Raw genomic sequence first — 207,125 nt, 5'->3', positions numbered from 1 at the left:
TTTTTCTTATATAAAAATGATAGGCTGCACTGTCCCTATTGCACTGAAATAAAGACCTGGATACAACAACCAGACATCTTTGTCAAATGCACAGGAATCCTGCTGAGACTGGACAAATTTTGATGAATCTGCAGTGTACACAAGTATCATGCAAAATCCCTGACTTTTGGTAGCACTGACCTTCTCTCTTAATGTTTTCATTTGAGAACCGGTCATATCCTGTAGCATCCTCTACTCACACATGCACACACTGATAAAGTTGAGACATGACATTTGTGCTGGGGACTTTAACTGCAGATGAAAAATTCAATCATTTCTGGAAGGCCTTACCATTCTAATTTCCCAGAAGACTTGCAGGTGACCCATTAAACTTCCTTTAACTCTGTTCTAGGAAATAAACTGATCCAATGCTTCCCGCTTTAATCTGTGATTCTTAAATGCTTGCAATGCTGATTTGTGGAGACAGTGGTTATTAAAGTTTAAATTAATATCTTCATTTGCACAATTAAGATGCTCTCTGTATAGGTTTGTATTTTTTCTTGAAGAAAGTTGATCATGTCTGTAATATCACTTTGATTCCATGTTAGCAAGTTGACTACATGCCAAAGCACAATATGGCTATTGGAAAACTCTGCTTGCCTTCTCACTGCATCTCTGCGTACTACAGATTTTTAAAAAAGTGCTTTTTTTAGTGGAGCACTTCTAAGCTCATATTAGGGTATTGTTGGTAAAGTTTGACTGGGAATTTTTTGTTTGTGCTTGAGATTATAATTCCAGGCAGAACCTGACTTCTCTCTGCTTTATAACGTTTTCCAAAAGTCTTCTGTAAATTGCAAACAGGGCTGCCTTGTTTCAGTGTGCTTCTTGAAAGCCCTTCTGGTCCAAACTTCTCCTGATACATTTGGTAAGCACTGAAAAGGGCAGAGATATGAAGAATGGGGAAAAAGGAATCAAGTGCTGTGCAAGCTAAAAATCTGTACTTAAGAGAGAAAATCAATCTATGTGACAAATGAGATAAAGGAAAATTTTAATTGCTCACATGCTAAAGCAGCAACTCCAGGTAACTGAAATGTAAAACCACCTTGTAACTGGTAGGAATCATGGGAAAGACTTGTGCAAAAGATCAATGACTCTGGAATTACTGAAACCTTGAATAATACACATATGAATCAGTTCACTAACATAATCCTCTAGAAGATGGTGAAGGCCCATTAGGAGTGCTCATCTAGACAGTTATAATGAAACATTTTGTAAACATTCAACTTAGTATTATAATGGTTAGGCATACATCCTGTGTTATGTCTGCTGAATGCCTTCTGCAGACGCAGAGAAATATTTTTTATAATTTCAAAAAAAATTGCACTAAACTGCTTTCACCGGTTTTCCAGGACTGCATGTTATTTCACATTTCCAGAAAGAATTTTTATTTGAAAAAAAATGTAAATTTTTTTGGACGACACAAAATTAGGGGTGTGGCAAATGAAAACAAAGGTAGGCAGAGAACAGCCTCAAGTCACTTGGGTGAGCTGAACTCCTTCATAATAGAAACTTAAGTGGGTTTAGATGAACAAAAGGGGGCAAAAGTGTCCTACAACATGTTTAAAAACGGAATGGGGCCAAGTGGACAAGGAACTCACTAGAGATGTCAGCAATACAGTGACAGAACAGTGAAGAAGGAGGAAGGATTCAAACAGACAGAAGTGGTAGCAGTACTGCTTCTACATTTAAAATTATGACATCAGTGTCAAAATAATGCATTGTCTACATTTTTAGGAGTTTTTGAGAAACTGACAGAAAGGTATCTCAAAAAGGTCTTCGGCAATGGAAATACCACATACTGATGGAGCTATTACACCATCACAGGGCCATTCCAAGGATCCACACACCTTTTACTCCCCAAGGATTTGGTAGGCCTGAGTACCCACGGTAGTAATAACAACCTAATGGTTCACTCACACTCTGCTAACCTGAAGGGGATTTAAACTACACAGGAAAAGCAACACAGACAAGATCTTTTTATATTCTTATATATTATATTTTATATTATATCTTATATATTATATTATTTTTATATTTTTATATTCTTATGTTGTGAGTGGTGATGGTAGCAGGTGAAGAAAATTATAGCCAAAATACAAATCATAAATCTGTGAAGCTCAGATCACACAAAGCTGTGAAATTTAAGAGGTTTTAACCTATTATGTCATACCAATTTTGAAGTCTGAATATAATCCAGAAGATCAAAAAAATTCTGAATATAATGTGTCTCCTTTCAATTGTTAGTTCTAATACCCTAAATGTTGTTGTCACTGTTTGCTCTTCTTGTAACATCTTTGTTTTTTCCTGTCTTTCATCCATGGTTTCCTCCTTACCCAACATCCACACAACTACACTCCATTTTCACTGCTACAAGGTGAGACATCCACCATGAGGTAATCCACTTGACAAATCTCATGGTATCTCTCAAGGCATTTTATTACTGCACATTACCACAAAGAAAACGTGCAGCTCTGGGTAACCACAACAGAGTTCTCAAGATCCTTTGATCTCTCCCCATGAATCAAAATTAACCAAACCAAATGCAACCACAGATTCTTCAAAGTATGTCTAAAGATTCACTAGATGCTCAAAGGATTAATAATGCCAACTAAATACACAAGAAAGAAACAACTTGTCTCTCATCATTCCTTTTCTCTGCCCACATAGGATGATTGGTATTGCTACAAGGTGACATTTGGTGAGGTCAAAAAAGAAAATCTGGTACCATCAAACTGTTATTCATGTATTCTCATGTCAGATTTATGCATCCTTCAGGAAATCTTCTGGGTGAACAGAACTGGTGAGAAAACAGAAGAAGTGGCATTATGGTCAAAAACATAAATTACATAAATTTTCTGAAGGAATACTTTCATTTTATATGGATAAATCAAATGATGTTTTAATTTTGTTATTCTTGAATAATGACTCAAAGGTGTGAGTAAGCAAAAAAAAAAATTCCTATGAAACCCATCACTTGCAAAGGTGTAAAAAGGAATTTACATTAATTTGAGGGGAATTCTCAATTTCTTCTCCATGACTGTTAAGAATAAAAACAAACTTTTAAACATGTAAAGTTTTAAGCTGGTAACTAGCAGGATATTCAGTGTTTGGGACAGAAGCTGACAGTGAAGCAGCAGATGAGTAATGATACACAACAGATTGATCTAATTGATCAGAAAATGACACAGCATAACAAAGAGGACAAAGATGTTGAGGGGAAGTGAAAAAAGGTAATGATACATGATTGTGTCATCAGTGAGTAAGTCTTGGTGTTTCAATGATGTCCATCGGGTTTCAAGGTAAGTTTTGAGTTATAAACCACAGTAGAAAACTCTCAGAAACCACAAGTTCCCAGGCATAGCCTTGATGTTACCATGTACCACGCAATATGAAAAACAATTCCTAGCATGAATACAAAATGAACTAAGGCCCATTTACCCAATCTGTAAAAACAAGAGGTCCATTCAGCAGAATATGCCCAGACATACTATCCAGTTCTTTTTATTGATATTTACTTCTCCACATTAGTCATAATTTTTTTCCAATCTTAAACTATTTTCTGGAAAATTGATGGCACACTTAACCTTCTCATAAATCTACTACATGACCCCCACTCTCCTTTTCTGAGGTAAGAACCAACACTTAGTCTCTCAAGTCAATAACTTAGGAATTATCATTGACTACACTCTCTTATATCTTTACTGGCAGGTTAGATCTAAATTCTGAGCATCATTTCCACATAATATTTCTACAGCTTAGGCTCTGGTATTTATATAACTAGCTAAAACTTCTCTAAAAAGTCTGCTGTGTCTCATGTCAGCGCCTAAGGAACTTTTCTCCCTGGCCTTTTCCAGATTGACCTGCTCATATCTATTCAGTATATTATTGCCAGCATTGTATCTTTATCTTTCATTTTGACTGGTTATCTTTCTTTAAGCACAACATCTCTGACTTCCTTTCCTGGCTTTCAAGGCCTTCCATGGACTAACCCAAGCACAGAGACCTTTGCTGACCCTTAAACCAGAGGGCTAGGAATCATAAGACACTCATCAAATCCCTCCAAGATGTGAGTAGAACAAGATCATTGTCCTAAAAAGATGAAAGTAGCTCCCTAGAAGACCCACAATTCTCTCTGTGGTTTGGGGCTAAGATGGGTTCTAGCATTATCTCACCATGCCAGCTTCAGAAACCATTGCTGGTTTATTTTCTTCCACAGAAAGGAGCTAAGAATACTCAGCAGTTTGTTCCACCCCTGGTGACAGGGCATAGACTAAGAATGGACCCCACATTTCAATTGCTTGAGAAATTAATGAAGTCTGTTTGCTTCCCCAGAGCAACTTCACACTAGATAATACAATGCCGTTAAATTTCAATGTAGCTGGAGTATCATATAATCCAGCTATCACTACTCACTACATAAAAAAATATTTCTTTGTGCTTCCCTCTCTGTATATAATCATCATCTGTCTTCTATTTCAAATTTCCTCAATTATTTGGAATTTACTTTGTCCAATATTTATGTAGGACCAGACATAAAAGAGATGGAGGTTTCAGGAGAGAGTTTCTTCAGTAATTTAAACACCTATTTCTGTCTCTTTCACTAGGGCGTCACTCGAACTCCAGAGTATTTCCTTCTGCAGAGTTCTGCACGTATCTCTTATGATTATATGTATGAAGTGTATGGACACTGCCTCAATAAAAATGCTCCTACTTAAGTAGGAGGTATGTGTTCTAAAGCAGCATCACCTTGATTCACACTTCTTTAAATCTTCACAGATTCTCTTAGTTGCTGTCATTTTCCTGTGGAATACAGCAGTTACTTTCCTTCTGGCCTGAACCTTCCAAAATCAGTGTTGTAGCAATTCAAAATACCACAAGCAGCTGGCACAGTGCTTGCTGTTTTAAGAGTAGAAACCCTCACAAAGTGGATCTAAACCAGCACCTTCCTCAGCCCCATGACAGGACAACCAGATTATCCTGGAACAAGTCAGGAATATGAGCTGTGAATGCTGATGAGTGGTGTGTTGTGATTCCTGGGATTTGTGCAGTTAGGTTGTTGAGCAACTGCATTTCTATCTCAGGGCAAAGGCTGGCAGCAGAGAGCTCCCACCAACGTGTCCATACACTAAGGAGTGGCCCCATTGCAGAGATGTCTGGAGCTGCAGTATGCTATGGAAACAGATTTCAGGGAAGGACTTAAATTTACCACATCAAGTTTTTCATGGCCTCTTGCTCTCTTCAATTTCCCTCCGTTGTCTTCAGCTTTTGTGCTTCTCAGAGAAGACCAGACAGAAGGTACTTTGCTTGCAGACACTCAGCTTACAGAGCATTTTTAACTTTCACAAGCCATTTCAGGAGTCGAAAGCTACATACACACATACACACAAAAAAAATAAAAAATAAAAAATAAATAAAAATTAAAGAAGGAAATGGCTTTTTTCCTACTATCCATTACTGCTGCATGATAATAGCTTCATCCTGACAGTGGCTGAGAATCTCCTCTAAGGAAGTGAGTTCCCTCATTAGTTTAATGCAATTTGAGTGCATTCAGTGCCTTGCAAAGGCTCTTGACACCTCACGGGAGCAGATGCTAAATGCTCAGTACTTTAACCATTTGACTGTTACCCTCAACCTTTTTGATAACAGGGGTTATTTAAAATGTCACATACTGCTGCTCAAATGTTAATAACTCTTCTCCTGACCTTTTCTAGATAATATAAATAACTCACCAATCATGACTTAGTTATCTTCATGCAAATAACAATGCATGTGATAGACAATTAATTTGAACTTCTTATGTAAACAATATTCTCTATCTGAGAAACTGCCAGTTTGCTAATTGCCAAATTTGGCAACCAAAAAATATTCCACTTAATGCTTACTAACTAGCTTCACCAAATTGTCCGGGTAGTTCTCCTGAGGTTTTCTAAGCAAAACAGAAATTTTTCACTACTAGATTCAGCTTTCTTTTTCATGGTAGACAGAAGAAGTAATGAGGGCACACTAATAATGTATTTTCAAAAACATTTCCTTTTTCATAGAGGAAACAGCTGACACTGAAGATTTCTTTAATGTTTGGTAAGTTATTTGGAGACAGTGGTTCATTGGTATACAAAGTATCTATAAACACACTACTGCGGTACTCAAGAGGGCAGTAAGAATGAAATAAACTTTAATTTTCCCAAATTAGAAGCAGCCAGACTCTGCCCTCAACTACACTTCTGCTTGGAAGGCAAGGTACAAAAAATGAAAAAAGTATTTATGTTGTTTAGTCCAGAAAGTACCTTGGAAGCTTCTTCTAGGTGAAGTTTTACTTGGATGAGTATGAAAAATAATGACTCAGAAAAGCCACAGAAGGTAATGAGATTCTTTGACATTAATCAATGCATCAGTATGTCAATAAATATATGAGGCTGTGGAAATTTACAGGAATCTGCAGACCTTAAAACGTCTGAAAAATTTCAATGCATTGGCCTACTGCGCCATCTAGCCTTGTCTGGAGGACGTTTTCCTCTGGAATCCACTGCCACGGAACAATGTGTATCAATCAAGAAGTATTTAAATATTGAAGTGGAGTACTTCCATGGGTAAAACACCCTAATATTATGGTGGTATTTTGCAGCTTGTGTTTCTCATCTCTAAAGGCTTTATAGCTAAATCAGAAAAGCTACCTTTTTAGAAAAAGATGTGATCTGTGAACCTCTATTCATATGTCATCAGAGAAAAAAACATCATACTGCTAAGTAGCACAAGTGCACTACACCCTACCTAAACACTCCTTTTGTCACCAGAAAAGCCACTGGCTAGGAATTCTTTTTTTCAGGGAAGCAGTGTGAAGAAAACATTTGAAGAAAATTTTTGTTCTGGTTTTGTCTGGGATACAGTTAGTTTCTCCTCTGTAGCTGGTACAGTGCTGTGTTTTGGATTCAGTATGAGAATCGTGTTGATAACACACTAACATTTTGATTTCTGCCAACCTGTGTTTGTCTTAATTTTGATGAGACTTTTTTGTGTCTCATCCTCTGCCAGTGAAGAGGTACACAAAAAAAGCTGGGAGGGAGCACGGCCAGAACAAGTAACCTGAACTGGTCAGAGGGCCATAGAGCACCATCCCCAGTATATAAACTGGAGAATTACCTGGAAGCAGGACTGATCAGGCTGTAAGGACTCTGTCTGGCATTGCTCAATAGGGGGTGAGTAACTATTGCACATCAATTGGTTTTCCTTGAGTTTTGCTTCTTCCCATTTTTATTTACTATCATTCATATATATTACTTTTTGTTTTTCAATTTATATTTCAAGAACTAAACTTTCTTTACGTCAACCTACAAGTTTTACTTTTGATTCTCCCTCCCATTCCACTGGGAGGAGGGGTGGGTGAGCAGCTGCATGGTGCTCAGCTGCTGGCTCTGGTTACACCACGACCTCTGTCTCTAGCAGAGGCTTGCTGATACCACTTTAGGGCTGGAATAGCTGCTGTCAGAATGCCCCCGATGCATGGACAACACGAGGGCGTGCCCATGAGCAGCTCTAATGACATATTCTTTGGGCAGTTCTTTGCCGAGTCTGCCTTCTCCCTACTTAATGGTCATTAACTGGCACTATCAGCCACAGCACTCCCAACTCCTGCCATCCCACACTTAGGAATGATTGCTTTTTGCTCTCAGTCCACTAATCCAGGATGTGCCTCTAATGCCTTCACAAGCCAGACTTCCTCAGCCTCGCCTAAGTGCACTGTGCAACACAACACAACATTGGCCTCACCACAGACTCTTCTACTCAGTGTGGCAGATAGGAAACACTGCAATAAATTTCATCAAACCACTGAGCCTAAGCATCCGAGGAACCAAAGATGCAATTTTCTTTAAATAATATATCCACCCTTTTATACAATCATTGTGCATTCACACTATGTCTTCTTCTATTGTGAATTTATGATTAATTTCTAACTGCTTAATTACCTTCTCATTTATTACATACACAGTCAAGTTTAAACAAGTAATAAGATTATTCATGGTGTATAATTTAAATCTAAACATCTCAGCTTATTGAAGATACAGTACATGACACTAATGTACTTAAAATTACAAGATTTCTTCTCTCTTTCTGGCCTCTAATTTCTTTAAATTTCACACATCCTAAACCAGACTCTACATTTTGGGGAAAGGGAAAAAAAGTAACTCATAAATTCTCAGTGGTGGGAATTTGAATTTCTACTTCTGGCACATCCACATAACACCCAGCTCTTTTCATTTTTCCAGTAAATACAATAGGTTTTTCATCCAAGATGGTTCAACAATGTATAAAGAAAAGATCTTGATTGTTGCTGAGGTATCCCAAGTTACATCTGAAAAACCTTACTTTGTCTTGGAGCTTGATTCCACTTTCCACAGACTTTCTAATGAACAAGACTTTCAAGAATCAGAAAGCTGAATACAACAATTCAAAGTCAATACATGGAATAAAACAAACTTTCTTTTTTTCCATTTGCATCACCAATGGGATGCAAATGGAAAAGTCCTTTTCCAATTAATTTTATTTACTAATTTTATTGACAAACAGGCATATAAAGGTAACAAAACCATTTCGAGATGCTACTGTCAGTCCTGTATTCAGTTCAAAAACTCAGCAGGACTAAAATTTTCTATGCCAATTGTTTCTTGCAGGCCTGTTTGTTTTCTTAAACTTCAGTCCAAGTAATTTTGCAGTTTCTAGTAGTTTAATGGAAACCCAGAGACTTGTTTAGAGCTGTCCTACCATCTCCAATGCTTGATTGGAAGTATCTATGCTCATTTTAAATAACTAGCTAAGAAGTCTGAAACCATCTAGTTGCCCATTCAAGCTACTAATTCTGATTTTTACATATGATCTACAGGAGGTATATCCTGAAACTGTCTGTAAAGCAAATAAATGCCTTATGAGTTAGAATAGCATAGTATTAATTTGGGAAAGTGGAGCTTCTATGGAAACAACCATTTTTTTGTAGCAAGCCTTATTTCCAACACTCACCCTGTGGAGTGGAGTTTTGCCTCAGTCTCAGTTGTTGGCTGTACTCCATCACACCTTGTCAGTGGATAGCTGTGTCCCAGAACTCAGGAATGGTTTTGGGCTAGTCCTGTGCCACCAGAGGGACTTCTGAAGACAAGTGTCTTCCTGCTGTCTCCTGCTGGCTGTTATCTCCAACTGGAATGCTGGATTTGCATCTGAAAGCACTACTGTTTGCACACTGGTATGATTTCTCCATCGAATACCAGGCAGATCTGTGCTTACAACAGTGTGTGGTTCCATAGCAAAGCAAAAATCTACAGGGAACCTCCTTCTCCTTCTGAATATGCCCAACTTCATTATCCACTCAAATATAGCAGTTTTATCTGGACACAGGTAAGTACTGTATATATGTCCTGAATAAGCGCTGTCTAATGTAACAATAAAGGTCATCAATTAGCCATACTACTGCTATAAATAATATTCTGATCACAAAGAGAGAAATACTATGCTACTTTGTTCTACCCTACCGTGCTGTTTACTCTTCTCTCCTGAAATGTTACATCACACTCTCCATGTTTTATTAGTCCAAATATGGAATGAATTTTAACCCTTGACTCCCGTAAGAACAGAGAATGTTTGTTTTTTAGGTCTCCTCCTCTTAATTACCACAAGATGGTAGCAGAGAGTTTCTCCAGAGAAAAATCTGAAAATAACACTGAATTGTCTCAAGTTTGGGACCCAGAGAGTGCGTGTTTTTGAGCTTAATCTGTTTCCAATGAGCCAGGAAACTACACAATTACATATTGTGGCTTTTAAACAGAAGGTAATTTCCTTTCTGGATTCCCATCTAGCTAACTATTAATCTGAAAGTCTGAATGCACTTTGCATCTCTACACTCAAATTCCTTGATGGACTAGACTTCATATGTACAGAATTGTTGCAGTGTGAGGAGCATGCAGCCTGCAAAAATGCTTTTGGGATCAAAAACTAGGTGTGGGGATTCTCAGGAAGCTCATTCTCAGAGTATGACTGTTGCATGATGCATGCTCTTGTCCTTCACGGGAAGATGTTGAGGCCCACTCTTAAAATGCTAAGGCACACAGCCCTTTTATAACAGCCTACTGATAGAGTGCTCAACCTGAAAGTAAAGAGAAGAATTCAATTCCTTCTTCAGCTGGAAGAAGTTCAAATACATGCTTGGAACAACCCCATGGAATGCCTAAAGGCACAGATTTAACAGCAGTGTAAATGGATATAGCCACTGCCCTTCCTTAAAAGCTGTCACTCTTCAGAAAGACACAGAAACATGTGACCTGGAGAGGCAGACTACTTGTGCCTCATCCAATCCAACGGGATAGAAGAGTTCTGGGACATCATTAGTCTGCAATTAATTTACTCTGAGAAGAACCTGGAACGTTTAAAGATTCTTGGGAGGTGCTAAATGTAAGTTGTTATTAGTTAGTAATGAATCTATTATCTTGCACTGCTGGACCAAACTGCATTTCTAACACTAGAAAATTTTGGTAGCTTTAGTTTCCAAGTTAGTTAGGAGGGGAAAATATTAGAGATTGCTATTAAATTGATGCACATAAATTTGGCTTATATGACATTGTGGATGAAGGACCACAGACAAAAAAATATTATAGTGAATTCTTTTTTTAGTTTTTGAGCTGCATTTAAATATTTCAGCATAATGAAGCTGCAGACCTTTCACTTGCTATTTGGAGAAAATAAAATACAGAGGATTACAGAATAAGTGAACTTCATATGTTCACCTTGAAACCAGACTTTGTGAAAAAAGCAGACCTGACATAATTTAGCACACATAACCATATATATATATATATAGACACTTGAAGTTACTTTTTAATTATAATTTTGTTACTTTTCACTGCTTTTTTATTTAAATAGCAACTGTTTACAATAGGGATTGTTGGGCAATTATTAGTTAAAGGCAAATGATTGTTTCTTCTTCATTAACCCCATATAACTTATTTATGCTACTGTGATTTTAATTTTTTAGAAAAAATCTACACCTGTTACTTATTAGTTAAGATTGTATCAGATAATACATATATAACACCTGCACTATCTCTTGTCAGGAACTACAATTATTACTTGATCAAAGAGGAGGAACTAGGAGCTCTCTCCTCTCACCTGGAGGAGAGACCCTGGAGGAGGTTCCTGCAACCACACAAGTTTGTGTACAACAAACTGCAATTTGATACAAGATCAGGCTTTGCCCTTTACAGTGACCACCATAACCACAATGGAAATGCCTTCAGAAACCTCGAACCTTATTTGTGTAGGGCCCTCAGGATACACCTGCAAATCAAGTGCAGACAGTTAAACCATTCCTACTTGATACATTTTGTGAGACAATTCAGATTGGCACTGAGGAACCCTAGAATGACTCCAAGCTGAGACCCCCTATTGAGAAATAAAGAGTACTATCCCAATGCAACATGGTTGTACAGTTCCAACATCTCCTCTGCAGCTGTGGGATGACCAAACTTACTCCCAGACAAACTCTACGAATATTTATGAAAACCTCTTAGCATTCTGGATGCACTAAAATGTACATCTGAAGTTGCTCAGTTCAGTGCAGTTCACTCAAGAACTTTTCTCTGAACTCTTTCACTGTGTAGAGTATTTCTGTAACTTCTGACTAAACGGAGATTGTTCCTGGGTAGGATTTAAATCATGTATGAGGAATACTGTTTATGGAAAGCAGTGGTTTGCTTTACTTTTGTTTTGGAAGTTGCCACTGTGCAGGCAGAAAGCAATAAGCAGTGGCTTGCAGCTAAAAAGAAACACTAATGGAGTTAAAAACATCTGTCTGGGCTGTACACAGCTAAAAATCTGTCTGATACAACAGAAGATGCCCAGGATTTTCAAATGACATGAAGATATGAGGGATCACAATCATAACAGCAAGCAGGATTAAGATTCAAAAGCGTCTTGACAAGTTAAAGTAATGGTGTGTCAAAAGGGAAAGAGCAATGTTGTAGTGTTAAGCCGAAATAATTAAACAAGGAAAGAAAAGAGCTGGCAAGATGAAAATGATCTGTGACTTAGAGAACATCACAGGTAGATCTTAAATAAACAACGTTCTGCTTCTGAGGAAATGGCAAACATAGAGACAGGTAGGAACAGAAGTGTCATCTTTGAGTAAATATAGTGTTAATAAGGCTCCTTAAAAGGACTATTGTATTCAATTCTTCTTTGAAACTGGACTCAAGAGATGTATGGATAGCAATGAACACAACCAACATTCTGTAAATAATGGAAAGAACTGAGTTTGTTTAACCTAGAAAGGGCTGAGGGGGTCCTCATTATTATACTATTAATTATATTATTTATCATATAAATGTTATAATTATATAAATTATAATTGCATAGTTATATAAATTATATAATTGTATAAAATTATATTATTAATCTTCAATGCTTCAAAGGCTGCTGCAACACAGGAAATAATAGCTTGGTCTCTATCAGTTTGAAGGCAGAGAGCAGTGGGTATAAAGGCCTACTAAGCCTTTTTAAAAAAAAGAACTTTTGACCACTAAGGATAGTGAGATCCTAGCTAGAGGTTGTGGAACTTCTGGGAACGGGAGATTTTAAGAAAAAGACTTGAGAATCAGGAAGTGGGTGGGATCCATCCTGCTTCGGGGCTAAAGATGACTTAATATTCACTATTTTGAATATTAATTTGTAACCAAAAGAACTTCAGATTTTTCATACAAATTACTAGATGTTAATAAGAGAATCAACACCTCTGGTAAACTGCAGAAGCTCATGTATATGATCACTAACTGACTGGAATCAGAAACTCTTGAAATACAAACATCTCTGCTTTACTTGAAACAACCCAGTAAAGTCTTTCATTACATTGGTTAATGAGGAACATTAAACTACCCCATTTTTCTTGTTTCAAGTCTTTGATTCAGTGCCTGACAAAGGGAATTGTGTTTGGTACCATATGTTTGCAGATTTTTTTTGTTTTCCTTTGAAATGATCCTGTTTACATAGATAGCATTGTTCCAATGGCTTACTTTCTTCCTGAAGGGTGGAAAAATAAGAAAATTACCTTTTTATTACTCATAAGGGGCAGATTTACTGCATTGTGTAATGGGCAGAAATAATTAATATACCAACATCGATGGTAGGTTTTGTAAATTATGCAAGTGAGTTATGTAGCATTACAAGAACATTGTGTAACACAGACCTCAACAGAGAAAAATTAGTTTTTGATGCCAAAAAGCTACAAACACTTGACATATAAAAGAGGAAATATTTTATTTTAGGAACAGCTGACACTAAAATATGGAAAATAAAGAACTACCACCAAAAGTATCAGCAAAAGGGAGTTTATTGAAATATATTGTAAAAGTTGCATTTTTAACAACAAAATTCAGTGGCAAGGTTCACTGTACTACTGCACAAAGGATATAGCAATGATTCAAAGCTGCCAATACAAAAATCAAAGCTACCAATACAAAACTTTATGTGCACTATAATACCAGATTATGCATGGCATCTTTCAGCTAATGAGGATCTGCTTTTGGTGGGAGGTCTCTCTGCTTTGAAGAGCAACCTCAAGAGATACCCTTGCTCAAAGGGAGATCCCTCTAAGCAGCAACCAGCTGCTTAGCAGAGACATCTTGAAAAATGCTTCTTTAGGCTGACATTTCTGAAATAAAGTGGTTGGCTTGCAGTCAAACCACATACAATGGGAAGGGTATGCATGAGATTCCTTGCACCCACAAATTTCTTTGTTCTTTGATAAATGAGTCCTAGAAAAGCTACCTACTATTCATGTGCTATTTACATGATCAGTGACCCAAGTTCATATGCATCAATGCTTACCTCTGTCACTCTGTTCCCCTGTGTATTTTTATAGAACAGACTGGAACTACAGAAGTTTTTCTGCTGGTTATGCCCTAGGTTGTTCCGAGCCTGTAAAAGCTACCCCTAGTTTGGTTAAGGATTTGAATGCATTTGTCACTTGGTCAGTTTGTTCAGGTATTTTAGCCAGGCACAGAGACTCAGCAAAAAGAATACACATAATTGAAAATAAAGTAGTTAGTTATTGGCTAACAGAGAGGAGCTAGCTAGAGTTTAATGAGCTGCTAGACCAAGCATTATTATGCTTGCCACTCATGTTAAGCTACTCGAGAAGTCTTTGCTGAGGAGGCAGGCATGAGTCAAAAGGGTAAGGGTCACTTCCCACAGTTCTCTGGAGAGGAATCCCAACGTTTCTAACTTGCAGTCTTACATCAACACTTAAAACACAACACAAGGGCTCAGCTCATCCCCAGCTAGACTGTCAAGCTTGACCAGGCTCCCCCAGGTTATCTTTACCTTTATGACACCTTTTCATGCTGGCACTTTCCCTCTGAAATCCTTGAACATCAACAATGTCATGTCCACAGCTCTACTTTCAAAACTCTCTACAGATGGCAGATTTTCACAGCAGTCTGGATCAAGGTCCTGCAGGTGTTGGGTCAGAGATGGGTTTTGTGTACATAAATACACAGGCAACAAAATACCCAGAAAAGTGGGGTGAAACTCAGAGCTCTTCTTATGACACAGAGGGTGCCAGGTTGGATTGGATGCCCTTCAGGTCTTTCCCAACTACACTGCTATAACCTGGTGTATATAGAGAAATTTGGTACCTGATTTGGGATTTTAAATTCTCTAATTCTAAACTTGACACATCGAGCTTCCAGGCTGTTTTGTGGATTTACCTTTGCTCTTCTTTTTGTATTTCAGTTTTTCCAGCTCAAGTATCATGAATGTGACAACTTGCTTTTTGAAATACTTTCTGACCAGGCATGAAATTCCTTATAGAAATTATTCAATAACTCTTTAGGGGTCTTTTTGGTTCTAATTAGTACCTTGAACATAATTTCTAAATAGCCGTGAATTCATATGTTCATAAGCAAACATTCAAAGGATAAGTTAATACATGTTCATTCTGGAACTTATGGACCATGTGAATTAGTAAAAGTAACATCAGAGACTGTTGCTGCTACCCAAACAAAGAGGCAATAGAGAGCCACAGCAGGATTGAAATGATCCAGAAAATTTTAAATATATTGATAGATTTTAAAAGGTATCTCCACTATTAAAATAATAAATATTTTCAAACACAGATATGCTCAAAGAATGCTCAAAGCACAAAAATGAGCTATTATCTTTAATATAGTATGTGCTAAGGTCTTCTACCCCAATTATTATGTATCGCATAAAATTCAAAATCTACTTTCAAATATGCAATTGATAAATTTCCAGAAAGCTTTACTAATTATATTGTCTGGAAACATTAGAAGAAATAATTTACTAGCATATTACAGAGACTTGTTAACAAACATAAGAAAAAAAAGAAAAGCTAAAATTTTGACATCTGACTGTAGACATCTGTGATTTGCATTTTCAGTAAAACTTAACAGTTAGATGACCTTTCATGTGTGGACTGCTCTGAATTCTGAAACAACAGTAAATGTCCAGCTGTGGTGCCTCCAGACCACATGCAGGCAATGAAAAATGAGTGACCGTCTGTGAAAAGTTCCATTTACATGACTCACAAAACATGCACAGGAACTCTGTGGAAGAAATAGATGCAATTATTCAGAACACAGTTCTGAAGAATAAAACTATCCTTTGACTAGAAATCATTTGCTTGACAAAACAGCAAAAGCATCGTAAGAAAATGGAACGCCTGACTAAGGAACAGGATGTAACTTGGCAGAGGGAAGTATGAGACATCTCTGAAATAAAATGAGGCAAGGAACAACTGGCTAGATAGCAGTTCAGAAGAGAAGGATCAAGGTGCTGAAGTAAAGCACAAGAATGTTGGCAACGCTATACTAGTACAAAAAAATGGCAAACTATATATCATAAGGTTTAAAAATAAGATAGCCTATAAGGCTGAAAACTACAGATCACATCCCTCTGATGAAAAACAACTAAGCTTCAAGAATTTAAGACAGTCCAGAAGAAAGCAAGGAAAAGCTTCTTAATAGGTATATTATGTTTAACCTAAAAATAAAAAAGAGGAGAAAAGAAAAAAAAAAAAAAAAAAGAGACAGAAGACCTTTTTTATGTAGAAGTGCTACAAACTGGAAAAACCTTTATCATGAATGTCCTGGAAGGGATGAGCAACAAATTTAAACAAAACTTTCTCATGGCTACATCAGAAAGAAAAGTCATACAGAATTGCATTTTGGCAATCTGTACCTCTCTGACTGAGGCCTGTCATATGGGGACCCACAACAGAAACATGGTCAACTCCTGGTCCCCCTTTGTGTTTTATGTAATTTTTTCGGGAGTGTTGAGTTTGCTTTGTGAGCCGTAGCCTTACTTGACGGTGTTTCTGTGAGGGATTTCCTCAGACAGCTGCCTGCGGTAATGTCGCACTGCGCTGGTTAGGGCCGGGCCCCGAGCCCCGCCGCGGGCACGTCCTCACCCCGTCCGCCTTGGCGGCCAGAGCGACCGGCCCTGCTCCCGGAGACACAGGCTCCCTGGGACCGCGGCGCCACAGAGGAAGGCGGCTCGAGGACATCACTCCTGCCCGCTGGGGACTGAGTACGCAGGAACGTGTCCATTCTCTGTCCCTCACGGTCCTCTCGGGCTGCCGCTGCCCGTCCGCCTGTCCCTGCTCGGCCCACTCCGGACCCTGCAGCCCTGAGGCGGCTCGAGGAGGGGGCGGCCCGCGTTCTGCCCTTGCCACCGCAGCCAAGGGAACGGGCCGCGCTTCCCGGAGCCGGGGAGAAAGTCCCGAGAAGAGGCTCACCCTCCTCCTCGAGGCGGGAGGAGGCACCGCCCTGCCCGGGGCGGGGCGGCCGAGCCGCTTCCCGGCACTGACCGGGGGGGCCTGCACGTCCCGGCGTGCGGGGAACCGGCTAACCCCGGCCGTGAGGGAGCTCCCGGCGGCTGCAGGTGAGTGATGTCGGTGTCTCCCTGCCACGGCAGCCCCCGTTCCCTCAGTGACACCCCCCCTTTCTCCTGTCCATCCTCCGCGAGCGTCCCGTTCAGCCCCGCTGAGGGGATCTCTGCCTGTCCCGCTGAGAAACACCCACCTCTCCACTCCGGCGCATGGTTTGAAGCGCGCTGTGGAGTTTTTACTTTGAATTTTAGCACTTCTAATACCCTCTCCACCCTTTGCTCGCCCGTTCTCCCGTGTTTTGCAGGCACCCCTCGGTACGGCGGTGCGGGAAGGCTGGAGCGGCGCCTCGGACCGCATCTCCCTCCTCCGGAAACCAGCCAGCATCATCGCATACCGATAATTTGAGTCGCTTCATGACCGTCTAGTCTCCTCTGCTTTCAGGGTGCTATGGCTTAACTACAGCCTAAAAGTTGCTGATTTGACTTGAGCAAAAATTACCTAGATGAGGTACCTCGTGGGATGAGGATGCTGCACCTGCCAGAGGTGATTAGGGTTTGGTTTCAACATTTCGTGTGCCCGCTGCTTCAGGAAGGTGTTGACTTGCTCAGAAATACGACCCCAGACCCTTAAACCTGACATCATTTCGCAGAGAAAACCTGTTGCTCCCACTTTCTTTTAAGCAGTTGAAATCCGTTGCTGGATCTCAAGGCCATTTTCATAAACAAGAAAACATAAGTTCCAGTGTGGTTCCTGAAATTTTTGGAATTTGACTATTATTTTGGCATAACCTTTTTGACTCTCCTTTAATCTAAGTTTTCCATGCCTGGACAAAACTCCAGCAGGGCAAACCAGATAGATCCTAACAGAGTTGCAGGTAGATAATGCTGGAAAAATTACTTCTCTACAATTGCTGATGTTTCTTTTCTGGTGGGACAGGAGTAGTTTTACCAAGTTCATAAAATTTTAGATCTCATTTTCCTCCTATTTCAACTGCTTTTTTTCTTTGAATTCTTGTCATTGTGGGACCATGAAGTACATGCTTTTGTATTTTGGCAGAGCTTTTTAGTAAAGCATGCATCAAAGAGTTTTCTGGTTTTTACTCAGTAGATAAAGCTACCCCTCAGTGGTCAAATTATTATGTGTGTATCAGGCCCTAATTATAGAAATTACTTTGTGTTTCTTTCTTATGCAGCCTTTTAAACTTGTTGCTCAGCCATTAAGTTAAAAAGGCTCATTAGGAGTTTTCAGTGTCTTATACACAGAAGTATTTTGTGTACTAAGTGTAATTGCAACCACCTTTAAAATTGCTTGGGGAAAAAAAGAAAGTACAAGGACTAGAGGAAAGATTCATCCTCTTAAGAATGTGGTATCTCAGATATTAGTTTTCTTTTTAGTATTCAGGATTGTTGACAATAAAATTCTCAATTTTCTATATAAAGTGTGATGTTTGTTTTTAGAAGGCATCTATTTAGCTGGGATGTGTTTAATAGATACTACTTTACCAACACTCCATAGGTTCCTGATGTCTTGACACTCCTTCTCGTTTAAAGAAAACTGCCTTAGTTGTATGTTGGCTCTGCACTGTTGGTTTGGGAAAGGGTCTATTGGGAATTGCAGAAATCAGGAGAGCAGAGACACTGTATATTGTAGTCTTTGTACAAATCATTGACTTTGTACAAAAGTCTTTGACATGCAGCTCTGACTTCTAGGGCCTTCCAGCTCCTTTTGACAGTTACCTAATTATCTCTTTATTTAAGAGACAAAAAATACACATTAGGAGGATTAGTAGTGTATCTGTGCTCTGCTAACTCTTTAGGGATGCCTCTTTGTAGCCTGTAGATAGTTTATTAGATTTTTGGCACTAAGATATCACTTATGTTATCAATCTTGTGTTGTGTGGTAGAGACTTGGATTGTGATTCTGATCCTCAGTTTGCTTCCCTCAGAAGTAGAGAGAATAACAACATAGGATGAACAGTGTTATGTATTGCTACTTGATTTGCCTCATTGACAGTCTTCTTCCATATCTGGTTTAGAAAAGTTTGTTCAGTCCATAGTGTTTATGAGTTGTTATACATAACTAATACTCTCCATTAAATAGATTAAGTATTCTGGAACTGGAAAGATTTCTTTTCTCAGCCTGTGTACATGCTCAGGTTCATTTAAGGATTTGGCTTGTGCTTGCCAGCTGTTCTAAATAAGCAAAGCAAAGGGTACTGAGAAAACAAAGTTGTATCAAGTAAGATTTGAAATATGTGCCTTTAGGAAGATTGCTACAAAACAGATTAACTCTGCAGTAAGCTTTGACTAGATGTTCATAGCAGGAGCTTCTTTTCCTTACACACACAGGTGTTTCAGGTGCTGCAACAGTATGTGCACTGTTTAGCTCCAACTCCCAATTGAATTTTGGTATTTCGGTGACTTTGAAGGAGGGTTTGATGAAATGTTAATCTTTGGTGCATTTACTAGGTAAATAATGAGAATTTCTTTTTCATTTCATCCATGGCATCACAAAACTTTGGCTTGGACAGGACTTCAGGGATCATATAAACTAGCTTTTAGCTCTGAAGGAGAAATACTCTGTCTGGTGATATTTATTTAAAATATTCACACAGTTAAGGAAATTTCATTTTCTCAAAGGTAATTTGCTCCTATGCTGTCTCCACTTCTCGAATGACTCCTCTTTAATTGTGTTTAATCTGAACAATTCCTGTTGCTGCTGAATATTATTTCAGTTGGTGTCATTTCTCCAATATAGTTGTATTCTATTTAATTGCTGATTAATTTCAAATTAGGCAGAGGAGTCCTGAAACCCTTTGTATCTGTTTTGTCACATCCCAGGTTACATTTTTCCAACAGGACAATTTTAAGTAGACTATGAGTTTATGTTTTAAAAAAAACCCAACAACTAGTGTTTTAGCCTGGAGGCTGATAAAACCAAACAAGTCTGCTTTATTTCCCCCAGAGAATTTGGGGTATAAGAATGTACACTAAAAATGAAAGATTTATTACTCAGCTAACATCTGTAGTTCTGACGGATCATTTTGTGCCAGACTAACTTCAACTTGCTACTCAGTATCTCCCCTTTTCTGGCTACATGTCTTCATTCCCTTTGTTGTTCTATTTTTCACTTTTGGCAAGGATGTTAATATATTGTAATTTTGCTGGTTTTCCCTTTTTTCTTTTTTTAATTAACTTGGTAATGTATTTTGTAAAACTGTAGCTAAGACACAGACTTATAAATTATGATTTTATAAAAGTATTTAATTATTAATAATACAGTATAAGTGCTTGACATTCATTGGTGGCAATTATTATGTGTGATTAATTTGTTAGTCATTGGCAAATGTTTCTGAATAAAGAGGATTTAGTTAAAAATATTACTCATATATTAAGGACCCTATTTATTTTTTCTCAACTAGTTTTTCCTGAACTATTTAAAATTACTTCATATTCTCTTTTGTTACAGAATTCTAGGACTTTTCTCATGAAAACGGTTTGTTGCCTATAATTGCGCATATATTAAACTAGATTACTAACGTACCAGATAGTGAAAACTATTGTCACTATCCAAAATATGATTTTATTTTGGTAATCATTTATTATATTACACTATTCTTTAGCAGCATAAGAATTTTTTATCAATAAAAGTGATCTAGGCTATGACATTAGTGAACTGGTAGTGTAAATGACTGGAGCTAGATAGTTAAATTAGACATTGGTTTCATAACAATAGTTGAGAATGGTTCTTAAGAGAATAAAAAAAAGTTGGGATTTTTTTTCCAAATAGGAAGTAACTTAAACAAATAGTCTAATATGTCAGTATTCTGTAGTACCTTCCCACTGTTTTTAATGTTGGATTTAAATGATTCATAACCAATGGGGAAAGTCTGTGATTCCAACCCCAAAGATATTTACAAAATTAGGAGTATTTCAGGGCCAGATTTTCATCATGCTGACATAATTAAGTCAGGAGACAGGCTGCTGAACCTAACTGAGCACCCTTGTGTTAAACAGTCTTGGAGCAGAGAGTTGAGTCCTTTGACTTTGCAAGCAGATTTAGTTTCATGTTTTTCCTGGGAGGGGAGAAAAAAGAGTTTGTAAGATTTGGCTTTGAATCTTAATATATTTTCATACAATTCAAGAAACAATAATCTGCTGAAGGAGTTACCGTAAGTTTTAACATGATCTGCCTTGAAAAAGTTTCTTTTTGTGTCATTTACTTACCACTCTCTTCTCTATATTGTCTTGTTTATTCCAGACAATACATAGAAAATTATTTTCCCTTTTAGGTGCTTAAAAACCCTTGGAAAATCTAGGAAAAAGAGATTTCCCTAAATCAGTTTTTGGAATAGTCTAATAGTTGCATGCAAATTATGCCTCGCTTCACAGAAATATTTAGATTCTTCATACATGGTGATCTTAGTGTTATATAAATACTTCTGAGGCTATTTGTTAGTGGCAGGAAAGATTGCAGAAGCTTATGCATTAGGCATGGCAACAGTCACCTGGTAAATATGGGGGCCTCCGTGTGTAGCATCTGAGCTCACAAGGAGAAGTTTGGGCACACTGCAGCAAGGTTACTTGTGTGCATTGAGCCCTGGGTTGCAATGCTGCAAGCGAGGCTACACTACAGTGTTCATGAGAGCTTTAGAAGCATATTTAAAAAAAAAAGTTTGAAGTCTTTCCTTTTATCCTTCTGAGGAATTCAGAGATTCTCAAAACCATTAAATCTAATTAAACTTAAGATTCTGGAACTCTGAGGTATTAAATCAGGAGTTTTCTGCTAGAAATAAATTCCATAGTGAATTGCTGGCCCTTCCGAACTCTGTAGATTTTCTGTTCTTAGCTTTACTGGGGACAGGTCATTTTGGTTATCTTCTGCTAAGCAACGTCTGTTAATGGAAGTAGTGATAGGAGACTATCAGTATTCTGCAAAGCTTCAGAAATGTAAAAGGTACAAGTTTTACGTTAAAGATAGCTGTATCCATTATCCTGTTCCTGTTGTTTGTACTCCTTGTACCCTCTGTGCCTGAGAGCTTTAAGCATACTGCAGCCTGATGTTCAAGCTCTGCCTCCTGCATGGGGGAATTTGCAGGTGATCCATGTCTTCCAAGATCTAACATACAATCAATCCTTCAGAATTGGGCTGTGCAGGTTAGAGTTTCACCCTGGCAGAGTGTGAGTGTCAAAGCTGTAAATGGAATGCGAGATAGAGCTCTGTGGTTCTTGAGCTGACAGTCCATCTGGGAATGGAACTTGCTAAGATTTGATATGTGTGTTCCAGTCTAACTAAAGCCCTCCATATATAGTGTCCTGGATGCTGACAAAGGAGTCTGCTGAATTCATCAGTCTGGCTGTAGGTGGAGCAGAAATCACAAGGTGTTCTGCACTTTTAATGCTCTTTTCCCCTTGTTAGGATGGATATCTTACTTGTGCAGAGAGAAAGCCAAATGATATTAGGACAAACTTGTACTTCAATATTTATTTGAAATAAGTGGATAAAAAACATTAAAGATACTGTGTGATTTGTTTAGACTCAATTGAACTTTTTGACTACAGTGCTACTTTGCTGTAACTAGGTGCTAAAAACAAGAGGTTTGCTTTTTTCATTCCTTATCTTTCTTTGTGCATTCTTCCTGAACTCCTCTAAGGCTTCCTGGAGTCTGTATGATTGGATTTTTATTTATTCATTCTTAAATATAGTAATATTATCTGGACTATTGTTTGGCATGCTGCATTTCTCCTGAAAGAAACAAATAAATAAAAATGTTTTCTTTGCTATTAAGCCTTTTGCAGGAAAAGGTGGACTAATGATGAATCACTTCATGATTCTGGCACTACTGCTTCCCCTGAGGACGTGCTACACTACATACTCACAGCAAGGTAAATGTCAGAATGTTTGATTTTTTTTTTATTTAGAAGCTGTCTACAGCAACTGAAGCTTTCATCTTTCTGATTTGTAAATCTCTGATTAAGCAACATGTCACACATTTAATCAAACTATTCACTTTGGTAAGATGATGGAGCAAATTTCATTATTACCTTTTGTGACCCCCAACAAAATTGCCTGTTGAATCAACAACTTCCAATGATGTGAAGCCAAAGTGTAATTATTTATTTATTTTCTCCTCCTCTTTCTCCTATGATCTGTACTGTCATCTTCAAATAATGTTTCCTTTTTAACAACTTTTATGGTTTTTTTTCTTTCTTTTTTTTTTTTTTTGTCTCATCTCTGAAAACTTTAGCATTTCTGTTGGCTCTTTTCTCATTCTGCCACAAGATTCCAAGACCAGATTTTTATTTTTTGCATTTCACATATTTATCCAATATAAATACAAAAATATGCATATTTGAAGGGGGAAATGTTGAATATAATGATAACTTTGCAGAAGGGTGTGTATTTTAAGGTAAAAATACTTCTTGTGTACTTGCTGCTAGCAATAGCATTTGGGTATGTCTCCATTAAAAGGAAAAAGAAAATTTTTACATGACCTTTCTATGACTACCACTAAGAAGGTAGACCTTACCAGGCTCTAGTCTGCATTATGGAGATTTTCTTGCCTTTTTTTTTTTAATTTGGTGAAGAAAGAAGATACTTGTTTGGGTTTTTTAAAATACATTTATTATCATACTGCAGGGGTAATATATCTATTTCAGACATTTTGTCTCCCTTCAGCATTGAAATTCAGTGTTTGCACACCACTCACCCAAGTCTCAGTTTTGAGACTTATTACTAGGGCTCATAGAATGGCAAAACTTTGTAATGCAGGCAAGTCCAAACAGTTACTTCATTACAGTAACTTGGTCACTTGTTTTCACATGCAATTTTTCAGGAATAAAATTAGTCTGTGTTGTTAATCATAACAATTCACATGGTCTTGTGCTAGCTTGCAAGCTAAAACAAGTCTTAAGATGCCTTGATCACTTAATTTTGCTAGGAGAGAATATTGTAACTGTGAATGCTGCAAATATTTTCACATGTTAAAATTGTGCCATAAAATTATTTAATACCTACATTGTAACTTGTTGGTCATCAAAATTTTGGATATATCCTTAACTATATTGTTTCTTCTATTTTTTTAGTACTGCATATAAGCACCAACGGATGATCTATCTAGACTGTCTTACACCAGAGTCTGTGGAAAACAAAATAGTGTGAGGTGTGAAGTGATATGTAGCTGAAGAGAGATAGTGGATGGACACTAGTACAGGTGGAGAAAAAACAGAAACTAATTACATGTTTGCTGTTCTTTTATTCAAACTAAGTGTGGCAGGTGAAAATATTATTTATGGTGAGGAAAGGGATGATATATTCATTTGGACAAAAATGAAAACAGATGCATGGAGGAGATGTAAGCTCATCATCAACACAATAGGCATAATAGTGACATCTGCAATTAGAATCTGCTACAAAAAGAGCAGAAAGAGGGTAGAGAATACAGAAGATGTGCAGAAATGTCTTTTAATGGTGCACCCTGCAGAAGAAATGGGCTTCTGCCAACTGGCTGGCCTTTTTTTTCAGGTGTATTTGTTTCCTTTCCCTGGACTTACACTTTGTGCCATTGAATTTCATTGAGAGACTAGCAGGGCCCTTTCCTTCTCCCAGTTCCTCTCTTCCTCTCTTGCTTCAGCAGTGCAGATAGAAAAAACAAAAATGGCAAGGCCCAGAGTTCTAGATCAGCTTGTGTATGTGAAATGAGATTCCCCAAGGGATTTGCTACATGGTGCTTTAGGTAAATGGATGATGAATGTACAAGTAAGGCTGGCCAGAAAATGAGCAGCTAAGATTGCATACTGGAGATGAACAACATTACAGTTAATCTGTTAGCATAAAGGATTTTAACAGTGTGTAGCTTGTTTTGATGGTGAAAGTCTGTAAAATGTGGGAAAATGAAGTGTGCTTCCCAAAATAAAATAATACTCCACTTCCACAGTTAATTTTATGAATCACTATGTTGTTTTGGTTGTTCTGGCTCCTTGCCTAGTCAGTTGTTGGCAGTGAAGCTAATAATATTTCTATTTTCCGGTAAAACCTAAAATTGATGCTCCATCATCATTCAGTGAAATTTACCCCCAGGCCTTCCACTTTGTTTATTCAGTTTCAGAAAGTAATTGTCATAGTACTGGGTTTTGTTATGGCAGTATAAAACTGATGCCCATTGTTTTTCAAAAGCAGCTGTGAAGCAGCAGATACACTTTTTAAGTATCATGTCGTTACCATAGCCAATAAGGAAAATTAATTTTTGCATGTGAAACATTTTGCACTTACCTTGCAGAGACACTAAGGTTGTCAATTCTGCTTTCATGTAATTTACATGTTAATCATTTCCTGGTAAACTTTGAAATTTTATAGAAGGTGTGTTGCATATATTTCTTTCTTGAAAACACTTGAAGTTACCATAGTCCTTGTTCTGAGGACCATGTGTTTGAACAGTGAAACTTGATTTCTTCAAGCTTATCTGAAGATGCCTGTACCAGTAGCTTCCTCTAGATGGAAAGCATATGGTTTTCATTTTGATCTGACTTCTAGTAGTCTTGAGAATGGAATAGATTAAAAATATCCCAACAGATTTTTTTTGGATGATTTTCTAAAAGAGAATCCTTTCTTCCAGCAGTTTTTAATAACTTTGTACTAACAGTAAAATATGTCCTTTTCTCCATTTATTCTTTAATTATACACTGGACTAATATAAACAACAAAGTTGTGTCAGTGTCTATATTCTCATAATTAACAAATATGCTTATAAAGTTTTATTTACTTCCTTTTATTGACCAAAGATTGTTATAACTGCTGCTTCTCCTAAGCCTTTCATTCCCTTCTCCTAATGTAAAAAACCCTGTGTCTGAAAACTGCTGCACAGAGGTTAGGGTAATGCAGATACTGCAGGATAAATTGCAGAATTATTTGGATATGTGATGGTTACCAGAAGCATCTATCAAAATGTAGATTCTCAGTCTAAATCTCCTGAATGCTTGTGTTTCTGCTAGTGATACATGGTGAAAATCTCAGGTAGTTCAGTGGGTGAAGTGTATCTGGGAGACTGAAGTGGAAGTGACAATTTTGTGAGAGGGGGCTCCTGAGGTCACTCAGACCATCGAGTCCCTGATGACTCTGGCTGTAATGTGGCAGGAATGCACAGAATGACTTCTCTTTTATTAAAAGGTGCAGCTATTTTGGTGACTTTTTTTCCTGTGTCTTGGTTAGGATAAATATTCTGATCTTGTAACAAGCAGTAACACATTGGAAAGCACCCGTGGCAAAAGAAAAAGCCTAGTTACTTGGATGTTTCAGCTCCCTGGCTTCATTAACAACTAGGTCAAATTTAGGGGATTAAGGTTTGCTTGTTTAATTTTCAGGAAGTAGAGAAATGACAAATCTGTGATTGCTATATTTCATGTCTTCCAGCAGTTTGGGTTTTTAGGGAGGGATCATAAAGGAATCATCTAAAAGAGGAACCACTTACATGGTTGTTTCTAGTTTTCAGCAGAACAATCTTTCAGGGCCTTTTATATCTCAACACCAAAAGAGACTTCAGTCTGACTTTTAAACTTTAATTTATCATGTTATGGTCTGGAATTGAATCCAGACCAGGAGAATGATGCAAGTGCCATAAGAACTAGATGTCTAATTCCAGTAGAAGAATCTACAGCCATGACCTAAGCTCTGTGTAGAGCAACTAGGAATGTGCTTAATAATAGACTATCATCTAAGCTAGCTATTGCAGGTAAACCCTTAGCCTATTCTGTTCAAATATTGGTTTTGCATTCGTTTAGTTTAACTAATTAATCTCATTTAGTTTGGATTAAGTCAGAGATCAAAACTGAGCCCAGAGTTTCTGCCCTAATGATATGAAGGCTTGCTGGGGTTTGAGATTTTTTGGGATTTGGTCCCTCTTAATACATTATGTTGTTCCCCTCCAGAAGATTACGAAGGAATGGATTTGTATTTTGATAAAACAGCTAGTAAATTGAAAGCATAAAGAAATTAAACAGCATACCAAATATCATGTTGGGGAGGTATTGAATAGATTCAGGAACCTCATCACTTCTGCTTTTTCCTTCAGAGTCATCTGTTGTGGGATCTATCTTACTTCTGACCACTGTTTTTTCAGAACTGCTTTGTAACTTAGCAAGACAGTAATATTTTTGTGCCCTTTTTTTTGCTCCTAGAATCCAATGTGTTTCCAGTAACATACCTTAACGTTTCCAAGGATTTAGATCTTCAGCGGCTGCTGGTGGAATGGGATGTTGTCAAGTCAGCACATGATGCTGAGCTGGCAATATCTTTTGAAATACAAGTCCGTCGACTCGATGAAGCTACAACGGTGTGGACAGTAAGTGTACTTAGAAAAGAAGTGTACTAGTCATTTACAATGATGGAAGATGTAGTGATGTCTTTTTTGCAGGGACTTTGTCCTGATAGTTTCCCTTAGCATCTAAACCAGCAGCATTTTCTGACGAGCAGATCACCCAAATTAGGTCTGTTCTGGGTGCTTTTCTGTTTGCAGCTTCTGTATGGGAACAGTCTCCAAAGAAAATTAAAAACTTAGTAAAACTGAAAAACTGCACTAAATCATTTGGGATTGCTATTTGTCAGAAAGTACATAAAACAGTCTAAGTCTTATTTTTCTGAAGTCAGTGATCAATAAAATAAGATAGACACTGTTAAAAATCACAGCTTACTTTGACCACCCTAGCTGGTGGTGTTTTGTCTCTGATTTTGAGCAGCCACCTCTTCACTGCAAATGAGCTCTGCACAGTTCTGAAGATTTTTACCTCTTTGATACTCTGGATAGGATTTTTAGCCCAATGAGGAGATCTAACCCTGAATGTTGAGTTGTTCATGGGGGTCTCTGGGTCTCGGGGAGAAAAGAGCAACTGTTGTTTGCTATAAAGGTGTTTATTGTATGGGTGCATCTCAAAGGTAAAGAGTTCAGAGTATTAAAGTCCATGCTAAAATCTTTCAGCATAAGGTCCCACAGGTCTGGGCAGCAGCAGCTTCTTGGCAAGTCCAGATGATCTGGGCAGCAGCAGCAGAAGCAGTTGTAGTAGCTCTTCTAGTAATGTTATTGGTGCTGCTGTTCTTCCTCTTCCTGTATGTGTGTGTGCTCCTCTTCTTAATACAGGGGATTAAATTTGTAAATCATCCAATCAGCTAAAAACACAATTCTAAAACATTCTTTCTACACCAATCTAAGCTTAATTCTAACATGCAAAAGCTGTGTCAGTCCTTACCTAAATCCTACATGCAGAGTATTATCTGTTTACGTGAATAATCCTATCTGTTCTAAGAATGCATGCTATATTTTCATTATGTCTGGAACTAAGTTGAATCTGTCAAGGGTATCCCTACTAAACTTTAAACTAGGCCTTAAGGCTTTTCACTAGCTAACACAGACTCTTAATTAATTTAAACTGTATTTTTACTTACTTAAACTTACACTATTATTTAATGTCTATGAAGTTTAATATATTTTATTTCTTTTCTCTGTCTGAGGGACTCAGAGAGGCTTTTATTTCAGATTCCAACACCTAAAGTCAGTAACTAGGGACATATAACTACATACAATTAAGTTTTGGGTTTTTTGGAGTGTCCTTCAATGAATTCTTATTAACTTGTTGGAGGAAAGTAAAAGTGTTTCAAATCCAGGGATGTAGTCTGTTCTGTTATTCATAATAAACATGACAAGTTACTTTGGATGTCATTACCATACAGGAATATATTTGCTTCTGTGTTTTTCTGAAGTAAGTGTACCAATAAGGAAACTCTATGAGTCTGCTCATACCAAAGAATGAACAGCCTGCATTACTTTTTGGGCAGTGGCCACGTTCTTCAGTGTTGGAAGAACCCAACTCTATAGAGATGGGGCAGCTGAGAGGAGCTTTAAAAGGTTTTATTCCATTATCAGTCTCATAGAGACCTTTAAGATGTTGCATTCAATGACATCTCATCAGAAGACAACCTGTTTCCTGGTTACAATACCTTATAAATGTTTTTCAGCCTATTAGCATTTGCTGCACAGTGCTGCTAGCACTTCTAACACCAATCACCTGGTATTTTACCCCATGTGGTCTTGCTACAATGCATCTTTCACAGTTCTTGTACTCTAAAATATCTGGTCTGTTTGCAAGGCCATAATTTGAAACCTGTTTCCAGTTCAATCTTTTTCTCAACAATGTCTTCTCTATTCCATGGTCTAGCTAAGTCAGCACACCTTATCTCAGAGATTGTATACAGACGTACAAGACTATGTGAGCTTTCAGTTAGGCCCTGAGAACCCTCTACAATTCTGTTTCTCACATTTCTCCCTCTTTCTTGAATGGTAAAAACTTCTTTGATGGTCTTATTCATCATCTGTTGTGCGCAGTGAAGTACACAAGACACTATCACTAATATCGCTACTACAACAATCAATACATATAAACCTATTTTGCAAAGTTCCTTTAGCCAAGGTTTAAAGTTCCATCCTTCAAACAAATCATCTAACCATGATCCATCATCCATTTAATTTGATTTGCCAAATCTTTCAGTTTTTTAAGCTGTTTGTGGATGGATTCTGAATGGTCAGACAAATTCATACAACACAACCCTTTAAATTCTTCACAAACCATGCCCATGTGCCAGTAAGAGAAACTCAATGGTGGCTCTGTTCTGTGAGGTTGCATGTCTAACAGTATGAACAGCTATCATCATATCACTAATTACAGGAAGTGGCATTGGTTTCTTTGCTCAACCAGCACCCCAACTGGTCTAATTGTTTTAATGCTACAGCTGAGGCAAGTTGAGGTAAAAACAAACCTGATGTAACTCAGGGCTCCAGGGTTTATTGCTGTTATAGTTTTCTTCATAATGATGGGCAAACCTCTTTCCTCTGTGTTTTTTCTTGATGGCCTTTTTAACACTAGGTGCTATCACGGTGAGCTGTCTGATGCTACATGGGCCACCTTTAATTTTTGAGGGAATGCCCTGCCTGGCTCTATCTGCACAAATGAGCCAATATCCTTTTGGCAATTGCCGTGGGAATTCATGAAGATCAACAGTCTTACCCCTAGGGGACACAGGGGTGATACAATCGCACCAAAAACTAGAGTTGCTGTACACAGAATGATGGAGAGTAATATTTAACTGTGGATCTCCTTGATACTGAAACTCAGCACACAATTCCAGTGTCAAAGAACCAAGAATTTCCAATTCTTGAGGTTCAAAGGGTGCTTTAAGGAGATCAGAGGCCCAATGATACCAGTTGGTTACAGGATTTGTCTCATTGGCAACTGCACGCCAATAATTGTCAGGGTTAGGTATTGGCCACTCTCTGGCTGGCACTGGCACACCGACCAAACAAGTTGCAAAGGGTTTGTCTGGGCCCGAATTGGTAAAACATATGGTGTCTGAGCCTGCTGACTTGGCTAAAGCAACCCAAACATTTGTTTTTGGTTGATCTACAGGCATATCTGCACTGCAAAAACAAGCAAGCAAAACTAACAAGCACCAATACATCATTTGATCTAACTCCATGTTTTTGTTCAGCTACTCTTGGAAAAAGGCTTTTCCACGTATTTCAATTTCCAAGCAAATCTTTTGGTACTTTCAGGGTTTTTTTCCCCAGATTTGTTCAGGGACTGGCCAACTATAAGGCACTAAATTGTCCTGTTTACACTCAGTTTTGCAAATCTGGATATCTTGGAATTCTTCTTAACACAATGGACACCAAGTTTTTGCCAAAAGAGCTCTATGATACCAACGATTTTTACAGTTTTGATATAAAACCCAAGGTTCACAGTTTTTGCAGGTTGGGCAGAGGATGTCAGGCATGAACTGTAGTCTCTCTGTGCGGCTCACATCTGCGTGCTCGTTTCCCTGCTCATGGAATTGTCAGTGCACTGTAATATATTCTTAGCTGGAATCCACTTAGGTCCTGTACCTGTGGAAACACAAGAAAACCTTTTGTCCCAGGTTATTAAATGAAATGGACCTTCAATTTGTCCTGTCTCAGGGTTTCTAATTAAAACTGGAGGATTTTCTTTCAGTTTTGCCTGTATGTTATTTGGAAAATGCCTAAAAATTGGTGGATTAGGTTTTGCAAATGAGCTATTTAAAAAATTAAAAATGTATAAAGCTTTACACAACCTCATCTGAGGTGTGGATTGAGGCATTTACCCCTTTCATTGGTCTATAATGTGTTTTAGAGTGTGATGTGTCCTTTCAATAATTGCTTGACTTGTGGGAGAATAGGAAATTCTGAAAGTGTGACGAACACCCCAATTTGTTAAAAGTGTGGCAAATTTTTCTGATGTGTATGCAGGGTCATTGTCTTTTGGGTTTTTTTTTCCTTGGGGTATACCTAATGAGCAAAAGCTTGCAGAAAATGTTGACAAGCATGATTGGCTGTTTCTCCTGTGTGGACAGAGGCAAAAACTGCACTTGAAAAAGTGTCTACTGACACATGAATATTTTTAAACTTCCCAAAAGATGGGTATCTGGTGATATCTCTCTGCCATAGTTGCAGGCTCTGCAGCCCTCATGGGTTGACAGGTTTTGTAGAAACAGGAGGTTCTACAAGTTGACAATCAGAGCAAGTGCTAATGTCTTTTTCTTGACCTTTGGAGATGCGAAACATTCACACAAGTGCTTGTGCATTTTGATGGAAAAAGGCATGACTCAGTTTTACTTGTTCAAAAATGTTTGTCAAAGTGTTTGAAACAACCATCTTCAGTTTCACTGCTCTTGCATTTCCTTCTGCCATAAATCTTAGAAATGAAGAATGTGCCCTAATATGGGAAACAAAATATTTGTTAGTTCTCTGTTGTAAAATTTTATAGACATGTGAGGCTATAATTACTAACATCTTTTAAAGCTGATCCTTCTGTTCTTCTAACCCTATTAGCAACATAGGCAGTCTGTAATTAAATTGAAAGGTTCCTGAAAAATCCAAAATGCTCTAACTATAGTTGCCAATTCAATGATTTGAGAACTTTCTACTGTTTGAATGTTTTATTTCCATGTTTTGTTTGGTTTTGCCATACTACTACTGATCTGTGTATTTTCTCTGAACTGTCAGTAAATATTGTTACAACATCTAAAGGCATTTCACCCAACATGGCTTTTTCTCTGAAATTCAAGTTTGCTTGCAACAGCTTATGACTTGGAAAGTGAATAGAACAAACACCTGAATAATCTAGCAATGCAATTTCTAAGATGGCAATTAAAACAACATGTAGCAAAACAATAAACTCACACCAAGCAAAAATAAATCAGATAATATGTGCAATTAGTAGTGTATAAGAAATAAAATGGTGATTTAAAGCAATGCATTATAAAATCCCTAAATACGGTACTATCACCCAGAGTCTGCAGTAACTGACAAGCCTTATTTTAGAGCCAGGGCTTGGAAAACTACTCCCAGGTAAGATTTCCAAGTTCACTTTAAAAGAAGTTCCAGCTATTATAGGTCCAAAATCGTCAAGTCAAAATTACTTGAGTACAGTTTTGTTGCAGAAAACACCTGAGTTTTTGGCATACTTCCCAACCAGTTAAGGCTAGAACTTGGCCAGGGTCCAGGCCTTATCTGGAATAGTTTCCCTAATATATTCTAAACACTTCTCAATAATAGTAGTTAGACAAGTTTCTTAAAATAATACATATCTTGTAGATATCTATACAGCAGTATATGAAGGTTTGTAATACAGCGGGCTTTGTCATTTATCCTTAGCTAAGTAGCAATAAAGCAAAAAAAGCATTAAACAGCTTACAACTAAAAACAGCCATAATATGAAATTGTTACTCATTCTTCAGTGCTGCCTACGAAAGATAAAACAACAGATTGTTCTTATTTCTATAATAAAGTAGCTGTATCTTGTATCTTATAATTTAAACAAGAATATATCAACAGAACCTAAAATTAACTTTGTTGAAACTTCATTTCACTTAAATATAACAAAAATATACCTAAAAAACCCTTAAAATTAAAATTACTGAAACTAAACAGAAATTGATCTTAACAGAAATTAACTTATTTAAACTCTATCATTTCAAAAAAGTTACTGAAAATTTGTCATACAACAGTTAAACTTTAAGGTAAACAACATGCAGGTAAATAAGAGGAGTTAATTCCTGCTGCAGCTTTTTTTAAGATTGCCTGTACAATAAATTTGAGTTTGGCCTAGTATAAGTAATGGTCTATAAATAGTAAAGGCTGAAACAATAAGAATTTAGTTATATAATAGTGCTATAAGATTTACACTAACAACTTGGTTAGCTTAGTGGATGTTTAAGACTGATACTGGCATACAAACAGTTACAAAGTCAGGGGTTCAAATTATTCTAAAAAGGAAGCTACTGTTTACTGTATTTGTGGTTTATCAGTATGCTTAAACTGTTTTGATATCAAGTCGAATTTCAATTTAAACATGGCAAGGAAAAATAATGACCCTTTAATCACTAAATAGCTGTCCTGAAAAATTCACAATAAAGTTACGTTGTTAAAACTGTGAAGTAAAACACAAACAAATGGTAAAGTTGGCGGTGGAGTTTTGTGTACTAATAATAGCTAAGTCTGAAATAACTACTGAAGATAAAGTTCAAAGTTTGCTTTGAGTGTGAGCAAAAGAATAATGAATTCACAACCTAGCCAGTTACTCCCAGTGAATCATGCAGTCTTGCTGTGCTATCGATATGTAGGAAAGCACCTCATCCACACAAACACCTTTGAATCTTTCCAATAACAATCCTGTTAAAGATCACAAATCACAGGTTATTGAAATTAGAAGGAAAGTTTTAACAGTTTCGGTCAGTACATAGTGTCAGTTGGTATTTTGATGTACCATAGCATGCTGTGCAGGCTACAGCCGTGCTGGCCAGCACCAGGCAGGGGCCACACCCCCCACAGCAGCAGCAGCAATCACAGCACAGCTCCTGGCAGGCACCATGCCTGGGGATAAAGGTCTGGTTCTATTTCAGGGTCAGCGGGTCCAGGGTCAAAGGGGAATTCTTCATCCTCCCCATCTCCATTCCCAGGATAGTGGCTGGCAGCAAAAGCTGCCACAAATCATGGTGCCTGGTATCTTTCTTTTGCCTCTGGTGGGTCTGCCAGTTGTACCGGATCATTACTCACAACTAGAGACTGTTTTTGTTTTTCTATAGTCTTGTAAATCACCCTTCAAGAGGGGAGCATCCCAGCTGCTGCCTACTTCAGTACAAGTTTTAAGCCATGAGAGGACAAGGACTTGCTATATTTCTTAAGCAGCTCAAGCATAAGCATAAAAACTACCAAGGATGTGGCTGAACTAGACTGCTGACTAAATATGTCAATAAGCACAGGACATGCAGGGAGCAACTTAGCAGCTGTAAAATCTCAATGGGTAGTCATGTCATGAGCTTAAGTCCAACAGCATCCCAAAGAGACGTAGTAAAAGCAGACTCAAGATCTGTGTCACCAAAACTTTTCTGTACCCATCTTAAGAGGTCTTTAAGTTCCTGCTTGGGTACGGTACAAGAATTAGATCTTATCAGAGTCTTAAGGGTCTGGTAAACATCTCTGGGCTGTTTGGACATCTTGTGCCTGATCACGTTCCCCAAAGCTTACCTGTTGTCATACAGCAGGTAGCATCTGTCTCCATCCAAGTCAAACCCGTGGCACAGACAGCACTCCTGACTGCTCCTTCCTCACAGGAGAACTTTAAATCCTTGGGGTGATTCCCGCTTCCTTGCAGTGGCACTCTCCAAAAAGTACTTTCCAACCACTCAACAGAAATTGTGTTCCTCAAATAGGAAGCACCATTTGTTGAAAGAACCCAGCTCTATAGAGATGGGGAAGCTGAGAGGCACTTTAAAAGATTTTGTTCCATTATCAGTTTCATAGAAGGGTGAGACATTTAAGATATTACATTCAATGCCATCTCATCAGAAGCCAACCAGTTTTTCAGCCTATTAGCATTTGCTGCACAAATGTGCTAACACTTCTAACACCAGTATCCTGGTATTTTACCCTATGTGGTCTTGCTACAATGCATCTTTCACAGTTCTTGTACTCTAAAATATTTGGTCTGTTTGCAAGGCCATAATTTGAAACTTGTTTCCAGTTCAGTCTTTTTCTCAACAGTGTCTTCTCTATTCCATGGTCTAGCTAAATCAGCACACCTTATCCCAGAGATTGTATACAGATGTACAAGACTATGTGAGCTTTCAGTTAGGCCCTGAGAATCCTCTGCAATGCCATTTCTCACACTCGGGGCTATAAATGAGAAATTAAATTTTGAGCTAATGGCAAATTTTTTCTCAGAGCAGTGGTAATATGAAAGTGCAGGTGTTGCTGATGGAAAAAAGTACTGGAGAGAAGTTCTCTACTGGTCAGTGTGAGTCAGGGCTTTGATACAAGATCATATGAACAGCACTGATCTGTATGCTGAGAATCTGGAATGGTTGCTATAAAAGTACTAAAATATGTAGAATGATAGAATCTCATAGGTTGCAAAAATTCTTTAAGATCATTGAGTCCAGCCATTAACCCAGCAATACAAAGTCCACACTAAACCACATCTCTAAATGCTGAATCTGCACATATTTTAAGTCAATCCAGGGACAGTGAGTTACAGGGATGTGTAACCCAGAGCACTAGGATGCATTTGTAGGCAGAAGCTTATGTAATAGCAGACACAAATAACATCCTGAAAGTCTCTGAGAGCAAATCCATATCATGAGAAGCAGGATCTCACTCACAAATATGTTAACACATCAGTCACTCCACCAGAGCTAGCACAGATCTGTAAGCAGTTGATTAGCTGAGTAGTTAGATACTGTAAGATCACATGTAGCTAGTGGAGTTTCAGACATCAATTTTCAAAAGCATTTTCTCCTTTGATCTTTCTCTCTGCTTTTGACTGTATTTCCAAATCTTCATATTGATATGTTTTCGATACTTTGCCTTACTGGTCTTTTTTTTTCTAGGAGTTTCTTAATGTCACACTTGATAAATTGGGTAAACCTCTTCATTGGTCATGGGATTCAGACATACCTTTGGAGTGTATGTCACATGCTGTGAGAATTAGGAGCAAGGCAAAATCATCAAAAATCTGGAGTCAGTGGAGTTTGTGGGAGACTGTCCCGGGTAAGTGAAACAAGACTTTGCAATATTGGATTTTTTTCCAAGTATAAAGCTAGTTTGTAATTTGCCAGTGAATGTAACCGTGGAGGATAGTTCTGGAGAGATGGCGTCATATGAAGAATCCATTTGCTCTAAGCACTAACCAGTTCCTTATATTTTACCAGCAGTAATAGCAGGTCTTCAGCCATTGCTTTAATTTGCAGACTATCTTCCTAAGCCAGTAGACCAAAAGTTCTGGAACTTTGTTTTTATTCACACTTTAAAACAATGTAGTAGGTGAAGTGACATGGGATCTTGAATAGGCACATCCCTGGCCCAGACTCAGGGAAAGGAGAGGAAGTACATAGCTAGGGGCTACATAATCTGGTGAATTTGTTGCTTTTGTCTGGAATTCATAGTTTGAATTGGTATTACAGAAGCAGAGAAAAAGGAACAAGTCATCTCCTTATTTCACTTGGAATGAATGTCCTGTGAATTATATAAGAATAGACAGAGAGTGAACCAATAATGTAATTAATGACATAAAATTTGTCTTTTTTTTTTATTACCATGTCTTACTAGAACAGTTTGGCTCCCAGGGAATCTTGTTTAAACAAAATATCTAACTACTTTAGAAAATATACTGTAGTGATTTTATAATGAAATACTCATTTGGAGCAGCAAGGGCTTTTAGATACTGGAGACATAATGTATGTAGAAGAGGGGTCACTGGTGTTCATATTTGGATTATGGCACTCATCTCCCTCTTGTTATATTATGGACAGTAGGATGGAAGACTCTTTTTTGTCCCATAATATCCTCAGTCTTGAAGATTTTATTTTTTTCAGTTGTGAATGGGTAGGGCTCAAAAATACTGTTTCTTGGTGACAAACTGATCCCACTTTACAGACTTGATTTAGAGCTCTCTGAAAGACAGTAACTCCAAATGTCACCAGCTTTTTGGACCAGATTCTTGAGACTAGATTTTACCTGTGCAATATGTGTAAAAAACTGTGAGTCACTTCAATTTTACTAACTTTTCCATCCAGCAAGCAGTCCAACATAGAAAGCTATGGGATTCTCATTCCAAGTCGATTATCCCCTTACTGATCTGATTGAGTCAATGTTGACTCCTCTTAGTTGAGCTCTGCACAAGCATCAGACTGTGATGTTGTTGTAGACCATTGCTCCAAGTAAGTTTTGCCTTGACTACCATGATTTTGTTGGGTTTTGGTCATTTCATCTGACAAGACCCACCTGATACACCTAAAGATTTTTACTGCCAAATTCAAGACATGAAAAGAGTAACATGTACTTGGACAGAAGGAGAGACCTATCTCTACGGACAGAATTTGCCATCCTTGTCTTCAAGAGCAGGCATTTTGGATATAAGCAACAAATAGCCTGTACATACGAGCAGGAGATGATGTTCTTTTTAAAGGTGATTCTTGACAGAAAACTTGTTTTCTCTGAGTGAAAGGCAGTAAAACAGATTTAGTGTCTTACGTAGTTTGTTGGACTACATTACATGTTTAAGACTTTAAGAGAAACGTATTATTACATGTGAAATTAATCTCTATATTGGAAAGAATACTGAATGAAAGTCTATGAATGGATAATGTAATGTTAGCCATTTCATGTGTAAATGCTTAATTTTGTGGTCTGACTGAAGACTGTTGCCTTGAGCAGATTTTGAAATATTTTGGTTTTTTTTTTTTAATTTGCAGGCCTGGACACTTCAAATAGAAGTGGGCCACAAATCTTTCCAAAAGAAAAATTTTTAGCAGAAGGCTCTGATATCACTCTTTGCTGCATAGGAGGGAAAGGTCAAACCATTAAGGAATTTTCTGTATACCCAGCTGTTGATGTTTTCAAGTACACAAACAGTCAAGTCAGACTTCTCACTGTGGAAAATCTATCACATGACAAAGGGTCTAACATACATGTCTACTGTTACGATGAAGATGAACGGTTGTATCAGGCAGCTTTTTTTGTGGGTAGTAAGTAAACACATTTTTTCAGTTTTATTTTCCTCTTGTTATAAACTCAAGAATGACTGTAGAAAAAATGGACCAGGGAAAAAAGCTTGCTGTAAGTTGTCATGGTCTCATCATGTCTGGCTGAACTCTGTCTGACTTGAGATCTGTAAACTTATATAGAGAAAGCAGGAAAAAATAGCATTAAATTAATTGGCCCTATGACAGGTGGTTGATTCACAAATATACCCACCCATTTAGGAATTCAACTTCATTGTCTATGTGCATGTGGTAAAAGCTCAGCACAGTCTCCTTTTCAAAGGCTAACAGCAATTTTTAAAGATAGAAAATAATACAGATTGACTAAATGAGTGGATGAGTATAAAAAAACTATATTAGAATATAAAAGTGTTTGATTGCTATTGACTCATGGTATTATCCTGGCTATCCCTGCAGTGGTCATTGAATAAGCATAATTTCAGTAACAACATCTATAGTAAATCAGACTTCATACTTATCTATTATATCTAGCTTGTTAATGTATTAAAGAGGTTGATATGCTTTGCCTTGACTGCCATGATTTTCTTGGTTTTTGGTTATTTCATCTGACAAGAACCACCTGATACACCTAAAGATTTTTACTGCCAAACTCAAGACATGAAAAGAGTAACATGTACTTGGACAGAAGGAGAGACCTATCTCTATGGACAGAATTTACCACGATACACCTTGTCTAAAACGTAAGTCTTATTGTTATTTTAACTCTGATCTGTGCTGTACCAAACGCTCACCTTCTTTCCTTCTTTCCTTTAGAATCTGTGGAAATGCTTTGTCTTCATGTAATTAATTATCTGCTTGCGTTTTTCCACTTCACTGATCACTTATTTAACAGAGCTTGAGCAGTGCAGAACTGCTCTGTTCACTTTAACAAAGTTTAGATCAAGTTCTGCCTGATAAAGCTTATTCTAACCACTCTTTTGAGTTAATATATTTGGATAGCATTCAGTAGGTATGAAGACACCCTGACATCAGGATGTAGATAACTTAAAAAGTACAACATACTTATTGGGTAGCACACACAATAGATAAGTAGGATCTGATTAGCTGGTAGGCTGGGTATTAGTGTGCTCATGATCCACTGACACTAATGCTGACTCAAAGTTAGCACTCCGCCTGATTAACCTCCCTAGTTGTCTTACTTTAGGATTTTAGAGCTTTACATGCTGATGTTTTCCTTCTTGAGTCCTTGAGCTACTGACAGTCCTATCTCAAATATCCTTCTTGTGTCTATAATTTCTGTAGTTTCATCTGGCTTCTTTATTTAAAAAAAAAAAAAAAAAAAATTAATCTGCAGACTTTCTCATAGCTCTTTCTTTAGCAGTCAAGGCTAAAGTCAAGGCTACACAGCTGTGGTGTATCAGACATGGCCCTTACATGAGGAGAGGGACTTTACAGCAAGGCCTGCAGAGAAAAGGAAACTCATAAACCAGGACAGAAACCTCATAATCACAGCAAACCTTCATCAAAAGATCTCAGCAGAAAACAGGCCAGCATTGCACATACCTTCCTGGTCTCTACATCACTCACTTAAAGATACTGTAATGATGATTTAAAAATGGAAGGTTAGAAGATGCACTTCAAGATGCAGTTGAAATTACAACTTCATTTAAAAGTGTAATGGTAAACATGTAAATTATTTAAGTCTTGGCAAATAAGTCCTTGATTTAGACAATCAGTAAGGAAATTTCTAAAAGCAATGTAGCTGTATCTTAAAAAGACAAACCTGGATATTTCTAAGGAAACTCTATTTTAAAAGTAGTTCTATTCATCATATTTCAAGCTAAGGGAAAGAAGTGGGTGACTTCTTACATAAGGCCCTTCAGCCTTATTTTTTATGATGCTGTATTCTAATTGGACATCAGAAACTTCCAAGACCTATGTTGACTGTATATTATGGAAAGCATCTTTCTCTCTCTTTGCCCTGCTTCCTACCTCTCCCTTTCTTTGATAGGTCATCCCAGAAAACACCTCTGTGCAAAGCAAGTTGTTCTAAGCAGTGCTCCTGCTCTTGGGATATAGGCCAGCAGTGGATCTGGAATGTCACAGTGACTGTGGAAAACCCACTGGGAAAGAAAACTGCTGCAGATGTTTTTGATGTAAATCACAGAAGTAAGGCTTTTTTCTGTGTCTTTGTTTAGGGCTTTTTGTTGCTCCTTCTGAGCTTGATATTACTGTGTCTTGGTTTGAAGTATAGAAGTCCTTGATTTTTATCTTCATGGTTTAATTACTTATCTGTCCCTGTGCTATAGTTATCTGCTCTCTCTTCAGTTTCAGCTTTGGAAAGTTGTATTAACAGTAGAAAACAGCTTTATACTCCAAGGGTCAGATCTGGTTATTGGAATGAGCCCTTAATGGTTCAAAATCTGCCGCTTTGTTGAAGCTGGTTAGTGGAAGAGAAAGCAAAATGATGCAAGGATATAAAATGGGGAGTTTAAGCAAAATGTCTGTGTAGGTTACTTGGAAATGGGTATGATACGAGGTGTGGTTCATGTGTAAGAGCTATTGCTGGGAAAGAAGTGATGGTGCTAACCTGTTCTTGGTCCTAATATGGGGCAATAACTTCCACTGTGCTTTTGTAAGGGAGAAAGAGTAGTTCATCAGTGGCAAAAGCCAGGTTATTCTCTGAGGAATATCTAATGGCTGTTGTTCCTTATTCCCTAGTAGTTGTGTCCTTTATGAAGGAATGACCCAGTGGGCACCAGGTCCCATAAATTCCTTCCTACTCCTGCCTCAAATCAGGTGGATATTTCTTCATTCTCCAGCAGTATTTCCAGTTCTCCTTGAGTCTTCTTCAGTGTTCCCCAGGTTCTGTGACTGCCTGACCTGTCTGAAGAACCAGGAGACAACATGTGCTTTGTGCAGCTTGGAAGTTGGCAAGACAATGGCCTATGAGGCTGATGGTGTAACTACTGCATCCTGGCAATGCTTCCTTCCTCAGAGACATTGCTGACAGTTTTGCTAGCCACGCTTTTTTATTTGAAGGAATTTATGCTAAATGTCTGAGGCATAAGAATTCTAAAATTTGATTATCTGATTGTTTGGAAGTGGAAGGAACAGGTCAGGAAAGTGGGGGAGTAAACTGTCAGGTTGTAGGGAGACAACACAATGTCATAAACTCAGTTTTCATGGGAAGTCAGGCTAGAATAGTTTACATTCAGTGTGATAAGTACATTTAAATTTTACTACAATATTATTTTCCAGTCCTAGTGATAGTTGCAAGTTAAAGAAATTATGTGTAATATGTGTGATGAGGTAAGTTTTTAAATAGTGATTCCTGTGAAATCCTCCATGTTTTTTCTGATCCTGCAAATATTTACATTAGAACTTTCCTTACTTAAAGGATGACAGTAAGTAAAAGAAAATGTAAATCCATTGTTTCCAATTCTGCATGTGGTAATTTGGACCTTCTATATAAAATACAAACTCTTTTGAGTGTGAAAGTCCTCAAATTTTATTTCATGGAGTAGTGTAATTCAGTAATGTAATTCATGAAGCTTTAGGATAAATGGCCAAGGGTATAAGCATAGCACTCACTTGCATTGCCATGCCCTCACATTGCGTTGCATTCCTCATTATTATACAGATAATGTGGGAGAGCTTGAGATTTACTTCACTTGCTGAATACTCTTATACAGCAGTAAAGGATCTCAGAAATTTTCTGGAAGAAGTAGAACTGGCACTGTTTACTGGAGGATACCTACTGACAGGAGTCAGTGTTAGAGTTGTGAATAAAATTTCTGTCAAAGAGGCCCAATTCTGGGCTGTAGAAATGTGTCAAATTTTACCATGTTACATCAGGAATTTCTGCCAAGCACTGAATTAGAGAATTTTAATGATTTGCAATAAATGTGTTTCTTTCTTTTGTCCATGATGTTTTAAAACATTTCTAAGTCAGCACAAGGAATTTTTTTGAACCTTTAAATATTTACTTACATTTACATTCACATTCTGAAATGAACTTCTATAATTCATGTTTCTTCTAGATTAGGAGAAAAAAATTTTACTACTCAGCTAAAATATTAATATTAACATACTATTGCGTATATTTTATGTTTTACAAGAGCTAACTCAGTTTTTCTATTGCCAGTTTATCCCACTGCACCTTTCCAGGTTTGGGAAGATTGCACAGATACAGAAATTACATTACACTGGAATTATGAAAACTATGAAATTGACCTCTTTTGTCAGACTGAAGTGCTCCAACCTGACGGCAAAGTAGAACTGGTATGAAACCTGAATTTCCTAAACAAAAATATAGTGAGGATCTTTCTGATGTTATTAAAAAATAATTCCCTAGCAATACAAATGCGCTGTAAATCTTGTGAGCATGTTGATGTGCTTGTTTTCTGGATTTGTTTGCTTCCCAAGCTCTACACTGATTATGTGGTCCATATGGACAGCCACTGTTGGCTCTAGTTCACACTTCAAACACTGTCTGTACCATGCCAGAAGTACATGGTGTTAACTGGTCTGACTGTGGCTCAGTGTTCTGTTGGATGGATTCTGAGATTTGTTGAAATTAGTGAAAATACTGAAGGGCTTAATAATTGTAAAGCTGTATTATAAATACATGTATATATATATTAGCTACTGGTAATCTTGATTTGTTTTAATTGCTCATGCTATTTCACCCACAACAGAGCAGTGTTGAAGATTTCTTTTGTATCAGTCCAAGCTCTTTCTGTGTGCTATTGACTGTAGTTGATGGTAGTGAGTCTGGTTTCTAGTGATGGAATCCCAGAACACTTTTTCTTCCCTTCCTCTTCAATCTCTGTGAAGATAATTTGAGTAGATTCCTTAATTTGTTCACCTCTTCCATAAACAGTGAGGCCGATGGACTCTTTGCCCATCTACTTTTCCCATGCTACTTCCCTGTAGCTCTTTTCTTAGAAGGTAGCTTGCCTTTAGCACATTAAAAAGGCACAGTGAAATCACAGTCAAGCTGTGTTCTGTCCTGATTGTGGCTTAAGAGCTGTCAGATCAAGTGACCACTGCAGCTGGCCATTGCTGGAGACAGTTCTGAGGAGAGGCTTAAAAGCATGCTGGCTTTTTGACTCTTACTAGAACTCATTCTGTCTCGTAGGAGAGAGTGGGGTAAAGGCTGGGGAAAAAAATGGAAGAAAAAGCTAGCTGCAGATTGCTCTACATAGATATGGAACATCCTACTTTTATATGAGGTAATAGCCCAAGACTTTATGAGGGCAAGAGCTCAGTAAATTGCCTTCTGGATGTAAGAAGTACTCATGTGGAGGGTTCTGAGTGACTCAGTTACACAGAGGTGGCTTCCAGCCCGCTTTTTGGATCTCCCACTGTTTTGATCTTGTGCATTATTTGCTTTTTTTGATTGTTATTCCATGACTGTCTTTCCCAAGTGAAGCCTAACTAGCTCTTCTGGAGTTTCTAGAGGAAGAGCTATTTTCTCAGAGAACACCTTGCTGAGGACACTGTTCTGAGCTGTGCCTGGTGTATCTTTGTGTTTTGCAGCACAACAGCTCTGAGGTGGACTCAAAGCGTGTCACGGTGCGTGGGCTGCAGCCGTACACTGAGTACACGGCCAGGGTGCGCTGCGGGGTGGCCAAGCACTTCTGGAGGTGGAGTGAGTGGAGCCAACCCCTGACCACCAGAACAAAGGAAGGAAGTATGTCCAACCCGTTGAGAAGCAGAGTTTGAGGGATGCTCCGTGCTCGCCACCTCTTTTTGCTGTTTGTTTTTACTCTTCCATTGTGTAGCTAAAGCAGAGGTCTGTTGCATGCATAAAAGAAACATGCTAAGCAAACTTCAAGAAGATAATAATCGTCAGCCTACCTCCTATAGGCAATGTCTTGGACATTCCCTCCAGTGCAGGCAGTAGGAAATCCAGCTGGCTGGGAAGGTGGACAGACTGAGTTACAGCGCCCAGTGAGGCCTGGAGGAATAGTGCAGAGGCGGGAACAAGTCTGGTGACTGCAAGCAAAGATTTTCTAGGGAAATTAAGCAGACTTTAATTCAGAAAAAGGGAAAATTATGTTAAAGGATAATGTTTGGGCAAGACCTGGGAGTGATGGGGAAAAGGAGGTGTTGTGAGTGGGGTTTCTTCAAACGGGAGGAAGCAGTTAAACTGCTTATCCTTTCAGCACCCAGAGCAGTCTCATTTTCTTGCTTTGCTGTATTTATTGCAGCTCCATCAGGGAAACTGGACATATGGAGAGAAATTACACCAGTTCTGGGGGGACGAAATGTGACCTTGTTCTGGAAGGTGAGATATCCCCACAGAAAAAGAAGCAATGACCTTCATAAAGGGGCTGGAAATTTCTCCCATGATTTGTGTGCAGCTGATAGCAATTCAGTATGAAAATGACTTTTACAAATCTAAAACAAATTGTATATAAAATATCTCAGAGCACATGGAGCTATGATGGTGCGCTGTCCTGGAATTTCAAACATGCAATTCTGTTTTTCTAAGTATTAGAACAAGTCAGGTACCATTACCAAGACTGCTGCATTTCCATTTCAACCAGTGTATGTATGAATGTATGGAAACAAAAGTTTATATTCTTATAGAAATAACACATCCTGTTAGTTATTTAAAATTCTAAATGATCCTCTCATATTTTTTCAGGAAAATTTACTAAGTTATTCTCTTCCTCCATAACTTTTTTTCTCAGCAAACACCAAGTTTTCAAGCAAATGGAAAAATTATTTCCTATGAAGTAACCTGGGAAAAAATAGAAGATGGCTCCAAGCCTGAAAGCATCTCCTTTTCTTCAGTCTACAACAGCACAAGGATTTTCATTGATAACCATTCCTATAGAATCAGTATCATGGCAAAGAACAATGTTAATTTTTCACTTCCTTCAGTATTGATCATCTCTAGAGCTACAGATAACAGTAGGAGTATTTTCAGTTATAATTACATTATTAGAGCTTTGTTTCTACCTGTTTTGAGTGAAGTCATAATTTATCATCCTGGGCAACATATTGACCTTACCTCTTAACTCATGTCACTGCTGTCTGAAAATTATGACTGTATTTTCTCCTACAGGGTGGCAGCTGTATGTTTATTGAGGTGAAATGCCTTCATAATAATAATAATGTTAATAATAATGATAATAATAATGATGTCTTCACAGAGCAAAATGCATTTAGCCTAAAACTAGGGTGTCAGACCTGCAGTAGGTGCCTTGATGGTGCAGCCAGTGCCAGTGTGGTTAGCCTCATGTGACCCTCTGACTCTAGGTTTCTGCAGATGATTTTTTTTGTGAATACAGAGTAACAATTACTGGATGGTTTCTGACCTGTTAGCTTTCAGTATGTGAAAGACCCCATATGGCATTTATTTAGTAGAGGAATGCAACACTTTTATTGTTGTTTTCAACTGGTTAGTGTAGGAACTGTACTGATCTTCATGTATGAGTCCAAAGTATCATGCAGGACAATAATAAGAGATTCTGTTTTGTTCATTCCTAGGTATCAAAAAGCTTAAGGAAGGACAGGTTAATGGTACAGATGATGGCATTTTTATCACGTGGGAGCCCAGAAGTATATATGACAGTTACATTATTGATTGGTGTAACTTTCCCAGGTTGCAGCCTTGTGATTTGCTGTGGAAGAGATTTGGACCAAACACTTCCAGTGCTGTGATCAGCTCAGGTGAAAGCCAAACAACTATTCTTTCTGACTGTGCAGCAGTCCTTCGAGCTGTGGGCATTAATTGAATTTAGAAAACAAATCATTTTATGAAGATTTTATGAGTATTGAATTCTGTGCTGTGCAGGTGCAGTTCTTCAAAGGCATGTGACATCATGTTTTTCCTACCAAATTAAATAGACAACACAAATGTACCAGCACCATTATGCCCTGGAAGGCAGGATACTATATTAGAAAACATATTAGAATAGTCAAAAATATGTTACATATATTTGTATAATAATAGTAAAAATATATTAGAAAAGTCAACACAGTATTTTAGACAAAACCTCTTCTGAGTGGCTTATAGCAGCATCTTGAAAGAGGATGGTGAGGTTAATGAAGTAGTTAAAATAATTTAGCAAGAGAGATGTAGAAAGGACCTCTATCCTATCTGTAACGTGGATCAGAAGTTTAGACTCAGGCAATTTAAACCCACAGTGTAGTGAGAGGTTTGGTGCTGTCAGTGTGCCACAAATGAGGTGTCTCAGTACCTTGCTTAGGATCAGTTGCAGGTTTTTTTTTCCCTGGCTATGGCCATTTGACCTAAATCCTTTTTGTCTGTGTGAAAGTTGCTCTGATACACTTCCACAGCTGCAAGAATTTAGCTTTGCTAGAGTCTCTCAAGCTGAGAGCTCACTTGAGAATGAAACTCATTTGAACAAAATTTGATTGAACACACATACATTTGCAATAATGGAACTCCAGTTCACACAAACATGCAGAAACCTGCACGTGATGAAGGGGACTGTGGGTAGCACATGGGAAGAGCATTGTCAAATTCTTCAGTAGTTTGCACTTGCTTAATGTGAATGGGAGCAGATGTCAGTGAGGACAACCAGGAATCCTGGTACCTGGATATATATCAAATATTCCAAAGCACAGCCTTTGCCTGTGCCAGAAATGTGAATGAAATTGTCTTTATTTTTGGTGCATTTGGAGTCTATTGTTCAGTCACCTTGAATACCACATAGCAAAAAAAAATATAAACCCCTCTCCCAGTTTGCTCTTTCAGACAGAATAAATGTGTTTAATTCACTTAATGCACACCAAGAATTGGCTCGCCCTCTGTTCTGTTTCTTTCAGATGCTTTAATAGCACAATAGCACTCAGAGAATGTGTCCAATAGGTTGTTGACCTCTGTAGGAAACAATTAAATAAAGGTAACACTGGAAAACAGTCTGTAACCTATTTTTGTTCAAATGTTTTTTAGCTGCTTTTGTTCCGGGGGTGAGATACAAATTCCGCATCTATGGCTCTGTTGCTAATAGAGCCTCCTTGCTGGAAAAGAAGATTGGTTATCTCAGGGAGCTGCGTAAGTTAGCAACATGTTTGGGGCTTGTGCATTTGCTAAATTGATCTGTCACAAATAGAATAATTGCCTCCTCCTACAGCTGGATGAAATTGGTTTTTTGTGTCCTTTCTGTATCTTCAGTGAGGCATTTAAAAGTTCTGTATAAACATCTACATGGATGGTATTTGTGTAGTGCAGTGACCAGGCAGAGCCCATGTTTATTAGGAGAGCTAAACAAAGCTGTTATTATCAGTTATTGATTCATGTATTGTATAGATGCATGAAGGCTCTGTGAAGCTGTCAGTTTTTGTAGAGAACTTTGGCTTTGTTCAGCTTTTTAATACAAGAAAGATATGAACGTAAACACCACATGGGAGTGTGAATTTTTCAAATGATAAGAGAAAATACTCTTGAAGAATAATTGCAAGTTTAATTCCCATTTCCTTTCTTCCAGCTCCTCGTCTTGACCCTATTGTGAGAAAAGTTGACCTAAGTTACAATTCAGTAACACTGTCTTGGGATTCTTATCTCACAAATGAGTCAGAGCCTGGTTTTATAAGAGGCTACCATGTTTATGTGTCACCTATAGAAGGGAACTGCAATCTGAAAGGATCTAAAAAGCACATTCTTTCAGGTAACTGAGCTCTCTGCCACAGAAAATTGTGTCATTGATAGAGGTGAAAGACTTGTTGGTATTGCAGCATCTTGGAAGGTTCACATTAGGCAGTCTGACTAGCTCATTAAGCCATCTCTAGATTTCAACACCTGTTGTCTTTGGTTCCTCTCGGTGCATGAGGTGCTGGTAGGCAGAAATGATTTCTGGATTTTTAATGATTTACAGCCTGCATCCTGTTATCCATGATTCTTTTTTTAGCTCCAGAATAGACTCCTTTGGTACTATAAAAGGTACTATGAAAGATACTATAGGAGGGGCTCTGCCTCTTGTGATGTGAGTTCTCGATTAATGTTGAAAAACATCTGTTTGTGGTCTACTTGGATAAAAGTTATAAGAAGTATGTTAGTCTTACTAGGATTTGGGGTATTTTAGAAACAGATGGGATACACTTCATTTCCTTCAAAATTGGAGCACTTTATAATGTAAATTCCCATGTAAATTCTTTTTTAGTGAAAGTATTTGTGTGTATGCTCTACAGTGGAGTTCTTTCAGCAGAATTGAGCTGTGAAGTGGCACAAAGCCACAAATTTCTATCAGACTTTTCTGTTTCACATGCAAAACTGCTCCAGATGACTTTGGTCCATTATAATTCTCAGATGTTTCCAATACATTAAAGGAATACATTTTATTTTTTTTCTTTGCCTCGTCTTCTGCTTGGGTCAGGTCCTGTGTTTTTCTGCTGATTAGACTAGTGCCAGTATGAAAAGCAAAGTTTGAACTGAGGGAGGCTTATGTAGAAGTTCTTGTCAGAACTGAACTAACTATATAAGTACCATAATTCTGTAAGTAATTCAGTTAGACTTTAAAAAGTTTAAATCAAAGATTTTCTGCTTCACTGCTTCTGTTAGCAGACAAGGGGTGTGACTGAAAACAGCAGAAATAAGCTAACCCATTTCTCCCTGGGGTTTGGGAGTTGCACAATAGAGAGGCAAAAGAGCTCTTTTTTCAGGCAGAGATTTTTTGCTTTTGATTATCTTCAAAGAAATTGACATAAGCTTAAGGGCTACAGGATTCTGGTAAAAAAAGAGAAAAAGAAATGGCAAAATTCAAATTCTGGTACAATGCTTGAGGAAAAAGAAATTAAAATAAACAAGGTGTAGGCTTTGACAACAAGTTGTTAGGTGTCTGCCAGAGAAGGGCAATGCTGTGGCCAGTCCAGTTAGAAGGGATGTGAGTTCAGCCAGTGGCAGTGAGTCAGAATGTATCATCTTTCCCAGAAGAAAGTGTGCAAATTACAAAGAAGGCAGATTGCAAATGTCTTGTTATTTCAGTTAACTGGTTTTGTAATATTCTGGGGACAACTTAGTGCAACCTTTCAGTACCTAACAGGGGGCTTATAAGAAATATGGAAAGAGACTTTTTACCAAGGCCTGTACTAATAGGACAAGTGGTAGTGGTTTTAAACAGAAAGCATAGGCTTAGAATAGCTATTGGGAGAAGATTTACTGTGAGGGTAATGAGGCTCTGGAACAGGTTACCCAGAGAAGCTGTGGATGCCCCATGTCTGGAAATGTTGAAGGCCAGGCTGGATGGGGCTGAATAACCTGTTTGAGGGGAAGGTGTCCCTGTCCATGGCAGAGGAGATGGAACTAGGTAATCCTTAGGGTCCCTTCTATCCAAAAGCATTCTTTGATCCTGTGATTCTACCTTATTTGTTTTGTTTTAGATGAATCAGAGCTATGTAAATACACGATTGACAACCCAGAAGAAAAGAGATACACTGTGAAACACCTGATGCCAAACACAAAGTACAAAATAGTGGTTAAAGCATTTACAGGTGGAGGAGAGACTCCCATTGTTAACTTTAGATACATAGATACGCCATATAATTGTGAGTACATATACTGTGAATAATGTCCTGTAGCAGAAGGATTTAAAATGTTATAATGAACTTCCTTTCTTAAGGGAAAACATTTAATTCAATGCAACATTCACTTAAGAATCCGACTGAGAAATGATACAAGCATGACATTTGGATACAGTGACATTTTGATACTTCTAATTAGAAAGGATTTTTTTCTAAATTTTTAGAATGATCCTAATTAAAGTCTTATTTACTAATTTACATCTTATTTATTTTACACCTTATTTAAGTCTTATATCCTTCTGGGAAATAGCTCAATAGATACACATTTGCATGCCTAGTGAGTCCTGTTTGTTAGAACTCATTGAATAATTGTGTTTGGATTTAACTGGTTTTCTAATACTGGAATACCTTCAGACTTGCGTGCAAACAGGTAATTCCTGTATGGACTTTTGAACTTCTAATTTGAACTTTTTTAATTTGAAGTTTTTGAACTTTCTAATTTCTTACTCTCATCAGTCCTAAAAACCATTGCCAAATTCACTCCTTCATAAGCCAATACAGAAGAGTTGTTGGCATGGGCACAGTATTTTGCTAACTGGGCAGATTTGATCACCAAAGCAGAAGAGGAAATCACTTGTCCGTAACTTTGTCCCTTGAAAATACCAGTCGGCATGCCTGTGAAGCTTAGGATCCAAACTAGAGATGCCTGGTTTTGAAAATCTTATTGGGGTTGGAGATGAAGGGGAAGGGATGGGAAAAGGGGAAGGATTGGCTAACACAAAGTGACTCCATGTTTTAGGCTAGCTACTGCAGTGTCTGGCCATCATGGCACCCTCACAGGCACAGTTCTGCTTCTAGCACACAAGCTCTAGCTTCCATTAGCCAGCCATGCCTTTGTACAGCCAAGCAGGGAATAAAGACAAGGGCTTAATTAACCCTCAAAAGAAACAAGGAGAATGTAACGTGTCCATCCATTCCCTCCTGTGGTGTGGGGATACACAAACTCTCTGGCACAGGGCAGGAGGGCACTGGACAAGGCAGAGGGAGAGCAGAGGGAGAGCAGGCACTAACTAGCACTCCCCTCAGCCCACCTAGAGCCTCAGCTGTTTGTGAACAGCACAGCCTAAGGCTGTCTTCTGGAGAGCAGGAAATTAAGAGATCCCCGAATTGGCATAAATCCTAGGAGACCTGAACACTTGTGTAATGTTTTTCTTGCTGGAGTCCAAAATGGAGGTGCAGATGTTGTTCATACCTCACAGTAAAAATCTGTCTTCTCTATGGGTCTGAGAGAAAACCAAAAACAATACTTGTGAGGTTATCATTGCCTTAATTTTTGTAAATTACTCTTACAGCTAAGGTTTATTTTCCTCATATGCCAATATAAAAAAAATAAAAAAAATAAAAAAAATAAAAAAAAAAAAGAAATCTAGTTATAATTCCATTCTGGTAAAGGGGATGAAGGTCTCAAGGCTTACAGAGATGTCCTAGAACTTCCAGCCAAACTACCTTGCAACCATGGACCACAGAGTTTTGCTGCTGAGTTAGTGGCAGGCATCCCATGCAAACTTGATGGTTTTTTTGCCCCAGAAACTCAATCTGGATTGAATTTAATATGTGAGAAGTTAAAAACAAAATTTTAAAGTTATTTTTATTCCACAGCAAACATGCTGTACTTTGTTGCTGTGCTAGTGATAGTTCCAGCCCTAGTAGCAGCTATATGCCACTGGAAGATGATGTGGTAAGTTGTACTGCATGTTTCTGTTGTAGACAGAGAATATAATTAATCTAACTAATCTAACAAACCACTGCTGCAGTTTGTTGCTTCCAGCCCATTGCAAGGCCTCATTAATTTCTTCCTTTGGCTCTCTGACTGTGTGGATGTTTTAAGTACTTGGCCTGTGGCATTTCTGAGACACTGGTCATCTGCTGCTGTGCCTGTACACATCTATGGGTAGCTTCTGCTGGTAGAGTGTGCTTTGATAAAAGAACAAAAACTACATTTGTTTTGGTCTCTTATTTCCAGGGTGAAGGAGTGCTGCTGTCCTGTAATACCTAGTCCTAGTAAGAGCAAAGTGCTGTCATTCAAAGACTTTAAGGTAAGATCATTGAAAATCCAGAGTTTTTACTTTGTCCATTCTTTGCTTAGTAGATTTGAAAAAAAAAAACAAACAATATACTATTCTTCTGTTGACTACATTTAAAAATTAACTTCTTGTCAGTTTTTGTGTTGACAACATTTAATAATTATACACAAATTAACAGTTTAGTATTACCATTCAGTGGAAAACTCTCCTTTTGACATTCATGTGACTCTGCAATGACCAGCTTACTTTGCATCATATTACTGCAAAATGAAAATGCGCAACTGGAGAATAAATGCAATCTTTTGATCAGCAGGTGATTCCTCCACTGTTACTGTTCAAACCCCTGCACTGTCTGAACTCAGCAGCCCAGAGGACACTGGACTTCCCTGCAGCCTGTGAGCTGTGTTCCCTCCCAGTTCCCTTGGGAGGACACTGCAGGGCCCTGCATTTGCTGGCCCTGGGAGGATGCAGGGGGTTCTGCCAGGCACTGCCAGGCCTGGCTGGGAGGATTGGCAAAGGGCCTTCAGCTTCTTCTGTACCCCTTCGACCTGGGAGCTGCTATTTGGGGGCTCCAAAGCCCTTGCCTTGGCACAGGTGGGGCTGCTGGTGTTCAGTGAACAGCAGCACGAGAGTGAGGAGTGAGGTACACACAACAGCCACTGCTGCTGTCTTCCTGTTGCTTCTGCCTCAAAATAAAACCAAAACACATCAAAAACCTGGCAAAGTCTTTAGACTAGAGAGACATGGTTCCTTCTTCAAATGTAGTCACTGTGAGTTTACTTAAAAAAGAAATCTCTAAATAAATAGTCTGATAAATTTCACATAAAATGCAGTTCTATTGAGCATCCTCTATGTAGGTTTTCCTTCAAATTCATTTACTTGGAAAGTGTAAATGAAAAAAAAACTGTGTAGGAATATTAGAATTCCTTAAAGTAATCACTATCTCTACTCTGGGCTTCTTTCATTGAGTAATTTCTTTGTTTAATGATTCTCTTGCAGATTGATTCTGAGAAAGTGCTGAAGATAAATGACTGCCTTCCTGACATGCTAGCCATTGACAGTAATGCTGAAGCTCAGAAATTGCATCCTGTTACCTGGAGCCCATTATCTTCAACACCAACTGAAGATATGATTGATGGTCACATTTCTTCCTGGATTTACCCTAGTGAAAACGTAGCGAGAAACTTCGCACCCACACCTACACCTCAAACTCATACTTGTTTTGAGAACTTTGCTTATTCTTCTCCACTTAAGACTGAATCTGATCCCTACCAAATACCGAAGACACTGGAAGCAGGCAAGACAAATCAGGCAGTGGTGCTGTACCAGCCTCAATGCTATTTAGATATTTTTCATGAGGATGCAGCCTCAACCACCAGAGAAACAGCTGAAAGAAAGAACAGTCTGAAATACATCTCACAAACAGATGCACGCTGTCTGGGTGGGAGGCTTTGAACTTCTGTCCTCCAGTGAGTCCATCCAGTGTTTGGCTATATACTATAAATGAGAATTCCTAAAACCACAACTTCTTTGGATTAGGTCTCTCACAAACCCAGCTGCCTGACTTCCATTAATATGGCAAAGCTGTTGTTTCTGGACTAGTTTTGAGTACTGTTTTACACAGGAATTATGTGTGCTATGGTTCCATTACAACTTACGGGCATTAGATGAGATTTATAGGCTGATTTGTGGCCTGTATTATGCAGGAAGTTACATCACAGCAATCTGTCATGGGCTCATACAGAGAACTGCTTTAGTTTGCAGAGATTAAAACTATTTGTAGAGGAGCAAATGAAACAAGGGGGAAGGTTGTGCTGTTCAAGGAGTGTATTTCTCTTGCAGTGTTCTGTGTGCTGTGGCCACCCCAGCCAATGGGTACTGTGCTGCGGAGGGTGGAGCATTGCCCAGCCCAGTCATTTTAGGGGCTGGGTTGTATTTTCTCTCTCTCAAATGATGTCAAGAATCATTGTAGCAGCATTCCCTGCACACACTGCGGCTCATTCCTAGAAGATTTGAGTGCTGCCCAGAGCACCCAAATCCAGTGATCATCCTGCTTTTACTTCACCCGTGTCCTAACTACACTTGATGTGTGAAAGAGCACAGAAATCAATTCTTATAGGGAAGACCCCACTTCCATTTCTTTTAGCTGGGGCTCCTCACACTTCTGCCTTCTCTGCCTAAAGACCCTTCAAAGTAGTCTTAACTACTCATTGAAGAGATGTAAGGAGTTAGGTGGGAAGGAGTTAATTTTCCAGAAGGACAGAAGTGGTACCACGTGGCATCCATCTTCTGCTTGCACGCATGAACTGAACCTTAGGCATTGACCCCTGTACTTCCGTAGGAAGCCCCAACCAACCAACCAACCATCCAACCAACCAACCAACCAACCAACCAACCAACCATCCAACCAACCAACCATCCAACCATCCAACCAACCAACCAACCAACCAACCAACCAACCAACCATCCAACCAACCAACCAACCATCCAACCAACCAACCATCCAACCAACCAACCAACCAACCATCCAACCAACCAACCATCCAACCAACCAACCAACCAACCATCCAACCAACCAACCATCCAACCAACCATCCAACCAACCAACCATCCAACCAACCAACCATCCAACCAACCAACCAACCAACCAACCATCCAACCAGCGAACCAGAGAGGCTGGTCAGAAGCACAGGTGTATGAATCCCATTTGTTAAGAACATCCTATTTAGGCTGCATACATCTACATCTCTCAGCACTGTTTTAAAGTGTGTTAAAAAAACAAAACCAAAAAAATTTATTGTAACACTCAATCCCTACAGTAGGCAGCAGTGAATTTGGCCTTTCATTTTGATTTTAGGAAAGCATACATTTGTAATGAAGCAGTACAGTTGGAACTGTAGCTGAAAATCTTATCAGATTTACTTCAGTGGACAAGGAGCCCTTTGGTTTGGCTCTTTATGGTGTTTGGAATTTGTCACAGAGATGGTTTCAACTTAAGAGCACAGCATAAGCGATTCTCAATGGCGGAAAAGATGGTGTCTGACAACTTAATGTTCAGCTAGTTTGCTAAAATGCAGTTACTTGACTTCCCTGTGTTCAACTAGCTAAACAGACTCCTAGAAACCAAACAGCTGCAGAAAAAATGAGAGAATTATACTGAACCACATCTAGTTTTTCTACTATTGCTTACAGATATTGTTGTAATGTCACAAGCTGTGTTGCAACAGGAAAACCACTAAGACCTTGTACAGCCTGTGTGCTGAGGCAAGCACTGACTGCAAATAGAGGGAGGAGTTTTCAGCCAGGAAAAAGGGAGGTACAGACACAGAGGTGGGCAGATGTGTCTGGAGGTGTTCAGTCCACGCCATGCAATGCCCATCTGTGTGCTGTGCGTTGGTGCAGGTGGCTCACAGACTTGAGAAGCAGAGAAGAGTTTGCAGCATGGTCCTTCCTTCCAGCCTCCAGACAGCTGAGTAAGGGAACAGCTGGGCACGTTCTCCTGGAGGGCAAGGGAATGAGGAGGGTAAGGGAGAAGGCTGATGCTATTTGATGGATACATCCCAGGGAAACATCCTCCCTTTATCTTAACCTCTTCTTTGAGTAATAATGCATATGAAAGCTTGCTTCTCCAGAGTGCTTCATCACATTGTAGGTACTTGTGTAGCTTAAAAGCTTTACTGCTGGAAAAAAGGCCAATAAACATATGGGAGCTGCATTGTCACAGCTGATACAAAACTTCTGAGCTGTACATTTCAGAAAAAGGTGTATTTATTCTATAATGTTGAAAAGGTATTCTAAATAAGAGTCATGTACTAAGGAATTCATACATAGTTGTCAAAGAAACCAGAGTTATCACACAAAGCATTTTAAATTTTGACATTGCTGCAGTTCCTCCTGCCAGGGGTACAGCTCCAACCAGGCACAACTCCCTGCTTTGAAAAAGCTGCTATCACTGAGACCTGTCTGCAGCCATTCCACTCAGGAAGTGAATGAAGGGGTTTGTGGGTTCAGCTGGTTGTGCCTTCCTGATGGTGGGGTGAGACACATGGGCCTGGCTGAGTTCCCACCTCTCAATCCCCTGGTTGTTCCTGGGGAGATCCTGCTCCGATGAAATTCCATTATCTGGATGCAGATCCAGACTGCTGGATGAGGGAAGGAGAAGAAAGAAAGGCTCCTCTTTCCCTAAACCCTTCTGCTTCCTGGCTCAGATGGGTGGTGCTTTGTGAAACCTCCTGTGCATAAAAAGCACACAAATAGAGGATTCCAGGAAGGATAATGCCTCTGTGACAGTCAAAGGGCACAGTCTGGGCACCAGAACTGAAGATTAGAAAAGTATTTTGGCATATATTGAGAAGTGTGTATAATTTTTATATATTGAAACATCTGTCTTGCATTAATGGTTGAATGATTCAAAACTGTAGTCCCTTTTTTTTGTTCATAATGCAACTTTCACAGCTGTTGTTGAAATGCTAATACTTAAACCATCACATAAGAGAAAATTATTCTCAGTATGTTAAATTCTTAAAATAATAAAAATGGTGTGTAAACTATTAAAGAGTCTCTGTATCTTATAAAGCATTAATGTAAAATATGTTTTTGATAAAAAAAAATATTTGGGAAGCTTCTGATTGTTCTAGTTAACTAGTAACTTACAAATATAAATTAAATTCCAAATCCTTTCTAATGCTGAAAGGTACATAGGAGACCAGAACAACTATAAGTTTAAGTACATTTTATTAACAACTCATCCCTTTGATAAGACTACGCTTCAGGAGGCCTTTAATGCTCGTTGACATGAACTGTACACAGTATACAAAAAAAGAAAAAGAAAAAAGAAAAACACACAAAAAAATCAAAGTGGGCAATACCATTTTGGGACAAGCCTCTGTTTAAATTATACACAGCTCAATGCAATATTCTTACGTAAAATATATAAATACTTTTTCTTTCTATGTTACAGGTATACAATATAAATCAGATTTCAATGTCTGTTCAGTGACCTACAAACACTAGAACCTCCAAATATGTAGCAGCGTATTACTAAACAAAAAAAAAAGACCACACAGGACAGGGAGAATAAGTATTGAGATTTTTCTTGATCCCTTCCCTCAGAATTACTAATTTAGATAATGTCTTGTAATGCAGTTTTAGGGATGCTGACAGCCCAGTATTGAAACAGTTTTTCAATTAGATTTACAAAATGTAGAGTCTTTTTTCCCCTTCAGACATAGTATCTTGTGCTGAAACACCCTATTCAGTGGCAAAATGATGTTACATTTTTTGGCATAACTTACATTTTGCAAATAAAATAGTGTATTTTAAAAAGCAACTCAAGCAAAATGTGCAATTTCTGCATGCTGTGGCATTGATGTCTATCTACACTACAAAAATAACCCAAAGAAAATCCACATTTTTTTAATGACTATAAATCTGTTGAAAACAAAATTATCTAGGGAACCAGCACTGGGAGTTAAATGAAAACCAAGGAGACTGGAGACCTCCAGAAAAACAAAAACATGGTTTTTAGCATGTCGTCAAAAGTCTTTTACAGTTGTAAAAGTTGTTTGCTCTCACATTGTATACCTTTCATATGCACACAGTAATAGAAGTGTAACTTAAAAAAAACAAGTAAGTTACTGGACCTGCTTTCAAGTGGCTCCAGTGCAGCTCAGAGAAGCAGGACAGTGGGGAGGTGAGCAGGACCTCAGAGCCTGGTGAGAATTCTTCCGCTGCGATTGCCACACACCTGAGCTCATGTTCGCTTACAAGCTGTGCCAGGTTCCTGCTGCCCAAACTGCCAAACACCAAGCCCAAGGCACAGACTACAAAGCAGCAACTCTTCCATCCCTCACTAGGTTTTGGTTACAGTCTATTTCTTGAACAGCTACCTTACTCTTCAGGCACCTAGGAGAGGCGCTTCGGTTTTGTTTTCGGTCTCACTGCAAACCACAACTCTCCTTTCCAGACCACTATGTTTCAAAGTGAAATCGGAAAGACATGCAGGATTCTCACAGATACCTTCTGAATGTTTATAAGGGCAGCTTACCTCAGTGTCCTAAGCCACTGCACCCACAACTAGTGAACTGTTCAAAACTCCATTTAGGGAAATAACCACCACCTCCCACAAGAGAGCGCATTTAGGGTACCTCTGTCAGACATCAGTCAAGTAAGAGCTGTCAGATGAGGAAAAGCAACTGTTTCAAGCACGACATGCCAGGGATTCCACGTGAGTTGGAAACTTCAAAGCTTGACCATATCTAGCTCCAAGTGATGTCCACAACGGCTGGAAGTGTTCTGCATTTCTGAATTTCAGAGAGGTGAAAAGTTCTCCTTCTCCAAAAGGAGACACTCATCCCCCAAGCCTCATCCTCCCTCCCTTTGTGGTGAGGACCAGGTCCTTACGGAGGTGCCTGGGTGCTTGTCAGTCAGACAGCTCTCTCCTCTTTGGAAAGGGCTCCCCTTTCCCCTGCCTGTAAGAGTAGACCAAGAGAATCAGGTAGCTGATGGTAATTGTGACTGGTTCCACAAACAGCCTCTCCTTCCCGGAGCGGCTCCCACCTCTGAGCTGTGTGTGAGCAAGCTGAGTCCTTGAGGTGTTTTCTGTGCCACAGCAACCAAACTGCATTTGTACAGAGTGTAAGTGAATGCTACACATGTTGCCATTTATTGAGCAGTATCACCAATCACTCAGACTGGAAATCTAAAAAGTGGGTGGTCTGTCAGCTTCCCTAGGAGAAGTGGAAGAGATTTTTTTTATTAGGGCTAATGTAAGAACAATCATTATTTACTACAGCTTTCTTTCAAAGCTTTATCATGACACAAATAAAACTCCAAAATAAGGACTTTGAAAGGGACATTGAAAAAAACAAAGAGAACTATAAAATTAGAAATTCACAGTTTATAACTAAGCCAATATAAATTTCCTTCAATAACAGTATCCCCTTCGTCTGCCAATTAAAGTGAAACATCAATGTGAGCTTAATGTCAGTGTGTAAATTAATTTTCTAGAAATGTATGTTATATACAATACAGACTTGATGCATACTTGTTGAAATCTACTGACACTCATACACTTTCAGAAGAAAAACCACGCTTCATAACTGAATTTGCAGCCATAATTTTTTATGTCAAGTTTCTGTTGTCACGGATCCCCACACAAGCGCGTTATTCAGAATACATGAGCAATTCAGGATGGAGATTCTTTCAAAAGTATATTTGCTTACCTTTCTATAATCAGAGGCCTTCCTATGACTTTCTACATTAAGTGCTATGGGTTAAACTTAACAAATGAACAGAGGTGGGTTTTTTTAAATACAAGTGATAAAACTTGTTTATCTTGCCTTAACTGCAGAAAAATAACATGGAGTTGTTTGATGTAACCCCATTTAGTTATTAAAACAAATCTCTTCTACTCTAGCCTAACTGAGGTAGTGTTTGAAACTACTGTATAACATACGCTATCCCCATTTGTGGGAAAACTACATTATTTTCCTTTGGAGTTTATACCACTATTTGGTCTACTGTGATTGACATTTTGGTTTTACAGAAGCATTTATTTCTTATTACCAGAAGTCCAATAGTTACTGGTGTGGTGTGTTTTCTAAGCATTTCAAACATGTCTTGCCACACAGATGTATTATTTGTGTCAATGACCATAGAAGAGTTCAATCAGTTTTGTTTTGCTCCTTTCAGTGGGAACTTATGAAAAGATAATCTTAGGAACTAAATTTGACTGAGGAGCAACTTACAGTCTGCTTTACCAGAACCTGAAAGTATGCAGTGCACATAGGAGTTCAGTGAAGTGATAGCTGCAAAGCAGTGCTTATGTGGCATGATGAAATTTCCAGTAAGAACAAATAAATTCTACGTTTCACTAGGAATTGTGTGTTACTGTTCACAGGACTACTTATTGAAATCTCCAGTAGCATAGCTAGTAAGAACAGAGATATGAGCATCAGGATAAATTTCACTTAAGAATTAATCTGACAATTATAAAAAATGGTAGGAGTGAATGGATAAAAATACGTTCTACTTAGTACAGTCCAGCTGAATTATTCACCTATATCAAAATCAAAGGGTAACCCCTTCTATTACAGGCATTCTAACAAAGGTGGCCATGCTACTGTATATACACATTTGCATATATTTATACTACCTTTATATAAAGGCTTCTGAATCTTTAGATCCATAATCAAAGTGACAGGGATTCCTACTATTTTTTTTTTTTTTTTTTAGCTTGCACTTACTAGTTTAGAAACGGCACTAGTAACATGATAGAGGCAACTACTTCAATCATTACCAGTCACTGTATCATTTAACTTTTGCAACAAGTCCTAAATACCAGTACAAAATTATAAGTAGGCTGCTCCAAAATTTGTTACTTAAGGCTTTTCACTACAATTATTAGTACTATCTGATGCTTGATCACTAATCCATTGAAAATTCAAATAAACCTTTGTTTTTATAAAAAGCTGTTTCTGTGGAACTTGGAAAACACTCATACTTAAGTCTCCTCACAAAACCTGCAATGATTAAATGTCTTCAAATTCAGTTTATACAGTATTTGCTTATCTGATACAAATCATGCTTTTTAAAGGATTGTAGTTGAGTAAGACCCACATTTGTACTATATGAGTATGAGTGTAGAAACTGCAAACACATGCATAGTATTCAGGGAAAACAATCTGATTTCAGCACTTTAAATTTTAAATGACTTGTTTTGAAAATAAAATTGTAGTGAAAATCCTTAACTGGTTCAGATAAGATACATGTATGTAAATGCAATGAAATCGAAGAAACTGCTAATAAAATGTCTTACAACTATAGCAATATTAAAATAACTTAATGAAACCTCAGATTCAGAGGCATTTCTTTCTGTCTGAAGTTACAAATCCCCAAAGTAGTGTTATAAACAGTACAAAAATCAACAGAGAAGGGCTAACATTAATCCCCTGGTGCCCACAACTACAGCATGGCTCCCCATTGCTGGCAGTGGAATGCACCCCCATCTCTCTGATTCCTGGTATCCAGGGTTTAAAAAGCAAGGCATCATTCTGCTTCTCTGGAACAGAATCGGAAGTCAATTAAAAATGTCTCTGCAAGTTGTCCTATTTCTTCGTAATTTATGGTAGAAAATGAAATGAAAACTTGTGGAGGTGTTCAGTGCTTGGCTCTTGCATATACTAGTAATTACTATTATTAAAACTATGGTAATGTCTAATAAATCCCCAAAGGGCTCAAATGACTGTGCCAGTAATTGGTTGAGGAAGAAAATATTTTCAGTTCAGTCTTCAGGTACCAGTAGCTTCTGGAAGGTTTTGAAGATGATGTTCCAAACTTTTTATCCAGTCAGTGGGAGGTTGTCTGAGCATTTCAAAGTCCATATGCAGAGCACTGCCTGAGCAGAGGTCAGGACTCAGCTGATGCATCGATTACAGGCTGTTTCGTAGGGGTTGCCAAAATAGCCTCTGCTTCCTCATGCATCTAAAAGGAAAGGACAGAGAATTAATATTTCTAGAGATTTTCCTTGGGAGACCTCACAAAATGGTTTCCTTTAGGTGTATCTATCTGAAAGCATCTTTTACTCAGGACATGGAACCTACAGCCAGCCAGCCATTTTGGTATTTTCTGTGCATGTGCACCCCCCACTTACCTGCAAGAACTGAACATCTTGAAATAGCTCCTGAATGAACCTTCGGGATGGAAGTCGAAATGTACAATGTGCTAGCAAGTAGGACACCTCAGAGTAAAGGCATATGTCATCAAATGCTTGGGGATACTTCTCCTTAATTCTGAACAAGGGAAGAAACAGAATTTTTAAAGTCCTGTAAAGATTTCCATTGTATTAAAAAAGCCCAAACTTTTCAATAAAATTGTCATCATTAATTCTTTAGTAATAGGCATTATAAATCCTACAACTGACAGAGTAGGAAAATCAGAGCAAACAACATTACTTTGTACAAACCTGGAAGAAATCTATGCCAATGAGATGAAACAGAATATACAACTTGTAAGTTGTACCGAACTACTGTGATTGCCTAGGCTTAAAATAACAGAAAGAGAACAGTGTATAGACTAATTGGCATCCACATGTACAGCAGTCATAAAAATTAAGGAAAAAATACTAAACTCATCTTTTAAACCTGTAAGCATTTTTGAAACTAAACCACACTGTTCTGTGCTTTCTTTCAGCAATTGTTGGTTTCCAAAGTCACAAGCCCAGAAACGTACAGGTTATAATATTTAGTCCCTGGATTTCTATTCCTGTATTTAAATATATTTTTTAAATAAATTACTTTCAGGAGTTGTACCCTTGCTTAAAGTAGAGCTGGGTTTCTCAAGAAGTCACTTTCAGTTTGTTATTGTACTTATGTATTATTCAGCAAAAATAATAAAAAAAAAGTGTCTTTTTAAAGATACATGCTACACTACATACACACTACAAATTACAGGTGAATTAGTGATTTAAAAAGGTTTGGTTAAGAGTAAAATACTAAACACAGAGCAAAAATGTTAAGGTTATTTGTTTGGCTTCTACATTACATTCATTGATATCTGCCTGACAACTTTTGAGAAGTGAGATTATTCACTGTCCTGAGACCTTAAGAGAATACTTATGATTAAGTGTTGCTAAAGTATCTGTAATGTACTGGACTTACGTCAGAAGACCAGTTTCATGGCCCTTAGTTCCTACTGAACTGCTCAAATTGATAACTAAACGTAAGACCTCCTTCCGCAGAAGTATCCTGCACACTGGTGTGTCATCTGGGATTGACTTTACTCCTGGAAAAACAAATAAAACAGTGTAAATTTAAACAGAATTATCTTTGTATGAGCTAATCTTATACCGTAAGTCTGTTTATGCATGCCATACACACACAAACATACATATTTATATATGTATTCCGAGCTTTTGAAAGTATTTCTACTGAAATTAGAACACTACTATTTTCAGGAATTTAAAGAGTTTTCCTTTTCAAGAATATTCAAAAATATTTCTACCATTTCTGCCATTTAAAAGAAAAACCTGCAATATAAAGTTACAGTAGTATTGTTACCACTAAACCGTGTTGCAAACTGAATGAGCTTCTATCAGATAATGGAGAATTTAAAAGGCAGCTACTTCATGAAAACCACTGAAATTCAAAATACAATACGTAAGTATATAAAAGAAGTCTCTCTTTACAGTAATTTAGTAATTCTTAGACTTCTTTATAAATTAACATCTGTAGAAAAAAAAGGCAATTGATTTGCTTGTAATGTCAAGTACTGAATAATCTGCAAAAATGCTGTATAACAGAGGGAAAAGAGTTCAGAACAGTATTCTCCCCCACCTGGAGATAGATGATGTTTTTACTTACATTTGTGTTTGTTTTTTGTCTAATGAAGAACGTTAATTCTTTTCAGTGTACATAAGTGAAATATAATTTTTTCAGACTGCCTAAAATATACTTTATTAGTGACAGTCTCTAATAATTGTAATGCTTTCAAACTTACCTAATACAAGCTCTGTACTCTTGGTGCTGCTGGCTGAACCATGGGATACTGCATCACTACAGCCTGAAATTCCAGAAAATTTGGAGGAATGCACATCTAAGTGATTGTGAATGGTCTGCCCACACCAGTCAGTATACGGAATGTCTGAAAAATCTGACATAAACAAGATGTTGTACCTTTATTATTCACACTTTTCCTCAATTCACATGCTTTCATTATTTTTCAACAATGGCCAGCATTCATAATAACACTGATGCACTAAGTACTAGCCATAAAATCAGCTCACAACTAGATGGTGAATTCTGGACAAATCATACTCAAACTCTTCCAAAATTGATTTTTTTAAAAAAAAAATCTTAAAACACATGAGTGGAGTCTTTTCCAGACACTGATGGAAGCCTAAGAAGCCATCACAAATACTAATGTTACTGATGTATCCATGCTCTGTTTTATGTAACACAATAGAGATGCTCTTGCATGTGCAGACATCTTTTTGTTCACACAACTGAAGGGAAGGGCTCTGGCAAAAGCCAGGTTCTGCTGCATCTGTAACTATAGCTGGGATTTCATTTGTCACCCCTTCTTGCAATTGAACTCAAGCTCCAGCTCAGCTCTCTGAGCCATTCCTCATATTTGTGTATCACCCCCTTTGCCAACATTGCTACTAACAAATGTCTAACAGTGTTGTCAAACAGTGAGGATTCCTACTAAGCATTCAATACTGGATTATCACAGGAATAGACAAAAGACATGCTGTAAGCTCTGTAGAGAAGGTCAGAAAAAATAACTCTGAATCTCATCTGAATCTCAAAGTATTAGGGAAGATGACTAAATCCCAGAAATTACAGCTCAGCTTCAACAGACTCCACAGATCTCCTTTGTTGTGTTTTATGGCACAGCCTTGATTTGATGTCAGACTATTCATTAGTTGAACAGCAAGTGTCGATTTTCAGGACATGCATTTTAAGTATTAAATAAGGTTTCAAATCTCTAATTTTCACACGCTCTTAAGAACATTAAAAGAAACATGCAGGCACCTACTCCTACTAACACTAAAAAGTGGAAAGCTGGAAATGACCATACCAATACCACTGGTTGCACAATTAGTTTATTAGAGAAATAATTTTAAAGTCAATAGCCAGTTAAACAAAAACCCTTCCAGATTATTTAAAGATGAACAAAAGCCCGTATGTTCACTCAGTTTTTTTATCACACTTCTCCACAAGGAACACTAACCTGAACGATTATAGGAAGAGCTCACTTTGGTGTTAGGCTGATAACCCAGAATCTGAATGCAAACACAGTAAAGACAGTTCTCATCTGTGTGCTCCTGGAGCCCTGTGTCCTCTGTACCTTCCAAGAACTGACAGGCATCTGAACGGCTGGTATTCATGATTTCTGTGAGACTGATCTGCTGGCGGAGCATCTGAAAAGGGCTTTTGACAACATCACTCGCACCTGATGGAAGACCTGTAGGTAAGATTCAGTTATTAAAAAACTCCCAACAAAACCAAGTAACCAACACTAACTCTTTCAATTAATTTCCACTTTCAAGCCTTTTAAAGCTGGGGATGGAGTGCATGTGAAGAACTATAGAGTTTTTTTTCTGAGTGGTTAAACTCTCAAGATTGTTAGCATTTGAGAAAGAGACAAAGTTTTGGTCCCAACTTATTATACATAACAAAACATTGCAAAGGACAGAATTCAGTCTCTTAAGATACACACTGTAAGAAGGTAAGTGGTAAATCCTGACATGGTGTCAAAATTACTAATACCCACGTAACACCAACACATTACCAATTTTCATAGTGTCAAACGAGATTAATACAATATACCAGATGTTGAAATTAGACATGCACAAATGCAAAAATAAACACAATTTAAAGAACTGTAACTTAGTGGCCGTGACAGGAAGAAACTAGACTCAGCAATGCAGAAACAAGCAGAACACACTTTAGTGACATGCTCTTCCCTGGGTGGAAAAAACAAACAAATACAATTTTGAACAAGAGCTTCTTTACACTGAAACTTTGCAAACTACAGAAACACACTTCCAGCAAAATCATCTTTGTGTACAATATTAATATGAAAGGGGAAAAAAACCCAAAACAGTTATCCTAATAAGCGATTAAAAAAAACAGTGTCAAGCCTTCTTTTTTTCAGTTGAAAAGACACATACTAAGACCCTACAGACCTCTTACTTCTCTGGAGTAAATAGGAGATACATTCCAGAGCAAACCAGGCATTACAGGACTTGAAATTCTCTTGTCCCATCACCTTCACTGATCAATTGTCATGGATGCATCACAGAAAGACAATTTACTTTCTGAATTACGTATCTACGTATCTAACACCATAGTAAGTTCCTATAAATGAACATGTAATCAAAGGGAAATAGTTCAACACGTGGGATTCATATTTTTCTAAACTTAAATTTTGTTAATTCCTGTAATACAGCATCACTACCAGACTTGGAGAAGTATTAGCTCTTTATCAGAGATATGCAGGCTTTCCTCCTTCACACTTTAGCGCAGAACCAAACTTTGAAGCAACACATTAGCTCAAACTAAATAAAACAAGGAATTAATGCCCTGCTATCCTGATGCCAGAATACAGTCCTCAAAGCTTAACAGCTAAAATGATGTTTTCTGTAAAGAAAAATTAACAAATAAATCAACAACCCACCCAATATACAAATATACAGAAAGCTACAAGAGAGAAATAAAACCAGTACCTCCTGTATCAGATGTAAAGACCCTAGATCCATGTTCATCAAATGGAGGTGTAGTTTTCTTCTGGAAATATGGAGTTTCTTTTACCTGGAATACCCAAGCAAAAATTAAAATTAACAGAGGTGATAATCAAACACGAGAAAAAAAAATAGATTTTTCGATATGAGGAAATAAAGTGTTGCCTATCTTTTACTTCAGGAAAAATATATCATGAGAGGAAGAAATTAAGCAGGAACTCCTGCGTACTAAAGAAAAGACAAATGAGAAAAATATACATTTGTGAACGAACATTTATTAGCAAAGGTTCATGAAAAGTTAGCAAACGTTAAAATGGTGGTGACAGGCTGTAAGGAAACCAGTGACCCACAGTGGCCATTCATAATCTGTCCATGATCATGCTACAGCACTGGAGATCTTGGGAATATAGTACAAAAGCAACCAGGACATCTAAAATGCTGCCTGTAAGGATGTAAAGCCGAGGCATGTCTCAACTGCAAAAATATCTGAGAGAGACTAAATGAGGTAACAACTATGCCAAAAAGACTGAAGGAGAAAGAAAAAGTAGTCATTTCACAAAGGAAAAACAGAAGCAAATTCAACATGATTTTGAATTGTGTTTAGCATTAGTAAGAAATAAGTAAGAAATAATTTATTTAGATTTGAAATGCAAAGACTAAGGAACATAAAGAAGCCTACTTTGACATAGACTACACCCTGGTTTTGATAAGTAAGTAACAGAATATGAAACCCTATGATGCAGCAGTTTATTAAACAGAAGTGTGTTTCTACCAAGTAGAAAGATGAAGGGATTTGCTGAGGCACTGAAAGTAATCTGTTCTAACTTAAATACATGTATCTTCAACACTAAGACAATATAATTTAATTGTATAAGGATATATATAAAAATAATCTATTATTTAATACAGATCATGGTAGCACAGAGTTAACTGTGTGATTATGCACGCAATTTAAAGGTGACTGATAACATGTCAGTTATTGGTTGGCTAAAGCAGAATTAACAAATGTGCACAGACTATGCCAATTTTAACATAAAACCCAGATGTCAACTAAAAATCTTATGGCAGCAAATTTGTCACCACTGCTTAACACTCCTCTGACACCGTCTTTGCCATTATTTGCCTTTAACACAAACCAACCTAGTGATCTTGTGTTAACAAGGTTAGAAGAACAGTTAGAAAGGAAACTCTAGTTCTCCAAAATGCATTTATTTAAAGTACATAATTTTTCCTCATTTCTCTAGATCTAATTTATTCTCATGAAAATACTACAGCTGACTGCCTTTCAGCATGAAAATGAACCAAATCAGTTAACACATACACACCTGAAATATTTCATTGATATCCACCGGGAGAGCAAGGCCAATGTAATCATCAGAGCTACCATAAGTAGCGTTAGAAACCATGGAGCGAACAGAGGAGGAACGCTGAAGTGTGTTTTGGTTAATAGGACTTAATAAATCTTCTTTATCTAACGAAGCGTAACTTAAAGCTTTCATGAACCTGTAACAGTGAAACAAATAAATCACAACTGCAGTTACTCTCTCATTCTGGCACATTCAAAGTAAGAAAGACTGCTGACACAAACACAATCTTCATCTTCCCACTACAGATCTCCAAGCTTGTTAGGACAAATTACAGCGATAGGCTTAGTGTTTTTACTGCCTCATATTGTTTTGCATGGTTTAGGAGTTCATGGAGTAAAAATTTCTTCTTTATAATTCTTGGTACAGGAAATCCTGCCCATCCCGTAAAACCATGCGTTTTCTTCGGCATTCTAGCTTTGAATATTTACAGCCCAGACACAGCCAGTAAAGATTTGGGCTTCTAAACTCCTTACACCTAATTTTGAAATATGCTGAATGTATATTTCCTGGATATTCACAAGCTCTGGGCTGAGCAGGCACATCCCTGCAAAGGCACACCTTGAGCCTACCAGTGATACACACAAGAACATTCTTTGTCTCATACTCCAAAGGAGCTACCCAGGAGGTCATCCAAGCATGGAGGAAGTAGTTGCTCAACATGACTGCATGAAGAACAAACTTAAACCTGCTGCACAGTAAGCAGAACTGACTGTGACAAACTGCTTGAAGAACAAAGAAAGAAATAGGATGGAAAAATAAGACAGGAGTGAAGAAGCTGGAAAACAAGTCCTCAGTGCTGACCAGATACCTGATGATGGAAATTTCACATTGGGCCATCTATTATTTTACTTCTTATCAAACAAAAAAATCCTAAAAATGTTTTCTGAGAATCAATCTATGTAGACTGTAGATGTAGGCCTATATGCACTGGATTAAAGCTTCCTAATAAAAAGACACACCTCAGGAACAGTGAATTTTTTATTGTAAATTATGACACATTGGAGGGTGAAGTGAACATTTTATTTTTTGACTTTTTGCCTTGGAAGAAGTTTTCTATGAATTTCTTATTTTAGATGGGCAATAAACTGTCCTCTTATCCCTACAGATGGGATTTATATTGAAATAAAATTAAATTATGAAAGTTTGACCATGGAAGGTTCAAGAAAATATTATGCAATGGAAATGCACAAAATACAACTGAGAAGATAAAAAGTTTTCTTGTTGGTAATTCTGACCAATGCTAGCAACAGTAGCAGTGGACTCACAACAGAAGTCAAGCCATACTTCAAAAAGAGGTGAAAGACCTGAAGTTGTATCAGAGAAGGTTTAGATTGGATATTAAGAAAAACTTCTTCACTGAAAGGGTTGTCAAGCATTGGGACAGTCTGCCCAGGGAAGTAGCTGAGTCACCATCACTGAAAACATTTGTAAGACATACAAATATCACACTTAAGGACATGGTATAGTGGAGGACTTGGGCATGTTGTGCTAATAGCTGGACTCAATCTTAAGGGTCTTTTCCAGCCTAAGAAATTGTATAATCATTAAACTCAAGAAGTTACCAAGTGCATTAAATATTTAGTAATAAAACATTCTACAATTACCCTCAACATAAATTAAAGGTAGAACTATTAATCCCAAACGTTTGTCCCTGCTTTTCCTAGAAAAGCTAACAGATACAGCATTAGTAATGATAAACACCACCAAGTGTTTATCATTAAGAATGTCTGCAGGCGACAGGGTGAGAGCCACCATGGATCCATCAGGATCCAAGATATGCACATCAGTATTTCTGGTTGGTCTTTAGAGACAAAGATGACAAATTTATTTCACAAAATCTATGCGAAGAAAAAGGTTTTTTAACCTTCTGAATAAAAAGAACAACAAAAACATTGCAAATGTAACTCTATGACTTAGTTAGTTGCTACTAACACATGAATCTGTCAATAAACCGTCAGTAAGATTTCTGAAGACTGTCAGAAGAATTTATTTGGGTCAAAAAAGGGCAGAAGTTGTATTTCTAGTTTATTTTTAAAAAGCAGCTAAGCACAGTTTTAGCTGGACCAGTAAATGTACTATGAATTTATTAGTAAATACAATCTGAAATTATAAATACCATAATTTTTTTAGTGGGGACACAGCATAACCAGCAAGAACACATGTACTAGTTACATTACAGTCAATCCAATCAATTAAATTAGCAACTAACACAATCTGAATCTCTCTTTGAGTATGTATGTCTGCAATTATTTAACCTTCTCGAAGATACAAGCACTCCAGACATTTCAGTTCAGTGTTAAGCAGGTCAGCTCAAATCCTTGACTCTATCCACTGACACAAGAGAACTTGAACAGCTAAGCACCAGGAATAGTCAGTATGACATTGCGTGCAGGATCAAAGTCCACTGCAGCAAGGCTGCTCTGCACATTAAGGACATGACTGCAAGGAATGGTAAAAGATTACTTACAGCCATTACAGAACCTGTACTACCACTGAAATGATGTTTGTTCCTGTACTAGCACGGAGCAGTGCAGACATGAATGGCACTTCCAGCTTCCAGGATAGCATGGGCAAACTACTAAATCATCCTTAACGTAACTGACATATTCAGTCTAGCTCCAGAACAAAGGCATCTTTCAAGGCACCTGTCCAGAATGATGTGAAAATACCAACAAATGGATGTTTCTTTCAATCAGGACAAACACACTCAACTGGGTATGAGGAGGGCAGCTCAAGGACTAAGCACTTGCTTTTTCTGCAGTAGGCAGATGACTCAGGTACTGGTAGCATCTGCCCCTTCTCATTCAAGAGATGATAAGGTAAGAACAGAGATAAAAAGTGCCTTTTCCATTTCAACAGTAATGTGAAAATCCAATGCACTAGCTAAAAGATGATGTGAAGGCAAAATCTAATACAAGAGCTTTTAAGGGAAGGTTATTAAACAGTGACTGTTGCAGCTGGGAACAATGTCAATGTCAAGAGCTAGACGTCTTACATAACTATCTAATTAGTCTTCAGAACATCTAATATTGCTCAAAAATAAAGAGGTGACACTGCCATCTAAAAATAAATGCTATGAGTAAAATCTTTCATCTGCTGTAGCTCAGAAGCCAAACTGACATTCCTATCAGTGGTACCAGTATCTCATCGCTGGCCTCAGTGGCACAGTGAACACAAATATAGCATATTGGCAGAAGGCCCTGTCCTAAAACCTCCCCAAGTGACATAGAGAAAATTCTCCTCTGAAATATAGCTCTGACTTCATGGGCAATTCAGTGTTTGGAACTTTAATAATGCTAGCAGTGCAACTGCATTTTTTATATTATAAAAGTTAAAACAGGAAACAAATGTGATAAAAGTAAGCTGTTTCTTTTGTTACCAACAGCATTATAAAGGGTTGAGCACAACTATGAAAGCTGAGCTTCTCTGACAGCACTTACAAAGTTGAGAATTATCTTTCTGTTACTCACTTCATACCAGTACTGCTTTCAGTGAAGTTATGAATCATCTTCCAACAACTATCCCTTTTAGGTGTGGATCAAAAAAAAATATCAGGAGCATGTTTAAGTTTTCTTACAGCACTGAAGTAAGAAATAAGCACACAGTAATTTCTTACCGGCTTGGGGTTAGTCGAGAATCCAGGCTGCCAGACTTCATGGTGATAGTGTCAGTAAACAGCACGTCCTTTGCTGGAGATGCCAGAGCTTCTGAGTGAGACAGTGAGGGATGCATCCTCTGCTGCTGCAGGCGCTTTAGTGTAGCATAGCCAAACGCATCTCGAGAACTCGTGTAGCTGAAGTTATAGTCAGCAAGACTTTTTATTGTAGCAAGAGAAGGAGCTTTAAGAGATTGGGCTCTTCTAGGTAGGGTATGAGAAGAGCCTGGTGGAACCAGGGATACCGAGTTGGATTTTGAGAGAGGCAGGTGGTTAGACTGTGGTGTTGAACAGTGACTTGGTTTAACTGTTTTTGTGCTTACGACAGTACTCAAACTTCCACAGTCAGTATCTACATTTGTAGTGTCCACACCTACAGTCTCCCTTGAAGGACTAGAGCTCATTGAACTTATGCCACTTGTTGTGGTATCTGTGTTAAAACTTAAGCTACGACTCTTGAAATGCGTTTGTGTAGTACCATCTCCTCCTATTAGCCTTTCTTTGCTTGTGTTTTCCCGATGAATTTCATTTCCAAGACCTTTTGGCAGCTTCAGATCATTTTCTCCAATACTCTGAGTACAATCAGTATCTTCCACATGCTTACTTCCAACAAAAGAAGTTTCTAATCGTAAAGTCTGGATTTTTGGAACTCTGAAAACAGGGTTCAATTCTTCCCCAGCAGGAAAGTCAATGCTACCACTAGGTTCTGTTACTGTACGATTTCGCCTCAGGCCTGATTTACTGTCAGATGATGCCATCTTTCCTCCTTTTGGATCACTGCTACTTCTGTGTTTTTTATTAGGCAGAGTAAGAGAATTTAGAATGCGATTTTTTACAAGTCTACTAGATGAAAAAAAAGGGAAAGGACTACGGTCTTTGTCCTTTGAAGGTCCAGGTCTGTCATAAAATATTTGTTCTGCATCTTCAGTAATATCTAGGAAGAAAGTACTGGTCGAAGTACTACCAAAACGGTCATCTTCCATGATGAACATACCTGAAATTATATGAGACTTTGTCACACCAAATAGGCATTTCTTCAAGTCTACAAACTATGTCGCAAAATAGGAAGCCATTCTATAGAAGTCCAAGTGTGTGCCTATGAAATTTACTGCAACTTGAATTCTTTTTTTTTCTGCAGAACTTGGTGCAAATTAGCTACCTTGAGGAGAAACTGAGCTGAAGATCTCATTGCTTCAAAAGAAAAGCTACACTATAACGTTTCAGTGCAAACATCTAGCTACTATGATTATAACCTAAGATCACCTTTAATGATACCTAAATGTAGTATATTTCTTAATTTAAATTGCAAATATCCATAGAAAAAATATGGTGCATTAGGTAAATACACTATTTAAATAGAGCAAAATTTTGCCTGCGTGTGTACACCCAGGGAACATAATTATTTGCTAGAATATTTCTTTATGGACAACCAAGTGTAACTTAATATAAAAGCATGGTGGTTTGCATGTTACAGCAAACTGCCGTAACACAATATAAAAATTAGTACCATACCCTCATATGAAAATATGAAAATTATTCTTCTACATCAAATGCAAAGCTAAGACACTGTTTTGCTCCCTCTGACTTGTCTCCATGTCTCTAAATGGACATAACTGTCCTATTGCTTGTACTGTTTTATTCCAAGACCATCTTGACACCACTGGTCTGCCAAATGTTGGTAAGAGCACCAAAACACTTTTTGTGGTGGGTTGGGCACTCGGCAGGTTTATTTTTTGTTTGCTTGTTCATTTTCCTCCTGTTTGCTTGTTTTGGTGCTCTGGCTACTTACTTGATGGAGCAGATTCGCTTTCACTGTTGTGCCTAGAACTGGTAGACTCAGAATTCAAGCTAAGAGTGCTGGGTATAGAAGAAAGTTCATTGCAGAGCTGCTCCATGTCATCAGGGACCACTGGCCAAGGCTGTCTACGACTGTGTCTTACTGCATCCCAGTTGTGATGCTTCAAAATGTCACATCCTTGTTTAGTTTTGGCTATTAGACCAAGCACGTAGACACAGGTTCTGTATTTAACGAAAAAAAAGAGCAACAATAATAGCACCTACTTTAACCCAACTTATTTCACATTTGAAAGGAAACAGTTTCAAAGAAATTCAGGAGAAACTTCACAAAACTGGCAAATAGTATACTGTAAATTTTTATTTGAAAACCAATGTAAGCTTAAGAAATTCACTAATATATCTGAGAACAAGATACTACTAAAAAATAAAAATCAGCACAAGAGCCTGATCACATAAAGTAGAAAAGTATCTCTCGAAAAAAAGGTCAAACATTAATGTAGTAGCAATATTAGACAAAATACCATCTACTTATGCTTTTAAATATCTTAAAAAGATGTTTTATAAAAAAGATGGAATAATAAATTCTCACAGAGGTATTATCAGCACATATTTTGTTTCATGGAACAGGACAAAAGTAGTATCTACCTATTTTCACAGATTTCACTTGTTTACTGCATGCCCTCTCAGACTTCCTAACACAATTCTGCAGCTGCATAGAACCAAGATTGATACTCAATCATCAGTGACTTTAATAAACTGTTTTCCAAGAAAGTAAAAATCTGTATTCATGTAATTCAGGTACAGCTATTTGAAAACTGATTGCAACTACCATCTGAAAGTTTTATGTATAAATCAAATACACATACCCTCTAACAGACAGAACCTCACAATGTTGAGCAAGTGCCATTATATCAGGAATTACATTCTCCTCTTGAAGCAAGTTAAGACCCCAATTCGATGATCCGATATTGCCCTGGAATGAAATTTGTCAAGAAAGTTTAAATCTTAATGTGATCTCCATCACTATCCATGTAAAGCTTTGACAATTTTGTTTGCTGGTAGTAGAGTTTGAAGCCACATCTTCTCAAAGCAGTTAAAAGATCTGAGTACCCTTTCTGGCACTTCCTAGCTGTGCTAATGCAAAAAAACACACAACACACTGTGTATAGTAATTAAAGCTACTCAGAGTTAGAACTACTATGTATTCCTCATGTTTACTAGTTCTACTACAGCCTGCAGTATGATCTATTCATTTTACATTTCTCTTAGACAGGCATCTTGTTACATACCTACAGTATCTTCCAGTAATTGTCACCTTGGACAAATGTAAGAAAATTAACTTTGGGGAAGACAAGAAGCACATTTCAGACTGTAGCTTGGATACACACCAACGCTAGGCTTTTGCCTAAGTACCAGGATGTCATGACCACATGGATCAACACTGGCAGCCAACATCCTTGCAGAAACATTAGGGACTACCACAGTAAACATACTAAACTCAGACAATGGCAACTTTTAATTTGTAACTATCAGTTCCATACTGGTATTTATATGGCAATGTGTTATTCTTGTTAAAAAGAAAAAAAAAGACAAAGCTACTGTTAAAAACCTCAGAATGAAACAGTTGCACTGACCCATTTTCAACTGAAAGTATAATTAAAGAATAAAAATCTCAACTTGAAAAAAACACACATTTTTTGAAAAAAATCCTAATTTCTTATTTTTGTAGAATTTTGGTTAGTTATTTAAGAACCAACAGGTAGAACTAAACAACTGCAAAACTTTGTAAATATATTACTAACCAAGGCCCAAAGGGCTGCTTTCAGCTGCTTAATTCCTTCCCACTTATCCAGCATTGGGGAACGAACAGTGTAACTTAGATCTGTAACAATACTCTGAAGGAGAAAAACAGAGAAAAAAGTTGAAAGTTGAAAATGAATAGGAGACTTCAGTCAAACAGGTCCTCTTGCATTTATAGTAAAAGTTAAAGCAGTAACATAAATCATACGCTACAGGAAGAACAGTGGTAATTAGGGAATAATAACCATAAATTAACAGCAGCGATGATGCAAAAGAAAATGATAATAAAAACACGAATTGCATGAAGTTATTTCAGATATTATAAAGATGATTAGTCAAATTAACACACTGTAATATATACATTTTCTCTCAAACTTTTCAAAGGGAACTGTCAATTCATTAAATCATTTTACTGACTCACATTAAAAGTGAATTTAAGCAATTATGGCTAAGGGTTTGTTCTTCGATTTTCAAAGTATTAGGAAGATTTTATTCCCCCATCTCCCTATTTTTGTATGCTTAAAAGCATAGGCATAGTTTTACCGCATGTATAACTGTCAATATACTATCCACAGAGACTAACAATTTTTTCTGTTTATGAATTGGCTTTCCATGCTAAGATTTTGCTAGACATTTTAAGAAAAATGTTGCAAGGAATTTTGGTGATATTTCCATGTCAAGAAGGAATTTTACATGAAATTAGATGGCAAAGACTGCCTTCACAACTTAAGACGCATAATCAACTTCTGCAATGCCTATTTAAATGCCATCTCTTTTAAAACCTTTTTTCAAAATGTTGTGTGATCTTTGAAGTATTTCAAGTTATAAGTGATTATTATCCTCACCTGAGACTCCAATAAATGGCAGCCTGTTTTATGGTGCACCAGTTGGCCATAAAGGTGAACTGGCAGGTAGACATGTGGTCGCTGTAATCTGGCAGAAAGAGAAATATACATAGTAGATTTCCCAACATTATTAATTTATTTATACCAATTTATTTATTCTAAGATAAATCACACTGCAATGTAATACAATGACTTACCCTTGATTTTTTTCAAGCAGAGTTATTTTGAGAAATTTAGAAAGGAACTGTTTCAATAGCTGATGAAAACTGTTCAATTAGATGATGTACAACCATCATCTAATCCAACTACCAGACCACTTCAGGCCTGACCAGAAGTTAAAGGCAGCTATTATACACTGTCCAAATGCTTCTTGAACACTGACAGATTTGGGGCATCAACCACGTCTCCAGGACGCCTGTTCTATCTGACCACCCACAACCCTTTTGGTAAGGAAATGCCCCCGGTATCCAGTCTGAACCTCCCCTGCTTCAGCTCTGAACCATTCCCATGCATCCTGCCCCTGGAGGCCAGGGAGAAGAGCTCAGCACCTCCCGGTGCCCTTCCCCTCCTCATGAAGCTGCAGAGAGCAGTGAGGTCACCCCTCAGCCTCCTTTTCTCCAAAGTGGACAAGCCCAAAGACTTCAGCTGCTCCTCACAGGAGGTTCCAGCTTTGTTTCCTTCTTCAGGACGCACTGAAGGACCTTCCTGATGCTGCTCTTGGCCACACTGGAGCTCTGGGCTAGCTCTGTGGTGCCACTCCGGCACGGGCAGTCGCCAGGAGTGGGGAACTGCAGGGGAAAGGCGATCCCACTGCAGAACCTTCAGAGCACCGAATCCTGCCGGGCTCTGCCAGATCAGGTGTCATGGGGGGTGGCAAAGGGATTATGGAGGAGACTCACTCGGCTGTACTTCCCAGGAACAGGTTTATTCGGGAGAGGGGATGAGCACAAGGGACTGGGCTGGGAGAATGCAGGACCGAAGAGAGCCCTGGGCACCTCTGTGCACTGGATTTTATCTCAGGGGTGGGCACAGTCCAGGGTCCAATGGGAGCTCATGGAGGGAGGGGTAAGGGGAGGAGGTCACAATGTCAGGGATCAATGGGGATACAAAGAAGGCGGGAATGTAACACATCAACCAATAAAGTATCGAGGAATGGATGACATACAAGGAAGGGTCTGGAAGGAGAGGTGGGGTTTATGGATGGGGAGATGGGACACTGTTAAGGTGATTGATGAGGAACATTCAAGAAAACTAGGAGGGTTTACATGACAGACACTGGAACCAGCCAAAGCAATCAATGGGGGAAAACCCAGAACATACCAATCAGTCAAAATACCAACAATTTTAACAGAATTAAATAAACATATTACAACATCTTCCCATCCTCTTCCATCTGCAGGGCCCAGCAGGACCCAGGTTGAGGCCGCTCCAAGGCTCCAAGGCTGAGCCCAGCGGGACCATCCCCTCACGGCCGGCTGTGCCGTGCTCGGTGATCTGGGATGGGGTTTGTGCTCAGTGCTCTGGGATGGGGTTTGTGCTCAGGGCTCTGGGATGGGGTTTGTGCTCGGGGCTCTGGGATGGGGTTTGTGCTCGGTGCTCTGGGATGGGGTTGGTGCTCGGGGCTCTGGGATGGGGTTTGTGCTCAGGGCTCTGGGATGGGGTTTGTGCTCGGGGCTCTGGGATGGGGTTTGTGCTCAGGGCTCTGGGATGGGGTTTGTGCTCGGTGCTCTGGGATGGGGTTTGTGCTCGGGGCTCTGGGATGAGGTTTCCTCAGGGCTGCCCAGGCACTGCTGAGCCACACGGAGCCTGGCACCAGCCAGCCCCACCTCCCTCTGCAGCTGTCCTACCACTCCTCTCCCACTTTACCCCTGTGCCTGGTGTTACTCCATCCCAGGTGCAGAACACAGCACCTGGACTTGTCAAATTTCACCCCATTTAAGACTGCCCAGTGCTCCAACCTATCTAAATCCCTCTGCAAAGGCCTCTTGTCTTTCAAAAGAATCCACAGCACCTCCCAGTCTGGATCATCAGCAAATTTGCTACTGGTGCATTCACCTGCTGCATCCAGATGGTGGAAAAATACCCAGAACAGAACTGGCCCTGGAATGGAGCCCTGAGGAACACCACTGGTGTGACCAGTCACCAGCCAGATGCTGCCCCATTCACTACAACCCTTTGGGTTCAGTCCCTCAGCCAGTGTTTCACCCACGATACCTGAACCTGCTCATCCCACAACTCGACAATTTGTCCAGAAGGATGCTGTGAAGGACAGCATCAAAAATCTTGCCAAGATTCAGCAAAACAACATCCACCACCTTCCCTCACCCAACAGATGGATGACCTTATCATAGAAGGCTAACAACTTAGTTAAAGAAAACTTTCCCTTTGTAAAGCCATGCTAACTGTGCCTGATGATTGTTCTTCAAATACCTTTTAACAATACCCAGCATAATATTCCACATAATTATTCCAGGAACTGAAGTTAGACTAATAGGTCTGTACTTCTCTGGCTCTTCCCTTATGTGCTTCCTGCAAACTGGAACACACTGACTAGATTCCAATCAGCAGAGACTTCCCTAAACTCACAAGACTTTTGGTAGATAAGAGATGGGTCCTGATACAACGTCTGCTAGCTCCCTCAGTGCTGGTGGGCTAGTACTGATGAGGTTAGTCCCTCAGCCTGGTGGGGATCAGCCCCCATGACCTGGTAAACATTCAGCTGATACAAATAGTCCCTTACAATGCTAGTATCCACAAATGGAAAGCCACAGTTTCCGCGTTTGTGGACCTTTGGCTCAGGGAACCAGGCAGCCCATGGTCTATCAATTTTGCTAAAGACTGAGGTTAAAAAAAACCACAGAATTTTAATTCATCTCTGCTTTTTCTTCATCCCTGTAAGTCAGGTGACCATCTTCAGAAAGTACTGATCCAGTGTTTTCTTCATACCTTCTCTTTCTTGTATGACAAAACACTGCTCAGTTTCAGTCATGAATGACCTTTGGCCTTTTGTGCCTTCTCCCTGCTTATGTGAATAACAGTTTTATAGTCTCCCTGTGAAGGGTGACCTTCTAGAGATAATGTATTTACCTCTTGAGCTCCATGAGGAGCTCCCTGCTCAGCCAAGGTGGTCTTTTGCCCTGCTTGCTTGACTTACAACACCATGAGATTGCCTACTCCTGTGCTTCTAAAAGATAGTTCCTGGAGACAGACCAGCACTTCTGGACTCCTTGGACCTCAAAAATGTACTCTGCTAAAGTAGCTCCCCAAGTTAGCTCTCCCGAAGCCCTGGGTAGCAACTCTGCGGTGCTTTTTCTCATTACATTGGAAATTTTAAACTCAACCATGCCACGGTCACTGTGGCATAGAGAAGCCCACTCCATCACATCTCCTACAAGCCCTGTATTCACAAACAGCAAGCTGAGGAGGGCATCTTTCCTAGTTGGCTCACTGAGTACCTGTGAAAAGAAGTTATCTCCTACAAACTTTCACCTACAAAGAATTTCCAATGCTGCTTGTCATTGCACTGCAGTATTTGCAGTCAATGCCTGGAAACTGAAATCTCCCACAGGAAGCCCATAAGAACAAGAGCTACTATCCAGAAGTTTCTCCTAATTGTCTCTAGAATGACTCATCAGTACCAGCATTCTGGCTGAGCAATCAGTAGCAGACACCCACTACATCATTTCCTTTTTTCCCATCCTCTTAATCCTCACCCAGAGGTTCTCAACCACATCACCACTAACTGCAAGGGCTGTATAATCAAACCTGTTCCTCATATACAGTGACACATTCATTTGTCCATCCCTCCTGAAAATCCTGTAGCCCTCCATTCCAGCACTCCAATCATGGAACTCAATCCACCAAGTCTTAATAAAATGAATTCTATTAAAGCTGTAAAACTAATTATATAAAAGCTCTGAAATGAATTATCTCAAAACTCTGGGGGCCAAGCAACACATCCAGTTCACCCTGTGTGTGTTTCTCCTATCACGCTGATGTACTGCTCCAGGAGCAGAATAAACTGAAATCCTGTCAGTACTCCTTTCCCTCATACATTTCAGATTACTCCTGAACAGCCCTGCCAGCTTGTGCCTCAAAACACATTTTCCCAAATTTACCTTTGGTTGCTCCGACGAACATAGTTATCCCCATCAACAGGTTTGCGATATGTTGTAAGTGCTTCATTAAGTTGTTCTTCAATCAATTCAACGTATTTTAAGTTATATTCCTGTGAGAAGACAGATGAGGGGTGACACAGTACATTTAGTGGTTTATGGTGTTATAGCATGAGCCTTTACAAGGAAGAAATAATTGAAAATTAATTGAAAAACTAAAAATCCTTATGAAAGGCTGAATTTTTTATGATCTGAAGGTGGGACTCAGGAAAATTAATGCACTTCACACATATAATGAGTTTGCAGAGTCAACAATTGATTTCATAATTATTTCAGGGGATTTGTTAAAAAAGGAAGAAAGAAATACTTCACATCTGACAAACTCAAATCATTTCAATAGATCATCATGGATTTCAGTACTCCTTGACAAGTGACACTTAAACTACTAAAAAAGTTGCCAACAGGAATGAGACGAAACTCTTATAATCAATTACAAAACCAAAGTAAGATATGAAGAGTTTTATTCAAGTTATGACAATAATGAATTTTTCTTAGTAATCTTGTGTTCCTGTTCCTAACAGCATCAGCCAATTCTGTCTTCACGAGCTCCAGGTTTAACTTAAATTACCAGCAACCAGAGGTATCTTGAAAAGTAGAATTCCTTTCCACACTTCGCTAGATAATGACCTTCCACAACAACCTATTTTAGAAAGTTACTACACTCCTGAAATATTTGCTGAAATACCAAAATTATATAAGCATCTTGGTAAATCAAAAGCATACATGTACAGAGAAGCTATGGAACTGTAAATCTCTGTCAACCTTTTCCAGCAAAAACATTATGTCACTGATGTAGTAAATGTATTTGCATAAGTTTTACAAGTACATAAAAATGCAATTATTTAAAAGAATCTGTGTTCTAAATCTGCATATTTACACCATTCCTCCTAATATCTAGCTAACATCTTCTTAGCATTACCTTTTGCCACTTTTCCATCTGTTTTGTTACATAGCCTCTTTCATTTAGATACGAAAACCCCTTTGGGATGGACAGAAATCTGTAAGAAAACAGACAGTTCACATTCTAATTTCAAGAATTAAAACAACAATTACAACAAATCCCAGAATTTGAATAAAAAGAACACTTATTTGTTTCCACAGTGTGAAATCAAATAGCGTATTCAATATTTACCTTAGGAGCAGAAGCAAGCCCTTGTCTCCAAGATGAGAAAGAGCTGGTTTCATTTGGATAAGGGCATGAAGATTGGCCTAAAATAATTAAGAACACAAAGAGTATTTGAGCACTATATAAAATATATCTGAAAACTGCAATAACTACAAAACTCTGCCTGCAATGAAGCAGCGTTTCAAAAGAAGTAACAAATTCCAACTTAATCCTAATATTATCAATTTTATGTATCTTGTCACTAAATATAAATTACTTCACAAGAAGTATAATGAACAAAAGAAGTTGCAATCCATATCTAAATACAGGCATAATCCAGAAGTCTATGTTTTCTTTTAAGTAATATTGCAATAGTTTCATCAAAGGAGTCTTACAAACTATTTTAAGTCCATCAATGACAATTGAAACAGGAAACCCCTCAGTAGCTTCTTGCATATTCGTACTTTGCTACTAGGGAAGGGGGTGGGCAAGAGCTTAAGAGCAGCATACCAAAAAGAGGTTAAAAAGAGAAGGGGTGCTCACCTTGTCTTCACACGCCTCATCTAGAATATCAAGTGCCTCAGAAGAAATAGTTTTATTTTTATCATGTAACTGGGTCACCAGTAACTCAATCCCCCAGTTGCTGAAGAACTCTACATTAGCTCTCAGCAACACTCTTAAGTGTTTTGTTGCATACAACCTGCAGCTCTGCAAAGTAAGGAAAATGTTTTCTTGAATAAAATAAAAATTACTAACACAAATGATGATTTACAACTCCTAAAAATACCTTTCAATCACTTTTATTTATCAAAACTTACTATTTTGCAGCGAGCAACTGTGAAACATACCTTATCTATTAAAATTACCATTTATTAGAGAGCTGTTTCTATCTTAGCACATGGGAACATTGAATTTAAGATCGCAAGTAAATTTGCCATTGGAAGTATCCAATCCTATATATTTTTAAACTGTATTATTATTATATCTTATTTTATAAGATACAATAATTATATTTTATATTTATATCCTAATATATTAATTTATTATTACTGTTATATCTTTTGAAGTGAATTTAGAAGCCAATTAAAAAAAATTATAGTCAGTAGGCAGTTTTGTCTTTCAATGAGTCATTCCTTCAACCATCTTCATACTTTCATACTCCATTCTTTATCCTAAGAAACATCCTCAGTTAAGGTCCTCCTCTACCAAAACAGACATTTAAAGCTAGTACCTACATTTCTCTCTCTTGTATCTACTCTAGAACATATTCTGTTGATGACAGAAACTACGTCATTTGAAGTCTGGAACATTCTCTCCTAGTTATATTTCAACTTCTTGTCACCTATCTCCCTGACATCAGTGCTTGCTTGTCTAACAATGTTACCTTAAAAATCAAGAGTTTCCTCTCCCAAATCCATGTAACTATATTTTTTTATTCCTATTCACCTTTTTTGATTCAGAAGAACAAATCCCAGTGCCTGAGCTAACCCCTCATTCCAGCAGCTACAGCACCTACTGAGTTCCAACACAGTGATTAACCTAAAAACAAAACAATCTCTACTTCTAGAAGGCTAACGTAAGGTTAGTGCTGCTACAAACACAGATTTCTGTTTGTGACAATGCCTTCAGTATTGATTTAAGATGCCACTGGCCTAAACAATAACATACATATCAAATGATACATGAGAGAAAGCTCTATTTGAAGGATTTAATTTCTTGAGCACAAATACAATACAGGGTATGAAGTTCACAACATATTCAAAAGCTACACTTGTAGGAGTTTCATTTCTCTGAATACAAAAATGAGAATCCTTTTTATATATAACAGCTTAAAAATAAAGTCATATACCTTGAATAATAAAAGAAATGTGTAGAGGGCAATAACGAAGAACATAAATTGAATTGAACTTACATCAGTAGCTGCTGTCAGGATTTTAGAGAGGATGACTCTTGCCAATCCATCTCTGCTATAATCCAGACTAGAAACAGTCAATTTTAGCAAGTGATCTTGGTTCTTCAAAGAACAAAGATTAAGAAGACTGGAGGCATGGAAGGGGAAGAAGAAGAAAACAAAATTAGGATCTGAACCCACATGAACCATCAATAATATAAACTGAAGTACTTTGAATTATACTTCAATTACTGTAAGCGTGGAACACACAGTACGTTCTTGTATAAAATGGAGTAACTTTAAATTGCTATAACTGTAAAATCAAATAGGGATTAAATACTACAAGAGGAAAACCCCAAACCAACACCTTTTATAAATGCTCTGTAAAAATTCTGTCAGCATAGTGATTTATAAGCATAAAAATTAATGCTCATTAAGCCCTGTGAACAATTGTTCATTGTACAACATTGTGTATAAAGCTTGCCATTAAGTTAGTCCTATTAACTGTCTAGATTTTATTGTATATCAAGTGTTCTGAAGCCAGTAAAAAGCTTGTTTTCTAAAAATCAACAAAATCAAAAATAAAAGATAAAAAGGATTAAAACATTTGTATTTTTACTTGAGGTTTGTTTTATGTTGATAAACTAGTACTAGTCACTAGTAAGTTTCTTCCCAAAGCAAGCTATGTTGATTTGTACCTGAACAAAATTTAGAGCTTCAGAACTTCACTCAAATATACTGAAGTTTTAAGTGCAACATATATCAACATTTCACAAATAGTACGGCACCTACCATTTTTTCATGGTTTGTGTGTTTTGAGTTTTGTTTGTTTCTCTATTTCCCCACACTTTTCAGTACACTATAATCCTTGATACTTACTGATACTCATCTCTATCACACAGGTGTAGATACGAAAAAGTAAGCTGTCTATACCATAACTACTCCTGTCTGCTTAGTAATGATTACAAGAACTTAGAAAAAAACATGGGGACCTAAACCTGTAGCTACACCAAAATAACCATAGAGTTTTCAGTTTTCAAATGGTGGCCCTCACACAGTTTAAAATTTGCATAACTAATTGTACACTGAAAGCACAATTCATACCAAATAAAAGCACTCACCACTGAAACACATTACATTTCTCAAGCATTTTCACTCCATGAGGGTGACAAGATAAAGTACCAAAAAACAGGAAGTAGTGCTGGCTAAGGGTATTTAGTAACCCATTATTCTGAAGACTACGTTCAGGTTTCATGCCTGATGAAGAGTTGAGCCAGAGTACAATATCTTTAACCAATTCCTCCAGGTAACCTTGTCCATCCTAGCAAAATAAAGAGGAATAGCATCTGTTAGTAACAGAAATGTGCCTCTACTTTACTGAAACTCATTACTTTAAATTTCTTAAGATGTACAAGCACAACACAGACACAAAACAGAAACACAGGCTGGGAAACAATTCAGACTAAAGAACAAGTTTCAAGGCTAATAAAAGGAGCAAAGCATGAAGACATCTTAAGTCCCATTCTCTTTCCATGAAAAAGACGAAGTATTATTCAATGACATTTTCCTCTGACCTGGGGCATAGGAGTCTTTAGCATAAAAGAATGAGTTAGAAAAGGAAGGTTATACACAGCAAAAGTAATAAAAGCAATTCCTTCAAACTCTTAGCTGCATTTAACAAAGCTGTATTTAATAAAACTTCTGCATAAATATAGTCATCTTCCTCAATATTTCACACTGTATTTCTTAATTACACTGGTGATTTTAGATATAACACCCAAAACATCAGAAGTCTTTACTAAAAATTAAGGTTTTTCCAGGTGGCATTAGCAAGACTACTTGTTCTACTTCCAGTCTCGTATCTGAAAATTTCTTACCTCCTCTGATTCAAGAAGAAATTCAGTAAACTGACAACCCACAACAGTGAGCTGCTTCGCCTTGGCATAGTCCAGATCCAGGTTAGCATAAAGTTTACTGCTAGGCTTGTAAAAATACAGCAATCTTCTTACAAACCTAGACAAAGTAAAATAGAATTGGCTATTTTTCAGTATGTCAAGGATAGTCTCACAATACAAATCGATGATAGTAGAAAAAATGGGTTACACTTAACTTGGTTTCTTGGCAGTTAGTCTTAAAAATTTATCAAAATAGTATCAGGTAACAGCAGTGACTCCATCCAGACACAATTTCAAGAGATGCTGCTGTACTGTGTCTTATAAAGGGTTTTCTATAGCATGACTAAATACAAGCAAAGAAACTTAAAATCTCTATGTTCTCAGAAGCTATAGCTTCCTTCTCATTCTCATAATTTATTCTGCTGTATTTTATCCTGCGGCAAGTTTCAAGGACGGTATTATTTAGAGTAACAAACAGCTTAAAAAAGAAACTTGTGACCTGAGCTGTCTTCAGCTATTATAGTTACTGCTACTGGGAAAATCACGTTTTTGTATTCTGACAGGAAAAAGACTCATTTATTCAGCAACACTGTTTCCAAACACCTCACTTAACTAGTCAGTGACCAGTGACGCATAACACAGTGACTGCTAACACACTTGCAGACTTTTTAAAAACACAGTAAGAATGTAGCTTGAGTTATGCATCACAAGAATAAGTCTTCAGCAAAGAACCTCCTCTCAAAAATTTTTCAAAAAATAAACGCACATTTGTAATTTAAAATAACACAAAATATTCCATCAGAAGATAGATATGTCAGGCATTAAGAAAACAATTACAGAACTGCACTTGTATTTGAAAAAGTCAGAGTAATCCACTACCACTAACTCCAGACATAGGATGCATGACAAAGGAAACCAGAGTTTTGTCAAGTAAAATGTATTTTATTCTGGGTTACTAGCAATAAATACATATTGACATACAAATTTATACGTGTATGTATCTATGTGTATATTTAAGCATGTATGTGTGTATATCAACATTCATACGTTCAGATTTGGGGCTCCTCACTATGGGAAAGACACTGAGCTGCTGGAGTGATTCCAGAGAATGGCAACAGAACTGAGGACGGCTCTGGAGCACAAGTCCAATGAGGAGCAGCTAAGGGAACTGAGGGTATTTAGCCTGGAGAAAAAGAGGCTCAAGGAGACCTTGGTGCTCTTTATAACCTTCCTTACAAGATGTTGTACCCAGGTGGGGGTGGTCTTTCTCCCAGGTGATAAGTGACAGAATGAAAGAAAAAGGCCTCAAGTTGCCCCAAAGGAAGTTTTCATAGGACACTAGGAGAAATTTCTGGACTAAAAGAGTGGTCAGTCATTTGAGCTGCCCAGGGAATTGCTGGAGTCACCTCTTCCAGAGATACTTAAAGGACATACAGACATGGGACTTGGAAACATGCTTTAGCAGTGAACAGTTGGACTCAATGATCTTTGAGATCTTCATGATTCTGTGATCCTGTGTGTTTATATACACTGCATTAACTGTATCTCTATGAAATCAAGAAATCTTTTAAAAAAATATCTGGAATTTCACTTTAACAGCTGTAAGATCATCACAACAACACTAACATTAAAATAGATCAATTTATGGAAAGAGAAATAAATGTAATTTACACTTGAAAAACAAATTGGTGGACAATTTTGTATCATTAGCAGTGAAACTAGAGAGATTTGGGGGATCTGGGGCTTAGTTCCTTGTAATAAACAGGAACAACTGCATTTTAAACCCATTAAGATCCCAATTCTGCAGAAAGGATCAGTGAACTATAGAAGCTTCACACCAATTCAATTCTAGATTTTCCCAGTTTATTGAGAATTAAATTATTTAGGCACTGACCAACACTTGAGTACAGCACAAAACCATGGAATAGGAACACTGTCCCACACAGGTAGGTTGTGTGTTGGTGTCACAGTCAGAACTGCAGACACTGCTTTAGAGAAGCAATATTATAAACTACCAGATCTGGAAAATAATCCTTTATCTCAAAGTACAGACTGGCAATTAAAGTTTCAGGAAAACCAAGAAAAAATTCTAATGTAAAATTCAGTTATGGTTATGATAACAATGGGACTACTGCCTATACTGTAAATACTTCTTAAAAGTACCCTGAATACTTCCTGGTAGAAATTTAAAACAAAGCCACATGAGCCTTTCAGCATATATTCTATCTTTTGGGTTTTCCCCCAGTTCAGGAAGCAGCTTTTCATGCCCACAGATACAGACCTATTCTTCAAAATAATGTAATCTATTTCTGAAACACATGCTAAAAGGCACATCCAAGAACTAATTAGCAACACTATGACCACACATATGACCACATGAGCTGTACTGGAGGTGTTTTGTTTGGTTGGTTGATTTTTTTTTTCCCCCAAATGACACATGCTTCTCTTGCCAGTAACAGCAACTAGAAATAATTTCCTCTTGGTTTTTTTTTTGAAAGTTGTAGTCAAAAACTTGTGGAACTATAGACCTAACTCTGTAAAAGTTTTCCAAATTCTAACATTAAACCTTACTCTTTGAAATACTAAGCAGTAAGATTTCCAAGGTTTAAAAGTAAATTTAGCATTTGCAAAGGTGGTATGATTCCTAAGGGACTAAATATGTAAAGTACCTGTGCATAGAAAAGAAGCTTAAACACTAGTTTATTGAACTCAAATATTGCAACTTAATTATCCAAATTTACACCTTAACTTCTTATCTATAGATTAAGTTTTAAAAATGTGATACATCTAGGGAATATTTTATTGCATTAGTAAAAACCAGTCTTCCAAATGTCTTTCTTCAAAGAAAGTCTACATAATTTTTACATACCTGTGCAACTGTTCATCTTTGTAGTTCCTTAGGTTTATATTTGGCCACTAGAAAAAACAGTGAATATAGCATATGAAACTTGTACATCAGTCCTTAATTAGTCAGTAAAATTCACTTATTTCTATCAGTTGTATTCACCTAATAATTAAAAAGTTTTCTTGCACCTGATTTTACATCTTAAAAAAGACATTATTTTATTGAAAAGCCCACACTGACTGCTTCAATAATTGCTCAGGTTTTTTCTAGAGAAGGACAGGGAATGTTGGTCACATGCTACATATACAAGAAATGAAAACAAAAAACTATGAGAAGCTGATGAAAAATAAGCAATTTTGCTTAGTTTCTTTCCTGCAAATAACAAAAAATTTGATATGCATTACAGGGAAATAATTTTTGGCTGCTGTTTTTAATATTCATCAGATTTGGTTTGAAAGTAATCATTATTCTGTTACAGATCATTGAAATGCTGCTTATTAAAATGGTATTGAAACTCAAAAAAATGAAACTTCGTTGATAGTTTGTAAGATATATTAAGAAGGACCACATGAAAAGTAATACTCTCTTCAGGATCTATTCTTCCTTCCCATTACATTTTCCTGTTTTTAAAGGCAACTGTTGTCTCTGTGGCTTCAGATTTCTTTATGTTGCTACCAGTGAGTATCTTCCTGTCAGGAATGGAAAAGTGCATCAAACTTTCTTCTTTCCTATCTACGTGACACAGTTGTACATTTCCAGTTGGTATTCCAGTATTTAGATACACACTGCACTAGTTAATGATTAGTAAAACTGACTACACCAATTAACAGTGCCAGATACAGATGAGGCTGACACTTCTGCTGCTCTTTTAGCAGCTTAGATAGCAAGCTGAGTAAGTGAAAAAAGGCAGTAAGGCACCACCTGAGATGCACACAATGAGGTGGTTCAAGAGCTGATGCTCCACACATAAAAGGCTGCAACAGACAAGGGGGAGGTGAGCAGCCACATGAGATAACAAATTTCAGACACTGGAATCCAGATCCTGGTCATTTAGAGGACTAGAGACAACCACTGTGGTAAGATTATCTCAGTTTATGCTGGTGTTACACAGGAACAGAAATGGTTAGAAGTAAGCCAGAGAAACACACACACTTCTCATTTAGAAAGAAGTCCCCAGTTTTCAGACTTTAGGAACTCTTTGACAGGACACTACAAAGTACATTGCTGGGGAGGTCTGAGAGGGCAGAGAAACTGGCTCTTTGACAAAAATTTCAGTTTAAGAAAACCCAAAGAGGTTAATTACATACGGCTTCCACTGTCAGAATACTATACAGACTAATTAACTATGAGATTCTGAAAAACAGTTTTCTGATAATATCTTTAATATTGAATCAAAGATAAAAGTATCTACGACTAATAGTTATCTAGTAACCCAGTAGATCTTATGATGGCAGTAAAAAAGTCTGTAAACAGTGAAATCTGGTGGAGCAAAGCTACTGTCATATACATATTCAGGTCTTTATACCAGACAGATTCTTGCTCTTTCAACTTTATCGGTCCCTGAAAAAAAGGCACAGAAATATTTAGTTTCTTTTCTTTTTCTCAAAAAAAACAACATAGTTTTGATTATGACTGTCACCATTAATCCTTTTTTGTACTTTCACCATCTTTGTAACACCACAGTAAAGAAGACAGTAAAAGAATGCTACACAGCTAAAGGATGACTTTGATGCACAGAATAACATCTTGGAGCAATTTTGGTTTGAAGACTATATTAAGTACTCAATGTTTTTTTAGTCAAGCAAAGTATATTTTCTGCTTACAAAGAGGCAGTGTATTAAAATCTGTGCATTAAATATATTTAATGTATTTAAATATATTTAAAACAATGCCCCTCACCCCACTAGGTATTTCCTTTATGATGTAAAGAGAAATTAATTCTGTAATAAAATCGATACTAAAGAACTATTTGCATTAGTTCAAAACATTCAGCGAAGTTTTCATACATGGTTCAGTCTAAGCATCTGAATTTTGTTCTAGAAGCCTCTATTATTATAACCTTCAGCTCACATAATTTTAAAAAAACCTGCTATGAATCTGAACATAGTAGTATCCCCTTGAAGTCTGAAGTATTAGCAGCTTTAAAGACAAGATACCTATTTCTATGAAGTTGATTTCTATAAAAATAAAGACATATAACATTTAATAAGTGTTTCTTAGGAAAACTGTGAATTTAACTATTGTACGTCTTTGAATATAGTTTAAGGGTTTTAATTAAAGAGACTAAGAGCACTGACTAAGCCCAGGAGATTCTAATTTCCTGAAATAAAACAAATTATTAGATGTACTCTGGAACTAATATTAGAAAGTCAAATCTCATATATGATACAGACTATTTCCCCAAATAATTTGTTCAACATATTATCATGGCCTTTGTAAGCTCACCTTCAGTATGGTCCCTATTAGATTCCAATTCCAGTCAAGATTCTCTTTGTGATTGAGAACTTGGCTGTCTCGAAGATTCATGATGAGTGCTTCTTCTGTATCCTGGAATAGAGACATGAAAAATTACAACAGGTTTTCCCGCATCAACTTTTTCAGTCTTGCCACATGAAGTACTTACTGCTCATGTAAAAATCATTAAAAGGGCTGTGTTTCACAGTAACGTGCATTTGAAGGTAAATTGTATGGTTACAGTACTGCATTAAGAACCTAAGAGATCACAACTGGTCACAAAAAGAATTAAAAGTTATTGGAATTTCATACCTCAATTTCTGGAAATGAAATTTAGTATCCACAAGTACCCGCAAGACAAATGAGATAAAAAAGTTACTACAAAGAATCACACAAATTATTCTGAATTACACTGAGTGAAGCTTGAGGAGTATGATCCAAGTTTCCAGAACACAGTGTCAAATTCAGGTTTGAAAAATGAATTATCATGATACCTTTAAAATAAAGATGTCTTTCTGCACACGGTACTGATCCCTTTTTTGGTGCGTTGAGATTGCTTTCTGAATAATATGATCTAAATGGAGGCTGTAAGGTTTAGGGCCTCTTTTCTTCATCTCGTGAAAACGTTTTAAGCAGTTGAGTGCTGCACTTGCTCGCCTAATAGGAAAAAAAAGGTTATAATTAGTATTTGGCAATTGTTATCACACTAAAGAGGACCACTACCTCCTGAGTAACCAATTCAAGAAAGATCTGACCAACAATTCTGAACCAAAAAAAAATTATTTTCTTGAGACACATTTTTATACATCCAAGACTCAGTCCTATACTGAAATTATACAGAAAATTATCTTTTAGAGTTTCTAGCACTGAAGTATTATCCTTACTGATAACTTTTCTTGTGCTCTGCAATTAGTGGTGTTTGTCACAGTTCACATAGGATACTGGAAAGTTTGAAGTTGATTTCCATTGTGAGATGTCACAGTAGATCAATATCCTGCAGTAAAGTTGATAGTGGAGAGTGCTAGATTCAATTTAGAGTAAGAAAGTGTCTCTCATACAGTCTCAATCCCTGCCCCACCTCCCTGCAAGGGTGGCAAGAGTATCAACAGTACACTTCCTGCTCTCATCTAAACAGTTCAGAAAGAGCATGCTTCTGTTTTCTGGGAAAAGACAGGGAGTAACATAAATGACAGCTGACAAGGGTAAAAACAGTTAATTACAAACAGTGGCAGCAGAAAAAAACCCCCACCTACTGAGCAAATAAAGATAAGTCTAAAAACGAGGAGTTATGTCTATCTTTCTTCCCCATAAACAAAAATTGTCATAGTGTAGGAGAGTGCTTTTATTTTCTTTTCAAACAAATACCTTTGAATTTCGTCACTTATCTAAATTATTTAAATTTAATTTGTAACACAGATTACAGTTTTTCAGTCTATAAAACAGTGCAGAGTGCTGACCAATGCCCAGATCCTGGAATAAAAAATACTACTTTTAAATAATCACTTCCTTTCAACAGAAATGGGAATTCTTGTTACAGTATCAGGTATGTCCAGAAATGGTAAAAAGCACAATTCCAAGTAATACAGAAACATCTGTCTTGTGCTCTTTATCTTTATCTGTTCCTTCACCCCACACTTTGGCCATGTGAAATATCCTGTCCTGAAATTTCAGATATGCCTTTCTTGAAAACTAATGGTGTTAATGCACATCAAAGTTTTCCACTGACATATATGAAACCTTCAAAACTAAAAAACAGAAGAGCACTACTACACTTTTAGGAAGTTCTCTACAAGCAGAACTTATCATTTCACAGTAGCAGTTTGGAAAAATGCTGTAATTTATCAGTGACAACACAATGAAAGACAGAACATTTTGATGCATTGATCAGAATATGGATCTGACAAGACATCAGAAATGGCAAAATTAATTAACAAATATATTTTTATAAGTGAAAGAAGCCTCAACACACTCAATTTGTCTTCTAAAAAGAAAAGCAACTAAGAACACAAAGTTCAAGAAATACATATTAAAAGACATGTGAATTTATCAAATTATTTTACTTCATCCATTAGGAAGTTTAAATTATGTAAAGCACCCAGAAGATACTGGGTACTTTAGTACCAGAAGATGGCATTTTGTGACAGAACTTTATGTTTTCAAATGTAACGTAGAATTCTTACAGTCTTTTCTCTTTCATGATATCAAAGGATGCTGCCATATTCATCAGTGTTGGTAAGCAGTGCAAGTGATGGCTGTGAGAATGAGGAAGAATTGTGTTTGCCTACAAAAAAAACCCAATAAAAGTCCAGTTAGAATAACTTCTTACAACAATTTCATCCATTTTTTTAGGATCAACATTTAAAGAATCTAGCACTTTTCGCGAGTTTTTCAGAAATTGATGACAACCAAATTACCTTTTAATTATGTCAGAGCATAATTACACACACCATTTTGAATTGGTGATCTAACTAATCAACCTAAATTACACTAGAAAGTAATTTCAAACAATTTCGGAGTTTCGTAGGACATATTGTTTCCATTGGAGTTTAAGTTGTAACATGCAAAAACTTGCAAAGCATCAGATACGCTTATGTCACATGCATAAAAGTACAAAAAAAACCACCTAAAATCAGAAATCCAATTAAAGCTGACGATTTCTACTAAAGCATTACTGCACAAAACCCCTTGATTAATTCAGATAACATTCTAAGTTACTAGACATTTAACTGCTTTTAATAAACATATGTGGTTCTGAAAATATTTCTGGAAACTAGAGAACAAGAAGATAAAGAAATTAGTTACATTTCCAAACACTAAATAATAAGTGGTTTATGTAAGTCTTTTTTTTTCAGTTTTTGAGAAACAATACTCATATCCAATTAACAGATCATCTCTTCAGAAAATCAAAAAATATATGTGCTTCACAGCAGTCTAATGTGAGTTAACAATCACTCCCATTCAAAAGCATTCAGGAAACCAAAAAAATAGCATATAATATTATAAAAAGTGAATGCTGAAATATAGCACTGGAGCCTTTATGAAAACAGTATCATCATCTCAGTACAAGGTTAGTTTAAAAGAGAAGATACTGTAAAAGCTATCTTAGGTCCACAGAAGTGGAATGAAGTTTAAGTTTCCCTGCTGCAGGAGCAGTCCACGAAGATGGAGTTGCCTGAATGAGTAACATCAAGTACCAAAAGCACATCAAGCTTAATATGAAAAAATTTTCATCTGTCTCCCCTGAGGCAGGAAGCTAAACACACTGTCAGAGGCCTACTGACCATCATTCTAAGAAAAGCAAAAATATTAGCAATGGTCATTTTTCCCAAGCACAGTTAATGATGGGTGTGTTTGCCGGGTTCCAGCTTAAAAACATGACTGCTGCTATGGTAAGAAAGTGTCCTGGTGAGAGTCAGAGCTACAGATAGCCTTGGAGCAGAAACACTAGCACTGTGAATACTTTCCGAAAAGTCTTCCTATTGAATAATACTGGTTATAACATATGAAGTGCCAGAAAAAGTAATGTGAAATTAATCTACTATTCAGATGAAAACTGTTTCAAGTTTGGAATACAAATTAATGCTATAATAGCAAATACCTATTTACAAGTACAAGTATTTACAAGTAGCTACAAAGAGTGGTATTTACCATGTGCAAAAGCTCTCCCAAAAGGATAGTTGCTCTGACAGATACATGGTCATCACTACTTGTGATCACTTCAACCAGACCCTTCAGAAAGCAGAAAAAAAAAAAAAAAAAAGAATTACAACATTTAATGCAGAACATCTTACTTGAACTCTTGCAGAAAGAAAGTAGCAAGTATCTATTAAAACTGAAAGTCATTAGTTACCTCTAGAAGTCCGTTGGTAATAAAAGCAGAAAGCACTAAAGCCAAGTAATTATCCATGAGATCAGGCCTAAGGAGAAAAAAAAGTAAGGAAACCGTTTAGAAAGTACATTTCCTATTGTTCCTGCAAGAAACCATGAAATATTTTGTCCACACTGCTACAAAACAATATAAGAAGAATGGTTTAGACAATGTTAAGTTCATTAAATCCTCACCTTGACCTGGCTCGATGGGGTAAAACAGTTTTAGCCTCGGCAGCTACAAAGCCATCAGAAAGTCTCCAGCAGTCTTGAAACCTGCCTGGATCTAAAACAAGAAAATATGGATAATGGCAATTATAATTATTGGCTTTTACAGCATTATTTTAATGGCAGTCAGTACATAAATAATAATTCTTGCCTGCAAATATTATTTCAGGTGGTTTCAAATTAAAGAAAATTTAGTCAGAGAGGTTCTCTAATAAATCTAATCCACAGGCCTGAACAAAGCAAGGGTACCTTGAAAGCTAGGACAAAGATTTTATCTAAGTGTCAACAAAACCAGTGATATTTCCAATTCATATACACATTAGATTTGTTTAACGGAAAATACCATTAGCACCTAAAACATTACAAGGTGCATCCAATATATAGAAGTAGCAAGTTTGCAACAAAAAATTATTTATTTACTCATAAATTAAAAAAACCCCAGAGAATTCTCTTCAGTTTACAACTGAGTAATTCTAAAGGTAAAATACTAACTTGGTTAAATTTAAGGACATGAAGAAGCATGAACTTGCCCTCAAAAAAGCAGAAGTCTAAGCATAATGGGGACAGATAACAGATAGACAATATACAGAAAACACTGCTTAATAACTTTTCTGTAGTATTCGTTACCACACCCACAATTCTGAATACTGCTAATTGTCCAAAGAAGTCTCACCTGTAGTGCTGACCTTACAGTCTTTTGTGTTAATACCTAACTATGCTGATCTTTCATAAAACTTGCGACACTTAGCAGGTGATAAAGAATTTTAAACAAGACTTCAGAGCAACCAATAAATTCAGTGATAAATCAGTTAATAGTAAGGCAACTTATAATACATAAGAGACAGCAAAGGCTTCAAATTTGTACAGGAGCTTAATAGAATTCTTACATGAATTGTTTTAAATACTTACCTACACTGAGAAGTGCCTCTATAAATTCTTCTGCAATAACAGGGAGAGGAAGACGAAATATATCGTAGAGAACTTCAAGCAGACCTCGCTATCAAAGAAAACAACACAACAGGAATTTTTCAGATTTACAAAATTGTCTCTTTTTTGACTGTTAATACTGACCTTGATATTCTAGCACTAACACTGGTGCATTTGTTGCAGTGTTTTTTTCACAAACTGAAATAAACTGAAGAGAGGATGAGGATTTTTTATTTCTGAATTGTCCCTTATTGTCACTATGAATACTACTTGGATTGCAGATTTTTAGACTAGTTACATCTGGAATCATCAACTTTTGTCTAGAAAGTTTAATTTTTGAATTTTTTTATTTACTTGTATTTCAACTCTGATTATTATTATGCTTTAAACTTGCAACTGCAGCTACTGTAAACTTGCTCTGATTTGTGAACAGAGTAAAAATTAAATATATTTTCTTCCATTTTGTCACACATACGTGGTGGACTTCGCAGTTTCATAGGATTTTTATAGCAGAATTATAGAATTGAACTTTGGGAGTTAAACTCAAGGACAACCGTCTGATAACTGGAGTCTGCATTTATTTAAACCATTAAATTGTTAAAAAGTTAACTTAATAAAATATTAACTATTATTTCTACATCAGTACTAAATATTCACCACCTACCCGGATTTCCATATTTGGTATACAGAGTACCCCAATAAGAGACTGAATCCCAGAATTTCCAGGTTTGCACAGGCTGATAATGCCTAGAAAACATTTAATGTACAATAATATTGCTTCATCAACAAAAGAAAGGACAACAGACACATTGTAAAATGAGATTTCCAGTTTGAGAACAAGCATACATAAAAAAAATTACTAATCGTAAACATTTTCATTTTTATAATATAATTTCCTTCCCAATTAATAATATTTAACAGAACTTCCTAATCACGAAACTTTATAACCTCATTAAAAATGGTGCTACTTTTGTCCTTCCTACTGTGAACAATACTCAAAAGTTATCTATGAAAACAACATAAGCATGGAAGAAATGCCAAAAAGACAAAACTGTCTGTAATGAGTAACTCTTAAGCCTGAAAGGTTTTCATCATCTGAGTAGAACTATAAGGCATTTCAATCAAAAGCTGCATCTTTACCTAACAAATAAATTAATTTCCTTTTCCAGGTGAACTCTAACAGCTGTTAGATCTAAGTCCCTAAGTGTAAGAAGATGCAGTAATACACTTATCAGAAACTGCTTTCTGGAAGTTTTGAAAGGCACCACATGCTTCCTCCTCAAGCATGTGAGAACATACAAGAAACTTGAAGGATACCTGGATATTAAAATTAAGCTTAGTGATAATTTTCAGAACTTAATAATACAAATAATGTCATAAAACAGCCTAAATATAGCCTGGAAAAATCCCACCCAAAATTTTTGTAAATGTTTATATTAACTGATTTAGATTTCCAAGACAGTGCCTTGACTGAAAAAAAAAGAAAAACAATCCCCAAGCAGTACCTTCATCTTACACATTGTAATATTTCAGAGAAAGGATTTAGGAAAGTGAAAAAAAACAAAACTTTTTTGATTTAGAAATGTCTTCTACATGAAAAATTGCAAACTAAATCCATTTCCAATTTCTCTTAAGCTATGGCATCTGGTAAAAGCAGGTAAAGTATTTGCCGAAAATCTCATATCAAATGAGACAGATCCTGTGTCATCTATACTAGAAAGTAAAACTGCACTTCAAATAGTCCAGTTTCAAACAAATGAACACATCTTACCTGCCCATGATCGAAATGCTGCTACTATTCCCATTTTACTAGCTAGGAATCGTGCTTCTCTGTCCTCCCTGACATTAAAATAACAAATGCCATAATTAATTATTATTGTCATAATAATTACGAAACAAACAGTATTACAGTATTATTATTAAAGGTAGTTAACTGAGAGATGGGGGACAAAATCCAGAGTAAAAGAAGTATTTTCTGTAGACATATATGTATGCATATATGTGTGCATATGTATTTACGCAATGTATATACACACAGAAAAGGTACAGAATTTTAAATTATTGTTACTTTTCCTCTTCCAGGGGAGTTTCCACAGGAGGATAACATCAAAAACACCTATAGGAGTCTGATGAATCACTCTGCACCTCCACTGACACTAAGTCCACGGCAGAAATGTGAAGATTTGGACCTTAATCAGTTACCCTAAGCACCTAATCCCATTTGATAATTAAAAAATCTTGAATAATTTAAGTTGGAAGCCATCTCAGAAGATCTCACTCTAGTCCAAATTACTGCACAAAAAGTCACCAGTTATCAGACTAGGCCAGATAATAGAAACATAGAATGGTTTGGGTTAGAAGACACCTTTAAAGGTGTTCAACCTTTAAAGGTTAGTTCAACCCCTCTGCAAGAATTCAGCAAATGCAGTATGTAGTACACACTCCTTTTACAGTGTCCAGAGCCAGCTTGGAATAACTGCAAAAAAAACCAAGGCTTTATCCAGCTGACTGACAGAAACTCTCAAGAATGAAGGAAGCAAGACCTCTCTGGATAACCTATTCCAACTCTTGACAAGTGCCCCCCGCCCCTTATATCAAGTTGAAATCTTACTTGTTTCGATTTGCTTCTGTTGCTTCTCGTCCTTCCACTTTACAACACCTGGGCCCTGGCTACATCATCTTGAAAACATTTTCACTGGCAGTAAAATGTCTGCTGCTCAGCAGAGGGTATCCCCCAACCCTCTCCTTTCTAAGCTAAACAAGCCCTTTTCAATCTGAAATGCTTAACTGTATTTTAGAAAGCTGCACTCTGGCCTACTATATTAGACTTCTAGAAATTTAGTATTTGGAAGGAAGTACAGCTTAATTCTAATGCTATGAACATAACTGATAGCACAAGTAGCAGCACCAACACTTACTTGAGTTGTCCTTCTGCTGTGTCAGGATTGTGCCTGTAGTGAAAATCTGTGTAAGGGGCTAAAATTCGCTAAACAAAAGAAAGACATGCATTATTTTCACATGAAAATACAGTTATATTGCTACTGCCCCTTCCTCAGTCCCCCTCCAAACTGTCATATTATTCCTGCTTTATAAATCCTAGGCTCTTAGCCTAAAACATTATCTTTTCAACTTTTCAACTGTGCACTAACACAGAGAAATATGAGACAAAACTAAAACATTTTAATGAGTAATACAGTGCTTAATTTCTGTCACTAAACAAGTAAAACTGCACTCACCTCTAATTCTACATCTGCTCGCACATACTGTCGTGTCTTTGGATGATTAATGAGGTGCAAAACTGTAGTTATCAGAGCCTCATTTATTCGGCTTAGTTGACAGTCAATCACATTTTTCAAGATGGTACTTAAACCACCCCGAAGAGCCACCACCTCAGGATTCTGAAGTGCTAGATAAAGGAAAACAAGTCATTTTGGTCAGTGATCAAAGATAAAACATTTCATGGCATATGACAAACTTGTCATCTCAAGTATGAATATCTTATTTGTCCTGAACACTGTACACTGAAGCATATGTAAAGCTTTTAATGGAACTCGTTGACACTGTAAATGAACTGTGATTTTTGGATTCATTTATCATACACAAAAATACTAGTCAGTCTCCAGCATATGGCCATTCCCCAACTTAACTCCCAACCAAGTTACCATATAGTAATTTCTGGATTTCCCCATAAAAAGTTTTCATGCTTCACTGAACCAACACAGATAAAATATTTATATTGAATTGAGAGTAATGTTTTGTTTATTCTTTAAAACAGAAGCTTTCATCTTGAAAACAAATTGCTGAAGTTATTTCCCACTAATTCATTTTGGAAAAAATTTCAAAAATCAGCACCCAAATGAAAGTTTAGGCAGTTAGCATGAACTGTCATATCACTGCCCTGATAACTACAGTACCCACCCCAAAACTTTAAAAAAGAAAGGTATTTTGTAGTTGTCTGAACTCTTCCAAATTTGTCAGCATCTTGTGTATGGAAATCTTCTTATTCCAAATTAGTTTTAAAAGTTTTTCCCATTAGTTTGGAAAACTAATGAAAGAAAAACCAACTACAGGACAGAAATGTTTTTAAGAAAACCAAAATCTGTCAAGTCTTGAAAGAAAGATGAAAACCTGAAACATTTGCCTACGATACATAAATAGATTTTAAGTAATTTTGGTTTATATAATGCTAATAACTAAAATCCAGGAAAATGACAATAAGAACACTTAGCATACAATTTCTCATTAAACAAATACTGTGAATGACAACCACGTCAAAACTAAACCCTAATTAAGAAAAATTACCTTACCTAGTTCACAGATAATAGCTATACATGCTCGAACCATTCTGTCTCTTTCTTGAAGACCATCGTTTCCAACTGCTATCAAAGAATTAGTAATAGAACTGGGGAACAATGAAGCATTCACAGTGATCATCTGCCAAAAAGCAAAGAAAAAGCCCTCTGGTTTCTTCATATTTCTCTAAATATACATTAACAGCATTCTGTTTCCTACATACAGTCAGACAGACCAGTTCACAAATTACTTGGTTGTATGTGGTGAATCTACACAACTACTTTTTTTGCTCTTGAAATTATTTCCATTTCAGTTTGTTTATCAATTTACTTTAGCATTCTCTTCTTGCTTCTGATTATTTTTTATTTTATCTTAGTAAGAAAGAATTTAAAAGATGTTTTTTGCCATGTGAATTAAGACTACCATCATCAAAGTTTTTTTTCCTCAATAGTATCTTTATTGACAAAGAACATTCATTACTCAATGACACAGAGTAGACTACTAACTCATCTACTATTAAGGATGTCCTGCACCATGGAAAGCCTCAGCTGTCAATTTGTAACAGCCAGAATTCACACCAGATTAAGGAGCAATATACATTAAAGGTAAAGAAAGCCACTCCTGGACAAACAGCTAATACCACCAACTCTTCACCGTCCCCCAAGTGAGGCTTTGATTACAAAGGCTGAGCAACTGCCTGTTCACATTTTTTTTAATTTGTCAAAATTAAGTACACATATCCTTCCAGAACAGTAATATCACTAAGCAGATATATTACCAAGGAGGAAGCAAGTTTTTGTCTGACTGCCTAAAAAGGGAACAGAGCAATGTTTTATAGCCCACACAGGTGTCTTACCTTTCTTTCTCACTAATAAATAAAAATGAGACATAAAAAGATACTCAATATCCACCAAACATTTAAAAATTTAAGGCTAGTTTCCCATGCTTTTGCTTATTATCTTCTTTGTTTTCCACAAAACCAGGCTTATCTTCATAACTCTTCCAAAAATGTTTTGTCCTATATCCAGTTTACATATCCCTTTGATGTGTTATAGGTTTTGTGCAAAGACGATTAATTTTTTTTTTTTTTTCAGAGATGTTAAGATGAGAGGGGATTATGATCATTATGACCAAAATACTTGAAGAGTTTCAACAAATCTATCCTTAAATACATGTTTTTGAGAAGCTTCTTGTTATACATAATGCCAACAAAACAGGAAGCTTTAAGACAGGACTTTAAAAAAAACAACAATTTCTCTTCCACCCACACAGTCTCTCACTTTTACACTGGCTAGACAAAACAAGAATAAGCAATAGAATAGCTGCACCAATCCACTCCAGGAACTGCAACCAGTTTGCTACTGATATTGATTGACATGGTACCTCCTGTGAGGACACAAGAAGCCTGTGAGGATGCAAGCTGTTCTGCTTCATTGTCTTCTTTGTTTTTAAGACATGAGAAAGGTTTCTTACTCTTTTCTAAACACTTCAGTAGAATAAACAAATTTTTGTATTTACTTTGTAGCTGCTCTAGGTATTAAAACTCAGTTCTAAAGACAGGAAATGGAAAGCTACTTACAAGTAGCTAAGATGAAATAAATAATAAAAACTAGGCATTTGGTCTCTTAAGACTCCATCGGAAAAGAGGAAAAAAAATGGTTCATATTGCATCTAACCCTGATTTCTGCTTTAAGAAAACACTTGGACTATTAAATTTTAAAAAAAAAGAAAAGTCTTACTGACTTCTATCAGATAGAAAAATGCTTCCTGAAGCAACTTCACACCATCCTTTTCATGCTGAAGATATTATTAAATTGTGAAGCTTTTACCAGTAAATGTAGAAGTGATTACAGTCAAAACAGGCAGTGAGCACTCAGCCTTCAAAACCTCTTGGACATCAAGTTTAAAAAATCAGGTTTTTTTAAATCTTCCTACACCATTTAAACCTAGTATTTTCAAAACAAACTACATGACTGCCTTTTCTAAATTCATAAAGAAATATTAGTAATTTTTTTTTTGTTCTTCTCAATGAAAAGAAAGAAAAGAGAAGGTTTAAATTTTAATCTAGGCAATTCTCACAGACATTTTTACTACCAAAGATGAGGTTTAAGAGCCAAATCCTAAAACAGAAACCAACAGCTCTGTGATACTGGAAAAACCCAGTTCAGTTTCACAGTAAATTATCTTCTGAAAAAGTTTGTTAGCTCTTTTTCATTTTATTTGCCATCCATTCTTCCGTTCAAGACCTTTATATAATCTTTCAGGAATCCTGGCATCAAATTACTAAGTCTGAAACATTGAGGGACATGAAGACAGAGGCAGAAAAAGGTCAAGAGCAGGATAACAAAAAGACAGTGTGAAAAATACAGTATGTGCTATTCAGGAAGCACAGTATTCCTTGTGAGAGAATTTCTTGAGTACTGACTGCTCTATGCCAACACATCCTTAACTGCTGTGGCCTAGACAGCACATGAGAAAGCTGCTAACTTTAGTGGTAGCAGGCTGGGTGGCTTTTTGGTGGTCTAACACTATCTTTTAAGAAAACTGAATGTTACATGTAAGTACCAAAAGATGCTAGAAAAGGCTTTCCATCAACACAGTTCCCAGCATCAAGGAACCACAAGCACGGCTGCACAGCCTATGCATTTAATGCACACACCTGGTGCATGCAAATACCCTTGCACCACAGTGGAGAAAAAAAACCCACCAAGGGTGAGCTATATGATTTCTTTGATGTTTCTCTTTGACCATAATTTTTTCAGATCAAACTAATGAACTGGTTTCTCTTGCTGTCTCTTCTTTCATGCAAGATGGAAGTTTTTGCTCAAGTAGGAAATGGTTAAAAAAGCCCAGAAATACAGAGGACAAATTTCTGACCCAAATAAAAGCAATTATGGATGTGTTTCCATCTACTGATTTACAAAGCTCTTATTTCAAAGTAGATTAGCAAAGAACTTGTATAGAGTGCAACTTCCTCAAGGAACTGCTCCTTTATAGTGGGGCTTTTTTGTTTTTTGATTGTGTTTGGAGGTAGCCATATTGAATATTTAAAATACTTTTTTTTGGCACAATCGTTAATCAAGTACATGGTATCTTCTGTAAGACAGAAAACATATTTAGTTAGATTTAAAATACAAAAAGAGATTTAACACAGACAGTGCTCCTGGGGAACCATTCTTAAACTACTTCAAACTTTACTCCAGTCCTTGGCAGTTTTATTACATAGAATGTAAGAATATAGTCATATTCTTATATGAGAACAATAAAGAACTGTGAAGTCCAGCACAAAGGCAGGGTATTATGTCTCCTGAACACATTTGGTACCACTATATGCCAATTTCTCTAGGATGAAAATACAGCTATATTACTTTCAAACTCCCATCCAGGGGTACACTGTACATTAACCACCACAGAATAACCACATTTTGTTAAGTATCTGACAGAAAATCCTATGGATAGATAGCATCAACTGCCACAAACAAAGCAGTAAGTCTGTAAGCATTCCTTGAATGATTACTTCAGTGACAATTTGTCTCACTTCTCACATGGCTGAAAATCTCCCAGTACCTGACTCACAGATGCTTAAACAAACTATGAAGTCATCACAATTTCAATATTGAAACTTAAGGTTGTTTTTATGCCCTTGCATTCACTCTTTGGTAAGTGTTTCTCAAATCTTGTCCAGTAAACAAGATTTTTCTAGTCCACTTGAGATTCTAAATGGTAAAACTGTAAAATCAAAGCAACTCTCTTTAGTACATTTTTCTGTCTTTTAAATTATCAGCTATATTACATGATAAAGGTAAAGCAAAGTATTAGAGACTGTGAAAAAGCACTGTTGATGGAGACAATCAGGAGTCAGCACAAATGAGTTGCACAGTGGATACAACCATACATAGGAGATTTTACCTTTCTGACTAATCGAAGTGCTTGTGTTCTTTCTACTTCATTACTCTGCTGTATGTCAATGCACCTAAAGTAAGTTAAAAAACACATTTTGTTTATAACAACAGTAACTTCCACCTTAACTGTTAACAACTCAGGTTAATATTTATGTATATGAGTACAAAAGAAAAATAATTGACTTATGGTTTAAAAACTACACTTTTCAGTAAATATACTTATTATGACATATCAGTTTGTTTTGGTTTATATTTTCTCAGCTATTTTCATTACAATTAAGTCAGCAGAATGTTCTCAAATATAAAACGGCAAAGCATAATGCTTCAACACTTATGTTCCAAGCTAGTTGCATTTTTTATTTGCAAATGAGACCACACCAAGTATTTGTAACGTTTCACATCAACACACTTTGGAGTGCCTTCAAATCAGAGAAGTTCTTTTGATCCAACAAGTTAAACAGCACACTAAAACTACAGGTGTATATTTATAAACAGAAATCCACACTCATCTATATTAATATATTAAATAAAAAATTTCATTACAGGAAGCACTAGAAATGCTATTATTTACATCTATTCATCATAGTGATTGTATTATCTCACTGTTGGTTTGCCCTTTAGCATTTTTCTGTTGTGTCATTGATTATATTTAGACTACAAATTCTTGGACATCACATACATTTTAGTTCTGACTTTCTACTCGAGACTCCACAGCACTGAGATAATACAAAGACTCAAACAACTCCCATACAAGAAACTTAAGAAATGAAAATTATTATTTCAACGTTATTAATTTGTAGTTAATGGCATTTATGATTAAAAAAAGAAATTATTTGGATTATTTGTAATTTATCATATATTAGGATTAGCATTTTATCTGGATTAGCTTGTGTGATGAAATATGCTATTGAAGAAAAATGTCTTTTATAAAACTACTCACTAAGAACATATTAGAATATGGAAACACTTCTGTCTCAACCATGAAAAAGCAAGTGATTTAGAACTTTACGGTTTACAACACGAAGAAGGACAAAAATTACCTGGCTATCAAATAATCCACTTTCAACTTTAGCACCTTCTGGAGAATACTGGAGTCTCGAATAAGATAGCGGAGGGCTCGCAATCCTGCTGCTCGCACCTCTTTTGCTTCATTTAGTAAAGCTAACCTCAAACTACAATGAAGAAAACAAGAGGGATAAATAACTATTAGGCAGCAGGCACACTTTACCATCTGACATGCAGTTACTACTCACTCATTTAAGACAAAATATATTATTTTTAAAAATAAATGTTTTGAACTGATTTTCTGAATTTCAAGTCTTCTCATGTGCAACCTAGAAGGCAAGCCCTCATGGTCAGCAGATGTAGACAGTATAATAATCTTACTAACTTTTCTCCCAAATAACAGCTTGCACATCTAAGAAATGACATAGAACCAAAACCTGTACATAACATATTATTAGACAAAATAGCTGAGCACAACATTAAGAATTTTATTTGAATAAACAGATGAGCACAAGAAAATTAAGAGGTAGAATAAGGTAGGTAAGAACAAATGACTTATGGAAGAACTCTAGAAATTGAGTTAGAAAGCATGAAGCAGCACACTGTCCTTTTGAAGGCCATCAAGAGATTTGTCCCTCTTCCTCAAGGACATGCAGGATGGGGGGGGAAATCTTCAACCTCCCCATGACATTTTCTAGAAGGATTTTTCACTGAACATCTAAGAATGTAAATACTTTGGCCAGTGAGACTGAATTTCTACTTTCGCAAAGGGCTTATTTTTTTCTTTCCTTATCCTAGGGTTGTCATACGTGGTAATCAGCTACTCCAACACAAAAAAAATCTTTAGAATCTTTTGGTAAATACCTGGCCTGGGTAACTCATTGTAACAGAAGCCTACTCCCAGGGGATACCTAGACAAAGCAGAAAGGCTGCCATATCATTTGCAATAAGGATGAACTGATTATTACTTTCACCACCAAGTAGGGAATTGTTTCAAGACCATTTTTCCTGTATTATAAATATGCTACCCACGCTGCTTTGGATGCAGCCCAGGATACAGCTGGATTTTTTGACTTCCAAGACTGGAGATGAGGCTGCTGACTCATGTCCAGCCTCTCATCCAGCAGTATCCCCAATTCCTTCTCAGCAGGGCTGCTCTCAATCAGTTCAAGCCCCAGCCTGCATTGACTCTGGGTGTATTCTTGATACCAAAGATCTTCAAGTCCAACTCCTGCCCATGTACAGGACAACCCCAAGGGTCACACCATATGCCTCAGAATGTTGTCCAAACACTTCTTAAACTCTTCCAGGCTTAGGGATGTGACCACTGTCCTGGGGAACCTATTCCACTGCCCAACTACCCTCTGGGTAAGGAATCTTTCCCTGATATCCAACTAACCTTCCCTGACACAACCTCAGGCCATTCCCTCACTGGTCAATGTAAAGAAGATATCAGTGTCTGCCCCTCCTCTTCCCCTCATGAGGAAGCTGTAGACCAGTTAAAGAACTGGCACAGTGAAACCACTACAAAGGACAAGACTATAATGAGATTCAGCACTCAAAAGCAGAAGCTACCAAAAAGAGATATGCCACTATCTTTAAGTATGCAATGAAAATGGACAGCTAGTCAAAAAGATAAAAGACATCAGTTTTAGCTGATGAAGAAAACAATCACACAAGGTTTCCCAGCATTTTGCTCAAAGAGCAATTAGTTTTCCTAAACTTCCTTCCTTAAGTGAGATGTAAATTGAAAAACACAGAAATGCATTAAATATTAGATCTTATTTGCTTTTGTCACCAGTGGTGATATTCAAGACAAATTTACAAATTTCTGTGTGGAAATAAGCACAGTTACATTTGACTAGCCAGAAATGGCCACAAAATAGATAAATGCCACTTAAAAGTATATACAGAGGGCAAATCAGTAGCAGGGAAAGCAGTGCTATATGGACATATAGACATCAATACAACATAAAATACTAATTTTTAAATCCTGATTTCTGTATCAAGTGTATGCTCTGTATTTTGTAGATGGGCATTTTTATTAGAAGTGCTTTCTACAAGTACTGAAATATTTAGAAGCATTCTTATATCTGTGAGGAAAACAATGAAGAAATCTACTCTTCTAACTTGAAGGGTTCATCTCTGCTCAAAAGTGAATAATATATTTCTGATTTTACTCATTAAAATATTTGTAGGCTATATAGTTGCATTATGAAACATATTATAAATACAAAATATTAGTTCAAAAGTACAAATGAAATTTATTTAATTGCACCAAAACAACTGAAGCTCCCTAGGACTGCTCTAGTACCCTCTACTACTTACCATATTATGATGCTGTCATAGGTAAAACCTAACTTTTCTTCAGCATGGCCAGTATTACACAGAAGCTGAAAATAAAAGAAAATATCTGTTATTTATAGTTCACCAAAAATGACGATGAAAACCCGTAGATTTTGGGAAATGCTTTAAAAAAAAAAAACTGAGGAATTTAATTTGTAGCAAGGGATAGAGTACAAGCTTCAGACTCCCCAGAGAATTTCTGCTGTTCATATTGTGTTCCTATACACATCTGATATGGAGACTCACTTGTGGATTCTCATGCCAAAAAAAGGTTGCACAATTGTAAGCTTTGTACCAGTTGGTCCATTTTTCAGTCTATTTTCAATCTAGCCAGATTGCTAGTTGGCAGCTGGTAATTTGAGTAGAGAGCAAAAATGACTGAAGTCAAAGCAAATCTGCAGGGGCTCAGGTAGGACTTTTGAAACGAAGACTAACACTGATGGTCCACTGTCATGTTTTGTCACAGTAGCACAAAAAAAACCCAGAAGGCAAGCAAGTGTCCTGTAACTGACATTTGGTCTTTGCCTGCCATCTATTGTGTAGAACTTGTACCTCTGAAAAATCAGAGCAAAAGTGAATTTATGCACACAAAAAGATAACTATCAACTGTCACAAATTGGACACTTCAACCATATCTAATTGTTGTGAACAGAAAAGATTTACAAGCACAGTTTTTAAGTCCAAACACATGCTTAAAAGGGGTAACCTAGGTTGCCAATATTTTAGCCTCTTGAGGAAGGGGAAACAATCTCTTCTGTAAGAAGAGCTGATGCTGCTCTTCTTTTCAAGAGCAGCAAAGAAATTCCTAGTAATCTCACTTACTACCCCTGGCTAAAATTATAAAATATTTTCATGTCCAACTCCCAAAGCACTTTTCTAAGCACTTCCAAAAACTCAAGTGACTAATACTGATTGCAATAGCTTTGCACTTTGTTCCCTGTTTTCAAAATAGGCATGTGTTCTAAGTCGGTGCAGTATTAAGTTTCTCCTCAGTAAGGAATTCAAGAAGTATTTTGTGCTAACTAGTCATCACCTCTGCTCTGAAAATATTGTAATATATCAAACCCTGTGACACATTCTTTATGTGTATTGCTAACAATAAGAAATTTATAATAGCACAGCCAAATCAAGGCTACTGTGAGTTAAAATATTTAGTGTGCTCCACACTTCAGTTCTGCTGTTCACCTCCATCTGAAAAAATGCCATATTACACAGAAATTCAGCTTTTAAGTAAACCCTTTTTATTAGCAACATCATTAAAATTCAAACAGTATTTAGGTTTATGTTCAACAAGTAGAAATTTATTCTGTGATCACATTACATTTTATAAAATTGTCTTTCAAGAAAAATACCTAGATAATATTGAAATTTAAGGCTGTCAATGAGATATTATGAAACTAGACTGGATCGGCTTCACATTTGGGCTCAGATAATTTAATTGAAGTATTTTGGATTTTGTGATTTTCTTAACCAAAGACAATTATAAAACATAATGAAAGTTTTTATATAACCTTTTTTTACTGCCTTTCAAATTTAAGTGATAATAAAACTAGACAATTGATGCACTAACTGGTTATGACAGTATGTCACTTCCTAACATCAATCTATTTTTATGCCATGTTGTTGGACTGCCTAAGGCCACCACTGCTGCTTTAGCATTTCTATTGACATCTTATGAACTGTAAAAATTGGCTGGCAGAGTGTAAGCAAAACAGTGTGAGAAGATAGTGAGTAAAAACAGTTCATTGTTCAGTTGCAGACAGTTACATCAATAGTTATTTAGGCTAATCATTTATACATCTAAACCTCTCTCCCAGCATTCCACTCCAGACACAAATGAGAAATCCTAACTTAACACAAAAGATTGTCCTCAACAGTCTGTTTTTCCTACTTTAAAAAAACCCTGGAATTCTGATGTAGGAAAAACCCATTTTTTAGAAAGCTGCTGCAGTGTGCACTCCAGTGCATTAGTGAAACTAGTCTCTTATCACACACCATTGGTTTGCATCTTGAGCAGTCCTGAGATTAAACTGAAGTATTTGACATCCTCCAGGAACCCACCTAACTTGCCACACTGCTACAAAACATTCAGTTCATTTGACCAGTTCTAGTCTGGTTGTCACTCTCCCAAATATATACAGTGACTATTAGCTCCTCCATACCATCTGTTTTCGCCTATATATGTGCTCCTACTGCACACACCTTCACCAATGCTGAAAAGAATTTGACTTTATCTTGAAATTCAAACACAGTCATGTAACCTGACAAGTTAAAACTTTCATGAAGTTTAACTGCTGTTTGGATCTAAATTTCTGAATTTGACAGCAATGACAAGAAGCATTTGATGGTGTCTGTGTATACATCTGAAATACTTTTTCCATTGAAAAGAAAATACCTACTAATTTATTCTCCCTCTAATGGGACACCAGCACTTACGCATTAGCTTTCCTTGTAATTTATAAATATTCCATATAAAAAAGAGCCAAAAAAATAGAGCAAGATCAGAATTCAAAAAAATGTTTCAGTGACTTGAAAGGAGTGCCCAAACCCTTCTTACCCAAAGGTAAGAAGATTTAACTAAATAACAGAACAGCTTATCATATCCTTCAGGGTACCACGCATTAACAGACACGTAAGAAATTAAAGTAGGCCAGCAGAGAAACAGAAAATGTCCAGAAATTAACATTCAGAATGTTAATTTAAACCTAAAGAGAAAACAAATTTTATCTCTGGAACTACTAATAGGACTGCATTAAGTTTGAGATTAAAAGAGTTTTTCATTTCACAGGCTGCTCTCAAAATTGCAAGAACAAAATTTTGTGTGCCACATTTTAAGAGCAAAGTGGAAACAGTGTAGCAGAAAAATGTACAAGGCATGTAGAAAATCCAGCCCTGGAGGTCAAGCCATTTGGTTTATTTAATCTAGGAGAAAAAAGCCAAAACTGGTTATTAAGGCTGGATTTCTGAAAGTTTGAAAGGAGGAAAAATAGTCATGGAAGCTGCTGTAAATAATAGTCCGTCCAGCTGGTTCCAATTCCTTGGCTATTCTCTATGTTATAAATGTCTGTCCTTAAATATATTATGCTGAAAAATGTTATTGCTTTCTTCTCATTTCACCTTCAAACAATGTTAAGCGGATCAATGATTCTGGCCCAAATGCAGTGGTATTTGTAGATGGCTGAACTCCTGACAAAGTCAAGTAACTGTCATATGTTTGACTGTAAGATTTAACAATTAACATACATATCATGATAGTCTAACTCTGAACTCAAGCAGTACCAGAATACTGAAATCTATTTTTGGCTACACATTTGACATCATTCATTAAAATGGCAATGGCTTATCATATAATGCCTAATATTATGAAATTATTTATGTGTATACTACTTATCTTTTCCATATATAGATCCTACCTATAAAAAGTACACATTTTAAAATATATACAATAAATTTTATATATTTCTACATAGGTACAGGCAAAACCAAACCATACGTTTTGAGTCAAAACTCCAAATGAGTCCACCTCAAAATTAAAATTTTGTGATCAAATACACAGTGAGACTGGGCATAGCAAAGGCTCTCTGAGGGCAAGATTAAATATTAGGACTAAATGGTATGCACATTAGGCGAGACAGTGACTAACTTACAGTGAAGGTTTTTTTCATGTTAACTGTCAGCTATGAGTTTTCCATACTACTCAGATGAGTCACAGCAATATGAGTAACATATCAACATGTCTTGGAAACGGTAGCTCAGAACAACAAAACCATAGGAGGTCAACAGCATGCACAAGTGCAGCGCACATTTGAGACCATTCAAATTTATACTTAGCAGAATAGCCACAGCAATTACTAGGTAAAAATATTATATTATTCTGTGCATTCAGAACGTAATTACTGCATTATAACTTTGGAAATACAGTTTGAGGACCACTGGTAATATTTAAGTGGAGACCACTTTGTAGATTCTAGCCTTAAGAGAAGCTCCTACTGAAACTGTGGACTCTGGATTCAGACACATTTTTTACATAGCTTAATGTCTCTAAGAATGTTATGTTCTGTTCCTACCTGCTACATTATCATGAGATTTCAGATTTCACCAGCAGTTGATCTACTTGGATGAATGTAACAATCAGGCAATACATTCAGTCTAAGATACCTGGGTTTTGCAAAAGACACTCTAAAATGACAGACTATGAATTAGAGACACAGTCTTTGAAAGCCTCTATGGCCATATCCATATCCAAGCCACTCAATGTATATCACGCTAGTGAAAATCAGCAGCATTGTCAGAAGCTAACAGATATACAGAGCAGAACAGCAGAGCTTCATTAAATAATGACAATTACTTTCAAACAGATTGTAAACATTATTTTCCATATCACTGTATTACTGATGCTGTTCCACTGCTAAGTTTGTATCTAAAATTAACTGCTTTATTTTATCCTTTAGGAAGTACCTTTCTGTTTGAAAGTAAACCAGAAATTCCTACAATATCAGTGTATATTTTTTCAGCTTGTTATTAAAATATCCTTTTAGTTTTACAAGGGTATGAAGGATCTCTCAGAAGCTCCCAGTGGGATAAATCTTCTGTAATAGAGGATTCTAAATAAATACTTCAAATCACAAAGGTATTTTCCACTAGGGAAATGCAATTGTACAGTTTATTCTAGTTTTCAGTCATTTATCACTTACTACTTCACATGGGGGTGGGGAAACCCCAAAAGATGTAACCATGATGTTTTGGTACTAATCAGCAGAAGCTGGGAAACTTCAAGGTGCTTGTCTTATGTAGGTGGCCACATAAACTAAAGATCGGTAATCCTACTCAACTTTCAGGAGCTAAATGCATATTCCACGCGTGAACTGCTGTGACATTTGAAAGTGTCACTGACCATTTAAGGGAGGTCAAATCCTCAAACAGGATTATGAGGTTGGAATATAACTTAGCTTAAATAGGGTGGCTTAAAAGTAATATAGATTGAGGCAGTAGTTCATAGAAGTTTTTGCCCACAAAACTGCAGCTTCACTTACTAGGTGACAAGAAGCAGAGGAGGAGTGTGCTCTCATTCAAAGCAGAAAATTTCTATGGCTGCTGCTGCTGCTGCAATTAAGAACTAAACACACCTCTCCATAGCCTGTGCATCTCCAGACTGTGAATGCTAATTTCCTGGAACAGAAAACTTAGACCACCTGTTGGGCAAGAACAACCCCGATTCTGCAGATAAAGAGCAAAGAACTTGAACACTAATGACTTAGCCAGTAAGTAGTACTAGCAAAAACTTGGTAAGTGAAATGCAAGTTTTTTGTAAAATATCATGTAAAAAGCATACTTTGCACAGTAATAATGGGTGCTGTGGAGACCTGAATTCAACTAGTTTATATTTCTCTTAAAGGGAAGTAGCAATGAAAAAGGAGTTACAGTGCCTAAGCACACAATCTTCATCTAAAGTATCTGCTTTACTGTTTCATTCTTGCAGATGGACTAATAACTCCTGTTGACTTTTGATCACCATTATTAAAAAAAAATTAAAAAAATATTTGAAGTATTTACTTCTACATAAAACCCTAGAGTCTAGTTCAGTACTAGTTCAGTAATTTTTAAAGGATGATTATGTTCCTGCTCCTTAAAAAAAGGGAAGTGAGAAGAACAGATCTCACCTTAAAAATCCAACCCAGTTTCAAGTAAAGAAATCTGAACATAACACACCTCAGATATCATGAAAATAATACAAGACTTGGTGTCTATCGTGATCCTTGCAAGGAAACTCCACATTTTGCAGAGTAAATGGAGTAAATTATAATAGAGTAAATTATATTAACTTGTTTCAAGGCCATAAAAACATTTATGCTTTCCCAGACTGAAGAACTAAAATGGTAAGATTTGAAGTCTTTGAAGGAAAAATGTGGGGTAGTTGACAGCAACTGCTTAAACTAGTTCAGATGTTTTAAGTATAATAATATATATATAGCAGGAGAATAATAGATTTTCCATATTGTTTTATCTGAAATATGCTATTAAAATTTTTCAAAGGACCCTTCCCTGTCTACAGTACAAATATCTCAGATAACAAGTAGCTCTTCAAAAATGGACCACATAATGCACCAATTTATAAACAAATCAAGTTCGTATTCACTGTAATTTCAAGACAGGATACAAACATTCTCAGTCCTTAGCATATCAATCTTACACTCTTGCCTCACAAAGGAGGAACTGAGACTATACCAGCTCCTGGTAGAAGAACAGAGTGCAAAAAGGAAATAAAACCATCTTGCCAAGCTCCAGGCTTTCACTTTTAACCACTGGAATGAAAAACACAGAATTGTTCCAACCACAAGGCAGACAATACAGTACAACTTGCAACTTTTATTCTATTCTCATAGCTGCATTTACAGTTCAAACAAAAATAGGAAGAGTTTTTAAAACCAAATGCACTAAGTTATACACTTATAAAGTACATATTCCAGGGAGATGAATATAAGAACAAGTGTTCAATTTTCAATTGAGTAGTATGATTTGCTCATGCAGAGCATGCAGAGCAGATTCTGATTTAGAATCAAAATCAGGTTATGAACTACAGTCTCCATCTTCAAACATCAGATTTAATTTTTTAAGTTGCTTTTCACAAACTCATAATTTCCTGCCAGTTTTAAGTGCAATTTATAAATACCATCCTTCCATTCTGTAAGTATTTTCCATTTTCAGTATTTTTTGGAGCATTTTTAACAAAACCCACAAATATTTTTAAAATATTCAATTATGGTATTATGCAATCTCTCAAAACTATATTTTAAAAAGACTATTTGGTTCATCTTCTAATTACAATATGCATATTTATTAATTTAACACAGTTATGGATGCTTAACATCTGATTTTCAACAGTCAAATTGACCCTATTTTAAGATCTGTAGTTTCAAATACTGACTTTTCACTACACATTGTGCATCTACAAACCTAATCCAGCTCTTTAATTTTAAGACAAATAGAGAATTTGGAAGAATTCACATTTCAAAGTTTTCAGATTATCACAGAAAGAAACCTAGCTATGCATCAGACTTTTCTAGCAGAATAAAGGCCTTTCTTGTAAAACATTGTGGAATCCCAGTGAAAACAGAAACATTCTGTTAATGGCTGATGTCTAACAGACACAAGGCAACAACCCAATGAAGAGATTTCTGAGAGAAGTTCAGTTCCTTAGTGAATGCTGTGCACCTACACATGTTCTGAACAAATCTAGAAAATCTAGCACTTACAGATTTGCTATTAATGCATTAGAAGATAAATTCATTTGTTACTGTGATTTTGCTCTCAGTACTCACCCTCCTGTTAAGTGAATTTTAGACATTACCACTGAAGTGGTCAATCTCAAAAGGAGTTCCTTTAACAGCCAAGACACTCACTGACTTCAAAGGTTATCATGCATGTTTGTCCTTCTTGTATCAAATGGTTCCTCACATCTTCCCTTGAGTATTCGCTCTTCCACTTAAGATTGACTAAAAAATTTCAACTGGACTTCTGGCAATCTTACTCAATTCTTTTAACAAACTTAACTGCAACCATAATTTAAACCTTACTTTATCCTCTACATTCTCCTCTACTATGTTATTTCTTGGCTGCTGCTGGTTGCAGGATCCATTCTCAGACACAGGAACCCAGTTTTCATTTTCAGGTGTGTTGCCCCATCTCTATGAGAAAGTTATACAACACACCAGGTCCCTCCATCAGTCCATCAATTAGGGTAAGGCTCACACTGAAGTTTCAATGTCACCTGCCTTGTCACTTGCCTGTCACCTGACTGCAACATGTTTCCCTTGCCCTGAAAAATGGAACACTGGTCCAACCACAACCATCCACCATTCTACAGTGAATACCTTTTCCCTGATTCCCTGATCACCTCCCAGGAGTCATCTCAGCTTCTCTCCACAGGTTTCTCTTTTACCCAAAAAAATGCTACTTGCTCCTCTTCTGAACATTTTTCTCAGTTTCTTTCTTCAGCTCACACCCTCATCCTGCAGTAAGTTTTAAATTCTTGCCTCATCAGCTTACAATGGTTGCTTCCAATATATCTGCTGTATTTTCAGTGCGTACCTGTTGCATGTCTATGATTTGGAAGAAGCACATCAAAAATTATCAACATAGACATATATCAGAAATGGATTCTTTAAATATTTTTCACTATGAAAACTGCAGTGAAAGTTGCAGTTCCTGTTCTGTTAGTGTCCAGAATATTGCATATAATGTGCATCAATACAGTCCTGCCTCTCACCATACTCAACCAGTTTACATTCAGAAAGTCTGGCATTTTACATTTTTGATTTCAACTCTGCACAAATTGTAGTAACCAAATCTTTAGCTCTAGTTATGCAACTTAACCCCATTAATTGTGAGATATTTCCATCTTTTAAGCATTGAAGTACTACAAAAATTCAGCCAGACAGACAGGCACACAACCTTCAGCATAACTCTGCATTCACGTATTTGCTTGATCTTATTTGATATCTTCCCATAGTACATAGGCTTTGAGTACTGTTCTGTGATGTTAAGCAATTTCATTAATGTCCCAGCCAATGTCTGACTGAGTAAATACAAAACATTTTACCTGTATAGTCATTTGTTCCATGACACTATTTGAGCTCTTACCTTAGTAAAATTATTCAAGTGACCTAATTTTCTCATATTTGACACGCCTTGTAATTTGGCCACATTTTGAAGAATCTCTCTCATATTATCACAAGGGTCTGCAAAAGAAAAGAGGTTATTAGCAGATACAGCAGAAGAAAAGAAAAAATGAAGAAAAATATAAAGGTGCATTCAACATGCAGTTTCATAAACACAATAGGTAAGCTCTCCTGATTTCAGGGATGCAAAGCACTTTTGCTCCAAAAAGCATCAATCTGATTTATGCTAGGGACTAAAACCTGCCATACCCGAGATCTGTAGAATAAATGCTAAAAGCCATAGAAGACAGACTCTTACTTTAAACCAGATTTTAATCAGTATCTTGGATTTGCAGTTGACAAAGAGATCCATTTAGTGTCTGAAATGCCAATCCCTACATCTTGTGATATAGGTAAATTAACAACTTAACCTTTAATCCCCTTGCAATTTGAAGACAAAGTAAGCTGAAAAACAGAAGCTAAAACATAACATGTTACTGGCACACCACATTATTCCTTTTCTTTCCTCCACACAAAGGGTTGGTGGGATTTTGGAAAGATGAGATCTCCTCTCTGGTCTCCACATTAATTGCTTTCCATGCTTTCAATGCTTTAAATAGAGGCTAGGCCTTTCCAGTGACATAGGAAGTGAACTACAAGGTAAACAAAAGGCTTAAGAATGTATTCTTTCTTCTTAAGGGTCTACCATCAACAAGAACAGATGAACAAAAAAATGCCACCCACAAACCACTATTCACACACCAACTGATGACCCTGCATTCTGCTAGAAAACAGAAAACAAGTACCATGATGAGAAGAGACACACTCTTATCCCACTTTTGGAATTAAGGCTGGAATTGAGGCAGAGTGGAACAAGCAGCAGAGTGCGGCTGGTCCCAGGGAGCTGCACAGAGAGCTACTGTAATAGTCACTGAAGTAAGTTCTGTATGTGGTGGTACTGTGGCAGGGCAGTTTTTAAAAGGTTCTATAATTTATATATTTATAGTATTTATAAAGGGACTTCATTTGATGCAGAATTCTCATGGAGTTTTAGATTAGATGCTGAGGATAGGTATCAGCAGCTTGAGATAAATGAAAAACTAAGGCTATCATGAAGATGCAAACTATTAAAGTAATACATTACCAAAAACAAATAACTGCACTACACAAAATGAAGTCTTTAGAACAAGCCTGAACACCAGACATCTAAAAGGCAGCAAAGAGAGAGCTTTTGTGTGTGGTGTCCCACACTAAATGCAGTAAGAAACACTTGCCTCCTACTGCAGAATGGAACAGCTACAGCTGAGTTTGTGTCATAGACAAAGTCTTTTACCTTCCTGTTCTTTGTAAAAGTGTGTTTGTGTGTTTTTCATTATGCAAAGGAAATCAAGCATTGGAGATGTAAAGAAAGCCATATTTTCACTACCTCTCTACAAACCATGCTTTTACACTTCCTGTACTTGAAAAATGTAAACAGATTTAGAAAAGGAAACATAAGTAGCAACCTTACTAGGCTATATCCAGAATGTGTTTGGACAGACAAGATCTGTATTTGCACCATCATCAGGAATCAAGACATTATTTAAAATTATGACACTTACAGGTAGGCACCCAAATTGAAGTGTACAAACCTGTTAACCCACTGTAGTCAATGAAGATTCTGTCTATGAGCCAATGAAACCAAATGCCATCAGCTTGATTAGCTGCGAGATGCCTACTCAAGTGTAAGGTAATCAATTGATTGTGGTGTTTATAATGAAACTTTAGTACATGTAGAGACATGCTACTGTCACACCATATAATTCTGGTAATGTTCAAACAAAACAAAGGAACAGCAAGATTTTGGGAAGACAAGGTAAGTTCTTAAACATGGGAATCAATATCTATTAGCATCAGCTTGATGCGAAAGGTCCTTTTCCGCATATCTACTCACAACATATGCCAAGTCAGCCATCAGATACACAGGTATGGACACAGCTATCTTGCACTGCTGTGCAGTATGCACAGTAAAACCAGGTATCTAATAACTTTGAATTTAAATTGGAATATGTGCATGGACCTCTTTGCATCCCTAGGAAAAAAGAAAAAAAAAATATATGATATGATACAGAAATTAGAGACTGGATCTGTATCAGGTATAGCATTCCTCTGCACAATTTGCTTTTCCATGGCTTAACTCAGTTTAAGGGGTTTGCAATAGCACAAGCCATAAAATCATGGAATGGTTTGGATTGGAAAGGACTTTAAAGTATCGCTTTGTTCCAATCCCCTCACCATGGGCAGGGAATCTTTCATTAGATCAGGTTGCTTAGAGCCCCATCTAACCTGCCCTTGAACTCTTTCAGGGATGGGGCACATTGAAAACAAGTAGTTTGGATTAGTTACGGCACTACAAATAGTTTACATCATATCGTCCCTTAATTTCAAGAGAACATAACAAGAGAGAAGAATTATTTCCTCATAACCTGGTTTCTTTGAAAGCACAGTTTGGCTCATATCTATGCTTCGGCCTGCCTTGGGCAATGTGTGGGAATTTCCCTGGCACACAACACTTTTGGACCTGTAGAATTCCCTGTTATGCGACAAGAAAAATCCCAGGTGAGCAGTTTTAGAGCAACATAATTTTCCAAAATGACTGAAGGTACGTTTTAATTGTGAAAGTGCAGATGGCTACACATGCACAATAAATCCCTACAAAAACTAAGCTTGCCGTGTGGACAGGAAAGACCATGGAACTAGCCCAGAAAACCTCTGGTGCAATGGACATTCTTATTTGGCTATCTGATAAAGCTGGGCACTCAGAAGTGCCCAAGTTGTCCTGTGTAAAAAGGCAGTTAGTTTGGATGTGAAGAAATAAGGACACAATGATATTACAATTTCCCATATTAACAATTCTGTAGCAATGACAAATCTATATAATAAGGACGCCTAAATAAAATGTGTACTAAAACCATTTTCCTCTAATTTTTGCACGAAAAACTGCAGTTACAGCAACTTTTTCCTCATCATGTCCTCTTTCAGTTGAGAAAAAACTCATTTTTAGAGACTGAAAAGTTTGAGGAAAGACATGTTTGTGGTGTTTATCAGGGCAGTCAGGTATTTTCCAGAAGCTTTATTAGCAGGTAAGTAATTAGAAGCAAACTGGGTGCTCAAGAGCAAAAGCTACAACATTGTAGGAAAACTGAGAACATGAATGAAATTTCCACTACTGAATTGATGATATAAATACAGCAAGTTAGCTGTCTCACTTTTCAATCCTATCAAAACCAATTCTGCTGCAGAAAAACAAGACAGTAAAGAAATGAAGACCCTCTCATAGTATATTACCTCAGAAGGAATTGAAATAACAGAAGCCTTTCTGGTCAAATATTGCCAGGTGAAGTCTTGTTTTAAACTTCAGAAGAACCTTCCCACAAAAAGTATTGTATAAAAAATTCAACAAAATAACTGTCATACTAACTTAAAGGAAAGACTGGCTATCTTGTTTTTCCTTCTTCTGAAAATGCATCATACATTACAAAGAAGTAGAAAATTTTTATGACATACGTGTGACTCATTTTTAGTAAAAGTAAAGCCAGTAAGGAAGGTAGGTAGGCCTAAGAAAATTTCACGTCACAGATGTAAAAGAACTTAAACAAACTGTGACTTCATAGGTGATTTGACCAATCAAGCGGTGATTGTCTGTCCCTCACATTGAAATGGGCCTGGAAACAAAAATACATTCTGGATTCTAAAATCCAAGCCATGTGGCCTTCCTGTAATCACAGATCAGATCCAGCACTGTATATCTTCTTGTTACAAAATCTTACAAAGGCACTATAAAAATACCAAGTAATACAGAAATAGCAAAAAACATAGCGCAAAATCACAGACTGATCTTCTTCACAGCCTTAACATTTTATTATCAAGGTTAACAGTTCACCTTGGTATTGACAAAGACTTTTTTGTTGTTGTTTGGTTTTTTGCTTGTTCGGTTTTTTGGTTGATTTTTGTTTGCTTTGTTGGGGGGGAGGGGGGCGGGAAGGGACCAGAAGAACCACTGACTCTACTGACTTTACTCTTCAGGAAACGGCTTCAGGGATTGAATTCAAAGCCCTGGTGTTATTAACACAGTGCTCTAGTCCACTCAGCTAACTGGTGTTGTATGGGTTAAGGACCCCAATTCATATCACTGCTGCAGAGATTTCTTAGCTCTTACTCTCTAGCTCCTCAGAAGTTCCTGTTTTGTATCTAAAAGCAAAAACCAAGAGAAGCTACTTATTATTTTAAGACCCCCTCTAAAGTCTATTCTTTCCTGACTCACTTCAGTTATTACTGATACACTGACTCTTATTGGGAGAAATTTCTTCACCAAAAATGTTGTCAAGCACTGTAACAAGCTTCCCAGGGAAGTAGTTGAGTCATCACCCCTGGAGGTAATTAAAAGATGCACAGACGTTGCACTTAAGGGACACAGTTTAGTGATGAACTTGGCAATGTCAGGTTTACGGTTGGACTCGATCAAGGGTCTATTGCAAACAAAATTATTCTATGATCTCCAGCTGGCCCACAGCAGCAACCACATATCTTCACGTTCTTTCCCACAGTGCTTCTGAGGGTGGAGCTGTGTAAAATGACTAAACAGATCTTACAGCTTTCTTCTGACAAAAGATGCAGAACCCCTTCCCATACTTTCCTTCCCTCTCCGGTCCCACTGTATAATGTACCCTTATGCTTTACACTACCTTCAGCACCCATCTTCAAATTCATAATAAAATTATCCTGCCAAGTATCTCAGCAGAATCCCTTTCTTGTTCTTCTGACTATGTTAGCTCTCTACTGAATTACTGGCTCAAACTGAATACTCAACTCTTACAAAACCCATTCCAAAGTAGCTGGAGAACTGAGCCATTCACAGGTAGAGTGGTAGAAGCAAGACATACCTGTTCCACATGATACTCAGTAGAAAAAAGACAGCTTTTTTTTTTACCTGGACTTTAAAACTGGCAAGCTGCCCCAATTATTATACACAAAGCTACTTCACTCAAATGCCATCTAAAAACTTGTTGATACATATAAAAATTGCAAGTCAGCCCACTTGCGTCCTGCAGCAACAGCTTAGTTTGCTCATCATTATTCTCATTTTCTCTTTGTCTGCTTTTTGTTGGACAGCAAAATCTGAAGTAGCAGTAGTTGCTCTCTTTACTTCTATTACCCTGAACACAGTTTCTCACCCACAATACTTGGCACTAACACCCTGAATTTAAAATTGTAATCTTCAGCACAGAGTAAAGCTGGTGTTTTTTTTAGAACTCCAGCCTCAAGACCCCATGATTCTCTGTGCCGAAAAGTAATTCATAGATGCTGGATATTAAAAATCTCCAATGTTTTGTTGTTTGTTTTTAAACTCTCATGACCTTTTAAGGCTTGACTCATTTTTTCACCCCTTCATGATTGTGACACTGTTTTTCCCCAGTGAGAACCATGATGCACTCTGACAGATCCCATTCTCCAGAGAGAAAGAACACGACAGAAGTCCCGCTACACAAAACAGCTAGCGCTCCATCTAACCAGGGATGAAATAGGACCAGCAATAGCTGTATTAGCACAAGTGACGACTCTTCTCGCCTGAGAGATTTAGCAGCATTGTTTGATCACATTCAGTATGCTAGAAGCATGCCAATTCGCTGTTCTGTTATGCACATGCAAATGAAAATGGAAAAAAAAAAAAAATGGTAGGCTTCAGCACACAAATAATTCAGTAACTCTGAAGCCAGGCATGAGTTAAACTGAGAAGTGTGTACTATATGCATCACTTGGTAGGTTCTAAAACAGTACACAGTACTGTATGCAGTAGCCAATGTATATACATATATACACAGTAACTCTCAAGTGAGAGACTGCACTAACAGCTAATGACACACCTACTAGAATCACATGGCCAAAAAGTTAAATAAATATTAAATATTTCTAAATACTTCCTTTAAAGAAGGAAGTTGTACTTCACTACAGTTAAGCATCTCACCATTGACAACACGAGAGGTATCTTTCTCTTACTGAAAGAATCACAGTAACGACTGGAAATTTCTGGTGAACCTCCTACATACCTCTACATTTACTGGATATTTTTTAAGTGTTAATGCCATGCAATTGCATATTGTTAAGCTGTTCTTAGTAGTGTGTTAAAGTACATGCTGCCAAAATAAAGGAAGTTGAGCGAAATAAATAAACTAGAAACATTAATGCACTGTTCTCCACTTCCACTGAAACAAGTTTCAAGTTATTAAAAACTGGGAAACATTAGAAATCAGTTACTTAGATGTGCCTATGTAAGACTATACAATAAGTAACCAGCCTTCTAAAAAACATTTTAATCAAGACCTTTAATAATGAAATGAGACATCAATGATAAGTCATATCCTACCATTATCAATTTAATACTATAAAATAATAAAATACCATTAAAAAATCAGGACAATTATGTAATCTTCTTGATATTAAAGTATTCTTAATTTACATTTAATTCAAAATGTGGAAACTGCACAGAAAACCTGAGAATATGAAAGATGAGAAAGCTACATGAAAAAAGCAAACTCTGTGAGACAGATCACTCCTGTATTATTTGTATTAACACATCAACTCTACTTTGTGAGATTAAAAAAATAAAATTGTGCATGAACAATTTACATTCAATGTGTGATCTTCCAAAAACACAGTAATACATGTTCAGACTGAAGGTATGTATTAATTTATAGTGTAAGAACAGAAAAACCTGCCTGCTTCTAGTATCAAGTTAACGTAGCTATGTTGAAAAATGTACTTAATACTAAACCAGATGGACATCCTCTACAATCATAGTTAAAAATTCTGCTATCACACTTGAAGCCATAAGGTGGGAAATACGTTGTACTGTAAAAATTTTGCCAAATAAGACTTGAAAATTTTAGACTAAAAAAATCCACACATGTATCAAGTTTTATCAGTTAACTGAGAGTTAAAAAGTACCTATGACTAAAAGAGTGATTTCAGCAGAATGCCTTAGAGATTTATTTAATTTAGATCCATAGCTTTCATTGGGGAAAGCATACAAAGAGCACTTTATTTTGAATATAAGCAAGTTCCAGTAACTCATGTTCATTAAAACAGAAAGCAAACAAAAACTAAGAACCCAGACTATTTTCACCCTTGTTGCTTAAGAAAGATGTGAATATATGAAACTGGCTCACTAATATGGAAGAAAGTACACATACCCTCTTTCACGGCAGTCAGCAAAGAAAGTCACGAAACTGTTCTTCTCCCTACATCACTCAGGTAGAAATTAACCATTCCATACACAAAAATGCCTATGAACGAGAAATCAGTGGAAAAGACAGAATACCCAAAGTAGGATCCAGGAATCACTAGAACTTCAGAAAAATAGGAAATCACATATCAGGGTTACTTTGGCACACACGTGCTTCTGAAAACAAGTAAGTAAAATTTAAATGCTTACTGTGATTGTACGTATTTCTCTTTTGCAGATGTGCATAGATGTCGCAAATTTAAGGATTTTTTTGTTTAAATTTTAATATCCTACATATATATATAAAGGTGATAGACAATAAATAGTGTGGTGTTGCAGTCAGCTTGAAGAGTATTTCCAAAATGGACTGCTTTCCAAAATGTTGTCTATATATTATTTCTAACCAAGACCCTGAGATTGTATCTACAGAAAAGTCATTCTTACATCCTCACCTTGGAATTATGTTAATTATTCCCCATGTGTGATCTTGTGTGGCAGCTTTGTAAGCAGCACTGCTTTACTGCTAAAACTCCTGAGAAATGGGTTTCATAGCTGAAATGTTAAAAGCTTTCCCAAGACAGAGAGAGAAAACTGAAGGACCATTCCAAAGGATAGCTACAAGGCTGACTTGAAAATTAATTATATACAGTTTTTGATAAACAAACTATTCTTTAAATGCTTTATAGCAATACAAAATCCAGTGTTCTGCAGAAGCTTCCTCAAAGACCAATTATGAAAATACGATTAAATACTATTAGTTAAGACTATGTAAGGTACCAAGGCATATTAAAAAAATAGTTCTTTTAAAAAATCTTGTCTATTCATAACAACAAAATGTTTCATTTAGTCCTCCATTTAAATTTACAGTTATATCCTCAACTCCCAGGAAGACATGATGTTGATGACAAGAATCATAGCAATAAGTCTTGATATGTATCGAGTCTTTGTGAATTACAAACTGATTCCCAGCTCCCTGCCTCTCACCCCTCAAAAAAATCCTACCACAATGTCATCTCCCTGCACTACAAGATACACAACTATAACTAGTGTATATTTTCATGATTAAAACTAAACTGGAATTATAATCTCTTAAAATTTCTATCATGACCACTTAATAATACACAAATATAAATTATCCTGGAATACAGGATAAATTCAGGAAGAACTTCCTCTAAACTTTCAAAAGCTCAGATGTTTAAAAGAAAAAAGAGAAAGAAAAAAAAAAAAAGAAAAAAATAGAAAAATACCAGAGCGGGTCAAAATGCTGGAGGCTGGGGAACATTCCATAACTGTGTGACTATGCATTTGTTTTTCCTGTTGTTCTGCTCTCTTCTCTGCAACAATTACCAACTACTGCCAAGGTTGGAGTGACCCAGTACAACTGTTCTTATGGTCAAGAGCCAGTAAAAGCCTTTCCCAGATTTACAAAATTGCTTATGTCGGTACACAAATCAAATTAATACTTCCCAGAACATCAACGATGAATTTGAATGGTGAATGTAAGCTTATTGTAATGGCTGAGAAAATTATCTTCAGTTCTTCCAACCCATTTTCTTCTTTTCTGCTACCACTTCTAGAAGTAGAAATATCAGGATGGTCGTAATTTTCAGCTATTTTAATAAAATGCTTTGGCTTCCTGACATCCTGCAACTAATACTTGGAGAGAGGACGAGGCAAACCTGATTTCAAAACCACTCAAGAGAATTTGATGACATATTTATCTGAATATTATTAAACTGAAATATGATCCTATTCTACGACTGTTTTCTCAATTAACATTCTGATTCTTCTCCACATCATTTTAATATGTTCAAGAAAGCATACATGGCTTACATGGCTCTTAGTAATAAACTGAAAGCTGTCAGGAAGTAGGCACTGTCCCCAGAAATATCCTGTTACATAGGGTATCATGTAAAGAAGTCCATCAAAATTAGCAGATGTAGGATCACCCAGTCTGCCAATAGGACACAACTAGGAACTACAAGTAATTCACAAACATCACTGACTGTACTTTCACTGACAGGAAAAATTTAAACTGCAGCCAGTGTCATGTGCTAATTTCCCCATCCTAAAATGCTATAACCAGAAGATTTCAAAACAGCGCTGATTGATGATATCTGTGGGCTTCCCTCATACTAGGGAAGAGGAGGCAATGTCCATGTGTCACAAAGGTGATACAGTCACATTGCTGTGACCATTCAAGACTTCTACTCCTCCTGAAAAAGGACAGGAAGTGTCAGTCATATTTATAGATTTAATAAGATCTAAATACAATTCTCTGAAGACAGCAGACACCTAATCTGTTGGTCAATCTCAGTTTAGAAAAACCTGCTGAAATAACAGGCTAAGCTAAAAACTGAGCTGCAAATGCCACATTTATAGAAACAGCAAGATTTTTTTTCTATTTCATTTTTTGTACTTCATAAAAAAACCCAGAAGTCTACCCACCACACACACATATGGTTTGCATAAAGAAGGAGATGAACACATTCTAAATTCTCTAGATATGAGGTTGCTCAAACCGAATTCTGACTTCACTGATGTTCAGGAGGTAACGAAGGAATAAGATTACTTACAGATTTAATAATTTGTTTTTAAGTAAGTAATTTCTAGGCAACAGCTGTTCTTGATAGTCCTCCATTCTGATGAAGTAATTATTTTTAAATACACGTATTTATTTATAGTCTATGTACACTTCAAGCAGGAAAGCAATCTTCTATGCAGCTAAAAAAACCCAAACAAAATCCCCATGTTGTTCACTGTACACCTTTATGTGAAGAGATTAATGAAATTATTCTTTTTCACTCTTACAATTATTGTGTATTTTTCCATAAATCAAGGCCATATTTTTTGCTTTAAATACCTTAACTCTATGCATAAATATCTCCTACCAATCATTCTGTAGTCTCAAATCAACAGAGGTAGTTCATTTCACAATGAACACTTATAGAAATTTGGCATAGAGAAGTAGTTCATTTCAGCCAAACAACTGCTAACTCAGAGAAGCCATTTCAAAGATGGCAAGTAACATCATCTTTACCATTCTGCTACCCTTTTTCTATTGGACTTAAATGGTTACTGCAAGTATCATGTATAAGCAGTATGAAATTATGTTTTCCAACTGAAACAGAATTAAAAATTTTCGTTGTGCATTTAAGACAATTAAGCACATTTCTAGTTAACAAGCAAATAAATAAATAAACTTAAAACTGTATTTCCGAAATGTTGCAGGAGCAACCACCTGAGTGAATTTTCATATGTACCCAAACCCATCACAGTAAATAGCAGTTTAACTAAAATGAGATCAGAGAAGTCTAGTGATGAACAAAACCAGTAAATTTAGAAAAAAAAAAAATCACCCCTTTTAGGAAAATGTTCATAAAGACTATCACTCAGGTTAATTTTTTAATGAGCAACACTGATTCAAAGACTATTACTGTTCAGGTAGAATTCAGGTGAAGAGATTTCCTTAGCATATTTACTTACCAAAACTTATGCAGGCCACTGCTGACACCTAGAAAGCTTTCAAGTATGTGCTAGTAAAATTCAGTCACATAACTAAAAATGTAACCGTAAGTAATTTTTGCTGTTGTTCTTTGGGATTGGGTTCTGTGTTTTGTTTTGGGGTTTTTTTACTACTTTTTTTCATTTATGCATTTTTACCAGTGTTCCTCCTTTACCTCAGACACAAAGATTTGAGGAATACACTTTTCACTAATCATACTCTGAAGTTTTGCTTCCAAAATTTTCCATTATCACACCAGATGATAGGCAAATAAAAGAAAAATAATTCTGCAACATATACAAACATATACCAACATTACAGACTCTTAAACTAGAATATATGCATTTTTTTGTGACAGTTAAAAGCGCTCCAGTTAAAAATTTGACAAGTATCATCCAGCACTTGTGTAGCAGTGTTATATTACCTACCTTCTGTATCAGAAGTATTCACAGGAGCACTGATCAGTGTGAAAATTCCCCTTTGCTACTGTATAAGCGTCTGCCTGCCTGAATGCAGGTAAAACACCTCCAAAGAAAAGAAACTTCTTACTTTATCTGATCTTTTGTGTAGTTATCTAAGCCTCAAGACACATGTTCTTGTCTTAGATCAAGAAGGTAGTATTAAAAGTAGATGACTTGTGTAATTTACTGTTTTAAAAAAAAACTCTCAGAATGTGTTTCTACCAGTATAGAAGTCAAGAAAAACTTATCTGATTTTTCAATACATTTCCCCAAGTCAGTGATCATTTCAATATCAGTTCTTACGCTGTCCTGTAAAGCTCTTGAGCATTGCTCTTTTCTGCAGTGTCTGAGTTTATGTGGATATTAAGAGTAAAAAAACCTGCAATTTTAACTATGACTATTTCACTTCCTACCACTTTAAAGAAAAATAACTGTACCTGATGTTAAGCTTCTCTTCTATGTTATTAGGGTAAAACTCCTGAGATTGTTAGGTAACTGGTGAAGTACAGATGAAGGTCAACAGCCTGGGCAAGCAATGCATTTCTTTATGGACAGGAGATGGTTGACACAGCTTCCTTGTTTACTGTATTTATGATGTGGGGTGTGTTCCTTTACACAGCATCTACACTGGATAGACTTTAACAGTAAAAAATGCAGAAACTAAGCATCACTCTAATCTCTAAGTGGGATGCTGCGAAGCAACAAAAAAACTTGAATAATATTTATGACAAAGACTCATATATCAAGAAGGCAGCAGGAGATTTTGATACTTCAGCACTTGGGGAGGAAGGAAGAATGTTGAAGAAAGTTGTGAAAACAAAGCATTGCTTAAACATCTAAGAAGGTTTTTGGATCAGTATATTGACACCGATCCAAATCATAGAACAATCTCTTGTAACAGAAAGTACAAGATCTTAGAACAGTTGTTATACTCTCTGACCACAGCAGCAAGAACAAAGAACCCACACACAAAAACAAATTTAGAGGTGCTATACACAAACACTTTAAAGACAGATATAAGGGCAGATCTTCAAAGACATGGTAGTACCCAATTCCTAGAGAAATCTTAACAACAGATAAGCAAGCCATATGATTTTGAAGTGGTCTTTTGCTGAAATTTTTCCTTCATTAAAAATGTTGTTCCTGTTTTGAAGAAATGGAAAATGTAAATATTTTAAGCACACACCATCTTAGTAGTTCTAAGAAGTCTTAAGATTATAAAAGCAGTGCTTAGGAAGCAAAGCCAAAGGTACAGAAGTGTTATTAATCTAACTGGGACAATGCACTATACAATTCAAAAACAACAGTCAACTAAAGCACAAGTGCAAGCACAAGTGCAGAGAGGAAAGTTAAGTGTATGACTTAATTCTGAAGTGCATGTATTCAGTACTTTAACTCTCTTACTTTTAAAACCTATCAAAAGCTTACACATTGCCAAAAATGTTAGCAGGCCACCATCATTGACCACTTTCTCTTTGCTCCCCCTATATAATAAAAAACTTCAACATACAAAAATAATGCAGTATAACATTTCTTGGTCAGCAAAGTAAGAGGTCTCTCCAACTGTTTCTGCCTCCTTGCATACTTCATGCTTCAAGAGAAAGAATAAAAAATGTTACTAATGACCTTCTCACAACTATTACAGTTTCTGTTACAGATTCTCAAACAAGGGAGCAAAAAACACCTATTGCTCTATGTGACCTTCTCAAGCAGAACATACTGCTATAGCTACCCATGAAAATGATGGCATACTGCAAAGGGAGGGTGAAAGGTGCCCACACATTTTGATTATTTGGCTATTTTTAAAACACTCTTTCTATCATGTGGTGGAGCCCCACTTCTCCACATTTTCAAGCCAGGCCACATTTCCCAGGAGTATTACACAAAAAAAAAAAAAAACACAACACCTAAAGGCTTTCTGTAACAGTTGCCATTAGAGTGGAAGAACTGCCTCTGAGCCATCAAAAGTATGAACTAGCTGCCATTTCTACAGTGGTTTCCTTATTTATTGCCACACTGCAAGCAATCCAAAGGGGTTTTTTTCTCCTTCCCCCACTATCCGAGCTTTTGGTATCAGATGTGTGCTCTGTTCCTCCTGGTTTCTTTCATACTGATGAAGGAAGCTGGAAACAGTATGGTCATCAAATCTCAAGCTGATTTTGGAAACAAAATTCATCCAGCCTTCTTTAACTATCCCACAAATAACCCTTAAAAATGCCCGACATTTCTGTGGGCTGTAAACTGCAAATAGCATCCCAAGATGTTTGCCCTGCATGCAATGCATTACAATTTACCATGTGGGAACATGGAATCAAATACTACACACTTTAAAATTATTCAAGCACAGTAAGAAAGGTAACACCATTTAGACCTCATGAAGTTAAATGGAACTGCTTTATGTTTTATTATTGACAGGAGGAAATGAAGGCAAAAAAGGAAAAAGAGTATTTTCTCAGATAACACTATGTCAATTTTGCGATATAAGTCTCAGGGATTAAAAAAACCAACCAGTTTTCTCAGCTGCTGCTTTGTTCATGTATGTCCTGTGTTAGTCAAAAGACTCAACACCTACAAAATATAGTTGGCTGTACAAGGAAAGTTGATAAACCAAAGTAGAATCTTGTAATGCATGTTTTTAAATAATAAATGAAAGTACTAACGCTTGAGATAGGTATATTTCAGTTACTTAAAGAGTACACTATCAGCAAGTGAAGACTGTTACCCTCAAGGAGGAAATGCATACACACAGGCACATACAGGACTCTAGTCAACTTCAGTATGCAGCTGCCACCCCTGCACTGGTAAGAAAACTCTATCTGAAAACTTCCTAACAGCCAGTGCAACCTCTGAGCTATAGGATTCCAAGAAAATAGGGATCCCTTGAAGAAAGATGAGCCTGACTACAGCTAATGAACCATCAGACTACTCTCAACTAGCCAAGTTCCAAACTACTTAAGCTTTCAAGACCTAATGACAACAGCCAAAATTCCAGCAAAGGAAGACGAGTTGGTCACCCAGCAGTATAAGGTGATTCAGTTACAGAGGTGAGCAAAGAATCACAGAATGGCTTGGGTTGACAAGGACCTTTCAAGGTCACATAGTCCAATCTCCCTGCAAAAACTTAGGAGCAAGTAAGTGTGGGTTACATATGCCTTTAACAGCGCCCAGAGCTCTGGGAGGTATACACTTCTGTGATTCAGGTTCGAATGCCTGTGAAACAGTCAGAAACAAAGATAAGGTGCACAGTATTTGTGTTATGGTTATATATACAATGATGGCCAAAGTCAGTGGAAAAATTCCTACCAAATGCAGTAATCTGGTCAATACCTCCAATTGTTGTTTCTGGCCTTAGGAAGTTATGAGCTTGATTTCAGTAGTCTAATTAAACCAATCTCTCTCATCCTACTGCTAATTCCTTCCAGATGACTGCAGTGGGAGTTGTACCGGTGGTGAGTCTGTCTTTTTCCTTTTCTGTTCTATTCTGAACAGGTAATATAACACAAGGCCATAACATGAGTGCTCTAAATCAAAATTATTAATTGCAATTTTGTAAGCAACAGAATACAGTACATATGATCTTCAGTAGACAAAAGCAGTCAGTCTACCCTGTATCTGCACCATTTTTTCTTGCTATACCAACATTATATACAAAAACGTTTATCCTGGGGACAATTTTTCCAGAGCTGATCAACCTTTCAGGAAAGCGGTTTTCTTTAAAAAGATTGATTAGAATTCCCTTAGAAGATGGACAGGGCTGAGTGGCTCAGAAACAAAATAAATAGAAAAAACACTCAAAACCAAACAAACAAATAAACACACCTAAAAAAAACCAAACTAAAAACAACAAAAACCCCAACAAAAAAAAAAAAAAAACCACAAAAAAACCCCAAAGAACCACTGCCCCAAAAGAAGTAAAAACAAGCAACAGAAAAAGCAAACCACGTACTTACTTTACATCATCTTTAACCAGGCAAATAAGCATAAACAGAAAGCCCATATATACCTACACAAACACTCAACATGCAGCATCCACCATCATACAAGATCGCTTTCATAAACATAATGTATCTTTTTAAAAAAGGCAAAGCACCAAGAAGCTCTAAAAAATAAACCTAGTATAGCAGCAATGGTAAAAATTTGTAAAAATCTTGGTGTCTTCTGGGAAAATGAGCCACCCTATAACTACAGGACCAGAGAAAAGAGCAAACCAAACACATACAGAGCAATGTAGAGCACTCTGCAAGTAGCAAGACAGTCCTCAAGCCTTACTGTATGAAGAGCCAGGAAGAAGCAGAACCGAGAGCAGCACAAACTGGACTGCTCTCCCCACATCTATTATTTGTTTTGAAATTCTTAGTAACAGCACTGGCCTCTTGCATGGGAAGTATAGTCACTATACAGTCTACAGGTATGGACGAGTAAAGGCCTAACCTGTATGCTAAGTCATGGCATTACTAACAGGAACCTGTTCAAAATAAGGCAGTACCAATATAATTTATTGTGTTTGTAACAAAGAGGCCCCTGTAAATAGAAGCATATGGCTGAGGCTCTGTTTATGGTGATTCTCTACTTTGCACAAATCAGATATTTCACATTAATCAACACAAAGTTCAGTTGTACCGGGAAACAAAAACCATTAGAACATTCTTTTAAGCTAATGCAAACGTGAGTCCTGTGGAAAGCTATGTGATCTGCACAACACAGTGAATCAAAACACACCAAATTAGGGTGACAAAATATTTAAAATAATTGCTTACATAACTATTGTAACAGCTGGAAAAACAAATACTCATTGTGTTCACCATGGAAATCAAGTTATCATCTAGCTTAGTTAATGTCTTGCTGAGACTTTTAAGCTTCTTACTTTTGTTTCCTCTTTAAAATGCAGCTAATATCTACCACGCATATATGGTGCTATATGTTACTGATCAGTCAGCTGTAGTTTTTCTAACAAAAAATCCGAAACCGTTGGGTTTTCGACATCTGTATTTAAAGCAGCTTATTCAATTTTCCCAGTGATTGTTCTTCTGTTACCAGAAGATATATTGCCACAGTGCAAAGTACCTTTTCTCATGCATAAAAAATGAAAACATGTATTAAAAATGTGGTTTGCATCTTACTCAAGAGCCTCTTTTACAACATGATACATGTGTAATAGTTGCTCTGCTACTACTATGGGTCTCTTGGAATCAGCAGGCTGCTGAAAACACCTCATGGAAAAAAATCAATATCACAACGATAGTCACCTATCAAATTCTGATTAGAAGATTTCAAACAGACCACATCTCAGAATTACCACTGCAGCATTTAAATTTTGTGAATTGTTCTTTCACCTCAAAACACTTCAGTATGCTATAGAACATAAAAAAAAGTATTTAACCCATTCACTAAAATTCTAATTCTGCAGATTTCATAAAGAGGTAACATTGCTTACAGTAATAACTTTTTCATGTGCTTAAACTGTGAAGACCTTCTTTCCACATTTTGCTGATGAAAGTTTCATTTGTTTTCATTTTTGAAGACAGCATTTCTACAAAGCAATCATGTCCATTGGGAGATAGAATGAGAAGAGTCTGTTTCTTTAAACTGAGGAAAACCCAGCAACTTTCCCAGTTATTGAAACATACTTGTAAATATGATACGTATACACAGAGATAACTTGTAGCCCATGATAAAACTGCACAACAAAGTAATTCTAAACACAGCTAACTTTGTGGGAAAAGAGAATTAGAGAAAGTATGATGCAGTATCAACAACTCCAAGCTGAAAACACTACATTTTTACTTCCTTCTGTTTCACAGCCACTTTTATCTCATTGATTCTGTCATTTCCCTGCCTACTTCCCCATAAAATACATCTATTCAGCTTAATAGCCATCCTGGATCTCCTGAAGCAGAACAGTTACACACCAACATCAACTTCATTCTATCCCCAGACCAGTATCCTCTGTCCCACGAAATATCACTACTTCTGGAGCAGTAACATTCCAGTTTGCTTTTTGAATTTTACCCGTCTCTTTGGGAGGGCCTAACCCTTGTCTCCGTACCCAGCGAGGCAAGATCACATCCCTATACATGTGGGTAGGGACAGAGTACCTGTTATTCTGAGACAAAACTTCTTAGCGTGTAGCAGCGTTGCTTCCTTCCTCTTAATCTACCCCCCACCCCCCCCGGCACACACACGTTTGAGAGCAGGGGAGGATGTTTGGAGCAATTTAATAAGCAAAAGGGAGATGAGTGGCTGCTGGTCTTGGAGCAAGAAGCTCAGGGCAAACGGGGTGGCCAGCCGGCCTAGGGCAGGCAGGGATACACGAAAAAGAGATGGAAACAGGAGCAGTGGCCGCTGCCGAGGTGCTGCTCGGAGGCGCACGGTACGATCGGCCGGACGGTCAGGCACTGTGAACAACCCTGCCTGCGAGCAACACGGGTTTCAAGGGCAGCCCCAGCCGCGGCCGAGCAGCCTCAGCACGCACGCCAGGGAGGAAGGCGCCCCACGGCCCGGCCGCAGCCCCGGCGCGGCCCCATGGTATCCGAGGAGCGGCTCCCACCCGCGGGCGGCTCCGCTCAGCCCCCGGCGGCGGCCTCGGCCCCCGCGCCCGCCCCACGGCAGCACCAGGCCGCTCCGCTCCGCCGCGCCCCCCGCCTGCCTCGGGCGCAGCGAGGCTCGGACGCCCCCACCACACACACCCCGCCCGTACCTCGGCTAAGATCGAGGGACACGTTCTCCTCGCCGCTGTCGTTCCGACCTGCGGGGACGGGGGGAGAGAAGCACGTTAGACGGGCGGGGAGGAAGAAGCCAGGGACAGGGAGGAGAAAGGGAGGAGAGGAGCGGGGGGCGCCGGCGGGCAGCGTGGCGGTGCAGGCGCCGGCGGGGCTGCCCGCGGGACGCTCCTCACCTCGGATGCGGAGGTGCCTCAGCGAGCGGGCGCGGAGCGTCGCCGCCATGTTTGCGGCCCCGCAGCCACAACACCGGAAACCTCGCCCGCTCTCGCGAGGGGAGGCGCGTGGAACCGCCGACGCGGAGGGCGCCACCCCCGGCACCTCCCCCTCAGCGCGGGCGCGGGGCGGGCGCGGGAGCGGCCTGACAACAGAAATTACTCTTTTATTCCTTTTGTTTGTTTTTGTTTGTTTGTTTGTTTCGTTCTTTCTGGCTTTGCCCGCCCGATTTCTCGCCCTTGTGATGAGGCGGTAATTCACGTGGGTGCGGCGTGACCGTGGGCTTTGTACGCCGGATGTTTTCTGCTTCTTAAAGCGTGAAGTAATTAAAAACAGGAAAAAAGGAATAGCCTTTCTTCTCTTGTTTGGTTTGTGCTCAGCGGGTCTCTCTGTAGGCTCAAATGTTGATCTACTTAATGATTTTCACACTGCTTTTACATTTGTGAAACTTAGTTAATAAAATATATGCATATTTAAATGCATATTTAAAATGCGTGTTAAAAAACGAACAAACCCAAAACCCCAAGCAACCAACCAAAAAAACCTGAATAAACCCCACCGAAAAAAAACAAACCCAGTGTGGTAATGAGGTTCCACTGCAAGAAACCATGCACTGACATACTGGCTCCTCTTTAGGGAGAAGTTTAAATTTGCTGATAGCACCCCACATCACCCCACACCCCACCCTGATGCTATGGACAGACATAGACAAGGCAAATCCTTGCTCTCTGACATCCCAAATTCCCTAAACCAAATCCAGAAAATAATAAAGTTGATGTGTGGAAGTAGCCAGCCCTATAAAAACATCTTCACAAGCTTAGATAACTGTTTACCTGTCTTCTAGTCAGTCATTTTCCACCCTGAATTTTCCCTCTTTAAGTCTTTCAAATCAGATCCAGAATTACTTGTAAAATTCCGGGGGGTTTAAGTGTTGATGAACATTATGTTTCATCTCAAAATTTTTGCACTTACTGGTGCAGTTCTAAAACATTAATACTTAATTTGTTAAGACAGTCGAAAAACTTTTTGTCATATCAGTTAATGCCAGACGTAGAAGAGTCTTGTTATAATTATATCAAATATACTTAATAAGATACAATTTTCAAAAACTTCTGGATTATGATTTTTGCTTGTTAAATATGAATCTGATGTTTTGGAGGAACCAAAGGTTCTGAAAATTAAAGGCTCTAAACAATAAAATTTCATCTGTCCCTAACACAGGAACAGGTCAAACTTCCTTGAGCAGTTTCATCAGTGTGCCTCAGGGCTGTCCTTCAGGTTTTCATGTCCACGGAGCCCTTTACCCCTGAAAATGCCAAATTAACTGCTGGTGCTGGTAGTAATGCTGCATCCTATTTACTACAAATTCTGTTGTTGTCTAATTATTTTCACATATCTTGACTCACCACTAAACATTGGCCCAGCAAGATTGGATTTGAACTTGTAATCTCTATGTAAAATGCTTTTGGACGCTCGCGGTGAATGCTACTGCCATTCAGCACTTGCTTCTTCCCTAAGAGACATGAAGTCTGGGATACATGAAGTATTTCAAGAGAACCCAAACATGTATTTCAACAAGGAGAATAAGAAAAGAATAATGTTTAAATTCCAGAGTACTCTTTACCAGCTTCTTTCCTGCTGATGTCCTTTAAGAATTATAATATTACATTTATCTTTGTGAGGCTTCAGTTTCCTGTGTCTTTTTCACCCTAATTATATTTGGATTCTGCAGACAAAATTGAGGTTGTCTCTGATAATGACACATAAAAGAATGTTGTAATGTCAGTTGCATGTGCTAATCCACAGGGCTGTGTTAAAAGAATTTTGAGGTATAATTAATATTTGCCACAACGGGGAAAAAAAAAAAAAAGAAACGGAATATTAGATTTTTAATTTTTCATTATGGTGAAATGGAAAAGTGAGAATGCATTAACCTTAACTGCCACTTAGATCCCCACAAAACAAATAAACAAACTAAAAACAAACAAACAAACTAACTAAAAACCCCAACCAAACAAAATAACCAACAGCTGCAAAGAGAGTCAGGGCCTTAAAATGTTGTGGTCATCACTGGCATGAGGAATTCTCACCCTAGGAGAGTAGAGGACATTTTTGCATCTGTTTTTGGAACTTTTCCTATGTTCTAGTCTTCACTAAAATGTGGGGAAAGAATCACAAAAGTTTATTTAAAAAATACAAAGATTCCTTACCTGTCAAATTTTCTACACACTTTCATCAACCACAATTGATCCTGAATATGCAGAAGGGGAGAAATATGGAGGAGAAAAAAAATCTCTTTCTCCTATTTGGAGGGGGAAAATTAATACCAAAGAGAAAATTAACTTCTTGGCTTGGGTGTTATGCCAGTTAATGGCAGCCTCTTCTATTTATTTTTTTTTGTTTTTCAGTGTCTAAAACACAACACATCAAATCACTTTAAATCAAATCAAAAAAAGATTTGTTACTGGCCAAATGGGGCATCAGAATGCTTTAGTTTAATTTTTCCTTTATAATTCTATGTGAAAGTATGTAGTTTTATTCGCTATGTAGTTTTCTAAATCTCCAAAAGGAGACACAAGGACACACTGTGAAAGCAGAATTTCCTGTGAGCTGCTGGTGTATTTCCTTTCCCCACTGCAAAGAATGACTTATGAGACCATAGCAACCCTCTAGTGTCACCTGGAGGTTTGCAGAAGCAGGTTGGTCTTGAAACCAGTGTAAAACCATTTCTACACGTTCAAGGACTGGAAAGGGGATTCTAAAAGTTGAGTAAGATTTCTGTGCATGCGTGCAAAAGACTTCTAAAGGAACTGCTTTGTCCCTTCCTTTTCCAATCACAGAATTGTTGGTTTGGCCCCTTCATATTTGGGACAGCCTTTTCTACTCTACTGAGCAGAGATATGCCATATGGTGTAGAAGATACTACTTTGTGAATTATAAATCTTCAAGAATTAAAATCCAAAATAAAGACCAAAAAGGAAAGCTATTTACTTGTTTGAGGTCAAATAAAGCAAGCCAGTGGCAGAGCCTTAACTGTCTTGAATCATTTAAACTCCATGGAAATTAATATAGATGTGCAATGTACACCAACTGCAGCTTGTCCATCATATAAATGTAGAAGAAGAAAAAACTTAAACTTGAATCAAGCTATGCAGACAAGAAGTTAACTTACTGAATCAGCTACTGTGATTTGTAGCTGAAAAGCATTTTATCTTATGTAAATGTACTTGTAATACTCTTCCTTAATTTGCAATATCATAAAATTGGCTATAAATACATGATAAATACTGAATGACAATTGGACAAACAGGAATAGAAGAAAATCTAGTGAATGGGATTGAAAGGTTAAAATAATCATCTCTTTGCTATTTCTATACTCTCAGAAAGAGTTTTTGTAATCACTATTTGTTTAGTCTTATTCTTGACATGAAGTCGATCAAACTGCGTAGAACATGATAAAAAGGGCGCTCTGTTCTCTGCAGCTAAGAGATACTGTCAATGGAGGTATAAAAAATGAAAGGTATAAAAAAAAATCACTGAATGAAGTATCTCAGAAGTTTATCAGATATTGGTTTGTCCATATAATATTGCAAAAATCTTTTGACCTGATTTTTCCTATGCAAAAAAAAAAAAAAAAGCCATAATCTCAGGATTTAAAAATGTCTGTCAGAGCAGCATCTCAGAATCAGGTCAAGAAAGACACTGAGGCACTTAAGTGAGTCTAGAGAAGGGCAGTGGAGCTAGGGAAGGGTCTGGAGTGCTATGAGGAATGGCTGAGGGAGCTGGGGATGTTAACTTGATGAAAAGGAGGCTTGGGAGAGACCTTATCATTTTCTACAGCTGCCTGACAGGGGTTGTATCTAGCAAGATGGGGGTCAATCTCTTCTCCCAAGAAATACAACAACAGCAAATGGCCTCAAGTTTCGGCAGGGGAGGTTTAGACTGGGTAACAGGAAAGATTTATTCACTGAAAAGTTGGTCAAGCATTGGAACAAGCTGCCCAAGAGAAGTGGTGGGATCAATATTCCTGGAGGTGTTTAAGTGCTGTATAGACGTGGTGTTTAGGAACACGTAGCGGTGGACTTGGCAGTGCTGGACTCCATGATCTTAGATGTCTTTTCCAAACTAAACAATTCTGTCAAAGAAATGGGTCCTGGTAGATTCTTGGTTTAGAGGTTCCACTATTTCAGTCAAATCAAATCCAGCTCATCCACACATTTTTAGCCTGGGCAAATGTATAGTATCAAATCAAATTATTGGTAGCTCTGAACAACCAGTAATCTTCCTGAAGCAACACACAGGTCCTAGAGCAGACCTGCACAATGCCTGACCCATGGACAGCCATGCACTGAAATTCTCAGACCTCACTGTGCTTCACAGTTGGCATAAAGTGGTACAAGCCTGAATGTCACATTTCCATCCAGATACAGAGCAGTGTGTGGGAGGATGAAGCTGCATCTCTGGGCCTATGTGCCTGTTGTGCGGCAGAAGGACCTGCTAGGGAGAGGGTTGTGCTTCAAGATTGAAAAGGCATCCTCTTCAGAGGATGTGAGGAATGGAAGAGTGGGAAAAAGGTGACCCCCATTACCTGCAACTTAATCTACATAAATCAAAGTCCTTTAATGTGCCTTTTTTGAGATTTGGTTCTGTGTCCCTATAATTACAGCAACAAGCAGAAATAGGAAGGGTCCTTCCTCCTGCATGCAAATTCATCTGACTTCCGGGAACAGAGTCTTTTTGCTGTGGGTGCTACCAGAGGATCTGAGAAAAAAATCAGTGTGGCTGGACCTGGGTGGGAAACCTAGCAGAATCTGAGATACTGGGAAGAACAGAGGTCTTGAAACATAATTGCAAGATGAAAGGGGAGATACTGGATTTTACATGCATCTGCTCCCTTGGGGAATCTATCTGGCTCATGGGGTCACCTGCGGAGGGAAGTGGTGACATGGATATCCTGAAAATATGAGCTGGGAGTTCTTTGGACAGCCTTGCACTGGTCTTGAGCCAAAACTGTCTGATTTAGGCAATGTGACAGCAAAGGCCATCAAGGTCCAGTAGCCAGGGATATTCCCTGGCAGAGTTTTAAATGACTAGTATGGATGCTGCTAGGGGCTGCATCTGGTTATAGGAAGGTATAAATTGCCAAACTGCCCAGACTGGCACAGTGCAGAAAGTTAGTCAAGCAAGGAAGACCTTATTGGGTCTTCCCAATAAGGAACCAGATAACTTACTGGGTTTAAGTGGATGCTGAATATTTTTTTGCTGAACTTTTGATCCATATGTTAGATTATTTGATTTGGTTATTTTGGTCATATGATTGCCAAAGAGCTTGGGAAAAAAAGAATAGGTATTTTGCAGTTGCTGCTACTGGGCTTGCTTTTTGGGCTGTGAATGCTCTTCTGACTTACATGCTATATTCCTTAGAATAGTATATTCCTGTGCTAACCTTTTCAAATACAATTAACTAGGTGTATTTCTACATATATTGTTATGGAAAATGAGATCTACAGGCACTATTTTAAGTATCAGTAAGATGGTTGGCAAAAGTAGTGTGATTTGCTAAAAACAGCTCCCCAATACCTAGAAAAAATTTTTGTTCAGTAAATTTATCTTTTTTTCCTGCAATTGCTCTGATTTTGGAAACCATCATAATCTAAGTTAATTCACAAAAATAGTACCCTTAAATAAAGAAATAAAAGGAATTAATAAAAATCAGAATTGATTGCAGTTCTTTGTAGTGTTAGTATTTCTTCAGTACTCCATAATGGAAGAATTTTTTTAAAAATGAACATACAGTGCATAGCAGAAAATTAAGCAAGAGCAGCACTAAGTATTGTACTAAAGCAATAACAATCAGTGGCAAAATAACAGAATGTCAAGTGCTGCAACAAGTCTTCCTGATTAACTGGGCAGGTTGCTAACTAGGTTGTTAATTAGTACAGCCTTATACTTAGGCACCTGTTCATGTAAGATTTTTCCCAGCATTCCACACTGTATAATCCTATTGAAGCTGTGAAAAGCAGCAGGTGTTTAGTTTGTGTATGGTTGGCATAATAATTACACCTGAGTAAAAAAACTTTAACAAAACACAGCTGCTGTTTCTGTCCAAATAAACTCCAGTAATAGTGCTGAAGCTCTATGTAAGGATGATTTATCATCTACTGATACAAAATCTATATGGAAGCAGAAACTATTTTTTGTAACTCATAGTCTTTTCTTAAAAACTGAAGAAGCCCATTAATATCTTCTTTGGGCACTGGCTGACAAACACTGGCTAACATTTTATAGCAATGCTATTATGCATCATGGTATCCATACCGAAATATTCGGATATTGGAGACTCAGCAGCCAGTGATGGCGATTAGAACATGCTTCAGTCTCTTACATGGCCAGTAGCATGTAGCTTACTATGAATATAGAAGCAGAAAAAAGGGATGGGATATAAAAGATGTTTTTATTTTAAGTTTAGACTGGCAGTTGTAAGATTGAGTTATATATAACATCCCAACTTGAGTACTAAAGAAAAACTCCCCCAAATACTATGTGCAGAGGAAAAGATGTTTGACCTGATTTTAAATGCTGTGGGATAAACAGCCTAGAACTCAAAATACAAGAATTATAAGTCTTCTCAGTGCCTGTTGAGTCATTAAACCTCTGCAGGTGTCCCCCACAGAGTTAGGAATCTTGAGCCAAAAAAAAAAAAAGGCCATTTTAACAGAGCAGCTTTTAAAAATGGTGTAAAAATGAAAGTGCTAGGGGCAGGAATGCAGAAGTAGGGGAACAGTTTAAAAGGATGAAAAGAGAAAGGAACAAGGAAGCAGAAAAGCAAAGAGCAGAATGCCGTGGTCAGACGGTCAAGGAAAAGAGGAATAATTATGGGGAACAGGAAGTAATTGAGTCACAAAAGTACAGAGAACATCTCAGGCAGTGAAAGGAGGTAATGACAACAAAATATAGAATTTCTTTGGGTCAATACAGAAGAAGAAACTGGGCTTACCTGTGTTAGCTGGAAGGTGTGTGGCAGCATTGTCCAAGGCAGGAGAACATGGAAGAAGCTGAGACGCAGGAGAAGGGACAGGAGCTTGGCAGTGTGTCCCTTCTGTCAGCAGCAAAAATGGATGAGAGCCCCGTATTGTGTGTCTGTGTTTTGTGTACATTTTTCACCTGAAGCACACCCACACATAAATGAAGGATCAGGCAGCTTTTCCTGTTAAGAACTTGAAAATCAGGAATTAGGCCAAAGAAAAAAAGTTTTAAAAAAGCAGGGAAAAAAGCCATGCTAATTTTTCCTTTCTTTGTCTGTCTCATGATGCCTGAGCAGTAGGATTTAGTGATATTACTGAAGTAATGCAAATCGTATAATATTTCTTAAAACCCTTGGTATCCACCTAATTCGCATTTCATTCATGTTTGTGTTGATATTTTGCATACTTACTTTCTTACTAGTGGTGAATATTTTAAATTCAAGTGGTATTTATGTTTTTGTGTAGTAAGAGAAAAGGCACACTGTTTCCCATATTCTTTGTAGCAAGGTCCGCAATATAAAAAGCCTCCAGCAGGAAACTTTATACATTTATTAACATCTTAATCTTCTCTCTCAAAATGCTGTCAAAAGAGGGAAATAAAAGTGATTTACTAAATTCTATGTATGTTCAGGAGTCATCTATCTAGAATGAAACACGGAGAAGGAAAATTGTGAGATCATTGTATTTTGCTGCACCCAGGGGACCAGCGGCTACCACACTGCTGCTTAGCACAAGGTTAGAACATGGTGGTGTTCTGCAGTACCATGGCTAATCAGAGTGGCACTGAAATGATTCCCAAGTGGCTGGGGTTCTGGAAATTGCTCAAGGTGACCCTTCATCTGCACTACCTCCTTATTTCTTAGCCAGGCAAAGCAATCAAGTTGGAGGGCTTGTAGGGTTATGCTACTATCCTGAGTGAATTGCTTCTGATAGATAGGTTGGGTCTTTCAGAACTGGTTTAGATGTCTCAGCCTTAGATATATCCAGACCATATACACATAAAGGTTTAATTCTGGTGAGAGCCATAGACATCATATAACCGTAAAACCACACCAACAAACTGCCTGTCAACATGGGAGCTGCAAGACAGAAAATTATATAAAGTGTAATAGTGTGGACCACTAAATTCTACTATTAGTCCTCACTTTTTATTAAGTTTCACAATATAGTCTAACCTATTATTTACGTTAAATTTTAATCACTATTCCCATATACTTAACTTTTTATTACTGTTCATAGATAGTTCAAATCTGATTTCCTTTTATGACAATGTAACCCATCTTGTTGATCAAGAGAATCCAGTTGATATAATCTTTTTGGATTTCAGCAAAGCTTTTGATGCTGTCTCTCACAGGATCCTTCTGGACAAAATGTCCAGCCCACAGTTGGACAAACACTTTCTGTGATGTGTGAGCAACAGGCTCATGGGTGGGACACAAAGGGTTACAGTGACTGGGGTGACACCAAACTGGTGGCCTGTCACTGGTGGGTTCCACAGGGCTCCATCCTCAGCCCTGTGCTGCTCAGCCTCTTCAGAAATGATGTGGACAGAGGACTGGATGGATACTGAGCAATTTCACAGATGTTACAAAACTGTAAGGAGCTGTTAGCTCCCTCTAAATCAGAGAGGATTCTGTACTTGGGAATAGGCAACCCTGGGTGTATGGACAAGCTGGGGAATGAGGCACTGGAAAGCAGCACTGCAGAAAGGGGTCCTGGTCAATGGCAAGTTGAACATGAGCCAGCAGTGCCCTGGCAGCCAGGAGGGCCAGCCCTGTCCTGGGGGCATCAGGGACAGCATCACCAGCCAGGCAAGGGAGGGGATTGTCCTGCTCTGCTCTGGGCTGGGGCAGCCTCACCTCAAGTGCTGGGGGCAGTTTTGGGTGTCACAATCAAAAAGAGATTTTAAACTATTAGAGAGTGTCCAAAGGAGGGCCATGAGGGTGGCCCCAAGTGTCTGGAGAGGAAGCCCTGTGAGGAATGGCTGAGGGCACTTGGTCTGTTCAGCCAGGACAAGAGGAGACTGAAGGGAAACCTCATTGGAGTTACAGCTTCCTTGTGACGGGAAGCAAAGGGGCAGACCCTGATCTCTTCTCTGTGGTGACAGTGACAGAACCTGATGAAGTGGCCTGAAGATGAATCAAGAAAGATTTAAATGTTAGGAAAAGCTTCTTCACACGGAGGTTGTTTGAGCACTGGAACAAGCTCCCCAGGGAAGTGGTCACATAGCCAAGCCTGCCAGAACTCAAGAGACATTTGGAGATTCTGTGATTCTATTTACAGTATAAATTTTGCCTGCTAAAACTATTTAAACACAAGATGTTGTCTCTCTTATCTTTGTATTTAACCATAAGCAGAGGCAAAGAAGAGGAAGATAAAATAGTGAGAGTCCTAATATAGGAAAGTACAAACAAAAAAAAAATTAATTTAGCTTCAGTGATTTGGTTTTGTATCCAGGATTAATGGATATGTGCCACAAATTGTTCTCTGTTTGTGCCTTCCTTTCATATATTAAAATGGGGATAAAATGTTTTCCTCTCTCACAAGATAAATCCATTCCTATTCAAGGAAATGTGAGATATCATTGTGATGAATGCCATGAGAAACTAATAATTCTGGGTGCAGCATAAGCTTGGAAAGATTTGCACTAAATGAAGGAGTGGCCAGAAACTGAATGAGCAGGGCTGAACAACTGCCCTTTCTATTAGTTCTCATCCAGCCCATGGACTAAATGAGGCGGGGATCCTGTGGAAAAAAATACTGAGCCATCATGTAATTATAGACTGCGCACACAGTAAATGATGAATCCACACGAGGAGTCAGAACAGAGGCTGTGCAAATACAAGCACATCTATCAACTCTCCTACCATTTGAGTTGTTTTCACTACATGCAAAAGCTTCTCTATGCAGGATGGTCTGGGGCTGCTGTACAGAAATCATAAAGGTACACTTTTATGGATCCAATTTTGAGTTTTCACAGACTTTGCCTTAATATATACATTAAGTATACTCACACACAACAGATGCACACATCCCTGTGCACACATGTGCTTACAACAGTGTCTGCTGCAGAGTAATGTAGTGGTAAGGGGTGTTATAATTCACACAGAGAATCTACATTCCACCCCTGAGTTTCCTTGCTCTTAGTAAAGTACTGAGCTTTACCACTGAGAATGGATTATGCAAAGAGATCACACATAGAAGAAATTTTGTTACGACTTTGGGAGGGGTAGCCAGGGGATCTGCAATTATGTGGATCGAGAATATAAACCTCTTACACAGGAATGTGCAGGAGATCAACTGCATTCCTTCAGTCCAGAGCCTGTGGTAACAGCAGAGAAATGTTATAAAGCTACTGAATTAGAGAAGTCTTTTTTGCCCTCCCAGTTTTGGTTTTGCTTAGCCTGTTTACTGGGACAACTCAGAGGTACAACACAGATAGAAACCAGCTCTGTTTACCATAACTAGGATATTCATGCTGAAACCTAATTTTATGTCAATATTTTGATGTTTTCACTGCTGACTGTTTCAGCAGGCACAGCCAAATACTGCAGGATTATAGACTGAATTCAGAGGTGGAAAAATATCAAAAGCTTTCCTTTTCTTTCTTTATGTCTTTTAAAAGATACTAGAATAAATTACAGGTGAGAAACTCTTAGAATATAGACTGCCTAAGTATAGATTTTCCTGTCTGGAAGATTTTCTGCTTACATTTCACTTTCTGGGTAGCAAATACTAACAAATGCCAAGTTACATTTGTGCAGCCTTTGCAACAATAATAAAGTTGACTTTCACTCTGTTATCTGCTCAGTGGTAATTTTTAGAAGTTACTGTTCAGCTGCTGTTCTATTTTGACAAATGTACCCACATTTTTATTTTTATTTTTTAAAAAAAGTTTATTCAGAAGAAATATTTTTATTTGGAAGGAATATAAAAAAGCATCCCACATTGGTAAAAGTGAAAAGTTATAATCCCAGTAGTTTTTCACTTAGTGATAACTTACAAATTCATTTTAACACCCTGCAGCAATCACATCATATTTGATTTGAACAAGCAATGCATAGAGTTTTAGCCATTAATATATGTATTATTTTTCATTATTTAATGTATCAGGTGGCAAATTTAGTCAGTATTATTGATACAGAATTGCAGTGCCTACACACATTAACACTAAGAAAATGAGAAAACTATGTAGTTGTGTAGTTGCCTGCATCCTCACTCAGTTCTTTGGCATATGACTAATTTAATGCAGACAGCCTCTTGAATGCCACTGAAAAATAAATAATTCATTAGCAGTGACAGTCAAATAGTCAGACATATTCATCGCACTTAATATGCATGGTCATGTTTTATATTTGGGTGCTGCTGCTGATGTTTACACATAAAATTGGTATTTGATGCTGGTTGAATAGCAAATAGATAAGAGAAATAGCAAATAGAAAGTTGAGTTTGCATATAGCTTTTCAGTATACTATGAGTCACTTTACATACAGTACAAAATAGCTTATAGGCTACTATCTCTTAATTTTATGTTTGATATCCCCACTGCATTATACCTCCTTTGAGATTTACTGTATTTTGAAGCAGCAATAAAAGACACTTATAAGATAGAATCTCAGCTCCACTGAAGGTGGAACCAAAAGTCACTGACTTAACAGAGACAACATTTTTTATGTTTATAAACTATACTTGCTGTGTTGCACAATGTACCTGACTTCCCTTTGGGATTACAGGAGACTCAATCATCAAAAGGAGCTGCTTACACTGAGACAGCCACATTAGTTGTTACGGGTTTTTGATTAACTTGCACTACAGCAAAAGCAACTGAAGTTTCATTTTTTGCACATCCTCACCCCCTTTATTGGGAAATTACTGTAAATGTCTTTTGATTTCCTGTAACTTCTGATATATAAGGGTAAAGTTATATTTATTATTATGAGTTATCTGTTGACTTTTACTTTTACTTGGTCATTCAGACAACAGCATCAAAAATGAACTTTAGGAATAAATATTATTTCTACAATGGATAAGCATGCAAATATTTGATTTCTGTACTCTTTTCAAATCTAGTATTAAACTATAGCATTTTGCAAAAAAGGGCAATATCAAAATAGAGTGATAAATATACCAATATATTTATTCTATAAGTAATTTCCAAACAGTTTATCATCAGTTTATAGCTTATAAAACCTATATTACTATAGTGACTTAGTGACTTATCTTTAAATAGAAATTAAATCTTAACCTAAATGTCCTAAGTATATTTTGAAGACCACAACTGTATAAAGTAGAATACTATATTCTAAAGTAGACTTCAGATAAATTTTACAGAATTATATTCTATCATTAGTACAACACAAAAAAAGAGACTTTTGCAAGAATGGAACATGGCTGCATATGTCAGTGTAGCTAACACTATTGCAGTTGGAAAGGCAGATCAATGATGTATTGCCTTCTCTGATGCCCACTTTAGATTTCTTCTTTTCACAACAGGATATTATCATCATTTTTTTTCGGAGTACTATCCTACCCAGAGTGTCTGTCTTTGGTATTTAGGTGAAATCCAGAGTAAAACCTGCTACTAAACCAGGGGTTGTTGTTCTCAGTACCCTTCACAGATGTGAGCTGGCCTCTTTGGAAGTAGATAATTAAAGTGTTTTTACACTGGACGATCAGAAATGTGGAAAGGTAGTGAAAAATTATAACCCTAACTTTAGTGCATATTCCGTGAATTTTAAATGTTCAGATAAATGGGAATACAAATTTGTACAAAGCACTGGAGGACAAAAGGCTGAAATCCCAAAAAAAGGTTAATTGCACATTTAAAAAAGCAACCAATTAACTTGCAATCAGTATTTATGACTCTTCTTGCTTTCGTAAGTGGGCTTCCAAACCAGAGTTTGATCTTCAAGGAAGTTGTTATTTCAAAGGAATTCAGCATCAGAGTCGTTATCATAGATGCAATCTGAAATGGAAATAAAATGCAAAACTATTAATATTGTGTAGTACTTCAACACAAAGATATATTTATTGTAATTAAATATAAATGAAGTATTGTTCCAAATGTTCTACATACCCTCACCAATATCATCATAAATCTCTCCATCACTGTAAGTCAAAAAAGACAAATAATATATTAAAAGTTGAGACATCAGAAAAGCATTAAAAAATACAGTAGTAGTATGGTGCAGGCAGTCTATCAAATAATTATCTTGCTAATTAGGAAAATACCACCTTTGTGGTAAAAACAATGTTAGGCAAGATGATGAAGTCAAAGTATTTTCAGGGAAGGGTAGACTTGGATACATTTCTTTATAACGTGAAAGGGTTGCTTTATTAAAATTCTGTTTTATTTATTACATTTCTGCATAGACATTCTCATAGAGTTATTTCCAAAAAGAAGTTAAATATTTTTTTTAAAAAAATTGATCTGAGAAAAATTGAATTAAAAAACACAATCAGTATGCCCTTGAAATTCATTTTGTTTCTCAGCAATTGCATAATAGTTTTGGAGGCACTACTTTTTAGGTAATGAATTGAGGTAATGTCTATAAAAGATACATGCTCCATGAACAGAAATTTTCAAACATGTGACTTAGATACATGCACAGGCCCATGGAAGACAGTAAGACTGTTTATATATATAATTCAAACATATGTGTGTTAAATGCCTCTAAATTCTAAATGTGACAACTTCAAAAGTGACATCTGATTTGATATTTAAGGGTCTAATATAAAAAACCTCTTGAAGGAAATAGAGACGCTTTGTCTGACAAGAGTTTTGGATTTGAACCAAAATGCTGAGCTCCATACAATTACTTGGAGCAACACTGAGCCAAATCTCTATCCTGCTAACACTGAAGTATAAACAAACCTAAAGAAAATTTGGTCCATTTTAGTTAAATATTTGAAAAAGGCTTCAATACACCTAATAACATCAACTTGCTGTTCAGTAATAGTCTAGTACCAATGATGCTTAATTTATGTGATTTTTCATGCTTTAACCAGCGTTTATGGTTAAGCAACAAGGAATGAAGCTCTGGCAAATTTCCTGCATGGATGTATGTGATTGATTTTTGACAAACCCTAACTCCTTAAAAATAACTCAATTTGCAAGTTTAGAATGACAGACTAAAATAATTACTTTTTTTTTTTTACCAGACCATTTAGAACAAAATGAAGTGTTACAACAAATTTTTAAAAACGATCACTTTATACTTACTTCTGAACTAAATTGCTTCTCAGAACATAGCCATCTGTAAAAGTGAAATATAGATGTATTTAAGTTAAATTGAAATACTCATCATTACCTCTGTTGCTAGCACTAATGAAATGCAGTTTTTTATACACTTCAGATGAAAAACATAATAGATGGAAAACAATGTACAATGGACATCTAGCTGATGAAGATCTTGCTATAAGCAATGTTTTGCTTATTCTTATTTGCCTACTTAAATGGTAATATAGGTATGCAAGATTAGGTTATATCTTGTATTTCAGTTTCCTTGTTGCATGAGAGGGGTGTGAAACAACAATTATTAACAAAAAATATAGTTCAGTTCACAAACAATATCACAAAAATACAGTGTAATAAAAACAACATAATAATATTTGTAGTAATACTAGGTAACAGGAATATTCAGGGTTCCATACAGGGACAAAAATGTATTTCAGGATGTGTACACCAATTAAACAAGTTACAACATGTAACTGTTTAAAATTTTAACTGTAACATTAATAAGACCAATAATGGATATAATAATGGCAATACCTTAGAAAAGCTGCTGATTATTATTCCATCACTGTGGTGCATCACTATATTAGTCCATACGCTGTGGTGTACTAATGAAATCAGATAAAACTACACATATTCTTTTTTAATGTATATAGTTTCCTTCAGAAAATTACTTCCTGTCTTTGGTGAAACATATCTGCTGAAATACTTGTCAACTGGTAAAATGAATACAAAGGAAGAGAGAGCCATAACAGCAAGTACGTGTTTGTAGGTAAGCACTAGCAAGCTGGTACGAAATTAGGAGGGTTCTCAAGAATAAATATGATCTTGTATTTGAAATTACTGTGTAAATTTCCTTATTTTAATCATTAGGAGTATCTATTCAGGATATCTTAGGTCAGTTATCTTTCCCCAGTTTTAATTTTCTGGAATAAAGACATGGAAATTGATTTTTTTTAATTTTATTTTTAAAAGACATTGTCTTTTCAAAATTCTTTTTAGGGCACTCTAATAATTTCCATGACTCCTGAAGTCTCCAGGAAATATTTAAAATCATTTGGCTAATCTAAGCTTCTCTGCTTGTTCATATAATTTTCTCAAGTGAAAGCAAAGTTTCTTTGCTCATAGCCATGGCATACAAACACAGTGTTCTTGGAAGTTATGTGCATGTGACAGTGCTTCTACCATTACAAAGCATTATCTAGGTTCTTCTGATGATTCCTAGCCCTTAAATACATGGGGGATACAACCCCTACTGGTCTCACACTCTTTCAGATTTACTAATTTAAAGTTACATGTCCAAGGTTTCAGTTTCTAAATAATTTATTAGTTTTTATGGTGCTTGCAAATAAGGAAGAAGCCAACAGGTCAGCACGCTCCATGCTGATTACTTAGCAACCACTGAAAGCTAGAACACATTGTGCCAGCTGCTCACTGACAAAGTAAAGGAAGCTCAGAGAGGTCAAAACTTAAACTTTGGGTCACTGAAGTCCATTTATATCCTACTGATTAAGCAAAATCTACAAAACTGAATTGAAAGCTTTTGTATATTTCAAAATGTGTGTGTTCAGACCAAGAAGGAATTTGAGATGATAGATGAAAATCAGTTCCTTGTTTCACTTTTGACATTTCAAATAATTTCATAACATTTAAAATAAGCCATAGCAGAACATGTTCCTAAGATCAGGAGCCCTAGCTTAAAAAGGTGAGAACACATTGAAATATAATTTGTGGTTTTGTTTAACTGTTGATAGAGTCTTGAAACTATGGAAGTGCTTCATAAGTTAATGATTAAATCAAAGAATTCATGTGCAAGAAAATAACAAAACCATCTTTAGTTGTGGATTTTCTGTCTACCTGGCCATCAGAAGGTAAAATCATAGCTTTAAGATCTGAGGAAATAGGAACAACTAGAGAAAATAAACAAAACTGTCATGCATTTAACTGAAGTAGGATTCAAACTTCTCTAACTAATTTGTAAATTGACTGGGATCTATTCAGAGGCTTTCAGGGAGGATATTTTTATTTGTTTTGCTCTTTTATGCATAGCAAAGCAGTAGCTCCTGTCATTATTTGAAAGGCTTTGAAGACTACGAGAGGAAAACAGCCAACATGAACTACTTTCTACTTTGTTATTAGCTTGATTCAAAAAATGTGGCTTTGAAAGCTGTTTTTTTTGGGAAGTGCCTCTACTAGTGCAATCCATATTTTGAAAAACATATGTGTTGTTATGCAAGAAATTCTTCCTCGCCCTGCAGGCCTGCCAGGAAGAAGGCTGTGCTCCAGACTGTAACAGTTGAGTACAGGAAGGAAAAAATAAAAGGAAGGTGGCTGAATCCCCTTCAGAGGTTTATAGCATTGGACTGTCTTCTACATAGGTCAGAGGTAAAAAGGAAAGGTGAGCAGGAGGATGCTGCTACTTTGAAAGTAGGCTGTTCCAGCACAAAGTAATTTTTCACTAGGACGTTTGGAAAGTGTTGTAACAGAAGCTCATTAAGAAATTGAAACCATCTAGAAATGGTTTTGGACTTCTCCAAAATTTCAAAAATTTCTGCCAATCCTGGCCAAGGATTTCAAAGAAACAGTGAAAGGCCTCGTGCCGCTCCCAGAAAAAGCAGACATGCCAGCAAGGACATATGCCTTGGATTAGCTGGGGGCTGGGGGAAAGACTCCTAAGCAATGTTCCCCCCAGCCTGTTGAAAAGATTAAACTGTATTTCTTGCAATCCAAAGTAAGAATATTGTTATTGATTTTCTACTGGCTGCAATCAATGGGCTAGTGCTATCCAGAGGTGCAGTAAGGGTTTTACTTTTACTAAACTCAGTGGGCTATCATAGCTCTAATCCTTTTGGCAAAGTGTGAGAGACAGAGCAACAGAAACATCTACTGATCCTGGCTGCAAAGAAAAACTTTACCCAAAAATGGTATTTTTTTCTAATAATTAGTATATCCTGTCCATTGGAAGTATTGGATTTTTTAAGGGCAAGCTAATATTAAAACACAGTAATAAGATAACAACAATCTGCCTCTTTTCAACAACCAGGCAAGGTAAACCTCAGTAAACCAGGGAAGAGAGGTTTTACATGTCCTAATCAACCATTCTCTGAAAATTTGATAGGTACTACAGTTTTTTAACAAAACTTACATTTTCCTTCTTTGTTCCTGCAGAGGACCTTAGTATCATCTGTACTTTCAATAATGTCAAGAGATTCCCCCGGTTTAATTTGTAAGTCTTTATATCCCCATCTTTTCTGAGACAAGTCCTGGACTGTGGTTGTAGAGTAAATAACTTTTATTTCACCGTCAAACTGAAAAGAAGAAAAAAAATCCCCAAACCATAGTTAAAACCCATTAATGTTTTTACATTAATATTCCCATTTATTACTAAATTTTTGGAAATTAACAAATATTTGTATTTGTTACAATATGTGTATGTGCCCACACTTGCCATCTGGACTTAGAGATGCTCAGATCACTATTTTTACATGTGGTAATACTTTACCTTTCAAAGTCAAGTTATAGGGAACAAATTAGAAGACACCATGCAGAATTGTTTTTATATTTTATGTGAAGAAAACACTTTGAACAAAACTTACTTTGAACTTTTTTCTGAATTCTTTCTCTTCTTTTTCCATCTTCTTGAGCTTTTGTACATCCTTTTCATCTGACTTAGGTTTTCCAAAGCTTCCTGATTTTGATGAACTAAACAAAGAGGTTAAAACAAAATTAGCAACACATCAGAGGCACTGGCATGCTTTCTGATAATTACTGTGAAAATGCATTTGCCTTCACGTGTCTTTAACACTTTCTTGTTGCTCTGAAAAACCAATATTGACAATACAATACAGATTTGATTTCAAAATGAATAAAAAAGTGGGGCTGTCTTTCCTACTTCTCTCTTATCCATCTTATCCATCACATAAGTGAATATCAAAAATTAATTTTAAATATCTATCTGCTGTGACACTTTAGAATCTCTCAGTAAGGAGGAGTTTTTGTGAAGACTGTGCATCTTTGGGTAATAAACTGAATGACGTGTCACACTGTGGAGGCAGCTGGAACATCTTAGCCTTGTGTGTGCTAGTCCTATGTGCCCGTAGACTTTGCTACACCAGGGAATCTGTGTTACATGATCTGTTTCAAGTTCTGGGGTTTTTTTTGCACATCCCTGGTAGCACTGACTTTTGCCAAAGAGCATGGAAGAGTTTCATGCCCTAACTGCCCTTTCTGATGATACACCTGGGTGTCACACTGTATTAGGAATGGTAAAAGTGACAAAACAAACTCTCTAGCTTGGTTCAAAAGAGAGAAAGTTTTATTCTTCCTGATCTTCCTTTATAGACAGTTCTGAGAAGGTCTGAAAAGGTAAAACTCTCATTGGTCATTAAAACAACACATCACCATCATTGGAGAGTTAGGAACAACACCCCTTGATCCTTTCTTGCAAGAAAGCAACAGGGCGACAAACAACACCTGCAAAGGTTATTTTCCCTCTCCAAGGACTGTTTGGATTCCTCCTTACGATTTCTCAGGCCAGAATGAGAAAGTTGTGTGACTTAGTTTCATACAGGCTCAAGCTAGTGCCTGAAGCTTAAAAATCTCTTATTTGACCCTTGTCAGTTCCCACACCTGGGAATGTAAAGTCTGACTTTACTTTTTGATCCTTGCTTATCTCGGGAGGATGACACTTCCATTGATGATGTGTGTATGTGACCTATCTTAGATTTAGCTTAGAAGGACCACTTCTTTTCTTTTGGATACACAATCCAAAAAGATCTCTCTCTTATGTTTCCAGACTACATTATTGTAGTGTACTGTCACTCCCTCTGAGTGGAGAAAGTGACACTTTCACTGACACAGGATGTGACATGTCTTAGTTATCTTCAAAGATGCAACTGTGCCCATAACACTGTGCTCCAGAGATGACCATATTTTTCTTGTTCAGGATAAAAGTTTTTCAGGGTGAACCTACATCTCCAAATATGTGTTTCATACTTTAAATACAGGCACTACCTCCTTTTCTCTTAAAATACTGTAGCAGCTGAGATAAAGCATCCTAACAGTCCCCAAATTTTGATAGAAAAAGAACTACAATCTATAATTATAAGTTCCTTTAGGCCATGCATCATTTTTTACCTCTTTTCCATCAGAGACTGAATATGTTGGCATGCAAAAAAGGCTTATTTATTATATAGTCTAATTATTATTTCAATTTGTAATGGAGGAAATAAAATTTTACTGCCATTATCAGCAGTAGGTTTATGAGAATTACAAAATCTGACAACACCCAATAAAGCAGATATTAGTATCAATCTGCTTTTAGTACATACTTTAAAAATGTCTCCCAGTATTAGATTTCCAATCAGGGAAGTAATATTTTCACTTGCCTGATATCAGGGGGTGGAGGCGGGAAGTCTGAGGAGTCTACATCATCATAAACATTGTCTCCATAATCTGAAACAATAGTGTTCAAAAGAGTGAAACATTATTATGTGAAAGTTGAGAAGTGAATACATTGTGTTACAATGTATGGCATTTCAGCTAAATTGATGAGAAATTATGGCAAGTACTGTAGACATTTACTGTCTATGGTAACTCTGGGTTCTGTTTTGTACAACCTGTGCAACTCCACCCAAACTTTTCAGATTAAGATTCTTTATTAATAATGACAGATATTCACTGAAATTCTAATCCTCTGAAGCTGAAACAAGTTTTAGGACAAGAGACAGCCTTTAATTTTCATGTTAAGTAATCAAATTCTCACAGTATTGCACTAATGTATATTTTTTGCGTTTGATTTTAATGCACATTCAATAACTTCTGTAGCACCCTGGTCAATGCAACATTGTTTAGAAGTGGATAAGAATCATGGATATGTTAGTTTTTAGGCCATCTTGTAATGCCAAAGCAGTGAAGAGCATTCTTAACCCAAGAATACTTTTTTAAACATGTTCAGCAGCAGAGGGGAAGCAATTGTTCCATTCATCAAACCAATGGCCAGAAAATTCCAATGGCCAGCAGGATACAGAAGGTTTAGAACTCACTTCCAGAAGTGACTCAAAAATTCTAAGAACCTGCTTTTTGTTCCTCATCTGAGCTGATGCTTATATGTTCTTTGACAAACACCCTGCAAGTGGTAAAAACAGAAAAAATAATTTCTCTTTACCTTTGATGTCTTTCAATGAGTGCTGCTTTCCAGGTGTATCTGTTCATATTTAATGCCAAATAAAATGGATTAGTGTAAATCTCAGGTAGAAAAATCACATTAAATACATTAAATTGTTTACCAGGGAACATGCAATGTGTATGTATCTCCTTCTGTGCAGCTGGATCAGTCACAATATTTGAAATTTGTTTACTGGAACTGGGTAGGCAATAGGAAGTCCTATTTCCTTCCTTGGATGTATTTTTGTGACTAGCATGATACAGAGCAATGTATACAGAAAAAGAATCAGGAATCAATATGGAGACTGAACAATAGGCTATTAATTACCTTTTTCAGACTGCTTTGTTGAAGAAGACATGCTGGAGGAAAAAAAAAGCTCATTAAGTATTTATATCACATTAATAGCCTTTTTTGTAACCTAAATAATTTAAAAAACTTGCAACACAAGGGCTCCAAGTAATCTCCAGACATTTTGAAGTGCCACTGACACCAGCAAAACTTAGGGACTAAATATATTTTTATCACTGAATTAAAGTAAACTGGTTCAGAACCAAATGACCCAAGAATGTGGCCAAAACACTACCTGCTGATTTATTCTCTAGGTATGGTGAATAGAAGACAATCTTTGCATTTTTCTGTTTGGCATATTATTCCTAAAATTTTGATTAGCAGGTCTAGATTTACCAGTTTATCTCAGCTACATTATACTGGTGAGAAAAGTAAATTATAACTGAGTATGCAGCAAATTTGCATGACCAGTGGCACAAAAATTCTAGTGCCTTTCACCAAAAAAAGAATTCAGTATATTTTGATTACTAGACTTTTGCAACAAATACAGCTTGTTAAGAGAATAATTATGCGGGTGAAAAGAAAGCTCGGTGTTTTTGCAGAAAAGTATCATCCTGAGCTGTGATTTGATGCATGGTTCATTAGGCTGTTGTGAGGACATGTTAGTAGCATGTGATCAATGCTTTATTAGAATTAGTAAATGTGCATTTTGATTTCCTGACAGATTCTTACAACAAATTGTCATTTTCTTCTGCCTCATTGACTTTGGCTGTTTTTTCTCGTACACTTTTCTTTTTGTCATCTTTGACCTTTAGCCTCTTCAAGATTCCCCAGGGCCAGATACCATTCTTATCTTCATCCTGCGATGCAGACCTTTGGAGTATGCATGCGATTATCACAATGTAAAATTTATTATTCTTCTTAAAAGGCCCAGTTAAATTCTCCATTGATGCACATAATTATCATTAATTCCCAAAGTGAAGTCACTTACCCAAATGCTAACATGCTAAACTAGAAATATGTATGTTAGGCCACTTGTAGCTGCTGAGATGTATTTGTAGTACAGATATTAATCAAGTGGCTAACTGTTTTCATGCTGTTACTCAGCAACCCAGCATTTTAGTTTGTTATTTTCATTTCAGACCTATTCTGTCTAGCTGGAGAGTAGGAGATTTTTGTGATTGCAAACTGCTTTTGCTGACATATCAAAATTACAGAACAAAACTTATTCAAAAGATTGAAGAAACCTTTTCTCTGGCTTCATGGATCCATTGTCATGTACACCCACTTGCTAATCATCCTTATATCTGCTAATTGTTATGTTTGATTCGAAACCACAGAAAACTGAAACCATTCTGTCAAAGAAGCAAAGTATTTCAAAAATATAAAAACATACCTAGCTATAGCATCTTCATCATCAATTCCATCATAAATGTCTTGATCAGAAGGAGGAGCTGGGAACGTGTCTTTAAGAGATCAAATAGTGAATTAATGCAAGTATATTTTGTGCTGCTGAATAAGGTATTCATTATACACTTCTTTACCGTACCAGATATGTGTGTAGTTTATGCAATATTCTTGCAAACTGAATCTTTCTGTAAGCCAGCCCAGACCCTTTATTGAAACACAAAGTTAGACTTACCCCAGTTTAAATGCCATCCACAGCATTTAAATGTGGCACTGACAATCACAAGATCATAGACACTGAAAAAAAAATGCTTCTACACTGTAGTCAATGAAATTCTAAATGGCTGATTTTGGCCCAGAGCTTATGATGCCTTTTAAGTTTTCTTGTGTGACTTAAGTGATGACTGAACATGTCTGACTAACACTCTCAGCAGGTGACATCTTGTTTTCATCCAAGGAAGTCAGAGACAAGAGCAGTGTAAGCTTCCCATTTTGGTCTTTGGCCTTTGTGTCCCACCTCCTTCAGTGCAGGGTTAGTTTGGTTTGCACATTCAATTCTAGGCACTCTGTTCAGAGTAGGCACTGAAATCTGTGCTTAGCTGGCAGAAGCTCCATTCAGTACTGCCAGAGGATGCTTCTGCCATGACCAGTATCTAAACTTGAAGCTGAGAAGATGAACTGTGCTCTTGGGATTAGCAGAGAATGCCACACAAATATATACACTAACAAAGGGGAAACAGGGTTTGAATGTGTCAGCTTGACTGCATGAAGCTGCTGCAGTTGGGCCTCCAGCGTGCTGCTGTAACTGAAATTCCCCTTCATTATGTCAGCAAAACAAAGATTTAATTGATAATAGGGTTGGCTATTTCAGAACTGGATTTCTCCCATACAAAACCTCTTGCTCATGTTGATATTTCTCCAGTTACATCTGTGCTGTTTTGTGGGATGATATGCCTTCACACACAAGTAAAAAATTAAAGTTTGGTCATCTGGCATGCTGTTGATTCACATTGTCTGAACACAAACATTCTGTCTCACCCAAGTTCCCATAGGTGGTAGGGAAGTTAAGTTTGCTTAACTTTCCCTTCCTTGCTTGCTGCCTTTTAGCTAACATTTAACTTGCTGATGGATAATTACTGCATTATGTGGAAGCTACAGAAGTCAGAATGTGAGGGCAAGAAATACATACAAACAACCACGCCCTAAAAATATACGTAGAACTTACTTCTGCCTCCATCTTGGTCACCACATTGACTGGAAAAGCAAACAAAAGGCATTTTAGAGAAAAGCAGTCATCCTTTAGAAAAAAAAAATCCACCATGATCACACATCACTTCTGCAATTCTTAATTATGAATTTGCCTTGGCAAAAATATTTAGAATGTATTTTATATTCCTGTTGATATCTTTAAATTAAAATACGAAATATGCCTTTGGATCATAGGATAATTTGGGTTGGAGGGGCTCTCAGGTGATCATGTAGTGAGACTTGATAACCTGACTGAGCACAAAAGAGTAGATCCAGACCCTTTAGATTCATTCCTTATGAGGTGATCTTCTTGAAATGATATGGCAAATTTAAAAGTTAATTTATTGCTTGACTAGCTTTCACTGGATATATGTTTCTAACAATATGGAAGGATTCCATATTAGCCCAATGGTCTAACAGTAGCTGAAAAAAGCCTGAGAGATTCATAGTAGCTGAGATTATTCCCAGGTCAAAGCCTTACCTAAAATTATACATCAAAACAAGGTATTTGTTAAACTCTTGTGCCAAGAAATACTGAAATACAACACCCCTAGTCATTTATTAATTTTGGAATATTAGCAATATTACTGATAATGGGATGAAACTATTTGGTCAAGAGTTTTTTTTTGGAATGGCATTCCTACAGTGTTCTCAAAACATTTGATATATATCACACCTTCCAACAATTCATTCACATGAACTGAACAGAGTGTTATTTATCACTGGAGAAGACAAAAATGCCAAAATACAGTTTAAAGGATTTAATGAATCTGAACCAATCATTCATCCTTCAAAGTTAAATGGAATACATTGTTATTTTAGTATGCAACAGTGTAAGTGCAATTGTTTGCTTTTGAATTCAATACATTTCTTAAATTCTTTGCATTGAGGTGACTAATTTTAATGCTTGTACTACTGAAAATAATTGGCCTAAGATACCTCTGCAATGAAGTAACTAATGCTGAGATTACTTTAAACGTAGAACAACTAACGTGACTCTCATGGCTAGGTCATAATATGATTGGTATGAGACCAATGTGCAGGGAGGAAAACTGGTACTGAACAACCTGGAAAAATATCAGACACAAAACTATATTGGTTGCATGAAAATTGCAAGCCTGAAGGCAGACTTTTCCACCTGCTGCTGCTGGAGCTCATGGGGAGGTTCTAGCAGCCAGCTAGCTGCAGTCCTTTTATTCCAGGCAGGCCTCCAAGCTAAAGAGCCTCATGGGAAGCAGTAAAAGGAGGTATATTGGCTGAGTGCTTTAGATGATTGTCCTACATATTGAAATTCTTTACACCCTTATGCAGATCTCTTATCTGAATCCCAGGCTCTCTTTCTCCACATCTGGACATTTAATGGAGACTGGTTTGTGGAATCACATGTAAGAAGCAAACTTTCCTTTGAGGTCTAGTAACATGAGGACCACTGTCATGGTTATGTGATAGTCTTGACTCTTGTGACAAGACCACTAGGGTATTTCCCTGCCAGCAAGTCTGACCTGCTGCTGGATATGTCACTTCTCTAGCGGCAGATCTATTTGACATGAAAAAGATGACACACAGAAGTAGAGAATCTGCAATGCAGCACTGCACTGCAAATGCATGGTGACTGGGCTGTAGAGAAGTTTCAAATGAAATGGAAAAAGCATATCTCATACCCACCTCATGAAATTTGAGAGGCCTTGTTTTCAGGGTTGAATGAAAAAGCCATACTCTTTTCTGAAGGGTTACCCTAGACATGATTCCCGAAGTTCCTTTTTGTCAAAACAGAAGAGCTAAAGACTCGTGCTAAGGCTCATGAGAGCAATGAGGGTGATCAGGAGTTCCCTCGTGCCGTGAATGTTGCCATTGCTTTCAGAGTATTTTGTTCTTGCATCTTAGAAAAGGGAGTATGTGACTCCAAAAGACAGAGCAAGTAAAGACAGAGAGAGAGGGAAGAGAACTGGACTTCCTGCAGGTGATTTGTAATCCTGTGATGCTTACAGTTTTTCTCTTTTGGATTTCAATGAAGTAAGTCCTCTTCCAATGGTATGGGTTCCTCCTAAGTATGAGGGCTTACAGATGCTGGATTCCAGAATTAATTTAAACTCCTCTGACCACATCAGTCTAAATAGCTACATACAAAAGTTAAAGATTTCTTATATAAATATCTGCCTTGTAAAGAGAGTTGGCTTTGTGGTAAAACTTCCCCTGTCTAGGCTGACCCAGGTGAATCATTTGTTTCTTTTCATGCATTCCTTATACATACCTGCTACTAGTGTCCTGCTCTCCAACATCATCATATGTTTCTTGTTCACTCTCTGGATGTTTCACATCAGCTCTAGTCGATGGTTTTTGTTTTCTTTTTAAAGAATCATAATCAATCTCCACCACGGTTGTTTTAATGTATCCATCTAAATAAAAGAAAGCATGCAGTTCAATGGTCATGATAAAGGGATGAACCTTTTAACAAGAGGTTCAGAAACAGTGACTAAATTGTTTTGTATGATTTTTGAAAACTTTCGAAGAAATGTCTCATTCCAAGCAGCCTCATCTATCAACACAAATACAAATAATAGATCTATCTCAGATCTCTGTGTTAAGCCCTCCTCAGCTTAAGGTTAACTTAACGTTAACCTTAAGCTGAGGACTTATTTTATATATATATATGACTTATATATGACTTTATTTGTCAGAATTCTTCAACAGCAGAAGAATTTTCTGTGAAGGAAACATGGGGCAGAGTCCTTTTCTCAGCTGGCTTTGGGACCACTTGTGGCAGAAAGTCTACCCCCCTGCTCTTCTCTACCACCAATAGTTGATGCATAAAGAGAAAACCTGGACCAAAAGGCTCAACAAGGGGGCCATCACTGGCACCAAAAGAGCTCAGGCCTCAGCTACAAATCAACATCTTAGTCGAGAGAGATGATGTGAGAAAAGATAAAAGAAATATTCTTGACTAAGAGACCCTGTTTTATGAACTATAAAAGACACACAAGTTATAACACAGCAAGCCTCACACACACATCCTCAAAGTGTTGAAGACCTCTCCCTGGAGTCCAGACACAGGTTCTGTGGTTGCTTCCCTGGGGATTGAGGGAAAGGATCTCCAACAAATGCCCCACCAACAATTGGATGGTAAGATACATCGAACCATAAGTTATATTATTTGTTCATTCTATGTAACTTTAATAGGTACCTTTAACCTTGTTCCATTTTTGCCTAGTAGTAGTTTTCTTTTTGTTTTTATTCCTGTGTAGTATTAGTTTGTTTTAAGTCTTATGTCTGTTGGTTTTATGTCTATTGAATAAATAATTAATTCTAAAATAGACCGAATCAGCCATTATTAAAGAACTCGCAAATGAGAGAGGGTACTGGAGTGCTGGCCACCTTACTAAAGCTACTGCCTGCTGCCAGAGGCCTAGGCAAACGTCAAGGACTTATCTAGACTCCCACATCCATTTGTAACACCACTGCAGACTTCTGGCATATTTTAGGGCATGACAAAGTTCCTGACAGGTCATTTGGGGGATCAGGTGCATTGGTTTTTCTTCAGGTTGGCAGACACATTGTAGATGCATTGACCAGAGCAGTTAACCCTAGATGAGAAACTCTGTCTCTCCTCAGGGTAATTTTAGACAGGCATACTGCCTACAGAGAAGAGTGCACAAATAGATTTCTCCAAGGGGAAAAATGCTCATGCATTTCTTTGAAAATGGAAAATTCACCACTCTCCTTCTTCTGAGCAACTGCAGTTCTTAGTGTTTCCTCTCAAATGTAAGACATTGATCTATCCTCTTAGTTTAATGATAAGAACTGATTTTCCTCTTTTGTTATGTCTTCTTCACAGATCTGGCCTGTGAACATGGAAGGCTGAAGAACTGGTGTAACAAATTGGTCTGTATATTGAAACTTCAATGAGAAGCCTTGTACAGCTTCAAGTTTTGCTGATGCAAGAATTAATTAATGAAAAATTAATTAATTGACTGCGTATGCATTAGAAAATACCTTTCTCCCAGCCCTCACCAAAGTTTGGTTTTCTGTATACAAAATGATCCATGTAATTCACTTATTTTCACAACTTCAAGGTATCACCGAAAAGCTGTTATTGGAACTTGCCTCTAAACATGCCTCTGAACAAGCATGATCCTCCTTTAGAGCAAATTGGTCAGGACTGTGTCAGGTTTTGGAATCTCCACAGATGGAGACTCCACCACCTCTTTGAGCAACCTTTTCCCTTGCTTGGTCACACTCAAAGTAAAAAAAGTGTTTTCTGCTGTTCAGACTGAACCCGTGTGTTTCAGTATGTGGCTGTTGCCGCTTGTACTGTCACTGGATAACTGGAAAGAGCCTGGCTCCATTTTCTTTACATTCCCCCACAAGGTATTTATGAACAATTATAAGATACCCCTTAATTTTCCTTTCAGCAGGCTGAACAGACCCAGTTCTCTCAGATTCTTTTTGTATGAGACACACTCAGTTCCTTATTATCTGTATTTATCAATCACTACAAACTGCTCAGTTTGTATAATCTACAATTTTGTAGAACTCTATTTTACACATGTGAACTGTGTTACTAATTCTATTGTTATTTTAGTCCCTCTAAAGATCAAACAAATGCTTTTAATAATTTTGATTGATTTTATGGATCAACCATAACCCAGGAGCCAGATCATCAATGCCTTTATTCTCAAAGTCCACTGATGGTATTTATACAATAGGAGAAACATCTTGGATTTCAGAGAAAATAAAATCTAGAAGTCAGTTAGAGACTTTCCATAGGAATAGGAACAAGAAAACACTAAAAACAGGCCCTTATATTCTCTTTTTCATTTTAAGGGCACCCACATTATGTTTCAAAGGCATGAAAAAATGCAATACTTGTTACTTGCTGGGAGCTGAGTTTTGATGGTATTTGAAGGCTGCTGACAGGGAATTAACCCTCAGTATGTCAATGAAGGTCCCAGCATACTGTTTATTTATTTATTATTATATATTTATGCCTAACTTATTCCAGTGCCGACAGGCACATTATGCTGTGCAATAACTCCTTGCTATGATGCCTTGCATGCAGCTGAGGACAGAAGGGTGAGTTGGGCTAATTATTTACATTGTGGCCAGTGACTCAGCCATGGTAGGGTTAGTCCTTTGTATAATGCTCACATGTTTGCTGTCATGCAGTGAAAACATTCAGGAGCACAGTGAAGAAACAGAACTCACAGCATCCTTTTATCCTGCCCAGCCACTTTCCTTCTGGGTTGTCTGTGAGGCGAATGATTTCAATCTTATCCCCCTGTTTGACAGTCAGTTCACTCTTCCCTCCCTTGTGGTCAACGCAAGCTCGTGCCTGATGAAGTACTTCAATGGGTCCTGTTAACTGAAGAAGAAACAGAAGATACCAAAGATGTGGAAAAATGGAGGTTTTTCCCAGACATTCAGAAAAAAAAATAAAAACAACAACAATTATGGTTATTTGTCACATATAGGTTAAACCTTACGAAAGAAAGGCCATGTAAAATCATGGTTCAGGCCTTCTTACTTCAACTAGCCTTGTTACTTCAGCTAAGTATAGCAACAGCTAGCCTGATAATTTCCTGTGAGAAGAGAATTTTAACAATGAGAATCAGTTTGCACATCAGTGCCTGTGGGAGCTGATTGCACCTGTGAAGAGAAAGAAGGAGTCTTACCTGTGAGAAATTGTTCCTTACCCAGGAGACAAATATGGAAGCATCATTAGAGAGAAAAGGTTTGATTGACGTGTAGACTCACCATTACCAACCAATGAACTGACTAACTATTTAGAATTAAACATGGTGCCTTCTTTTAACCATATAAATATAAGCTGTGGGCAATAAAGATGGTGGAAGAAGGAGCAGGTATCATTGTCCATCTCTACTATGACAGTTATTTGTTTCATTGACATTTAAAATAGTGTAAGCAAGTAAACAGAAAGGCTTCCTCCTGCCCCAATTATACAGTTTAAATTAAAAATCAGAGATAAAGAGAAGGGAATGGCATGGCAAGAGAAGAACTGATTGGCAAAATCACAGAAATGCTAAGACTAAAATCAACAAATTAGCCTATGACACCTTTGGTGAGTACATAGAACAGATGTATTTAATTCCAATGGGTGTCTCGATTTATTTACAGCAAAACTACCCATAGAATCATAGAATGTTTTAGGTTGGAAAAGACGTCTAAGGTCACTGAATGACCATTAAGTGTCTACCATCAACGCAACACTACCAAGTTCAACTAAACCATGTCTGCAAGCACCACATTCTCACATGTTTTAAATACCTCCATGGATAGTGATTCTACCACTTCACTGGGCACCTCTTCCAATCCTTTACAACCCTTTCCATGAAGAATTTTTTTCTAATATCTAAACTAAACATCCCCTATAACAACTTGAGTCCATTTCCTCTTTCTTTTCCTATACCTTGTTACTTGAGAGAAGAGACCGATGCCCACCTGGCTACAGCTCCCTGTCAGGCAGCTGTAGAGAGTGATAAGGTCTCTCCTGAGCTTCCTTTTCTCCAGGATAAACACCCCCAGCTCCCTCAGCTGGTCCTCACAGGACTTGTGCTCCAGACCCTTCCTCAGCTTCATTGCTCTTCTCTGGACTCATTCCAGTGTCTTTCTTGGAGTGAGTGGCCCAAAACTGGACATGGGATTCGAAGTGTGGCCTCACCAGTGCCAAGTACAGGGGGACAGTCAGACAGTCACTGATTCTGCTGGCCACACTACTCCTGACCCAAGTCATATGAGTAAATATTAATATTAATGAGTCTGCCACATAATGCTTTGTGTTTACAATTCTACTCCATAAATGATCTTGCAAATACGCAAAAGAGATGATCACGCTGTTTATTGATGTTCAGTATTCACTTTGTGAGGTCTTTACGTTATGTTATGAAGAAGCCATTTTGGGATTTAGTATTTGTGACTTTAAGATATGTATTTCAGAGCCATATTAATCTTGCCAATTACAGACTAACTCAGGAATACCTATCCTGTATAAGTAGCCAATAAATGAGAAAGAAAATGTATACCAAAATATATTTGGTTAAGAACAATAAAATACATTTATTGCTGCAGGAGCACAGTCTATAAGCTAAAAGCTTTCTGTGCACTAATGCCTACTCTTCTTGTGAGTGGTATAAGAAATAGACTTGGTGCCTAATAAACACCATCTAACTCACTGTTATTAACTATGTGTACCTTTAATATTTGCTTCTTAACTCATGTTGGGCTCTCCACAGCAGACCAAGGCCATGATGTGAATCATTATGCCTTTATGTACAGAGCGGAATAAGAAAAACAAAGCTGCCCACTGTGTACAGTGACACTGAAATACCACAATGGAGAACTGTGAATGGGCATTAGCTAAGAAAAACTGACTGGCAGACTTGTAAACTGTGAGAGCGTGCAGACCACCAGCTATGCAAAAATTATTTAAAAGAGAAAGAACTGTCTCATCATTTAGCCCCAGAGAATGACTGTAGGTCTCCTATACAAGTCTTATTTTCCTCCTCCTCATTTAGGCTGGAATTTATTATAAGTCCCTTTCTACCAAGACAAGAGCAATGTGTTGCAACACAATTTCGAAATCTTTAAAGGGCTAAATATTTTGTATCTGAGTACCGTGAAGCAAGTAACGCTATGTGTATGGGATTCAATTCCCACTTTTATTAAGGGCTTTTGATGCTATTCCAATGAAATAAACTATTAGAAACATAAAAGTGAAACCAGATATTTTTAAGGCTTTCTTACATAGAAAAAAAGGTGAGAAAGTAATTGAATAAAAACTGTGTAAGCACACAGTCTCTGCCACTGATCAGTGCAGAGCTTGCATTCAAACATATGCAAAACAAAAAAAGCCCCTTATTCAGAATTTATGCAGGTGTTTTAACTACCTATCATAACAAATAGTTTCATAGCCAGGTGAAAAGTGTATTTTGAACTTGACAATGCTATATAATGCTTCCTGCATACCTTTATCCACATTACCAAATAAAAAACTTACTTTGAACTTTTTCCTCAGTTCATTCTCTTTCTTTTCTTTTTCCTTTTGTTCTTTCTTCTCTTGGTCCCTTCTTCTTTTGTCTTCTTTGTCCCACTTCTTCTCTTTTCCCCTTGATGATCTGAAAGTGCATTGCCAGGACACAACGTTTGAAGCAAATCTTCCTTAGAGCTACCTTACCCAAGGCTGACAAAAAACTGAAAGCGATGAAAAAAGACTTCTCCAAGTGAAATCAAAGCTACAGATTCCAAACCATAATGCAGCTACAACAGATAAAGCAGCCCTTTTTTACATATGTAAGTTAAAGTGCCTGTCCTCATGAGGACAACACACCAGAACAGGTTATCTGGCTCCACATGTGTGTCCAAATGTCTCTGGGTTTTGTTGAGCATGCTTGTGAACTGGCAGCAGTCTAGGTGTTGCACTGGATGCAGCTGTTAAATATTTACCCAGGCCACTAGTGGTTGCAATCTGAATTGAAGCCTGAGCTGCCACTGGATTGTGTTTTAAACTTGATTACAACCTATTACAGCAGTCTTCACAAATGTCTCAATCTTCTGTACTCATTTCTTCACACCAGGGTACACTGCCTGCAGTGACTCATGTACTGGAAATACTGGGGTCTGGGAACCTGGGGTAGAATTAGGACTACATCTCCATTTCTGTCATTTGGTTGGAAGGCCTATGTTTTAGAAGCCATAGAAGTCAGAAGAACTGACTGAGACTCCCTTTTTTTCTTTTTTTTATATTTTTGCTAAACAGATAGGCTCAAATTGCTAAAAAAAAAAGTCTGAAATGAGGATCACTTGGGTTATAAATCAAAGGGAATGTTTTCTGAAAATTTTTATACACCTGAAATATTCTTCATCAATTACTTATTCAGAGAGAATTAGAATTTTCCTTTGGTTATTGTAATACCCATAAATAAATCCCATAGGTTTAGACATTACTGGGGCAGGAGAGTCATCAAAGGAAAGGTCTAAATAGAAGAAGAACAAGCAGAACTTGTATTCTGTCTCTGTAGATATACTAGTTGACTCAGACAATGAAAATTGTCAATCCAACCTCTCACAGGAGTTCTAAGAACATTTAATTGAATAGCAATAAAAAAAACCCACCAAAAAATACCTGTCTGGGACCATAATACCTTGGGGCTGAGCTTCCTCCTAGGCTGTAATTCCAACCAGTGGTTCAGATATACTCCTTAGATCAGAAATCAGAGTTCTGTTACCTCAATCACAACTACATTATTTAATTTCAGGAGTTTTTCCACACCAGGGCATAGCAGGTCTAACTGGGAAACAACCTGTGAACAGCCAGACTTTCTCCAGGTGAAGTGAATGAAGAGAGTAATCCCTGTCAGACACTGCAGTGGAATGACACTTTTGTGCCAGGTGAAATACACATATCAGAAAAGACAGCAATAAAGATACAATAGATTTTAGAGTTCAGAATTATTACCTAATGTCATTAATGTCTTCATACATCTCTCCATCACTTTCTTGGCCCTAGAAAAAATAATCAGTTTTTAATGATCTAAGTAGAATTGGAAACACATGAAGAAACTTGATCTGCTATATATGCATCATACAAACGATATAAAAAACATTTATCTCATAATGCAAATACCTTTATTCATCCTAAAACAAGTTCCTCCATTATTCAAATGCACTATTATTTTATTTCTGCTATTTTTTTTACAATACCACACCTATGAAGCTTTGGATTGTTAGAATAACAGGAGCACATTGTTTAATCCAAAGTGGATGTTTTAATTGCAAAGTATGCCCTGTAAAGTCTTTATCATTGCTGATGATTTCATTACCCTACCTACTGATGAAGGTGTCAGGGTTAGCCCTATTTAAACTGGAATGCTAAGGATCTCAATGGGACTCAATTGTCTTAGTCCTTATATAGCCAGGTACTTAAATATAATGATAAAAATCTGTGATTAACTGAAATATTATATTACTAGAAGGGAACAGGGAAATTATTTCTGTTATTTCTAGAAAATTCCAGTGAAATTAAATGTCAGTGGAAATAAAAAGAAGGTGTAGTTTTGCATGTTCTTTAATCAATTTTTGGTGTCTAGGCAGCTTTGATCATTTGTTCCATTTTACTCTGCTTCCCTGATTTTATTTGTATCCTTTACAACAAATAATTGCTTCTATAACTTACTGTGAATATACTGGATTAAATCCACAAGTAATTTTCTAATGTGTTTAAGAAGTTTTACTAAATTTTAAGTTTTTTTGCTAAAAAAGGACTGGTTTATTTTGGTGGATAGTACTTACCTTCTGTATATTTCCATGACCTACAGGAATAAAAAATAAAAACCAGGATATTTATTTTTTTTTCTTTTACAGAAAAGAATTCATTCTAGCATTAACTATTTAAAATTGCCTATAACATCAATGATGTTAACTAGAAATATATGCTTTATATATGCAAATATGTTTGTTGATGAAGGTATGAATGCAAAATTCAGTTTTTACAGATAGCTTTTGTAGAACACTGCAAACCAAAAACATCTACAAACAGCATATTTCACTAGGTATTTTAAAAGTGGAAAATTTGTTTTGAAAAATCTCTGATGACACTGATGAATTTACCTATGCTATTTGTTTACAAAATCACTATTTATATGAAACAGTAATTGTCAAAAATCCTAATAAATCCAAAGAGACCTCAAAGAACTTGCTTGCACAGCCCAACAGCTGAGTAAGTAGGCCAAAGGCTCTTTTCCTAAGCCAGCCTCTGCCCTGGGCAGCAGGAGAAGATATTGTGTGAATCTCCTGCTCCTCACTCTGCTGCACAGCCTGCAGTGCTGTGAGTTGTGGATGGCTAGCACATCTGAATGATGCACAGCGCGCCTGGCACAGACCAAGTGCCACCAAGGAGGGATCTGAAGGCAGATTGAAATTCTTTGTGTCACAATCTGCTTCTCTGCTGCTCCTGGTACAGCTTACTGCTCCTCACTGCCTCAGACCACAAAGAGACAGTAAAAGCAGAGTCAACCAATCTTTTTTTTTTTTTTAATCAAGTATAAAACAGTGCCTCCTTTGCCAGACCACACAACGCCAACTCCGAAAGAGCAGCATTCATTTTGGTTCAGGTTTGAAAATCTTGTGATTTATGGTCCCAGCATATTTCTAACCAAACAAAAACAAAAACAAAAACAAAAACAAATAAAAAAATAAGAAAAAAAATAAAAAGAGGGCAGAGAGGGGGAAGAAAGAAATTTAATGCAGTTTCTGAGACTGTTATATTAATCACAGAACAGTAGATCTGTTATGAGACAATCATCTTCACTCATAAAGCTGCAGAACCAGTATAATTAGTTACACAAATCACTTTTGAATACAATTAACTTTTGTTTATCTTATAAATACAACATGCTTACAGCACGTTCTCACAGTAGCCATTAATTAAAATGTTTAAAATTGTATGCATCTTACCCTGTGAAACAAATTCAACATCATCATAATTTTCTTCATTGTCTAGGTTTCTGTAAGTATGAAAAGGTAGACATGTAAAACCTATGAAGATGATTTTATGATTACATTTTATTCAGCATTTTTCTGGTGCTTTTTATTATCTATTTTATACAAAGGCTGCACAGCATGTAGGAGCCCTATATCCTACATAGGTACACGTAGGATTTTCAAAACTGTTATTCCTGACTGCGACTCAGTGTTTCAGGTGGGGCCACCTTGATCCTGAGTAAAAAACACCAAAGTGAGCCAGATGTTCTCAGATACCATTTAGATGAGTGTGGTATGAAAAATGTCATAGGCAGATGGGCTGACTGAATGGAAATAATCTGTTGGGCTTTTTAACCATTTTTGCAGGTGCAGGCTTCTTACACAGTGCAGAAGTACAATGTCAGACTTTTGCTCAGTGCTAAATATAGCTCTGAGGCTTTGACTTGTTGGCCTTAAAGTCTAAATAAGGGACAAGAGAAACAATGGGGTAAAGGTTAGGCCCAAGGTAAAATGTCACCGGTGCTCTTAGATTTAAAATGTTGTTCAGATGAGAGAAACAAGAAATTGAATTGAGAATATAACTAATAATATCAGAGAATTTAAACTTCATAATGCCTTGTAACAGCAGAAAGAATACAAGGGCTGACAGTCACCATCTAAGAAGTGTAATCAAAAAAAGGACTTGAAAGCAGAATGGGCTGCTCTAAAATTGGCTTGATGGGGAAGCATGGAGACAGGTGAAAGCAAAGGCATCAGCATTCAGACACAGATTTTCTGCAGAGGGGAGACTTTACAGGGCACACTGGAATGGGAGAGCAAACAGGGCATTTGGAGGAACGTTTCACAGGTGTCTGATGTCAAACTTGGGTCCCATGCCTTGGTAAAGAGGAGGATACCCAGCATGGCTGCTGCAGGTACTGCGGCTGAGAGGCAGGACTGAGGCTGTCACAGAGCACTGAGCTGGACACGCCTCCCTAACTCTCCCTGCCTGCTGTTTGATGCTCTTTGCATTACCTGCTGGCCAGAGAGCAGCTCATTTTTCCGGGATCAGCTTGGTTCTGGTCAGTTTTGATGCTGGACTCGAGTACTTATAACTCTATCACCAGGGATTCTCCTCTTGTACCCAGCTCTTCAAAGAAGGATAAAGAAAGGAGCCCCACATCAACAGAGGCTTCTCTGGGTTATCACACAAGGCCATGGCACAGCCTCGGTGCAGTTTCACAATCAGTACTGAGCTCAGTTCCTCCAGATTGCAAAGCTGTTTCCTGGGGTATTGGGTCATAGACCTGACCCTTCTCACCCTCTTTGCCCAGAAAAATTCAGGGAAAACCTTCAGCTATTTAGGCTACTGATTTTCTATCAGTGTTTAAAATTTTTGGATTGTTCTGAAGTTAGAAATCAGTCTGTTCCTTTCCTCCTAGCCTCATCAACAAAGGCAAAAAGAATTGTCTACAAGACAATTCAGGGAAACAACTGAATAGATGGAGGGTTCAAATTAATACAAGCTAATTCTAAACAGGCCAGGTACAGGGTGGGATAAGGGAAGTAGTGTGAGACACCCCCTCTCAGAAATCTGGAACTCATGCAGTCTGCCTGCTGCTGCAGGAGGAGAGTGATAGGCAGAGGAAAGGTGAGAAAGTAAAGACTCTGCAGCTTATGTTTACTCACATTGTTTCAGAGCTGGGCTTGATGCTTCTGGGAGGCAGACTGGGAGCTGCTGTCACCTGCAGGGATGGGTGAGAGGCTGGTGGAGGAGGTGGTAACTGCACAGCAGAGTGTGATGGAGGTGTCGGTGGGGCAAGTGTTGATGAGGAAGGTGCTTTCTGTTTCAAAACTTCATTTTGAGGATCTGAAATAAAGGAGTACAGATTGAAATTATCAAGCAAACATCTGAGAAAGCAACTTCGCTGTGTTTGATGAAGTTTTGAGTAAGAAACCAGTACTGCACACCCCAGAGAAAGTATATTTTGTTGAAACTGCTCTTAGATATTTTTATTGCATTATCTTATCAGAGCAGAGAGAAGGAGACTCTGCATTCAAGAATGTTCTACATGTACAAGGCCTTGAAAATATCTTTGCCAAGACATGAAGAAAACAAAAAAACAAACAAAAAAAAATTGGAGTTCATCCAACACATTAAAAACTGTGTTTTAAAACTAAATTATAATTTACTTCCATAATTTTCTTAAAAAGACCAGCTGCAGAGTTTCATATGAGCACTGATGTAGTCTTGCTGAGTTTTATTTCTTGCTCAGAGAAAGAGTTTTAAAGGAAGGGATGAGAGATGAAAATATATTTTTGCCTTTATAAAGAGAGGTACAGGTCTCTGAACATCTTCAAATACATTTTTAATGTTAATTGCAGAAGTCTGGACTTAATTTTCTAGCAAGCTCAGACTAGAAAAGTGGCAGTCTGTGAAGCTGCACAGAAGCCACACCCTTAAAAGACAGGTGTAGCCTTAAAAACTGATGTTGCCGTGCACCAGGCACAGAAGCCACACTTACATGAGTGAGCTGGTGTGCATGTGTGCTGCATTGAATTCATGCTCCCTGCACAAGCCACAACCAAACTATAGCAACTGTTGCTCTGAGGCTTGATTTTGAGAGAAATTATTCTACACAAGCAAATTGAGTCAGAGTTTGGATGCCACGATGTTTTTGCATTTTTTTGTAGAAGTATCATTAGTGGATTAAAATATACCCAAAAAAAGTTGTCCCCAGCTACATAGAGACAAATCAAGGCTAATCCAATGAAGAGGAGAACAGAGGAAAAAAAGCAAATTCAGAGTTCTGTTAAAATCAATTGCAGCTGAGAAGAAACCCCTTGTCTTCTGTAGGTTTTATTTAAGTTTACACCTGTGAGAGATTAGAATCTTGTCAAGTAAAGGAAATGTTAACCACACTGAAAAAGAAGTGGTTCAAAACATAGAACAACGACAAATATTTGCTAAAGTTTAATATCAAGACTGAAAATTGCAAGAAGTAATTGGAAGAGCTCTTTTAGCTTGTTGGGTGTCTTGAATTCTGTCCTCATGGTGGACAAGAATAGGGGAATTGATAACTTTAGGCTGGACCTTTCCATATCTCACATGGAAATCAAAGTGAAATTATCAAGCCTTGACAGTTTTTCTACTTACTACCACACCACTCAAGAATTTATGGATAAATATTTCTTCATGGATGTTTGGACCAACTTGTCAATATACATATGAACAATGGTGCATTTTAACTTGTTCCTTCATTACTTAAACAGCAAAATACCGATAGTCCCAACATGGATGATTACACAGGCAAATTCTTTTGTGGTTTGTGCCTTAAGGAACATGCATCTTAGGAAAGAAGATCCTTACAATTTAAGATATGCCAAGATTAAATTTGTACCACTTAGGTTTTTAACATTTTATTCAAAAATATAGCCCAAAAGTCAAGTAAAATAATCCTTTCTTTTAGTACTTAGGAGGCTACAGCAGTCAATGTGTGCCAGCTGGAGAGTACCCAAGGAGAAAAGTAAGAATGAGGTCCAGAAAACATGAATTCCTGAATATACTGAACGAATGGTGGTTGTTTAGGGAAACATTATAAGACTGGGGTAGAACAAAATTAATACCTAAGTCTCTGGTTGTGAAGAAAGGGATAATTTATATTTTCCCCCTTCTTTTCCACAGTGAAAAGGCAATAAATAACATGTCTAAACGCTAGCAACATTTGTTAGGAGACACTTTCTAACAGTGCAAGTGGAATTTCCATGCCTTGAGGTCCCTGTTGAAGATGTAGGGTAAATTTATGGCATGAATAAGTTCTGGCACAGTTGTTCTTTCCCTATATATTGGGATGGACATCAACATAGTGACAACTTCTTTATATCCCTTCCAATTCAATGATGAAATCCTTTGATTGCTGTCCTCTGTGTTACATCACATTTGAAAAATATTTCCTGCTATATTGAGATCAACAGCTAGAGATATACCAAAGTAACATTTTGGCTAAAATGAGTCTTTCAGTTGTTTGAGGGGTGTTCACAGGACAAAGAATACCACAGAGTTTTTATAGTGGTACTTGTTTAAGTTTGCTTCCTATTAAAACCTGCATCTTACTGTTTACTAAGCTCCTCAGGCTTCAGGTTCAGGTATTTTAATTTTTACCTTTGCACACAGGGTCAAAAGCCTTTTTATCACCTCTGTTATACCCAAAGGTATACTGACACCACTGGAATGAATACATAACTCAGATTTATTTTTGGTGACTTTAAAAACTTAACTTTTAAAATCTGAATTAAGGATGGGGTTTGTTTTGTTTTGGTTTTTTTTCATGTAGTAATTAATTCACAGATATTTCTGCCATCTCTCCAACCCTTCCAACACTGCAGAAAATCTGGCACTGGAATTCTACAAGGCATGCACTTGTCTGCCACAGGTAATGATGAAAATTGCAAGTCATTTTTCTTCTGGCCATATCTCTACTGATTGCATCCTAGGGGGTTTCGGTATTTTTTCCAATTGTCATCTCTCCTCTTGTTTTGGAAGTGCATACTCCTGACTATTAAACTAATGCCCACAAGAAAATAGCTTTTATTCAAAAACTTTGTAACTATATGAGAATTCTTTAATGGTAAAACTCCAAGAATTTAGAGTTACAAGCTGATAACCCTTATGCATTACACTCTTGTGTCTCATTATCCTTAACTAATTGTAGAGTTGCTTATAACTTGATTTTTTTCCCCCCAAATCATTACACAACCTTGTCTCACAGTATGGTTTATGTTTCTTCATTATATATGTACAATTGCATTTGAATAAAAGCAAACTTTGCTTAAATGAGCCAAAGTTACACCTGACTGTCCTCTTGTTGAATCTGAATATCTGGAGACTCTGTCTTAGCACTTAATTCTCCATAGTCTTTATTCATCCACAGAATACCAGCTATAATTTCTTATTGCCCTAAAGATTCTTATAAAGATGAATACCACTGACAACATGTATCTCCAGCTGAATTCTAGATTCTAACCAAAGAAAGCAACTAGAAAGTACTCTTTTTTTTGTTTGCTTAGTTGATTTTTCAGTTGTTGTTTTGTTTTCCTGAAAGCCATGTTAATGGGTATTAATGATACTGTCAAATTTATTTTTATGTTTTAATAGGGATAGTGTCAAATTCATAATTGTGTTTTAATTTTTGTTGTAGCAGTTTTTCTGTGGTTATATCTACATTGCCCTAACAGAGCATTGTGTATGTGCAAAACATGCATATGAAGCTTTTGTCATCATATTGTATTACTTCTTGTGATAAGTTTGTAGGACTAAGGTAAAAATTATTCCCAAGTCTCTGTGCATAATACTTCTTTCATCTGATGTCTTTTGAGAGCCAAACCCAGGCAATAGGAAACTGAGCCAGGAAAGGACAGCACATGCATTTTAGATTAAGTGCTTATTTTTAAGTATAAAGGCTGAACAACCTGTCCTTTTCTGATTTTTGTAGTTTGTTATAATCCAACAGTAACTAAATGGTCATCACATTAATGGAAGTACTGTTTTTTTATTTTCATGAGAACTGACTCTTCTCTGCCTTTAGAGCTTTAATTAGCTTAATTACTTACACGTATTGAGATTGATGTAGGTGTAAAATGCTTTAATACTAGAAATAGTGAAATGATTTAGGTAGAAAAGTGTTATAATCAGAACTGCTGAGGCAAATCTATCATAACATTTCAATAGTGTTTTTTTGACTCCAGTTCCTGGTTTTTTTTGGGTTTTTTTATTATTTTTTAAATCTGGGACACTTGGTACTGTAAAAATGGGGAAAGTTCTGTCGAACAGCAGGTCAGCTGCAGACACTCAGATCAAGAAATTAAACTGAAATTACATCCTGGTTTCTCATGCACCTGAAGCACTCTCACCACAGTATACAATGTTAAGGGTGGTCCCTGTGTGGCAGCTTTGACAGCTAACACCTCAGTTTCCAAACAGCCTCTCCTCTCTTAGGACTCAGCTTTTTCACATGAATAAACAGAGGCAGAAACTGAAGCACTTCAAAAAGAAACAGAAGAACAGAAGAAAAGAGGCAGCATCTGTATAGAGAAACCTTCCATAGAAACTGTCCACAGAATGTCCCAAATATCCCATTACACTGCTGCTTTAAATGTGGAATTACACTTCTTTAATCATGCCCAGATCCTCAGCACTTAAAGTACAATTATGCACAGAACACTGCAAAAATCTATCGTGTGCTCCTAGAGAACCTTCTCAAGTAGCTTCTATATGAGCAATGGCCAAAACTGCCCATATACATTACATTCTTGGGAATGTTTGTTTATCAAGAAGTGAAGGACACTGAAGTTGTCTTGATGCAATACTTGTGACTTTGACCCTTGCCATTCTTGGCTTATGAAGGGGAAACACTGATTCATCTTTGGTAGCCAGTATGACATCTTGAGAAAGATCCCATCTTCCCTTCATGTCCAGATATTCTGTGTTCAACAGCAGAAGAAATGAACCTGCATAAAGGAGCATAATTTCTATGCCTCTCCCATGTGAACTCAAAGAGAAATTACAAGCCCAGCTCTTTTGGAGCTTGTGAATTCTGTGTGGGCAAAGGCATTCAGGGGAGAATGAGAAAAAGCCATTCTCACCCTACTAAAACCTTCAGAGCTGTCCTTAGATACTTTATCACTCTGTCCTGAGATGCTAATGCCATAAATATGTGGCAAAATGAAACACTGCCTAGTACTGTTTAAGCCCATAATGGAGTAAACCTGGAACAAGCATTACTTGCTGGGATGGGAATCTTAGGGGAAACCAGAACTTTGGTCACAGATGGTTCTCTGTTTCTCAAAATTGTAAAATGAATTGGACTCATGTGCAAGGGTGATTTTGGTTCCAGTACTAATAAAGGTTAAATGACACATCTCTATTTATTGCCTCCCTAAATACCAGGGTATCTTGATGTTTGGGTGAGAGATTGGCACACAGAAGAAGGTGAACATGCAATTATCAACCTGAGAAGAATAGAAACTGTCAAAGGGAAAAAAAAAACCCATATACTTTTTTTGCACTCACACCCATAATTCTACATCCATCAGCTGAAGATACAAACCCTTCTGTTCAATCCAATCAGTATTGCAATAGAATGTGTTTATTTGGCAAAAGCTTTTAATTGGCAACAATGACAAATAATAATTTTGATAATCCCCCTTGAAGCAGGAAAATATCATGTTCTAGCAGAGGGTGGTCTGGCTTCAGCCATTCATATTTTTCTCACCCTTGACTGGACTGCAGCAGCAATATATACCCACTCCCAAAGCCAGCAGCATTTTAAAAATCCCAGTTAGCTCAGAGCATCTGTACTGATCTTATCTGCAATATACTCTCTTGAGAATGCATTAGCCTGGCCTCCAGTCTCCAAACAGTCCAGACTTAACTACAAAGAATGAACTGTTAATGATGTTTAAGGTATCAGGCTGTAGCACCCAGCCTATCCATTGCCTTGATCCAGAAATTTCTGGTGCAAGACTGAAACCTAAATAAAACTGGAACTGAACAGCAATGCATAGCACTGTGAGCATTCCATTTTGAGTGGTCTCATCATACCTGCTTCACCACACGTGGACAGCATAAATACATACACATAGTTAAGAAAATGCTGTCCATTATGGGAACTGACAATGGTCAAATAAGAGATTTTTAGGCTTCAGGCATTAGCTTGAGCCTGTGTGAAACCAAGTCACACAAGGTTCTCACTCTGGTCTGAGAAATCATAAGGTGGAATCCAAACAGTCCTTGGAGAAGGAAAACAAACTTTGCAGGTGTTGTTTGGATCCTTGCTGTTTACTTGTAAGAAACAGTCAAGGAGTGTTGTTCCTAACTCTCCAATGATGGTGATGTGTTGGTTCGGTGACCAATGAGAGTTTTACCTTTTCAGACCTTCTCAGAACTGTCTACAGAAGAAGACCTGGAAGAACAAAACTTGCTCTCTTTTGCAACCCAGTTAAGAGAGTCTGTGTTGTGCTTTTGTTGTTCCTAAAATAGTGTGGCAGACAACAATGCAGTCTCTTGCACATGGAAGGAAAAAAACAGGGTCTTGACTTTACATTCTAAAAAACCCCACACCTTCTTTGGCCTAGGTTATGGTATTTAGTGAGACCTTATTCCATTTGACCCCTGATGCAGTGAACTCCTGGTGTGTTGTTGACTCCTGCTTTTAGTAATATTAAGAAAACCTGACAGTGAACAGTACTACAATGAAACTTGGAATATTCTGTGGGAAAAATGCTTGTAATTTAAAAATTCTTAGTGAATTTTTATAGTTTTAATCATAAAATGACTTCAGAATTTTTAAGCAGTTACACATCAGAAAGCTTCGCACTTTAAAAGAATCCTTTTACAAAGCAAAGTGCTTTTGAGCTACTCTGCAAACCCAGCATGCTTTTCAGTTCTACTGCAAAGCACATCACCACTTCTACATGCAAGACCTGGGAAGATTTCTGGGTTTTACTGAGAGTTTACTAAGAACCTCAACATTTGCAGCAGCTGATCAGCCACTTCCTACTTCATCTGTAATGTGCAGAGTGCTGTGCTCTGCTCTGCTTCCCTAACCACATTTTCGTTTAAATACAAGCCATGGTTTCAGGTTTCACTATTGTGCTGCTTTGTAACTGCTCAGGGTGAGCAGGTAAACTTACAACAGAGCTGAAGCTCAGTGCTTTTGATTATGCTGTTCTTACACATGCTGTATCAACAAAGTTCACAACTTAAAAACTAAAGTTTTCAAGAAAAAGTTTCAAGAAAATTTCTTGTTGGTGCTCTCCTTGACCTTACTTTTAAAAATGCCTAGGTATAATCTTCTTAGATTCCCTTCCCTTCCCTTCCCTTCCCTTCCCTTCCCTTCCCTTCCCTTCCCTTCCCTTCCCTTCCCTTCCCTTCCCTTCCCTTCCCTTCCCTTCCCTTCCCTTCCCTTCCCTTCCCTTCCCTTCCCTTCCCTTCCCTTCCCTTCCCTTCCCTTCCCTTCCCTTCCCTTCCCTTCCCTTCCCTTCCCTTCCCTTCCCTTCCCTTCCCTTCCCTTCCCTTCCCTTCCCTTCCCTTCCCTTCCCTTCCCTTCCCTTCCCTTCCCTTCCCTTCCCTTCCCTTCCCTTCCCTTCCCTTCCCTTCCCTTCCCTTCCCTTCCCTTCCCTTCCCTTCCCTTCCCTTCCCTTCCCTTCCCCTCTTCTTCCTCTTTCTTTTTCTTTCTCTTTATGACTTAATGACTACTTCTGGTTCTACTAATAATATTTATAAATCTGAGTCAATTTCCTTTTGCATTGTATCATTTCATATTCAAGAAAAAAAAAAATGGAAATCATTCAAAAATGGAGGATATATAAGAGAGTAATAATTTAAAACTAATTTTTTGTAATTAATTTATATTTGAAAGAGAAGGCAAAAGAAAATGTGCAAAGTCATGCAAAGGCAAGTAAAAGAAAATGTACAGGAAAAGTTTTCTTAAAATGTGACTATTTCCCAAATTGAAAAAATGATGAATGATCTAAAAATATTTCAATGTGAAAAATAATTACATCATGCATACCACGGTATGTAAAAAAAACATTTTCATAAAAAATTCCCATATAACAAAGTCTTGCATTTGGGTAGTGGAAGTTTGAAGATTTTCTCTTCAAAATTTGCAAACAAGGGACAACATTGTTCCAAATGCACATATCTGAGGAGGGTTCAATTTCAAGAGGAAACCAATGACCTCAGGAATGTTCTTTACTAAAATGAACCTTCTAGGATAAAAAAAAAATTGTTAGATACAATTCCAAAATTTTCCTAACAGCTTTAATACTAAAGGCTTGTGTTTTTTTTGTATCTATTAGTACTGAATATTTATTGTAGAATTTAATATCAAAATTTTCAAGAATGACTGGAAGTTTTATATATATGAAGTATAATGAACTATGATTTTAATATAGTTTCTATAATGAAATATATTAATCTGTGCTGTGTTATTATCCATGTAATGTGACCAAATGATGAAGACTCATTAAGAGCATTTCTCCCTGTGAGTCAAAAAAGATACAGAAAACTAAAAGGTGAAAATGCACCAGTAGAGCATAGATTGTTTCAAATTCAAACATTATTCATGCTGCATAGGTTTTACCTCTGTGAGCTGCTATGGAAATATTTAAAGAGTACAGAGTAATTAGAACTTTCAGCTCAGAGAAATATTCAGTACATATTCAGTACATATTAGACTTCAAATATGAGAAGTATATGCTAAGTATTCTTGCCATTACAAGACTAATAAGACACCTTTTGGGTTCAAGATGCATTCTCCAGTAATGGTACCAGTAACGTGTCCAGAACTCCATCAGCACAGTACTTCTGTGTATCAGGGAAAACAAGATATTTTCCAGCTTGACCATAAAGCTGTCTGTAAAATAGTATGATATGCTGGATACACTCTCTTGTTCAAGATGCATTCTCCAGTAATGGTACCAGTAACGTGTCCAGAACTCCATCACCACAGTACTTCTGTGTATCAGGGAAAACAAGATATTTTCCAACTTGACCATAAAGCTGTCTGTAAAATAGTATGATATGCTGGATACACTCTCTTGTTAAAAATGACTGTAAAGTAGCCTTTAAACAAAATGTGTCAACTTAAACAATGGAAAACTTTCAGACAGTTCTTATCACTATTACCAATCTCTAAATTAAATTTATTGATATTCTTTGTGTTCACATTATTTTCTGGAATCTGAACAGGTTTCAGAGCACTTGAAGCACTGGTACAGCAGAGATGCTTTTAGTGACCCATATAATGCAACCACATGATGAAGGTGCATAAATAGGTGTTTCTTCTTGTGAATCAAAATAGGTGTACAAAATAACAGTATTTCAGAAGTTAAATTAAGGAAATTTTACTAAGCAAAAATAGTTACTCATTTTCACCAGTTTTACTTTTTTTTTTTCTCCAGCAGTTTCTTTTCTGTCACCTTTCATGAGAAACTCCTGACTGTCTTTTTTTTTCATCCTTTTGAATTTTCCTTTCTGACTACTGCTCTTAGCACTTCTTCTCAAAGGCTGTTCTTTTATGTAGTGTAATCCTCAAGGCACTGTGTTGAATCCATCTAGCACTGACCCTGTTGGAAGGTGGGAAATGGTTTCAAGTACAGCATAACACCTCATGTGCTCCACTGAATCCTTTGCAGAGGTCCAGACCTATTGAGTGAATTTGGTATGTATATACTTTGATTCAAAACATAAGGGGCCTCAAAGCTGTTCAAACTACATGTCAAACCCCTTACCAAAATTATCAAGTGCACTCACGTGGTTTCTCCTCTGAGTCCTAAATTCTGTGTCTTAGTTTCTGAAGCCTCCACTCTGGAGTGGTTATAGCTGACTCAGTGGGACTTAGAGCAGTCAGCTGCAGGAACAACTCCAGAATTCATGTGTAGACTATAACAAGTGAATACATGAGAAAAATAGGTTTCTGTACCTCCATCCTGTGATACAAACAAACCACATCTTACTGTTAATTTACTAGAACCAGATAATCTTGAAGGGAACAAGTGTGGCACATAACAAACAAAATCAGAGGTACTTAGGGGAAGATCTTCTGCCAGTTGCAGCATTCACAATGGAAAGCTGTCTTCTGATGTTAAATGGATACAATTTATTCCTTTAAAAATAAAAATACACTCTTGGAAATTCAGAAATTTGTATTCTGAAATACAGATTCAGAACATATTGAAGACTATTGTAGCTAAGGCAATAATCAAGCATGATGAGTTTAAATATTAATTTGCAATGGGTATTGTGTACTTTTGCTTCCTTATACAAAAGAGCAGCAAATTGCACTCCAGGAAATCACCTGCAAGAAAACACTCAATGTTGGTTTATCTGTTTTCTTAGGCAGATTAACCAACTAACTAAGACAGATAAATAGCTGTCTCATCCATATTTCTCTCAGGATGGTTGAAGTAATTTTTTAAATTGCAGGGATTTATCTTTTTCAATGTTGCAAGCAATACTGGTAGTTTAATTTACAGTTTTGTCCACATATTTTAGCAGAATTATATGACAATTCCTTGACCTCTGAAGGTAATGCTTCAAAAATTACAGAGTGGTAGGGTTTCCTCCATAACCTTAATATTCTTTATTGTGGAGGCTCTTAAAAATTCTGAGGAATTTTCTCCCTGTCCTGGAGCAGACTGACAGCACACACCCACCTTTTTATTCCTTTAAAGACTGAAGCCTTGGTGTTTGTTGTTCAGGAGTTGTGCAGAGGTGTGTAGAGCACTGGGGGCTCACTCTCTGGCTGGCTTTGTGTGTGTGTGTGTGGCCACCTGTACCTGTATGATCCTACTGTGTTCAGTGCCATTCTCCTTGGGAAGCAACACTACAGTTGTGGCCTCACATGGAAAACTGTCAGCAAAATGACTTGTTTCTCTTCCTCTTTTTTTCTAAGACCTTGGGTGTTCATTATAAAACAATATAGTTGGTATTGTTTTCTAAACTCAGAAGGCATGTTCATCTCATTGACTGTTAGCTGAGGCAAATATGATCCATTAGGGAAAACTGCTGTAATGGGACATAACACAGGAATTTACTACTATTCTGCCATGCATTTGCAGGCCCAGACAGGAATTCCTTAAAGCCTGGAAAATAGCAGCACTTCAATAGTCAGACTTTCCTGAAAAAGACATTTGTACCTACAGAAGTTTTATCATGAAAAGCTTTTCAGGACTAGTTTTCTATTAGAAATTTTGAAAATTTCTAATTCACAACGAGGCCAAAATCAAGCTAACATTCCTTAATTGTTCCTTAACAATTCCTTAGTATTCATGCAGGCATGGTGAATGATTTAAATTCTTCTCCCACAGTTAAGTTTAAGACTGCTGTGTTAAGGCTAAGTCCTTCAGCCTCTAGCATTTAATGTCATTTCATGCCCAGTGAATACTTATTTTCAAAAACCAGTAAAACAAGTTTAATGGGGAAGGATAGCAACCAAAGAAAAAGGGGTGAATTGAATACTTCTGAAAAAGCAGAATTCAAACTCCTGTTTTAAATCAGGCAATAAAAGGTTTTCTAAAGTGCAGGCACATGCCCTTGACACAAGTGTAAAAACCACTATGTGGGGAGGTTTTCTCTTCTCAAATGACAACTCAAAGCCTAACTTTTACCCTATTACAGACCAAAAGCTCTGAAGGTTAGATCTCAGAAAGCTTTGTTGCAAGGAAAAATTATTTTTATTTGCTTAATCTTCTTTATTTTGAGCAACTGAATCACAGCAGCAAATTAAGCAACTATGGAAAGCTTCTGTTCACCAGGACAAAATAATGAACAGGAAGAATCTGTGCTGTGAGGTTGGTGACTTCCTGACATGACTTAGATTCTTGAAGTGACAGTTAAGGAAAAGATACAGTTCTGTTTAACTGCCCTTCCAAAGCAGGTAGATTTTGTTATTTATGTTCCAAGAAACCCATCAACAATGAATAACTGTTGAGCTGAAAAGGAGTTTGCTCAGGATTCACTCTCGAACAACTTCTCTGTCCACCAGAACTGTCCTGTGTAGACTTCTGTCCACAAAGAAGGGGGATAAATTAATTAAAGCTAAACAGAATATCAAGATCAACATGCCAGCTCTGTGGGGGAAGGCTGAAGTTCAGGGACACTATGGACAGCTTCTCCTGAATGTTGTTTCTAGATCTTTCACTCTTGACCTGCCCCTATGACTGTGAGATAAAGAGGACCATGTCTGATCCTTCATTTCTACTTATTTGTGTGTGAGTTTTCCAGCATAATTGGAAAACCACGTGTGCCACCAAGGAGCTCCAGCCTTAGCTCATGTTCCCATGACTGTCAGGGTGGTGGCTGCTCTTACCCATGGTTAGTGACAACACCCTCCTTCTAACAAAATTCTGGTATTATTCTTACAGCCATGCTCACAGTGTTAATTTAAAATGCACAGGATAAATATTTCTTAAGCTCAGATTTTAAAAAGAGGATGAAAAAAATGCTTTGTGTCCATAAAGCAGTGAGAACCAAAAAAAAAAATCTGAATAAACAATGAGCAGAACAACAAATAAAAATTCCTCCATTAATTACTTAAAGTAAATTTTAAAATGTATTTTAAATAAATTGTCATTTTCCGTATTTCCAGACTTTGCTGGGACTTCTCAAAGTTTTAACTACCAAAGCTCTTACTCTTCTATAATCAAAACATTTATTGGCATGGACATTTATTTTACAGACAGCTGAAAATCCTGTCTTTCTGTATTTAGATTGTATATGGGCATATTTGTTTGAAAGATAGACAGAAACTTGTATCATGTGAGGATCTTGGCCTGATCTTGGATTTTTCAGAACATTTCCTTAACTGTAGGGTAACAGAGGAAAACCTGAATACAGTGGCTGACAAAAAACCACATTTTTTTATTACTGATACACTCCTAATCTTTGAGTGGAATCAGTAGTGACACAACAGATCGCTGCATGCAAACATTGTTTTTAGTGAGGCTTTTTCTCAAGAGAAATCAGCTCTGACTTCTTCATGCTGCCATAGACCCTCTGAATCTCTTGTGCCTCAGGAAGACCAGCCTTATGTGTATTCAGAACTGCTGAAACACAAGCCATGCTGTATTCTAGACACAGAAGGTAGGAAAGGAAAAGGAAAAATATGTATCAGCTAAATTACATGAATGTACCTGATGTACCACACATGCACATCCACTGTCAGCAACTTTAGAGCTCTGAATCACAACATTGGGCATCCCCCTCTTCTCACTAAGTACACTTAAAATTGAAGAATCTAAGTTTGATCTGTATAATTGAATCAGGACTTAAATGTCTGTTTGGAAAATACTCCCTGACACAAGTTATAGCTGCATCTGAGTAGTTTTGAGAAACAGATGAACCCAATACAATAAACGTTCGTCCTGAACTTTATCACTGAGGGATAGAGAATGTAATTTTAGTTTCTGTCCTGTATGGAAGAAATAGAAGCCTAAATTACAGCTTTAAGGGGTTTTCTGATGCACAAGTATCATGTTATTTCTGAACAGAAGAAGAGATTCCATTTGAAATTAACCTGATTCTAAATGTGTCAAAAAGCTAATAGCCAAGGAAGCAAGAACAGAGTGGACTTACTCTTTTTTTGATGGCTCTTCTGGAACTTTCCCAAGTTCACAGTGGGGGGTCTGCTGGGCTTCTGTGGGGGCTGGCCTATCTTGAACAGTGGGGGCAAGACTTTCCTCTTGGGCATTCTAGAACTCTTGTCCTCGTCCACTTTCTCTTGTGGTTCACCTGATGGTCTTCCTGCGGCAAATGCCGTATTCGTCTTACAGAATTTATGAGAAGAAGCTGATTCTTCTGGCATGATTTTGTTTAGGAAGATGTTCTCAGTAGCGCTCATTCCCTTTTCTTCAGTGTTTTCTGCCACAGTTTTGGGGGCTCCTTTTGATAAGCTGGACCTGTGGACAGGAGGCTTCAGAGCTATTTTTGGAAAATGACTGCCTTCAGCTTCTGCACCAGAGTTACTATTTTCACGCATTGCCTTTGCTTCTTGGAGTGCATGTATATTTGTTCTAGGTCCTGACTGTCTTAGCAGAAAACTACTTTTATTAGAAGTGTCTTCATTTTGAGATATCTCATTGTTTAGAGAAGGTTTCTGTGCAAGAGATGATCTAGAAATAGGAGGCTTGGGCTCATTTGCTTGTGCTGCAGACCTAAATTTTTCCTTAACTGCAGCTACTTTTGAAAATTCTGGTTTTGCCTCATTCTCCTGTAATGCAAAATTAAGATTCGATTTTGGTCCCAGAGGATTTTTTTCTTTATCAGGAGGAGCAAGGAACTTGTTCCACGCAGGTTTTGGGTTCAAAGGCTTTGGGTCCTCCTTTGACTGGTCATTGGTTTTCACAGAGAATTTAGTGCATCCAGATTTTTCATCATTTCCTCTGTTAGTGGGCTGAAGCTGTACACCAAATCTTTGTGCCACTGGGTTCAAAGGTGACGGGCTTGGATCTTTCTCTGTTTTATCATCACTTGAAGGCTTGACTGCCAGAGGAGGCTTAGGCTGAACAGGTTTGTGAAGGTTACTGGGTCCCGGAGAACATGCAGCATATCCTTTATTTGTAAATTTCTCAAGTGCTGCTTTCCTTGTCTGTAATCCTGTGGGAACATCTTGTCTTGGAATTTTGATGGGTTGGCTGTTTGAAGTATCCTCTGTGTCTCGGTTATGTCCTTCAAATTTCTCCATGAGGAACTTCACACGTGGCTTGCAACTCTATAAGTGTAAAGAAGAGAAAGATAAAAGGCAGCAAAGGGAAAGTATTGTTGCAATGTTCACAAATACTGTAAAGGGTTTCCTGGTCTGAGGCTTTAGTACTGCTGATTGGCTGAGGAGGTGTTACAACTCATCTTCCTGTATGGTTAAGAGAAGCTGAGCATTTTGTTGTATCCCTGCAGCATTTATACAGTATTTTAAAATTTTCATTCAGGTGCTGCCTTTTAGGTACTGCAGGTCCTTTTGTGCATATTATAATTTCCGTTTACTTCTGGAATTGTGAACTGAACACAACTGAACACATAATAAATGTAAGAAATTACATACAACTTTAAAGTCAATATATCTAAAACTTTGATTGTCCTGTGATGAGAAGCACAGGTTGTACTGGAACCCAGGGGAATGTGCCAGATTCATGTTATTCCTGTTAACTCTTTGAAGAACTGCAAGTTCCTTTGTGAAAAAATTTCTTCTGGTTGGTGTATGTGTATGGCAATTTTTCTTTCTCAGCAATTTTTCTGCTTTCTGCTCCCTCACCCTCACTTTGTCCTTGTTTCTCTTCTCCATTTTGTATCTGAATAAAACTGCATGTGTGGGTACCAAAAGAAAATATGTGAAGTAAAATTGAAAGAAATGACAATCCATACCCCCAGATACTGTCGAAGTTACTAAATTTCTTGCAAAAAAAAGAAGTTGAGTAATTCCAAGATAATAAAACCCAGCTTCATTCAAAAATAGATGTTTTAATTAGTCAGCCCAATTCAATAACATTCAGGACCTGTCTTAATTATGAACTGAACCCAAGAGTTCAATACATTTGAATTCAGGAAAAATAAAACACATCACAGTGCAGGATGGTAGTGAGCAGTGAGGTAGTCCCACTGCACTGGACAAGGGACCACCTTTGGGTTCCAGGAGCCTCTGGAGCAAGAAGTCCTCTCCCCAGCTGACAGTGGCAGCAGTGGTGCAGCTATAGTAGATACATTGATACATACAATTCTCAAGTAGGACCTGGATTTCCTGTGTGAGTTAAAATGTAAAACTTACAGAATAAAGTAGAAATGTTATAACTAGATAGGGTTCTGAATAATCTGTTTGCAAACAAAGGAGTATTGCTACAAAATATAATAAATAGGTGCTTGAAATAAAGTTGGAGGTTTAAGAATGAACTGCATCTTAACTTCCTATGGTTCAGCAAGTGCTCAGTGATTTTATTTTTTACTTCAATAACAAGAGCTTCTTAATTGGCCTTTTGCTCCTTTTACCTTCTGTCTGATTGTATCTCATTACATAAATAGCCTGTTATGTTGGAGTAGTTATACACACACACACACACACACACATATATATATATAGGGAGAGAGAGAGACTTCTGTAACTTAGAGGTAACTATCCCAGTACTTCAGCATTGCCAAGAAACTCAACCTTTCCAAACTGATTGTGTTGAATTACAAATTACTAACATTAAATGCAGCAAAAACGAGATAGACAGAATGAAACTTATACCCAGCAACCACATTGTTGGGTATTTTTGCACATATAGAGAACAGAGGAAGTACGCATTTACTATGGAGATTATCAGGGCGAAGCCATCTACTGCTGTTTGATGCATACACACACAACTGAAGCATATAGCATAATATGTATAATATATACATACATACATATATGTTATATAGTATACATATATATAATATATAGTAACACCATACTTATATTAGTGATATAAGTATATGCATCACTAATCATTCACAATTTGTCCCACAATATCTCACAAGGCACTGATTTTACCCACTTAGACAATTAAGCCAATTGCATTGCCAGAGAGAATAAAAAAGCCTTTTGTCTCTGATCTCTTTTGACTTTGTAGTAATTCATGATTTTTTCTAAGCTCTATAACAAAATCTACATCACCAGAGATATGGAAATTATAGCTTATGTCTGAAGTCTTCAGAGCCTCTAAGTTAGGATTTGATCAGCTGCTTGGCCAACTCAGCAACTAATTTCTTTTGAAAGTCATAGCAAAAGATTAATTTCTTTGCTACTTCTTCTATTTGAAATATAAGAAAATTGAAATATAAATATAAGAAAATGTACTGTGCAAATTACAACACCTTTTACAAGGAAGAGCCATTCAGCATGTAGACCTTTAGGAAGATGGGAATGTGAGTTTGAAGAAATTTTTATTATTATGATATATGGTTTTTGAGAAGTTTTCTACACTTTCAATAGCAAGATTACATGAATTACACTCATACATGCTTTCAAATGCACTGAACCATTTATTACTGCCAAGTTAGGGAGTGTCAATGAATTTTTAAAAATAACTTTCTTCCCAACTCATGCATATTTACAAGCACAGCAAGAGGAAAAGGCTTCTGCACATGTGGAAGAGTTTACAATTAACAATAAAGCCTCTTTCATTTACTTGGTAAAGGTAGTATTAAGAATCAATATAGAGTATGAAACTCCATGAAATCTTTCTGCTTCTCTTTAATGTATGTCACCAGTTTCTGCCTTCATAAGCTGTGTTAAAATAGAAGCCATACAGATTTTAATGCAGAGCCCGACTGGTCAGGTAGACAGAAGGGAACTGGGGAAAAAAAGAAATTTTTTTTGTTTCTGACCCTGCTCATAAAGTGATTGCCACAGTTTTTGTGCTTCCCTTCCCAGAAGCGACAGCAGTTACCTACTCCATTATCACATACAGTAGGTTGTAAATCATGAAATGGGAACTTGAAAAGATTCTGAAGAGAGATTAAGTTCCCCCTACCCTTCCCCTCTAAAGTGCAAAGTGTCTGTGCAAAAGAGGAGTCTCAGGCAAAAGCTATTTGGGTTACTTTCTGAACTTTCTCTTTGATCCCTATTGGAAACTCAGTGCAAAATATTTTGGCTTTTCAACTTTTGATCTGAACTGTAAGCAGCACATAAGGAGCCCAGTCAGATTTCCTTTGATACAAGATGGTTGCATTATTCAGATGTGTTTTCTGAAATCTAGATCAATACCTAGGTTTTAGCTCCCATGCTATATATAAATATTTATACACAGAACTTTCACAGTCTCCCACTACCTTCAGCAGAGACTCACTCAGGTACCAAGCTACACTTGTACACAATTGTTTGAAAATTACTCCTTAGTTACACCCCAGTGTTAACAAGTGTAATTCTCCATGATTTACAATATGGCTGCACATTTCTGTACAGAAGTACTGTAATGAGAACACAAAAGCACATAAAAATTGCAGTTGTATTCTTCCTCAGTTTAGTATGGATATTTCAGTCTCAACTGGCAGCCTGAACAAAAAAGTTGTGGTTTTTTTTTTTTTGCCTTGGCATAAATATAACTTTATCATTTACTTTCCAGTCTTGGAGAAGCCAAAAGATTATTTCACTTCAACTTCCCCTTGAGGCCACTCTTTCTTCAAACAGCAACACTGAATCAGTGGATGGAATAGCAGATGTGTGTGCACACAATCATTAATTAGGAAAACGAAAAATATATAACTTTTGACTGTACAAAGAATTCATTCGAAATACATGCAGATTTTATTTATAAAGGATAAATCCCCCATCTTTTCTCTTCTGAACTGTAACTTTTACATTTCGATTCCCAAGTGATGTGATCTAAATATACCCTTTAAAAACTCAAAATCAGACCTTGATGAGTTTGCTAGAGAGTAATAAAATAAAGATTATAAAGCTATCCCTTTAAGAAGAAAACTATGTTTATTCATGAATTCTCTGATAGTGAAATAACAAAAGAAGTTGATAACCACTAAGGGAATTGATCTGTAACCTATGGCCAAGATATAAGAAATAAGAAAATGGACAAAAATGACAAGGAAAATTACACAGAGAATTATAGAAAAATACTGAAAATCTGAAAATTATTTTTCAGATTTATATAAATCTGATGTAATTTCTACTGAAGGTAGTAGATTTGAGGCAGTCTAGCTTTTTGTTTACATGACAGTGCCATTCTGAATTTGTGATAAATTATTGCTTGACTACTTTCTTTTCCAGACACCTCAGAATCATCACTATTGAACTTTGTTGTTTCCAGAAGAGATTTCCAAATTGCTTTTCTTCCCCTTGAGTCTAGCTGTAATTACAAGACTCCCTCTATAACTGCAGCATTTGGAAAGGGAAGTTGAGATGCTGCAATGCTCTGCACCTATGAATGTGTGTAGTATAAGCATGAGAAGAAGACAAAGAGACACGGTTTGCTCATACAAGACTTGCTAATACAGTGGTTGGTATAAAGGAGAAATGAGCCCTCAAATACTAAAGAATGAGGAGACAGGCTATTCTTCTATTTGGGGTTTTTATGAAAGGCAGATTTCTAGGATGGAGAGGATAGAGAGAAATCTAAGGGATTCCCCAGTGAGAGGCTGACAGCCCCTATGTTACCCTGAGAGCATCATTTTAAACATCCCTCTAACACCAGCAAGAAAAAACCAGCACACAGATGAGAACATATGGTTGTTAAAATACCTTTGACAAGGCAGTGTTCCAGCCTGATCACAGTGTATTCCGTATCTTTTTCATTGTGCATTCCTCTGCACCTCCCTTATCTCTCTCTTGCCATTTTTCTCACCTTCTATCTAATCATAGGACCAGCTACTCATAGTGCAGAAAAATAAAAGGACAGTTCTGAATGAGTTTGAGACCAGGACAAGTGAGGGCATAGGGCTTGACCAGAACAGCCAGATTATATCTCATCTTCTTCCCAAAGCGCTTATGTCAAAGACTGTGCATGAAGTCAAACTATCAATGGAGACATGATCATCCAATGCCCTAATAGGCTCACAATAATGTTTCTCCCTTAATGGATTTTTTTGGTACCTGTTTAAGTGAAAATAAGCACTATCAGCCACTGGCCACTCACTCAACAACAGAAACCTGATGGCTTCAATTTTTCCATCAAGAATTTGTTTCTGTAAACACACTAGCTCATATCCATTTCTGAAAAATTACTGCATTTTTGCAACACGGTTTTATATAAACACAAAATTTCATGATACTTAATAACTTTATTTTTAAAAATTATTTTTCTCATGTGCCTCCTAATACCCTCTATCAATTATTTCTTTCAGATTAGTGTAAATTTTCTCATTATCTGCCCAGAAACAGATTTATTTTCACTTTGAACCTAATTATATATAGTGTATACAGTCACTGTCCTATGAACGTCTTACTTGTCTGGTTATCCCACTAAAGTGAATGCTCCAAGTCTCAAGGAAGAAATATTTGAATTCCTGTCACTGCAAAGTTCCTATCATTATTTTGAGAATTTCAGGATCTCATATGTTTTTAATGGAAATTTTGTGCAATTTTAAGACTTCGAGTAGCACTTTGACTCATACCTGGAAAGGAAAATACGACCAACTACTAACAAAATACATACACTGACACCTCAACCCAGGCTGGTGTATTTGTACCCTAATTTGTAATTTGTACCTTCCCAATAATTTAACAAACAACAAATAATGCAAAGGGGATAACTAAAAAATAATTGCCTTTGAGTGATATCATTTCTGCTATTATTCAAAATGCAAAGGCCATTTAAATTAGGACCACTTTTAATTAAAATTTCAGAGAACTAACCACAAAACTCTGAGAGAGAAAAGTCCATTTTGATAGCTTAGCGTCTTTTCAGCTCCTAAACTAAGTAAAATCTACAACTAGGTTTCCAGTTAATTAAGTTATATTCAATATATTGTTCTGATTCTATTTCTTCTGGAACTTTCCACCCTTATTTTTAAGACAAATGTAGAACAGTTTACCTGGATATCCCAAAGCTCTCCAGTATTTTGATATAAGCAGAAAAACTGGCTCCCTCAATGTGACAATCCACGGGTGTAACAACTTAACAGCATGGTCTATTTGCTAAAGAGGAGTTCTGCTTCTCACAGAGGAGTTCTTGCCTCTCACAAGATACACTTGTGGGTTTCATTATCATGAACAGTAACTGCTCTCCACAGGATATTAGGCAAGAAGTGCTGGAGGAAAAGGGAACTAAAGTGTGTTCAGACTGGCTGGCTGCTTCCATCAGCAGTAAGCACCATGTGATATCCAGAAGTATTGCATATACCCCATGTTGCGTAGCCCCGTGAGGCTGCCTCGGCCCACAAAAGCCTGAGCCTTTACAGAATAGCTGCTAATGAAATGTGTGTGGAAATTACAGGCATAAAGGGTGGACTGGCCACAGGTCCAGTGCCTGCTACCACTGAGAACCCTGCATACATGGCCTACTCTCAGGCAGCTAGCATGTTCCTCATGTTTGCCTGTGGGATCTTGAGATTCTGTGGGCTAGTTTTTAAAAACTTCTGTTATGTGGAGATATTTAAAAAAAAACAACAAAACTATGATCATACATTTCTTCTGTCATTCCTCCTGTGTGTTTGAGTTTGAAGGATGATATAGGATAAGAAAGTCAATAATGAGTAAATAAGCTTCATAAAAAATTCTAAATTTGTGTTTGTGCTGAAGATAAAACCGGAAGGGTGGAGCCCTCTACAAAACACAGCTCAGTCAGTTTGCTAGAGCAGTGCATGGGGAGGAGATTGCAGAAGAAAAGCTGTGTATCTTTGAGCTTAATTAAAAGATAACTGAATCTTGCTTATGGTCTACTACTCTCCTTCTGCACAAAGTTCTTAGGATTTTTTAAAATATTTTGGGATGTTAAAGCATTGAAAGTGCTTGGCATTTCTAGCTTAATTTTACAAAAACTTGTAGCTTAGCTACTTCAAAAGTTTGTTAGGGTGCTGGATAGATCTTATTTGAATTAGAAACGCTGCCCGCCAATGATAACTGATTATTTTGTAATATAGGCATAATGTTTTTTTGTAGTGGGAGAAATGCAATTCTTTATGCTATTCATTCAGCTAAACACTGTATTTTATTTATAAAATAGCATTTATTTGTGAAAATAAACAAATCATCACAGATGATAATGCATTTATTATTAATACTGTGGCAGATTAGAATTGCTGTTGTATGTGGCAGCCTTCATGACTGAAGATGCTAACTGTAGCAATACAGTCATTTCGTGTGGGTAAACACCACTGCAAGGGTCTGCTCACAGTATCAGCTCTAGATAAATCATGCAATGATCAAAGAACTAGCTCATATTCACAGCTCTGAATGCTAGACAGTTCCTGTTGTCTTCTCTTTCATCCAATACACACGAATAAGTACATCCCTAATTGATAGAATGCTGATGAGTATATAAATTGCAACAAACACAATGAAAATAAGTTTACCCTGTGAAATTTCAGTGAAACTTGCCCATCTGCAATATCCACCATGTGCCTCATTTTACATTTGCAGGTGCAATTCCTGAAATCTCTCTGTTTTTTTCTCGCTTATTTCTGTGAAGGTTGTTTGTCAGTGATATAGGGAAATTATCTATTTTTAGGTGAAGAGAGAATCTGAATAAATTAATATTTTAAGGAACAGGATCTGCAAGCCTGAAAGCAGTGTAAAGTTATGTTGCTTTTTTCACTTTTCACAGAAACAACACCAGCAGCAGCAACAAAATCACTAGTTCATATTCAAGCAAGATAAGGATAATACTTTCTCGTGTATACATATACAATATATGCCGTTATATTCTCTGTACAGACTAAACCCTGCATCTAAATTCCTGCACACAAGTAGTGTGTTACTGCTCCTGTGTGGATATGTTACAACTGCAACCTTAAGCACATTTTTTTCTTATCAGAGTATTTATTTAGATGTTCCCATGTAACTTTGGGAAAAGTGGATACTTAGGAATTAAGTTTATCAAAAATTAAGGAAAGAAGAAATGGAACAAAAAGAATCAGAACCTTTGCCATTCAGGAAGAGTGTGGCCATCAGGCAGGCCAAGGGAGGTAATCCTCCCCCTCTACCTGGCTCTGGTGAGGCCATATCTGGAGTGCTGCACCCAGTTCTGGGCTACTCAGTACAAGAAAAAAATGGAGATACTGGAGAGGTATCAGAAAAGATCAGAAAGACAATTTAGGATCTGGAGCATCACTTTTATGGAGAGAGACTGTGGGAGCTGGGCGTGTTTAGTCTGGAGAAGAAAAAACTAAGAGGGGATCTTATTAACACATAAAAATATCTCAGAGGTGGGTGCCCAGATGATGGTGCCAGGCTCTTTGCAGTGGTATGCAGACAGATGACAAGGAGCAATGTCCACAAAGTAAAACACATGAAGTCCACCTCAACATCAGTAAGAACTTCTTTCAATTGAGGGTGGCAGAGCACTGCCCAGGGCAGTCATGGAGTCTCCCTCTCTGGAGATATGCAAAACCCACCTGGACACGCTCCTGTAACCTCATCAGGAGGGTTGGACTGGTATCTCCAGAGTTCCCTTCCAGCCCTAATAATTCTGTGATTGTGTGAGTCTCTGCTGTAAATGCTAGTCTATCTTTTTAAGATATCTTTTCTTTCACCTACTTTCATCTACTTTTTTTCATCTACTGATGTTCTTTGCTCCAAAATTATTTGAAAAGTCAGACACTTCCATCTGAACCCCTCTTATTTTCCAGTTCAGTGTTCACAAAGATAGCAAAGATAGTTAAGATTTTGTTACCTCAACAGCTGTGTTAATACTATTGTTTGAGTTGCTGTAAACTGAAGGGACATGATACAAAAAAAATTCTTTATCTTTTGACATTGTTTTTAACCTACTTCATTTCACTAACTGTAACTGTATTATATGATCCCAAATAAGGAGAGAGTGAAAAACAGCTAATCATGAGGGAGGGTGGCAGAAGGAAAACACAAAGATGACTGGCTGGGGCAGCTAATCTTTAAACCATGTATATATAGGGGAAGACAGGGTTGGGGGGTAGTATGTGGGAGAACACCTTTGGACAGGTGCATTAATACCATGAAAGCAGTTTGAAATCTCTTTCCTAAGTCAGGATAGTGTTGCTCTGTTATATATAACACATTCAAATATGCACAGAGCAAGAGAAAGTCAATGTTAGCAGCATTTTTCACTGAAATTTTGCTTCCTGCCTTCTCCTCTCTCTCACAGGAGAAACTTTTGCCTCCTGTTGTTACTGAACAGGTAATGTTTCCGTAGAAAGTAGTCTATGCAGCAGTGAGGGAGATGTTGGAAAATTCTTTTAACTTTAGCACATTAGTGTATGATTCCTGTATTCATGGTTAATGCTTACTTTTGTACCATACAGTGCTTAGTACAAATACCAGAGATTAATGTGGCCTTGTGTTAACTCCCTACATCTGTGACTAATAAGTCTTGTGCCAACTAATGCTTCCTTGTTTACTTCTATCAGTGATTAATATGTACTAGCTGATATCTTAGTTTTGAGAACAAGGATTGTGTGTCAGAGGTAAGAATGATAAGAGCAGTACATTATAACTTGACACTCTCAAGGAGAAAAGTTTCATCAGAAGATCTGCAACTGTATCCAAACAAGTAAATTGAAATAATTAGCATATTTACATGTATTCAGGAAATGTGACGAATGTGTATTTGTTTCAGGAATATAATGCAGTCTGTTAGGTTACTGAACATGTATGTTTTAAGGAGAAATCCCCATGCACCCAGTGTTGTCAATAAAGTGATATTTTTCTTAACTAACAAGTTGGTTGGAGAGTTTATTTCTCAGTTTTCAATGACTTGGGGGCGGACTTGCAGAGGACCAGAAATAATATATTTATCAATTATCTCTGTAAAGAGTTGTAGTGAAAGTTTCAGACTACCTAGTTTTGTGCTGCTTCTGGAGTAACATTTTGAGTACACGAACCTCATCAGAAGGCAAGGCAAAGAGTCAGCAGTCCTGCTTCACAATGCTGTGCCAGAGTGTCAGAGTTCTGGGGTGAAGTGCCATCTTTCCATGGCAGTAATCCTGTTACAGCATCACTTTGGAAATTACTTAATTTTCAGAACAAACTTAATATTCCTAAACACTAGCAGAAGTTGCTGCCTGCAATTTCTGCAGCGCACTGTGAGAACCAACATTTTTGGTAGGGTCAGTCTGTGTTATCTTTGTGTCTACAGACAGTGCTAGACTTCCTCAAAAACGTGCTGTGGCATTTCCAACATGTTTTTATTTGAAGGCAGTTTTAGTATTTCTGACAGAAGTTTGGTTATGAGCAAATTAAAGCTTTTCCTTGTGTCAACATGCACTGTCATGCTTATGGGAACAATTTGGCTTTCCAGATCCTGTTTGGGGTCTACTGACATGCAGCATACCCTGGAAGCTCCTCAACTCACTGCTGTGGCTCTTTTAAATTGCTGTTATTCAATACCCATAATCTTATAATCATTGTCTATTATTAATATATTTATACTTGCCTGAACAAGGAGTGCAGAACTACTTATATTTTTCTGTACTTGAGACAGGCAAGACAGACAAAGTCAAGAAAAAAGTCAAAGGACACTAGCAGTGTCTTTGCCCTGGGTATGCCTCGTGGGGGGGCACATTTCTGCCTCTCAAAGGAGACACCCAGCACACTTCAGGGCATCACAATCAAGTGTGTATTAAGATCCTGGTTTTCTACTGGGGTGTATGTACTGTAATTAATCACAGTCCTTGCTGGGGACAACTGAAGCTAATGCAAACCACTTGCTGTACAAAAAAGAATATTTCATGCAAAAAGCCAAAAGTGTCTCCTTTTTGTGACTTGAGGAGCCCTCAAATCTCAAGCAATTTTTATTTCAACACAAAGCTCATATTCAGGCATTAGCTGTCATGTTTGACCAACAGATTCACTGCCCTGCAGCCCCTTCCCTGCCTGTCCTGCACTGACCCCCAGTGCCCCCGGCCATGTCACAGGCTTCTCCCTGTCCCTTTTGCTGCCCGGCTCAGACACCCGGGGGGCTCAGATGAGGTGGCTGGCTTTTGAATAAGCCTTTTTCCCCTGCAAGCTGTGTGGGTTCTGCTCACGTCGGCACTGCTGTGCTCTGTCTGCCCGAGTTCAGCAGCAGGAGCTCAGGGGGAAACTGAAAGCAGGGCCGCAGCAGAAAACACTCCAGACAGACCAAATGGGAACAGCAGGCTTTTGCAGAACCTTCCGCAGGGAAACCCTCGGGAAAGCAGAGTTCACTATGAGGTGAAGAGCCCTGATGGATGCAGGCAGAGCCCTGTGAAACAAGGGCTGAGGGGGCTCACAGAGTGTGCCACAGCACCAGTGCCCCTCGCACCCCACAGCTCTGCTTCACTGAGGGCACTGATCACCAGGCATAGCTTGGTTAAACGATTTAATGAATTAATTGCAGGTGATCTGAGTGTAGCTGCGATGGCTGAGTTTGTAGCTACCAACTCCTCGTCTGAGGCAAGGGGAATGTGGGGAAGACCTGGTGAACATCGGGGTAAGGAAAGCCAGCCGCTCAGACCCTGCCAGGCAAGCAGACTCGCTGGCTAGGAAGGTGCTAGAAGCACTCTGAGAGGCAATCAGAACGGTTGGGGTGAGAGGGAGGATGGAGGAGCAAGGCAGAGCTACTGGGAGCTGCACACAAGCAGTTTGTGTCGGGGAAAGGAAAGGAGCTCTGGCAGCTGGGGAGGGTCTGCCCTGCTGATATTTTTCTCTCTCGCCCCCCTCTTCCGTGCCCTTCAGGAATGGCTGTGCCCTGCCTTCCCGCACCGAGCCCCGACTCTGTGCCTCCCTGCCCGGGCTCAGGGTGTCGCGGAGGGACGCGGGGCTGGATGGAGCCGGTGCAGGCCTGAGGGCGCTGAGGCGGCCATCACTGCGGCTGCGCCGGGGACACGAGAAGCGAGGGAGCCCGAGCTGCGGAAAGCATACTCTGGGACGTCAGAGAGGAAGGGAAACTTTCTCAAGGAAGAAGTTGCTTCAGTTTCTACCCTGTGTACCCTCATGTGAATGGCTAAGCAAGGGGTTATCAGCTGGTCTGGCTTCCCCTTCAGCATCCCCCCCAGCTGCTGATACCAGGGGGAAGTGGGAGAGAAACAGGGACAGCTTTACCAAAACACTCCTGACTTCCCTTCCTCTTCAACATGTCCCTCCCTGTCTCCGCCTGGGAAACAAAAAGGTGTGCAAAAAAACCCATGCAAATACCTCACCAGGAGTTGTGTAAATCCTGTGGGAGGGAGACAGGGACACTCCATGCTTTCATAGTCATATTTAACAACCTCTTTTCCTGCCGTCTCATATATTAAACGCGCATCAGCTCTTCAAGCTTCACCTGCTTTTAGTGCAGATGAGAAAACCAGAAACACGTATTTCCTAAAAAGCATGCAAGCTTCAGGCAAGGTCCTGTTCTGAGGTGTTTGGATTTCTGCACAACCTTAATGTGGCAGAGAGGACTTGCAGCTGACAGCTGTGCCTCTTCAGGTAGGTATGGCCTAGCTCAGGTATCTTAGGCTTTCTTTGGGAAATGGGTAATAAAAGGCCTTTACCCTTCATGGTAATCTCCTTAAACCTCTGAATAAAAGGTTTCAGATGAGAGTAATTTAGTCTCTGCTAATGTCAGACGATTTCTTAACAACAGCTCTTAAGTCTTTTAATTTAAAAATGTGAATCAGACCGACATTTTTTAGTCATTCCCCAATTCATATTAGAGGGGTCATGCTCCTTTTGCTTTTAAAGTATATTTGCTTAAAAACCCAAACAAAATATCCTAGATTTTCATGGTCAGTCTCAATTAGTCAAACAAACCCTAGTAAAGTTTAGAAGTTTAGAAAAAAGTGAGAAAAAATTATGAATGCAGATCTACTCCTTTCTGTACTTTATGTGCTCTCAAGAAGTTACCTGTCACAAGCGGGGCTAAATTTGAACACATATGAAATAGAAGGTTAAGGCTCAAGTTAAATTCTTTGTTGCCAGGAATCTTTCACCACTCTGCTTCTGTATCCTTTCCCAGAGCTTCTGTTATAAATTGGTCTTTATTAGAGCTACATCTAATACTTGAGTCTTCTCTCCTGGGCTGAAATTTTATTTTTTTAGTTATCATGCATGCTATATTGCAATTATTTTTATATTCCAAAGCAAGAAGGGGAAAAGGGAAAGCTTAAAAAAAAGGAGACAATGATGTGACCTAAATAGAAACTACAAAGAGAATGCTCCCATATCATAAACATTTCAGAATACAAAGTAACTTCAGAAATAGTTTTAATCAAAGGCAATAAAATTTGAAAATGAAAACACAGTTTAATCCAAACATCTTTAAAAATAATGTTTCCAGAAAAACTTCCTATGTCATTCTGCTTAGTATTTGCTTAATGCCTGATATCCTTTCTATATCCCTATCCTTTAGGCTTTTAAAAAACTTTGACTCTCCCTAATCTATTATCTTTAGCAGGTAGTCGCAGATTGGTCATAAAGCCTTCCGGCTTTAAAGTAACTGGTTAGCCTGTGATGTAAATCCATAAACAAAAGAAAGAGAGAAGTTAGTTTAGGTGAAAATTCATTCACCTGTGCCTCTGGCAATCACAACAGAAAACCAGGATCAGTTTTCCATCTGCTAAGAGTCCTTTTGGTAAAGTCAGAGAGGGTACATAAGCCATATATTCTTAAGCCTTGCTGGTATACTAAGAGTTTCTTTTAAAAAGAACATTACTTTTTTCCTGTCCTCCTCTCATGTCTTTTTCCAAGACTTTCCTCTCTTCTACTAACCTCACTTTTCCCCTTTTTATCTGGTATTTGGAATGTGCTGCCTGGAAAACGAGAGGTAAGTGAACCTCATCCATCATACACCTGCCCTGCGATCACATGGGTCTCACCTTTCAGCCATGCACAGAAGAGAACCCTTTCATACAGCGCTCTGTATAAAAATCAGGTGCCTCTTTTTAATGTGGTGCTTTTCCCGGGTGCTGGCACAACAGTGACCTCTCATGGAGGAGCCTCTCCTGTTAAAAATCATAACCTTCCATAATCATTTAAGTAGGAGGGGAACAAGGGTGGAAAATCTGCTGACCCTCTAAATTGTACCAACTTTTGATTTCCATCATGGTTTAAAAAAAAAAAAAAAAAAAAAAAAAAAAAAGGAAAAAAAACCCCAAAACTCTCAGAACTTGTTTTCTGGACTATTTTTGTGTTGCCAATGCCTTTTCCCTCTCCATTGCCTCTTACTCTGTCTGTGTGCATCTCTGAAATGAGTATGACTTCCATCAGACATTTGAAAACAGCAATGAAGTCTCTGCTTTGCCTGCTTCTCTTAGCTTCTTGTCTGACATGTGTCCTAGTTCCCTGGTCACCTACTGTGAGTACAGGGAATTGAGCTGCTTCTGTTTTGTTTGCTCAGTGCCTGCCTGCTGCCTTGCCTAAGTGGCAGAGAAGATATGGCTGCTTTCTTAACTTTAAGCATGCAAATTTAGTTACTTACCAAGTCTTTTATTTTACACCGTCACAGGTACTTGAATCTGCTGTTTACACAATTTGTGTGAATGAGAAAGGGAAATTCAGCACTGTCTCTTTCAGTTTTGCTGCTGCCTCAGGGAAGTTACAAGCCATGACCGATGAGGCAGCATATACCAGCTTTTTTGCTGCAGATGCTAAATTGTATGGAGAAAAAAAAATTTAAAAAAAAAAATCATTTTTTTGTTATTCCAGATCACACTGCCAACCTTTTGCTAAGCACAAGCTGTATTGAAAGGCAAGGTGAGTCTGCTGAAGTCTCATCAAAGTCTGTGCCATTGGGTAGATCATCAGTTGAATAGAATATTTTTATTGTGAAGCATAGAACAGCTGCTGACTGGGACGAAGAGCAGCAGGAAGCAGTAATGCAGCAGTGGTCAGCCTGGGGAGGACCATACTGTTCATTCTTGTGAGCTATTGCATAAATTTGAGTCTGCACCACTTCTCTTATGGGATAATGAAAAGAGATTTGATAAAAATCTCCTGTCATGTGAGAAAAATACTTGAATCCCTGGAAACTTAGGTATGTAATAATGAATTAAAGACTGAGATCCAAAAGAGAATAAAATAAAACCACAGAAATCATAGAAACGGAACTTCTGCGGAATAAACACTTGAAGATACAAAAGGGATTGACAAATGGATTTTGAAGAGTTAAAAAAATTACGAAGAGATGGAGAAGATCAATGGTTGTACATAAGTTGATGTTTTGAGAGCCTTTTTAGAAGAGAAATAAGTGAGAGCCTGGAGACATGATTTCTGAAAGTTTTTCTTCTCCAAACACGTAAGAAAACAAGTCTCCCTGTGACTCACCTTCCGAATCAAAATGCAGATGCCCTCAGGGGTTTAGAGAAGAATTGTGGTATTGTAGAGGTTTCGAAGCTTCACTAAAACTTAGTTAAACAAGTGACTAATGGGAAGAAAAGCTGTTAGAGATGCGTCAGCAGAAGTGAAAGGAACACCCAGCTATAGCTGCAAATACAAGATGCTCAAGATCCTCTGATCCCTATTTCATCCTATGAAAATGTAAACTCTCTAAAATTGTAAAATCATTTTGCCTATAATTGTTGATTGAATTTGGCAAATTTATTGCATGTTCCATTTTTAAATGTGTAATAAATGCTTTTCAATATCTTCAAGTGAGGCTATTGCAAGTTAGAGAGACCATTGTTCACAGTTTCAGTACTGGAACATTGATGTGGCTTTGTTTTTGTACATTTCTGTGTAATTTTTCATTTCTTATTTTTCTGTGTACTTCACCTTTTACATAGAGGAATATGGCTGAAGGCAGGTGCACCTTTTGTTAATTTCATATTTTTCTTGTAAAGAATCCTGAATTCTGCTGAAGAACTGCTTTTATTCTGTTTTAGTTTTTTTTTTTCCTTAACTATGATAAAACACAGTATGAATGGTTTGCAAAAAAAAAAAAAAAAAAAAAAAAATTAAACAGATGACTCCCTGTTGAAATGAACTCACAAATCCCAGCAGATTCTTAATCCTGAATGTTGATTTACTGATAAACACTAAAACTGCTCCTGTAACAAAAAATTGAAAAATGCACCTTTAAATATCCTTGTGTTATCTACATTATTCTATCTGGAGATGTTAACAATGTCACATGATATATATTATATCAGTTTCATATTTACATTTGTTTATGTGGATGATTCATCTTTGCCTAATTTACATACCTAACACATTTTCCTGTATTAGCTTCCCCCCCACCCCTCAATATGAAAAACTTTAACAAATAAAGATCATATGAAGTGTTTTGCATTCTAGAGGTCTCTGCAAATACGTTTTTTGTCCAAGTTGCAAAGTACAGGGGTGGGGAAGGTGGCAACTCCTTCAACCTCTCTTAAATAGGCTGAAATATTGCATGGTTGTAGTGTGAACCGTCTGGTGGATGCAGTGGAAGTCCTGGCTTGCCAATGGTTTTCCTTAGCAATATGACGAGGCTCTGAAGCTGTCTCCAGGACGCTAGAGGATAACTAGGATGCTGGTATTTGTGAGACTCTGAGTGCAGCTTGTCCCTCTCTGCCAACAGAGGGCATTATACATGCACAGAGCGGAGCTGTCCTTGTGTGCTGCAGGCAATCCACCTGCTTGCCTGTCTGTACAATTTTCTTACTGTCTTAAACAGTGAGAAAAAAAAAAGTGTTTTTGGATTTAATTGGGGCAGATACTAGTTTATAGCATTTTTTAAAGTAGCACAAATATCAGGGGGAAAAAAAATTACCTCTCAGTGTTTCTCTACTTCTTATCCTCCTGTTCAGGTTGACAGACAGAAAACCCATGCATGTTTAACAAGAACAGTAGCCACCTGAACAATTTATTGTTCTTAGACCTGAGAGCTGTATTTTGCACAAGTCAGTTTCAAAAGTCTGGTGAGTTCCCAGTTATGCAGGAATGCAGAAGATCTGCTGGTCTTCTGTGGCTGTCAGAAGTCCAAGGATTTCAATGATTTTTGTAGGCGGATAGAAGTCCCTTCACACAAAGTTCCTTAGGAGGTGTTCCTTCTGAATATGGTAAGACATTCAGCCCATTTTATAACCAACATATAGTTGTATGTATAATAAAATGTATTTCTGTTCAGAATCTGTAGGATTTATTTTTTCTTTAAACAAAGAGTAAATCCAAGTAGATCAATCTACTTGATCAATCTACAAGTTCCTTGGCTGGCCTTAATTCCATCAGATTTATTAATAAATTCACATATTTTGAAAGTTTTTTCCTTCTTAGAGTATATCTGAGAATCACTGCAAAAAGACAGACATGTTTAGGGGTATTTTTCTAGGTCAGGAATCAGTGCAGCCTGTCCTGGCTTGAAATCAAAGGAAAATGCAACTTTTTTCCTTTGTGTTAATAAGCTTCTATCTTGCCTGTCTGAAGCTATTACTGCTGTTCTGGTATTTTTTAATCTGATATTCTATCGAAGTGTTTTGATCTAAACTTTCCTCTGTGGTGATGGTCAGAAATGAAATAGTGAATTTTATGTTTTAGTCCTCATTTGGATTTCAGTATTCTGCAGACCTAACTCTCTTTCCTACATCTCCTCCTGTATGCACTAAAACCAGATTATAACCAATCTCATGTTCAAAAGGTTCATTGGCAGGTTTTTTTTTGGTAAGAATACATTTTTTTCCATAAGTTTGTTTTCTGGTGTAATACTGCCACAAATCAAACTTTCCTGGAGTGCTCCTCACTCCACTTTATTTTGTTACTTTTTTTGCTCACCTTCTAATTTTTTCTTCTGTCTTCTCATATTGCTGTAATATAAATTTCCACCTGCACAGCATCAAAATAAAGACCAAAAAATGTAATTTCCTTCCCTGGAGAAGCTTTTGGGTTGCCTGTGATGCAAAGATAAAAGCACTTCCTTCCCCATAGTTTTATATAGCATTGTCAAGAAAATAGACTAAAGGAATAAATTCATGCATTCGTTTGCATTACTTTGAATTGTCATGCATATTTGAATTCAGGGAAAACAACCTGGAAATTTGAAAAGATTTAATAAAAATAATGAAACTGTAAATTTTTGCTTATTTTCAAACTGTATTTGGCAACTGCAGAAGTTCAGTGATCAACACATCCACATGCATGTTGTTTCTAAACAAACCAGTTTGTGAAAGCAGCTAGACATTTGACTCATGCCAGCAAGAGTAACTGCACTTGCTGTTCAAATTTTAATGTAGGATTTTGTAAATGTAAAGATCCCATACATATCTCATCTGGTACAAATTAAAGAATCTCTGAGGCAGCTAGAAATCAGCAAGTAACAGCACAGCAAGATCCTTCTTTGGTAGTCTTTACTCAGATCCTTTATCTGAGTTTATCCATATGTAAAGCTAGAGTAAGTCAAGTGACTTGAATTATTGGTGCAAGAAAATGTATTTTGATCTTTAGTACTTGATTCTACACAGTGGGATTACAATAGAAATAAACAAAGTAAAAATACCTCATTTATATTTTAAAACCAATAAATATTCCTTACATAAACACTTCCCTTAGGTTTCAGCAAGATTTTGATCATAGTGTAAAGCAGAGACAAATTCAGCTAGAACCCTCAGAACTTTGTGAAGCGTTCTTAAGTGAGAACCACATTCTTTATTCAATCTATTTCACATTACTATTTTTCAAGTGGAACTTCCAGTGAGCAACATTTTTCACCTCTAAGTATCACAAGGCACCTTTTTAGCTTTTGAAATAGGATTGACAGCCTCAAGTAAATACCTGTTTAGTAGTACCACATTCAGGGAGGATGATTGTTTGGATATAGGTACCATGATAAATGTATACAAGCTACTCCAGGAGCTCCAAATTATTTTAAAGAGCAAAGATGGCTTGAAAAGTTATGCAGATTTCTTACTTTTCAACAGTTATCGGTAAAATCACTAATATTGAAGCTATCAGTTTGATTTATAAATAAAATATTTATAAAAAGATACATATACAGAGTTTAAAGAAACTGACTTTTTAAGGAAAAAAAATCTATTGGTTTGCTAAGCACACAACACCCCACCACATTCCTCATTCAACTATACTGAAAATATACAGATATATAGATAACTTCCCTTATATTTTTAGTTAAAAGGTCCTGCTGAATCAAAATTAGATAGTAGAATTGTTATTTTAAAATCTAGTTAGACGGTGTGAACCCTTCCCATTTCTTGGTTTGTGTCACATTGACACTTGACTGCAGAATTCCTCAGGATACACAAAGTAATTTTTTAGTTTGGCCTTGAAAGAAGTTGTTTTCCTTAATTTTGAATGCCAAAAACAGTAAATCATGTACAAACCAGTTCAGATGATGAAGGACATAAAAAAAAAGAAAAAGTTTCCTCATACCCTCAAAAGAAGAAAGACAGATTCAAGGATTTGAAAACTGTTAGAACTGAATTTAAAGCTTTACAGTCTCAGCCATAGGGGTTTTAGTGGTAATGCATCTATGTAGTAAAAAGTAAATGAATGAAGTCCTGTTCTTACCATAATTTCAGTTTTTCTGTCTCCATGAGTCTGCTAAGGAGTATGCACTGTACTAGAGTGAGTAAAAGATGTTCTTTGTCCTTCACTGTGAATGTTTTTTTAAAAGAGTGTATGTTGTCTATCCAGCCTACACAGCAAAACATATCAGTAATATTCTTGTTTTGCACATTATCAGAGACCTAACAGAATCTTAACCAGTATTTGTTTGGGTTATGTTGCACCACTGTGAAGTATGAATAGATTTTATTCATTCGCTTAATTACTTCAAGATTTTCATGAAAACTGTCTATGCTGGTAATAACAATATATAGCTATTTTTTATGTAATCTTTGACTGAATTAAAAAGGCAAATGTATTTTGGTTTTGTTTTTCATACTCAGGGTTCCTGAATTTAGACATACATATATTACATGTATTTAGGCTTCACTATCAATGCCATTCATGTTTGCTTCTGACCCAGACTTTCATGGATGTTTAATATCTGAAGGAATTTTCTATCTCTAATAGGCTGAACTATATTTCTGTCAATTAGCCTTTAATTTTTCAGCTCTTCTTAGCTGATACTATCTGAAAAATAGAATTGTCTTGGTCTGACTGGATATTGAAGTTCTGTAGTGCTGCAGACTTCCTATGCACAAAAATAAAAAGGAGGAGCATATGGCCATAAACTTCAGTGATCTAGATTTAGGAAAACACAAAAACTAAAACAAAGGCTTAATGAAAAGGGGTGAAAGAAGGAAGAAGGGGAGTGAAGTCCTGGCTAATGCAGGAAAGATGGTCCTGGTATATATTGGTGATGTCTAACTTCTGAATAAAAATCACTTGAGTTTTCAGTAAGCAATCTTCTCAGTATGAATCAATGGGGGATAAACAAATACAATCGTTAAATAACAGAAAGTACCATATCTGTGTCAGAAGCAAGGTTTAAACTGCATTCTGTGGTGAAATCAGGATTTCCCTAAAATCTCGGTGCTACAGCACTAAGATTACTGTATTGCTGTAAGTCCCAAACCATTTGCTTTCTAGTAAACTTCCAATGGAATATATCAATAATATCTATTATATAGATAATAGCAAATGCAACTACAGATACTTATAAGAGTGATTAGCAAACATAATGTCTATTTTCCTAAAGCCAGGATATCACCAGGGCAGCTACATGCTTATTTTCTTGAGCACAACATTTAAGAACAATTTTTAAAAAACCTATTTGAATGAGAAAACATTAGATACAGGTTGCTGCCTCTAATGTAGGTTTCACTAAACAAAGATTATGTCTGAATAAATTAATACCTGTTTTACAAAGTTTAGCTGACATTTAAGGCAAAAGTGATGCAATTTATTTGTCTAGATTTTAACAGAGTATTTCATGTGATGTCCTTTGTTGAATTTTAAGAATTGGAAGAAGACAGGAACTGGGAGAAGATGTGACCTATCAGAAAAAGTGCTAGGTGGACAAGGAGATGGTTAAGCTACATCACTTTAGTGGAGAAGGAATTACAGCATGTAACTGGCGTTATGCATAGTATTCTGCAGGCATCGGTCATGGGACTGATCCTGACTGATTGATTACTTGGGTCAGGAATCTGGTTCAAGAGCTGGGCCTATACTGATGTTATCTGAAGGTGTTCTAAACTGAGTGGTTCTCATCCTGAGGCGAATCAAGTGGTCATACAGGAAGGAGGAGAAGGGTTTGTGTGTTGGAGTGATAGAACACAACAAAATTTTAATCCCAAAAATCCCAAATCCAAAAAAATCATGTATTTACAGCTGGAAAGGTTTTTTGCTTTGTGTCAGGGAGACAGTGAGTCACTAACATGACGTGTACATGTGAAAAGTATATATAATTTGAGTACAGATTAGGCAAATGGTTTTTGGGAGATGCAGGAAAAGAATTTGTGCAGAGGAGTGATGAAGGCTTGTTTAAAGTGTTCTGTGTAGTTTTGGTCAGCTATGCTGAGTGACCAAGAGAAGACTTACAGTATGAGTAGGACTTCCTGGCTTCTGAAAAGACTCCTTGGGTAATTTAGAAGGTGGAGATGAAAGGTTATGTCCAGCTCTGTAAGTATCAGGGAAGAAGGAGTATTTATACAAAAAATATGGGATTAAAATCAAACTTGTCTAAACAAGTTGCAGCTACATTTAAGATAGGAATTATAATTTATATTCATTTATATTCATTCATATTCAGAAATTGTCTTCCAAAGAGCATAGAGAAGGAAGGAGATCTATAAGGCTTGCATGTGCTATATGAGCAATTTCGGAAAGACATTTAATAACAGGAGAGGGAGAATTCTGCTGTTAGGAGAAAAATCTGCTTATCACAGATAGATTTCTAACTGTACTGGAAAGATGCTTGGCCACCATGTCTGCACACACTGCATGTTAAATCTTAGATTATGGTGAGTTACCCTTGGCCTATCCTCTTTGCACTTTTTTTAAAAGCAGAAATGTTTTCACAAATAGCTCTTTAGGATGTCCTCTGTCTATTTAAAGTTTCCTGGTATCTGCTAGCTCTGCTCTTGGTGGAGAGTTCTACTGCTCCCACTGTGAGACAGTAACATCAGATCTTCACCAAGAGGTGCTTTATTACAGGTGCACAGTGCAGTAAAAAGTCTGTCAGGTTTGAGGCTTTCTGAAATGTCCCAGGAAGGCTGCAGGAATGCTAGGTACTTGTGTGTTCCATCCATTGGGAATATCCTGTGTTTGCACTTAGTGCAATTAATTAATTAGTGGAAACCTGTTGCCACTCCTGTGGTCTGAAGGGACTATTCATGGTGGTAGGACCAGTGAAAGGCCTTTTTTTGGTCTAATTTTTGTAGCACAGTAGATTTTGTGGTTCACTGTTTTCTCTCCTGCTTTCTTTTGTGATGTTTAATCTTGGGTACTCAGAGTCTTTAGAGTCACTCATGGTGGGCAAAGAATGTACCAGGGGTCTCTTTCAGATCTGGATTGCCACTATGCAAGGGTCTAATCTCATTGATCTGATGGCATCTACTATTTCTTTATTTCCAAACTACTCAGCCCTAATATATCTTTATTAAATGTTTCCTTATATCTTGCTTTCAAGGGTATCTTCTGATGTCTAGTAGTATAGCTAAGTTAACATGGTTACCTTTTCCTCAAAGGGGACATCGATTTCTCTTTGTTTTCCCAAGTTAGCTGCCTTTTAAAATGGTACCCCTTTGAGAACTATCCTTCCTCCCCATTCCAAAAAATTTCCCAGTAATTGTCTGCTGGGTTCAAAAGTCATTGAGGGAGATGGACAGGTAGGTTCAGTGACAACACAGTTGCATCAGCCTTGTTTCCTTGTTTTGGAAATTCTGCTAAAAATATGTATGGTAATAGGACAATTCTTCTATTCCTTTGTAATGTGCCTCTATTTCACATAAAATCTTTAGCTCATTGGCATAGTCAAGATACAGTGATGGGCTATTCTGCAAATGTTGTGAGGACCAAGCATAATAACTCTAGTGAAGTTGCTTGTCTTCATAAACATCGTGGTGATCTGTGCCATGAATTCGATGTAAAAAATAGGTCTGAAATAAATCTCCAAGAGCGTTTTGCTGAAGGTAATGACTCTTCAACGTTCTTTGTTGGAACCCTGGGCACAGAGTATTTCAGACTTTCTGTGCTGCCAGGCACTGAGCTGCAGGAAAACAC

General features: G+C 37.4%; 4 protein-coding genes and 2 long non-coding RNA genes across 16 annotated transcripts; 2 read left to right on the top strand and 4 right to left on the bottom strand.

Moving 5' to 3' along the window:
- Positions 1–13,381: 13,381 nt before the first annotated feature.
- Positions 13,382–17,305, bottom strand: LOC147648551 (uncharacterized). The gene is made up of 2 exons (XM_086869307.1): positions 16,270–17,305; positions 13,382–15,635 (listed from the first exon to the last, which is right to left on the bottom strand). The coding sequence occupies exon 1, from the start codon at positions 17,303–17,305 to the stop codon at positions 16,421–16,423; it is 885 nt and encodes a 294-aa protein (XP_086725433.1). The 3' UTR covers positions 13,382–15,635; positions 16,270–16,420.
- Positions 16,518–56,116, top strand: OSMR (oncostatin M receptor). 5 transcript variants are annotated; one of them, XM_086869305.1, is made up of 20 exons: positions 16,518–16,971; positions 17,223–17,792; positions 22,707–22,803; positions 24,004–24,131; positions 27,091–27,254; positions 35,864–36,023; positions 37,727–37,999; positions 38,589–38,715; positions 39,987–40,144; positions 42,123–42,259; positions 43,520–43,673; positions 44,194–44,270; positions 44,680–44,902; positions 45,482–45,664; positions 46,914–47,015; positions 47,449–47,628; positions 49,337–49,501; positions 51,137–51,215; positions 51,501–51,573; positions 52,561–53,358. In XM_086869305.1, the coding sequence occupies exons 4-20, from the start codon at positions 24,116–24,118 to the stop codon at positions 53,014–53,016; spliced, it is 2,727 nt and encodes a 908-aa protein (XP_086725431.1). In that variant the 5' UTR covers positions 16,518–16,971; positions 17,223–17,792; positions 22,707–22,803; positions 24,004–24,115; the 3' UTR covers positions 53,017–53,358. The 5 variants fall into 5 exon arrangements, with proteins under 5 accessions (XP_086725431.1, XP_023799891.1, XP_086725432.1 ...); XM_023944123.2 differs by lacking the exon at positions 24,004–24,131 and adding an exon at positions 54,194–56,116 and having other exon boundaries at positions 16,817–16,971; positions 17,223–17,461; positions 52,561–53,986; XM_023944124.2 differs by lacking the exon at positions 24,004–24,131 and having other exon boundaries at positions 16,873–16,971.
- LOC147648550 (uncharacterized) lies at positions 27,805–34,983 on the bottom strand. The gene is made up of 2 exons (XR_015281043.1): positions 34,503–34,983; positions 27,805–30,842 (listed from the first exon to the last, which is right to left on the bottom strand). It is a non-coding gene; the product is annotated as an uncharacterized LOC147648550 (long non-coding RNA).
- A 162-nt stretch (positions 56,117–56,278) lies between the features above and the next one.
- Positions 56,279–133,323, bottom strand: RICTOR (RPTOR independent companion of MTOR complex 2). The gene is made up of 38 exons (XM_086869296.1): positions 132,983–133,323; positions 132,785–132,832; positions 114,844–114,941; positions 106,186–106,250; positions 103,893–104,024; positions 102,860–102,923; positions 98,965–99,091; positions 97,894–98,063; positions 97,576–97,643; positions 96,429–96,496; positions 95,322–95,404; positions 94,640–94,727; positions 93,698–93,788; positions 93,486–93,552; positions 93,284–93,364; positions 91,816–91,916; positions 90,130–90,292; positions 89,627–89,728; positions 87,206–87,252; positions 84,319–84,454; positions 83,563–83,762; positions 82,463–82,589; positions 81,094–81,258; positions 80,578–80,654; positions 80,365–80,443; positions 79,389–79,498; positions 75,271–75,358; positions 74,428–74,520; positions 73,492–73,598; positions 72,618–72,847; positions 70,790–71,822; positions 67,132–67,309; positions 65,792–65,876; positions 64,294–64,527; positions 63,058–63,210; positions 62,220–62,343; positions 61,214–61,352; positions 56,279–61,044 (listed from the first exon to the last, which is right to left on the bottom strand). The coding sequence occupies exons 1-38, from the start codon at positions 133,029–133,031 to the stop codon at positions 60,970–60,972; spliced, it is 5,145 nt and encodes a 1,714-aa protein (XP_086725422.1). The 5' UTR covers positions 133,032–133,323; the 3' UTR covers positions 56,279–60,969.
- Positions 133,324–143,916: 10,593 nt separating this feature from the next.
- On the bottom strand, positions 143,917–203,627 carry FYB1 (FYN binding protein 1). Of its 4 annotated transcripts, none has more exons than XM_086870131.1 (20): positions 203,463–203,627; positions 183,002–184,136; positions 169,552–169,732; positions 167,857–167,906; positions 166,693–166,712; positions 165,860–165,906; positions 164,402–164,519; positions 161,593–161,749; positions 158,642–158,786; positions 156,368–156,396; positions 155,132–155,201; positions 154,468–154,608; positions 153,775–153,806; positions 153,448–153,486; positions 152,669–152,735; positions 150,878–150,983; positions 150,427–150,589; positions 147,270–147,303; positions 146,124–146,155; positions 143,917–146,012 (listed from the first exon to the last, which is right to left on the bottom strand). In XM_086870131.1, exons 1-20 carry the CDS (start codon positions 203,463–203,465, stop codon positions 145,972–145,974), a joined length of 2,610 nt encoding a protein of 869 aa, XP_086726257.1. In that variant the 5' UTR covers positions 203,466–203,627; the 3' UTR covers positions 143,917–145,971. The 4 variants fall into 4 exon arrangements, with proteins under 4 accessions (XP_086726257.1, XP_023800309.2, XP_086726258.1 ...); XM_023944541.2 differs by lacking the exon at positions 203,463–203,627 and adding an exon at positions 189,923–195,577; XM_086870132.1 differs by lacking the exon at positions 154,468–154,608.
- On the top strand, positions 194,970–200,124 carry LOC111941413 (uncharacterized). Of its 4 annotated transcripts, none has more exons than XR_015281240.1 (4): positions 194,970–194,993; positions 195,720–196,152; positions 196,291–196,454; positions 198,672–199,991. It is a non-coding gene; the product is annotated as an uncharacterized LOC111941413 (long non-coding RNA). The 4 variants fall into 4 exon arrangements; XR_015281238.1 differs by lacking the exon at positions 194,970–194,993 and adding an exon at positions 195,414–195,474; XR_015281239.1 differs by lacking the exon at positions 194,970–194,993 and adding an exon at positions 195,462–195,506 and having other exon boundaries at positions 198,672–200,124.
- Positions 203,628–207,125: the final 3,498 nt, after the last annotated feature.

Source organism: Cyanistes caeruleus, chromosome Z (assembly GCF_971803275.1).
Source record: "Cyanistes caeruleus chromosome Z, bCyaCae1.hap1.1, whole genome shotgun sequence".
NCBI classification, from domain to species: Eukaryota; Metazoa; Chordata; class Aves; order Passeriformes; family Paridae; genus Cyanistes; species Cyanistes caeruleus.
The sequence above is the reverse complement of the archived record's forward strand: the minus strand, read 5'-3'. Positions and strand labels throughout refer to the sequence as shown.

What these genes read in the sequence shown, in the direction of transcription:
- LOC147648551 (XM_086869307.1), bottom strand. Translation starts at nt 17,305, where the DNA reads ATGATGCTGGCTGGTTTCCGGAGGAGGGAGATGCGGTCCGAGGCGCCG.
- OSMR (XM_023944123.2), top strand. Translation starts at nt 17,438, where the DNA reads ATGAGGATGCTGCACCTGCCAGAG. An exon ending in CTCTAGAGCTACAGATAACA is followed by an intron (nt 44,903 to 45,481) that starts GTAGGAGTATTT and finishes GTTCATTCCTAG; the next exon opens with GTATCAAAAAGCTTAAGGAA. An exon ending in TGCCACTGGAAGATGATGTG is followed by an intron (nt 51,216 to 51,500) that starts GTAAGTTGTACT and finishes TCTTATTTCCAG; the next exon opens with GGTGAAGGAGTGCTGCTGTC.
- RICTOR (XM_086869296.1), bottom strand. Translation starts at nt 133,031, where the DNA reads ATGGCGGCGACGCTCCGCGCCCGCTCGCTGAGGCACCTCCGCATCCGA. An exon ending in CACTTCGATTAGTCAGAAAG is followed by an intron (nt 99,092 to 102,859) that starts GTAAAATCTCCT and finishes GCTTTTTGGCAG; the next exon opens with ATGATCACTGTGAATGCTTC. An exon ending in CATGAAACTGGTCTTCTGAC is followed by an intron (nt 61,353 to 62,219) that starts GTAAGTCCAGTA and finishes TCCCTTGTTCAG; the next exon opens with AATTAAGGAGAAGTATCCCC.
- FYB1 (XM_086870131.1), bottom strand. An exon ending in AACAAAGCAGTCTGAAAAAG is followed by an intron (nt 153,487 to 153,774) that starts GTAATTAATAGC and finishes AAATATGAACAG; the next exon opens with ATACACCTGGAAAGCAGCAC. An exon ending in AGAAGCAATTTAGTTCAGAA is followed by an intron (nt 146,156 to 147,269) that starts GTAAGTATAAAG and finishes TTTGACTTACAG; the next exon opens with TGATGGAGAGATTTATGATG.